The sequence below is a fragment of the Moschus berezovskii genome, chromosome 22, assembly GCF_049115385.1.
Source record: "Moschus berezovskii isolate FMDL1 chromosome 22, NW_MosBer_1.0, whole genome shotgun sequence".
NCBI classification, from domain to species: Eukaryota; Metazoa; Chordata; class Mammalia; order Artiodactyla; family Moschidae; genus Moschus; species Moschus berezovskii.
This window is the reverse complement of record NC_142481.1, coordinates 4,473,846-4,762,203: the sequence shown is the minus strand read 5'-3', so window position 1 is coordinate 4,762,203 and position 288,358 is coordinate 4,473,846. Positions and strand designations below refer to the sequence as shown.

At 42.7% G+C, this 288,358-nt stretch overlaps 4 protein-coding genes, 3 long non-coding RNA genes and 3 pseudogenes across 11 annotated transcripts; 8 read left to right on the top strand and 2 right to left on the bottom strand.

The window, feature by feature from the left end:
* Positions 1-25,694: 25,694 nt before the first annotated feature.
* LOC148774284 (uncharacterized) lies at positions 25,695-95,382 on the top strand. Of its 2 annotated transcripts, XM_088830478.1 has the most exons (9): positions 25,695-25,766; positions 26,351-26,434; positions 64,821-64,986; positions 65,940-66,002; positions 68,410-72,884; positions 86,093-86,169; positions 88,233-88,359; positions 88,864-88,959; positions 91,895-95,382. In XM_088830478.1, the coding sequence occupies exons 6-9, from the start codon at positions 86,155-86,157 to the stop codon at positions 95,233-95,235; spliced, it is 3,579 nt and encodes a 1,192-aa protein (XP_088686604.1). In that variant the 5' UTR covers positions 25,695-25,766; positions 26,351-26,434; positions 64,821-64,986; positions 65,940-66,002; positions 68,410-72,884; positions 86,093-86,154; the 3' UTR covers positions 95,236-95,382. The 2 variants fall into 2 exon arrangements, 1 of the variants encoding a protein (XP_088686604.1); XR_016035887.1 differs by lacking the exons at positions 64,821-64,986; positions 65,940-66,002; positions 68,410-72,884; ... (2 more) ...; positions 88,864-88,959; positions 91,895-95,382 and adding an exon at positions 27,924-29,818.
* On the bottom strand, positions 55,438-65,727 carry LOC148774285 (uncharacterized; annotated as a pseudogene).
* A 10,877-nt stretch (positions 95,383-106,259) lies between the features above and the next one.
* Positions 106,260-126,375, top strand: LOC148774283 (uncharacterized). Its single transcript, XM_088830483.1, has 5 exons — positions 106,260-106,327; positions 106,919-107,002; positions 116,983-117,109; positions 117,604-117,696; positions 122,062-126,375. The coding sequence occupies exons 2-5, from the start codon at positions 106,988-106,990 to the stop codon at positions 124,215-124,217; spliced, it is 2,391 nt and encodes a 796-aa protein (XP_088686609.1). The 5' UTR covers positions 106,260-106,327; positions 106,919-106,987; the 3' UTR covers positions 124,218-126,375.
* Positions 126,376-141,720: 15,345 nt separating this feature from the next.
* LOC148774281 (KRAB domain-containing protein 5-like) lies at positions 141,721-159,738 on the top strand. Its single transcript, XM_088830710.1, has 4 exons — positions 141,721-141,880; positions 142,372-142,464; positions 148,338-148,613; positions 159,674-159,738. Exons 1-4 carry the CDS (start codon positions 141,721-141,723, stop codon positions 159,736-159,738), a joined length of 594 nt encoding a protein of 197 aa, XP_088686836.1.
* LOC148774282 (uncharacterized) lies at positions 149,177-150,219 on the top strand (annotated as a pseudogene).
* A 4,256-nt stretch (positions 159,739-163,994) lies between the features above and the next one.
* On the top strand, positions 163,995-236,873 carry LOC129546407 (uncharacterized). The gene is given in 7 exon segments (XM_088830474.1): positions 163,995-164,279; positions 164,871-164,954; positions 223,229-223,355; positions 223,853-223,948; positions 226,867-231,421; positions 231,423-231,503; positions 231,505-236,873. Coding segments are annotated over 6 exon segments (5,169 nt in total). The 5' UTR covers positions 163,995-164,279; positions 164,871-164,939; the 3' UTR covers positions 231,800-236,873.
* Positions 164,891-209,759, top strand: LOC148774279 (uncharacterized; annotated as a pseudogene). The gene is made up of 5 exons (XR_016035935.1): positions 164,891-164,954; positions 174,663-176,566; positions 178,710-178,770; positions 207,207-207,285; positions 207,606-209,759. The product of XR_016035935.1 is annotated as an uncharacterized LOC148774279 (transcript).
* Positions 203,378-205,089, top strand: LOC148774280 (uncharacterized). Of its 2 annotated transcripts, none has more exons than XR_016035899.1 (3): positions 203,378-203,542; positions 203,705-204,369; positions 204,659-205,089. It is a non-coding gene; the product is annotated as an uncharacterized LOC148774280 (long non-coding RNA). The 2 variants fall into 2 exon arrangements; XR_016035898.1 differs by having other exon boundaries at positions 203,378-203,575.
* Positions 236,874-240,491: 3,618 nt separating the features above from the next.
* On the bottom strand, positions 240,492-244,628 carry LOC129546426 (uncharacterized). The gene is made up of 3 exons (XR_008683875.2): positions 244,339-244,628; positions 244,164-244,238; positions 240,492-241,709 (listed from the first exon to the last, which is right to left on the bottom strand). It is a non-coding gene; the product is annotated as an uncharacterized LOC129546426 (long non-coding RNA).
* Positions 244,629-244,693: 65 nt separating this feature from the next.
* On the top strand, positions 244,694-248,490 carry LOC148774278 (uncharacterized). 2 transcript variants are annotated; one of them, XR_016035896.1, is made up of 2 exons: positions 244,694-244,793; positions 245,333-248,490. It is a non-coding gene; the product is annotated as an uncharacterized LOC148774278 (long non-coding RNA). The 2 variants fall into 2 exon arrangements; XR_016035897.1 differs by having other exon boundaries at positions 244,728-244,793; positions 245,258-248,490.
* Positions 248,491-288,358: the final 39,868 nt, after the last annotated feature.

The following is a 288,358-nucleotide window of genomic DNA, read 5'->3' as shown; positions in this document are numbered from 1 at the left end:
TGACCTGCTCTCTGTACTGCAGAAAGAAAGGACAACTCTCAGGGGTGGTCTGCAAAGAGAATGCACCAAAGGGAAGCACCAAACACAGAATGTGATCCGCATGTCAGATTAGTCTTGATTGCCCCCTACAGATCATCAACAGAGGAAGCTAAGAAAGGCTCAGAAAGGGCAGGAGAAACAAGCACCTTTTTTCTTCATTTTCACTGCAGCAGTTGCAGGTGGAAGAGCTGTGTGGATGCCTTTGAAGGTGTTTTCTCAACCTGTGGATGTGAGTTTGCGACATAACATCCCCAGAGAAGACTCGCAGCAGCAGGAAGAAGAGGAGGAAATGGCAGCTTCTCAGGTAAATGTCCTCACCGAGTCTGGGGCTGTGTCTGCTTTTCCTCCTGAAATGCCTGGACTGAGAACCTGCACACCTTTAGTTCCCTGATTCCAAGTTTTCTCCCTGGGGGGTTAGTTGTTGCTGCTGCTGCTAAGTCTCTTCAGTCGTGTCCGACTCTGTGCGACCCCATAGAGGGCAGCCCACCAGGTTCCCTCATCCCTGGGATTCTCCAGGCAAGAACACTGGAGTGGGCTGCCATTTCCTTCTCCAACGCATGAAAGTGAAAAGTGAAAGTGAAGTCGCTCAGTCGTGTCCGACTCTTAGCGACCCCATGGACTGCAGCCTACCAGACTCCTCTGTCCATGGGATTTTCCAGGCAAGAGTGCTGGAGTGGGGTGCCATTGCCTTCTCCGGGGTTAGTGGTTAGCAACTTGTTTCTTTTAACAGTGAAGAGCGGCTCTTTGGCCTAACTTCTCCACTATATCCCAGAGCCTGTTATCCGTCGTCTGTATCCCGGCTTTCTCTAGAGCATGATGAATTCTCAACATGAATTAGTGACGTTCAGTTGTTCACTGTATGCCTTTTGCGCGAGATCAACACGGGGAGGCACTGGTACCAGAGATTCCCACTGGGATGCGGTCTGGTGTTAGGATCATAGTGAAGTAGGGGAAATGCCGTGATGAGTTTACATGTGGATGCAGCTTCAGCTCATTAGAACAGGAGTTACAGATTGTCCTTATAAATTGAGTGACCTCGGTGGTCCGCAGTTCTTCAGGAAAGTTTCAGAAATACAAACTTTGGAGAGACTCCTCAATATCGGTAAGTGATACTAACTACTTAAATGTAGTATTGGGCTACAGATCTGGGAAATCATATATGAAGTGAGATTTCCTTATGACTCTTTTTTAAAATATTTATTTATTTGGCTGCACTGGGTCTTCGTCGCGGCAGGTAGGATCTTCAGTCATCCTTGTAGTTTTCGGGTTCTTTGGTTGTGACATGTAAACTCTTAGCTACAGCATGTGGGATCTGGTTTCCTGATCAGGGAACGAACCAGACCTCCTTGCACTGGGAGCTCAGGGTCCTAGTCACTGGATCATCACGATGTCCCCGAACTAACAGTTTTTAATAATAGATTCAGATCACAGTTTCCATAATAGTGCCAAAATACCCATGCAGTGATAATGCATTCCTCCATGTACTTCTTACCCCATGACTCATGTTTACTGGCTTAGGTGTTCCTGTGAGATTCCCATGCTATGAGTTTGTTTTTTTCCACTTGACTCGAACAAGTGTTTTGGAAAGAAAAAGTGAGGGATGTACCTAAACTATCACAATTAAGAGAGTACCTTCATGTCTTCTTTTTTCAGCTCTGGAAAATAAACACTCATTCACGTGTATTCAGCAGAGACGCTGGGTTTTGGGAGTGGGGGTTTTCATCCCAAGCCCAGGTCTGATCTTTTCCAGTACACTCCACGCTCACATCACAGAGTCTCATCACAGTTTTGCATATTCCAAGAATCTAAGTAGTCCTAATCTATGCTCAGCTGTATTAAAATTTAAAATACAGCTCAGTGCAAATAAAGAATATCATCCTCAAACATTAGGTACATTTTTAATCCATTGAAAATTACTTGAGTTTAGTGACATAAAATTTTTCTCTCTTCCTCTTAATGAGTATATAGCCCCATTTGCGTGTATATCTGTACTCAGTGGAGATGAGTTTGAGCAGTCTCTGGGAATTGGTGATGGACAGGGAGGTCTGGTGTGCTGTGGTCCATGGGGTCGCAAAGGGTCGGACACGAATGTGCACTGAACTGGACTGTATGTATGAAAATATTAACATCACTTGATCAATTTTTTCTTCTTCTTCTTCTTTTTTATTTTTGGTTAGTTTTTTTGAAGACCTTCTGTGGAAGGGAATGACTACCCACCCCAGTATTCCTGCTGGGGAATTTCTTGGACAGAGGAACCCGGCAAGTTAGAGAACATGGGGTCACAAAGAATTGGACGTGACTGAGTGACTAAAACTTTTCTTGTCTTTAGTATTCTTTACAGTTACAGAAACTTCTGTCACCTTTTCTTGGCATTGTCTCTGTGAATCTGTGTTTTATTAGTTAAAATCTGAAGTACATAAACTGAAGTAAAGTTTAAGCTCTGCCATTTAATGACTGTTTGTTAATATTTGCCAAAAGGTATAAGAGCGACATTACTGATATTCAGTTATTTCTAACTAAGCTTATCTCTCAGGTGGGGAGGGAACCAAGCTTCCCCCACTCCTGAACATCCTAAAGAATTCTCTTCAGACTACTCCTGTTTCTCAGGGCTGGGAAGGACCAAGCTTCCCCGACTCCAGCAGATTCAATGAATGACTGCCACTTGGGAAGGCTTCCTATTAGACCTGTTAAAATCTGTAAAACAATTAAAGTTCCAAATTAAGTATGAATTCTTACCTTACTATTCTATTTCATTGCTGCTCAAAACCGTAACTCATCGAGCAGAATTTTCAACATTAAAACTCAAATAACCCAGCTAAAAATGTGGCAATTTGGCCCTACTTCACAACTCTTGGCTCCGAATATGCTCTTAAAAAAATTTTTTTTTCCCGCTTCTTTGATAAACAATTTATCCTATGTCAAACAAGTAGAATGCTGAAAAATAAATATGCTGATGCTGCCCTGATGATTTTATAATTTCTCTTTCAGATGAGAATCATTTCTCTAACGACTGTGGATCATAACTCATCCTCTTTTCTTCACATTAGAAATTGGGTAGAAAGGATTACTGTGATTTTGTAATACCAGCCAAGCCACTAAATCATGACCAGGTCTCTGAACTTGCCTTTTTCATCTTGGGTCACATTAGGAAGTTTTCCCATGGCCACAGGGCATCTGTACTTTGTATTTCAGGGACAGTTGATATTCCAGGATGTGACCATAGACTTCACTCAAGAGGAGTGGGAATGTCTGGATCTTGTTAAGCGGGAATTGTACAGGGACGTGATGTTAGAGAACTACGGGAACCTGGCCTCCTTGGGTGAGGATAACTGCCTTCCAGAATCCCTTATCTACCCACTGGGTTTTTATTCTGTCATTTCAAGAATGTCTTCTGAAATTTTCAGCTCCCACAGTAGTTTCAGATGTCTGTTTTCTAGGGGAAAATGTGTATTTGTGAATTTAGAGAGAAAAGCTTCATGATGATTCGTTATGCTGGTGATGTTTTTCTTCCTTGATGTACTCTGCCTCCTTCTTTCTAGGTTAGTGGTAATTGTGTAAGTGTCGTGGTAATAATAGATGTACCTCTCTTAATTTCACATTGACACTACTTACCTTTGCCTTAGTACTTCTTGACCAGAATCTCAGGATCTGATTGTTAGGTGTTTGTTAGTACTGTATGGCGGCTTTGAATAAAGTATTTCGGGAAATCGTTTTCTAGAACAAAATGCGTTCTCCTCTCACGTGAACACTTATTGGATTCGATGATGATGAATCCCTAACAACACAAACATTCCTTTCTTTGATCAACAGGGCTTGTCTCTAAGCTGGACCAGGTTCCCTCTCTGGAGCCATTGCAGGATCCCGGGAATATAGGGAGAATGGAGACAACAGCCATTTACCCAGGTAGGTGTGGATGGAGACGATGACTCAGATGAGAGGTCCAAGGAGCAGCGAGGAACTCCTCCTTGCTCACGTGGTTTTGGAAGACTTGCTTGAATGGAAATGGTTTTCAGAAACCTGGCTTTGTGTCTGCTGCTGTGATAGAAATGTATCACCTGCCCCATTCTGCCTCTTAAATCGTTCGTGAGTTTGTCTCCGTGGTTACTCTTCTCCGTCACAGTGTGAACTCAAAGTCTCCTCTTGGCTTGTATTCCTTCATTCATGCTTCCATCTCTTGGGGTCCTTAGGAAAATTCTGCCCATTTGTGAGTAACTGTGTGACGGTTCTTTTGAAGTTTCCTTCTACCTCTAGACAGAAATGTGTGAGTGGAGTGGTAGACAAACGGCCAAACTTCTAGGAATACTGGGCACGGGTTTTTGTTCTCTGATTTATAATTTCCTATCCACTGGGAGTGACACATAAGACCTTCTGAATAAACTTCAAATTCAAGTAATTTTTCACTGCAGAAAGCAAAACCTCATGAAAATGAAAGAATGCACAGCTCAGGTTGACTTCAAAGTTTCTCTTCTCCTTATATGATCTCGTAATAAATATCTTTAGTTTATTTGCCCCAATTCTAACATGATAAAATACTTTATTATATACTATTACCTCATAGAATTTTAAAATAAATTGACAACAATCTTAGCACATTTTTACTATATTATTAATGGTTGATTCAAATTATGACAATTTTTATATTATATAAGGAAATCTATTAAAAGTTCTAATTGGAATATAGCTGTTTTCCAATTTTGTACTCCTATACAGCCAAGAGAATCAATTAGACATATCAGTCAGGTCAGTTCAGTTGGTCAGTCAAGTCTGAGTCTGCGATCTTTGGTCTGCAGCAAGCCAGGCTTCCCTGTCCATCATCAACTCCCAGAGCCTGCTCAAACTCATAAGCATCGAGTCAGTGATGCCATCGAACCATCTCATCCTCTGTCGTTCCCTTCTCCTCTCATCTTCAATCTTTCCCAGCATCAGGGTCCTACTCAGTGAGTCAGTTCTTCGCATAAGGTGGCCAAGGTATGAGAGCTTCAGCATCAGTCCTTCCAATGAATATTCAGGACTGATTTCCGTTAGGATGGAGTGGTAAGATCTTCTTGCAGTCCAAGGTACTCTGAAGAGTCTTCTCCAACACCACGTTGAAAAGCATCAATTCTTCAGCACTCAGCTTTCTTCATGGTCCAACTCACAAATCCATAGATGACTACTGGAAAAACCAAGTTATGACTAGATGGACCTTTATCAGCAAAGTAATGTTTCTGCTTTTTAATATGCTGCCTAGGTTGGTCATAGCTTTTCTTCCAAGGAGCAATCATGGCTGTAGTCACCATCTGCAGTGATTTGAGAACCCAAAAAAATAAAGTCTCTCACTGTTTCCACTATTTCTCCTGCCGATCGCCACGAAACGATCTGACTGGTGCCATGATCTTCATTTTTTGAAGGTTGAGTTTGAAGCCAGCTTTTTCACCTTATCTTTCAGTTTCATCAAGAGACTCCTCAGTACCTCTTTGCTTTCTACTATAGGATGGTGTCATCTGTATATCTGAGATTATGGATATTTCTCCATGAAATCTTGATTCTAATTTGTGCTTCATCCAACCCGGTATGTCAATGACGTACTGTGCATATAAGTTAAATAAGCAGGGTGACAATATACAGCCTTGACCTACTCCTTTCCTAGGTTGAAATCAGTCCATTGTCACATGTCCAGTTCTCACTGTTGCTTCTTGACATGCATACAGATTTCTCAGGAGGCAGGTAAGGTAGTCTGGTGTTCCCATCTCTTTAACAATTTTCCGGTTTCTTGTGATCCACACAATCAAAGGCTGTGGTGTAGTCAATAAAGCAGATGTAGTTGTTTTCCCAGAACTCTCTTGCTTTTTATATGATCCAAGGGATGTTGACAATTTGATCTCTATTCCTCTGCCGTTTCTAAATCCAGCTTGAACATCTGGGAGCTCTTGGTTCAGGTATTGTTAAAGCCTCGCTAGGAAAAATTTGGAGCCTTTGCTACTGTTTGAAATGAGGGCAATTGTGTAGTAGTTTGAGCATTCTTTGGCATTGTCTTTCTTTGTGATTGGAATGAAAACTGACCTTTCCCAGTCCTGTGGCCACCGCTGAGTTTTCCAAATTAACTGGCTAATCATGTGCAGAACTTCAGCATGATCATTTTTTGGTCCTGAAATAGCTCAGCTGGAGTTCCATCACCTGCACTAACTTCGTTGGTCGCCAGGATGTCTGTTACTAGGTGAGTGATCACACCATCGTGGTTATCTCAGTCATTGAGATCTTTTTTGTATAGTTTTTTCATGTATTCTTGCCAACTTCTCTTAATATCTTCTGCTTCTTTTAGGCCCATTCCATTTCTGTCCTTCATTGTTCCCATCTTGGCATGAAATATTCCAGGTACCTCTAATTTTCTCAAAGATGTCTCTAGTCTTTACCATTCTATTGATTTCCTTCCCATTTAGGTCTCCAGAGAGCAATGAGTAGAGTTCCCTCTTTCAATCATAGTTTTAAAAATCTCTCTTCTTATTAAATTTCTTAAAACTAGTACTTTATTAAGTGTACAGTTCAGTTCAGTTCAGTTGCTCAGTCCTGTCCGACTCTCCACGACCCCATGAATCACAGCACGCCAGGCCTCCCTGTCCATCACCAACTCCCGGAGTTCACTCAAACTCATGTCCACAGAGTCGGTGATGCCATCCAGCCATCTCATTCTTGGTCGTCCCCTTCCGCCCCCAACCTTTCCCAGCATCAGAGTCTTTTCCAGTGAGTCAACTCGTCGCATGAGGTGGCCAAAGTATTGGAGTTTCAGCTTTAGCATCAGTCCCTCCAATGAACATCCAGGATCGATCTCCCTTAGAATGGACTGGTTGGATCTCCTTGCAGTCCAAGGGACTCTCAAGAGTCTTCTCCAACACCTCAGTTCAAAAGCATCAATTCTTCGGCGATCAGCTTTCTTCACAGTCCAACTCTCACATCCATACATGACCACTGGAAAAACCATAGCCTTGACTAGACGGACCTTGGTTGGCAAAGTAATGTCTCTGCTTTTTAATATATTATCAAGGTTGGTCATAACTTTCCTTCCAAGTAAGCGTCTTTTAATTTCATGGCTGCAATCAGCATCTGCAGTGATTTTGGAGCCCCCCAAAATAAAGTCTGACACTGTTTCCACTGTTTTTCCATCTATTTCCCATGAAGTGATGGGACCAGAGGCCATGATCTTTGTTTTCTGAATGTTGAGCTTCAAGCCAACCTTTTCACTCTCCTCTTTCACTTTCATCAAGAGGCTCTTGAGTTCCTCTTCACTTTCTGCCATAAGGGTAGTGTCATCTGCATATCTGAAGTTATTGATATTTCTCCCAGCAATCTTGATTGCAGCTTGTGCTTCTTCCAGCCCAGCGTTCCTCATGATGTAGTCTGCATATAAGTTAAATAAGCAGGGTGACAATATACAGCCTTGATGCACTCCTTTTTCTATTTGGAACCAGTCTGTTGTTCCATGTACAGTTCTGACTGTTGCTTCCTGACCTGCATACAGGTTTCTCGAGAGGCATGTCAGGTGGTCTTGGATTCCCATCTCTTTCAGAATGTTCCACAATTTATTGTGATCCACACAGTCAAAGGCTTTGGCATAGTCAATGATGCAGAAATAGATGCTCTTCTGGAACTCTCTTGCTTTCTCCATGATCCAGCGGATGTTGGCAATTTGATCTCTGGTGCCTCTGCCTTTTCTAAAACCTGCTTGAACATCTGGGAGTTCATGGTTCACATATTGCTGAAGCCTGGCTTGGAGAATTTTGAGCATGACTTTACTAGCGTGTGAATCTTATTTGTATTCTGCTTCCTCAGACACTGTCTTATGTGTCCTCAGTTTCTGATTAGTTCTCTGTCATTAGCATTTATGATTTTTAGATTGAAACATCTAATAGACCATTCTCAGAAATTTTATGGCAAGAAGTGGATTAAAGAATTACTAGGCACCTAGGAGTTGTGAAATGTTAGGTGTCTCCACTTAAGATGACTAAAAGCAGGAAGTAATCATTAGGGTGCCTAACTCCTCTTCATTTAGTGGACCTTGTAGGTTTTTATCGTGCTTCTTCCTCTATAACCTGTCTTTGCCATCCCATTTTGTCCAGCGTTCTGTTTGTGGTCTCTGTTTTGAAGGTTACAGGAACCCACTTAGCTGTCCTTCTGTTGTCTGCACCTTGGTGGGTGAGGTTCGTCCAGAGGGTTGTGCCTTTATCATCTTGATCTGTGCCTTGATTGCTGTTGTCTTGACCAGAGCCTGCCTGGATATTCAGGCTGTTTCTGCATTGTTCTGTGGTTGTTACTGCCCTGTCTGTGGTGGTACCTGCTCCCTGCGTGGTGGAGTAGAGACCCCGCATCTGATTCTTCGTTGTGATTCTGATCTGCGGTGCCAGGCTCGTGGGATTGGAGCACATCCAGTGGGAGAGAAGTCAGAGTGTTACTCCTCTGGGGACGTTCACCTCAGGGTGTGCCCTGGTTCCCCCTCTCATGCCTTCTGCAGGCTCTCATGTTATGCAATGCTGGCACTGATCTTGGCCCACGCCAACCATGGGCATGATGGCACATGGTACTGGGGTCTCTCAGATGTTTTCCCAAGGTCACCACATAGATTCAGAGAAGTCAGGCCCTGGGTTTCATTCACGTGGAGCTGGACCCGCTGTGTTGCTACGGGGCAGCTCAGGCTCTGTCCTGGCCCAGCCTGCTTGTGTAGGAGCCCACAGAGTGTACAGCTGCTAAAGCTACACCTGCCATGAATGAGAGAGGCCTGGTTGTTGATTCAGATGCTCTGTATGGGCTGAGGTTACAAATCCAGTAATGGGTATAAGACCATGGCTTGTGTTGCTGCAAGGAAAGGTTTCAGCTTTCCTTCTTTATCCCTGGTATTCAGCTGTGCTGTCAGCTCCATCTGTGGGTGTGGCCAACTCACGGGTGTCTGATCCTGAGACTGCCCCAGAGCACAGGAGTCTGCTGATTGTGCAGGAGGTAGATGGGTCGAGGCTGTGGCTGGGGGATCAAACAACCCACGTGGGTGAAGTTCTTCACAGTTCCTGGCAATCAGGGTCCAACACCAGGGACAGGGAATGTAATGGGCGTCCTCTTTGGCCATCACTCACCAGTGGTGCTCTGCTCTATGGTGGTTCAGGCTTCACCACAGGCATCCCCTTTGCAGAGCTCCTCCCTCACTCCCATCCCTTCAGGATGTTTCCTCATAGCCAACGGCTGTCTTCTGCCTCGGCCTGCTCTCCCGACCCCACATTCCAGCACCCAGCCCTTGTCTGCAGTGGTGGACACCCTCTCAGGCTGGCTGGGCAGGGCTGGGGTCAGTATCCTGTGTGCAGGTCTCACTCTGTCCTGCTGCCACAGGCTGGTTTCCATGTGCTCTTCCCACAGAGAATGAGCCTCTCCTTCTGTCCAAACTGAGCTCCCCCAGTGAGGGGCTGCCCCGGATATGGAGACATCGCCTCACTTTCATCTCTCCGCAGGGTTGCAGTCCCCAATCCACTTCCTTTTTCTTCTTCTTTCTTTTGCCCTTCCTGGCTCAGCAGGAATCTCTCTTGTTGTTGAGATTTCCCAGGGCCTCTGCTGGTGTTCAGCTGGGCTCTGTGAAAACTGTTCCATTTCTCATTCATTTGTGGGGAGATGATCCCCACCTCTGCATAGTCCTCTGGCATCATGATCCTTCTGTCTCTCTTTTATTTTTAAACTAGCTATGATCATCAATTTTCTCTAAATCTTTAAATGTATTCACTGAGAATAACACGGAATATTACTTGTTATTTCGTATCTTTCAGCTATGTCTCCACAAGACAGCCAGGATTTGATGCCGAAGAATCCAGCATTAGAAGATGTATTCCCAAAAGCAAGCCTAGGAATATATCAAACATTTCACCTCAGAAACTTAAATTTAATGAAAGACTGGGAATATATGAAGGTGTATGAAAGACAGAGAGGATGTTTATATGGACATAGAGAAATGGAGACAGTTACACATAATGCTAACATTACTGCAAAAAGAAATGAGCAACATGAGTCAAACCAGCTTCAGTTTTCAACATCTACTGAGAAGTGCAAGTGTTTAAGAAAAGATTTCCATCCTTTTATGAAACATCCATGTTCTCTAAAGGGAAACGTGGAAAATCTGGAAGGTAACCTAGTCTCTACTGCAAATACTCATTCAGACAATTCTGAATGTAGGCTTCTACTGAACATACATTCAAACATGTCTGAACACCTACAATTTTACAAAGAGTGGGAAAGCTGACAATCTAATCAATGTGAAGAATCCATGAAAAGGGGGTCATTTTTCTTCCCTCAAGAGATATTTTCTCTCCATTCCAACATGTATAATGTTGATGATAATGGAAGAGACAGAATCCAACCGTCATTGTTCAATACTTATTGTGATATGGTTAATACACAACAACATTCTGTGTATAATAAAATGAGTCAGACCTTAAGTAAGAGCTCCAGCTCCAATAATTACAAGAGTATTTATGGTGGACTGAGAAGGTATTCAGGCAATAAAACTGGGTATGTGGTTGAAGGAGACTCAAACCTTATGAAACATCAGGGACCCGAATCTTCAAACAAGGATTCTCCAAGTAATAAACGTAGAAATACTTTTGATCAAATGTCAGGTTTTTCTCTAGATGAGCGGACTTGTACTGAAGAGAGGACTTGTAGTGAATATGGTAAGGTTTCTAATCAGTCTTCAGAACTTATTCAACAGCAGACTGTTCAGAATCCACAGAAAGAAAACAAGTGTAAGATATGTGGCAGAGTGTTTAGTAAGTCATGCCATCTAAGTAGACATAACATAATTCATACAGGAAGGAAACCTTTCAAATGTACAGAATGTAGCAGAGAATTTAACCATAGCTCACTTCTTATCAAACATCAGAGAATTCACACTGGAGAGAAACCTTATAAATGTACAGAATGTGGCAAAGCCTTTACTTACACCTCAAGTCTTATTCAACATCGGCGAATCCATACTGGAGAGAAACCTTACAAATGTACAGAGTGTAACAAAGCCTTTATCTGTTCCTCGCAGCTAACCTATCATCAGCAAATCCACACTGGAGAGAAGCCTTATAGATGTAAAGAATGTAACAAAGCCTTTATCTGGTCCTCGCAGCTAACCTATCATCAGCGAATCCATACTGGAGAGAAGCCTTATAGATGTAAAGACTGTAACAAAGCCTTTATCCGTTCCTCACATCTTACTGCCCATCAGCGAATTCATTCTGGGGAGAGACCTTATAAATGTAAAGAATGTAACAAAACCTTTATTCAGCGTTCACATCTTTCTTGACATCAGCGAATACATACTGGAAAGAAGCCTTATACATGTCAAGAATGTAGCAAAGCCTTAATCGTTCCTCATATCTTACCAAACATCAGCAAATTCATACTGAAGGGAAGCCTTATAAATGTAAAGATTGTAACAAAGCCTTTATCTGGTCCTCATATCTTACTGCACATCAGCGAATTCATTTTGGGGACAGACCTTATAAATGTAAAGAGTGTAACAAAGCCTTTACTCACCGCTCATATCTTAATAAACATCAGCGAATTCATTCTGGAGAGAAGCCTCATAAATGTACAGAATGTGGCAAAGCCTTTAGTCAGAGTGGTAATCTCACTAAACATCTGAGAACACACACTGAATAGAAACCCTAGTAATGGAACAAGTGATGGAAGAGGTTTGCCCTAACATGCATCGGAAAACACAAGAATTTATATAAGAAATCGATGGAAATGATATAACAAATATGTATAAAGGTATTTAATCAAAAGTTAAATGGAAATAACGGATTGCATATAAGTTAAATAAGCAGGGTGACAATATACAACCTTAATGTATTCCTTTTCCTATTTGGAACCAGTCTGTTGTTCCATGTCCAGTTCTAACTGTTGCTTCTTGACCTGCATACAGGTTTCTCAAGAGGCAGGTCAGGTGGTCTGGTATTCCCATCTCTTTCAGAATGTTCCAGAGTTTATTGTGATCCACACAGTCAAAGGCTTTGGCATAGTCAATGAAGCAGAAATAGATGTTTTTCTGGAACTCTCTTGCTTTCTCCATGATCCAGCGGATGTTGGCAATTTGATCTCTGGTGCCTCTGCCTTTTCTAAAACCTGCTTGAACATCTGGAAGTTCACGGGTCACATATTGCTGAAGCCTGGCTTGGAGAATTTTGAGCATGTCTTTACTAGCGTGGGAGATGAGTGCAATTGTGCGGTAGTTTGAGCATTCTTTGGCATTGCCTTTCTTTGAGATTGGAATGAAGACTGACTTTTTCCAGTCCTGTGGCCACTGCTGAGTTTTCCAAATTTGCTGGCATATTGAGTGCAGCACTTTCACAGCATCATCTTTCAGGATTTGAAATAGCTCAACCGGAATTCCATCACCTCCACTAGCTTTGTTCGTCGTGATGCTATCTAAGACTCACTTGACTTCACATTCCAAGATGTCTAGCTCTAGGTGAGTGATCACACCATCGTGATTATCTTCATCGTGAAGATCTTTTTTGTACAGTTCTTCTATGTATTCTTGCCACCTCGTCTTAATATCTTCTGCTTCTGTTAGGTCCATACCATTTCTGTCCTTTATCGAGCCCATCTTTGCATGAAATGTTCCCTTGATATCTCTAATTTTCTTGAAAAGATCTCTTGTTTTTCCTATTCTGTTGTTTTCCTCTATTTCTTTGCATTGATCGCTGAGGAAGGCTTTCTTATCTCTCCTTGCTACTCTTTGGAACTCTGCATTCAGATGCTTATATCTTTCCTTTTCTCCTTTGCTTTTCGCTTCTCTTCTTTTCACAGCTATGTGTAAGTCCTCCTCAGACAGCTATTTAGCTTTTTGCATTTCTTTTCCATGGGGATGGTCTTGGTCCCTGTCTCCTGTACAATGTCACGAACCTCCGTCCAGAGTTCATCAGGCACTCTATCTATCAGATATAGTCCCTTAAATCTATTTCTCACTTCCACTGTATAATCATAAGGGATTTGATTTGGTCATATCTGAATGGTCTAGTGGTTTTCCTACTTTCTTCAACTTAAGTCTGAATTTGACAAGAAGGAATTCATGATCTGAGCCACAGTCAGATCCTGGTCTTGTGTGGCTGCAAAGAATATATTCAATCTGATTTCAGTGTTGACCATCTGGTGATGTCCATGTGTAGAGTCTTCTCTTGTGTTGTTGGAAGAGGGTGTTTGCTATGACCAGTGCGTTCTCTTGGCAAAACTCTATTAGCCTTTGCCCTGCTTCATTCCGTGCTCCAAGGCCAAATTTGCCTGTTACTCCAGGTGTTTCTTGACTTCCTACTTTTGCATTCCAGTCGCCTATAATGAAAAAGACATATTTTTTGGGTGTTAGTTCTAAAAGGTCTTGTAGGTGTTCATAGAATCGTTCAACTTCGGCTTCTTCAGCATTACTGGTTGGGGCATAGATTTGGATTACTGTAATATTGAACGGTTTGCCTTGGAAACACAAGCTGGAATCAAGATTGCTGGGAGAAATATGAATAACTTCAGATATGCAGATGACACCTTATGGCAGAAAGTGAAGAGGAACTCAAAAACCTCTTGAAAGTGAAAGAGGAGAGTGAAAAGTTTGGCTTGAAGGTCAACATTCAGAAAACGAAGATCATGGCATCTGGGCCCATCACTTCACGGGAAATAGATGGGGAAACAGTGGAAACAGTGTCAGAGTTTATTTTTGGGGGCTCCAAAATCACTGCAGATGCTGATTGCAGCCAAGAAATTAAAAGACGCTTACTCCTTGGAAGGAAAGTTATGACCAACCTAGATAGCATATTAAAAAACAGAGACATTACTTTGTCAACCAAGGTCTGTCTAGTCAAGGCTATGGTTTTTCCCGTGGTCATGCATGTATGTGAGATTTGGACTGTGAAGAAAGCTGATCGTCGAAGAATTGATGCTTTTGAACTGAGGTGTTGGAGAAGACTATTGAGAGTCCCTTGGACTGCAAGGAGATCCAACCAGTCCATTCCAAAGGAGATCAATCCTGGGTGTTCATTGGAAGGACTGATGCTAAAGCTGAAACTGCAATACTTTGTCCACCTCATGCGATGATTTGACTCGCTGGAAAAAAGTCCGATGCTAGGAAGGACTTGGGGTAGGAGGAGACGGGGACGACAGAGAATGAGATGGCTGGATGGCATCACCGACTTGATGGACATGAGTTTGAGTGAACTCCGGGAGTTGGTGATGGACAGGGAAGCTTGGCGTGCTGTGATTCATGGGGTCGCAAAGAGTCGGACTCGATTGAGTGACTGAACTGAACAGGGATTGCATAGTAGAAGGCATTTCATCAACTTTTTTTTCAGAAGTTTCTCTGAAGGAGAATGACTGCAGGGAGTAATCCATAGTGAAAACACTTAGAAAAATGGATATATTAGCATGAATCGTGAAATGAAGGTTGATGATTGGAAAGTTACAATTCTTAGCAGTGTATATATGCTTTTTAATAATGACATGATTTGAGATTCTTTGAAGTGAATGTAATTCAGCACTCAAATAATCCATACTATGCTTTCTTTCTAGTGTGTTTGCAGACGTAGGTGTTTGATGGTTTCTTAAAACCATAAACTTTTTATATTGTGTTGCAACCATTTCTATCTATTCTCTATTAGAAGATGAATGATACCATAATGTAAAATGGACAATGACCATCTAAATGGAGGTGTTTATCATTGATGTGAAATATCTGGAGGTTGCCATGATATAAGTGATCATTTAATCGTTTCATGTATTAAAGTAAGACAGAAATTGGTTGTAAGGCTTCAAGAGATAACATCCTTGATTTGTAGGAACACAATGAGAGTTCACTGAAATATTGATATATCTTTATAATATCAACACAAATCATGATTACTACTTGACAATGTTGAAGTAAAGACAGTAATGCATACTGTAACCACGAAATGCATTAGAAACCCTTCCTGGAAAAAGCGTGGAATTACTGTATACCATGCTTGCTAAGTGCTTCCTAGCCTTTGTTTGGTAAGCCATAAAAGTCACAAATCTCAATCATTAATCAAAAAATGAATATGGTTCTCTGTACATTTGATCTGTATTTAATCATGGATCATACCGCGGATTGTAAAAAGTTTTATTTCGATATGTGTGAAATTAATACATGGTTATTCATAAAAGTGAATGGCCTTTATTGTTTCGGTTGATTGTAATGAATGAAATGTTAAGCCACCACCAACAGCAACCTTGCCCATCTTATTTAAGGTTGCTGTGATTCATGGGGTCGCGGAGAGTCAGACACGATTGAGCGACTGAACTGACCTGAACTGAAAGAGACCACAATGAACTGTTCGGTAGCACACAGAGATGGCATACGTGGAAATTAGTTTACTCACTGGATTTAAACTTCTCATAACTTCAGATATATTCCATCATTTCTGTGTTGTATTTCCTCTCCCATTTAACTACTTTAACACTGGGATAATTCTAACAGAAGGATTATACAGAGTGTTGTTGACAGTTTCCGTGAATTGCTCCATGTTGTTGCTGCCTCAGCATCTGTCTGGGGAGCAGGCAGCTTGCAGGTCCTTGAGCTCACACCAGCCAGTCCTGTGAGCCCCTGCACTAGATGACCACAGATGACAGTCTTGCTCAACTCCAGGGTCTATTCACAGGCCACCGTTCAATCACACTGAGAGAGTCAATTTCTACACAGGTTGATCAGTCCAGGGGTTCCCAAAGAGAGAGGGATCTGGAATTTTCAGCGAGAAAGAACAAACGTTTTTTGCCCTGTACGCTCCTTAGGATTATGTAACCAATTATCCTGCATGAGGACAGTCTCTGGAAAAATACTTTCTATAATCCTGTTGTCTTAAAATGTATATTATGGGAGTGGGTCTAGTGAGGTCTTTACAACTTTCAGACATTCTTTTGATTCACTATAATAAATAATTAAAATATATAACTCTTTTGCTAACACTAGCGAGTGGACAGTCTTTCTTCTCCCTTCTGATGTCCTTGCCAGAAGCTTTCTCTATCTCTTTTCTACTTTTACAAAACTTCATTACACAAAAGCTCTGAGGGATCAAGCCTGATCTCTGGCCCTGGACTGAATTATTCTCCTCAGTAGGCCAAAAATCCAGAGGTCTTGTGCTTGAGCAGCAACCTTTCAGCACCCTCACAGTGCTCACCAGAATCCTTTTCTTGGTTTGAATGGATTAACCCACACTCAGTCTAGGGAGCCCGAGGCACTTCACTCAGGGTAAATTATACAAGCTGAACTGCAAATACTCCTGTTTTCTCTACCTGATTCTAGCTTTGACCTCTCTCAAATTCCTGCCCTAAATCCTCCCCTACAGAGAGGTCTTAGGTGTGAGTGTGAGGCTTTGAGCTCAGGACTCCTGAGCGTTGGTTTGGGGGAAGAAACATCAGAAAAAAATGGGATTTGCTGATAGCTCCTTTCACGGCCCCACTGTAGACCTGCAGATTCATGTCTTCTTGGAGTGGGGACCTGACCGCCAGGGATTTGTATTCATTGAAATGGTTCAGAAAGAATCTTTAGCCAAGTGGTTTCCATCTGGTTTCCCATCAGGATCACGTGACCAGTGTCAGGAAATTACCTCACTGATGCCCTCCCAACAGAGTTCTATGTTGGTCCTGCGGTAGCTTCAGTGTGGTGTGTAGGAAGTGCTCCAGCGGACTCTAAGGAGAGGCCCAGGTTAAGGACGTGGCTCCTGATCCATCTGTGAGAGCTGAGCCCTGGCGTCCGTCTGAGGAGAGGCCGCAGGGTTGGTCTAGCTGGATTTGGACCGGGGAAGTCAGTCAGCTCACATCCTCTGTGTCAGCAGTGTGTTAGGATCTCTCTGTGGGGAGAGAACAATCAAGAAATAGGTTCACAGGCTTGTCTCCAGGTAGGAATTGATTGTTCCTGAATCTCTCCTGAGACAGAGGACAGGAGAGGTCGGTCTTCGCAGCTTTTCAACGTTCTTCTGGCTGTAGGAGCGGTGGTTGCAGGTTAAAGAGCTGTGTTGATGCACTCCAAGGTATTTTCTCAACTCAGAAGTGCGTTTGCAGCATAACATCCCCAGAGAAGAGAGAGCAGGAGGAAGAAGAGGAGGAAATGGCAGCTTCTCAGGTAAAAATCCAATCCAGGGTCTGGGACTGTGTCTGCTTTTCCTCCTGAAATGCCCGAATGAGAATATGCAAGCCTTTAGCTCTCGGCTCCTAATTTTTCTTCCCGGTCATTTGTTTTCATCTTATATTTTCCCATTTGTTCTTATAATAGTGAAGACCTGCCCTTTAGAATACCCTCTTGTATCCCACAGCCTTTTCTCCCTTGTCTGCATGCTCGCTTTCTTTGCTGCTGTTGCTGCTGCTAAGTCACTACAGTCATGTCCGACTCTGTGCGACCCCATAGACGGCAGCCCACCAGGCCTCCCCATCCCTGGCAAGAACACTGGAGTGGGTTGCCATTTCCTTCTCCAATATGTGAAAGTGAAAAGTGAAAGTTAAGTCGCTCAGTCGTGTCTGACTAGTAGTGACCCCATGGACTATAGCCCACCAGGCTCCTCTGTCCATGGGATTTTCTAGGCAAGAGTACTGGAGTGGCTTGCCATTGCCTTCTCCCCACTTTCTTTGGAGCATGATGAATTCTCAACATGAATCAGCGACTTTCAGCTGTTGAAACTATTCTTTTTGTGAGAGATCAGCATGGGGAGTCACTCCTATCCTCACTCCCACTGGGATATGGTTCGGTGTTGGGATTTTAGGGACGTTGGGAAGTTCAGTGATGACTTAGAAGCTGGATGCAATTTAGATATTTAAAACCGAGTTTGAAACTGCCATTATACATAGAACCAACTCTCTTCTGTCCATGGGGTTTCCTGGGCAAGAATTCTGCAGTGGGTTGCCATTTGCTCCTCCAGGGGATTCTCTCCACCCTGAGACTGAAGCCGCATCTCCAGCATTGGCAGGCCAATTCTTTACCACTGAGCCAGCTGGGAAGCCCAGTGAATCAACTCAGTGGTCCAGAGTTTTTCCAGAAAATTTTCAACAGGCATTGTACAGGGACGTGATGTTAGCGAACTATAGGAACCTGCCCGCTTGGGTGAGGACAGCTTCCTTCCAGAAGTCCTTGTCTACCCACTGGGTTTTGGTTCCATCACTTCTAGAATGTTTCTGAAATTTTCTGATTCCCACAGTATTTTGAAATTTCTCCTTTCTAGGGGAAATGGGTATGTATGAGTTTAGAAAGAAAGGCTTCAGGATAATTCATTATGCTGGTAACCTTTTTCTTCCTTGATGTACTCTGCCTCCTTCTGTGAGAGTCAATTCCTAGGTAGGTTGATAACAACTCTGTTGTCCTGAAGAGGAAGCGGGGGGGTGGGGGGGAGGGGGGTGGTCTTGAAACTCACAAAGAGGAGATATGGGTCTGGAATTCTCAAGAAGGAAGAAGGACGAATACCTTTTTTTCCTTTACATTCCTTGGTCTTAGACACATAAAATGACTTTTTTTATGTGTCTTTATGTGTCTTAGACACGTTAGTTTTTCTTTAAGCCCAGAACTGATAATTAAACTACAAACAACTCAGTTTAAACTCTATATTAGGGAATATATAACAACAATGTATCCTGCTTGAGGACAGTTTCTCCTTCCTGAAAAACTTTTGACTATCCCTGATAACTTAGAATTTATATTATGAGAGTGGGTCAGGTTCAGTTCAGTTCAGTTGCTCAGTCCTGTCTGACTATTTGCGACCCCATGGACCACAGCACACCAGGACTGCCTGTCCATCACCAACTGCCGGAGTTTACTCAAACTCATGTCCCTTCAGTCATTGATGCCATCCAACCATCTCATCCTCTGTCATCCCCTTCTCCTCCCGCCTTTAATCTTTCCCAGCATCAGGGTCTTTTGAAATAAGTCAGCTCTTCACACCAGCTTGCCAAAGTATTGGCGTTTTAGTTTCAGCATCAGTCCTTCCAATGAATATTCAGAAATGATTTCCTTTAGGATGGACTGGTTGGATCTCCTACAGTCCCAGGGACTTCCAAAAGTCCACACCACAGTTCAAAAGCATCAATTCTTCGGTGTTTAGCTTTCTTTGTAGTCCAACTCTCACATCCATACATGACTACTGGAAAATCCATATGTCTGATTAGACCGACCTTTGTTGGCAATGTCTCTGCTTTTTAACACGCTGTCTAGGTTGGCCATAACTTTTCGTCCAAGGAGCAAGCGTCTTTTAATATCATGGCTGCAGTCCCCATCTGCAGTGATTTTGGAGCCCCCCCAAAATAAAGTCTATCACTGTTTAGATTGTTTCCCATCCATTTGCCAAGAAGTGATGGAACCAGATGCCATGATCTTAATTTCTGAATGTTGAGTTTTAAGCCAATGTTTTCACTCTCCTCTTTCAGTTTCTTTTTTTTTTTTTTCTGGAAAGAAGAGCTTTTATTTACATTGAGTTGAGCTCTTCTTCCAAGAAAAAAAAGAGCAGCTCTTATATTTATTTTGTTCTGCATTCTTTTCTTAATGAAGTATAGTTGATGTACAATATTACATTATTTTCAGGCATATACTATAGTGAATCAGTACTTTTACTGATTATACTCCATTAGAATTTATCACAAGATAGTGGCGCTGGAGAAGACTCTTGAGGGTCCCTTGGACTGCAAGGAGATCCAACCAGTCCATTCTAGAGGAGATCAATCCTGGGTGTTCATTGGAAGGACTGATGCTAAAACTGAAACTCCAATAATTTGGCCACCTCATGCGACGAGTTGACTCACTGGAAAAGACTGATGCTGGGAGGGATTGGGGGCGGGAGGAGATGGGGATGACAGAGAATGAGATGGATGGATGGCATCACCAACTTGATGGACATGAGTTTGAGTGAACTCCGGGAGTTGGTGATGGACAGGGCGGCCTGGCGTGCTGTGATTCATGGGGTCGCAAAGAGTCAGACACGACTGAGCGACTGAACTGAACTGAACTGAATGGATGTAATTCCCTATGGTATATAATATATCCTTGTTACTTATCTATTTTATACATAGTAGTTTTAAAAATTTATTTATTTTAATTGGAACCTAATTACTTTACAATATTGTAGTGGTTTCCTCTTTCAGTTTCATCAAGAGGCTCTTTAGTTCTTCTCTTTCTGCCATAAGGGTGGTGTCATCTGCATATCTGAGGTTATGGATATTTCTCCTGGTTATCTTGACTCCTGTTTGTGCTTCATCCAGCAGCATTTTTCGTGATGTGCTGTGCATGTAAGTTAAATTAGCACGGTGAAAATATACAGCCTTAAGTACTCCTTTCCCGATTTGGAACCAGTCTGTTGTCCCATGTCCAGTTCTAACTGTTGCTTCTTGACCTGCATACAGATTTCTCAAGAGGCAGGTCCGGTGGTCTGATGTTCCCATCTCCTGAATAATTTTCCAGTTTGTTGTGAACCACACGGTCGAAGGCTTGACATAGTCAATAAGCAGTCTGGGTCTGGTAGGATCTTTCTATTGTTTTGATCTAACCCTGCTATCCTCAAACGTAAATTGTGGGAGTGGGTCTGGTAAAATTTTTACAACCTTGAGACATTCTTTTGATTTATCGTAATTTCTGATTTAAAAAGTTTATAGCTCCCTTGCTTAGACTAGCAAGGGGGCACTCTCTGCCCCCTTCTGATGTCTATGTCAGAAGCTTCTCTGTCCCTTTTTCAGTTTAATAAAACTCTGCTACACAAACGCTCTTGAGTGATCAACCCTGGTCCCTGGTCCCTGGTCCCGAAGTTAAATCTTCTTGTTTGGAGATGGTGAATCTGACACCTTTCACTGTAACGTATCACTTCATTCTAGGTTAGTGGTACTTGTATAAGCTCAGTAGTATTAAATAGTCAAACCTTTTCTTAATTTCACAGTTGCACACTTACTTTGCCTTCGTCGTACTTGACCAGTATCTCAGGATCTGATGTTATGGATTTGTTAGTGTTATATAGGTGATGTGAATAAAGAATTTGTGAAAATCACTTTCCAGGCTGTATTAACATTCTCCCTTGCATTCTCGTCTTGACTGAATACATATTGGATTGGACACTGATGAATCTCAGACAACACAAATATTCCTTTCTCTGATGAACAGGTCTCATGGGTTCTAAGCTGGACCTGAGCACTTTTCTGGAGCGATTGAATGACCCAGGAGTATAAGGAGAATGGAGACAACAGACATATACCAGGTAGGTACGAATGGATAGATGATGACTCAGATGAGAGGTCCAAGGAACAGAGAGGAACTCACCCTTCGTTACATGGTTTTGGAAGATTTGCTTCAATGTAAATGGTTTTCGAAAACCTGACTTTGTGTCCACTGCTGTCATAGAAATTTGTCACCTGCCCTATTCTGTCTGTTACATCATTCATAAATTCATCTCCAGTGACTACTTTTCTTCATGACAGTGTGAAGTAAAAGGCTCCTCTTGGCTTGTGACAAACTGCATTCATTGGTTGCTCTTCCATCTGTGGTGGGTCCTAGGAAAACTGCCCATTTTGAGTAACTGTATGACAGTCCTTTTAAAGTTTCTTTCTACCTCTAGACAAAATATGTGAGTGAAGTGGTAGACAAACTGCTAAATTTCTAGGAACACTGGGGACAGGTTTTTATTTCCTGACTTCTAACTTCCTATCTACTGGGAGCTACAGATAGGACCTTCTAAATACATTTCTAACTCAAATACTTTTTTCACTTCAGAAAGCAAAACCTCCCAAAATGAAAGAACGCACATCTCAGGTTGACTTCAAAGTCTCTCTTTTCCTTCTATGATCTCGTATTAAATATCTTAAGTGTATTTGCCCCAATTCTAAAATGCTAAAATATTTAAAATATTCGATTACCTGATAGAATTTTAAAATAAACTTGCATAAAAGCTTAACACATTTTCTACCATATTATTAATAGTTGATTCAAGCTATAACAATGTCTAGATTACATAAAGAAATCAGTTTAAAAACTTCTAATTGGAATATAGCTGTTTTACAATTTTGTATGACTGTACCACAAAGAGAATCAATTATACCTTTCAGTCAGTTCAGTCGCTCAGTCGTATCCAACTCTTTGGATCCCCATGGACTACTGCATGCCAGGCTTCCCTGTCCATAGTCAACTCCCAGACCTCACTCAAACTCACGTCCATCAAGTCAGTGATGCCATCCAGCCATCTCATCCTGTGTCGTCCCCTTCTCCTCCTGCCCTCAGTCTTACCCAGCATCACGATGTTTTCCAAAGCATCAGCTCTTTGCATCAGATGGTCAAAGTATTGGAGCTTTGGCTTCAGCATCAGTCCTTCCAACGAATATTCAGGATTGATTTCCTTTAGAATTGAGTGGCGTGATTTCCTTGCAGTCTAAGAGACTCTCAAAAGTCTTCTCCAACACCAGAGTTCAAAAGCATGAATTCTTTGATGCTCAGGCTTCTTTATGGCTCAACTCTCACATCCATACATGACTACTGGAAAAACCATAGCTTTGACTAGAGAGACGTTTGTCTGCAAAGTAATGTCCCTATTTTTTATTATGCTGTCTAAATTGCTCATAGCTTTCCTTCCAAGTAGGAAGGAGGAAGTAGGAAGCCTGCAAGGAGATCCAACCTGTCCATTCTGGAGGAGATCAATCCTGGGTGTTCATTGGAAGGACTGATGCTAAAGCTGAAACTCCAATACTTTGGCCACCTCATGCGATGAGTTGACTCACTGGAAATGTGTCTGATGCTGGGAGGGATTGGGGGCAGGAGGGGATGGGGACGACAGAGAATGAGATGGCTGGATGGCATCACCGACTCGATGGACATGAGTTTGGGTGAACTCCGGGAGTTGGTGATGGACAGGGAGGCCTGGCGTGCTGTGATTCATGGGGTCGCAAAGAGTCGGTCACGACTGAGGGACTGAACTGAACTGATAGATTTATTAATCATGAAGGTGCTGTTGGCACACATATAGTAACCCTAAAAATCTGTGATTTCTGTACGGAACTCCCTAATTTCCCGTATGTCTCTGCAATTCCAGTCATTAGTTACATTAAACATCAGGTTTCATATCGCTTGGATTCTACAATAACAATCACTGTCACAAAAATTACACTGTGATTTCCTTGGTGGTCCAGTGACCAAGACACCTCTCTAGCAAGGCTAGCTGCAGTGAGGACGGGGGTCGGGTGTGGGGGGTCGGGATTGGGGGGAGGTGCCTAGGTTTGATCCCTGATCAGGGAACTAGATCCCATATGCCACAAGTAAGATCCGGTACAACCAAATAAATAAATATTTTTCAAAAAGAAGTACACTAAGTTACATTAGGAGGCTTTGGGAGCTGACACCTGATAGCACCTAATCTCTCTTTAATAGCTCCATTTAATGTTTTGAAGTATTCCTCCTTCCAGGGTTGCTTTGGCACTGGATTACTTTGAGTCATAACACTTCGTCTTTCCTGTATGGTCACCAACCCAGACTCCCGAAAGCAACTTTTTCTTGCAGATTCTTGCCCACAGGGTGAAACAGAAAATACTCACTTAATATCCTAACCTAGCCCGGATACTGGGTTCAGGGTGCTGGTCACGTCAAGCTGCTCTTGTGACAGGGAGGAAGGCAGCCAGACCCCTAGATATGGGTTTGTGGTCCTGTGACCTCATGTCCCCTCAGAACTGCAATTATCTTTTCACCTGTGTCTGCGATGTGAGACAGGCTTGGGGAACGGAAATTATTTGTGAAAAATTTTTATTGCTCGGTTGCTAATGATAAAACAAGAATGAAAAGTTTGTACCGATCATCTCCAAAGGGACTATTGAATTGCTTGGTGAAGGTTCTATTCCCTTCGGTCCCTGGAGACAGACAGGGACTCACAAGGAAGCAGTAGGAAATACTGAGGTCTAACAAAGGAAGGGAATTTCATGTGTTTGCTTATATAGTTTGTATCCATGAGAAGTTCTTCATTCAAAAACGAGTTATTTTCTATTCTTGAGACCACTGAACTGTGCCTCCATTTAGGGTATGAGTAGAGAAATGGAGCCAAAGCACCTGAGAGGGATTGTCAAGAATTTCTCCATCTGTCATTTTACAAAGGTGAAACTTTCATACCGCATTGTCTGAAATGTCATAGAACTTCTCAAAAAGTATCTTGAGGCAAATACCTCCTGTTTATAGTTAGGGTTCAATGTCTGATAGATAGAAATCCCCACATAATTTCCACTGTAGTCTGGGATAGCAGGTACACCTTAGTGACAAGTCCCTAGAGAAAGATTCTCCTAGTTCTTAGTGACCAAAGTCATATTCAGAACCAGAGTTTCCAGCAGGGAACCGTAAGAATTGACCTACTGATACTTTTATCATGAAAATCATTATCAATATCCTCTACTTAGAATATGTCCCCACTCACAGATACTTAAGAAACATATTTTCTTTTCACTTTGTTCAGACCCCAAAACATGTGGGATCTTAGTTCCCCGGCTAGGGAAGGAACCCCAATTCTGCCTCGGAAGGTGGGGTCTTAACCATTGGACTGCCGGGGAAGCTCCCAAACACACTCCCTTTAATAAGTAATTTAATATCTTGACACACATTTTCCTTTATATTGTAATTAATGCTTTCTGTGTAAGAAATGATTAAATCCTCAACTCTGAGATCTTAGCTCCCCGACCAGGGATTGAACCCACATAACCTGCAGTGGAAGCACAGCATCTTAACCACTGGACTACCATGGAAGTTGCTAATCTCACATTTAAAGAGAAAGGTGTACTCTCCTGGAATACAATTGTCTGTGGGCCTCAGTTTTTCCTGTCTTGTGTTAAATCTTCTCCAGATTATCCTTTCAAGGACTGGGTGAAGAGGAGGAGGTTAGGAAAGAAAGCCAACAGTGGGGAGGGTGTTTGGGAAGCAAAGTGAAGAGCAGTCGATGTGATCCACGCGCCCCATTTGCATGTCCACTTTTAGCACAGAAAGTCCTCTGCTTCTTAGAAACTTGTTCAGTCCTGGAAGAAGCAGGGCAATTGGTTGCTTCAGCAGGAGCAACAATTAACAGAGGCAATGTGTATAACAACATATTCTGACAGAAGTAATGCTATGGCATTTCTGTAGTTACGTTATAAACGACAATGTGGATGCCGGTCTCCCTCGTCCTTTCTGGAAACACTTCCGAAGGGAAAGGCCAGCTGCCCTGTTGTAAGTAGGTCTCTGGTTACAATTCCTGAGGCTTCCTCCCAACGGAGCATCTGAGTGATTACATTCTACTTTTCGTCACTGAGGAGACACCCACCTTCACAACTCACACAAAGGGCTTTTGAATTTTCCCCGATTTTCAACTTGCTGAAAACATCTCGGCTTCCCATAGTGGCAGCTCTCAAAATTCGTCTCTTTCCCCTTCAGCTGTGTGAAACAGTAAGTTAGAACAGGCAGGAAGTAGCTCTCTTCCAGAGGAAATCCAAGAGATTTAAAGGCATCAAAAGGCAGAGAAAGGGAGCACAGCTGGACAGAAGGGCCAACAGACACAAACCTGACAGGGGCCCGCGTGAGGGGGGCCAGGCTCCGCCCCCACTGGCCCCGCCCCTACCTCCCGGCGCTTCGGGCCTCGCCCCACCCTCTCCGCTTACGTCGCCTCTCGTTGGCCGCGGCGGAGCGCACTCACCTTCCCTGTGCTGGATCTTCCGCCCGCGCGTGCGCAGTATCCTGCAGACCCGGAATGGAGTGAAGTGATCGACCGAGAGTTCTGGTGAGTTTGTTTGTTTAGGACCCGGATCTCGTAGTCCCTCAGCCTGTGGTCCTTCACACGTGGGTTTCGGGGGTCTCTGTGGACGATCAAACTACCGTCCCCATTTTGGCGTCCCCAGTGTGTCCTCCATCGCCGTGAGTTCTGCAGTCCGTTCGCTTACCTGCCGGGTCCCTGGGGCCCACGTCCGCTTGCTGTTAGTATCGTTCTAGAGCCACGTCCTTCTCGGGCACTTCTGCCTTCTAACTTGTAGAGGCCGCTGCTTCAAGTCCTGCATTGCGCAACCCCTGGGTCCCTGATGCACGAAGAGGTGAAGGAGGCTCTATTCTGTATGGAGTTTGGTCAGGGTCTCGCCTAAGGTTTGAAGGGGAGGGTCAGCCTAGAACGTGTGGTTTTCACAGGCAGGGCCGCGAGTTCTGAAGAGAAGAGTAAAACTAAAAGCACCTCGTTTGATTCTGTGTTCCAGAACCCCTGCTGTATCAGTGGCCGTAGAGGATTGTGTTGAGATCCTCCCTCTGTGTGGGGCTATGTTACAGGGACCTCGGTGTATTTTTCTAAGTATTGAACAGCCTATTTTGAACACTCAGGGGTCACTTCCCATGACTGATCTTATCTGAGAAGGAAGGCCAGAGGAAGAGGAAAGCAAGGAGTCAGAAATGACTCATTCCGAGGTAAGAGGCATAGTCCTTTTGTTTCTTGGTTCTGTCTCTCTTTCCTGAAATGCTGTTTCTTTGGACTTGATAAGCTTCTTAACTTCTGAACGAGTTTGTTTGAATTTACCCTAGGGTCATGATCCCTAGGGACCCATTGCCCTCCTGTCACATCCGTGTGACAGAAAACAGAGTATTGCCAGCTAGAGAAGCTCACTCAAGCTTTTAAGTCCCGAGTTTTTATTGGGGTTTAGCTACATAGGCTTGATAACATCTCCAGCATTCTCCCCTGCTTAGAGGTTGGGCAAATAAGCCCACCTGGCTCAAAGCCCCAAATCTCTAGTCACTTCCTTTCTCTTCGTGAAATGGCCAGCCTCACAACCTGAGTCATCCCATTATTAAACTAGGGGCCCACCATAGGTCATGTTAGCATAAGTAATCAGGGCCCACGGAAAGTAATAAAGCCATTTCAGTCACTAAGGAAATTCCAAGGGAAAAAAAGACTTAAACTCCAAGAGTAGTTAACAAACTTGCACAACCTGGGGACCAAAGCCAGCCATATTCTTTTTTTTTTTTTTTTTAGTTTTAGTATTTATTTAGTTTTGGCTATACTGGGATTTTGCTGATATGCTGGGGCTTTCTCTGTTGTGATTAGGAGGCGCTACTATCTTGTTGTGGAGCTCTGGCTCTAAGGCACGGGTTCAGTGGTTGTATTAATAACTAGCAGGCTCTGGAGCAGTGGGCTCCAGTAGGTGTTGCACACTAGCTTAGTTGCTTCAAGGCATGTGGGATCTTCCCTGACCAGGGATGGAACCCGTGTCCTCTGCATTGACAGGCAGATTTCTCACCACTGGACCATCAGGCAAGTCCCTAAATTCTTTATTACACAAAGCTGAAACCTAAATCTTTCCTGTATGCCCTTTGAGTTTTTTCCCCCCCTCTGATTTTTGTTTTTACCTCGGAATACATCACCTGTTGCATTATTTAAAAATATTTTGTTTACCTTCTATTTTATTGTTCAAAATAATGTCCAAGTCTCTCTTTAGGTGAGCTTCTTTGGCTACCTTGTAACTATTTTGCATCATTTGTTTTGAAGTTTTACTAGTCTATACAATAATAACTTTATCTGTAATTTGGCAGAATTACACATTTACAGATTGTAATTACAGAAACCTGTAATTTCCCTCTATTTAGGTTTTCTCTTTTAAAAGTTCAAAATTTTGTTGGCTCTCCTAGATATAGCTGAGACTTATATTTGAAATATCCATGTTTGTTTTGAGTTTGAATTGTTCTGAATTTGCAGTCACTGAAGTCTTTATGTCACCATGTCTTTCAAGTAAAACTTGTGATTTTCAGACTTTATGTGCTTCAGTAAAGGTTTACTGTTTCTTCACATCGGTCTGGAAATGTGTTCTAAATAGGTGTCATGGTATATTTGCTAATAAGATGTAGACTGTTTCTCATGTTGTGTTTTTGATCATTCCTACTAAAGAGAAGAAATTGTTTTCAGTGAATCCAGGTGGCTCAATGGTAAAGAATCTGCCTACCAATGCAGGAGAACTGGGTTTGATGCCCAGGTTGGAAAGGTCCCCTGGAGAAGGAAATGACAACCCCCTCCAGTATTCTTGCCTGGGAAATCCCATGGACAGAAGAGTCTGGATGGTTACAGTCCCTGGGCTCGCAAAGTGTTAGACATGATTGATGTGACTTAGCATGCATTCATGCACAGTTTGTAAATTTTTGTTTTACCATAAATGCTAAAATACACTTGAGTTTTACAAGAAGAGGTGGATTAAAAATGTTTCTTCCTAAGGATCTGTTAGTTATGGAAGGTTGCTTTTAAGTGTGTTTGTGCATTTGTGTGTACAGACAGAAACCTAGAGTTTATATAAAAGCCATCACCATTTCATGAATATTTATATTTATTCCAACCTTTGAAAATTGTTCGTACATATTTTCCATGGCTTTAGGTTATTTCATTCTAGTGAAATGAATATGTAGTTCCATTTTAATATATGTATGCATGAAAATGTTCAATGATTTGATCACTTATTTTTCTTGTATTTTGTATTCTTCACAGTTAGAGAAACTTCTGTGAACGTTCTTTAGAGTTGTCCCTATACATTTTTCTGTGTATTATTAAAGTTTAGAGTACATAAAGTGAAGTAAATTTAACCTGTTTAAGGAATGTTTGCTACATATTTGCAAAAAGGTGGAACAACAACAAAACTGATTTTAAATTATTTCCGTTACACATCCAAGACTCTGTAAAAATTCTCAGAAAGATATATAGTATATCCTGAATAGTTCAAATGATTGTTGCTACTGAGGGTGCTATCATATTTGAACTGTAAAATTTGTAAAACACTTGAAGTTCAAAAGTAAGTATGAATGCTTACCTTACTATTGTATTTCATTACTGTTTAAAATGGTATTCATGCAGCAGAATTTTGAACATCACCAGTTAAAAGAAGCTTGTTAAGAATACTAAGAAAACAGTTATGCTTGTTAAAATAAATGGCACATTTCTCCCACTCCAGAGCTCTTGGGTCAGAGTATGCTTTTTAAAAATATTACCTGTTTCCTTGATAGACAATTCGTCCTGGGTCATACAAATACAACACTCAAAAATAAATATGCCCATGTTGTTCTGATTATTTTATCATTTCTTTTCCAGATCAGAATAGTTTCTGAAATGGCGTGTGGGTCATTTCTCATCTTTTTTGGGGTTAGGATTACTGTGGAAAATATTGCTTTTTAAAAATCATATTATAGTATAACACCCGTTCAGTCCTGCGCCCAGGACTGAGATAATGAGATTTATCGCAAGCATGGATTACCTTCAGTGAACTCTTTCCCTCAGGTAAATCTGCCTAGTCACCACCCTCCCTCTTGAGATATGGATTGTCTTCTGACCTTATGACCATTGTTAATTCCTTGGTAATGGTTACTATACATGTTTGGTTTTCTGATCTTTATCATTGTCAAAGAAATTCCTTAACAGCCTATATATGCTCACACAAAGATCATTAAAGCACCCTTGTTCCATCAGCACTTGGGTCCCTGTGTCTTTCTTTCTTTCTGTCTCTCTCTCTCTCTCCCTCAGACTAGCTTTCTGGACCATGGAAACCTGCCGAGCTCAATTTCTTGCCAGGGTTTTCAAGACCTCCTCGAGAGGACGTCCTGTGCCTTCATGAGCGGTACAAGCCCTGTGTCAAGGACTTTATTGGTTTTCTGTGTAAACCAGGGAATATCAGCCTCTTTCTCTCTTTTACTTTCTTATCATTAACTCCGGACCACCAGGTTCCAGTCTGTTAAAGGACCACAACATTCATTTCAGTTCAGTTCAGTTCAGTTCCGTTGCTCAGTCGTGTTTGACTCTTTGCGACCCCATGAATCATAGCACGCCAGGCCTCCCTGTCTATCACCAACTCCCGGAGTTCACTCAATCTCATGTCCATCGAGTCGATGATGCCATCCAGCCATCTCATTCTCTGTCGTCCCCTTCTCCCCCTTCCCCCAATCCTGGCCAGCATCAGAGTCTTTTCCAGGGAAGGCATATATGAAGTGAAATTCGTTTACAACCCATTTTAAAAATTTATTTGGCTGCACTGGGTCTTCTTGTGGCAGGTAGGATCTTCAGTTATCCTTGTATTTTTCAGGTTCTTTGGTTGTGACATGTAAAGTCTTAGCTACAGCTTGTGGGATCTGGTTTCCTGATCAGGGAAAGAACCAGAGCTCCATGCGTTGGGAGCTCAGGGTCTTAGTCACTGGATCATCACAAAGTCCCCGAACTAACATTTTTTAATGATAGATTCAGATGATAGTTTCCGTAATAGTGCCAAAATACCCATGCAGTGATAATGCATTCCTCCATGTACTTCTTACCCCATGACTCATGTTTACTGGTTTAGGTGTTTCTGTGAGATTCCCATGCTATGAATTTGTTTTTCCATGTGACTTGAACAAGTGTCTTGGAAAGAAAAAGTGAGGGATGCAGCTAAACTATCACTATTAACGGAGTGACTTCATGTCTTCTTACTTTCTTTCTGGTTTGGAAAATGAACATTCATGTGTGAGTGAGATGCTGGGTTTTGGGAGTGGGGGTTTTCATCCCAAGCCCAGGTCTAATCTTTTCCTGTACACTCCACGCTAATGTCACAGAGTCTCATCACAGTTTTGTATTTTCGAAAATGTTTACAAGAATCTTATTAGTCCTAATGTATGCTCAGCTGTATTAACATTTAAAATACAGCTCAGTGCAAATAAAGAATATCATCCTCAAAAATTATGTATGTTTTTAATCCATTGAAAATTACCTGAGTGTAGTGACATGAAAAATTTTCTCTCTTCCTCCTAATGAGCATATAGCCCCATTTGAGTGTATGTCTGTACTCAGTGTTGATGAGTTTGAGTAGGCTCTGGGAGTTGGCGATGGACAGGGAGGCCTGGTGAACTGTGGGCCAGGATCGCGAAGAGTTGAATATGACTGAGCAACTGAACTAAACCACGTGTATGAAAATCTTAACATGACTTAATCAATTTTTTCTTCTTTTCTTTTTGCTTTGTTTTTTTTGAAGAACTTCTGGGGAAGGGAATGACTCCCCATTCCAGTATTCCTGCTTGGGAATTTCTTGGACAGAGGAATCTGGAAGTTAGAGTCCATGGGGTCACAAAGAATGGGACATGACTGAGTGATTAAAACTTTTCTTGTCTTTAGTATTCTTTACAGTTACAGAAACTTCTATCAACTTTTCTGAAGAGTTGTCTCTGTGAATCTGTGTTTTATCAGTTAAAGTCTAAAGTACATAAACTGAAGTAAAGTTTAAGCTCTGCCGTTTAATGGCTGTTTGTTAAAATATGTGCCAAACGGTTCAAGATCAACATTACTGATTTTTAGTTATTTCTCTTGCACTTTCAAGGCTCTGAAAAAAACGATCAGAAAGATGTAGAGTATATACTAATAGTTAAAATGATTCTTTCTGCCAAGGTTGTGGTTACCCAAAGAGTGAAGAACAGATAAAACCAAGGAGGGTCTAAGACTGCAGAAACTGAAAAACCAGACCCGTATTGTCTCATGTCTGGAAATTCTTTTCCAGCCCGCACCCAGACCATGACATTTCTGGTGGCTTGTTCGGGGACTTGGAGTCTCTTCCACACCTCCTCGCTTCTCCTTTCTCATAGGGGCCCTCTGCCAACAGGCAACTGCTGTGGAGGCACTGAGGCACTCTGGGCAGGGTTACCCTCTGGTGTGTTCCAAAGGCCCCACTGTTCACTGCGCCCAAAGTAGCTGCCGATTGAATGGGAGAGGGTCTCTCCTTTGTCTTTTTCGCAACTAAGGACTGCTCTCACCAATATTGTGTGGGCACAGGTCAGACACATAAAAGCCACTGGGGCGCCTGCCACAGAAAGACTCCCATGTGAGGATAGGGGGCACACAGAATGGATCAGGGCACAAGGGTGTCCGCCCCCAGCAAGGCAACTTCCGTCCACCATGTCAGGCACACGGTGGTTGAAGCAAAACAGAGACCATTGTCCCCGGGCCACCGCCTCCCCGATATATTGTAAGGCGGATTCCGCAGCCTTCTTCCCTGTCACTTTCACGTCTTTCCCTTTTGGTCCGCATTGATTTACAGGACCTGGGTGTTGCCTCTTTAGTGTATTTGCCCCAATTCTACTATGGCAAAATGCGTTTTTATATTATATTACCTCATAGAAATTTAAAATAAATTGACAAAATCTTAGCACATTTTCCACTATATTATTAATGGTTGATTCAAACTATGACAATTTTTAGATTATATAAAGAAACCTTTATTAAAAGTTCTGATTGGAATATAGCTGTTTTTCAATGTTGTACTCCTATACAGTAAAGAGAATCAATTGTAAATATCAGTCAGTTCAGTTCAGTCACTCAGTTGAGTCTGTGATCCACGGTCTGGAGCAAGCTAGTCTTCCTTGTCCATCACCAATTCCCAGAACCTGCTGAAACTCATGTCCATCGAGTCAGTGATGCCACCAACCGTCTCATTCTCTGTCGTCCCCTTCTCCTCTCATCTTCAATCTCCCCCAGCATCAGGATCTTTCTCAGTGGGTTAGTTCTTCGCATCAGGTGGCCAAAATATCGAAACTTCAGCTTTAGCATGTCCTTCCAATGAATATTGAGGACTGCTTTCCTTTAAGATGGAGTGGTGTGATCTCCTTGCAGTCCAAGGGACTCTCAAGAGTCTTCTCCAACACCACAGTTCAGAAGCATCAATTCTTCGGCACTCAGCTTTCTTCATGGTCCAGCTCTCACATCCATACATGACCACTGGAAACACCAAAGCTTTGACTAGATGGACCTTTTTCAGCAAAGTAATGTTTCTGCTTTTTAATATGCTGCCTAGGTTGGTCATAGCTTTTCTTCCAAGGGTAAGCTTTACTTTCATGGCTGTAGTCACCATCTGCAGTGATTTTGGAACTCAAAAAAATAAAGTCTCTCACTGTTTCCACTTTTTCTCCTGCTGTTTGCCATGAAACGATCTGACCGGTGCCATGATCTTCATTTTTTGAAGGTTGAGTTTGAAGCCAGCTTTTTCACCTTTTCTTTCAGTTTCATCAAGAGACTCCTCAGTTCCTCTTCGCTTTCTGCTATAAGGGTGGTTTCATCTGTATATCTGAGATTATGGATATTTCTCCCTGAAATCTTGATTCCAATTTGTGCTTCTCCAACCCGGTATGTCACATGACGTACTGTGCATATAAATTAAATAAGCAGGGTGATAATATACAGCCTTGGTGTACTCCTTTCCCAATTTGGAATCAGTCCATTGTCACATGTCCAGTTCTCACTGTTGCTTCTTGACATTTGCACAGATTTCTCAGGAGGCAGGTAAGGTAGTCTGGTGTTCCCATCTCTTTAACAATTTTCCACAGTTCCTTGTGATCCACAAAATCAAAGGCTGTGGTGTAGTCAATGAAACAGATGTAGTTGTTTTTCCAGAACTCTCTTGCTTTTTATATGATCAAAGGGGTGTTGGCAATTTGATCTCTGGTTCCTCTGCCATTTCTAAATCCAGCTTGAACATCTGGATTCTCTCGGTTCACATACTGTTAAAGCCTCGCCTGGAGAATTTTGAGCCTTTGCTATTGTTTGAAATGAGGGAAATTGTGTAGTAGTTTGAGCCTTCTTTGGCATTGCCTTTCTTTGTGATTTGAATGAAAACTGACGTTTTCCCATCCCGAGACCACTGCTGAGTTTTCCAAATTTGCTGGCTTACCGAGTGCAGAACTTTAGCATTATCATCTTTTAGGACTTGAAATAGCTCAGCTGGAGTTCCATCACCTGCACTAGCTTTGTTGGTCGTCATGCCTTCTAAGGCCGACTTGATTTTGGATGCCAGGACGTCTGTTACTAGGTGAGTGATCACACCATCGTGGTTTTCTCAGTCATTAAGATCTTTTTTGTGTAGTTCTTCCAAGTATTTTTGCCAACTTCTCTTAATATCTTATGCTTCTTTTAGGTCCATCCCGTTTCTGTCCTTTATTGTTCCCATCTTTGCATGAAATATTCCCAGTACCTCTAATTTTCTCAAAGAGATCTCTAGTCTTTACTGTTGTATTCATTTCCTTCCCATTTAGGTCTCCACAGAGCAATGAGTAGAGTTCCGTCTTTCAATCACAGTTTTAAAATCTCTCTTCTTATTTAATTTCTTAAACTAGTACTTTATTAAGTGTATCTTATGTGTATTCAGCTTCCTCGGACACTGTCTTATGTGTCCTCAGTTTCTAATTAGTTCTCTGTCACTATCATTTATGATTTTTAGATGAAAGATCTAATAGACCATTCTCAGAAACATGTGTGGCAAGAAGTGGATTTAAGAATTACTAGGCACCTAGGATTTGTGAAAATGTTTGGTCTCTCCACTTAAGATGACTAAAAGCAAGAAGTAATCATTAGATTGCCTATCACCTTAATTCAGTGGTCCTTGGAGGTTTTTATTGTGCTTCTTCCCCTGTAACCTATTTATTTGCCGTCTCATTTTGTCCAGTGTTCTGTTTATGGTCTCTGTTTTGAAGGGTGCAGGAACCTAGCTAGCCTTCCTTCTGGTGTCTGCACCTTGGTGGGTGAGGTTGGTCCAGATGTGTGTGCCCTTTTCCGCTCTTGATGTGCTTTGATGGCATTTAACTGTGACCAGAGCCTGCCTGGGTATTCAGGGTGTTTCCGCATTGTTCTGTGGTTGTTACTGCCCTGTTTGTGATGGTGCCTGCTCCCTGCGTGGTGGAGTAGAGCCCCCGCATCTGATTCTTCGCTGTGATTCTGATCTGCGGTGCCAGGCTCGTGGGATTGGAGCACACCCAGTGGGAGAGAAGTCAGAGTGTTACTCCTCTGGGGACGTTCACCTCAGGGTGGGCCCTGGTGTCCCCTGTCATGTGTTCTACAAGCTCTCATGTTATATAGTGCTGGCACTGCTCTTGGCCCCTCCTTAACCATGGGCATGGTGGCACATGGCACTGGGGTCTCTCAGATGTTTTCACAAGGTCACCAGCGTAGATTCAGTGAAGTCAGGTCCTGGGATTACTTTTAGCATGGAGCTGGACCCGCTGTGGTGCTATGGGGCAGCTCAAGCTCTGTCCTGGCCCAGCCCCCTTCTGTAGGAGCCCACATATCTACAGCTCCTAAAGCTAACCTGCCATGACTTGTAGAGCCCTGGTTGTTGATTCAGATGCGCTGTAGGGGCTGAGGTTTCAAAGCCGGTCATGGGTGTAAGACCAAGGCTTGTGTTGCTGCAAGGAGAGGTTTCAGCTTTTCTTCTTTATCCCTGGGCTCAGCTGTGCGTTCAGCTCCATCTGTGCGTGTGACCAACTCACAGGTGTCTGCTCCAGAGGCTGCCCCAGAGCACAGGAGTCTGCTGACTGTGGAGGAGGTCGATGGGGGAGGCCATCGCTTGAGGCTCAAGCAACTGGAGTTCTTCATAGTTGCTGCCAAGCAGGGCCCGGCACATGGGACAGGGAATGCAATGGGCTTCTTCTTTGGCCATCACTCACCAGTGGTGCTCTGCTCTATGCTGGTTCAGGCTTCACCACAAGCATCCCCTTTGCAGAGCTCCTCCCTCACTCCCATCCCTTCAGGATGTTTCCTCATAGCCAACCGCAGTCCCCTGCCTCGGTCTGCTCTGCAGACCCCACATTCCAGCACCCAGCCCTTGTCTGCAGGGGTGGACACCCTCTCAGGCTGGCCGGGCAGGGCTGCGGTCAGTACCCTGCGTGCAGGTCTCACTCTGTCCTGCTGCCACAGGCTGGTTTCCATGTGCTCTTCCCACAGAGAATGAGCCTCTCCTTCTGTCCAAACTGAGATCCCCCAGTGAGGGGCTTCCCCGGATATGGAGACCTCTCCTCTCTTTCATCTCCCCGCAGGGTTCCAGACCCCAACCCACTTCCTCTCCTCTTCCTTTTCCTTCTTCTTTCTTTTGTCCTACTTGGCTCAGCAGGAATCTTTCTCGTCCTTTCAGATTTCCAAGGGCCTCGGTTAGTGTTCAGCTTTGCTCTGTGAGAATTGTTCCATTTCTCATTCATCTGTGGAGAGAGAGGTGATCTCCACATCGGCCTAATCCTGTGGCATGTTGATCCTTCCGTCTCTGTTTATTTTTAAACTAGCTATGGTCATCAACTTTCTCTAAATCTTTAAAGATATTCACTGAGAATAGCAGAGAAAATTACTTGCTATTTGGTATCTTTCAGCTATGTCTCCACAAGACACCCAGGATTTGATGCCGAAGAATCCAGCATTAGAAGATGTATTCCCAAAAGCAATCCTAGGAATATCTCTCAGAAACTTAAATTTAATGAAAGACATGGAATGTATGAGGGTGTATGAAAGACAGAGAGGATGTTTATATGGACATAGAGAAATGGAGACAGTTACACATAATGCTAACATTACTGCAAAAAGACATGAGCAACCTGAGTCAAACTGGGAGAAACACCAACTTCAGACTTCAACATCTGTGGAGAAGTGCAAGTGGTTAAGAAAAGATTTCCGTCCTTTTTTGAAACATACGTGTTCTCGAAAAGGAAAGGGGGAAAATCTGGAAGGTAATCTAGTCTCTACTGCAAATACTCCTTCAGACAATTCTGAATGTAGGCTTCGATTAAACATACATTCAAGCATGTCTGAACACCTACAATTTAACAGTGAGTGGGAAAACTCACAATCTAATCAATTTGAGGGATCCATAAGCAGGGGGTCATTTTTCTTCCCCCAACAGATATTTTCTCTCCATTCCAAGATGTATAATGTTGATGATAATAGAAGAGATGCCATCCAAGCATCATTGTTCAATACATATTGTGATATGGTTAATACACAACCACTTTCCACGTGTAATAAAATGAGTCAGACCTTAAGTAAGAGCTCCAGCTCCAATAATTACAAAAGCATTTATGCTGGACTGAGAAGGTATTCAATCAATGAAATTGGGTGTATGGTTGAAGGAGACTCAAACCTTATAAAACATCAGGGACCTGAATCTTCAAACAAGGATTATAAAAGTAATAAATTTAGAAATACCTTTGATCAAATATCAGGTTTTTTCACTAGATAAGAGTACTTGTACTGGAGAGAGGACTTGTATTGAATATGATAAGGTTTCTAATCAGTCTTCAGAACTTATTCAACAGGACATCGTTCAGAATCCACAGAAAGAAAAGAAGTGTAAGATATGTGGGAAAGTGTTTAGGAACTCATCCAATCTAAGTAGACATAAGAAAATTCATACAGGAAGGAAACCTTTCAAATGTACAGAATGTAAGAAAGCATTTAACCATAGCTCCCTTCTTACTCAACATCAGCAAATTCACGCTGGAGAGAAACCTTATGAATGTACAGAATGTGGCAAAGCCTTTACTTACAACTCAGATCTTATTGAACATCGGCGAATTCATACTGGAGAGAAACCTTATAAATGTACAGAATGTAGCGAAGCCTTTCTCTGTTACTCACGTCTAACCTACCATCAGCGAATCCACACTGGAGAGAGACCTTATAAATGTACTGAATGTGGCAAAGCCTTTAGTCAGAGTGCTCATCTCACTAAACATCTGAGAACACACACTGGAGGGAAACCCTCGTCATGGAACAAGTGATGGAAGAGGTGAAAACATGCATGAAAAACACAAGAGTTAATGTAAGAAACCAATGGGAATGATGTAACAAATATGTTCAGTTCAGTTCAGTCGCTCAGTCGTGTCCGACTCTGCGCGACCCCGTGAATCACAGCACGCCAGGCCTCCCTGTCCATCACCAACTCCCGGAGTTCACTCAAACTCATGTAGAAAAGTATTTAATCAAAAGTTAAATCGAAATAAATATCAGAGTTTGCATACTAGAACGCATTTCATCAATCTTGTTTTCAGAAGTTTCTCTGAAGTAGAATGATTGTAGAGAGGACTCCATAGTTAAAACACATAGAAAGTTGACATATTAGCATGAATCGTGAGATGAAGTTGATGGTTAGAAAGTTACAATTCTTAGCATTGTATGTGTGAAAGTGAAGTCACTCAGTCGTATCCAACTCTTTGCGACCACATAGACTGTAGCCTACCCGGCTCCTTTGTCCATGGCATTTTCCAGGGAATAGTACTGGAGTGGATTGCCATTTGTATGCTTGTTTATAATGACATGATGAGGTTCTTTGACGTGAATGTAATTCAACACTCAATCCATACTAAGCTTTCTTTCTACTGTATTTGGAAACATAGATCTTTGATGGTTTATTAAAGATTAGCTTTTTTATATTGTGTTGCAACCATTTCTGTCTATTCTCCATTAGAAGATGAAGGATACCATAATGTAAAATGGAAATGACCATCTAAATGGAGGTGTTTGGCATTGATGTGAAATATCTGAAGGTTGCCATGATGTAAGTGATCATTTAATCTTTCCACGTATTAAAGTAAGATAGAAGTTGGTTCTAAGGTTTCAATAGTAATATCCTTGATTTGTAAGAAAACAATGACAGTTCACCTCAATGTTGATGTATCTTTATAATATCAACACAAGTCATGATTATTACTTGACAGTGTTGAACTCAGCTTCTGTGATAACCTAGAAACGTATTAGAAACTCTTCCTGGAAAAGGCTTGGAATTAGTGTATACCATGCTTGCTAAGTGCTTCCTAGGCTTTGTTCCGTAAGCCATAAAGGTCACCAATCTCACATCCTTATATCAAACAATTAATATTGTTGACAGCTTTTCTAAGCTGTTCCATTATATTGTTGCTTCAGCATCTGTCTGGGGAGCAGGCAGCCTGTGATTCCTTGAACTCATACCAGCCAGTCCTGTGAGCACTTCCACTAGATGGCCCCCTTCCTTGAGATCAGCAGTCTTGCTGAACCCCAGGGTCTACTTCACAGGCCCCCCTTCAATGACACCCTCACAGTGCTCACCGGATTCCTTGTTTTGGTTTCAGTGGATTAATTCACACACACCCTGGGGAGCCCAGAGCACCTCGCCCAGCATAACTAATTAAGGATAAACCACAAGAACTGGTATTTTCTGTGCCTGATTCTAGCTTTGACCTCTCTCAGAAATTCCTGCCCTAAATCCTCCCCTACAGAGAGGTCTTATGTGCAGTGAGTGTGAGGCTTTGAGCTCAGAACTCCTGAACATTGGTTTGGGGGAAGAAATATCAGAAAAAACAGGATTTGCTGATGACTCCTTTCATGGCCCCACTGTAGACCTGAAGATTCATAACTTGTTGGAGTGGGGACCTGACCACCAGGGATTTGTATTCATTGAAATGATTCAGAAGAAATCTTTAGCCAAGTGGTTTCCATCTGGTTTCCCATCAGGATCAGGTGACCAGTGTTAGGACTGACCTCACAGATGCCCTGCCAACAGAGTTCTATGTTGGTCCTGTGGGAGCATCAGTGTGGTGTGTAGGAAGTGCTCCAGGGGATTCTAAGGAGAGGCTCAGGTTAAGGATGTGGCTCCTGGTCCATCTGTGAGAGCTGAGCCCCGGCTTCATCCATGAAGAGGCAGCAGGGTTGGTCTAACTGGATTTGGACCGGGGAAGTCAGTCAGCTCACATTAGTTCACAAGCTGGTCTCCAGGTAGGAATTGATTGTTTCTGAATCTCTCCTGAGACAGAGGACAGGACAGGTCAGTCTTCTCAGCTTTTCAAGGTCCTTCTTTCTGTAGGAGCAGTGGTTGCAGGTTAAAGAGCTGAGTTGATGCCCTCCAAGGTATTTTCTCAAAATTCAGAAGTGCGTTTGCAGTGTAACATCCCCAGAGAAGACAGAGCAGGAGGAAGAAGAGGAGGAAATGGCAGCTTCTCAGGTGAATATCCTGTCCAGGATCTGGGGCTGCATCTGCTTTTCCTCCTGAAATGCCCGAATGAGAATCTGCAAGCCTTTAGCTCTCTGCTCCTAATTTTTCTTCTCGGTCATTTGTTATCATCTTATTTTTTCCCATTTCTTCTTATAATATTGAAGACCTGCCCTTTAGAATACTTTCTTTGTCCCAGAGCCTTTTCTCCCTTGTCTGCATGCTCGTTTTCTATGGAGCATGCTGAATTTTCAACGTGAATCAGCGACTTTCAACTGTTGAAACTATTCTTTTTGTGAGAGATCAGCATGGGGAGACACTCCAATCCTCACTCCCACTGGGTTGTGGTTTGGTGTTGGATTTTAGGGACGTTGGGAAATGCAGTAATCACTTAGCACCTGGATGCAATTTAGATATTTAAAACAGAGTTTGAATGTGCCATTATACATAGAACCAACTCTCTTCTGTCCATGGGATTTTTCAGGCAAGAATTTTGCAGTGGGTTGCCATTTCCTTGTCCCGGGGATTCTCTCCACCTTGAGACTGAAGCCACATCTCCAGCATTGGCAGGCAGATTCTTTACCACCGAGACAGCTGGGAAGCCCGGTGACTCAACCTAGTGGTCCCGAGTTTTTCAGAAAATTTTCAGAAATAAAAAAACTAGGAGATACTGTCCTTTGCATTGCTAATACTTACTAGCTAAATGCATTATTAGGATACTAAACAGGGGAAGTGTGTGTGAAATTAAATTTGCATAAAATTGACATTTTTTAATGTTAGATTCAAGTTATACTTTCCTTGTTAATTCCAAAATGCCCATGCAGTGGTAGTGCATCTTTCATGTGATCCATCACACCATGACATCTGATGCCCACTGGTTCTGGAGACATCTCTCTGACATCATGAGACTATGAAATTCTACTTTTTTCCTCTCTCTTTAAACAAGGTTATGGAAAAAAGAAATAAGCAATGTGTGGAAACACTCATACTTAATGGAGAAACTCCCCATCTTCTTGGTTTCTCTTTGCTTCTGAGAATGAACACTCATTGTGTTGATTATAGATAGTGGTGTAGGCGTATTGATCACTCAAGCCCAGGTATGATGTTTCCAGAAGACTCCGCACTCAAATCACACACACCGTCTTTTTACCACATTTTTTTTTAATTTTTTCAAAATGTTTACAACAGTTATAATGGTGCTAATCTGTTTTCCACTCTGTTGAAAGATAAAGCTCTACACAAATGATACAGTGTTTCAAGAAAGAAAAGCTTCAGAACCAAGAGTCGTAATTTATCTTATACTGCTGTGTATGTTTCCACCCTAAATGTATGTAAAATAAACAAAGAGTATCATCCACAAGTAGATGTATATATATATTTACCCTTTAAAAATGATCTTGATTTTCTTGACATGAATAACTTTAATATTCTTAGTAAGTATAATCTCATTTTCACGTATTCCTGTGTGCAGAAAAATTTTGAAATTATTTGATTGATTTTTTTCTTGTTTTGGTATTCTCTCAAGTTATATAAAGTTCTTTTGAAAAATACACTGATTTAATGTTTGGCTCACTTGTGTCTTAGTAGCAGGCAGGGTCTTGGAGCCGTGTGGGAGAGTTCGTTGACACGGGAAAACTTTAGCTATGGGGTGTGGGATCTGTTTCTCTAAGAAGGTATTGAACCCATCCCCCTGACTTAGGAGCTGAGAGTCTTAGTCATGGACTGTCAGGGAATGTTTCATAGTAAGATTCCTGTGTGCTGTTTCCTATCTCTCTTGAGCCCTCTGTTCCTTATCACTCCCTGTCAGGAGGGAGAAGAGTGGCAAGCCACTCCCAGGACTGAGCCAATAGAGATGGGATGCTTGTGTAGGATTTCCTTCATTCAGTTCAGTCGCTCGGTCATGTCTGACTCTTTGCGACCCCATGAATCACAGCACACCAGGCCTCCCTGTCCATCACCAACTCCCGGACTTCACTCAAACTCATGTCCATCGAGTCGGTGATGCCATCCAGCCATCTCATCCTCTGTCGTCCCCTTCTGCTCCTTCCCCCAATCCCTTCCAGCATCAGAGTCATTTCCAGTGAGTCAACTCTTCCCATGAGGTGGCCAAAGTATTGGAGTTTTAGGTTTAGCATCAGTCCTTCCAATGAACACCCAGGACTGATCTCCTTTAGAGTGGACTAGTTAGATCTCCTTGCAGTTCAAGGGACTCTCAAGAGTCTTCTCCAACACCACAGTTCAAAAGCATCAATTCTTCGGCAATCAGCCCTCTTCACAGTCCAACTCTCACATCCATGCATGACCACTCTAAAAACCATAGCCTTGACTAGTAATGTCTCTGCCTTTTAATATGCTATCTAGGTTAGTCATAACTTTCCTTCCAAGGAGTAAAACAACTTTTAATTTCATGGCTGCAATCAGCATGTGCAGTGATTTTGTAGCCCCAAAAAATAAAGTCTGACACTGTTTCCACTGTTTCCCCATCTATTTCCCATGAAGTGATGGGACCAGATGCCATGATCTTTGTTTCCTGAATGTTGAGCTTCAAGCCAACTTTTTCACTCTCCTCTCACTTTCATCAAGAGGCTTTTTAGTTCCTCTTCACTTTCTGCCCAAAGGTGGTATCGTCTGCATATCTGAGGTTATTGATATTTCTCCCAGCAGTCTTGATTCCAGCTTGTGCTTCTTCCAGCCCAGACTTCCTCATGATGTACTCTGCATATAAGTTAATTAAGCAGGGTGACAATATACAACCTTTTCCTATTTGGACGTACTCCTTTTCCTATTTGGAACCAGTCTGTTGTTCCATGTCCAGTTCTAACTGTTGCTTCCTGACCTGCATACAGGTTTCTCAAGAGGCAGGTCAGGTGGTCTGGTATTCCCATCCCTTTCAGAATTGTCCACAGTTTGTTGTGATCCACACAGTCAAAGGCTTTGGCATAGTCAATGAAGCAGAAATAGATGTTTTTCTGGAACTCTCTTGCTTTCTCAGTGATCCAGCAGATGTTGGCAATTTGGTCTCTGCTTTTTCTAAAACCAGCTTGAACATCTGGAAGTTCACGGTTCACATATTGCTGAAGCCTGGCTTGGAGAATATTGAGCATGACTTTACTAGCGTGTGAGATGAGTGCAATTGTGCGGTAGTTTCAGCATTCTTTGGCATTGCCTTTCTTTGGGATTGGAATGAAGACTGACCTTTTCCAGTCCTGAGTTTTCCAAATTTGCTGGCATATTGAGTGCAGCACTTTCACAACATCATCTTTCAGGATTTGGAATAACTCAATTGGAATTCCATCACATGCACTATCTTTGTTGGTAGTGATGTTTTCTAAGGCCCCCTTGATTTCACATTCCAAGATGTCTGGTTCTAGGTGAATGATTATACCATCGTGATTATCTTGGTCATGAAGATCTTTTTTGTACAGTTCTTCTGTGTATTCTTGCCACCTCTTCTTAATATCTCCTGCTTCTGTTAGGTCCATACCATTTCTGTCCTTTATCAAGCCCATCTTTGCAAATGAAATGTTCCCTTGGTATCTCTAATTTTCTTGAAGAGATATCTTGTCTTTCCTTCATATTAGCTTTTCCAGTTGGTGAAAGGGATTATTTAGGATGCTCTTTTGATATGGATAGAAAGTGAAGCGGAATTTAAAAGCCTCTTGATGAAATTCAAACAGAAGAGTGAAAAAATTGGCTTCAATCTCAACATTCAGAAAACTAAGATCATGGCATCTGGTCCCATGAAATTAGAAGACGCTTATTCCTTGGAAGGAAAGTTATGACCCAACTTAGACAACATATTAAAAAGCAGAGATATAACTTTGCCAACAAAGGTTCGTCTAGTCAAGGCTATGGTTTTTCCAGTGGTCATGTATGGATGTGAGAGTTGCTGAGCGCCAAAGAATTGATGCTTTTGAACTGTGGTGTTGGAGAGGACTCTTGAGAGTCCCTTGGACTGCAAGGAGATCCAACCAGTCCATCCTAAGGGAGATCAGTCCTGGGTGTTCATTGGAAGGACTGATGCTAAAGCTGAAACTCCAATACTTTGGCTACCTCATGCGAAGAGTTGGCTCACTGGAAAAGACCCTGATGCTGGGAGGGATTGGGGGCAGGAGGAGTAGGGGACGACAGAGGATGAGATGGCTGGATGGCATCACCCATTCGCTGTACATGGGTTTGGGTGAACTCCGGGAGTTGGTGTTGGACATGGAGGCCTAGTGTGCTGTGATTCATGGGGTCACAAAGAGTCGGATACGACTGAGCGACTGACCTCAGCTGAACTGAACTTTGATATGTATTGCGTTTTGGCCTAATGGCCTCTATTGCTTCTTGCTTTCTTGGTACCTTGTAAAGTCTGGTCGTTTGATCTTTATCTGAAGAAGCTACCTTGTAATACAGTATATATACTCACACAGAATTCAATAAAGCACCCTTGTTCCACCAGAGAATTGAGTGCCCGTCTCCTTCTTTCTCTCTCAATCGCTCTCTTTCTGGCCGATTCCCTGGAGCGTGGAGGCCTGCTGCGTAACCAGGGAATATTAGCCTCTTTCCTTCTTTCACTTTCTTGTCGTCGACTCCGGACCACCATGTCCCTGTCCATTAAAGGACCCCAACAATGGACCACCGCAAAAGTCTCTCTAAAACTTCTATAAACTTCCATTAGCGTTGTCTCTGTGTATTTGTGTTTATTAGTTCAATTCTAGGTCACACAAACTGAAGCAATATTCAAGCTCTGCCATTTAATGAATGTTTGAAACAAATATTTCAAAAATCTGGAACTGCAATGGTGTTGATTTTATATTATTTGTGTGGTGCATTCAACAGTAAAAACTCTTAGAAAGACAGTTCAGTTCAGTTCAGTTCAGTTGCTAAGTTGTGACCGATTCTTCACGACCCCATGAATCATAGCACGCCAGGCCTCCCTGTCCATCACCAACTCCCAGAGTTCACTCAAACTCATATCCATCGAGTTGGTGATGCGATCCAGCCATCTCATTCTCTGTCGTCCCCTTCTCCTCCTGCCCCCAGTCCCTCCCAGCATCAGACTCTTTTCCATTGAGTCAACTCGTCACATGAGGTGGCCAAAGTATTGGAGTTTCAACTTGAGCATCTGTCCTTCCAATGAACACCCAGGATTGATCTCCTTTAGAATGGACTGGTTGGATCTCCTTGAAGTCCATGGAACTCTCACGAGTCTTCTCCAGCACCACAGTTCAAAGCGTCAATTCTTCGGCGATCAGCTTTCTTCACAGTCCAACTCTCACATCCATACATGACCACGGGACAAACCATAGCCTTGAATAGACGGACCTTTGTTGGCAAAGTAATGTCTCTGCTTTTCAATATACTATTTAGGTTGGTCATAACTTTGCTTCCAAGGAGTAAGCGTCTTTTAATTTCATGGCTGCAGTCAGCATCCATAGTGATTTTGGAGCCCAAAAATATAAAGTCTGACACTGTTTCCATTGTTTCCCCATCTATTTCCCATGAAGTGATGGGACCAGATGCCATGATCTAAGTTTTCTGAATGTTGAGCTTCAAGCCAACCTTTTCACTCTCCTATTTCACTTTCATCAAGAAGCTCTTTAGTTCCTCTTTACTTTTTGCCATAAGGGTGGTGTCATCTGCATATCTAAGGTTATTTATATTTCTCCCGGCAATCTTGATTCCAGCTTGTGCTTCCAGCCCAGTGTTCCTCATGATGTACTCTGCATATAAGTTAAATAAGCATATAATATATGCTAAATAAGTCAAAGAGTTGTAGCTGCCCTGGAGACTATTCTATCAGACCTCTCAAATTTGCAAAACAGTTCAATTTGAAATATGAATCTTTACTATTCTATCTCTTTGCAGCTCATGTAGCTCAAAATGGCTATTTATGGAGCAGATTTCTTCACATTACTAGTGAAAATAAGCTTGTTAAAAATGTGGAACACTGGCCCCACTCCAAAACTCTTGAATCAGAGTATGCTTTTTAAAAATGTCTCCTGTTTTCTTGATAGGCAATTTATCCTGTGTCACAGGCTTACAACACTCAAAAATGAATATGCCAATGTTGATCCGATTGTTTTATAATTTCTCTTCCAGATCAAAGTAGTTTGTGTAATGCTTTGTGGATCCTATCTCATCCTCTTTTCTTGGGGTAGAAATGTGGTGGAAAATATTACTGTGTAAACATGTTATTATTCTGTAATATCAGCACAGCACTAATCATAACCAGGTCTCTGAACTTGCTGTTTTCGTCTTGGGTCATATGAGGAAGTCTTCCCACAGCCACACAGCATCTGTCCTTTGTGTTTCAGAGACAGCTGACATTGTGGGATGTGGCCATAGGTTTTACTCAAGAGGAGTGGGAATGCCTGGTACCATTTTTCTAAATTCCGTATATATGCCTTAGTATATGATATTTCTATTTCTCTTTCTGATTTCCTTCACTCTGTATAGCAGGCTCTAGGTTCATCCACCTCATTAGAACTGACTCAAATACGTTCCCCTTTATGGCTGAGTAATATTCCATTGTGTATATGTACCACTACTTCTTTTTCTTTCATTCTTGTTGTTTGTTATTCAGTGGCTAAGTTTATGGAACTCTTGGATCCCATGGGATACAGCAAGGCAGGCTTCCCTATCCTTTGTCAACTCCCGGAGGTTGCTGAGATTCATCTCCACTGAGTCAAGAAAGCTATTCAACCATCTCACCCTCTGTCACTCCCTTCTCCTTTTGCTTTCAATCTTTCTCAGCATCAGGATCGTTCCAATGAGTTGGTTCTGCACACAGGAGACCAAAGTATCGCGGCTTCAGCCTCAGCATCAGTCCTTCCTATGAATATTCAGGATTGATTTCCTTATAGTTGACTTCTTTCAGCTTCTTGAGTCCATCAAGAGCCTTCTCCCGCACCACAATATGAGGTATCAGTTCGTCGGCGCTCAGCCTTCTTTATCGTGCAACTAGGAAAACCATAGCTTTGACCATATTGACGTTTCTATGTAAAGTTATATCCTGCTTTTGAATACGCTGTCTAGATTGGTCATAGCTTTCCTTCCAAGAAGCAACTGTCTTTGAATTTCACGGCTGAAATCACCATCCACAGTGATTTTGGAGCCCTCCTAAAGGCTGTCACTGTTTCCGTTTTCCTCATCTGTTTGCATTAAGTGATGAGACTAAATGCCATGACCTTAGTTTTCTGAATGTTGAGTTTGCTGCCAGCTTCTTGCACTCTCCGTTTCATCCCGTTAAGAGCCTCTTTAGTTCCTTTTCGCTTTCTGCCACTAGTGTGGTACCATGTGCATATCTGAGATCGTTGATATTTCTCCTGGCAATCCTGATTCCAGGTTCTACTTCACCCACCTTGGCATTTGCAGAGTGTACTCTGCATAGAAGTTAAATAAGCAGGGTGACAATATGCAGCTCTGAGGTCCTCCTTCCCTATTTGAAACCAGTCCACTGTTCCGTGTTTGGTTCTAACTGTTGCTTCATGACCTGCATATCCTTCATTGTGGAGTAGTGGTGATTCTGTAAATTCTCTGGCATAAAATAGTCCCAGCCTCCTCTTAAAATCAGGTTTCCTCTACCTGCTTTAACCTCAGTAGACCTTGAGTACAATTTCAGAATCTGACTTTTATGCATTTGTATTTTAAAGGTGCTTTCAATGAAGTCTTTGGGGAAATCCCTTTTTTTTTTTTTTTTTGGCTGTTTTAGCTTTCTACCTTGACTTCTCTTCTTACCTTAACCCTTAACACATACTGGATTGGAAACAGATGAATCACCACCAAAACACATATTCCTTTTTCTGATGAACATGTCTTGTGTTCTCTAAGCTGGACCTGGTCGCCTTTCAGGATCAAGTGAAGGATCCCTGGACCATAAATAAAATGGAGGAAACAGCAATACACCCAGGGACGTGTCAGTGGGTGGAGCAGATGACTCAGATGCAAGGGACGAGTATCGTGGAAGAAGCAATACTTCGTCATGTGGTTTGGGAAGACCTGCTTCTACGGAAATGATTTTGGATGAGCCTTGGTTTATTTCTGTCACTGTCATGGAGGGTCATCTCTTGCCCCAGTCTTGATTCTTTGTATCATTTTTGTATTTCTCTCCAGTGAATAATTTTCACATTCACAGTGAGGACAAGAATTCCTGTGTTGGCCTGGGACAAATGGCATGAACTGATGGCTCCTCCATTGAGCCATTGAGGAGGTTTCAGGAAAAACTGTGTGGATTTCTGAGTAACTATATTAAGCCCTTTTAAATCTTCTGATTCTGTCTCTAGTCAGAAGTCTGTGGGTGGAGTCGTGAACAAACTGCCAAACTTCTGGGAATACTGGGGACAGATATTATTTGTTTTCTACCCTATAATTTCCAGTTCTTGGAAACTACACGTATGATCTGATAAATTTCATCCTCAAATTCTTTCTTCACTGCTTAAGACACCTCCGTTCAGTGAGTAAATGCAAACCTGAATTTTACTTCAAAGTTTCTCTTAGATGAACTAACATTAAATATGTTAAGTGTATTTACCCTAGTTCCTCAGTGATAAAATACTCTCAAGAGTCTTCTCCAGCACCACAATGTGAAAGCATCAATTCTTCAGTGCCCTGTCTTCCCTATGGTCCAAATCTCAAATGACTATTGGAAAGATCATAGTTTAGACTAGATGGACTTTTGTTAGCAATTGATGTCTTTGCTTTTTAATGCACTAAGTTTGTCCTAACTTGCCTATCAAGAGGCAAGCATCTTTTGAATTCATGGCTGCTGTCACCGTTCACAGTGATTTTAAAGCCCAGAAAGAGAAAATCTCACTGTTTGCACTTTTCCCCCTCTATCATATGAAGTGATAGGACCAGATGTGATCATCATAGTTTTCTTAATGATGAGGTTTAAGCCAGCTTTTTCACTCACCTCATTCACCCTCATCAAGAGGCTCTTTAGTTCCTCTTCACTTTGAGCCAGTAGTGTGGAATCATCTGCATATTTAAGGTTGTTGCTCTTTATCCAGGCCATCTTGACTCTAACACTGCTGCTGCTGCTACTATGTCGCTTTAGTCGTGTTCGACTCTGTGCGACCCCAGAGACAGCAGCCCACCATGCTCCACTGTCCCTGGGATGCTCCAGGCAAGAATAGTGAAGTGGGTTGCCATTTCCTTCTTCCATGCATGAAAGTGAAAAGTGAAAGTGAAGTCGCTCAGTCGTAACTCTTCACGACCCCATGGACTGCAGCCTACCAGGCTCTTCCATCAATGGGATTTTCCAGACAAGAGTATTGGAGCGGGGTGCCATTGCCTTTTTCGGACTCTAACACTAAAGAAGCCTTTTCTAAAAGCAGATCTCTGAGCCTATGGAAAACAAAGGCAGCTATTCAGAAACCACCAGCTCTTTCCTACTTGGTAAGTGCAGAGAAGCTGGGGCAGGTGGGGTCGGGTTTGGTCCAGAGGCTGCCATCCGTAATTGTTCAGACCTTGGTTCTTGAATAGACTGATTCATAGAGGGTGTGGCTTAGTGATCAGTGCGCTCCCGGATCCATTCAGAAGTCGAGCTGTGATGGGCTTCCGTCTCTTATGTTTGTTGCTGTTCAGTCACTCACTGTTGTCATTCTAGGAATCAGCAAACTAGAATGGACTGGAATGGGGGAATTTAACTCAGATGACCATTATATCTGCTACTGTGGGCAGGAATCCCTTAGAAGAAATGGAGGAGCCATCATGGTCAACAAAAGAGTCCGAAATGCAGTACTTGGATGCAATCTCAAAAATGACAGAATGATCTCTGTTCATTTCCAAGGCAAACCATTCAATATTACAGTAATCCAAACCTATGCCCCAACCAGTAACACTGAGGAAGCCAAAGTTGAACAGTTCTATGAAGACCTACAAGACCTTTTAGAACTAACACCTCTTCACTTTCATCAAGAGGCCTTTTAGTTCCTCTTCACTTTCTCCCATAAGGGTGGTGTCATCTGTATATCTGAGGTTGTTGATATTTCTCCTGGCAATCGTTCTTCTAAAAAAAAAAGAAAAATTTGAAGTAAAATTCAGGTTGCATTCTCATTTTAGTGAGGCATCTTAGGCAGTGAAGAAAGAATCTGAGGATACAATTTTTATAAATTACGGTCATACGTGTAGCTTTTTGTGAATTGGAAATTATAGGGTAGGAAATAAATAATATCTGTCCTCAGTATTCCTAGAAGTTGGCAACTTGTCAGGACTCCACCCACACACTTCTCACTAGCACAGAATCAGAAGATTTGAAAGGGCTTAATATAGTTACTCAGAAATGTGCACAAATTTTCCTAAAACCTCCTCAATATGGAAGAGCCATCAGGTTATGCTGGTTGTCTCAGGGCAAGACAAGAATTCTTGTTTTCACTGTGAATGTGAAAATAAATCACTGGACAGAAATACATACATGATAGAAGAATCAAGAATGGGTCAGGAGATGACCTGCTGTGACAGTGACAGAAATAAACCCAAGCTTCTCCAAAATCATTTCTATCTAAGCAGATCTTCCAAAACCACACGACAAAGTATGGCTTCCTCCACGAAACTTATCCCTTTGACCTGAGTCATCTGCTTCATCTGTTGACATGTACCTGGGTGGATTGCTGTTGTCTCCATTTTACTTACATACCAGGGATCCTTCATTTGATCCAGAAAGGTGGCCTATTTTGGCTTAGAGACCACAAGACCTGTTTATCAGAAAGGTAACATGTGTTTTGCTGGTGATTCATCAATTTCCAATTCAGTATGTGTTCAGGTGAGAAGAGAAGTCAAGGTAGAAAGGTAAAATAGCCAAGAAAAGGATTTCCCCAAAGACTTTATGGAAAGTACCTGTATGCAGGTCTGGAAGCAACAGTCAGAACTGTACATGGAATAACAGACTGGTTCCAAATAGGAAAAGGAGTGCGTCAAGGCTGTATATTGTCACCTTGCTTATTTAACTTATATGCAGAGTACATCATGAGGAACGCTGAGCTGGAAGAAGCACAAGCTGGAATCAAGATTGCTGGGAGAAATATCAATGACCTCAGATATGCAAATGACACTACCCTTATGGCAGAAAGTGAAGAGGAACTCAAAAGCCTCTTGATGAAAGTGAAAGAGGAGAGTGAAAAGGTTGGTTTGAAGCTCAACATTCAGAAAACAAAGATCATGGCATCTGGTCCTATCACTTCATGGGAAATCGATGGAAAAACAGTAGAAACAGTGTCAGACTTCATTTTTGGGGGCTCCAAAATCACTGCAGATGCTGATTGCAGCCATGAAATTAAAAGACGCTTACTCCTTGGAAGGAAAGTTATGACCAACCTTGATAATATATTAAAAAGCAGAGATATTACTTTGCCAACAAAAGTCCATCTAGTCAAGGCTATGGTTTTTCCCGTGGTCATGTATGGATGTGAGAGTTGGACTGTGAAGAAAGCTGATCGCCGAAGAATTGATGGTTTTGAACTGTGGTGTTGGAGAAAACTCTTGAGAGTCCCTTGTACCGCAAGGAGATCCAACCAGTCCATTCGAAGGGAGATCGATCCTGGGTGTTCATTGGAAGGACTGATGCTAAAGCTGAAACTGCAATACTTTGGCCACCTCATGCGACGAGTTGACTCACTGGAAAAGACTCTGATGCTGGGAAAGGTTGGGGGCGGGAGGAGAAGGGGACGACGGAGAATGAGATGGCTGGATGGCATCACCGACTCTGTGGACATGAGTTTGAGTGAACTCCGGGAGTTGGTGATGAACAGGGAGGCCTGGCGTGCTGTGATTCATGGGGTCGCGGAGAGTCGGACACGACTGAGCTACTGAACTGAACTGAACTGAACCTTTAAAATACAAATGCATAAAAATCAGATTCTGATATTGTACTCAAACACTACTGAGGCAAAAGCAGGTAGTGGAAATCTGATTTTAAGAGGAGGTTGCCACTATTTTATACCACAGATTTTATAGAATTACCACTAATCCAGAGTGAAGGATATGCTGTCATGAAGCAACATTTAGAACCAGACATAGAACAACGAACTGGTTTCAAATAGGGAAAGGAGGACCTCAAGTCTATATATTGTCACCCTGCTCATTTAAATTCTATTCAGAGTACATTATGCAAATGATGTGCTGGGTGAATTACAACCTGGAGTCAGGATTGCCTGGAGAAATATCAACAACCTCAGACATGCACATGATACCACTAGTGGTAGAAAGTGAAGAGGAAGTAAAAAGGCTCTTAATGGGGGTGAAAGAGAAGAGTGAAAAGAGCTGGTTGAAAACTCAACATTCAGAAAACTAAGATCATGGCATTTAGTCCCATCACTTAATAGCAAATAGATGGGGAAAACAGAGACAGTGACAGATTTAATTTTGAAGGGGGTTCCAAATTCACTGTGGATGGTGATTGCAGCCATGAAATTCAGACACTTTCTCTTTGGAAGAAAAGCTATGACAAACCTAGACAGTGCATTAAAAACCAGAGACAACACTTTGTGAACTCTGGGCGTTGATGATGGACAGGGAGGCCTGGCGTGCTGTGATTCATGGGGTCACAAAGAGTCGGACAAAACTGAGTGACTGAACTGACTAATGGTTTTTCTAGTAGTCACATACGGATGTGATAGTTGGACCATCAAGAAGGCTGACCACTGAAGAACTGATGCCTCAAATTGTGGTGTGGGAGAAGAGTACTGAGAGTCCCTTGGACTCCAAGAAGCTCAAACAAGTCAACCCTAAAGGAAATCAATCCTGATTATTCATTGGAAGGATTGATGCTGAGGCTGAAGCTGCAATACTCTGATTACCTGGTGTGATGAGCCAACTCATTGGAAAGATCCTGATGCTGGGAAAGAGTGAAAGCCAAAGGACAGGGGAGTGACAGAGGGTGAAATGATTGAATAGCTTTGTTGACTCAATGCACATGAATTTGAGCAAACTCCAGGCGTTGATGAAGGATCAGGAAACCTGGCTTGCTGCATTCCATGGGATCCCAGAGTTCCATACAAGTTAGCCACTAAACAACAAACAACAAAATGAAGGCAAAAGAAATTGTGGTACATATACACAATGGAATATTACTCAGCCATAAAAAAAGGAATGCACTTTTGTCAGTTCAAATGAAGTGGATGAAACTAGAGCCTGTTATACAGAGTGCAGTAAGTCAGAAACAGAAAGATAAATATCGTATACTAACATATAACAGTGGAAGTGACACATAGATTCAAGGGATTAGATCTGGAAGAGTGCCTGAAACTACGGATGAATGTTCAAGACATTGTCCAGGAGGCTGTGATGAAGGCCATCCCCAAAAAAGAAATGAAAAAGGCTAATTGGTTGTCTGAGGAGGCCTTACAAATAAATGAGAAAAGAAGAGAAGCTAAAGGCAAAAGAGTAAAGCAAAGATGCAGAATTCCAAAGAATAGCAAGGAAAGATAAGAAAGTTTTCCTCAGTGATCAATGCAAAGAAAGAGAGGAAAACAACAGAATGGGAAAGAACAGTGATCTCTTCAGGAAAATTAGCGATATCAAGGGAAATTTTCATGCAAAGATGGGCAAAATAAAGGACAGGAATGGTATGGACCTAACAGAAGCTGGAGATATTAAGAAGAGGAGTCAAGAATACACAAAAGAACTGTACAGAAAAAGATGTTCACGACCAAGATAATCACGATGGCGTGATCACTCACCTAGAGCCAGACATCTTGGAATGTGAAGTCAAGTGGGCCTTAGAGAGCATCACTACGAACAAAGCTAGTGGAGGAGATGGAATTCCAGTTGAGCTATTTCAAATCCTGAAAGATGATGCTGTGAAAGTGCTGCACTCAATATGCCAGCAAATTTGGAAGACTCAGCAGTGGCCACAGGACTGGAAAAGGTCAGTCTTCATTCCAATCCCAAAGAAAGGCAATACCAAAGAATGCTCAAACTACCGCACAGTTGCACTCATCTCACACGCTAGTAAAGTCATGCTCAAAATTCTCCAAGCCAGGCTTCAGCAATATGTGAACCGTGAACTTCCAGATGGTCAAGCAGGTTTTAGAAAAGGCAGAGGCACCAGAGATCAAATTGCCAACATCCGCTGGATCATGGAGAAAGCAAGAGAGTTCCAGAAAAACATCTCTTTTGCTTCATTGACTGTGCCAAAGCCTTTGACTGTGTGGTTCACAATAAACTGTGGAACATTCTGAAAGAGATGGGAATACCAGACCACGTGACCTGCCTATTGAGAAACCTGTATGCAAGGTCAGGTCAGGAAGCAACAGTTAGAACTGTACATGGAACAACAGACTGGTTCCAAATAGGAAAAGGAGTACGTCAAGGCTGTATATTGTCACCCTGCTTATTTAACTTATATGCAGAGTACATCATGAGGAAGTCTGGGCTGGAAGAAGCACAAGCTGGAATCAAGACTGCCGGGAGAAATATCAATAACCTTAGATACGCAGATGACACCACCCTTATGGCAGAAAGTGAAGAGGAACTAAAAAGCCTCTTGATGAAAGTGAAAGAGGAGAGTGAAAAAGTTGGCTTAAAGTTCAACATTCAGAAAACAAAGATCATGGCATCTGGTCCCATCACTTCATGGGAAATAGATGGGGAAACAGTGGAAATAGCGTCAGACTTTATTTTTTGGGCCTCCAAAAATCACTGCAGATGCTGATTGCAGCCAAGAAATTAAAAGATGCTTACTCCTTGGAAGGAAAGTTATGACCAGCCTAGATAGCATATTGAAAAGCAGAGCCATTACTTTGCCAACCAAGGTCTGTCTAGTCAAGGCTATGGTTTTTCCCATGGTCATGTACGGATGTGAGAGTTGGACTGTGAAGGAAGCTGATCGCCGAAGAATTGATGCTTTTGAACTGTGGTGCTGGAGAAGACTTGAGAGTCCCTTGGACTGCAAGGAGATCCAACCAGTCCATTCTAAAGGAAATCAATCATGGGTGTTCATTGGAAGGACTGACGCTAAAGCTGAAACTCCAATACTTTGGCCACCTCATGCGATGAGTTGACTCACTGGAAAAGACTCTGATGTTGGGAGGGATTGGGGGCGGGAGGAGAACGGGAGGACAGAGAATGAAATGGCTGGATGGCATCACTGACTCGATGGACATGAGTTTGAGTGAACTCTGGGAGTTGGTGATGGACAGGGAGACCTGCCGTGCTGTGCTTCTTGGGGTCGCTAAGAGTCGGACATGACTGAGGGACTGAAATGAACTGAACTGAACTGTACATGTTGCACTATGGTATCCTTCATCTTCTAATGGAGAATAGATGGAAATGGTTGCAACACAATATAAAAAGTCTAGTCTTTGAAGCATAAACCATCCAAAACCTACGTTTGCATACACAATATAGAAGCGAAGCATAGTATGGATTATTTGAGAATCGAATTACATTCACTTCACATAATCTCAAATCACGTCATTATAAACAAGCACACATTGCCAATAATTCTAAGTTTCTAACCATCAACCTTCATCTCACGATTCATGCTAAAATATCCATTTTCTATGAGTTTTAACTATGGAGTACTCCCTACAGCAATTCTCCTTCAGAGAGACTTCAGAAAAGCGATTGATGAAATACTTTCTAATATGCAGTCTCTTATGTTTATTTACATTTGATTTTCGATTACTTTTCTACGTATTTGTTACATCATTTCCATAGGTTTCTTGTATAAACTCTCATGTTTTCTGACGCATGTTTAGGGCAAACCTTTCATCACTTGTTCCATTACTAGAGTTTTTCTCCAGTGTGTGCTCTCAGCTGTTTAGTGAGATGACCACTATGAGTAAAGCCTTTGCCACAATCTTCATGTTTATAAGGTTTCTCTCCAGTATGAACTCGTAGATGTGTAGTGAGATTTGATTTCTGATTAAAGGATTTGCCACATTCTGTACATTTGTATGGATTCTCTCCAGTATGAACTCGTAGATGTGTAGTGAGAATTGATTTATGATTCAAGGCTTTGCCACATTCTGTACATTTGCATGGTTTCTCCGCAGTGTGGATTCGATGATGTGCAATTAAATTTGAACTCTGAGTAAAGGCTCGGCCACACTCTGTACAATGATAAGGTCTCTCTCCACTATGAATTTGCTGATGTCGAGTAAGCTCTGAACAACTGATAAAGGCTTTGTCATGTTCCTTACATTTATAAGGTTTCTCCCCAGTTTGAATTTGTTGATGATAAGAACTGAGCTCCGATTAGGCTTTGCCACATTCTGTATATTTACAGGGTTTCTCTCCAGTATGAACTCGTGGATGATTAGTGAGAATTGATTTCTGATTAAAGGTTTTGTCACATTCTGTACGTTTATATGGTTTCTCTCCACTATGTACTCAGAGATGTATAGTAAGATTAAAGTTCTGATTAAAGGCTTTGCCACATTCTGTACATTTATAAGGTTTCTCTCCAGTATGAACTCGTAGATGATTAGTGAGAATTGATTTCTGATTAAAGGTTGTCACATTCTGTCCGTTTATATGGTTTCTCTCCACTATGTACTCGCAGATATATAGTAAGATTAAAGTTCTGATTAAAGGCTTGGCCACATTCTGTACATTTATAACATTTCTCTCTAGTGTGAATAAGCTGATGTTGAGTAAGAAGTAAGCAATGGACAAATGTTTTGCCATATTCTGTACATTTGAAAGATTTCCTTTCTGTATGAATTTTCCTGTGTCTACTTAAATCAGATGAGGTACTAAAGGCTTTCCCATGTATCTTACATTGGTTTTCTTTCTGTGGGTTTTGAATAGTCTGCTGTTGAACAAGTTCTGAAGACTGATTAGAAGCTTTACCATATTCACTACAATTATAAGTCTTCTCTCCAGTATGAATACTCTTTAGAGAAAGAACTGACATCTGAAAAAAGATATTTCTACATTGATTACTTTTAGAATCCCTGTGTGAAGATTCAGGTCCCTGATGTTTCATAAGGTTTGAGTCTCCTTCAACCTTATACCCAGTTTCATTGCTTGAATACCTTCTCACTCCACCGTAAACAGTCTTGTAATTACTAGAGCTGGAGCTCTTACTTAAGGAAAGTTGTTCCGTATTAGCAATATCATGATGTGTATTGAACAATGATGGTTGGACTACATCTCTTCCCTTATGATCAACATTATACATCATGGAATGGAGAGAAAATATCTTTTGCTGGAAGAATAATAATTTCCTGCTCAAAGATCCATCAAATTGAGCATGTTGTGAGTTTTGCCCCTCATTTTTAAATTTCAGATGTTCAGACATGCTTGAATGTATGTTTTAATGAAGGCTATGTTCAGAATTGTTTGAATGAGTTTTTGCAGTAGAGACTAAATCACCTTCCAGATATATCACGTTTCCTTTCAGAGAACATGTATGTTTCAAAAGATGATGTAAATCTTTCCTTAAAAACTTACACTTCTCAGCAGATGTTGAAGACTGAAATTGGTGTTTTTCCCAATTTGACTCATGTTGCTCATTTCTTTTTGCAGTAGTAATGTTTGCCTTATGTGTAACTGTCTCAATTTCTTTATGTTCATATAAACATCTTCTCTGTCTTTGCTTTTCAAAACAAATCTTCTATCCTTGATTTCCTTGGCATCAAATCCCGGGTGTCTTGTGGAGACACAGCTGAAAGATAGCAAATAATAAGTATTTGTACCTGATATTCTCAGGGAATATCCTTAAAGATTTAGAGAAAATTGATGAACCCTTTACTAGTTCAAAAATAAAATAGAGAAGGAAGGATCAAGATGCCAGAGGATTAGGAGGACGTGGACTTCTCTCTCCACAAATGCATCAAGAAAACATCAGCAATGGAACACTTCTCACAGAGCCAAGCTGGGCAATAGCAGAGGCCCTTGGAAATCTAAAAGGACAAGATATGTTCTGCTGAGCCAAGTAGGACAAGAGAAAGGAGAAGGAACAGGAGAGGAAGTGGGATGGGGCCTGCAACCCTGCGGGGAGATGAGAGTAAGGAGAGGTCTCCACATCTGGGGAAACCCCTTGCTGGGGAGCTCACTTTGGACGGAAGGAGAGCCTCATTCTCTGTGGGAAGAGAACATGGCAACCAGCCTGTGGCAGCAGGACAGAGTGAGACCTGCACACAGGGTACTGACTCCAGCCCTGCCCAGCCAGCCTGAGAGGGTGTCCACCCCTGCAGACAAGGGCTGGGTGCTGGAATGTGGGGTCTGGAGAGCAGACCGAGGCAGGGGACTGCGGTTGGCTATGAGGAAACATCCTGAAGGGACGGGAGTGAGGGAGGAGCTCTGCAAAGGGGATGCTTGTGGTGGAAGCCTGAACCACCATAGAGCACAGCACAAACCTCTGGACCAATCTCATGCACCAAGGTGCAGGTACCAGGATGACTAACTAGGTGCCTGTAGCCTTCCAAACGGAGACTACAAGCAGAAAACTGGACAAAATGAGATGGCAAAGAAATATGTGACATAGGGAGAAGTGTGCTAAAAACCTATAGGAACCACTAAATGAAGAGGAGATAGGCAATCTAATGATTACTTCTTGCTTTTAGTCATCTTAAGTGGAGACAAAAATATTTTCACAAATCCTAGGTGCCTAATAATTCTTTAGTCCCCTTCTTGTCAAACATGTTTCCAAGAATGTCTATGAGATGCTTCAATATAAAAATAATAAATGATAGTAACAGAGAACTAATCATAAAGTGAAGACACATAGGAAAATATCTGAGGAAGCTCATTACACATAAGATAAACCTAATAATTTCTTAAGAAATTAAAGGAAAGAGTGACTTTGAAAATATGCTTGAAACACTGGGAATTCTACTCATTGCTCTGTGGAGACCTAAATGAGAAGGAAATCAATAGAATGGGAAAAAGTAGAGATCGCTTCAAGAAAATTAAAGATACCAGGGGAACATTTCATGCAAAGATGGGCACAATAAATTACAGAAATGGTATGGACCTACAGAAGGAGAAGATCTTAACAAAATGTGTCAGGAATACGTGGAAGGGCTATACAAAAATATCTTAATGACCGTGATAACCAGGATGGTGTGATCACTCACCTAGAGACAGACATCCTGGAGTCTGAAATCAAGTGGGTCTAAGGAAGCATCACTACCAGCAGAGCTAGTGGAGGTGATGGAATTCCAGCTGAGCTATTTCAAATCTTGAAGATGATGCTGTGAAAGTGCTGCACTCAATATGCCAGCAAATTTGGAAACCTCAGTAGTGGCCACAGGACTGGGAAACATCAGTTTTCATTCTAATCTCAGAGAAAGGCAATGCGAAAAACTGTTAAAATTACCGCTCAATTGCACTCATTTCACACACTAGCAAAAGCAGGCTCAAAATTCTCCAAGTGAGACTTCAACAGAATGTGAACTGAGAAATTCCAGATGTTCAAGCTGCATTTAGAAAAGGCCAAGGAACCAGAGATCAAATTGCCAACATCCCTTGGGTCACTGAAAAGCAAGAAAGTTCCAGAAAAACATCTGCTTTGGCTTTATTGACTATGCCAATGCCTTTGACTGTGTGGATCACAACAAACTGGAAAATTCTTAAAGAGATGGCAATACCGGACCACCTCACCTGCCTCCTGACAAATGTGTATGCAGGTCAAGAAACAAAGTTAGAACCAGACATGGAACAACGACTGGTTCCAAATTGGGAAAGGAGTATGTCAAGACTGTATATTGTCACTCTGCTTATTTAACTTGTGTGCAGAGTACATGATGCATGAGCCCTGGGTCGATCCCTGGGTTGGGACGATTCCCTGCAGAAGGGAAAGGCTACCCACTCCAGTATTCTGGCCTAGAGAATTCCATGGATGGTATAGTCTGTGGGGTCGCAAAGAGTCGGACACGACTGAGCAGTATTCACTTTCACTTTTCATCATGCTAAATGGCGGGCTGGAAGAAGCACAAGCTGTAATCAAGATGCAGGAAAAATATCAACAACGTCAGATATACAGATGACACCATCCTCATGGCAGAAAGCAAAGAGAAACTGAGGCGTCTCCTGATGAAACTGAAAGAGGAGAGTGAAAAGCTGGCTTCAAACTCAACATTCAAAAATCCAAGATCATGGCATCCAGTCCCATCACTTCATGGAAAACAGTTGGGGAAACAATGGTAACAGTGACAGACTTTATTTTTGGGGGCTCAAAAAATACTGCAGATGTTGACTTCAGCCATGAAAGTAAAAGATACGTGCTCCTTGGAAGGAAAACTATGAACAACCTAGACAGCATATTAAAAAGCAGAGACGTTACTTTGCCAAAAAATGTCAAAGCTAAGGTTTTTCCAGTAGTCATGTATGGATGTGAGAGTTGGACCATAAAGATAGCTGAGTCCCGAAAACCCTATGGTTTTGAACTGAGGTGTTGCAGAAGACTCTGAGTCCCTTGAACTGCAAGGAGATCACACCACTACATTCCAAAGGAAATCAGTCCTGAACATTCATTGGAAAGACTGATGCTGTAGCTGAGGCTCCAATAATTTGGCCGCCTCATGCAAAGAACTGACTGACCAGAAAAGACCCTGATGCTGGGAAAAATTGAGGGCAGGAGGAGAAGGGGACAACAGAGGATGAGATTGTTGTATGGCATCACAGACTTGGTGGACATGAGTTTGACCAGGCTCCAGATGTTGGTTTTGGAGAGCGAAGCCTGGTGTGCTGCAGTCAATGGGGTTGCAAAGAACGGGACATGACTGAGGGACTGAATGAGCTGACTGATAGGTGTAATTGATTCTTTTTGGTGTACAGTAGAACAAAATTATAAAACAGTTGTATTCCAACTAGAACTTTTTAAAAAGATTTCTTTTTATAATCTAGAAATTCTTACAGTTTGAATCAACCATTAATAATATGGGTGGAAAATGTGCTAAGCTTTTATGCCAATTTATTTTAAAATTCTATGAGGTAATTGAATATATTAATGTAGTTTAGCATTTTAGAATAAGGACGAATACACTTGAGATATTTAATATGAAATCATATAAGGAAAAGAAAAACTTTGAAGTCAACCTGAGATGTGCAGTCTTTCATTTTCATGAGGTTTTGCTTTCTGCAGTGAAAAATTACTCGAATTTGTAATTTGTTTAGAAGGTCCTATCTCTAGCTCCCAGTGGATAAGAAGTTATAAATCAGAAAACAAAAACCTGTCCCCAGTATTCCTAGAAGTTTAGCAGTTTGTCTACCACTTCACGCAGACATTTTTGTCTAGAGGTAGAAAGAAACTTTAAAAGGACTGTCATACAGTTCCTCATAAATGGCACAGTTTTCCTAGGAGCCCCAAGAAATGGAAGAGCAACCAATGAATGCAGTTTGTCACAAGCCAAGAGGAACTTTTAGTTCACACTGTGATGGAGAAAAGTAATCACTGGAGATGAATTCATGCATGATTTAAGGGAGAGAATGGGGCAGCTGATACATTTCTATGACAGTAGCAGAAATAAACCCAGGTTTTCCAAAACCATTTCCACTGAGGGAGATCTTCCAGAACCACCTGACAAAGGATGACTTCCTCACTGCTCCTTGGACCTCTCATCTGAGTCCGTTCATACCTACTGGGTATATGTCTGTTGTCTCCATTGTCCTTATACTCCTGGGATCATTCAATTGCTCCAGAAAGGAGACCAGGTCCAGCTGAGAGACCACAAGACCTGTTCATCAGAGAAAGGAATATTAGTGTTCTTAGAGATTCATCTGTGTCCAATCCTGTATGTATTCAGGTGAGACAGGAATGCATGGGAGAATGTTACTAAAGCCTAGAGAATGATCTCCCCAAATCCTTTATTCAAAGCACCTATACAACACTAATAAATACATAACAATCAGATCCTGAGAATTTGGTCAAGTACTGCTAAGCCAAAAGTAAGTGTGTAAATGTGAGATTAAGAGAGGGTGCAACTATTTAACACCACAGAACTTAAACAATTACCACTAACCTAGAATGAAGGAGGCAGAGTACATCAAGGAAGAAAAAGCTTACCAGCATAACGAATCATCATGAAGCTTTTCTTTCTAAACTCACAGATACTCATTTCCCCCTAGAAAGCAGACATCTGAAACTACTGTGGGACGCAGAAAATTTCAGGAGACATTCTAGAAATGAAGGAACCAAAACCTAGTGGGTGGGTAAGCTATTCTGGAAGGAAGTTGTCCTCACCCAAGGAGGCCAGGTTCCCATAGTTCTCTAACATCACGTCCCTGTACAATTCCCGCTGACCGAGGGCCAGGCATTCCCACTCCTCTTGATTAAAATCTATGGCCACATCCCAGAATGTCAGTCGTCCCTGAAATGCAAAGTACAGATGCCATGTGGCCGTGGGAAGACTTCCTTATGTGAACCAAGATGGAAACAGCAAGTTCAGAAACCTGGTTTTCCTTTAGGAGAGTGCCTGCTATTACACAAGAATATAATTTTTACACAGAAATATTTTCACCGTATTTTTAACCCCAAGAAAAGAGGAGAGAGATGATCCCCAAAATAAAATATAAAATAAATGTTGGCATATTTATTTTTGAGTATTGTACTCATGTGATACAGGATAAACTGAGTATCCAAAAAAAAAAAAAAAAACTGGAAATATTCTTAAAAAACACATTCCAATCCAAACATTCTGGAGTGGGACCAATATGCCACATTTTTAACAAGCTTATTTGAACTAGTAATGTTGAAAATTCCGTTCCATGAATGACCATTTTGAAGAGCTATGAGGTAGAATAGTAAGGAAAGAATTCATACTTAACTTTGAACTTCAAGTGTTCTACAGATTTTACAGGTCTCATAGTAGTAACCTTGGTAGCAAGAATTATTTTATCTATTTAGCATCTACTATATAAAGGAGATCAATCCTGGGTGTTCATTGGAAGGACTGATGCTAAAGCTGAAACTGCAATACTTTGGCTAACTCATGCGATGAGTTGACTCACTGGAAAAGACTCTGATGCTGGGAAAGGTTGGGGGCGGGAGGAGAAGGGGACGACAGAGAATGAGATGGCTGGATGACATCACCGACTCTATGGACATGAGTTTGAGTGAACTCCGGGAGTTGGTGATGGACAGGGAGGCATGGTGTGCTGTGATTCATGGGATCGCGGAGAGTCAGACACGACTGAGCGACTGAACTAAACTGAACTGAACTGATACATGCAGGTCAGGAAGCAACAGTTAGAACTGGATATGGAACAACAGACTGGTTCCAAATAGGAAAAGGACTATGTCAAGGCTGTATATTGTCACCCTGCTTATTTAACTTATATGCGGAGTACATCATGAGGATCCCTGGGCTGGAGGAAGCACAAGCTGGAATCAAGGTTGCCGGGAGAAATATCAATAACCTCAGATATGCAAATGACACCACCCTTTTGGCAGAAAGTGAAGAGGAACAAACGAGCCTCTTAATGAAAGTGAAAGAGAAAAGTAAAAAAGTTGGCTTTAAGCTCAACATTTTGAAAACTAAGATCATGGCATCTGGTCCCATCACTTCATGGGAGATAGATGGGCAAACAGTGGAAAGAGTGTCAGACTTTATTTTTTGAAGTTCCAAAATCACTGCAGATGCTGATTGCAGCCATGAAAGTCAAAGACGCTTACTCCTTGGAGTAAGTTATGCCAACCTAGATAGCATATTAAAAAGCAGAGACATTACTTTGCCTACCAAGGTCTGTCTAGTCAAGGCTATGGTTTTTCCAGTGGTCATGTATGAATGTGAAAGTTGGACTGTGAAGAAAGCTGATCGCCAAAGAATTGATGCTTTTGAACTGTGGTGTTGGAGAAGACTCTCGAAGGATTCCCTTGGACTGCAAAGAGATCCAACCAGTCCATTCTGAAGGAGATCAATCCAGAGTGTACATTGGAAGGACTGATGCTGAAGCTGAAACTCCCATACTTTGGCCACCTCATGGGAAGAGTTGACTCATTGGAAAAGACCCGGATGCTGGGAGGAATTGGGGGCAGGAGGAGAAGCGGATGACAGAGGATGAGATGGCTGGATGGCATCACCAACTCGATGGACATGAGTTTGAGTAAACTCTGGGAGTTGGTGATGGACAGGGAGGCCTGGCGTGCTGCGATTCACGGGGTCACAAAGAGTCAGACACGACTGAGCAACTGAACCGAACTGATACACCTTTCTGACAGTTTTTCAGAGTCTTGAATGTGCAACAGAAATAATTTAAAATCAATAACGTTGCTCTTGCATCCTTTGGAAAATATTTTAACAAACATTCTTTAAATGGCAGAGCTGAAATTTTACATCAGTTTATGGACTCTCAGTTCAGTTCAGTTCAGTCGCTCAGTCGTGTCCGACTCTCCGCGACCCCATGAATCACAGCACGCCAGGCCTCCCTGTCCATCACCAACTCCCGGAGTTCACTCAAACTCATGTCCACAGAGTCGGTGATGCCATCCAGCCATCTCATTCTCCGTCGTCCCCTTCTCCTTCCGCCCCCAACCCTTCCCAGCATCAGAGACTTTTCCAGTGAGTCAACTCGTCGCATGAGGTGGCCAAAGTATTGGAGTTTCAGCTTTAGCATCAGTCCCTCCAATGAACATCCAGGATTGATCTCCTTTAGAATGGACTGGTTGGATCTCCTTGCAGTATAAGGGACTCTCAAGAGTCTTCTCCAACACCACAGTTCAAAAGCATCGATTCTTCGGCGATCAGCTTTCTTCACAGTCCAACTCTCACATCCATACATGACCACGGGAAAAACCATTGCCTTGACTAGACGGACCTTGGTTGGCAAAGTAATGTCTCTGCTTTTTAATATACTATCAAGGTTGGTCATAACTTTCCTTCCAAGGAGCAAGCGTCTTTTAATTTCATGGCTGCAATCAGCATCTGCAGTGATTTTGGAGCCCAAAAAAACAAAGTCTGACACTGTTTCCACTGTTTTTCCATCCATTTCCCATGAAGTGATGGGACCAGATGCCATGATCTTTGTTTTCTGAATGTTGAGCTTCAAGCCAACCTTTTCACTCTCCTCTTTCACTTTCATCTCTAGACTGTAATAAAACACAGACAAATATACAGAAACAACTCTACTGAAAGTTTACAGAAATTTCTGTATTCCTAAATAGTACTAAAAGCAAGAAAAATGTTTGCCACTCAGTCGTGTCCTATTCTTTGCAACCCCAGGGACTGTAGCCTGCCAGGCTCCTCATGGGATTCTCCAGGCAAGAATACTGGAATGGGTAGCCATCCCCTTCTCCAGGGACCCTTTCTAAAGATAGAAAAAAAAAAAAACTTCATACATGGGAATCTCACAGAAGCACCTGAACCAGTGAACATCCAACATCATGGGGTAAGAAGTACATGGAAAAATGTATTATCACTGCCAGGTATCTTGGCAACATTATGAAAACCATGATCTCTATCTATTATGAAAAATAATAATTTTATGCTAATTCCGCTGCATATATTCCTCCCATGATCTGTAACCTAATAGTATATGTAATAGTTTTTCTTCTTGAAGCAGGATAGTCTCTGGTATTTTTTGATTTCTGAAAATTTTCTAAGAAATTCTGGACTGCTGAGTTCATTCTATTTATCAGGGCAGTTTTAAAACTCCTGTTCTATAGACCTGAATTGCATCTACACGTGAACTCATCACAGCATTTCCTTATTTCCCTCGGATCCCAACACAAACCACATTCCAATGGGAATCTCAGATACCAGTGACCCCCATGTTCATTTCTCACAAAGGGAAGTCACTGATTCTTCTTGAGAATTCATCATGGTCTGTAGAAAGCCAGGATAGAATGAAGAAAAGGCTGTGGGACACAAGGGAGAAGCAGTCTAAAGAGCCAGTCTTCACTTTTATAAGAAAAAAAGAAAAAAGAAGAAGCTGATAACAACAAATCCCCAGGGGGAAAAACCGGAATCAGAGAAGTAAAGGTTTGCAGCTTCTCAGGCATCAGAAGGAAAAGCAGACACAGCCCCAGACCCGGGACAGGACGTTTACCTGAGAAGCTGCCATTTCCTCCTCTTCTTCCTCCTGCTCTGCGTCTTCTTTGGGGATGTTAAGTCCCAAAACAGCGTACATGCTGAGAAAATATCTCTAAAGGCATGCACACAGCTCTTTCTTTCACCTTCAACTGCTGCAGTGAAAAAGAGGAGAACCTCTTGTTTCTCTCTCCCTTTTCCGAGCTCTTTTCTGACTTCCTCTGTCCCTGAGCTGTAGTGGGTAATCAAGATTTCGCTGATATGCTAATCACATCCTGGGGCTGGTGCTCACTTTCCCCACTCTCTTTGCAGACCACCCCTAGAGTTCTCTCTTTTCGCGTTGGAGACAGGAGGCCCCAGAACAATTCACAAGAGGTAATGGACCCAACTTTTGAGCTACCTGACTCAGAGGGTTTTTGAAACTATGCAGGAGGCAGACCTGCTTCCAGAAGCCTTGAGCTGGAGGCCTCAGCTCTCCCTGCCCCGGAGCTCTGGAGGGTTGAGAGCAGAATCTTCTAGAAATAAAGAATGTCAGCCTGATTCCCTGGGGAGGGGCTCTTTTTAGGATGGGTGTTTCCCTGCTAGGCTAGTGCCTGTGCCTTTGGGGGAGGGAAGAGTAGGGGTGAGTATTTGGTGGGAATCACCTGGGGGCCCTGGGTTCCAGCAAGGCTTTGCTCTCAGATTTCTATGAAAGGTGGCCTGAGTCCTTAGTTTTGGTTTGGTTTTTTTTTGTTACTCCCCTCTGTATCCTGGGGACAAAGGTTTTCACAAAATGATTTGCACTGTGAATACCTCTCTGCAGGTGAGGGGCCTCCTACTTCAAGACCAGGGGCCTGGAGGTGTTTCCATCACAGCTTTCTTTAAAAATAAACCAGTGGCAGCAGTGGACATTGGGTTAACAGTGTATATGGGCAGGGACAGATGCCTTTGAAAATGATGCCCTAAAATCTATCTGGTGACCAACAAAGGAAATAATGTTCAGTGTTAGGTCATAAGTGAACTTACCCATAAATTAACGCATGAAACAGATTATCTGGTGGCTCAGATAGTAGAGTCTGCCTGCATGTGGGAGACCCGAGTTTGATCCCTGGGTCTGGAAGATCCCCTGGAGAAGAAAATGGCAACCCTCTCCAGTATTTTTGCCTGGAAAATCCCTTGGACCGAGGAGCCTGGCAGGCTACAGTCCATGGAATCGCAAAGAATCAGACACGATGGAGTACATAAGAACATTTACCTACACCAGAATGCCATGCTGTAAAAATCTTACTTTTTGTAGCATTTTCAGATGGGCTTCCTTCGCACAGTAAAATGCATGGAATGATCGTCCATGTATTTTATACCTTGAAAGCTTAATATAAAAAAGTTTAAAATCTACATCTGCACCACGAGTCCTGCTCATTAAATAGGTTCACCAATAACATTTTCTAGATTCCATATATATATATGTTAACAGAATATTTTCACAAATATAGAGAACAGACCTGTGGACACAGCCGGAGAATGAGAGGGGACCAGTTGAGAGAATAGCCTTGACATGTATTCACCACAGTGTGTGAAACAGGTAGCAAGAGGGAAGCTGCTGTGCAGCTCAGAGAGCTCAGCTCGGTGCTCCGTGATGGCTAGAGGGGTGAGATGGAGATCGTGGGCGGGAGGCTCAGGAGAGAGTGGGTATGCATATGCTTATGGCTGATTGATGAAGTTGTACAGCAGAATCTGACACAACATTGTAAAGCAATTATTTTCCAAAAAATATATATACATCTCAAAAGGAAAAACAAAACAGAACCGATTAATAACCCAGTGCTTAAGAATCCATCTGACAGGGCAAGGAACCTGGGCTTCATCGTGGGCCAGGAATACTCCACATGCTTTGGGGAGACTAAGCCTGTGCGCCACAACTGCTGAGCCTGGGTGGGGCAACTTGCTCTTTTTGATGCGCAAGAGGCAAATGAAAGATGCTCACCATCGCTAAATAATAAGAAATGCACAACCAAACTGCAGTGATGTATCACCTCATGCCAGTCAGAATAACAACTAGCAAAAAGCCCACTGATAATATCATAAACGCTGGAGAGGCCTGGAGATCAGGGAACCTCCTACATGGCTGGACGGAATGTAAACTGCTGCAGTCACATGGGAGGACAGTGTGGAAGTTCCTTAAAAAACATAGCCTCCTGACATTTAAGGAAATGAATTCCAAGAAGAGTAGACAGAATAGATTAACTGACAAATGTATAAGATTTGCAGTTTTCAGTAAATCATCTGCAATTCTGAAGTGCCCAGGTGTGGTCTAGCATTTTTAAATTCTTTGAGTAAATGTGTATTAATGCACACACTCACATGTTCCTTTGCAGTTTCTCACTGCATGTGTATCTTCAGACACATATTTATCGTATTCAATGTGTGTTATATAAATTATATATTCTTTCAGATATTTATACATTGCATTCAATGTATGTCAAAGTCATGAGAAACATGACTGGCCAAATATGGCATAGCTGATAGTTTCATTGAGTTGGACAAGGCTGTGCTCCATGTGACCAGTTTGGTTAGTTTCATTTGAAGGGCAGGGTCAGAATAGAACATGTGGTTTTCACAGGAAGGGCTGCGAGTTCTGAAGAAAAGAATAAAACTAAAAACACCTTGTTTGATTCTGTGTTCCTGAATCCCTGCTGTGTCAGTGGCTGTAGAGGATTGAGTTTTACCTGTTGAGATCCTCCCTCTGTGTGGGGCTGTGTTACAGGGACCTCGGTGTGTTTTTTTAAGTATTTTCAACACTCAGGGGTCACGTCCCAAGACTCATCTTGCCTGAGAAGGAAGCCCAGAGGAAGAGGAAAGCAAGGAGTCAGAAATGACTCGTTCTGAGAGAAGAGGTATAGTCCTTTTGTTTGTTTGTTCTGTCTCTCTTTCCTGAAATGCTGTTTCTTTGGACTTCATAAGCTTCTTAACTTCTGAATGGGTTTATTTGGACTTACCCATAGTCATCATTCCAAGGGACCCATTGCCCTCCTGGCACATCCGTGTGACAGGAAACAGAGTATTGCCAGCCAAAGAAACTCACTCAAGCTTTTAAGTCCTGAGTTTTTATTGGGGTTTAGCTACATAGGTGTGGTTGATATCATCTCCAGCATTCTCCCCTCCTTAGAGGTTGGGCTAATAAGCCCACCTGGCTCAAAGCCCCAAACCTCTAGTCACTTCATTGGTCTTTGGGAAATGGCCACCCTCACAACCTGAGTGTAAGAATGCACCGCGGCAAGACAGAAAGAGCGCCAGAGGGGTGATCAAGAGGCTTTATTGGGCAATCGCTCTCGGGCAGAACTCCCAGGTGCGAGCAGGGAAGAGCGGGAGTCTGCAACTTGTGGGAAGGGAGGCGGCACTTTTATACCCCGGTGACTGAGGATGTGACAGGCCTTTTCCATATACGGTAAGGATCGGACCCTGAGGTGCTGGATGGTCTATATGGCCTCGTGTAGGTTTTTAATTGGCCTGCGTCTTGGCGACTCTGTGTCCATCAGTCTGCCTGGCAACGGGCTGTTGATTGGTGGATGGCTGGCTCCGGGACCTTCTGGCGGGGGCCTCTTGCTGGCGCTCTCCGTGCTTTCTGCCCGCGGTCGGCGTGACCTTTCACTGAATCACCCCATTATTATACTGGGGGCCCACCATAAGTCATCTTGTTAGCATAAATTATCAGGGCCCACGGAGAGTAATAAAGCCACTGCAGTCACTAAGGAAATTTCAAGAGTGAAAAAACTTAAATTCCAAGAGTAGTTTAAAAACTTCCAGAACCTGGGGACCAAAGCCTGTGAAATTCTTTTTTTTTTTTTTTTTTTAGTTTTAGTATTTATTTAGTTTTGGTTATACTGGGATTTTGCTGATGGGCTTGGGCTTTCTCTATTGTGATTAGGAGGCGCTACTATGTTGTGTGGAGCTCTGGCTCTAAGGCACGGGTTCAGTGGTTGTATTAATAACTGGCAGGCTCTGGAGCAGGTGGGCTTCAGTAGTTGTGGCACACCAGCTTAGTTGCTCCGAGGCTTGTGGGATCTTCCCTGATCAGGGATGGAAGCTATGTCCCCTTCATTGACAGGTAGATTTCTACCCACTGGAGCATCAAGCAAGTCCCTAAATTATTTATTACACAATGTTGAAACCTTAATGTTTCCTTTATGCCCTTTGATTTTTTTTCCCCCTCTGATTTTTGATATTACCTTGGAATACCTCACCTGTTACATGCTTACAAAATATTTGTTGTGTTTAAACCTTCTATTTTATTGTTCAAAATAATGTCTAAGTCTCTCTTTAGATGGGCTTCTTTGGCTACCTTGTAAGCTATTTTGCTTCATTAATTTTGAAATTTCAGCTAGTCTATACAGTGGTAGCTCCATCTGTAATTTGGCAGGTTCCCTCTATTTAGGTGTTTTTTGTTTTTTGAATTCAAAATTATGCTGGCTCCCCTAGATACAGCTGAGTCTTATATTTGAAATATCCATGTTTGTTTTGAGTTTGAATTGTTCTGAATTTGCAGTCACTGAAGTCTTTATGTCACTACATCTTCCATGTAAAACTTGTGATTTTCAGACTTTATGTGCTTCAGTAAAGGTTTACAGTTTCTTTACATCGGTCTGGAAATGTGTTCTAAATAGGTGTCATGGTATATTTGCTAATAAAATGTAGAGTGTTTCTCATATTGTGTTTTTAAAGAGGAAAAATTGTTTTCAGTGAACCCAGGTGGCTCAGTGGTAAAGAATACGCCTACCGACGCAGGAGACCTGGGTTTGATGCTTGGGTTGGAAAGGAAATGGCAACCTGGAGAAGGAAATGGCAACCCCCTCCAGTATTCTTGCCTGGGAAATCCCATGGACAGAGATGTCTGGATGGCTGCAGTCCATGGGGTCGCAAAGAGTTGGACATGATTGATGTGACTTAGCATGCTTTCATGCACAATTTGTAAATGTTTGTCTTACCATAAATCCTAAAATACACTTGAGTTTAAAAAAAAAAAAGTGGATTGAAAATGTTTCTTCCTAAAGATCTGTTACTTATGGAAGGTTGTTTCCCCTTAAGTGTGTTTATGTGTGCATCTGTGCATGCAGGCAGAAACCTAGGGTTTATACAAAAGCCATCATCATTTCATGAATATGTTTATTTATTCTAACCTTTGAAAATTGTTCTTACATATTTTCCATGGCCATAGATTGTTTCCTTTTAGTGAAATGAAGATACAGTTCCATTTTAGTATATGTATACATGAAAATGTTCAAATGATTTGATTGATTATTTTTCTTGTTTTTTGTGTTCTTCACAATTATAAAAACTTCTGTGAACTTTCTTTAGAGTTGTCTCTGTGTATTTGTCCGTGTATTATTAGTTAACGTTTAGAGTACATAAAGGCAAATAAATTTAAACTGTGTATGGAATGTTTGCTATATATTTGCAGAAAGGTGGAACAACATTATTGATTTTAAATTGTTTCTGTTGCACATCCAAGACTCTGTAAAAACTATCAGAAAGATATATAGTATATAGTAAATAGTTAAAATGATTGTTGCTACTGAGGATGCTATCTTATTAGAACTGTAAAATTTGTAAAAACACTTGAAATTCAAAAGTAAGTATGAATGCTTACATTACTTATTATTACAAGTACTTATTATAAGTACTTATTGTGTGTCATTACTGTTCAAAACGGTCATTCATGGAGCAGAATTTTCAACATTACTAGTTAAAAGAAGCTTGTTGAAAATACTAAGAAAAAAAATAAGCTTGTTGAAATAACTGGCACATTTGCCCACTCACGAACTCTTGGATCAGAGTATGCTTTTTAAAAATATTACCTGGTTCCTTGATAGATAATTCATCCTGTGTCATACAAATACAACACTCAAAAAGAAATATGCCAGAAATTCCTTGGTGGCCTAGTGCTTAGGACTTGGGGCTTTCACTGCGGGGTCCCAGGTTCGTTCCCTGGTCAGGGAACTAAGATCCCACAAGCCAGGTGGTGTGGCCAAAAAAAAAAAAAAAAAAAGCCAATGTCGTTCTGATTATTTTATCATTTGTCTTCCAGATCAGAATAGTTTCTGAAATGGTTTGTGGGTCCCATCTCGTCATTTCTTGGGTTTGAAATGGTAGAAAATATTGTTGTGTAAAAAGTATACACCAAACACTCTCCTATATCGAAACCAGTTCTGTGAGCTTGCTTTTGTCATCTTGGGATACATTAGGAAGTCTTCTCACAGCCACATGTCATCTGTACTTTGTATTTCCGGGACAGCTGATGTTCCAGGATGTGACCATAGATTTCACTCGAGGAGTGGGTTGCCTGGACCTCAGTCGTGGGAAGTGTACAGGGACTTGATGTTAGAGAACTATAGGAACTTGGCCACTTTGGTTGAGGATAACTTCCTTCCAGAATCTCTTATCTACTCTCAAGGTTTTGGTTCCTGCATTTCTAGACTGTATCTTGGCGTCTTCTGCTTCTTTTAATAGCGTTTCAGATCCCTGCTTTCTATGGGAAAATGGAAAATTATGAATTTTTCCATGAAGACTTCATGATGATTTAAATTTTTTTCTTCCTTAATGTAGTCTGCCTACATCTAGGTTAGTGCTAATTCTATAAGTTCTGATATAAAATGGTGTCACTCTCCTCTTCAAATCAAATTTCCACTACTTCCTTTTGCCTTGTAGTATGTGACCAGAATGTCAGGATCTGATTTTCGTGTATTAGTGTTGTATGCTGCTGCTGCTGCTAAGTCGCTTCAGTCGTGTCCGAGTCTGTGCGACCCCATAGACAGCAGCCCACCAGGCTCCCCCGTCCCTGGGATTCTCCAGGCAAGAACACTGGAGTGGGTTGCCATTTCCTTCTCCAATGCATGAAGGTGAAAAGTGAAAGTGAAGTCGCTCAGTCGTCTCTGACTCTTAGCAACTCCATGGACTGTAGCCCACCAGGTTCCTCCATCCATGGGCTTTTTCCAGGCAAGGGTACTGAAATGGGTTGCCATTGCCTTCTCCCTAGTGTTGTATAGGTGCTTTCACTAAAGCATTTGGGGAAATCTTTTTCTAGGCTGTCTTAACATTCTACCATGCATTCTCTTCTCACCTGGATACGTATTAGATTGGAAAGTGAAGAATCTCTAGCAAAACAAATATTCCATTCTCTGATGAACAGGTCTTGTGGTCTCTAGGTGGACCTGGTCACGTTTCTGGAGCAAATGAAGGGTCCCAGGAGTATAAGGAGAATGCAGACAATGGCCATGTACCCAGGTAGGTGTGAATGGATTGAGCCGATGACTCAGGTGAGAGGGCCAAGCATCAGTGAGGAAGTCATTCTTCGTCATGTGTTTTCAGAAGATCTGCTCCATTGGAAATGATTTTGGAAAAGTCTGGATTTATTTCTGTTTCTGTCATAGACGGCTATCACCTGCTGCCTTCTTCCTGCTAAACTATGATGAAATTTTGTCTGGTGATTACCTTTCTCTTTCACAGTGAGAACTAAAATGCTCTTCTTGGCTTGTGACAACCTTCATGAACTGGTTGCTGTTTCATTTCTTGAGGGTCCTAATAAAACTGTGCACATTTCTGAGTAACTATGATGTTCCATTTATCAAATATCAAGTCTTTCTATAAAGATACTCATGTTGGAGAGAAGACGTATATTTGTAGTGAATATGGTAAAGTTTCTAATCAATCTTCAGGACTTACTCAACAGCAGACTATTCAGAATCCACAGAAAGAAAACAAGTGTAAGAAATGTATAAAAGTCTTTACTCACTCATCCAATCTGAGTAGATATTGGATAATTCATACAGATTGGAAACCTTTCAAATGTTGGTAAAGCCTTTAAGAGTTCACATCTTAGACACCATCAATGAATCCATACTGGCCAGAAATCTTATAAACTTATAAATCTAAGGAATGTGTTAAAGTGTTTATCTATTGCTCAAATCTTAATCAACATCAGCAAATTCATACTGGGGAGAAACCTTATAAATGTACAAAGTGTGGCAAAGTCTTTTATCAGAATTCAAATCCTACTTAACATCAGCGAATTCATACTGGAGATGTAACTTACAAATGTACAGAATGTGGCAAAACCTTCACCAATAGCTCAGGTCTTCCCCAACTTCAGAGAATTCATACTGGGGAGAAACCATGCAAATGCAAACAATGTGGCAAAGCCTTAGCCGGAGTTCAAATTTTTCTAAACATCAGCCAATTCATATGGAGAGAAACCTTACAAAAGTAAGCAACGTGGCAAAGCCTTTAGTCAGAGCAGTGATCTCACTCAACACCTGAGAGCACACACTGGAGAGAAGCCCTAGTTGTTGGGAGCCGGCATGAGAGACCCCGTCCATGACAAGGTCTTGGCTGGAGGAGCTGGCACGCAAGGCTGTCCAGACCTTCGGGGATTTCTCTGGGCCGCCCCATCATCTACTCCCGGGCCTCCATCTTTTCTTCTTCTGATGCTTGGTAGTCTTCTATGCTTTCTAAGAATTCTTCTGACTGCTGCTCAGATATCCCCCTTGAAACCTTTGCACGGCAGCGATACAGTCCCTGTGGGTGCATGGGTCCCTATAAGCAGGCCAGGGATGAGGGAAATATTTTTACACAGAACATCCTACCCCTTCTGGCCCCGTTGGGGCTGTAAATGTCAATTTAGAATTTGGAATGCTCACGACTGCACAAAGCACCCCCGGCATAAAACTAAGTCTGCTAACAACAGGCCTAGACACTCCACAAGCAAAAGTAAATACAGAGCCCTTCAGGAGTTTAGAAGGGCCCCTTCGGGTGAGATCTGGAGTGAGCTCATGAGACCCTTGGCCCTCAGGGTCACACACCAGTGCTTGCTGCTGTGTCTCCCTGCCCCCTGTCTATGGTGTGCCTGGGTTACACTAGAAAGTAAACATCGAGATAAGGTAGATATGAGAATAAGTAAACATATAGTATTAGTGTGGAAAATTGTCTCTGCAGATGTTTGGGGGTAGAGCCCAAAATCAGATCCCATGCTATAATCTTATCAAGACATTCCCTCCTCCGTAGAATTATTGTTTTTAGAGTATATAAGCACTGATGTAGAAAATAAACTAGTGCTGATTCTGCATGAAATGTTCCCTTGGAATCTCTAATTTTCTTGAAGAGATCTCGTTTTTCCTATTCTGCTATTTTCCTCTATTTCTTTGCATTGATCACTGAGGAAGGCTTTCTTGTCTCTCCTTGCTATTCTTTGGAACTCTGCATTCAGATGCTTATATCTTTCCTTTTCTCCTTTGCTTTTCACTTCTCTTCTTTTCACAGCTATTTGTAAGGCCTCCTCAGACAGCCATTTCGCTTTTTTGCATTTCTTTTCCATGGGGATGGTCTTGGTCCCTGTGTCCTGTACAATGTCACGAACCTCTGTCCAGAGTTCATCAGGCACTCTATCTATTAGATCTAGTCCCTTAAATCTATTTCTCACTTCCACTGTATAATCATAAGGGATTTGATTTAGGTCATATCTGAATGCTCTAGTGGTTTTCCCTGCTTTCTTCAATTTAAGTCTCAATTTGGCAATAAGGAGTTCATGATCTGAACCACAGTCAGCTCCTGGTCTTGTTTTTGCTAAGTGTATACAGCTACTCCATCTTTGGCTGCAAATAATATAATCAGTCTGATTTCGGTGTTGACCATCTGGTGATGTCCATGTGTAGAGTCTTCTCTTGTGTTGTTGGAAGAGGGTGTTTGCTATGAGCAGTGCGTTCTCTTGGCAAACCTCTATTAGCCTTTGCCCTGCTTCATTCCGTGCTCCAAGGCCAAATTTGCCTGTTACTCCAGGTGTTTCTTGACTTCCTACTTTTGCATTCCAGTCGCCTATAATGAAAAGGACATCTTTTTTGGGTGTTAGTTCTAAAAGGTCTTGTAGGTCTTCATAGAACCGTTCAACTTTGGCTTCCTCAGAGTTACTGGTTGGGGCATAGTGTAATAGTGAATGGTTTGCCTTGGAAATGAACAGAAATAATTCTGTCGTTTGTAAGATTGCATCCAAGTACTGCATTTCAGACTCTTTTGTTGACCATGATGGCTACTCCATCAGGCAAACATTTAATGCAAAGATGGGCTCGATAAAGGACAGAAATGGTGTGGACCTAACAGAAGCAGAAGATATTAAGAAGAGGTGGCAAGAATACACAGAAGAAGTGTACAAAAAAGATCTTCACGACCAAGATAGTCATGATAACGTGATCACTGACCTAGAGCCAGACATCTTGGAATGTAAAGTCAAGTGGGCCTTAGAAAGCATCACTACGAACAAAGCTAGTGGAGGTGATGGAATTCCAGTTGAGCTATTTCAAATCCTGAGAGATGATGCTGTGAAAGTGCTGCACTCAATATGCCAGCAAATTTGGAAAACTCAGCAGTGGCCACAGGACTGGAAAAGGTCAGTCTTCATCCCAATCCCAAAGAAAGGCAATGCCAAAGAATGCTCAAAGTACCGCACAATTGCACTCATCTCCCACGCTAGTAACGTCATGCTCAAAATTCTCCAAGCCAGGCTTCAGCAATATGTGAACCCTGAACTCCCAGATGTGCAAGCAGGTTTTAGAAAAGGCAGAGGCACCAGAGATCAAATTGCCAACATCCGCTGGATCATGGAGAAAGCAAGAGAGTTCCAGAAAACCATCTCTTTCTGCTTCATTGACTATGCCAAAATCTTTGACAGTGTGGATCACAATAAACCGTGAAACATTCTGAAAGAGATGGGAATACCATACCACCTGACCTGCTTCTTGAGAAACCTGTATGCAGGTCAGGTAGCAAGAGTCAGAACTGTACATGGAACAACAGACTGGTTCCAAAGGGGAAAAGGAGTACATCAAGGCTGTATATTGTCACCCTGCTTATTTAACTTATATGCAGAGTACATCATGAGGAACGCTGGGTTGGAAGAAGCATGAGCTGGAATCACGGTTGCTGGGAGAAATATCAATAACCTCAGATATGCAGATGACACCACCCTTATGGCAGAAAGTGAAGAGGAAAAAAGCCTCTTGATGAAAGTGAAAGAGGAGAGTGAAAAGGTTGGCTTGAAGCTCAACATTCAGAAAATGAAGATGATGGCATCTGGTCCCATAACTTTATGGGAAATAGATGGAAAAACAGTGGAAACAGTGTCAGACTTTATTTTGGGGGGCTCCAAAATCACTGCACATGGCGATATCAGCCATGAAATTAAAAGACGCTTACTCCTTCGAAAGAAAGTTATGACCAACCTAGATAGTCTATTAAAAACGAGAGACATTACTTTGCCAACCAAAGTCCGTCTAGTCAAGGCTATGGTTTTTCCAGTGGTCATGTACAGATGTGAGAGTTGGACTGTGAAGAAAGCTGAGTGCCGAAGAATTGATGCTTTTGAACTGTGGTGCTGGAGAAGACTCTTGAGAATCCCTTGGACTGCAAGGAGATCCAACCAGTCCATTCTAAAGGAGATCAATCCTGGGTGTTCATTGGAAGGACTGATGCTAAAGCTGAAACTCCAATACTTTGGCCACCTTATGCTACGAGTTGACTCACTGGAAAAGACTCTGATGCTGGGAAAGGTTGGGGGTGGGAGGAGAAGGGGACAACAGAGAATGAGATGGCTGGATGGCATCACCGAGTCTATGGACATGAGTTTGAGTGAACTCCGGGAGTTGGTGATGGACAGGGAGGCCTGGCGTGCTGTGATTCATGGGGTCGCGGAGAGTCGGACACGACTGAGCGACTGAACTGAACTGAACTATTCTGCACCCAACCAAGCCTCGACTCTCTTTCTTTTCTTCGCCGACGCCGTTCATCCTGAGGGTATCCCTGGACTCTGCCTAGGCGGGACCCCGGCACCTAGTAAAGAAACAAGTGATGAAACAAGGTTTGTCCTAAATACACATCAGAAAGCATGAGAGTTTATACAAGAAACATATGGAAATAATGTGACAAACATTTACAAAAGTATTTCATCAAAACACAAATCTAAATACATACCAGAGACTAAAAACTAGCAAGGATTTCGTCAGTCCTGTTTTCTGAACTTCCTCTGAAGGAGAATTATTATGGAGAGCAATGCATAGTTAAAACACATACAACGTGAATATGTTAGTCGGGGTCACAGGATGAAGGGTTGATAGTTAGAAAGTTACAATTATTAGCAATGCATCCTGTTTATAATGACATGATTTGAGATTATTTGAGAATGAATGTAATTCAACAATGAAATCCCTATGGTGCTTCATTTTTAGTGTGTATGCAAACGTAGATTTTTTTTTTATGGTTTGTACTTGAGAGATAAGAGAAACCCTTCTATATTGTGTTACAACCATTTCTATCTATTCTCCATTACACAATGGAACCGGAATGTAAAATGTACAATGAACATCCTAATGCAGGTGTTTGTCATTGATGTCATATATCCCAAGAGGTCACCGTGATGTAAGTGGTCATGGACTCTTTGCATGTATTAAAGTACAACAGAGGTTGGTTCTAAATTTTCAATAGTTATAAGACTTAATTTGTGAAGATAACACAATGACAGTTCGCTAAAATATTGTTGTATCATTATAACATCAACACAAGTCATGAATATTAGTTGACAATATTGAAATACATCTTCTGTGATAACATAGAAATGTATGGTAAACCCTTCCTAGAAATGGCATGTAATTAGTGTGTTTGCTAAGTGTTTGCTAACCTCTGTAGTGTAAACCATAGTAGGCACAATTTTCATATTATTATATCGGAAAAATAAGTCTTTCCCTATGATTGTAGTCTGTATTTTAATTAAGGGTCCACAGTTCAGTTCAGTCTCTCAGTCGTGTCCGATTCTCCGCGACCCCATGAATCACAGCACACCAGGCCTCTCTGTCCATCACCAACTCCCGAAGTTCACTCAATCTCATGCCCATCGAGTTGGTGATGCCATCCAGTCATCTCATTCTCTGTCGTCCCCTTCTCCTCCTACCCCCAATCCCTCCCAGCATCAGAGTCTTCTCCAGTGAGTCAACTCTTCCCGTGAGGTGGCCGAAGAACTGGAGTTTCAGCTTTAGCATCAGACCTTCCAGTGAACACCCAGGACTGATCTCCTTTAGAATGGACCGGTTGGATCTCCTTGCGGTCCAAGGGACTCTCAACAGTCTTCTCCAACACCACAGTTCAAAAGCATCAATTCTTTGGCGATCAGCTTTCTTCACAGTCCAACTATCACATCCATATATGACCACTGGAAAAACCATAGCCTTGACTTGACAGACCTTGGTTGGGAAAGGAATTTCTCTGCTTTTTAATATGCTATCAAGGTTGGTCATAACTTCCTTCCAAGGAGTAAGCGTCTTTTAATTTCATGGCTGCAATCGGCATGTGCAGTGATTTGGAGCCCAAAAAAATAAAGTCTGACACAGTTTGCACTGTTTCCCCATCTATTTGCCATGAAGTGATAAGACCAGATGCCATGGTCTTAGTTTTCGGAATATTGAGCTTTAAGCCAACTTTTTCACTCTGCTTTTTCACTTTCATCGAGAGGCTTTTTAGTTCCTCTTCACTTTATGTCATAAGGGTGGTATCATCTGCATAGCTGAGGTTATTGATATTTTCCCCAGCAATCTTGACTCCAGCTTGTGCTTCTTCCAGCCCTGCGTTCCTCATGATGTACTCTGCATATAAGTTAAATGAGCAGGGTGACAATATACAGCCTTGACGTACTCCTTTTCCTCTTTGAAACCAGTCTGTTGTTCCATGTCCAGTTCTAACTTGCTTCCTGACCTGCATACAGGTTTCTCAAGAGGCATGTTAAATGGTATGGTATTCCCATCTGTTTCAGAATTTGCCACAGTTTATTGTAAGCCACACATTCAAAGGTTTTGGCACAGTCAGTAAAGCACAAATCGATGTTTTCTGGAACTCTCTTGCTTTTTTGACAATCCGGCAGATGTTTGCAACATGATCTCTGTTTCCTCTGCCTTTTCTAAAACCAGCTTGAACATGTGGAAGTTCACAGTTCACGTATTGCTGAAACTTGACTTGGAGAATTTTGAGCATCACTTTACTAGCATATGCTGCTGCTGCTGCTGCTGCTAAGTCACTTCAGTCGTGTCCGACTCTGTGTGACCCCATAGACGGAAGCCCACCAGGCTCCCCCGTCCCTGGGATTCTCCAGGCAAGAACACTGAAGTGGGTTGCCATTTCCTTCTCCAATGTGTGAAAGTAAAAAGTGGAAGTGAAGTCGCTCAGTCGTGTCCGACCCTTAGCGACCCCATGGACTACAGCCTACCAGGCTGCTCCATCCATGGGATTTTCTAGGCAATAGTACTGGAGTGGTTTGCCATTGCCTTCTCCGACTAGCATATGAGATGAGTGCAATTGTGCAGTAGTTTGAGCATCCCTTGGCATTGCCTTTCTTTGGGATTGGAATGAAAACTGACCTTTTCCATTCCTGTGGCCACTGCTGAGTTTTCCAAATGTCCTGGCATATTGAGTGCAGCACTTTCACAGCATCATCTTTCAGGATTTGGAATAGCTCAACTGGAATTCCATCACCTCACTAGCTTTGTTTGTAGTGATTCTTTCTAAGGTCCACTTGACTTCACATTCCAGGATGTCTGGCTCTAGGTGAGTGATCACACCATCGTGATTATCTTGGTCGTGAAGATATTTTTTGTACAGTTTTGTGTATTCTTGCCACCTCTTCTTAATATCTTCTGCTTCTGTTAGGTCCATACCATTTCTGTCCTTTATCGAGCCCATCTTTGCATGAAATGTTCCTTGGTATCTCTGATTTTTTGAAGAGATCTCTAGTCTTTCCTATTCTGTTGTTTTCCTCTATTTCTTTGCATTGATCGCTGAGGAAGGCTTTCTTATCTCTCCTTGCTATTCTTTGTAACTGTGCATTCAGATGCTTACATCTTCCCTTTTCTCCTTTGCTTTTCTCGCTGTTTGTAACGCCTCCCCAGATAGCCATTTTGCTTTTTTGCATTTCTTTTCCATGGGGATGGTCTTGATCCCTGTCTCCTGTACAATGTCACGAACCTCCGTCCATAGTTCATCAGGCACTCTATCTTGTCTCAGTTCAGTTCAGTCGCTCAGTCGTGTCCGACTCTTTAAGACCCCATGAATCACAGCAAGCCAGGCCTCTCTGTCCATCACCAACTCCCCGAGTTCGCTCAAACTCATGTCCATCAAGACGGTGATGCCATCCAGCCATCTCATTCTCTGTCATCCCCGTCTCCTCCCACCCCCAATGCCTCCCAGCATCAGACTCTTTTCCAGTGAGTCAACTCCTCGCATGAGGTGGCCAAAGTACTGGAGTTTCAGCTTTAGCATCAGTCCTTCCAATGAACACCCAGGATTGATCTCCTTTAGAATGGACTGGTTGGATCTCCTTGCAGTCCAAGGGACTCTCAAGAGTCTTCTCCAACACCACAGTTCAAAAGCATAAATTCTTCGGCGATCAGCTTTCTTCACAGTCCAACTCCTACATCCATACATGACCACTGGAAAAACCATAGCCTTGAATGGACAGAGCTTGGATGGGAAACGAATGTCTCTGCTTTTTAATATGCTATCTAGGTTGGTCATAACTTTCCTTCCAAGGAGTAAGCGTCTTTTAATTTCATGGCTGCAATCAGCATGTGCAGTGATTTTGGAGCCCCAAAAAATAAAGTCTGACACTGTTTCCACTGTTTCCCCATCTATTTCCCATGAAGTGATGGGACCAGATGTCATGATTGTCTAGAGAAGCATTAAATCCTTTCATGGTTACATCAGATCCTCATGATTAGCAACAAACCTTTTGTAAAATGAGTGCTTAATGGCATTGAACTCCCCGTTCACCAAAACCTTATACATTGACCTTCCCCTACTGCCACTTTGGAGCAGTCCCTCAGAGTTATATGAAATTCTGCCTCCCAGGCTGAAGTCCTCATTTTGCCCCAATTCAGTCCAGTCGCTTAGTCGTGTCCCACTCTTTGCAACCCATGGACCGCAGCACCCCAGGCTTTCCTGTCCATCACCAACTCGTAGAGCGTCCTCACGCTCATATCCATTGAGTTGGTGATGCCATTCAACCATCTCATCGTGCCTTCAATGTTGCCCAGTATCAGGGTCTTTTCCAGTGAATCCTTTCTTTGCATCAGGTGGCCGAAACATTGGAGTTTCAGCTTCAGCAAGAAGAAAGTGAAAAAGAACTAAAGAGCCTCCTGATGAAAGTGAAAGAGAAAACTGAAAAAGTTGGCTTAAAGCTCAACATTGAGAAACCTAAAATCATGGCATCTAGTCCCATCACTTCATGGCAAATAGATGGGGAAACAATGGAAACATTTTGCCCCAAATAAAAGTTAACTTGCAGATCTCAAGTTGGTCCTCTTTCTACTCAACACTAGAATCAGAGTGTTTTCCAGTGAGTTGGCTCATTGTTAGATGGCCAAGGTGTTGGACCTTCAGCCTCAGGATGAGTCCTTCCAATGAATATTCAGGGATGATTTCCTTTAAGATTGACTGGTTTGCTCTCCTTGAAGCCCAAGGGACTCTCAGAAGTCTCCTCCAGCACCACAATTAGAAAACATCCATTCTTTGGTGCTCAGCCTTACTTATGGTCTCACTGTTTCATCCATACATGACCAGGAGAAAACCCATAGCTTTTGGCAAAGTGATGTCTCTGCTTTTTAATATGCTGTCTAGGATTTTCATAGCTTTTCTTCCAAGGAGCAAGTGTCTTTTAATGTCATGGCTTCAGTAACCATCCACAGTGATGTCGGAGCCCCACGAAAGTAATACTGTCACTGTTTCACTTTCCCCCATCTATTTGCCATGATATGATGGGACTGGATGCCACGATCTTAGTTTTTCTGAATGTTGAGTTTTAAGCCAGCTTTTTCACTTTCTTCTTGCACCCCTATCAAGAGCTTCTTTAGTTCCTCTTTGCTTTCTTCCATTAGAGTGGTATCATCTGCATATCTGAGATTGTTGACGTTTGTCAAGGAAATCTTGACTCTACCACTAAAGAAAGTGACAGTTGGTTGCACAATCCTGTCCCACTCTTTGCAACCCCATGGACTGTAGCCCGCTAGGCTCCTCTGTCCATGGGATTCTCCTGTTGTAGCCACGCATTCCGGGAAGCAAACTCACTCAGATGGACAATGCGGATAGTGAAGTGCAGTTTATGACACCGGCAGGCCCAAGGCAGAGTCTCCTCTTAGCCAAGGACCCCGACCAGCATTTGTGAAAATCTTTTATACCCCCTGTGTACGTGTCTGAACCCACCACTCCAAATTCCTTGAGACTTACATAAACCAAGGAAGATACAATCCCAGTAACTGCATTATTCACGTGCTGTGTGCTCATTGCTCATGTGCTCAAACAGGCAAACAGTTAGCCAATAATCAATAAGCCCGAGGTTACACTCTGATAGATACAGAACAATTTATGGCCTGTCTGGAGGAAGGGGTGATTAGTGTATGTTTTCTCTTAAGCGATGAGTAATCTAGTTACGAGCTCCGAGGTTCCCCTGTCTGGACAGGGTCTTATCCGTCTGTTGTCGTTTTCATAGGCACTAAACACCGAGTTCAGAGTCCATTGGAAAGGTGACCGCGCATGATCAGCATGAACAGGCCTAAGGTGGACTCCAGGCCCTATGAATTCCTTCTTCACTCCAGGCAAGAATACTGGAATGGGTTGTCATTCCCTTCTCCAAGGGATCTTCCTGACCCAGGAATTGAACCCCGGTTCCCTGCAATGGCAACCCACTCCAGTATTCTTGCCTGGAGAATCCCATGGATGGAGGAGCCTGGTGGGCTACAGTCCACGGGGTCGCAAAGAGCGGACACGACTGAGCGACTTCACTTTCCCTTTACCTGCAGTGCAGGCAGATTCTTTACCAAGTGAGCCACTAGGAAAGCCCTACTACTAAAAAGCCTTTTGTAAATGCAAGTCTCTGAGCCCAGGTGAAACAAAGCCAGCTATTCAGAAGGTATTGGCTATTTCCTACTCCTTAACTTCCAGGGGGAGGGATGGGGGGCTGTGTGAGAGGAGTCCAGCTGCCTCATCTACCATCCCTTATAGAAAACAAGGAATTAGGATGTAAACAATCGAGGAAGCAGGATTACTTCTGGATATCTAGATGCCTGTGAAAGAAATTATTTCAATAAGCGTGGACACTTGCATCTTACCATACAGAGAAGATCACTAAATCTCTTCATGTGAGGGATCTTTTTCTTAATTATTGTAACCTTTAATAATCAGAGTGAAGAGGAACTCAAAGGCCTGTTGATGAAAGTAAAAGAGGAGAGTGAAAAGGTTGGCTTGAAGCTCAACATTCAGAAAACAAAGATCATGGCATCTGGTCCCATCAGTACTTGGGGAATAGATGGGGAAACAGTGGAAACCGTGTCAGACTTTATTTTTTTTGGGCTCCAAAATCACTGCGGATGGTGATTGCAGCCATGAAATTAAAAGACGCTTACTCCTTGGAAGGAAAGTTATGACCAACCTAGATAGCATATTAAAAAGCAGAGACATTACTTTGCCAACCAAGGTCCGTCTAGTCAAGACTATGGTTTTTCCTGTGGTCATGTATGGATGTGAGAGTTATACTGTGAAGAAAGGTGATCGCCGAAGAATTGATGCTTTTGAAATGTGGTGCTGGGGAAGACTGTTGAGAGTCCCTTGGACTGCAAGGAGATCCAACCGGTCCATTCTAGAGATCAGTCCTGGGTGTTCATTGGAAGGACTTATGCTAAAGCTGAAACTCCAATACTTTGGCCACCTCATACAACGAGTAGACTCTCTGGAAGACTCTGATGCTGGGAGCGATTCTGGGTGGGAGGAGACGGGGACGACAGAATGAGATGGCAGGATGGCATCACCGACTCGATGGACATGAGTTTGAGTGAACTCCGGGAGTTGGTGATGGACAGGGAGGCCTTTTGTGTTTTGGTTCATGGGGTCACTAAGAGTCGGACACGACTGAGCGACTGAACTGAACTGAACTTAATGATCAGATTACCTGCCCCTTGCTGCAAGCTTGTACATAGTTTGTCTCCTCCCCTGACTCCTCAGAGTCAGCTGTCTCAAGATCAACTGACATACTGTCTTCCGGGCTCAAGACCTAACATTCCCACCAAATAAAACCTAATTCTCAACTTTGAGCTCACATTTGTTTTGCAGCTGAGCGTTATATCACTTAATACTTAACACAGATCATTATTTCCTTTGTTGTTCATCAGATATGCATTTAGGGCATCATTTTCACAGGCGTTTGTCCATTCCCATACACACTTTTGTGCTTCCCAGGTGGCAATAGTACTAAAGAATCCGCTGGCCAATGCAGGAGGCCCAAAAGACATGGGTTGGGAAGATCCCCTGGAGGAGGAAATGGCACCCCACTTAAGTATTCTTGCCTGGGAATTCGCTTGGACAGAGAGGCCTGGTGGAATACAGTACAAAGGGTCACAGAGAGTCAGAGATGACTAAGCGTCTAGGCACACACATTTTTAATCCAGTGTTCTCTGCTGCCCCTGGTTTATTTTCAAAGAAAGCTGTGATGGAAATACCTTCAGGCTCCTGCAGGCAGGTGGTCACAATGCAAATCATTTTGTGAAAAGCTGTGTCCCCAGGCTACAGAGAGGAGTGAAAATTAAGTACTCAAGGCATCATGGGACTCCCCTGGTGGTGATGGTGGTAAAGATGCAGGTTCCATCCCTGGGTTGGGAATATCCCCTAGAGGAGGGCATGGCAACCCACTCCAGTATTCTTGCCTGGAGATTTCCCATGGGCAGAGATGCTAATGGGGCTACACTCCATGGATTCGCAGGGCTGGACAGGACTGAACGACTTAGCTTGCAGCAGGCAAGGTATCTTTGGGAAGAATTTGGAGAGCAAAGCCTTCCAGCAACCCAAGGCCCCAGGTGATTCCCACCAAGCAGTCACTCCCCATCTCCCCTCCCTAAAGGTCACAGGTACCAGGCCTTGGAGCGCCACACCCTTCCTAGAAGGAGCCCCTCCCCAATCAATCAGGCTGACATTCTTTGTTTCTAGAAGTTCCCGCCCTAAATCCTCCCTTCCTGAGGTCTCAGGAATGCTGAGTGTGAGGCTGCAGCTCTTGGTTCATGGATCTGGGTCTTCCTCTTAAATTGTTTCAAAAACCCTCACAGACTGGGTCAGGTAACCTGGTAGTTCTGTCCGTTATCTCTTGCGAATTGTTCTGTGGCCTGCACTCCGTAATGCAAAAGGAAAGGAGAAGAACTAGCAGGGGTGGTCTGCAAAGAGAACGCAGGAAAGTAAGCACCAAACACAGCATGTGATTAGCATATCAGGTTAGTCTTGATTATCCGCTGCAGATCAGGAACCAAGGAAGTAAAAACGGAGCTCTGAAAAAGGCAAAGAGAAACAAGAAAACTATTTTTTCTCAATCATTGGAGCACTTGCAGATTCAAGAGTTGTGTGGATGCCTTTAAAGTTATTTTCTTAACACCCAGATGTGAGTTTGTGACAAAATACCCCCAGAGGAGACGCAGAGCTGGAGGAAGAAGAGGAGGAAATGGCAGCTTCTCAGGTAAATGTCCTGTCCCAAGTCTGGGGCTGTGTCTGCTTTTCCGCCTGAAATGCCTGGACTGAAAATCTGCAAACCTTCAATTCTCTGCTTCTAATTTTTCTCCCTAGGGAGTTTGTTGCCAACTGCTTATTTTCGCCAGTTTTTCTTCTATAAGAAGACTGGCTCTTTAGACGGTTTCTTCCTGATGTCCCAGAGCCCATTATCCAATGTCTGTATCCTGGCTTTCTATAGAGCGTGATGAATTCTCACCTTGAATTAGTCAGTTTCGATGTTGAACATATTTGCTTTGTGAAAGAGCAAGACGGGGAGGCACTGGTGTGAGGGATTCGCAGTGGACGTTGTTCTGTGTTGCGATCCTCGGGCGGTAGGGGAGACGCCACGGTGAGTTTATATCTGGATGCAACTTCAGGTCTTTAGAACAGGAGCAAAAGGCAATGCCTTTGGAAATAGACTGAACTCGGTGGTCCAGAATTTTTCAGAATATGTTCAGAAATAAAAAAATGTAGTTGGGACTATCCTCTTCCTCTGTGTCGATAAGAAAGACTTACTAATTAAATGTGGTATTAGGCCACATGTCAGAGGAGGTATATATGAAGTGAAATTTGCTTAAAACTAACATTTTTAAATGATAGATTCAGATCCTGGTTTCTGTAATATTGCCAAAATACCCGTGCAGTGTTAATGCATTCTTCCATGTACTTCTAACCCCATGACTCTGATGTTCACTGGTTTAGGTACTTCTGTGAGATTCCCATGTCACGGAGCTCATGTATTTTCCTTTTGTCTTTAACAAGTGTCTTGGAAAGAAAAAGTGAGGGATGTGCCTAAACTATCACAGTTAATGGGGGAACCCCATATGCTCTTGGTTTCTCTTTGCTTTGGAAGATGACTGTGTTTAGTAGAGATGCTGGGTTTGGGAAGTGGGAGTTTTGGTCACTCGAGCACAGGTCTGATCGTTCCCAGGTACACTCCATGCTCACATCACAGAGTCTCATCACATTTTTGTATTTTTCAAAATGTTTCTAAGAATCTTCTTAGTGTTAATCTATGTTCAACTGTTTTAAAATTTGAACTATAGCTCTTTGCAAATGATACAGATTTTCAGGAAATTAAAAAATTCAGAACCAGAGCTCTATTTTACATCATTGTGTATGTCTGTATCCTAGTTTATTTAAAGAAATAAAAATAACATCATCCTCATATTTATGTACATTTTAATAAGTTAAACCATCTGTTATGTTATTGACATGACAACTTTTCTCTGTTAACTATTAATAAGTATATAGTCCCATTTTAGTGTATGTCTGTGTCTATAAACCTGTTAACATGATTTGGTTGCTTTTTTCTTTTTTTTTTCAAGATTTCCTGGAGAAGGGAATAGCTACCCACTCTAGTATTCTTGCCTGGAGAATCCTAAGGACAGAGGAGCTGTTATTTCTGTTGCACATTCCAGATTCTGTAAAAACTGTCAGAAAGATATACAGTATATACTAAATAGTTAAAATGATTCTTGGTGCCAAGTTTACTATCCTATAAGACTTGTAAAAGACTTAAAGTACAGACTTAAGTATGAATTCTTACCTACTATTCTACTTCGTTGCTGTTCAGAATGGTCATACGTGAAGCGGAATTTGCAACGTTACTAGTTCAAATAAGCTTGGTAAAAATGGGGCACATTTTCTTCACTCCAGAACTCTTGGATCAGAATCTGCTTTTTAAAAATGCTTCCTGTTTTTTGGTAGACAATATATTCTGGGTCACACGAGTACAACGCTCAAAAATAAATATGCCAGTGTTGATCTGATTACATTATAATTTCTCTTCCACATCAGAATAGGCTCTTGTGAATCATATCCTCTTTTCTTGGGGTTAAAAATACGGTAGAAAATGTTACTGTGTGATATCGGGGACTACACTCAAAATCAGTTCACGGAAATTGCTGTTTTCATTTAGGGTCACGTTAGGAAGTCTTCGCTTGGCCATGTGACAGTCAGTCAGTCAGTCATCAGTCGTGTCTGACTCTGTGACCCCAAAGTACACGGCATCTGTACTTTGTATTTCAGGGACGGTTGATGTTCCAGGACGTGACCATAGACTTCACCCAAGAGGAGTGGGAGTGCCTGGACCTCGGTCAGCGGGAATTGTACAGGGACGTGGTGTTAGAGAACTACTGGAACCTGGCCTCCTTAGGTGAGGACAACTGCCTTCCAGAATCCCTTATCCACCACTGGGTTTGGTTCCTGCACTTCTAGAATGTCTCCTGGAGTTTTCTGCTTGCCACAATAGCTTCAGATCCCTGCTTTCTAGCAGGAAATGGGTATCTGTGCGTTTAGAGAGAAAGCCTTCGTGGTGATTCTGTGTGATTCTAACCTTTTCCTTCCTTGATGTCATCTGCCTCCTTCACTCTAGCGTGACTGTGATTCTATCAGTTCCATGGTATTAAATGGTGACACCTTCCTCTGAAAATCACATTTACACTACTTACTTTTGCCTTGCAGTACTTGACCAGAATCTCGGGACCGGATTTTTATGTGTTTGTTAGTGTTGTAAGGGTGCTTTCAATCAAGTGTTTGGGGAAATCATTCTCTAGGCTGTATTAACATTCACCGTGTGTTCTCTTCTCACCCAAATACATATTGGATTGGAAAGTGATGAATCTCTGGCAAAACAAATATTCCTTTCTCTGATGAACAGGTCTTGTGGTCTCTAAGCCAGACCTGGTCGCCTTTTTGGAGCAAATGAAGAATCCCTGGGATGTAAGGAGAATGGACACAACAGCCACATACCCAGGTAGGTGTGAATGGATGGAGCCGATGACTCAGTGAGAGGGCCAAGGAGCAGTGAGGAAGTCATCCTTTGTCATGTGGCTTGGGAAGATGTGCTTCAGTGGAAATGATTTTGGAGAACTCTGGGTTAATTTCTTTTGCTGTTATAGACGGACATTGCCTGGCTTATTCTGCCTCTCAATCATTCATGAATTCAGCTCCATGACTACTTTTCTCATTCACAGTGAGAATTCAAATTCTCTTCTTGGCTGTGATAACTTGCATGAGTTGGCTGCTGTTTCATTTCTTGGGGGCCCTAGGAAAACTGTGCCCATTGATGAGTAAATATAGGACCTTCTTTTTCAAGTTTGTTTCTACCTCTAGACGGAAGTGTGTGAGTGGAGTTGCAGACAAACTGCCAAAACTCTAGGAATAATGGGGACAGAATTTATTTTTCTGATTTATAATTTCTAAAACACTGGAAGCTACAAATATGACCTCATAAATTTTAAACTCAAGTCATTTCTGTATATAAAGCAAAACCTCCATAAAATGAGAAAATGCAAATCTCAGGGTTACTTCAGTGTCTCACTTTTCTTTATGTGAACTCATTTTAAATATCTGAAGTGTATTTGCTGCAATTCCTCAATGGTAAAATACTTCTAATGTATTCAATTAACTCAAAGATTTTTAAAATAAATTGGCATAATAGCTTAGAACATTTCCACCATATTTCTAATGGTTGTTTCAAACTATTAACATTTTAGATCATATAAAGAAGTCCTTTTAAGTCCTTTAAATCCTTGTTGGACTGTAGCTGTTTTACAATGTTGTACTCTCGTACAGAAAAGAGAATACAGTGTATGTATAAATAGCCACTCTTTTTCAGATTTCCTTCCATTTAGGTCTCCACAGGGCACTGAGTAGAGTTCTGTGTGTTCCCAACATCTTTTTAAAAATCTCACTTCTTATTTAATGCTTAAGACTTTATTAATTTATCTTGTTTATTATCAGCTTCCCCAGACTTTATTAATTTATCTCATTTGTTATCAGTTTCCGATGGCCCTCAGTTTCTAATTAGTTGCATGTCAATATCATTTATGATTTTTAGATACAAACATCTAACAGAATGTGTTCCAATAAAAACGCACGGGGTAAGAAGTGGATTAAAGAATTTGAAGGCACCTAGTATTTCTGAAAATGTTTGGTGTCTCCATTTAAGATGACTTAGGGCAAAAGGTAATCATTAGACTGCGTGTCTCAGCTTCCGTTAGTGGTGCTTGTAGCTCATTATTTTGCCCCTTCCGTGCACCATACTCTTTGTCCTCTCGTTTTATTACATTCTCTGTGTTTGTGGTCTCTGCCCTGAAGGCTTCAGGATCCAAGTTCCTCTTGTTTCTTGTGCCTGCCCCTTAGGGGGTCAGTTTGGTCCTGAGCTTTGTGCCCTTATCCCCTTGCTGGGCACCTGATTGCTGCGACCCGAGCCTGCCCTGATATTGACAGGAGCTTCCCCTTGGCTCTGTGACTGGCACCGTCTTGTCTATGGTGGGATCTGCTCCCTGGTTGGTGGAGTAGAAGCCCCTAGATCTGTTTCTTCGCTGTGATTCTGATCTGTGGTCGAGGCAGGTGTGATTGGAGCACACCCACTGGGAGAGGAGCCACTGAGGATTGCTCCTCTGGGGATGTTCACCTCGGGGTGTGCTCTGTGTGTCCCCTTCATGCCTTGTGCGAGCTCTCGTGTCACCCCGTGCTGGCACTGCCCTTGACCCCCCCTCAATCATGGGTATGACAGCACATGGCGCTGGGGTCTCTCAGATGTTTTCACCAGGTCACCAGCGTAGATTCTCTGAATTCGGCCAGGTGCTGTGGTGCTGTGGGGGCAGCTCAGACTCCGGCCTGGACACACCCCCTTGTGTACGAGCCCACAAAGTCTACAGCTGTTAAAGCTACACCTGCTGTGACTGGGGGAGCCCTCCTTGTCCTTCAGATGCTCTGTAGGGGCTGAGTTGACAAAGCTGGTTGTGGGTGTAAAAGCATGGTTAGAGCAGCTGCGAGGAGAGACTTCAGCTTTTCTTCCTTAACGCTGGAGCTAGCTGTGCTTTTAGCTCCATCTGTGCATGTGGCCCACCCACAGGAGTCTGCTGATGGTGGAGGAGGTGCATGGGGGGAGGCCGTGCCTGGGGCTCAATAGAGCCCACCCTATTCCCTAGTGCCAGGGAGGAGGGGCCAGCACAGGGGGAGAGAGGCTGCAATGGGCTTCTTCTTTGGGCATCACTCACCAATGGCGCTCTGCGCTATGGAGGTTCAGGCTTCCTCCACATGCATTCCCATGTGTAGAGCTCCTCCCTCACTCCCGTCCCCTCAGGATGTCTCCTCAGAGCCCACAGCAGTCCTCTGCCTGGGTCTGCTCTCCAGACCCCACATTCCAGCACCCAGCCCTTGTCTGCAGGGGTGGACACCCTCTCAGGCTGGGCGGGCAGGGCTGGGGTCAGTACCCTGTGTGCAGGTCTCACTCTGTGCTGCTGCCACAGGCTGGCTGCCATGTTCTCTTCCCACAGAGAATGAGGCTCCACTTCTACCCCACCTGAGCTCCCATCCCGCCCCAGTGACGGGCTTCCCTGGAGGCGGAGGCCTCTTCCGTCTTCAGATGTCCCCAGGGTTGCAGGTCCCATCCCACTTCCTCTCCTCTTCCTTCTTCTTCCTTCTTCGGTCTGCCTGGCTCAGCAAGAGTCTTTTTTTTGTGCTTTTAGGTGTTGTAGGTCCTCTGCTAGTGTTCACAGGGGGCTCCGTGAGAACTATTCCATTTGCAGATGTATTCTTGATGCATTTGTGCAGAGTGTTGAACTCCAAGTCTGCCTAATCCTCGTGCATCTTGATCTTTGTGTCTCTATTTTCTTTACAGTTTTAAGGATATTCACTGAGAACAGTAGATGAGAAAACTTTTATTTGGTATCTTTCAGCTGTGTCTTCTCACAATAGCCATGGTTTGATGTCAAAGAATCCAAGGTTAGAAAATTTAATCCAAGAAGCAAACCTAGGACTATATGAAAGAGCTCACCTCGGAAAGGAACATTTAACCAAAGGCTGGAGATATACAAGGGTATGTGAAAGACTGAGAGGATGTTTCTATGGACATAAAGGAATTGAGACCGTTTCACATAATGTGGACATGACTGCCAAAAGACATGAGCGATGTGAGTCAAATTGGGGAAAACAGCCATTTCAGTCATCAACATCTGCGGAGAAGTGTATCTTTGTAAGCGATGACTTACATCATGTTTTGAAACATACACGTTCTCTGAGGGGAGATGTGGAAAATCTGGAAGGTCATCCAGTCTCTACTCCAAATGCTCATTCAAACCACTCTGAACATAGACGTCAATTACACATACATTCAACCACGTCTGAAAAGGAGAAGTTTAAAAATGATGGGGAAAACTCACAATATAATCAATATGAGGGATCTGTGAGCAAGGGGTCATTATTCTTCCACCAAAAGACAGTTTCTCTCCATTCCAAAACGTGTAATGTTGATAATAATGGAAGAGACTTAATTCAGCCATCATTGTTTGATGCATTTCGTGAGAAGGATAATATGAAACAACTTTTCAGGTGTAATAACACGAGTCAGGCCTTAAGTAGGAGCTCCAACCCCAATAGTTACCAGAGTATTTATGATGGAGCAAGAAACTCTTCATGCAATGAAACTGGATGTAACATTGAACAAGACTCTGATCTTATGAAACATCAGGCACCTCAATCTTCAGATAAGAATTCTAAAAGTAATAAATGTAGGAATATCTTTTATCGAACATCAGGTCGTCCACTAAATAAGAGTACACATGCTGGAGAGAAGACTTACAATTGTAGAGAATATGTTTCTAATCAGTCTTCAGAACTTATTCAACAGCAGAGTATTCAGAATCCACAGAAAAACTACAAGTATAAGAAATGTGAGAAAGTCTTTCCTAATGCACTCAATCTACATAGACATAGGAAAATTCATACAGGATGGAAAACTTTCAAATGTGCAGAATGTGGCAAAATGTTTAATCAGAGTTCAAAACTTAGTCAACATCGGCGAATCCATATTGGTAAGAAGCCTTATAAATGTAATGAATGTGGCAAAGACTTTATCCAGCGCTGTGGCTTTACTGAACATCAGTTAATTCATGCTGGAGAGAAACCTTATAAATGTAAAGAATGTGGAAAAGCTTTCAGGCAATATATAACTCTTACTAAACACCAGCGAATTCATACTGGTGAGAAGCCTTTTAAATGTAAGGATTGTGGAAAAGCCTTTAGCCAGAGCATAGATCTTACTTACCATCTGAGAATTCATACTGGACAGCTTTATAAATGTAAAGATTGTGGGAAAGACTTTAGCGGGCTCTCAAGTCTTATATCCCATCAGACAGTTCACTCTGGAGAGAAACCTTATAAATGTAAAGACTGTGGAAAAACTTTCAGTCACAATGCAACTCTTACTAAACACAAGCAAATTCATACTGGAGAGAAGCCTTATAAATGTAAAGAATGCGGAAAAGCCTTTAATCAGAAGTCATATCTTAGTCAACACCAGCGAACTCATACCGGAGAGAAGTCTTATAAATGTAAAGATTGTGGCAAAGACTTTAGCCGGCTCTCAAATCTTACTTGCCATCAGAGAATTCACACTGGAGAGAAGCCTTATAAATGTAAAGAATGTGGAAAAGCTTTCCGACACAATGGAACTCTTACTAAACACAAGCAAATTCATACTGGAGAGAAGCCTTATAAATGTAAAGAATGCGGAAAAGCCTTTAATCAGAAGTCATATCTTACTCAACACCAGCGAATTCATACCGGAGAGAAGCCTTATAAATGTAAAGATTGTGGCAAAGGCTTTAGCCAGCTCTCAAGTCTTATATACCATCAGAGAGTTCATACTGGAGAGAAGCCTTATAAATGTAAAGATTGTGGCAAAGACTTTAGCCGGCTCTCAGACCTTGTATACCATCGGAGAGTTCATACTGGAGAGAAGGCTTTTAAATGTAAAGATTGTGGCAAAGACTTTATCCAGCGCTCAGGTCTTACTTGCCATCAGAGAATTCACACTGGAGAGAAACCTTATAAATGTAAAGAATGTGGAAAAGCTTTTAGTGTCTATGCAACTCTTAGTAAACACAAGCAAATTCATACTGGAGAGAAGCCTTATAAATGTAAAGAATGCAGAAAAGCGTTTAGTCAGAAGTCACATCTTACTCAACACCAGCGAATTCATACTGGAGAGAAGCCTTATAAATGTAAAGATTGTGGCAAAGACTTTATCCAGCGCGCAGCTCTTACTTGCCATCAGAGAATTCACACTGGAGAGAGACCTTATAAATGTAAAGAATGTGGAAAAGCTTTCAGTCACTATTCAACTGTTACTCAACACCAGCGAATTCATACTGGAGAGAAGCCTTATAAATGTAAGGATTGTGGTAAAGCTTTTAGCCAGAGCATCGGTCTTACTTACCATCTGAGAATTCATACTGGAGAGGTTTATAAATGTAAAGATTGTGGCAAAGTCTTTAGCCAGCGCTCAGGTCTTACTGACCATCAGAGAGTCCATACAGGAGAGAAGCCTTTTAAATGTAAGGATTGTGGCAAAGCCTTTAGCCAGCGCTCAGGTCTTACTAACCATCAGAGAGTCCATACAGGGGAGAAGCCTTTTAAATGTAAAGATTGTGACAAAGACTTTAGCCGGCTCTCCGGTCTTACATACCACCAAAGAATTCACACTGGAGAGAAACCTTGTAAATGTAAAGAATGTGGAAAAGCTTTCAGTCGATATACAACTCTTAATAAACACCAGCGAATTCATACTGGAGAGAAGCCTTATAAATGTAAGGATTGTGGCAAAGCCTTTAACCAGAACATAGGTCTTACTTACCATCTGAGAATTCATACTGGAGAGAAGCCTTATAAATGTAAAGATTGTGGCAAAGACTTTAGCCGTCTCTCAGATCTTGTATACCATCAGAGAGTTCATACTGGAGAGAAGCCTTTTCAATGTAAAGATTGTGGCAAAGACTTTATCCAGCGGACAGATCTTACTTGCCATCAGAGAATTCACACTGGAGAGAAACCTTATAAATGTAAAGAATGTGGAAAAGCTTTCAGTCAGTATGCAACTCTTACTAAACACAAGCAAATTCATACTGGAGAGAAACCTTATAAATGTAAAGAATGCGGAAAAGCCTTTAATCAGAAGTCACATCTTACTCCACACCAGCGAATTCATACTGGAGAGAAGCCTTATAAATGTAAAGACTGAGGCAAAGACTTTAGCCATCCCTCAGGTCTTATATACCATCAGAGAGTTCATACTGGAGAGAAGCCTTTTCAATGTTAAGATTGTGGCGAAGACTTTAGCCAGCTCACAGGTCTTACTTGCCATCAGAGAATTCACACTGGAGAGAAACCTTAGCAATGTAAAGAATGTGGAAAGCTTTCAGTCACTCAGGAACTTTTACTAAACACAAGCAAATTCATACTGTAGAGAAGCCTTGTAGATGTAAGGATTGTGACAAAGACTTTACTCAGCACATTGGTCTTACTTACCATCTGTTGGGGTCCTTTGTGGACTGGGGACCTGCTGGTCCAGAGACGACGATAAGAGTGAAAGAGAAAGAGCCTGATACTCCCTAGTTTATGCAGGAAACCAGTTAAGTCCTTGGCACAGGACTTGCGTCTCCCACGAAGGCATCAGGCGCCCTCTTGAGGGGGAGTGAAGGCACAGGGCGCCTTCTTGAGAGAGTCTTAGAAGCCCTGGCAGGAGAGTGGCAAGACGGGTCTCTAAGCTCTAAGGAATCAGCCAAGGAGCGAGAAAGAGAGCGAGAAAGAAAGAAGGACACGGGGACCCAAGCTCCGATGGAGCGAAGGTACTTTAATGATTTCTCTGTGAGTATATAAAGGCTGTGGTACAAGAAATTTCTTTCAACAATGATAAAGATCAGAAAACCACACGTACGGTAACCGTTACCAAGGGAACCAGGGGTTAATAATGGTCGCAAGGTCAGGAGACAATCCATATTTCAACGAAAAGGGGGAAGAGACTAAGCAGGTTTGTCGTAAAGAGAATGTTTACTAGAGGAGATCCGAGCCCGTCTCACACAATGACCCCAGTTCCTGGGAGAAGCTTGCTTACACCACTTGAAAAGAAACAAAGGACTTGTGAGAAACAGCACATAGGAATCCTCCTGTTAAACACTCCCTGACAATTCCCCCTTATTTATTTATAATATTTGTAAAAAGAGTTCTGACCATAAATAAGGGTTTGTTTAGTTTTAACAATCTTTGTAAAAAGGCAATCGTAGATGACAAATATAATTGTCAAGACAATCACTAAAATTACAGTTCCAGATCTGATGCTGTCAGTAATGCTTTGAAATCATCCGCATGGGTTCAGCCCCGATTATTGATCAGCTAGTTGTTCAGCTAAACTTTCCAAATCAGTGGAAGAGGGCAGACTATTAGAAAAGGTTTCAAATATTTCTTTTTGTAATTATTGTACAATGAGAGAAGCATTATCATGTATGTTCTGCAAATGAAATTTACTTGTTCCCAGTTGTAGGCATTATCGAAGTGAACAGGAGTAACACAAAATTGAGTGCATTTCCAATCACATTTAAGCATCATTTGTTTTTGTATATCTGTTAATTGATCTCCAACCCATTTGATGGCTGTTTAGTTCTCATATTTCCTCTTGAATATCTTCATCTATCTGTGCCTGAGTGGCCCACATAGTATGGGCATCTTTAGTCTAACTTTGAATAAAATTATGTGTTTGAATTGAGGTTTGTAAAGCAACACCAGTGACAGCAGCAGTGGTGCAAATAGCTATTAATCTCAAAACGCCAAATACCAGCCATCTAATGAATCGTTTAGATTGCCAGAGCAATTTAGTGAGTAATCGAGAAGCAAGTCCAGGCATGGGACCTTCTTCCCTGGGCCATTGAAGATTTATTGGTAACCATAGATTATGTCGAGATTGAAGAAACAAAAGGGAGTCATTTCTCAAGGAAATAGAGGAGTTAAGACAAGTATATAATTTACAATTTATGCAAGTTACAGAACGTAAGGTCATTGAATTGTAAGCTTTCTATCGCTATAACAAAAGGAAGTGGAACATAGCTTTGTATAAAATATGATTGATTATAGAGAAAGAAATAATTGCTATGCTATGATTAGTCTCTGTGAAATATCCAGTGCAAGTCCTAAGTTCCTTGGTCTTGCAGCAAGTTTCCAGATGTCCCATTGCTCAGGCCCAATCTGTTTATCAGGAATGATTCGAGGACAAGGTGGGGGCATTCTACTGTCAAGCCATCCAAGAAGTCCTCTGTCATGGTAATGTTCCATTGTAGTATTAGTAGTTTTCTATGTGACTTCAATAATATAATCACACGTAGTCCCATTAATATCATCTGAGCAGTTAGATAACCATATACCATGGGGTCCCCAATCGACAATTGTATGCTTAGCCACAAATATTAATTTTCCTGATTTGGCTTGACACTTGTCCTAGTGAACAGGAATATATTTAAAGTTTTTCTTAGTAAATCCTTTGCATAGTGTTCTTTGTTCTTTCTCTAATTCTTTCCCTAAAGTTTTAGTAGTATAAACATGATTCTCGGACAAGGAAACGGCAGTAAATAATGCAAGCAGTGTCCGAAAATCTTCCTTTGGAGGCAGGGCAAAACCCCAAGTTTGTCAACTAACTTTTATGCATAATTTTGCTGGGCCCATACATAAAGGAAGGACTTCATAACCTAGAGAGATATTAGTTTCCCTGCTTCTTCAGGGTGTGAGGGCCCTTTAAGGCTCCAGGGAGAAGGCGTACGTATGGAGTCATTGGTTCATACGATTGGTTTTCTCTCCATCCATACTACAACCTGAAATAAAGCGGGGGTTAGGTATGTAAGCCCAGTAAGTGTGATTAATTGGTTTAGCTCGAGCGGGGGAGGCAAAAGCAAGCAAAACAAGCATAGCGAAGAAAAATATTTTCAGGATTCCGAGGCATTCCCTGTTGAAAAATCAGATTTTCAGTTTGATTAGTAAGGGTATTTATCTGTCTCCAACTAGGGAGATCATAAGGTCGATGACATTGAGCGCAGTGTTTTTTGGAAATTTTTAAAGTTGCCGTGTCTTGTTTTGGAATTCCTTCCTCCTGAGGTTTTTGTTGTATCGTCTCTAGTCTGGATGCTGGGGGCCCCCTTAGGTTGAATCTTCTGAAGAGGAAGTCATATGAGTTCGTTGGATCCATCTGGGGAAATACAAGCATATCCCTTCCCTGTAAGATTAATTCCCTAGGTTTCTATTGTTTATTCAATCCATCTTGGTACCAAATGGGCAGAGGAGAAGAAGAGTCTTTGAATTCCTTGAAATGTTTATCTGCTCTTGTCAAGATATCTCCTTGTAATAAGTTTAAAAAATTTAAAACAAATAAAGCTATATTAACAATAGAAAGAAAGGAAAGTGATAATGATGAAAACATTCTTAAGAAATATTTCCGTCCAAAAGAGAGAAAAAATTACCTAGAAATCTGCTTGGGACTGGTATTTGGCTGTGGTTTGGAATTAATGGGTTGATTTTCTCTTCATACAGTATATACATTTTTCTTGATATAAAAAGAAATGGGATCTGACTGTGTTTTAAGTGGTTTGTGTTATTTGAGGCAAAGGATTAGGACCCCATAGACGGAAGCCCACCAGGCTCCCCCATCCCTGGGATTCTCCAGGCAAGAACACTGGCTTGGGTTGCCATTTCCTTCTCCAACTTAGTTCAGTTCAGTTCAGTTCAGTTGTGACCAACTCTTTGCAACACCATGGATTGCAGCATAGCATGCTTCCTTGTCCATCACCAACCCCCAGAGTTTGCTCAAACTCGAGTCCTTTGAGTCAGTGATGCCATCCAACCATCTCATCCTCTGTCGTCCCCTTCTCCCTCCAATCTTTCCCAGCATCAGGGTCTTTTCCAATAAGTCAGTTTTTCACATCAGGTGGCCAAAAGGTTTGGACCTTCAGTATCAGTCTTTCCAATGAATATTCAGGACTGATTTCCTTTAGGATTCACTGTTATGATCTCCTTGCTGTCCAAGGGACTCTTGAGAGTCTTCTCCAACACCACAGTTGAAAAGCATCAGTTCTTCAGCGCTCAGTTTTCTTCATGGTCTAACTCTCACATCCATACATGACTACTGGAAAAACCATACCTCTGACTATACAGACCTTTCTTAATGAAGTAATGACTCCGATTTTTAATATCCTCTCTAGATTGCGTATTGCTTTTCTTCCAAGGAACAAGCACCTTTTAATTTCATGACTGCCATCAATATCTATAGTGATTTTGGAGCCCAAGAAAATAAAGTCTGTCACTGTTTCCATTGTTTCTCCAGCTATTTCCCATGAAGTGATGGGACTGGGTTTCATGATCTTCATTTATTGAATGTTGAGTTTGAAGCCAGCTTTTTCACTCTCCTCTTTCACTTTCATCAAGAGACTCTTTAGTTCCTCTTCACTTTCTGCCCTAAGGGTGGTGTCTTCTGCATATCTGAGTTTATTGATATTTCTCCCAGCAATCTCGATTCCAGTTTGTGCTTCATCCAGCCACGAATTTCGCATGAGATACTCGGCATTTAAAGAAGCCATGTGAGAACATACAGCCTTGATGTACTCCATTCGAAATGTGGAACCAGTCTATTGTTCCAGCTCTAACTGTTGTTTCTTGACCTGCATACTGATTTTTCAGGAGACAGCTAAGGTGGTCTGGCTTTCCCCTCTCTTTAAGAATTTTCCAGTTTTTTATGATCCACACAAACACTGTAACAGAGTCAATGAAGCAGAAATAGATGTTTTTCTGGAACTGTCTTTCTTTTTCTATGATCCAAGGGATGTTGGCAGTGTGATCTCTGGTTCCTTTGCCTTTTCTAAATCCAGCTTGAACATCTGGAAGTTCTTGGTTCACATACTGTTGAAACCTGGCTTGGAGAATTTTGAGCACTACTTTGCTAGCATGTGAGATGAGTTCAACAACTGTGCTTCAGTTTGAGCATTCCTTGGCATTGTCTTTCTTTGAGATGTGAATCAAAACTGACCTTTTCCAGTCCTGTGGCCAGGGCTGAGTTTTCCTAATTTGCTGGCACATTGAGTGCAGCATTTTAACAGCATCATCTTTTAGGATTTGAAATAGCTCAGCTAGAATTCCAAAACCCCCACTAGCTTTGTTTGTAAGTAATGCTTCCGAAGGCTCACTTGACGTTGCACTCCTGGATGTCTGGCTCTAGGTGAGTGATCACACCATCATGATTATCTTATTCGTGAAGATCTTTTTTGTACAGTTCTTCTGTGTATTCTTGCCATCTCGTCTTAATATCTTCTGCTTGTGTTAGGTCCATACCATTCTGTCCTTTATTTTGAACTTGATTTATAAAATAATTGTATTTAATCACAATGATGTTAATGTATTTTACAAAAGTATTTATGTCTTAAAATAAAAGATATATGTATACATGTATGTTTCCATGCCTTGTCATTTAATTTTAAGTTTGATGGCATTTCTAAACATATTATTTGAGTAACAAGTTTCTGTTTATCTTAAATAGTTACTATTAAGTCAACAGGGAGGACGGATAAATTTTATGCATCTAATAAAATGTAGATATACTGAGAGAAGTAGAAAGTATTAGCCATCTAGTCATGTTCAGTCATGTCCAGTCATGTCCAGTCATGTCCAGCTCTTTGGGACCCCATGGACTGTAGCCTGCCATGTTCCTCTGTCCATGGAATTGTCCAGAGAAGAATACTGGAGTGGCATGCCATTTCTACTCCAGCGGATCTTCCTGACCCAGGGATTGAATGTGGGTCTCCTGCATCTCAGGTAGATTCTTTATTGTCTGAGCCACCAGGGACGCCCCGATTCTAGTCTAGTTTAGAGGTCTGCTCTATGGCAGGGCTTCCGTGGTTGCTTAGTTGATACAGAATCCGCCTGCAATGCAGGAGACCCCAGTTCGATTCCTGGCTTGGGAAGATCCCTTGGAGAAGGGAAAGGCTGCCCACTCCAGTATTCTGGCCTGGAGAAGTCCATGGACTGTATCATCCATGGGGTTGCAAAGTGTCAGACATGACTGAGCCACTTTCATATTTCTATGAAAAATTTTATTTTTCTTAAAAGCTATATAATTATATAAACACAAATTATATATGTATAAATATATAATTTTTATATACATTAAAAACTATATAACTTACACAGAGTGAAGTATGTCAGAAAGAGACATAAATACCATATACTAACACATATATACGGAATCTAGAAAGATCGTACGAAAGAATTTATTTGCAGGGTAGTAATGGAGAAACAGATATAGAGAATAGACTTATGGACATGGGGAGAGGGGAGTGGAGGGTGAGATGTGTGGAGAGAGTAACATGGAAACTTACATTACCACGTGTAAAATAGGTAGCCAGTGGGAATTTGATGAATGTCTCAGGAAACTCAAATAGGGGCTATTTATCAACTTACAGGGGTGCAATGGGGGAGGGAGATGGGAGGAATGTTCAAGAGGGAGGACATATACGTATGCCTATGGCTTATGGATTCATGTTGAGGTTTGACAGAGAATAAAATTCTGTAAATCAATAATCCTTCAATTAAAAAATAAAAATTTAAAATATTTTTTAAAATTTTTGACAAATTTTGTTTTTCAAATGCACTCTAACCTCTTTACTTGCTTGGTGACAGAAATATTAATTCGTCTTTGACAGGAATTGAATAAACATCTACCAGTCATGGAAGACTATAACCTAAACAATGATACTTAGAAATATCAATGTGTGATAAACTGATGTGACATACAAAATAAACACGACTAATCGCAAATCATAAACTGATCTGTTAATTAATATGACATTAAAGGTATTAAGTGGAAGTCAAGATTTCTGAAACATTAATATATCACGTTTAAAGAAAAGGGCATATTTAAAAAGTGACTTTTATTTTGTAAAATGAAATTCCACAATTTGTCTATAAATTTTGAGAATATTTTCAAATCAGAGAATAGGACACATTCTGGTGTTATGCCTGATAGCTACCATCTGAAACCCATTTCTGAAGTTGCTTTTGGAAAATGGTCTGACCCAAATCAGCCAACTATGGATGTTGTCAGTAGGAAACAATGTCTTTGTTAAGCACTTTATAAACTCCAGAGTTAGGGAAGGTATTTCTAAGGCTTCCTGGTAGCTCAGATGGTAGAGAACCTGCCTATAATGCAGGAGACCAGGGTTCGATCCCTTGGTCGGAAAGATCCCCTGGTGAAGGAAATGGCTACCCACTCCACTATTCTTGCCTGGAGACTTCCATGATAGATGAGCCTGGCTGGCTACAGTCCATGACGTTGCAAAGAGTCAGACACGACTGATGGACTAAGCACACAATTGTCAACTGCATATACTGTTTCTAGAAAAGGTCATTCCTATAGATTAATTTTTATTAATCATGGAGGTGCTGTTGGCACCCATATCAGTTCATTTCAGTTCAATCGCTCAGTCGTGTCCGACTCTTTGCAACCCCATGAATCACACATATAGTAACCCTAAAAATGTATGCTTTCTGTAAGGTACTCCCTAATTTCCCATATATCTCTGCAATTCCAGTCATTAGTTACATTAAACATCAGGTTTCATATCGCTTGGATTCTACAATAACACTCACTGGCACAAAACTTACACTGTGATTTCCTTGGTGGTCCAGTGACTAAGACACGTTGCTCTCAAGGCTAGCTGCAGTGAGGGCAGGGGTGCGGGGTGTGGGGGTCGGGATTAGGGGGAGGTGCCTAGGTTTGATCCCTGGTAAGGGAACTAGGTCCCATAGGCCACAAGTAAGATCCGGTACAGCCAAATACATATTTTTCAAAAAGAAGTACACTAAGATACATTAGGAGGCATTGGGAGCTGACATCTGGTAGCACCTAATCTCTCTTTAATAGCTTCATTTAATTTTTGAATTATTCCTCCTTCCAGTGTTGCTTTGGCACTGGATTACTTTGACCCTTTTTCCTGTATGGTCACCAACCCAGACTCCCCGAAGCACCTGTTTCTTGCAGATTCTTGCCCTCAGGCTGAAACAGAAAATACTCACTTGATATCCTCACATAGCCCGGATACTGGGTTCAGGTGTTGGTCACGGCAAGCTGCTCCTGTGATAGGGAGGGAGGCAGCCAGACCTCCAGACATGGGTTTGTGTTTCTGTACGTCACGTCCCCTCAGAACTGCAATTATCTTCACACCTGTATCTGCGATGTGAGACAGGCTTGGGGAACTGAGATTAATTGTGAAAAGCTTTAATGCTCAGCTGCTAATGATAAAGCACCAATGAAAACTTTGTACCGATCATCTCCAAAGGGACTCTTGAAATCCTTCTGGAAGGTTCTATTCCCTTTGGTCCCTGGAGACAGACAGGGACTCACAAGGAAGCAGTAGGAAATACTGAGGCCTAACAAAGAAAGGGAATTTCATGTGTCTGCTTATATAGTTTGTATCCCTGAGAAGTTTTTCTACAAAAGACGAGTTATTTTCTATTCTTGAGACTACTGAACTGTACCTCCATTTAGAGTATGAGTAGAGAAATGGAGCCAAAGCACCTGAGAGGGACTGTCAAGAATTTCTCCATCTGTCATTTTACAAAGGTGAAACTTTCATACCTCATTGTCTGAAATGTCATAGAACTTCTCAAAAAGTATCTTGAGGCAAGTACCTCCTGTTTACAGTTAGGGTTCAATGTCTGATAGAAATCCCCGCATAATTTTCGCTGTAGTCTGCAATAGCAGGTACACATTTGCCGGGAGCCAGCACGCGAGATCCCACCCATGACAAGGTCATGAGGACAAGACCTGACAAGCAAGGCAGATCAGGACTTCAGGGATTTCAAAAAGCTGCCCGGCGCTCACCTTAAAGATGATATCTGTCTTTCTGATGCTTATCTTTCTGACTGCTCCTTAATTTCTGTGACTCAGGCAGAAGGCCTTCCCCGACCTCTTTCCAAACAAAATCAACTTGTTTATGCCCTTGGCACTAATGCACATGACTGCTCACAACACCTTCATCATAAATAGCATAAAGAACCTGATCACACAGAAGCCCTACTAGATAGAGCCCTTCAGGGGGTGAAGAAGCCCTATTAGAGAATATAAAAAATATTATTCCAGAAGTTGTTACTGAATCCACGTTTGCTAGCTGTGTTTTTGCTCTTGATGTAGAAATTATTGTTACTATAGTTAGAATAATAAGAGTTTAGCCCTAGTGTAGAAACCATAAGACAACCGAGGCTTTTAATCAGGAATGCGAGGCAGAGTCTGCCTCACCGGAGCCGCAGAGTCTGTGTGCAGTAACTAAAAAGAACTGACCATTGTGTTAAATTTCTAATATGCTGCAACCTGTTGAACTTTTACCTTGTGAGATTATAACTTTTCTGTTTTCTGTTTAGCACAAGGCAAGTGGAAAAATAAGAATAGCTTACAAAAAACAGCTTTGCATTCACCTAGCTTGTAAGAAAAGGTCATGAGATGTTAATAGGCCTCAAGGCCAGAAGATAATGTATTAATGTCTACTATAAAAAAGACTCTAGTAAACAGAGAAGTATGCAGAAAGCATTCTGGTTTTGTAAAGGGCAAACTGACACAATGTTAAGCTGACTTTGCTCACTCTCCCCTTTAGCACTGTACTAGTTTAGGGTATATAAACACTGATGTACAAAAATGAAATAGTCTTGATTCAACACTCAACCAAGACTCGACTCACTTTGTTTTCTTCCTTTTCTCGCTGACGCCACTCATCCTGAGGGTATCCCTGGACTCAACCAAAGCGGGGACTTCGGTACACCTTAGTTCCAACTCCCTAGAGAAAGATTCTCCTAGTTCTTAGTGACCAGAGTCATATTCAGAACCAGAGTTTCCAGCAGGGAACCGTAAGATTTGACCTACTGATACTTTTATCATGAAAATCATTATCAATATCCTCTACTTAGAATATGTCCCCACTCACAGATACTTAAGAAACATATTTTCTTTTCATTTTGTTCACACCCCAAAATATGTGGGATCTTAGTTCCCCGGCTAGGGAAGGAACCCCAATTCTGCATCGGAAGGTGGGGTCTTAACCATTGGACTGCCGGGGAAGCTCCCAAACACATTCCCTTTAATAAGTAATTTAATATTTTGACACACATTTTCCTTTATATTGTAATTAATGCTTTCTGTGTAAGAAATGATTAAATCCTCAACTCTGAGATCTTAGCTCCCCGACCAGGGATTGAACCCACATAACCTGCAGTGGAAGCACAGCATCTTAACCACTGGACTACCATGAAAGTTACTAATCTCACCTTTAAAGAGAAAGGTGTACTCTCCTGGGATACAATTGTCTGTGGGCCTCTGTTTTTCCTGTCTTGTGTTAAATCTTCTCCAGATTATGCTTTCAAGGACTGGGTGAAGAGGAGGAGGTTAGGAAAGAAAGCCAACAGTGGGGAGGGTGTTTGGGAAGCTAAGTGAAGAGCAGTCGATGTGATCCACTCGCCCCATTTGCGTGTCCAGTTTTAGCACAGGAAGTCCTCTGCTTCTTAGAAACTTGTTCAGTCCTGGAAGAAGCAGGGCAATTGGTTGCTTCAGCAGCAGCAACGATAAACAGAGGCAATCTGTGTATAGCAAAATATTCTGACAGGAGTAATGCTATGGCATTTCTGTAGTTACGTTACAAACGACAATGTGGATGCCGGTCTCCCTCTTTCTTTCTGGAATCACTTCCGAAGGGAAAGGCCAGCTGCCCTGTTGTTAAGTAGGTCTCTGGTTACAATTACTGAGGCTTCCTCCCAACGGATCATCTGAGTGATTACATTCTACTTTTCGTCACTGAGGAGACACCCACCTTCACAACTCACACAAAGGGCTTTTGAATTTTCCCCGATTTTCAACTTGCTGAAAACATCTCGGCTTCCCATAGTGGCAGCTCTCAAAATTCGTCTCTTTCGCCTTCAGCTGTGTGAAACAGTAAGTTAGAACAGGCAGGAAGTAGCTCTCTTCCAGAGGAAATCCAAGAGATTTACAGGCATCAAAAGGCAGAGAAAGGGAGCACAGCTGGACAGAAGGGCCAACAGACACAAACCTGACAGGGGCCCGCGTGAGGGGGGCCAGGCTCCGCCCCCACTGGCCCCGCCCCTACCTCCCGGCTCTTCCGGCCTCGCCCCACCCTCTCCGCTTACGTCGCCTCTCGTTGGCCGCGGCGGAGCGCACTCACCTTCCCTGTGCCGGATCTTCCGCCGGCGCGTGCGCAGTATCCTGCAGACCCGGAATGGAGTGAAGTGATCGACCGAGAGTTCTGGTGAGTTTGTTTGTTTAGGACCCGGATCTCGTAGTCCCTCAGCCTGTGGTCCTTCACACGTGGGTTTCGGGGGTCTCTGTGGACGATCAAACTACCGGGACCATTTTGGCGTCCCCAGTGTGTCCTCGCATCGCCGTGAGTTCTTCAGTCCGTTCGCTTACCTGCCGGGTCCCTGGGGCCCACGTCCGCTTGCTGTTAGTATCGTTCTAGAGCCACGTCCTTCTCGGGCACTAATACCTTCTAACTAGTGGCCGCTGCTTCAAGTCCTGCATTGCACAACCCCAAGGTCCCTGATGCAGGAAGAGGTGAAGGAGGCTCTATTCTGTATGGAGTTTGGTCAGGGTCTCGCCTAAGGTTTGAAGGGGAGGGTCAGCCTAGAACGTGTGGTTTTCACAGGCAGGGCCGCGAGTTCTGAAGAAGAGTAAAACTAAAAGCACCTCGTTTGATTCTGTGTTCCAAAATCCCTGCTGTATCAGTGGCCGTAGAGGATTGTGTTTTGTACCTGTTGAGATCCTCCCTCTGTGTGGGGCTATGTTACAGGGACCTCGGTGTATTTTTCTAAGTATTGAACAGCCTATTTTGAACACTCAGGGGTCACTTCCCATGACTGATCTTACCTGAGAAGGAAGGCCAGAGGAAGCGGAAAGCAGGGAGTCAGAAATGACTCATTCCGAGGTAAGAGGCATAGTCCTTTTGTTTCTTTCTGTCTCTCTTTCCTGAAATGCTGTTTCTTTGGACCTGATAAGCTTCTTAACTTCTGAACGAGTTTGTTTGAATTTACCCTAGGGTCATGATCCCTAGGGACCCATTGCCCTCCTGTCACATCCGTGTGACAGAAAACAGAGTATTGCCAGCCAGAGAAGCTCACTCAAGATTTTAAGTCCCGAGTTTTTATTGGGGTTTAGCTACATAGGCTTGATACCATCTCCAGCATTCTCCCCTGCTTAGAGGTTGGGCAAATAAGCCCACCTGGCTCAAAGTCACAAATCTCTAGTCACTTCGTTGGTCTTCGTGAAATGGCCAGCCTCACAACCTGAGTCATCCCATTATTAAACTAGGGGCCCACCACACGTCATGTTGTTAGCATAAGTAATCAGGGCCCACGGAAAGTAATAAAGCCATTTCAGTCACTAAGGAAATTCCAAGGGAAAAAACACTTAAATTCCAAGAGTAGTTAACAAACTTGCACAACCTGGGGACCAAAGCCTGCCATATTCTTTTTTTTTTTTTTTAGATTTAGTATTTATGTAGTTTTGGTTATACTGGGGTTTTGCTGATGCGCTTGGGCTTTCTCTGTTGTGATTAGGAGGCGCTACTATCTTGTTGTGGAGCTCTGGCTCTAAGTCACGGGTTCAGTGGTTGTATTAATAACTGGCAGGCTCTGGAGCAGGTGGGCCTCAATAGTTGTGGCACACTAGCTTAGTTGCTTCCAGGCATGTAGGATCTTCCATGACCAGGGATGGAACCCGTGTCCTCTGCATTGACAGGCAGATTTCTCACCAGTGGACCATCAGGCAAGTCCCTAAATTCTTTATTACACAACGCTGAAACCTAAATCTTCCCTTTATGCCCTTTGAATTTTTTCCCCCCTCTGATTTTTGTTTTTACCTCGGAATACGTCACCTGTTGCATTATTTAAAAATATTTCGTTTACCTTCTATTTTATTGTTCAAAATAATGTCCAAGTCTCTCTTTAGGTGAGCTTTTTCGCTACCTTGTAACTATTTTGCATCATTTGTTTTGAAGTTTTACTAGTCTATACAATAATAACTTCATCTGTAATTTGCAGAATTACACATTTACAAATTGTAATTACAGAAACCTATAATTTCCCTCTATTTAATTTTTTTCTTTTTAAAGTTCAACATTTTGTTGACTCTCCTAGATAAAGCTGAGACTTATATTTGAAATATCCATGTTTGTTTTGAGTTTGAATTGTTCTGAATTTGCAGTCACTGAAGTCTTTATGTCACCATGTCTTCCAAGTAAAACTTGTGATTTTCAGACTTTATGTGCTTCAGTAAAGGTTTACACTTTCTTCACATCCATCTGGAAATGTGTTCTAAATAGGTGTCATGGTATATTTGCTAATAAGTTGTAGACTATTTCTCATATTGTGTTTTTGATCATTCCTACTAAAGAGAAGAAACTGTTTTCAGTGAATCCAGGTGGCTCAATGGTAAAGAATCTGCCTGCCAATGCAGGAGAACTGGGTTTGATCCCCGGGTTGGAAAGGTCCCCTGGAGAAGGAAATGGCAACCCCCTCCAGTATTCTTACCTGGGAAATCCCATGGACAGAAGAGTCTGGATGGTTACAGTCCCTGGGCTTGCAAAGTGTTAGACATAATTGATGTGACTTAGCACGCATTCATGTACAATTTGTAAATGTTTGTTTTATCATAAATGCTAAAATACCCTTGAGTTTTACAAGAAGAGGTGGATTAAAAATGTTTATTCCTAAGGATCTGTTACTTATGGAAGGTTGCTTTTAAGTGTGTTTGTGCATCTGTGTGTACAGACAGAAACCTAGAGTTTATATAAAACCATCATCATTTCATGAATATTTATATTTATTCTAACCTTTGAAAATTGTTCTTACATATTTTCCATGGCTTTAGGTTATTTCATTCTAGTGAAATAAATATGTGGTTCCATTTTAATATATGTATGCATGAAAATGTTCAATGATTTGATCACTTATTTTTCTTGTATTTTGTATTCTGCACAGCTAGAGAAACTTCTGTGAAGTTTCTTTAGAGTTGTCCCTATACATTTGTCTGTGTATTATTAGTTAAAGTTTAGAGTACATAAAGTGAAGTAAGTTTAACCTGTTTAAGGAATGTTTGCTACATATTTGCAAAAAGGTGGAACAACAACAAAACTGATTTTAAATTATTTCCGTTACACATCCAAGACTCTGTAAAAACTCTCAGAAAGATATATAGTATAACCTGAATAGTTCCAATGATTGTTGCTACTGAGGATGCTATCATATTTGAACTGTAAAATTTGTAAAACACTTGAAGTTCAAAAGTAAGTATGAATGCTTACCTTACTATTGTATTTCATTACTGTTTAAAATGGTATTCATGCAGCAGAATTTTGAACATCACCAGTTAAAAGAAGCTTGTTAAGAATACTAAGAAAACAGTTAAGCTTGTTAAAATAAATGGCACATTTCTCCCACTCCAGAGCTCTTGGGTCAGAGTATGCTTTTTAAAAATATTACCTGTTTCCTTGATAGACAGTTCATCCTGGGTCATACAAATACAGCACTCAAAAATAAATATGCCCATGTTGTTCTGATTATTTTATCATTTCTTTTCCAGATCAGAATAGTTTCTGAAATGGCGTGTGGGTCATTTCTCATCTTTTTTTTGGGTTAGGATTACTGTAGAAAATATTGCTGTTTAAAAATCATATTATAGTATAACACCAGTTCAGTCCTGTGCCCAGGACTGAGATAATGAGATGAATCGCAAGCGTGGATTACCTTCAGTGAACTCTTCCCCTTAGGTAAATCTGCCCAGTCACCACCCTCCCTCTTGAGATATGCGTTGTCTTCTGACCTTATGACCATTGTTAATTCCTTGGTAATGGTAACTATACATGTTTGGTTTTCTGATCTTTATCATTGTCAAAGAAATTCCTTTACAGCCTATATATGCTCAGAAAAAGATCATTAAAGCACCCTTGTTCCATCAGCTCTTGGGTCCCTGTATCTTTCTTTCTCTCTCTCTCTCTCTCCCCCTCAGCCTAAGTCTCTGGACCATGGAAACCTGCCGAGCTCAATTTCTTGCCAGGGCTTTCAAGACTTCCTCGAGAGGATGTCCTGTGCCTTCATGAGTGGTACAAGCCCTTTGTTAAGGACTTAATTGGTTTTCTGCATAAACCAGGGAATATCAGCCTCTTTCTCTCTTTTACTTTCTTATCGTTGACTCCGCACCAGCAGGTTCTGGTCCATTAAAGGACTGCAACATTAGGCTACAGATCAGGGAAGGCATATATGAAGTGAAATTTGTTTACAACCCATTTTTAAAATATTTATTTGGCTGCACTGGGTCTTCGTCGTGGAAGGTAGGATCTTCAGTCATCCTTGTAATTTTCAGGTTCTTTGGTTGTGACATGTAAACTCTTAGCTACAGCATGTAGGATCTGGTTTCCTGATCAGGGAAAGAACCAGAGCTCCGTGCACTGGGAGCTCAGGGTCTTAGTCACTGGATCATCACAAAGTCCCCGAACTAACATTTTTTAATCATAGATTCAGATGATAGTTTCCGTAATAGTGCCAAAATACCCATGCAGTGATAATGCATTCCTCCATGTACTTCTTAGCCCATGAGTCATGTTTACTGGTTTAGGTGTTTCTGTGAGATTCCCATGCTATGAATTTGTTTTTTTCCACTTGACTTGAACAAGTGTCTTGGAAAGAAAAAGTGAGGGATGTACCTAAACTATCAGAATTAACGGAGTAAGTTCATCTCTTCTTACTTGCTTTCTGCTTTGGAAAATGAACACTCACGTGTGTTCAGCAGAGATGCTGAGTTTTGGGAGTGGAGGTTTTCATCCCACGCCCAGGTCTAATCTTTTCCAAACACTCCATGCTAACATCACAGAGTCTCATCACAGTTTTGTATTTTCGAAAATGTTTACAAGAATCTTATTAGTCCTAATGTATGCTCAGCTGTATTAACATTTAAAATACAGCTCAGTGCAAATAAAGAATATCATCCTCAAACATTATGTACGTTTTAATCAATTGAAAATTACCTGAGTGTAGTGACATGAAAAATTTTCTCTCTTCCTCCTAATGAGCATATAGCCCCATTTGAGTGTATGTCTGTACTCAGTGTTGATGAGTTTGAGTAGGCTCCGGGAGTTGGTGATGGACAGGGAGGCCTGGTGCGCTGTGGACTAGGATAGCAAAGAGTTGGGTATGACTGAGCAGCTGAACTGAACCACGTGTATGAAAATCTTAACATGACTTAATCAATTTCTTCTTCTTTTCTTTTTGCTTTGTTTTTTTTGAAGAACTTCTGAGGAAGGGAATGACTCCCCATTCCAGTATTCCTGCTTGGGAATTTCTTGGACAGAGGAATCTGGAAGTTAGAGTCCATGGGGTCACAAAGAATGGGACATGACTGAGTGACTAAAACTTTTCTTGTCTTTAGTATTCTTTACAGTTACAGAAAGTTCTATCAACTTTTCTTAAGAGTTGTCTCTGTGAATCTGTGTGTTATTAGTTAAAGTCTAAAGTACATAAAGTGAAGTAAAGTTTAAGCTCTGCCGTTTAATGGCTGTTTGTTAAAATATGTGCCAAACGGTTCAAGATCAACATTACTGATTTTTAGTTATTTCTCTTGCACTTTCAAGGCTCTGAAAAAAACGATCAGAAAGATGTAGAGTATATACTAAAAAGTTAAAATGATTCTTTCTGCCAAGGTTGTGGTTACCCAAAGAGTGAAGAACAGATAAAACCAAGGAGGGTCTAAGACTGCAGAAACTGAAAAACCAGACCCGTATTGTCTCATGTCTGGAAATTCTTTTCCAGCCCGCACCCAGACCATGACATTTCTGGTGGCTTGTTCGGGGACTTGGAGTCTCTTCCACACCTCCTCGCTTCTCCTTTCTCATAGGGACCCTCTGCCAACAGGCAACTGCTGTGGAGGCACTGAGGCACTCTGGGCAGGGTTACCCTCTGGTGTGTTCCAAAGGCCCCACTGCTCACTGCGCCCAAAGTAGCTGCCGATTGAATGGGAGAGGGTCTCTCCTTTGTCTTTTTCGCAACTAAGGACTGCTCTCACCAATATTGTGTGGGTACAGGTCAGACACATAAAAGCCATTAGGGTGCCTGCCACAGAAAGACTCCCATGTGAGGATAGGGGGCACACAGAACGGATCAGGGCACAAGGCAACTTCCGTCCACCATGTCAGGCACACGGTGGTTGAAGCAAAACAGAGACCATTGTCCCCGGGCCACCGCCTCCCCGATATATTGTAAGGCGGATTCCGCAGCCTTCTTCCCTGTCACTTTCACGTCTTTCCCTTTTGGTCCGCATTGACTTACAGGACCTGGGTGTTGCCTCTGAGCCATCTCAAGAGTGCCTTCCACGTTTCAGGCAATCACCAAGTGGTGAGTCACCTGGTTGCTCCCGCGAATCTCTGTCTTTCTCTGCCCCTGTCACCTGGTGGCTTAGCTGCACGGTTCTCAGCGGCCTCCTGTCACTGTCGGAAGCGACTGCTGGGCCGCTCGGCCATTTTGTGCCATCAGTAGCTCGGAGAGACCACTGGGGAAAAGGGGACGCCTTTCTGTCAGCCAGTGACTCTCGATACTCCTATTCTATGGTAGGTAGGCTAAGAGTGGGTTCTCTTATATCCCAGGAGGCTCGCTCATACTCAACCCTTGGCTACCTTCTCAGAAATGGAAAATTTTGACCCTCCAAAAGGTCTGACTCCAATACAAATGGGGGACACCCAAAAATGGCCTCTGAGTGTCACACTAGGTTTTTTTAAAAGAAGGGAAAGGACTCAATTTCCTTGCGTTCTGTTGTCTCCTGTCCCCCGCTGTCTCTCTCCATCAGATTTCCTAGATGACCCCTACTCGACCTTTCATATCCACATGATCTCTAGGAAAGGATTCTGAGGTTCCCTTTAGTCCAGGTCTTTCTTCTATATTCAAAAGCCTGAAGGATCAAAAACTGTCCTAACATTCTAAAGAATCCCCTTCTAAGGAAACTTCTCTCTCAAGTAGAGAGAGAATCAAGCTTCCCCCACTCCTGAACATCCTAAAGAATTCCCTTCTGACTACTCCTGTTTCTCAGGGCTGGGAAGGACCAAGCTTCCCCCACGCCTGCAAATTCCCTTAAGCCTTCAGATTCTTCTTATGGGACAAAGACCTTATTTCCCACCAGAGGGACAGTCCAAAATTTTTATCAGCTGAAATGCCCCTGATATCGGAATCAATTTGAGCATTGTTTGGTCTATATTTTAGCTATAAAACTAAGACTACAGAATGGAAAGATGACTTTTTGACAGAGGATGGCTCTGATATTCTTTAGACTCTGGAGAAAACTAGTTAAAATGAAATTTTTCTTTCCCTTGGAAACTGCAAAACCCTTTCTTTTTGCATATGCATTTAAAAACAACTCGCTTGTTAACAGATATTGCTGATGTTGTAAATGAGTTCTAATTTAATTGGCCTAAAGGAAAGTAAGAGCTTACAAATCAGACAATTCTAACTACAAGAGAAATTAACCCAAATGAATTTCAGATTCACGTGAACTGGGAAATATTCAATATTAAATATGTAGTATTACTGTTTATTTGCTAATCTAATGTATTTATGTCTAAGAGTCATTAAGCACAGTATTTTCATTGTGCCTAGGTTTATTATAAGTTAAATATCGTTATATTTTTTATCTGTGACAAGTTTGTCAACCACGAAAGTACCTGTAGGAAAGGAAAAAAAAAAAAAACTTCAAAGAAAATGTAAAAGAGATATGAGCTTTCAGAGGAACTCTTTTAAGATTAATCATACTTTAGAAATGTCTCTGTAGAACATTGTCTAGATTTCGGTAACCTGAATTTCTAGGGCTGTGGTAAACTAACTGACGGAAGTTTATTGACTAGCTAGGTCATTTCCAAATAAAATAAGATTCTGAAACATTCATTACTGAGGACTAACTTCCTGTTACAGAGGAAATAGAGATTTTGGACTATTCATGCATAATGCTTGATGCCATCCTGAGATGTTCTCTAGAATTTTTTTTACAAATTATCGCTGGTATTTGTGTTCACCAATCCACAGAATGCTTAAGTTCTTGGTTGCTTAAGGAAAGTAAGATGTGTAGTTTCAGTAAAGAAGGGATGAGGAATGAAATTATATTTTATGAAGGGAAAAGGAAGTAGGTCCGACTTACAGGTGGCTGCTTCAAGATGGGAGAACAAAGTAATGGATACAGAAAGTGATAAGAAGGTTTTATGGAAAGTGGACCCCAAGGGAAGAGTTTTGTGCATAAATAGAAGTTTTCCTGAGATGTTGAGCTGCCTTTGATAATGGATTTTAAGTTTCTTTACCTCTGAAGTGATCTGTTCTATGTTTCCCTTTGAAATCTTCTTTGTTACTTTGGCTAAGTGAATATATTGTTTCCCAGTGATCTATATGATTTTATCTGACTGAGTGTTATAACCCCTTTTGATATTTGTCAGCAAAACTTCCTAAATAACTTGACTTCTAGCTGACTTTGGAATGCTTCAGAGGGCCCCTGAGACATCCCAGTTCAGTTCAGTTCAGTTCAGTCACTCAGTCGTGTCCGACTCTCTGCGACCCCATGAATCACAGCACGCCAGGCCTCCCTGTCCATCACCAACTCCTGCAGTTCCCTCCAACTCATGTCCATCGAGTCGGTGATGCCATTCACCCATCTCATTCTCTGTCGTCCCCTTCTCCTCCCACCCCCAATTCCTCCCAGCACCAGAGTCTTTTCCAGTGAGTCAACTCTTCGCATGAGGTGGCCAAAGTATGCAGTTTCAGCTTTAGCATCAGTCCTTCCAGTGAACACCCAGGACTGATCTCCTTTATGATGGACTGGTTGGATCTCTTTGCAGTCCAAGGGACTCTCAAGAGTCTTCTCCAGCACCACAGTTCAAAAGCATCAATTCTTCGGCGATCAGCTTTCTTCACGGTCCGACTCTCACATCCATACATGAGCACTGGAAAAACCATAGCCTTGACTAGACAGACCTTTGTTCTCCCAGGGAGCTATTAAACTACCTGGGTTCATTGGACATATTTGACCATGCTGTGGGGACATTTCTTGTCCATTGTGTCCCGCGGTACTAGGAAGGCTCATTCCCAGGTCTAGGGAAGGTTCCATTGATAGGCCACTCAATGTGCTGTTTCTCGAGTGGCCTTGTGAAGAGCAAAAGTCTCTGGACCATACCTGTCTTTCCAGCTTCTTGGTCCTGGAAAATATTCCCTCTTGTTGCTTCTTCACATATCTAGAGTTACATTATTACAATCATTGATCGCATAAGGGACCCTGCTGAGTGGACTCTGCCAGCTGTCTCTACAAAGATGACATCATGACCACTGCAAGCTCCTGACTTTCAACACCCCCCGACAGCAGTTCAGAGTAGATATCATAAATAAGGCATTCTGTGCTCTGGGGAAAACCCAGAACTGGCCTTCCGAAGGTCAGATGTTTTCAGGTAAAGATTTTATGAGCCCAAATTCTTGCTTCCTCTCGTACCTAGAGAAACGCTAACATCACGCACCAATGTCCAGTCGTGGTTTTCCTGGCTAGCCCCTGAGCAGCTTTTCTCCTTCTCTTAATCTTGTGGACATGTACCTTTAACTTTCTTATGAAGTTTGCTTCTTCTAAAATACCACATATTTCCAAGTGGTCTTGTAGGGATATTCCCTGACCAACACCTGGACAATGCTGAAACACGTCACCTTATCATTCCGTGGACTCTCGTCTCCCTCTGTAAATGCTCCCTGACAGAGTAGGCTAAGAGAACCTGGAGTCCCATGGCGCCCCTGCACAGCTGGAAGAAGCCAGAGGGTCATCATCCCATTTTCCTTGAAACTGGATTCCCAAATTTGTGAGAAGGGAAATGGGTAGATAGTTAGACATGAGCGGGTTATCAACAAAGGCCAAAGAATTGGCCCTAAAAATAAAGAGAGGGAGGTATGTGGTGACCCAGGGACAAAAGAGTAGATCAAACCAAGGAGGGTCTTGGAATGCAGGAACGGAAAACCAAGACCCCTTAAGCATCTTTCCCTCCCCCATGTTGTCAATATTGATTGTTTTCAGGTCCTCTGAGCAGTATACGCGGTCTCCCCTCCTACCCCATAAGGAGAAAGCATTTTTCTTACTCTTCCCCCACTTAGTATATGTGCCCCATCCATTCAGCAAGTGATCGCAAGACCCCTATCCCATTCCTTGTACCCTGGCTATGAAAGTGGACTAAGGACCCCTGTTCAACATCCATTCTCCCTTGAGCTGGCCTGCTGTTCCAACAGCGGCCCCCAACTCATAAACTTTATTTCCGTATCAGTTTGTCTCATGTCATGTCTGGAAATTCTTTTCCAACACGAGCTCAGACCACAAGAAAGGTTACTATCCTATTAGACCTGTTAAAATCTGTAAAACAATTAAAGTTCCAATTTAAGTATGAAGTCTTACCTAACTATTATATTTCATTGTGGTTCAAAATCGTCATTCATCGAGCAGAATTTTCAACATTACTAATTCAAATAACCGTGCTAAAAATGTGGCACTATGGACCCACTTCAGAACTCTTGGCTCAGAATACACTTAAAAAAAAAACAACTTCCTGTTTCTTTGATAAACAACTTATCCTGTGTCACATGAGTATAACACTGAAGAATAAATATGCTAATGTTGCCCTCATTATTTTATAATTGCTCTTTCAGATGAGAATAATTTTTCTAATGGCTTGTGGATCATAACTTATCCTCTTTTCTTCACATTAAAATTGGGTAGAAAGGATTACTGTGTACATAATATATTTTGTAATACCAGCCAAGCCACTAAATCACAACCAGGTCTCTGAAGTTGCCGTTTTCATCTTGGGTCACATTAGGAAGTCTTCCCTCGGCCACAGGGCATCTGTACTTTGTATTTCAGGGACGGCTGACGTTCCAGGATGTAGTCATAGACTTCACTCAAGAGGAGTGGGAATGCCTGGACCTCGGTCAGCGGGAATTGTACAGAGATGTGATGTTAGAGAACTACGGGAACCTGGCCTCCTTGGGTAAGGATAACTGCCTTCCAGAATCCCTTATCTACCCACTGGATTTTTGTTGCGTCATTTCAAGAATGTCTTATGAAATTTTCTGCTTCCCACAGTAGTTTCAGATGTCTGCTTTCTAGGGTAAAATGTGTATTTGTGAGTTTAGAAAGAAAGACTTCATGATGATTCGTTATGCTGGTGACGTTTTCCTTCCTTGATGTACTCTGCCTCCTTCATTCTAGGCTAGTGGTAATTGTGTAAGTTCTTTGGTATTCAATAGTTGCACCCTCTCTTAAGTTCACATTGACACTACTTACTTTTGCCTTAGTACTACTTGACCAGAATCTCAGGATCTGATTGTTAGGTGTTTGTTAGTATTGTATGGCGGCTTTGAATAAAGTATTTCGGGAAATCGTTTTCTAGAACAAAATGCATTCTCGTCTCACCTGAATACATATTGGACTTCATGCTGATGAATCCCTAACAACACAAATATTCCTTTCTCTGATCAACAGGGCTTGTCTCAGAGCTCGACCTGGTTGCCTTTCTGGAGCAATTGAAGGATCCCGGGAATATAAGCAGAAGGGAGAAAACAGCCATTAACCCAGGTAGGTATGAATGCGTGGAGATGATGATTCAGATGAGAGGTCCCAGGAGCAGCGAGGAACTCATCCTCTGTCACCTGTTTTGGGAAGATTTGCTTCAACAAATGGTTTTCAGAAACCTGGCTTTGTGTCTGCTACTGTGATAGAAATGTATCACCTGCCCCGTTCTGCCTCTTAAATCAGTCATGAGTTTATCACAGTGATTACTTTTCTCCATCACAGTGTGAACTAAAAGTCTCCGCTTACCTTGTTACAAACTGCATTCATTCGTTGCTCTTCCATTTCTTGGGGGCCCTGGGAAAACTCTACCCATTTCTGAGTAACTGTATGACAGTCCTTTTAAAGTTTCCTTCTACCTCTAGATAGAAATGTGTGAGTGGAGAGGTAGACAGATTGCCAACCTTCTAGGAATACTCGGGATGGGTTTTTTTTTGTCCGGTTTGTAATTTCCTATCCACTGGGAGCGACACATAGGACCTTCTAAAGAAATTTCAAATTCAAGTAATTTTTCACTGCAGAAAGCAAAACCTCATGAAAATGAAAGAATGCACATCTCAGGTTGACTTCAAAGTCTCTTTTCCTGATATGATCTCATAATAAATATCTTTAGTGTATTTGCCCCAATTCTAACATGCTAAAGTACTTACTATATTCTATTACCTCATAGAATTTTAAAATAAATTGACAACAATCTTAGCACATTTTTACTGTATTATTAATGGTTAATTCGAACTATGACAACTTTTAGATTATATACAGAAATCTATTAAAAGTTCCAATTGGAATATAGCTGTTTTCCAATTTTCTACTTCTGTACAGCAAAGAGAATCAGTTATACATATCAATCACTTCAGTTCAGTCGTTCAGTCAAGTCTGAGTCTGCGATCCATGGTCTGCAGCCAGCCAGACTTCCCTGTCCATCATCAACTCCCAGAGCCTGCTCAAACTCTTAAGCATCGAGTCAGTGATGCTATCCAACCATCTCATCTTCTGTCGTCCCCTTGTCCTCTCATCTTCAATCTTTCCCAGCATCAGTGTCTCAGTAGGTCAGTTCTTCGCTTCAGGTGGCCAAAGTATCGGAGCTTCAGCTTCACCATGTCTTTCCAATAAATATTGAGGACTGATTTCCTTTAGGATGCATTGGTGTGATCTTCTTGCAGTCCAAGGGACTCTTAAGAGTCTTCTCCAACACCACAGTTGAAAAGCATCAATTCTTTCATCAGATTTCTCAGGAGGCAGATAAGGTAGTCTGGTGTTCCCATCTCTTTAAGAGTTTTCCACAGTTTCTTATGATCCACACAATCAAAGACTATGGTATAGTCAATAAAGTAGATGTGGTTGTTTTCCCAGAACTCTCTTGCTTTTTATATGATCCAAGGGATGTTGGCAATTTGATCGCTGGTTCCTCTGCCGTTTCTAAATCCAGCTTGAACATCTAGAAGCTCTCGGTTTACGTACTGTTAAAGACTTGTGTGGAGAATTTTGAGCCTTTTCTATTGTTTGAAATGAGGGAAGTTGTGTAGTAGTTTGAGCGTTCTTTGGCATTGCCTTTCTTTGTGATTAGAATGAAAACTGACCTTTTCCCGTCCTGAGGCCACGGCTAAGTTTTCTAAATATCCTGGCTTATGAGTGCAGAACTTTAGCATCATCATGTTTTAGGACTTGAAATAGCTCAGCTGGAGTTCCATCACCTGCACTAACTTTGTTGCTCGTCATGCCTTGACTTTGGACGCCAGGATGTCTGTTACTAGGTGAGTGATCACACCATCGTGGTTATCTCAGTCATTGAGATCTTTTTTGTATAGTTTTTCCATGTATTCTTGCCAACTTCTCTTAATATCTTCTGCTTCTTTTAGGTCCATCCCGTTTCTGTCCTTCATTGTTCCATCTTTGCATGAAATATTCCCGGTACCTCTTTTTTTCTTAAAGAGGTCTCTAGTCTTTACCATTCTATTGATTTCATTCCCATTTAGGTCTCCACAGAGCAAGGAGTAGAATTCCTTCTTCCAACATAGTTTTAAAAATCTCTCTTCTTATTTAATTTCTTAAAACTAGTATTTATTAGGTTTATCTTCTTTGTATTCAGCTTCCTCGGACACTGTCTTATGTGTCCCCTGTTTCTGATTAGTTCTCTGTCACTATCATTTATGATTTTTAGATGAAAGATCTAATAGACCATTCTCAGAAACATATGTGGCAAGAAGTGGATTTAAGAATTGCTAGGCATCTAGGACGGAGAAGGCAATGGCAAGCCACTCCAGTACTCCTGCCTAGAAAATCCCATGGACGGAGGAGCCTGGTAGGCTGCAGTCCGTGGGGTCGCTATGGGTCAGACACGACTGAGCGACTTCACTTTCACTTTTCACTTTCACACATTGGAGAAGGAAGTGGCAAACCACTCCAGTGTTCTTGCCTGGAGAATCCCAGGGACGGGGGAGCCTGGTGGGCTTCCGCCTATGGGGTCACACAGAGTCGGACACGACTGAAGTGACTTAACAGCAGCAACAGGCACCTAGGATTTGTGAAAAGGTTTGGTGTCTCCACTTAAGATGACTAAAAGCAAGAAGTAATCATTAGATTGCCTGTCTCCTCTTAATTCAGTGGTCCTTGGAGGTTTTTAATCGTGCTTCTTCCCCTATAACCTATTTCTTTGCCATCTCATTTTGTCCAGCGTTCTGTTTGTGGTCTCTGTTTTGAAGGTTACAGGAAGCCACTTAGCCGTCCTTCTGGTGTCTGCACCTTGGTGGGTGAGGTTGGTCCAGAGGGTTGTGCTTTTATCGTCTTGATCTGTGCCTTGATTGCTGTTGTCTTGACCAGAGCCTGCCTGGATATTCAGGCTGTTTCCGCATTGTTCTGTGGTTGTTACTGCCCTGTCTGTGGTGGTGCCTGCTCCCTGTGTGGGGGAGTAGAGCCCCCGCATCTGATTCTTCGCTGTGATTCTGATCTGTGGTGCCAGACTCTGGGATTGGAGCACACCCAGTGGGAGAGAAGTCAGAGTGTTACTCCTCTGGGGACGTTCACCTCAGGGTGTGCCCTGGTGCCCGCTCTCATGCCTTCTGCAGGCTCTCATGTTATGCACTGCTGGCACTGATCTTGGCCCACCTCAACCATGGGCATGTTGGCACATGGCCCTGGTGTCTCTCAGATATTTTCCCAAGGTCACCACATAGATTCAGAGAAGTCAGGACCTGGGTTTCATTCGCGTGGAGCTGGTCCCGCTGTGGTGCTTCTCGGCAGCTCAGGCTCTGTCCTGGCCCAGCCCCCTTGTGTAGGAGCCCACAGAGTCTGCAGCTACTAAAGCTACACCTTCCATGACTGAGAGAGCCCTGGTTGTTGATTCAAATTCTCTGTAGGGGCTGAGGTTACAAAGCCGGTCGTGGGTGTAACACCATGGCTTGTGTTGCTGAAAGGAGAGGTTTCAGCTTTTCTTCTTTATCCCTGGGGTTCAGCTGTGCTTTCAGCTCCATCTGTGGATGTGGCCACCTCACAGGTGTCTGCTCCTAGGACTGCCCCAGAGCACAGGAGTCTGCTGACTGTGGAGGAGGTCGATGGAGGCCGTGGCTGGGGGCTCAAAAGACCTACGCGATTGGAGTTCTTCATAGTCCTTGGCTGGCAGGGGCCGGCAAAAGGGACAAGGGATGCAGTAGGCTTCTTGTTTGGGCATCACTCATCAATGGCACTCTGCTCTATGGTGGTTCAGGCTTCCACCACAAGCATCCCGTTTGCAGAGCTCCTCCCTCACGCGCATCCCTTCAGGATGTTTCCTTATAGCCAGCTGCAGTCCCCTGCCTCGGTCTGCTCTCCAGACCCCACATTCCAGCACCCAGCCCTTGTCTGCAGGGGTGGACACCCTCTCAGGTTGGCTGGGCGGACAAGGCTGGGGTCAGTACCCTGTGTGCAGGTCTCACTCTGTCCTGCTGCCACAGGCTGGTTGCCGTGTTCTCTTCCCACAGAGAATGAGGTTCTCCTTCTGTCCAAACTGAGCTCCCGTAGTGAGTGTCTTCCCCACATATGGAGACCTCTTCTCTCTTGCATCTCCCCACAGTGTTGCAGGCCCCAACCCACTTCCTCTCCTCTTCCTTTTCCTTCTTCTTTCTTTTGTCCGACATGGCTCAGTAGGAATTTTTCTTGTCCTTTCAGATTTCCAAGGGCCTCTGCTAGTGTTCAGCTGGGCTCCGTGAGAATTGTTCCATTTCTCATTCATTTGTGGAGAGAGACGTGATCTCCACATCTGCCTAAGCCTCTGGCATCGGATCCTTCTGTCTCTATTTATTTTTAAACTAGCTATGGTCATCAATTTTCTCTAAATCTTTAAATGTATTCACTGAGAATAGCACGGAATATTACTTCTTATTTCTTATCTTTCAGCTATGTCTCCACAAGACACCCAGGATTTGATGCTGAAGAATCCAGCATTAGAAGATGTATTCCCAAAAGCAAGCCTAGAAATATATCAAACATTTCACCTCAGAAACTTAAATTTAACGAAAGACTGGGAATATATGAGGGTGTATGAAAGACAGAGAGGATGTTTATATGGACATAGAGAAATGGAGACAGTTACACATAATGCTAACATTACTGCAAAAAGAAATGAGCAACCTGAGTCAAATTGGGAGAAACACCAACTTCAGTTTTCAACATCTGTCGAGAAGTGCAAGTGTTTAAGAAAAGATTTCCATCCTTTTATGAAATGTACATGTTCTCTAAAGGGAAACGTGGAAAATCTGGAAGATAATCTAGTCTCTACTGCAAATACTCATTCAGGCAATTCTGAATGTAGGCTTCGACTAAACATACATTCAAACATGTCTGAACACCTGCAATTTAACAATGAGTGGGAAAACTCACAATCTAATCAACGTGAGAGATCCATGAACAGGGGGTCATTTTCCTTCCCCCAACAGATATTTTCTCTCCATTCCAACATGTATAATGTTGATGATAATGGAAGAGACACACTCCAACCATCATTGTTCAGTACATATTGTGATATGGTTAATAGACAACAACTTTCCATGTCTAATAAAATGAGTCAGACCTTAAGTAAGAGCTCCAGCTCCAATAATTACAAGAGTATTTATGGTGGACTGAGAAGGTATTCAGGCAATAAAACTGGGTATGTGGTTGAAGGAGACTCAAACCTTATGAAACATCAGGGACCTGAATCTTCAAACAAGGATTCTCCAAGTAATAAACGTAGAAATACTTTTGCTCAAATGTCAGGTTTTTCTCTAGATAAGCGGACTTGTACTGAAGAGAGGACTTGTAGTGAATATGGTAAGGTTTCTAATCAGTCTTCAGAACTTATTCAACAGGACATTGTTCAGAATCCACAGAAAGAAAACAGGTGTAAGACATGTGGGAAAGTGTTTAGTAAGTCATGCAAACTAAGTAGACATAACATAATTGATACAGGACGGAGAACTTTCAAATGTACAGAATGTAGCAGAGCATTTAACCATAGCTCACTTCTCACTCAACATCAGCAGATTCATGCTGGAGAGAGACCTTATAAATGTGCAGAATGTAGCAAAGCGTTTAACCATAGCTCACTTCTTATTAAACATCAGAGAATTCACACTGGAGAGAAACCTTATAAATGTACAGAATGTGGCAGAGCCTTTACTTACACCTCAAGTCTTATTCAACATCGGCGAATCCATACTGGAGAGAAACCTTACAAATGTACAGAGTGTAGCAAAGCCTTTATCTGTTCCTCACATCTAATCTATCATCAGCAAATCCACACTGGAGAGAAGCCTTATAGATGTAAAGAATGTAACAAAGCCTTTATCTGGTCCTCGCAGCTAACCTATCATCAGCGAATCCATACTGGAGAGAAGCCTTATAGATGTAAAGACTGTAACAAAGCCTTTATCCGTTCCTCACATCTTACTGCCCATCAGCGAATTCATTCTGGGGAGAGACCTTATAAATGTAAAGAATGTAACAAAACCTTTATTCAGCGCTCAAATCTTACTCGACATCAGCGAATTCATACTGGAGAGAAGCCTTATAAATGTAAAGAATGTAGTAAAGCCTTTGTCCGTTGCTCATATCTTTCCGAACATCAGCAAATTCATACTGGAGACAGACCTTATAAGTGTAAAGAATGTGGCAAAGCCTTTATTACGAGTTCGGCCCTTACTCAACATCACCGAATTCATACCTGGGATAGGTGTTATAAATGTACAGAAAATGGCAAAGCCTTCATTAAGGGTTCTAGTCTTACTGCACATCAGCGAATTCATTCTGGAGAGAGACCTTATAAATGTAAAGACTGTGACAAAGCCTTTATCAGTTGCTCACATCTTACTCGACATCAGCGAATTCATTCTGGGGAGAGACCTTATAAATGTAAAGAGTGTAACAAAGCCTTTATTCAGTGCTCATATCTTACTCAACATCAGCGAATTCATACTGGAGAGAAGCCTCATAAATGTACAGAATGTGGCAAAGCCTTTAATCATAGTGGTAATCTCACTAAACATCTGAGAACACACACTGGAGAGAAACCCTAGTAATGGAACAAGTGATGGAAGAGGTTTGCCCTAACATGCATCAGAAAACACAAGAGTTTATACAAGAAACCAATGGAAATGATGTAGCAAATATGTAGAAAGGTGTTTAATCAGAAGTTAAATCGAAATAAATATCAGGGATTGCATAGTAGAAGGCACTTCATCAATTTTGTGTTCACAAGTTTCTCTGAAGGAGAATGACTGCAGGGAGTACTCCATAGTTAAAACACATAGAAAAATGGATATATTAGCATGAATCGTGAAATGAAGGTTGATGATAATAGAAAGTTACAATTCTTAGCATTGTATGTATGCTTGTTAATAATGACGTGATTTGAGATTCTTTGAAGTGAATGTAATTCAGCACTCAAATAATCCATACTATGCTTTCTTTCTAGTGTGTTTGCAGACGTAGGTGTTTGATGGTTTCTTAAAGATTACCCTTTTTATATTGTGTTGCAACGATTTCTATCTATTCTCCATTAGAAGATGAATGATACCATAATGTGAAATGGATAATGACCATTTAAATGGAGGTGTTTATCATTGATGTGAAATATCTGGAGGTTGCCATGATATAAGTGATCATTTAATTTTTCCATGTATTAAAGTAAGACAGGAGTTGGTTGTAAGGTTTCAATAGAAATATCCTTGATTTGTAAGACCACAATGAGAGTTCTCTGCAATATTGATGTATCTTTATAATATCAACACAAGTCATGATTATTACTTGACAGTGTTGAAGTAAAGACAGTGATAACCTCGAAACATATTAGAAACCCTTCCTGGAAAAAGCATGGAATTAGTATATACCGTGCTTGCTAAGTGCTTCCTAGCCTTTGTTTGGTAAGCCGTAAAAGTCACAAATCTCACATCATTAATCAGAAAATGAATATGGTTCTCTGTACTTTTGATCTGTATTTAATCATGGATCATACCGTTGATTGTAAAGGGTTTTATTTCAACTATGTGTGAAATTAATACATGGTTATTCATAAAAGTGAATGGCTTTTATTGTTTCGGTTGATTGTAATCAATGAAATGTTAACCCACCACCAACAGCAACCTCGGGGACCTTATTTAAGGTTGTAGTGAAGAGACCACAATGAACGGTTCGGTAGCACACAGAGATGGCATAGGTGGAAATTAGTTTACTCACTGGATTTAAACTTCTCATAACTTCAGACATATTCCATCATTTCTATGTTGTATCTCCTCTCCCATTTTGTAACTACTTGGACACTGGGATGATTCTAACAGAAGGATTACGCAGAGTGTTGTTGACAGTTTCCGTGAACTGCTCCATGCTGTTGCTGCCTCAGCATCTGTCTGGGAAGCAGGCGGCTTGCAGGTCCTTGAGCTCACACCAGCCAGTCCTGTGAACCCCTGGACTCGATGACCACAGAAGACCACCCTGCTTGAGATCAGCAGTCTTGCTGAACCCCAGGGTCTATTCACAGGCCCCCGTTCAGTCACACTGAGATTGTCAATTTCTATGCAGGTTGATCAGTCCAGGGGTTCCCAAGGAGAGAGGGATCTGGAATTCTCAGGAAGAAAGAACAAATGTTTTTTTGCCCACTACACTCCTTAGGATTATGTAGCCAATTATCCTCCTTGAGGACAGTCTCTGGAAAAACCTTTCTGGCTAATCCTGTTGTCTTAAAATGTAAATTATGGGAGTGTGTCTAGTGAGATCTTTACAACCTCCAGACATTCTTTTGATTCACTGTAATAACTAATTGAAAATAACTGCTTTGCTAACACTAGCGAGGGGGCACTCTTTCTGCCCCCTTCTGATGTCTATCTCAAAAGCTTTCTCTATCTCTTTTATACTTTAATAAATCTTTATTACACAAAAGCTCTGACCAATCACGCCTTGTCTCTGGCCCTGGATCGAATTCTCCACCAGAGTCTAACATTCCCGGGATCTTTCATGGTTCAGCAACAAACCTTCAACACCCTCACAACGCTCACCAGAATCCTTTTCTTGGTTTGAATGTGTTAATCCACACTGAGGGAGCCCAGAGCACCTCACCCAGGGTAGCTTATAAAAGCCGTTTGAACTGCAAGTACTCCTGTTTTCTTTGCCTGATTCTTGCTTTGACCTTTCTCAGAAATTCCCTCCCTAAATCCTCCCCTACAGAGAGTCTCAGGTATGATGAGTGTGAGGCCATGAGCTCAGGACTCCTGAACGTTGGTTTGGGGGAAGAAACCAGAAAAATGGAATTTGCTGATGACTCCATTCATGGCCCCACTGTAGACCTGAAGATTCATAAGTTCTTAGAGTGGGGAACTAACCACCAGGATTTGTATTTGTTGAAATTGTTCAGAAAGAATATTTAGGCAAGAGGTTTCCATCTGGTTTCCCATCAGGATCACGTGACCAGTGTCAGGAAATGACCTCACTGATGCCCTCCCAACAGAGTTCCGTGTTAGTCCTGTGGGAGCATCAGTGTGGTGGGTAGAAAGTGCTCCAGGGGATTCTAAGGGGAGGCCTGGTTTAAGGACGTGGTTCCTGGTCCATTTGTGAGAGCTGAGGCCCAGCTTCAGTCCAAGGAGAGGCTGCAGGGTTGGTCACGCAAGGAGGCGTGACACCTGATGGTATTCTGGGTACTCTTTCGGACCGGTGTTCCAACTCTCCGGATAGCCGAGCCCTGACTGGACTCATTGAAGGGACAGAACAACTCACCAGGAATGGCCACAGAATCGGGTAATGCCCCGGGACCAGTCCCAAGTCAGGATGTCTTACTCCAATGGGCAGAAGAGGAGACCGATCACCTCCTTGGAGCTCCCAGGAAGGGAGCATGAGATAGGGAAACCTGGGAACTCAGGAAAGGGAGGTACTGCGATAACCTCTGAGTGATTGTGTATGCATGATTGCTGATTGAAGGTAGTGAAAGTGAGTTTCACAGTCCACGGCCTTCGGAGATGGACAGGGTTCAAAACCTGGGGTTCCGTGATGACCTCATAAGCCTGGAAGGCTGTTTCAGCCTCTTGGGGATTTGATCCCTCCCTGTGAGGCTGGTCCGATTTGGGAGTTTGTCCCGACCTGCCAATATTAACAGGAATCTTAAATCTCCCTCAGGAGAGCGGCCAGCTGGAGGAAAAATGAATGTGAACGAGACTCTTGAGCTGCGCTCCACATTAGGCCTGCCCGATGACACACAGGACTTTATCCTCTATGTCCATGAAAAATTCACACTGCACTGGGGGTCCTCACAAAAACAGTTGGGCCATGTCAGTGCCCAGTCGCATACCTGTCCATACCACTGGATCCAGTGGTCATGGGACGGCCACCATGCCTCCGGGCATTAGCTGCCACTGTGATTCTGGCCAGAGAAGCCGATAAGCTTACACTAGGATAAAATGTAACTGTAAAGGTTCCGCATGCTGTTACTGCCCTGATGAACAGGGCACACAAGTGGCTGACCAACTCCACGATGACTCACTGTCAAGAACTGCTTTGCAGAAACTCACAGGTCCAACTCGAGACTGTGCGGACACTGAGCCCCACCAGGTTTTGCCTACAGAAGCAGGAACCCTGATCATAACTGTGAGGAGCTCAGAGATGAGATTTCCTCGAGCAGGCTACACCTGACAGACACTCCCCTCCAGAACCCAGAACTGGAACAGTGCACCGACGGAAGCAGTTTCATTCAAGACGGGCAGCACAAAGTAGGCTCTGCCAGAGCAACAACTGGCGAGACAGTGAAGGCCCAGGCCTTGCCACAGGGTGGTCAGCACTGCGGGCTGAGCTGTGGGCACGCACCCCGGCACTAAGGCACGCCGAAGGGAAAGGAGTCACCTGATTCAAGGTATGCCTCTGCCACTTTACATGCACATGGAGCCATTTATAAAGAAAGGGGACTATTGACAGCGGGAGGAAAGGAGATTAAAAACAAAAAAGAAATCCTCAGCTGTTAGAAGCAGTCTGGAAGCCTTCCCAAGTGGCAGTCGTCCATTGTAAAGACCATCAGCGAGGAACTGATCCAGTCAGCAACGGGAATCAGTTGGCAACCAGGCAGACAAGGAGGCGGCGACCCAACCGTGCCCCACAGTGGGCCCTGAGTCAATCTTTAAGGTCCCCTTGGCACCAGAATTGCCTCCATCCCCAAGGTATACCAAGGAAGACGATCAATGGGTGCTAAATGAGGGAAGAATAAAAGGAGGGCTGCTGGAGCTCCCAGGTCAAAGACTCTTTGTCTCCAGCAATATAGAAATCCAGCTGGTAAAACAACCTCATGAGAAAACTCGTTTAGGAAAAACTGCGCTGGAGAGCTTACTGGGCAGCTACTATTTCGTTTCTGAGCTCCCAGCCTTGTGTGTGCAGAGCAGTGTTGGCTGTGTGACTTGTGTGCAGAACAACTCCAGCCAAGGACCAGGACCCAACACAGGGGTGCTGCCCTTTGAAGATCTAGAAGTGGACTTCACTGAAGTCAAGCCCTACAGGGGCTCTAAGTATTTCCCTGTGGTAGTCTACACCTCCTCAGGATGGGCTAAAGCCATGCCAAGTGCACTGAACGGGCAGGAAAAGTGGCCAATGCCTTGTGAAGAGACATGATCCCGAGATATGCGCTGCCTCTCTCCATAGGGTCTGACAACAGGCCAGCTTTTGTGTCTCAGATAATCCAAACTCTATCCTGGACACTGGGCCTCAGACGGAAGGTTCGCACCGCTTACAGGCCACAGAGCTCAGGGAAAGTTGAACGCATGAATTGTACCCTCAGGACTAAATTAGCTAAACTCTGTCAGGAGACCAGTTATCTTGGGTCGACATGTTACCCCCTAGCCTTACTCCAAGCCCGATGCACCCTGAGTCCTCAGGCTATTCTCCTTTTGAGATCTTATATGGGAGCAAACCCCCAGTGATAGGAAAACTCAAGGGAAACCCCCAATAATAGCTGACCTGGAGATGTCCCGGCACCTCCAGATCCTGGGAAAGTTCTTGCACCATATCACCCGAGAAACCTTAGCAAGGACACCCATTCCTTTGGGCAATTGGGTTCATCCCAATCAGCGAGGAGATGAGGTACGGGTTGAAGATTGGAAAAAAGAACCAGGTCAGCCAGTTGGGACCGGCCTTCACACGGTTGTCCTGGCAACCCCTGCTGCTGTTAAAGTTACAGGCGTCATCCCTTGGATCCACCACACCAGAGTCAAGAAGGCAGCGGCTTCCTGGGATGAGGGCACCTGGAAACGAGTTCGGGACCCTGGAAATCCTGTCAAGGTCTGGTTCCAAAAGCAACAGCCCTCACCCACCAAAGACGCTGAGCCCTGCTCTAGTGGCTCCAGAAGCTGACAGTCACGTGCCGTCCACGCACGGCAGAAGCTTGAGGATTCTTCAGACGTGCTCCAGCCACACTCTGGCAGCTGGCTGGTCAATGCACGGCGGAAGCTTGAGGATCTGGCTATTCAGATATCAACGGATGTTTACTCTATCCCTGATTGGTATTATTGCTGTGCTGTTCACTACAAGACTACCTTCAGTCACAGTCCAGGACTTTGATTTGGGTCAGAAGCCGTGGTTAGCTGTCTGTTAACTCACCGTAGTGGGAAGCTTCATTCTAATTCGATGTTTCTTATGATCGATTCTCCCTACTATCTAAATCGCTCACAGTATAGCTGACCCCGCCCTTCACGAAAGGCTCAGTTGCTATAGCCGTGACAACCCAAAGATTCGGAGAAAACCTTTTGCTAGTGCTCAGTTACCTGTTATGTGCAGGCTGCTTTGGAGCCTTTTGGTGTCCCTTGCTGTAACAGATGGAGCCGTTCCTTATCCATCATGCACCTGTCAACATTACAGTCAGCCCTTGGAAAATCGTTTACTCAACCATCAGCTAGAACAATGTATAGATAGCCTATCCCATAGGCCGATCACTGACTGCCTTTCTGATCACGTGATGTATATCCAGGACCCAGGGTGCCAAAAATGTTTCCCAGTTTTGTCCCCCAGTGCCGCTCTCTTTCCCTCACCAGAAGAGCCAAACCCTGGGCGGCATCCAAACACCATGGCATTGCCCCTGCACCCCGTCTACCCCCAAATGCCACGTGGAGGTTACAACCCAGAACAGCTGTCTGTCTGCCAAATAAATGGAAAAACCTACTGGACAGGGACAGTAATGCAGACAAATGAAATCACGGACCAACTTTGCCCTAAAAATCAGGCTTTGCCTGTTGTCAGTATGAACCAGGTTACAGAGTCAACTCCCCCTTAGGCCTTCATCTGTACCAGGTTCTCAACGCAACTCATCCCCTTCTAAATGACACCAACCCCCAGCTGGCCAGGGATTGCTGGCTTTGCTCATCCTTAGGAGCTCCACGGTATTTAGCTATATCAGTACCATTAAATATTGCAATAGCCATGGGAATTCTTACAGATCCACCCTTGTAAGGGCCAGCCTAAAGGGCAATTGAGTTAACACAAAAGGCTCCAGAACGCTTTACAAATGATGGAGGAACTGGACCTGTAGGCAATTTAGCCAGGGACGAATGTAATCAAACTGTAAAAGTTGAGTGGCCCACTCATCTTCCCACAGACCCAATATGGTGCTGCCCCCATCAAGGCCTTTTCTTTGTTTGTGGGACAGATGCTTACTTATGTCTACCAATCAATGGATGGCTATCTGCACCTTAGCTTTCCTCACTCCCCAGTTGAATACTTGCCCTAACAAACAGACTCTCACTATACCATGACAGCACTTACGTGGTCAAAAAGAGCCATCCAGTTTATACTCCTACTAGTTGCTTTGGAAATCTTGGCTGGGGTAAGTATTGGAATAGGACGTATTGCTTCATTAATCACCTTCTACCATACATTATCCAAGGACTTCACATGAAGGAGGAAACAGAACAGGCTCTGTCTTGAAAGCAGGACTCCATCTTGGGCTGGACTGTGGACTATGAGCTATATGCCCAGTATCTATGGAAACGACATATCAACTGGAAAACCAGGCCCCTGGAAGGAAGATCCCTAGGGCTCTCCTTTGCCTAAAAGAATACCCTAATTTTCTCTGTAAATGAATAAAATCATACATTCTATTATGCTTATTGGGGTATGACCACAAGCCTATTGATAATTGTCCACTATTAACTACCTAGGCTTAAGGCATATGATTTCAGGTTAACTTTGATTGTATCTTTCTTTTTCCTTTGTTCAGACTAGTTTCAGGGAACCTTATACAGTTAGAGTATATAAGGTTTTCACAAAAACTGGTCGGGGTCCTTGGCTAAGAGGAGTCTCTGCCTTGGCCCTGCCGGTGTAATAAACTGCACCCACTATCTGCATCGTCCTTCTGAGTGAGTTTGTTTCCCAAAATGCGTGGCTACAGCACACAGACGACTTTGAGAAAGTAAGCACAACTTTAGAGACCTTACAGGACAAGCTCGATTCCTTGGCTGAATTGGTTTTACAGAATAGGAGAGGGCTAGACCTATATGCAGAATACATCATGAGGAATGCTGGGCTGGAAGAAGCAAAGGCTGGAATCAAGATTTCCGGGAGAAATGTCAATAACCTCAGATATGCAGATGACACAATCCTTATGGCAGAGAGTGAAGAGGAACTAAAAAGCCTCTTGATGAAAGTGAAACAGGAGAGTGAAAAAGTTGGCTTGAAGCTCAACATTCAGAAAACAAAGATCATGGCATCTGGTCCCCTCACTTCATGGGAAATAGATGGGGAGACAGTGGAAACAGTGTCAGATTTTATTTTTTTGAGCTCCAAAATCACTGCAGATGCTGATTGCAGCCATGAAATTAAAAGACGCTTACTCCTTGGAAGGAAAGTTATGACCAACCTAGATAGCATATTAAAAAGCAGAGACATTACTTTGCCAACAAAGGTCCGTCTAGTCAAGGCTATGGTTTTTCCCGTGGTCATGTATGGATGAGAGAGTTGGACTGTGAAGAAAGCTGATCGCCGAAGAATTGATGGTTTCAAACCGTGGTGTTGGAGAAGACTCTTGAATGTCCCTTGGACTGCAAGGGGATCCAACCAGTCCATTCTAAAGGAGATCAGTCTTGGGTGTTCATTGGAAGGACTGATGCTAAAGCTGAAACTCCCATACTTTGGCCACCTCATGCGAAGAGTTGACTCACTGGAAAAGACTCTGATGCTGGGAGGGATTGGGGGCAGGAGAAGGGGACGACAGAAAATGAGATGGCTGGAAGGCATCACCGACTCGATGGACATGAGTTTGAGTGAATTCCGGCAGTTCGTGATGGACAGGGAGACCTGGCGTGCTGTGATTCATGGGGTCGCAAAGAGTCGGACACGACTGAGCGACTGAACTGAACTGAGACCTACTGGAAGATGAAAAGGCGAGATTCTGCCTCTTGTTGAACAGAGAATGCTGCTTTTATGTAAACCAGTTAGGAATAGTCAGAGACGGCCCAATAGCTAAGGAAAAGCAGCGTGAAGTGACGTGAAGTTGTTCAGTCGTGTCCGACTCTTTGCGACCCCATGGACTGTAGTCTACCAGGCTCCTAAGTTCATGGGATTTTCCAGGCAAGAATACTGGAGTCGTTGCCCTTTCCTTCTCCAGGGGATCTTTCCGACCCAGGAATATGAACCCAGGTCTCCCACATTGTAGTCAGACGCTTTACCGTTTGAACTACCAGAGGGAACTGTCAGTGGAATGTATGTTCCTCAGTTCTTGTCTGGTCACAACAATAATTTGGCGTGACGGACATTAAAGCCCCCTCAGCCTGTCACAGCTCTCAGGTCTTGGACAGACCGTGTTATAGCTCTCAGGTCTCGAATGGACCATGTTATAGCTCTTAGACAAATCAGTGTTACAGTTCGGTGTTACATCTCTATTTTATTTAGAAGATAGCAGGAAAATCCATCTTCAAGGTGTGAGGGCACGTCGACCCAAAGACACAAAGAGAAGAGCGCCCCAGCGCACAGGGGAGAGAGAGAAAGAGCTAGGCTTGGCTCCTCTTTTTATATGCTTTTTGCCCCCTGGGCCTGCCCTATGCAAATTGGGGCAGCCAGGAGTGTTGTTTGCTTTACCTGAGGTCCTCACTCCCGTCCTGTGACATCCTTTGTTCTATTTTCGTGGGCTTTTCCCTTCCTTGTCTTTTGGCCACCGCCATTTTGGACTCCTTTTCCCTATTCTACCTACCTAACATAAAGAATCTTGAAAGCAGAGAGGAACTTGCAAATTCTGGGGTAATTGGAACAAAATCTGGAGCTAGGCATCATGGCTTCTCCCTTTAACCGGTCCTCATTTCATGTTCTTTGCGGTGCCTTTGTTTGGCCCTTGTATTCTCAAAGATACCCAGTTCATAACCTCTCGAATGGAACCCATAACGTTACAAATGTTAATGGCTCAGTATAGTCCCCTGAACGACAGAGAGCTCTGAATGTCCTATCAAACATGAGATGATACTTTCTACAGTGAGTGATAGAAGCATCAAGAGGGGGCGATGAAGAGGAAAACTTGTCAAATTTTTACATAACCTCCTGCTCCTTCTGCCTCTGTAACTCAGCTTGCTCTTTGCAAAGTCTTGATCATGTAGGTCTCAAAAAGTGGGGACTCACAATACTAGGAAATGGAACTTATCTCACTCACCCTTGTCCTGCTCTTTGCAATTGCCCTAGCCCCTGCAAACCTGCAAACTCTCTTAATCATGCCTGTCCATGTATAAAAACTCTGTAACCCCTTTGTTTGGGGCTCAGAGCTTGGAGTGTGAAGTTCTCTGGGCCTGCTGGCATAATAAACCTGAGTTCTCCAACTCTCCAAGTGTGGTGATTGTTTTCTGCAACAATGGAAACACTTCTGTAAGGTTGAAACGGCCCAATGATGTTAAACAAAAGAAACCAAACGCCAAATAGATAATGGAACAGGCTTTAATGGCTGCGCACCCCCGGGCGGAACCCCAAGACCTAACAGAGCGAGGTCAGGAAGTCCACGCTGAACAAAGGCAGAGAGTAACTTATATAACTTTAGGCAAGATTTGGAGTGGTGGTCTCTCACAGGTCAGTTAGCCCGGGGGCAAGACTGGGTTGGTTGCCTGGTCTGCTCAAGGTTGTGCTGACACAGCGGAATAGTTCTTGCTGTCTGGGCAGAATGCTGTTTCTGGACTGGAGGTTAGGAGGGGAGGTTCAGTTCAGTTCAGTTCACTCGCTCAGTCGTGTCCGACTCTCCGCGACCCCATGAATCACAGCACGCCAGGCCTCCCTGTCCATCACCAACTCCCGGAGTTCACTCAAACTCATGTCCACAGAGTCGGTGATGCCATCCAGCCATCTCATTCTCTGTCGTCCCCTTCTTTTCCCGCCCCCAACCTTTCCCAGCATCAGAGTCTTTTCCAGTGAGTCAACTCGTCGCATGAGGTGGCCAACCTATTGCAGTTTCAGCTTTAGCATCAGTCCTTCCAATGAACACCCAGGATTGACCTCCTTTAGAATGGACTGGTTGGATCTCCTTGAAGTACAAGGGACTCTCAAGAGTCTTCTCCAACACCACAGTTCAAAGCATCAATTCTTTGGCGATCAGCTTTTTTCACAGTCCAACTCTCACATCTGTACATGACCACGGGAAAAACCATAGCCTTGACTAGACGGACCTTGGTTGGCAAAGTAATGTCTCTGCTTTTTAATATACTATCAAGGTTGGTCGTAACTTTCCTTCCAAGGAGTAAGCGTCTTTTAATTTCATGGCTGCAATCAGCATCTGCAGTGATTTTGGAGCCCAAAAAAATAAAGTCTGACACTGTTTCCACTGTTTTTCCATCTATTTCCCATGAAGTGAGGGGACCAGATGCCATGATCTTTGTTTTCTGAATGTTGAGCTTCAAGCCAACCTTTTCACTCTCCTCTTTCACTTTCATCAAGAGGCTTTTGAGTTCCTCTTCACTTTCTGCCATAAGGGTAGTGTCATCTGCATATCTGAGGTTATTGATATTTCTCCCGGAAATCTTGATTCCAGCTTGTGCTTCTTCCAGCCCAGCGTTCCTCATGATGTACTCTGCATATAAGTTAAATAAGCAAGGTGATAATATACAGCCTTGACGGACTCCTTTTCCTAAATGGAACCAGTCTGTTGTTCCATGTACAGTTCTGACTGTTGCTTCCTGACCTGCATACAGGTTTCCCAAGAGACAGTTCAGGTGGTCTGGTATTCCCATCTCTTTCAGAATATTCCACAGTTTATTGTTTATTGTGATCCACACAGTCAAAGGCTTTGGCATAGTCAATGAAGCAGAAATAGATGTTTTTCTGGAACTCTCTTGCTTTCTCCATGATCCAGCGGATGTTGGCAATTTGATCTCTGGTGCCTCTGCCTTTTCTAAAACCTGCTTGAACATCTGGGAGTTCACGGCTCACATATTGCTGGAGCCTGGCTTCGAGAATTTTGAGCATGAGTTTACTAGCGTGTGAGATGAATGCAATTGTGCGGTAGTTTGAGCATTCTTTGGGATTCCCTTTCTTTGGGATTGGAATGAAGACTTACCTTTTCCAGTCCTGTAGCCACTGCTGAGTTTTCCAAATTTGCTGGCATATTGAGTGCAGCACTTTCACAGCATCATCTTTCAAGATTTGAAATAGCTCAACTGGAATTCCGTCACCTCCACTAGCTTTGTTCGTAGTGATGCTTTCTAAGGCCCACTTGACTTCACATTCCAAGATGTCTGGTTCTAGGTCAGTGATCACGTTATCGTGACTATCTTGGTCCTGAAGATCTTTTTTGTACAGTTCTTCTGTGTATTCTTGCCACCTCTTCTGCTTCTGTTAGGTCCATAGCATTTCTGTCCTTTATCGAGCCCATCTTTGCATGAAATGTTCCTTTGGAATCTCTAATTTTCTTGAAGAGATCTCTTGTTTTTCCTATTCTGTTGTTTTCCTCTATTTCTTTGCATTGATCACTGAGGAAGGCTTTCTTATCTCTCCTTACTATTCTTTGGAACTCTGCATTAAGATGCTTATATCTTTCCTTTTCTCCTTTGGTTTTCGCTTCTCTTCTTTTCACAGCTATTTGTAAGGCCTCCTCAGACAGCCATTTCACTTTTTTGCATTTCTTTTCCATGGGGATGGTCTTGGTCCCTGTCTCCTGTACAATGTCACGAACCTCTGTCCAGAGTTCATCAGGCATTCTATCTATCAGATCTAGTCCATTAAATCTACTTCTCACTTCCACTGTATAATCATAAGGGATTTGATTTAGGTCCTATCTGAATGGTCTAGTGGTTTTCCCTACTTTCTTCAATTTAAGTCTGAATTTGGCAATAAGGAGTTCATGATCTGAGCCACAGTCAGCTCCTGGTCTTGTTTTTGCTAACTGTATAGAGCTTCTCCATCTTTGGCTGCAAAGAATATAATCAATCTGATTTCGGTGTTGACCATCTGGTGATGTCCATGTGTAGAGTCTTCTCTTGTGTTGTTGGAGGAGGGGAGGTTAGGAGAGGGTTAATCTCTACCAGGAACCAACACCTCAAGGACATTCCAGCAGTGGGGGAGGGAATGAGGGAACAATAGTCAGCCTTTTTTCCGCCAGTGGGAAGAAGTGAAGGGGGGAAGGGAAGAGGCCAAAATGGCCACTGAGGTCTGACCTTACACCTTCAGCCTCCTGTCTCTGAAGTTGGATGTCCCTGACTGTTATGCCCTGAGTCCGGTCCCCCCATACTGGTAGAATAAGACACTCGCAGCAATGCAAAAGCAAGAATGGGGTTTGTTTCTAGCTCGAGCTAGGGCTCATGCCTCCTCCAGCGCAGTGGAGTGGGACAAGAGCCCCGAGCCCAGGTCACAGCGGTTTTTATAATCTCAGGTTACATAAGCACCTATTTCTGTTCAAAAGATCAAGCTGGCAGAAGCTCATTGGCCAGTTCATGCATGCACGGAAGCTCATTGGCCAGTTTATACGCGCGCGGGGTTTTTCTGGGGGATTTCCCTTTTTACTCTGATTGGCTCGACTTTTGGCGCCGTGGGGACTTTTCTAGGGAGGAGTTTCTTAATTTTGGCGCCGGCGGGATCTTCTTAGGGAGGAGTTTCTGTGGACTTAGCCTCCACCCTCTCTCCAGGAAATCAAAACTTAGGCCTAAGCAAGGTCTCAGGCCTATCCTGGCTACTCAGATGTTAGGGTTCCTAACATGACTTGCAGACAGGTGGTCAGAGTGCAAATCATTTTGTGAAAATCTGTGTCCCCCGGCTGCAGAGGGTACTGAAAAACACCTAAGAACTCAGGGTATTCCTGTGGCTTCCAAAGTGGCACTAGTGGTAAAGAACCGCTTGGCAATGAGAGGACACCAAGAGATGTGAGTTCAATTCCTGGGTCAGGAAGACCCCCTGGAGGAGGGCATGACAACCCATTCTAGTATTCTGCCCTGGAGAGTCCCCACTGGTGGAGGAGCCAGGCGGGCTACATTCCAAGGGGAGGCAAAGAGTTGGACTTAGCTCGCTAAAGGCAATGGATCTTTCGGAAGAATTCTGAGCGCAAAGTTTTGCAGGAACCCAAGCCCCCCAGGTGATTCCCAGCAAGCACGCATTCCCCACCACCCCTCCGCCAAGGGAACAGGCAGAGGCAGTGGCGGGCCACACCCACCCTAGAAAGAGCCCCGCCCCAGGCAATCAGCCCAACATCCTTTGTTTCTAAGTTCCCGCCCTCATCCTCAGCTCCGGAGAGGTCTCAGGCGTGCGGAGTGTGAGGCTGCAGCTCAGGGCTCCTAAATGCGGGTCTTCACCCTCCACGTTTCAAAAACCCTCCTACCCATGGAGCTGGAAAAACTAAATCAGAGTTGTTGATGATTTCTTTTTCTCCCTCCAATTAACCTGTTCATTCTTAACTTTTTTTCGGGGTAGAGGGTCGATCGCTGGAAAGATTTAATTCAGGCAAAGACCTGCCATAGATGTGAGATTTGTTTTCCCCTCTTGAAATTGGATGTGTGTTAATTGGCAAAAAAAAAAAAAAAAAGTTTTTACATGGAAACAGCAATGGAATAATTCACGTTTTCCAGTAGTGGAGATCTTTGTGTTCGCTCAGTCAGGTCTGACTCTTTGCAACCTCACGGACTGTAGCCCACCAGGCTCCTCTGTCCGTGGGATTCTCCAGCCAAGGATACTGGAGTGGGTTGCCATGGCCTCCTCCAGGGGATCTTCCCAGCCCAGGTATTGCCTCTCTTGCCTCTCCTGCAGTGGCAGGTGGATTCTTTACCACTAGCCACCTGGGAAACCCAGTGAAGATCTTTATCCCTAGACTATTAAAAAATTTAAAAAAAAAAAGAGAAAAACAAAAACAAAAAAACCCTCCTAATATGTGTCAGCTAGCCCAGGGGTCGGGTCCATTGTCTCCCGTGAATTGTACTGTGACCTGCTCTCTGTACTGCAGAAAGAAAGGAGAACTCTCAGGGGTGGTCTGCAAAGAGAATGCACCAAAGGGAAGCACCAAACACAGAATGTGATCCGCATGTCAGATTAGTCTTGATTGCCCCCTACAGATCAGCAACAGAGGAAGCTAAGAAAGGCTCAGAAAGGGCAGGAGAAACAAGCACCTTTTTTCTGCATTTTCACTGCAGCAGTTGCAGGTGGAAGAGCTGTGTGGATGCCTTTGAAGGTGTTTTCTCAACCTGTGGATGTGAGTTTGCGACATAACATCCCCAGAGAAGACTCGCAGCAGCAGGAAGAAGAGGAGGAAATGGCAGCTTCTCAGGTAAATGTCCTCACCGAGTCTGGGGCTGTGTCTGCTTTTCCTCCTGAAATGCCTGGACTGAGAACCTGCAAACCTTTAGTTCCCTGATTCCAAGTTTTCTCCCTGGGGGGTTAGTTGTTGCTGCTGCTGCTAAGTCTCTTCAGTCGTGTCCGACTCTGTGCGACCCCATAGAGGGCAGCCCACCAGGTTCCCTCATCCCTGGGATTCTCCAGGCAAGAACACTGGAGTGGGCTGCCATTTCCTTCTCCAACGCATGAAAGTGAAAAGTGAAAGTGAAGTCGCTCAGTCGTGTCCGACTCTTAGCGACCCCATGGACTGCAGCCTACCAGACTCCTCTGTCCATGGGATTTTCCAGGCAAGAGTGCTGGAGTGGGGTGCCATTGCCTTCTCCGGGGTTAGTGGTTAGCAACTTGTTTCTTTTAACAGTGAAGAGCGGCTCTTTGGCCTAACTTCTCCACTATATCCCAGAGCCTGTTATCCGTCGTCTGTATCCCGGCTTTCTCTAGAGCATGATGAATTCTCAACATGAATTAGTGACGTTCAGTTGTTCACTGTATGCCTTTTGCGCGAGATCAACACGGGGAGGCACTGGTACCAGAGATTCCCACTGGGATGTGGTCTGGTGTTAGGATCATAGTGAAGTAGGGGAAATGCCGTGATGAGTTTACATGTGGATGCAGCTTCAGCTCATTAGAACAGGAGTTACAGATTGTCCTTATAAATTGAGTGACCTCGGTGGTCCGCAGTTCTTCAGGAAAGTTTCAGAAATACAAACTTTGGAGAGACTCCTCAATATCGGTAAGTGATACTAACTACTTAAATGTAGTATTGGGCTACAGATCTGGGAAATCATATATGAAGTGAGATTTCCTTATGACTCTTTTTTAAAATATTTATTTATTTGGCTGCACTGGGTCTTCGTCGCGGCAGGTAGGATCTTCAGTCATCCTTGTAGTTTTCGGGTTCTTTGGTTGTGACATGTAAACTCTTAGCTACAGCATGTGGGATCTGGTTTCCTGATCAGGGAACGAACCAGACCTCCTTGCACTGGGAGCTCAGGGTCCTAGTCACTGGATCATCACGACGTCCCCGAACTAACAGTTTTTAATAATAGATTCAGATCACAGTTTCCATAATAGTGCCAAAATACCCATGCAGTGATAATGCATTCCTCCATGTACTTCTTACCCCATGACTCATGTTTACTGGCTTAGGTGTTCCTGTGAGATTCCCATGCTATGAGTTTGTTTTTTTCCACTTGACTCGAACAAGTGTTTTGGAAAGAAAAAGTGAGGGATGTACCTAAACTATCACAATTAAGAGAGTACCTTCATGTCTTCTTTTTTCAGCTCTGGAAAATAAACACTCATTCACGTGTATTCAGCAGAGACGCTGGGTTTTGGGAGTGGGGGTTTTCATCCCAAGCCCAGGTCTGATCTTTTCCAGTACACTCCACGCTCACATCACAGAGTCTCATCACAGTTTTGCATATTCCAAGAATCTAAGTAGTCCTAATCTATGCTCAGCTGTATTAAAATTTAAAATACAGCTCAGTGCAAATAAAGAATATCATCCTCAAACATTAGGTACATTTTTAATCCATTGAAAATTACTTGAGTTTAGTGACATAAAATTTTTCTCTCTTCCTCTTAATGAGTATATAGCCCCATTTGCGTGTATATCTGTACTCAGTGGAGATGAGTTTGAGCAGTCTCTGGGAATTGGTGATGGACAGGGAGGTCTGGTGTGCTGTGGTCCATGGGGTCGCAAAGGGTCGGACACGAATGAGCACTGAACTGGACTGTATGTATGAAAATATTAACATCACTTGATCAATTTTTTCTTCTTCTTCTTCTTTTTTATTTTTGGTTAGTTTTTTTGAAGACCTTCTGTGGAAGGGAATGACTACCCACCCCAGTATTCCTGCTGGGGAATTTCTTGGACAGAGGAACCCGGCAAGTTAGAGAACATGGGGTCACAAAGAATTGGACGTGACTGAGTGACTAAAACTTTTCTTGTCTTTAGTATTCTTTACAGTTACAGAAACTTCTGTCACCTTTTCTTGGCATTGTCTCTGTGAATCTGTGTTTTATTAGTTAAAATCTGAAGTACATAAACTGAAGTAAAGTTTAAGCTCTGCCATTTAATGACTGTTTGTTAATATTTGCCAAAAGGTATAAGAGCGACATTACTGATATTCAGTTATTTCTAACTAAGCTTATCTCTCAGGTGGGGAGGGAACCAAGCTTCCCCCACTCCTGAACATCCTAAAGAATTCTCTTCAGACTACTCCTGTTTCTCAGGGCTGGGAAGGACCAAGCTTCCCCGACTCCTGCAGATTCAATGAATGACTGCCACTTGGGAAGGCTTCCTATTAGACCTGTTAAAATCTGTAAAACAATTAAAGTTCCAAATTAAGTATGAATTCTTACCTTACTATTCTATTTCATTGCTGCTCAAAACCGTAACTCATCGAGCAGAATTTTCAACATTAAAACTCAAATAACCCAGCTAAAAATGTGGCAATTTGGCCCTACTTCACAACTCTTGGCTCCGAATATGCTCTTAAAAAAAATTTTTTTTCCCGCTTCTTTGATAAACAATTTATCCTATGTCAAACAAGTAGAATGCTGAAAAATAAATATGCTGATGCTGCCCTGATGATTTTATAATTTCTCTTTCAGATGAGAATCATTTCTCTAACGACTGTGGATCATAACTCATCCTCTTTTCTTCACATTAGAAATTGGGTAGAAAGGATTACTGTGATTTTGTAATACCAGCCAAGCCACTAAATCATGACCAGGTCTCTGAACTTGCCTTTTTCATCTTGGGTCACATTAGGAAGTTTTCCCATGGCCACAGGGCATCTGTACTTTGTATTTCAGGGACAGCTGATATTCCAGGATGTGACCATAGACTTCACTCAAGAGGAGTGGGAATGTCTGGATCTTGTTAAGCGGGAATTGTACAGGGACGTGATGTTAGAGAACTACGGGAACCTGGCCTCCTTGGGTGAGGATAACTGCCTTCCAGAATCCCTTATCTACCCACTGGGTTTTTATTCTGTCATTTCAAGAATGTCTTCTGAAATTTTCAGCTCCCACAGTAGTTTCAGATGTCTGTTTTCTAGGGGAAAATGTGTATTTGTGAATTTAGAGAGAAAAGCTTCATGATGATTCGTTATGCTGGTGATGTTTTTCTTCCTTGATGTACTCTGCCTCCTTCTTTCTAGGTTAGTGGTAATTGTGTAAGTGTCGTGGTAATAATAGATGTACCTCTCTTAATTTCACATTGACACTACTTACCTTTGCCTTAGTACTTCTTGACCAGAATCTCAGGATCTGATTGTTAGGTGTTTGTTAGTACTGTATGGCGGCTTTGAATAAAGTATTTCGGGAAATCGTTTTCTAGAACAAAATGCGTTCTCCTCTCACGTGAACACTTATTGGATTCGATGATGATGAATCCCTAACAACACAAACATTCCTTTCTTTGATCAACAGGGCTTGTCTCTAAGCTGGACCAGGTTCCCTCTCTGGAGCAATTGCAGGATCCCGGGAATATAAGGAGAATGGAGACAACAGCCATTTACCCAGGTAGGTGTGGATGGAGACGATGACTCAGATGAGAGGTCCAAGGAGCAGCGAGGAACTCCTCCTTGCTCACGTGGTTTTGGAAGACTTGCTTGAATGGAAATGGTTTTCAGAAACCTGGCTTTGTGTCTGCTGCTGTGATAGAAATGTATCACCTGCCCCATTCTGCCTCTTAAATCGTTCGTGAGTTTGTCTCCGTGGTTACTCTTCTCCGTCACAGTGTGAACTCAAAGTCTCCTCTTGGCTTGTATTCCTTCATTCATGCTTCCATCTCTTGGGGTCCTTAGGAAAATTCTGCCCATTTGTGAGTAACTGTGTGACGGTTCTTTTGAAGTTTCCTTCTACCTCTAGACAGAAATGTGTGAGTGGAGTGGTAGACAAACGGCCAAACTTCTAGGAATACTGGGCACGGGTTTTTGTTCTCTGATTTATAATTTCCTATCCACTGGGAGTGACACATAAGACCTTCTGAATAAACTTCAAATTCAAGTAATTTTTCACTGCAGAAAGCAAAACCTCATGAAAATGAAAGAATGCACAGCTCAGGTTGACTTCAAAGTTTCTTTTCTCCTTATATGATCTCGTAATAAATATCTTTAGTTTATTTGCCCCAATTCTAACATGATAAAATACTTTATTATATACTATTACCTCATAGGATTTTAAAATAAATTGACAACAATCTTAGCACATTTTTACTATATTATTAATGGTTGATTCAAATTATGACAATTTTTATATTATATAAGGAAATCTATTAAAAGTTCTAATTGGAATATCGCTGTTTTCCAATTTTGTATTCCTATACAGTCAAGAGAATCAATTAGACATATCAGTCAGGTCAGTTCAGTTGGTCAGTCAAGTCTGAGTCTGCGATCTTTGGTCTGCAGCAAGCCAGGCTTCCCTGTCCATCGTCAACTCCCAGAGCTTGCTCAAACTCATAAGCATCGAGTCAGTGATGCCATCGAACCATCTCATCCTCTGTCGTTCCCTTCTCCTCTCATCTTCAATCTTTCCCAGCATCAGGGTCCTACTCAGTGAGTCAGTTCTTCGCATAAGGTGGCCAAGGTATGAGAGCTTCAGCATCAGTCCTTCCAATGAATATTCAGGACTGATTTCCGTTAGGATGGAGTGGTAAGATCTTCTTGCAGTCCAAGGTACTCTGAAGAGTCTTCTCCAACACCACGTTGAAAAGCATCAATTCTTCAGCACTCAGCTTTCTTCATGGTCCAACTCACAAATCCATAGATGACTACTGGAAAAACCAAGTTATGACTAGATGGACCTTTATCAGCAAAGTAATGTTTCTGCTTTTTAATATGCTGCCTAGGTTGGTCATAGCTTTTCTTCCAAGGAGCAATCATGGCTGTAGTCACCACCTGCAGTGATTTGAGAACCCAAAAAAATAAAGTCTCTCACTGTTTCCACTATTTCTCCTGCCGATCGCCACGAAATGATCTGACTGGTGCCATGATCTTCATTTTTTGAAGGTTGAGTTTGAAGCCAGCTTTTTCACCTTATCTTTCAGTTTCATCAAGAGACTCCTCAGTACCTCTTTGCTTTCTACTATAGGATGGTGTCATCTGTATATCTGAGATTATGGATATTTCTCCATGAAATCTTGATTCTAATTTGTGCTTCATCCAACCCGGTATGTCAATGACGTATTGTGCATATAAGTTAAATAAGCAGGGTGACAATATACAGCCTTGACCTACTCCTTTCCTAGGTTGAAATCAGTCCATTGTCACATGTCCAGTTCTCACTGTTGCTTCTTGACATGCATACAGATTTCTCAGGAGGCAGGTAAGGTAGTCTGGTGTTCCCATCTCTTTAACAATTTTCCGGTTTCTTGTGATCCACACAATCAAAGGCTGTGGTGTAGTCAATAAAGCAGATGTAGTTGTTTTCCCAGAACTCTCTTGCTTTTTATATGATCCAAGGGATGTTGACAATTTGATCTCTATTCCTCTGCCGTTTCTAAATCCAGCTTGAACATCTGGGAGCTCTTGGTTCAGGTATTGTTAAAGCCTCGCTAGGAAAAATTTGGAGCCTTTGCTACTGTTTGAAATGAGGGCAATTGTGTAGTAGTTTGAGCATTCTTTGGCATTGTCTTTCTTTGTGATTGGAATGAAAACTGACCTTTCCCAGTCCTGTGGCCACCGCTGAGTTTTCCAAATTAACTGGCTAATCATGTGCAGAACTTCAGCATGATCATTTTTTGGTCCTGAAATAGCTCAGCTGGAGTTCCATCACCTGCACTAACTTCGTTGGTCGCCAGGATGTCTGTTACTAGGTGAGTGATCACACCATCGTGGTTATCTCAGTCATTGAGATCTTTTTTGTATAGTTTTTTCATGTATTCTTGCCAACTTCTCTTAATATCTTCTGCTTCTTTTAGGCCCATTCCATTTCTGTCCTTCATTGTTCCCATCTTGGCATGAAATATTCCAGGTACCTCTAATTTTCTCAAAGATGTCTTTAGTCTTTACCATTCTATTGATTTCCTTCCCATTTAGGTCTCCAGAGAGCAATGAGTAGAGTTCCCTCTCTCAATCATAGTTTTAAAAATCTCTCTTCTTATTAAATTTCTTAAAACTAGTACTTTATTAAGTGTACAGTTCAGTTCAGTTCAGTTGCTCAGTCCTGTCCGACTCTCCACGACCCCATGAATCACAGCACGCCAGGCCTCCCTGTCCATCACCAACTCCCGGAGTTCACTCAAACTCATGTCCACAGAGTCGGTGATGCCATCCAGCCATCTCATTCTTGGTCGTCCCCTTCCGCCCCCAACCTTTCCCAGCATCAGAGTCTTTTCCAGTGAGTCAACTCGTCGCATGAGGTGGCCAAAGTATTGCAGTTTCAGCTTTAGCATCAGTCCCTCCAATGAACACCCAGGATCGATCTCCCTTAGAATGGACTGGTTGGATCTCCTTGCAGTCCAAGGGACTCTCAAGAGTCTTCTCCAACACCTCAGTTCAAAAGCATCAATTCTTCGGCGATCAGCTTTCTTCACAGTCCAACTCTCACATCCATACATGACCACTGGAAAAACCATAGCCTTGACTAGACGGACCTTGGTTGGCAAAGTAATGTCTCTGCTTTTTAATATATTATCAAGGTTGGTCATAACTTTCCTTCCAAGTAAGCGTCTTTTAATTTCATGGCTGCAATCAGCATCTGCAGTGATTTTGGAGCCCCCCAAAATAAAGTCTGACACTGTTTCCACTGTTTTTCCATCTATTTCCCATGAAGTGATGGGACCAGAGGCCATGATCTTTGTTTTCTGAATGTTGAGCTTCAAGCCAACCTTTTCACTCTCCTCTTTCACTTTCATCAAGAGGCTCTTGAGTTCCTCTTCACTTTCTGCCATAAGGGTAGTGTCATCTGCATATCTGAAGTTATTGATATTTCTCCCAGCAATCTTGATTGCAGCTTGTGCTTCTTCCAGCCCAGCGTTCCTCATGATGTAGTCTGCATATAAGTTAAATAAGCAGGGTGACAATATACAGCCTTGATGCACTCCTTTTTCTATTTGGAACCAGTCTGTTGTTCCATGTACAGTTCTGACTGTTGCTTCCTGACCTGCATACAGGTTTCTCGAGAGGCATGTCAGGTGGTCTTGGATTCCCATCTCTTTCAGAATGTTCCACAATTTATTGTGATCCACACAGTCAAAGGCTTTGGCATAGTCAATGATGCAGAAATAGATGCTCTTCTGGAACTCTCTTGCTTTCTCCATGATCCAGCGGATGTTGGCAATTTGATCTCTGGTGCCTCTGCCTTTTCTAAAACCTGCTTGAACATCTGGGAGTTCATGGTTCACATATTGCTGAAGCCTGGCTTGGAGAATTTTGAGCATGACTTTACTAGCGTGTGAATCTTATTTGTATTCTGCTTCCTCAGACACTGTCTTATGTGTCCTCAGTTTCTGATTAGTTCTCTGTCATTAGCATTTATGATTTTTAGATTGAAACATCTAATAGACCATTCTCAGAAATTTTATGGCAAGAAGTGGATTAAAGAATTACTAGGCACCTAGGAGTTGTGAAATGTTAGGTGTCTCCACTTAAGATGACTAAAAGCAGGAAGTAATCATTAGGGTGCCTAACTCCTCTTCATTTAGTGGACCTTGTAGGTTTTTATCGTGCTTCTTCCTCTATAACCTGTCTTTGCCATCCCATTTTGTCCAGCGTTCTGTTTGTGGTCTCTGTTTTGAAGGTTACAGGAACCCACTTAGCCGTCCTTCTGTTGTCTGCACCTTGGTGGGTGAGGTTCGTCCAGAGGGTTGTGCCTTTATCATCTTGATCTGTGCCTTGATTGCTGTTGTCTTGACCAGAGCCTGCCTGGATATTCAGGCTGTTTCTGCATTGTTCTGTGGTTGTTACTGCCCTGTCTGTGGTGGTACCTGCTCCCTGCGTGGTGGAGTAGAGACCCCGCATCTGATTCTTCGTTGTGATTCTGATCTGCGGTGCCAGGCTCGTGGGATTGGAGCACATCCAGTGGGAGAGAAGTCAGAGTGTTACTCCTCTGGGGACGTTCACCTCAGGGTGTGCCCTGGTTCCCCCTCTCATGCCTTCTGCAGGCTCTCATGTTATGCAATGCTGGCACTGATCTTGGCCCACGCCAACCATGGGCATGATGGCACATGGTACTGGGGTCTCTCAGATGTTTTCCCAAGGTCACCACATAGATTCAGAGAAGTCAGGCCCTGGGTTTCATTCACGTGGAGCTGGACCCGCTGTGTTGCTACGGGGCAGCTCAGGCTCTGTCCTGGCCCAGCCTGCTTGTGTAGGAGCCCACAGAGTGTACAGCTGCTAAAGCTACACCTGCCATGAATGAGAGAGGCCTGGTTGTTGATTCAGATGCTCTGTATGGGCTGAGGTTACAAATCCAGTAATGGGTATAAGACCATGGCTTGTGTTGCTGCAAGAAATGATTTCAGCTTTCCTTCTTTATCCCTGGTATTCAGCTGTGCTGTCAGCTCCATCTGTGGGTGTGGCCAACTCACGGGTGTCTGATCCTGAGACTGCCCCAGAGCACAGGAGTCTGCTGATTGTGCAGGAGGTAGATGGGTCGAGGCTGTGGCTGGGGGATCAAACAACCCACGTGGGTGAAGTTCTTCACAGTTCCTGGCAATCAGGGTCCAACACCAGGGACAGGGAATGTAATGGGCGTCCTCTTTGGCCATCACTCACCAGTGGTGCTCTGCTCTATGCTGGTTCAGGCTTCACCACAGGCATCCCCTTTGCAGAGCTCCTCCCTCACTCCCATCCCTTCAGGATGTTTCCTCATAGCCAACGGCTGTCTTCTGCCTCGGCCTGCTCTCCAGACCCCACATTCCAGCACCCAGCCCTTGTCTGCAGTGGTGGACACCCTCTCAGGCTGGCTGGGCAGGGCTGGGGTCAGTATCCTGTGTGCAGGTCTCACTCTGTCCTGCTGCCACAGGCTGGTTTCCATGTGCTCTTCCCACAGAGAATGAGCCTCTCCTTCTGTCCAAACTGAGATCCCCCAGTGAGGGGCTGCCCCGGATATGGAGACATCGCCTCACTTTCATCTCTCCGCAGGGTTGCAGTCCCCAATCCACTTCCTTTTTCTTCTTCTTTCTTTTGCCCTTCCTGGCTCAGCAGGAATCTCTCTTGTTGTTGAGATTTCCCAGGGCCTCTGCTGGTGTTCAGCTGGGCTCTGTGAAAACTGTTCCATTTCTCATTCATTTGTGGGGAGATGATCCCCACCTCTGCGTAGTCCTCTGGCATCGTGATCCTTCTGTCTCTCTTTTATTTTTAAACTAGCTATGATCATCAATTTTCTCTAAATCTTTAAATGTATTCACTGAGAATAACACGGAATATTACTTGTTATTTCGTATCTTTCAGCTATGTCTCCACAAGACAGCCAGGATTTGATGCCGAAGAATCCAGCATTAGAAGATGTATTCCCAAAAGCAAGCCTAGGAATATATCAAACATTTCACCTCAGAAACTTAAATTTAATGAAAGACTGGGAATATATGAAGGTGTATGAAAGACAGAGAGGATGTTTATATGGACATAGAGAAATGGAGACAGTTACACATAATGCTAACATTACTGCAAAAAGAAATGAGCAACATGAGTCAAACCAGCTTCAGTTTTCAACATCTACTGAGAAGTGCAAGTGTTTAAGAAAAGATTTCCATCCTTTTATGAAACATCCATGTTCTCTAAAGGGAAACGTGGAAAATCTGGAAGGTAACCTAGTCTCTACTGCAAATACTCATTCAGACAATTCTGAATGTAGGCTTCTACTGAACATACATTCAAACATGTCTGAACACCTACAATTTTACAAAGAGTGGGAAAGCTGACAATCTAATCAATGTGAAGAATCCATGAAAAGGGGGTCATTTTTCTTCCCTCAAGAGATATTTTCTCTCCATTCCAACATGTATAATGTTGATGATAATGGAAGAGACAGAATCCAACCGTCATTGTTCAATACTTATTGTGATATGGTTAATACACAACAACATTCTGTGTATAATAAAATGAGTCAGACCTTAAGTAAGAGCTCCAGCTCCAATAATTACAAGAGTATTTATGGTGGACTGAGAAGGTATTCAGGCAATAAAACTGGGTATGTGGTTGAAGGAGACTCAAACCTTATGAAACATCAGGGACCCGAATCTTCAAACAAGGATTCTCCAAGTAATAAACGTAGAAATACTTTTGATCAAATGTCAGGTTTTTCTCTAGATAAGCGGACTTGTACTGAAGAGAGGACTTGTAGTGAATATGGTAAGGTTTCTAATCAGTCTTCAGAACTTATTCAACAGCAGACTGTTCAGAATCCACAGAAAGAAAACAAGTGTAAGATATGTGGCAGAGTGTTTAGTAAGTCATGCCATCTAAGTAGACATAACATAATTCATACAGGAAGGAAACCTTTCAAATGTACAGAATGTAGCAGAGAATTTAACCATAGCTCACTTCTTATCAAACATCAGAGAATTCACACTGGAGAGAAACCTTATAAATGTACAGAATGTGGCAAAGCCTTTACTTACACCTCAAGTCTTATTCAACATCGGCGAATCCATACTGGAGAGAAACCTTACAAATGTACAGAGTGTAACAAAGCCTTTATCTGTTCCTCGCAGCTAACCTATCATCAGCAAATCCACACTGGAGAGAAGCCTTATAGATGTAAAGAATGTAACAAAGCCTTTATCTGGTCCTCGCAGCTAACCTATCATCAGCGAATCCATACTGGAGAGAAGCCTTATAGATGTAAAGACTGTAACAAAGCCTTTATCCGTTCCTCACATCTTACTGCCCATCAGCGAATTCATTCTGGGGAGAGACCTTATAAATGTAAAGAATGTAACAAAACCTTTATTCAGCGTTCACATCTTTCTTGACATCAGCGAATACATACTGGAAAGAAGCCTTATACATGTCAAGAATGTAGCAAAGCCTTAATCGTTCCTCATATCTTACCAAACATCAGCAAATTCATACTGAAGGGAAGCCTTATAAATGTAAAGATTGTAACAAAGCCTTTATCTGGTCCTCATATCTTACTGCACATCAGCGAATTCATTTTGGGGACAGACCTTATAAATGTAAAGAGTGTAACAAAGCCTTTACTCACCGCTCATATCTTAATAAACATCAGCGAATTCATTCTGGAGAGAAGCCTCATAAATGTACAGAATGTGGCAAAGCCTTTAGTCAGAGTGGTAATCTCACTAAACATCTGAGAACACACACTGAATAGAAACCCTAGTAATGGAACAAGTGATGGAAGAGGTTTGCCCTAACATGCATCGGAAAACACAAGAATTTATATAAGAAATCGATGGAAATGATATAACAAATATGTATAAAGGTATTTAATCAAAAGTTAAATGGAAATAACGGATTGCATATAAGTTAAATAAGCAGGGTGACAATATACAACCTTAATGTATTCCTTTTCCTATTTGGAACCAGTCTGTTGTTCCATGTACAGTTCTAACTGTTGCTTCTTGACCTGCATACAGGTTTCTCAAGAGGCAGGTCAGGTGGTCTGGTATTCCCATCTCTTTCAGAATGTTCCAGAGTTTATTGTGATCCACACAGTCAAAGGCTTTGGCATAGTCAATGAAGCAGAAATAGATGTTTTTCTGGAACTCTCTTGCTTTCTCCATGATCCAGCGGATGTTGGCAATTTGATCTCTGGTTTCTCTGCCTTTTCTAAAACCTGCTTGAACATCTGGAAGTTCACGGGTCACATATTGCTGAAGCCTGGCTTGGAGAATTTTGAGCATGTCTTTACTAGCGTGGGAGATGAGTGCAATTGTGCGGTAGTTTGAGCATTCTTTGGCATTGCCTTTCTTTGAGATTGGAATGAAGACTGACTTTTTCCAGTCCTGTGGCCACTGCTGAGTTTTCCAAATTTGCTGGCATATTGAGTGCAGCACTTTCACAGCATCATCTTTCAGGATTTGAAATAGCTCAACCGGAATTCCATCACCTCCACTAGCTTTGTTCGTCGTGATGCTATCTAAGACTCACTTGACTTCACATTCCAAGATGTCTAGCTCTAGGTGAGTGATCACACCATCGTGATTATCTTCATCGTGAAGATCTTTTTTGTACAGTTCTTCTATGTATTCTTGCCACCTCGTCTTAATATCTTCTGCTTCTGTTAGGTCCATACCATTTCTGTCCTTTATCGAGCCCATCTTTGCATGAAATGTTCCCTTGATATCTCTAATTTTCTTGAAAAGATCTCTTGTTTTTCCTATTCTGTTGTTTTCCTCTATTTCTTTGCATTGATCGCTGAGGAAGGCTTTCTTATCTTTCCTTGCTACTCTTTGGAACTCTGCATTCAGATGCTTATATCTTTCCTTTTCTCCTTTGCTTTTTGCTTCTCTTCTTTTCACAGCTATGTGCAAGTCCTCCTCAGACAGCTATTTAGCTTTTTGCATTTCTTTTCCATGGGGATGGTCTTGGTCCCTGTCTCCTGTACAATGTCACGAACCTCCATCCAGAGTTCATCAGGCACTCTATCTATCAGATATAGTCCCTTAAATCTATTTCTCACTTCCACTGTATAATCATAAGGGATTTGATTTAGGTCATATCTGAATGGTCTAGTGGTTTTCCTACTTTCTTCAACTTAAGTCTGAATTTGACAAGAAGGAATTCATGATCTGAGCCACAGTCAGATCCTGGTCTTGTGTGGCTGCAAAGAATATATTCAATCTGATTTCAGTGTTGACCATCTGGTGATGTCCATGTGTAGAGTCTTCTCTTGTGTTGTTGGAAGAGGGTGTTTGCTATGACCAGTGCGTTCTCTTGGCAAAACTCTATTAGCCTTTGCCCTGCTTCATTCCGTGCTCCAAGGCCAAATTTGCCTGTTACTCCAGGTGTTTCTTGACTTCCTACTTTTGCATTCCAGTCGCCTATAATGAAAAAGACATATTTTTTGGGTGTTAGTTCTAAAAGGTCTTGTAGGTGTTCATAGAATCGTTCAACTTCGGCTTCTTCAGCATTACTGGTTGGGGCATAGATTTGGATTACTGTAATATTGAACGGTTTGCCTTGGAAACACAAGCTGGAATCAAGATTGCTGGGAGAAATATGAATAACTTCAGATATGCAGATGACACCTTATGGCAGAAAGTGAAGAGGAACTCAAAAACCTCTTGAAAGTGAAAGAGGAGAGTGAAAAGTTTGGCTTGAAGGTCAACATTCAGAAAACGAAGATCATGGCATCTGGGCCCATCACTTCACGGGAAATAGACGGGGAAACAGTGGAAACAGTGTCAGAGTTTATTTTTGGGGGCTCCAAAATCACTACAGATGCTGATTGCAGCCAAGAAATTAAAAGACGCTTACTCCTTGGAAGGAAAGTTATGACCAACCTAGATAGCATATTAAAAAACAGAGACATTACTTTGTCAACCAAGGTCTGTCTAGTCAAGGCTATGGTTTTTCCCATGGTCATGCATGTATGTGAGATTTGGACTGTGAAGAAAGCTGATCGTCGAAGAATTGATGCTTTTGAACTGAGGTGTTGGAGAAGACTATTGAGAGTCCCTTGGACTGCAAGGAGATCCAACCAGTCCATTCCAAAGGAGATCAATCCTGGGTGTTCATTGGAAGGACTGATGCTAAAGCTGAAACTGCAATACTTTGTCCACCTCATGCGATGATTTGACTCGCTGGAAAAAAGTCTGATGCTAGGAAGGACTTGGGGTAGGAGGAGACGGGGACGACAGAGAATGAGATGGCTGGATGGCATCACCGACTTGATGGACATGAGTTTGAGTGAACTCCGGGAGTTGGTGATGGACAGGGAAGCTTGGCGTGCTGTGATTCATGGGGTCGCAAAGAGTCGGACTCGATTGAGTGACTGAACTGAACAGGGATTGCATAGTAGAAGGCATTTCATCAACTTTTTTTTCAGAAGTTTCTCTGAAGGAGAATGACTGCAGGGAGTAATCCATAGTGAAAACACTTAGAAAAATGGATATATTAGCATGAATCGTGAAATGAAGGTTGATGATTGGAAAGTTACAATTTTTAGCAGTGTATATATGCTTTTTAATAATGACATGATTTGAGATTCTTTGAAGTGAATGTAATTCAGCACTCAAATAATCCATACTATGCTTTCTTTCTAGTGTGTTTGCAGACGTAGGTGTTTGATGGTTTCTTAAAACCATAAACTTTTTATATTGTGTTGCAACCATTTCTATCTATTCTCTATTAGAAGATGAATGATACCATAATGTAAAATGGACAATGACCATCTAAATGGAGGTGTTTATCATTGATGTGAAATATCTGGAGGTTGCCATGATATAAGTGATCATTTAATCGTTTCATGTATTAAAGTAAGACAGAAATTGGTTGTAAGGCTTCAAGAGATAACATCCTTGATTTGTAGGAACACAATGAGAGTTCACTGAAATATTGATATATCTTTATAATATCAACACAAATCATGATTACTACTTGACAATGTTGAAGTAAAGACAGTAATGCATACTGTAACCACGAAATGCATTAGAAACCCTTCCTGGAAAAAGCGTGGAATTACTGTATACCATGCTTGCTAAGTGCTTCCTAGCCTTTGTTTGGTAAGCCATAAAAGTCACAAATCTCAATCATTAATCAAAAAATGAATATGGTTCTCTGTACATTTGATCTGTATTTAATCATGGATCATACCGCGGATTGTAAAAAGTTTTATTTCGATATGTGTGAAATTAATACATGGTTATTCATAAAAGTGAATGGCCTTTATTGTTTCGGTTGATTGTAATGAATGAAATGTTAAGCCACCACCAACAGCAACCTTGCCCATCTTATTTAAGGTTGCTGTGATTCATGGGGTCGCGGAGAGTCAGACACGATTGAGCGACTGAACTGAACTGAACTGAAAGAGACCACAATGAACTGTTCGGTAGCACACAGAGATGGCATACGTGGAAATTAGTTTACTCACTGGATTTAAACTTCTCATAACTTCAGATATATTCCATCATTTCTGTGTTGTATTTCCTCTCCCATTTAACTACTTTAACACTGGGATAATTCTAACAGAAGGATTATACAGAGTGTTGTTGACAGTTTCCGTGAATTGCTCCATGTTGTTGCTGCCTCAGCATCTGTCTGGGGAGCAGGCAGCTTGCAGGTCCTTGAGCTCACACCAGCCAGTCCTGTGAGCCCCTGCACTAGATGACCACAGATGACAGTCTTGATCAACTCCAGGGTCTATTCACAGGCCACCGTTCAATCACACTGAGAGAGTCAATTTCTACACAGGTTGATCAGTCCAGGGGTTCCCAAAGAGAGAGGGATCTGGAATTTTCAGCGAGAAAGAACAAACGTTTTTTGCCCTGTACGCTCCTTAGGATTATGTAACCAATTATCCTGCATGAGGATAGTCTCTGGAAAAATACTTTCTATAATCCTGTTGTCTTAAAATGTATATTATGGGAGTGGGTCTAGTGAGGTCTTTACAACTTTCAGACATTCTTTTGATTCACTATAATAAATAATTAAAATATATAACTCTTTTGCTAACACTAGCGAGTGGACAGTCTTTCTTCTCCCTTCTGATGTCCTTGCCAGAAGCTTTCTCTATCTCTTTTCTACTTTTACAAAACTTCATTACACAAAAGCTCTGAGGGATCAAGCCTGATCTCTGGCCCCGGATTGAATTATTCTCCTCAGTAGGCCAAAAATCCAGAGGTCTTGTGCTTGAGCAGCAACCTTTCAGCACCCTCACAGTGCTCACCAGAATCCTTTTCTTGGTTTGAATGGATTAACCCACACTCAGTCTAGGGAGCCCGAGGCACTTCACTCAGGGTAAATTATACAAGCTGAACTGCAAATACTCCTGTTTTCTCTACCTGATTCTAGCTTTGACCTCTCTCAAATTCCTGCCCTAAATCCTCCCCTACAGAGAGGTCTTAGGTGTGAGTGTGAGGCTTTGAGCTCAGGACTCCTGAGCGTTGGTTTGGGGGAAGAAACATCAGAAAAAAATGGGATTTGCTGATAGCTCCTTTCACGGCCCCACTGTAGACCTGCAGATTCATGTCTTCTTGGAGTGGGGACCTGACCGCCAGGGATTTGTATTCATTGAAATGGTTCAGAAAGAATCTTTAGCCAAGTGGTTTCCATCTGGTTTCCCATCAGGATCACGTGACCAGTGTCAGGAAATTACCTCACTGATGCCCTCCCAACAGAGTTCTATGTTGGTCCTGCGGTAGCTTCAGTGTGGTGTGTAGGAAGTGCTCCAGCGGACTCTAAGGAGAGGCCCAGGTTAAGGACGTGGCTCCTGATCCATCTGTGAGAGCTGAGCCCTGGCGTCCGTCTGAGGAGAGGCCGCAGGGTTGGTCTAGCTGGATTTGGACCAGGGAAGTCAGTCAGCTCACATCCTCTGTGTCAGCAGTGTGTTAGGATCTCTCTGTGGGGAGAGAACAATCAAGAAATAGGTTCACAGGCTTGTCTCCAGGTAGGAATTGATTGTTCCTGAATCTCTCCTGAGACAGAGGACAGGAGAGGTCGGTCTTCGCAGCTTTTCAACGTTCTTCTGGCTGTAGGAGCGGTGGTTGCAGGTTAAAGAGCTGTGTTGATGCACTCCAAGGTATTTTCTCAACTCAGAAGTGCGTTTGCAGCATAACATCCCCAGAGAAGTGAGAGCAGGAGGAAGAAGAGGAGGAAATGGCAGCTTCTCAGGTAAAAATCCAATCCAGGGTCTGGGACTGTGTCTGCTTTTCCTCCTGAAATGCCCGAATGAGAATATGCAAGCCTTTAGCTCTCGGCTCCTAATTTTTCTTCCCGGTCATTTGTTTTCATCTTATATTTTCCCATTTGTTCTTATAATAGTGAAGACCTGCCCTTTAGAATACCCTCTTGTATCCCACAGCCTTTTCTCCCTTGTCTGCATGCTCGCTTTCTTTGCTGCTGTTGCTGCTGCTAAGTCACTACAGTCATGTCCGACTCTGTGCGACCCCATAGACGGCAGCCCACCAGGCCTCCCCATCCCTGGCAAGAACACTGGAGTGGGTTGCCATTTCCTTCTCCAATATGTGAAAGTGAAAAGTGAAAGTTAAGTCGCTCAGTCGTGTCTGACTAGTAGTGACCCCATGGACTATAGCCCACCAGGCTCCTCTGTCCATGGGATTTTCTAGGCAAGAGTACTGGAGTGGCTTGCCATTGCCTTCTCCCCACTTTCTTTGGAGCATGATGAATTCTCAACATGAATCAGCGACTTTCAGCTGTTGAAACTATTCTTTTTGTGAGAGATCAGCATGGGGAGTCACTCCTATCCTCACTCCCACTGGGATATGGTTCGGTGTTGGGATTTTAGGGACGTTGGGAAGTTCAGTGATGACTTAGAAGCTGGATGCAATTTAGATATTTAAAACCGAGTTTGAAACTGCCATTATACATAGAACCAACTCTCTTCTGTCCATGGGGTTTCCCGGGCAAGAATTCTGCAGTGGGTTGCCATTTGCTCCTCCAGGGGATTCTCTCCACTCTGAGACTGAAGCCGCATCTCCAGCATTGGCAGGCCAATTCTTTACCACTGAGCCAGCTGGGAAGCCCAGTGAATCAACTCAGTGGTCCAGAGTTTTTCCAGAAAATTTTCAACAGGCATTGTACAGGGACGTGATGTTAGCGAACTATAGGAACCTGCCCGCTTGGGTGAGGACAGCTTCCTTCCAGAAGTCCTTGTCTACCCACTGGGTTTTGGTTCCATCACTTCTAGAATGTTTCTGAAATTTTCTGATTCCCACAGTATTTTGAAATTTCTCCTTTCTAGGGGAAATGGGTATGTATGAGTTTAGAAAGAAAGGCTTCAGGATAATTCATTATGCTGGTAACCTTTTTCTTCCTTGATGTACTCTGCCTCCTTCTGTGAGAGTCAATTCCTAGGTAGGTTGATAACAACTCTGTTGTCCTGAAGAGGAAGCGGGGGGGGGGGGTGGTCTTGAAACTCACAAAGAGGAGATATGGGTCTGGAATTCTCAAGAAGGAAGAAGGACGAATACCTTTTTTTCCTTTACATTCCTTGGTCTTAGACACATAAAATGACTTTTTTTATGTGTCTTTATGTGTCTTAGACACGTTAGTTTTTCTTTAAGCCCAGAACTGATAATTAAACTACAAACAACTCAGTTTAAACTCTATATTAGGGAATATATAACAACAATGTATCCTGCTTGAGGACAGTTTCTCCTTCCTGAAAAACTTTTGACTATCCCTGATAACTTAGAATTTATATTATGAGAGTGGGTCAGGTTCAGTTCAGTTCAGTTGCTCAGTCCTGTCTGACTATTTGCGACCCCATGGACCACAGCACACCAGGACTGCCTGTCCATCACCAACTGCCGGAGTTTACTCAAACTCATGTCCCTTCAGTCATTGATGCCATCCAACCATCTCATCCTCTGTCATCCCCTTCTCCTCCCGCCTTTAATCTTTCCCAGCATCAGGGTCTTTTGAAATAAGTCAGCTCTTCACACCAGCTTGCCAAAGTATTGGCGTTTTAGTTTCAGCATCAGTCCTTCCAATGAATATTCAGAAATGATTTCCTTTAGGATGGACTGGTTGGATCTCCTACAGTCCCAGGGACTTCCAAAAGTCCACACCACAGTTCAAAAGCATCAATTCTTCGGTGTTTAGCTTTCTTTGTAGTCCAACTCTCACATCCATACATGACTACTGGAAAATCCATATGTCTGATTAGACCGACCTTTGTTGGCAATGTCTCTGCTTTTTAACACGCTGTCTAGGTTGGCCATAACTTTTCGTCCAAGGAGCAAGCGTCTTTTAATATCATGGCTGCAGTCCCCATCTGCAGTGATTTTGGAGCCCCCCCAAAATAAAGTCTATCACTGTTTAGATTGTTTCCCATCCATTTGCCAAGAAGTGATGGAACCAGATGCCATGATCTTAATTTCTGAATGTTGAGTTTTAAGCCAATGTTTTCACTCTCCTCTTTCAGTTTCTTTTTTTTTTTTTTCTGGAAAGAAGAACTTTTATTTACATTGAGTTGAGCTCTTCTTCCAAGAAAAAAAAGAGCAGCTCTTATATTTATTTTGTTCTGCATTCTTTTCTTAATGAAGTATAGTTGATGTACAATATTACATTATTTTCAGGCATATACTATAGTGAATCAGTACTTTTACTGATTATACTCCATTAGAATTTATCACAAGATAGTGGCGCTGGAGAAGACTCTTGAGGGTCCCTTGGACTGCAAGGAGATCCAACCAGTCCATTCTAGAGGAGATCAATCCTGGGTGTTCATTGGAAGGACTGATGCTAAAACTGAAACTCCAATACTTTGGCCACCTCATGCGACGAGTTGACTCACTGGAAAAGACTGATGCTGGGAGGGATTGGGGGCGGGAGGAGATGGGGATGACAGAGAATGAGATGGATGTATGGCATCACCAACTTGATGGACATGAGTTTGAGTGAACTCCGGGAGTTGGTGATGGACAGGGCGGCCTGGTGTGCTGTGATTCATGGGGTCGCAAAGAGTCAGACACGACTGAGCGACTGAACTGAACTGAACTGAATGGATGTAATTCCCTATGGTATATAATATATCCTTGTTACTTATCTATTTTATACGTAGTAGTTTTAAAAATTTATTTATTTTAATTGGAACCTAATTACTTTACAATATTGTAGTGGTTTCCTCTTTCAGTTTCATCAAGAGGCTCTTTAGTTCTTCTCTTTCTGCCATAAGGGTGGTGTCATCTGCATATCTGAGGTTATGGATATTTCTCCTGGTTATCTTGACTCCTGTTTGTGCTTCATCCAGCAGCATTTTTCGTGATGTGCTGTGCATATAAGTTAAATAAGCACGGTGAAAATATACAGCCTTAAGTACTCCTTTCCCGATTTGGAACCAGTCTGTTGTCCCATGTCCAGTTCTAACTGTTGCTTCTTGACCTGCATACAGATTTCTCAAGAGGCAGGTCCGGTGGTCTGATGTTCCCATCTCCTGAATAATTTTCCAGTTTGTTGTGAACCACACGGTCGAAGGCTTGACATTGTCAATAAGCAGTCTGGGTCTGGTAGGATCTTTCTATTGTTTTGATCTAACCCTGCTATCCTCAAACGTAAATTTTGGGAGTGGGTCTGGTAAAATTTTTACAACCTTGAGACATTCTTTTGATTTATCGTAATTTCTGATTTAAAAAGTTTATAGCTCCCTTGCTTAGACTAGCAAGGGGGCACTCTCTGCCCCCTTCTGATGTCTATGTCAGAAGCTTCTCTGTCCCTTTTTCAGTTTAATAAAACTCTGCTACACAAACGCTCTTGAGTGATCAACCCTGGTCCCTGGTCCCTGGTCCCGAAGTTAAATCTTCTTGTTTGGAGATGGTGAATCTGACACCTTTCACTGTAACGTATCACTTCATTCTAGGTTAGTGGTACTTGTATAAGCTCAGTAGTATTAAATAGTCAAACCTTTTCTTAATTTCACAGTTGCACACTTACTTTGCCTTCGTCGTACTTGACCAGTATCTCAGGATCTGATGTTATGGATTTGTTAGTGTTATATAGGTGATGTGAATAAAGAATTTGTGAAAATCACTTTCCAGGCTGTATTAACATTCTCCCTTGCATTCTCGTCTTGACTGAATACATATTGGATTGGACACTGATGAATCTCAGACAACACAAATATTCCTTTCTCTGATGAACAGGTCTCATGGGTTCTAAGCTGGACCTGAGCACTTTTCTGGAGCGATTGAATGACCCAGGAGTATAAGGAGAATGGAGACAACAGACATATACCAGGTAGGTACGAATGGATAGATGATGACTCAGATGAGAGGTCCAAGGAACAGAGAGGAACTCACCCTTCGTCACATGGTTTTGGAAGATTTGCTTCAATGTAAATGGTTTTCAAAAACCTGACTTTGTGTCCACTGCTGTCATAGAAATTTGTCACCTGCCCTATTCTGTCTGTTACATCATTCATAAATTCATCTCCAGTGACTACTTTTCTTCATGACAGTGTGAAGTAAAAGGCTCCTCTTGGCTTGTGACAAACTGCATTCATTGGTTGCTCTTCCATCTGTGGTGGGTCCTAGGAAAACTGCCCATTTTGAGTAACTGTATGACAGTCCTTTTAAAGTTTCTTTCTACCTCTAGACAAAATATGTGAGTGAAGTGGTAGACAAACTGCTAAATTTCTAGGAACACTGGGGACAGGTTTTTATTTCCTGACTTCTAACTTCCTATCTACTGGGAGCTACAGATAGGACCTTCTAAATACATTTCTAACTCAAATACTTTTTTCACTTCAGAAAGCAAAACCTCCCAAAATGAAAGAACGCACATCTCAGGTTGACTTCAAAGTCTCTCTTTTCCTTCTATGATCTCGTATTAAATATCTTAAGTGTATTTGCCCCAATTCTAAAATGCTAAAATATTTAAAATATTCGATTACCTGATAGAATTTTAAAATAAACTTGCATAAAAGCTTAACACATTTTCTACCATATTATTAATAGTTGATTCAAGCTATAACAATGTCTAGATTACATAAAGAAATCAGTTTAAAAACTTCTAATTGGAATATAGCTGTTTTACAATTTTGTATGACTGTACCACAAAGAGAATCAATTATACCTTTCAGTCAGTTCAGAGGCTCAGTCGTATCCAACTCTTTGGATCCCCATGGACTACAGCATGCCAGGCTTCCCTGTCCATAGTCAACTCCCAGACCTCACTCAAACTCACGTCCATCAAGTCAGTGATGCCATCCAGCCATCTCATCCTGTGTCGTCCCCTTCTCCTCCTGCCCTCAGTCTTACCCAGCATCACGATGTTTTCCAAAGCATCAGCTCTTTGCATCAGATGGTCAAAGTATTGGAGCTTTGGCTTCAGCATCAGTCCTTCCAACGAATATTCAGGATTGATTTCCTTTAGAATTGAGTGGCGTGATTTCCTTGCAGTCTAAGAGACTCTCAAAAGTCTTCTCCAACACCAGAGTTCAAAAGCATGAATTCTTTGATGCTCAGGCTTCTTTATGGCTCAACTCTCACATCCATACATGACTACTGGAAAAACCATAGCTTTGACTAGAGAGACGTTTGTCTGCAAAGTAATGTCTCTATTTTTTATTATGCTGTCTAAATTGCTCATAGCTTTCCTTCCAAGTAGGAAGGAGGAAGTAGGAAGCCTGCAAGGAGATCCAACCTGTCCATTCTGGAGGAGATCAATCCTGGGTGTTCATTGGAAGGACTGATGCTAAAGCTGAAACTCCAATACTTTGGCCACCTCATGCGATGAGTTGACTCACTGGAAATGTGTCTGATGCTGGGAGGGATTGGGGGCAGGAGGGGATGGGGACGACAGAGAATGAGATGGCTGGATGGCATCACCGACTCGATGGACATGAGTTTGGGTGAACTCCGGGAGTTGGTGATGGACAGGGAGGCCTGGCGTGCTGTGATTCATGGGGTCGCAAAGAGTCGGTCACGACTGAGGGACTGAACTGAAATGATAGATTTATTAATCATGAAGGTGCTGTTGGCACACATATAGTAACCCTAAAAATCTGTGATTTCTGTACGGAACTCCCTAATTTCCCGTATGTCTCTGCAATTCCAGTCATTAGTTACATTAAACATCAGGTTTCATATCGCTTGGATTCTACAATAACAATCACTGTCACAAAAATTACACTGTGATTTCCTTGGTGGTCCAGTGACCAAGACACCTCTCTAGCAAGGCTAGCTGCAGTGAGGACGGGGGTCGGGTGTGGGGGGTCGGGATTGGGGGGAGGTGCCTAGGTTTGATCCCTGATCAGGGAACTAGATCCCATATGCCACAAGTAAGATCCGGTACAACCAAATAAATAAATATTTTTCAAAAAGAAGTACACTAAGTTACATTAGGAGGCTTTGGGAGCTGACACCTGATAGCACCTAATCTCTCTTTAATAGCTCCATTTAATGTTTTGAAGTATTCCTCCTTCCAGGGTTGCTTTGGCACTGGATTACTTTGAGTCATAACACTTCGTTTTTCCTGTATGGTCACCAACCCAGACTCCCGAAAGCACCTTTTTCTTGCAGATTCTTGCCCACAGGGTGAAACAGAAAATACTCACTTAATATCCTAACCTAGCCCGGATACTGGGTTCAGGGTGCTGGTCACGTCAAGCTGCTCTTGTGACAGGGAGGAAGGCAGCCAGACCCCTAGATATGGGTTTGTGGTCCTGTGACCTCATGTCCCCTCAGAACTGCAATTATCTTTTCACCTGTGTCTGCGATGTGAGACAGGCTTGGGGAACGGAAATTATTTGTGAAAAATTTTTATTGCTCGGTTGCTAATGATAAAACAAGAATGAAAAGTTTGTACCGATCATCTCCAAAGGGACTATTGAATTGCTTGGTGAAGGTTCTATTCCCTTCGGTCCCTGGAGACAGACAGGGACTCACAAGGAAGCAGTAGGAAATACTGAGGTCTAACAAAGGAAGGGAATTTCATGTGTCTGCTTATATAGTTTGTATCCATGAGAAGTTCTTCATTCAAAAACGAGTTATTTTCTATTCTTGAGACCACTGAACTGTGCCTCCATTTAGGGTATGAGTAGAGAAATGGAGCCAAAGCACCTGAGAGGGATTGTCAAGAATTTCTCCATCTGTCATTTTACAAAGGTGAAACTTTCATACCGCATTGTCTGAAATGTCATAGAACTTCTCAAAAAGTATCTTGAGGCAAATACCTCCTGTTTATAGTTAGGGTTCAATGTCTGATAGATAGAAATCCCCACATAATTTCCACTGTAGTCTGGGATAGCAGGTACACCTTAGTGACAAGTCCCTAGAGAAAGATTCTCCTAGTTCTTAGTGACCAAAGTCATATTCAGAACCAGAGTTTCCAGCAGGGAACCGTAAGATTTGACCTACTGATACTTTTATCATGAAAATCATTATCAATATCCTCTACTTAAAATATGTCCCCACTCACAGATACTTAAGAAACATATTTTCTTTTCACTTTGTTCAGACCCCAAAACATGTGGGATCTTAGTTCCCCGGCTAGGGAAGGAACCCCAATTCTGCCTCGGAAGGTGGGGTCTTAACCATTGGACTGCCGGGGAAGCTCCCAAACACACTCCCTTTAATAAGTAATTTAATATCTTGACACACATTTTCCTTTATATTGTAATTAATGCTTTCTGTGTAAGAAATGATTAAATCCTCAACTCTGAGATCTTAGCTCCCCGACCAGGGATTGAACCCACATAACCTGCAGTGGAAGCACAGCATCTTAACCACTGGACTACCATGGAAGTTGCTAATCTCACATTTAAAGAGAAAGGTGTACTCTCCTGGGATACAATTGTCTGTGGGCCTCAGTTTTTCCTGTCTTGTGTTAAATCTTCTCCAGATTATCCTTTCAAGGACTGGGTGAAGAGGAGGAGGTTAGGAAAGAAAGCCAACAGTGGGGAGGGTGTTTGGGAAGCAAAGTGAAGAGCAGTCGATGTGATCCACGCGCCCCATTTGCATGTCCACTTTTAGCACAGAAAGTCCTCTGCTTCTTAGAAACTTGTTCAGTCCTGGAAGAAGCAGGGCAATTGGTTGCTTCAGCAGGAGCAACAATTAACAGAGGCAATGTGTATAGCAACATATTCTGACAGAAGTAATGCTATGGCATTTCTGTAGTTACGTTATAAACGACAATGTGGATGCCGGTCTCCCTCGTCCTTTCTGGAAACACTTCCGAAGGGAAAGGCCAGCTGCCCTGTTGTAAGTAGGTCTCTGGTTACAATTCCTGAGGCTTCCTCCCAACGGAGCATCTGAGTGATTACATTCTACTTTTCGTCAATGAGGAGACACCCACCTTCACAACTCACACAAAGGGCTTTTGAATTTTCCCCGATTTTCAACTTGCTGAAAACATCTCGGCTTCCCATAGCGGCAGCTCTCAAAATTCGTCTCTTTCGCCTTCAGCTGTGTGAAACAGTAAGTTAGAACAGGTAGGAAGTAGCTCTCTTCCAGAGGAAATCCAAGAGATTTAAAGGCATCAAAAGGCAGAGAAAGGGAGCACAGCTGGACAGAAGGGCCAACAGACACAACCCTGACAGGGGCCCGGGTGAGGGGGGCCAGGCTCCGCCCCCACTGGCCCCGCCCCTACCTCCCGGCGCTTCCGGCCTCGCCCCACCCTCTCCGCTTACGTCGCCTCTCGTTGGCCGCGGCGGAGCGCACTCACCTTCCCTGTGCCGGATCTTCCGCCGGCGCGTGCGCAGTATCCTGCAGACCCGGAATGGAGTGAAGTGATCGACCGAGAGTTCTGGTGAGTTTGTTTGTTTAGGACCCGGATCTCGTAGTCCCTCAGCCTGTGGTCCTTCACACGTGGGTTTCGGGGGTCTCTGTGGACGATCAAACTACCGGGACCATTTTGGCGTCCCCAGTGTGTCCTCGCATCGCCGTGAGTTCTTCAGTCCGTTCGCTTACCTGCCGGGTCCCTGGGGCCCACGTCCGCTTGCTGTTAGTATCGTTCTAGAGCCACGTCCTTCTCGGGCACTAATACCTTCTAACTAGTGGCCGCTGCTTCAAGTCCTGCATTGCACAACCCCAAGGTCCCTGATGCAGGAAGAGGTGAAGGAGGCTCTATTCTGTATGGAGTTTGGTCAGGGTCTCGCCTAAGGTTTGAAGGGGAGGGTCAGCCTAGAACGTGTGGTTTTCACAGGCAGGGCCGCGAGTTCTGAAGAAGAGTAAAACTAAAAGCACCTCGTTTGATTCTGTGTTCCAAAATCCCTGCTGTATCAGTGGCCGTAGAGGATTGTGTTTTGTACCTGTTGAGATCCTCCCTCTGTGTGGGGCTATGTTACAGGGACCTCGGTGTATTTTTCTAAGTATTGAACAGCCTATTTTGAACACTCAGGGGTCACTTCCCATGACTGATCTTATCTGAGAAGGAAGGCCAGAGGAAGAGGAAAGCAAGGAGTCAGAAATGACTCATTCCGAGGTAAGAGGCATAGTCCTTTTGTTTCTTGGTTCTGTCTCTCTTTCCTGAAATGCTGTTTCTTTGGACTTGATAAGCTTCTTAACTTCTGAACGAGTTTGTTTGAATTTACCCTAGGGTCATGATCCCTAGGGACCCATTGCCCTCCTGGCACATCCGTGTGACAGAAAACAGAGTATTGCCAGCTAGAGAAGCTCACTCAAGCTTTTAAGTCCCTAGTTTTTATTGGGGTTTAGCTACATAGGCTTGATAACATCTCCAGCATTGTCCCCTGCTTAGAGGTTGGGCAAATAAGCCCACCTGGCTCAAAGCCCCAAATCTCTAGTCACTTCCTTTCTCTTCGTGAAATGGCCAGCCTCACAACCTGAGTCATCCCATTATTAAACTAGGGGCCCACCATAGGTCATGTTAGCATAAGTAATCAGGGCCCACGGAAAGTAATAAAGCCATTTCAGTCACTAAGGAAATTCCAAGGGAAAAAAAGACTTAAACTCCAAGAGTAGTTAACAAACTTGCACAACCTGGGGACCAAAGCCAGCCATATTCTTTTTTTTTTTTTTTTTAGTTTTAGTATTTATTTAGTTTTGGCTATACTGGGATTTTGCTGATATGCTGGGGCTTTCTCTGTTGTGATTAGGAGGCGCTACTATCTTGTTGTGGAGCTCTGGCTCTAAGGCACGGGTTCAGTGGTTGTATTAATAACTAGCAGGCTCTGGAGCAGTGGGCTCCAGTAGGTGTGGCACACTAGCTTAGTTGCTTCAAGGCATGTGGGATCTTCCCTGACCAGGGATGGAACCCGTGTCCTCTGCATTGACAGGCAGATTTCTCACCACTGGACCATCAGGCAAGTCCCTAAATTCTTTATTACACAAAGCTGAAACCTAAATCTTTCCTGTATGCCCTTTGAGTTTTTTCCCCCCCTCTGATTTTTGTTTTTACCTCGGAATACATCACCTGTTGCATTATTTAAAAATATTTTGTTTACCTTCTATTTTATTGTTCAAAATAATGTCCAAGTCTCTCTTTAGGTGAGCTTCTTTGGCTACCTTGTAACTATTTTGCATCATTTGTTTTGAAGTTTTACTAGTCTATACAATAATAACTTTATCTGTAATTTGGCAGAATTACACATTTACAGATTGTAATTACAGAAACCTGTAATTTCCCTCTATTTAGGTTTTCTCTTTTAAAAGTTCAAAATTTTGTTGGCTCTCCTAGATATAGCTGAGACTTATATTTGAAATATCCATGTTTGTTTTGAGTTTGAATTGTTCTGAATTTGCAGTCACTGAAGTCTTTATGTCACCATGTCTTTCAAGTAAAACTTGTGATTTTCAGACTTTATGTGCTTCAGTAAAGGTTTACAGTTTCTTCACATCGGTCTGGAAATGTGTTCTAAATAGGTGTCATGGTATATTTGCTAATAAGATGTAGACTGTTTCTCATGTTGTGTTTTTGATCATTCCTACTAAAGAGAAGAAATTGTTTTCAGTGAATCCAGGTGGCTCAATGGTAAAGAATCTGCCTACCAATGCAGGAGAACTGGGTTTGATGCCCAGGTTGGAAAGGTCCCCTGGAGAAGGAAATGACAACCCCCTCCAGTATTCTTGCCTGGGAAATCCCATGGACAGAAGAGTCTGGATGGTTACAGTCCCTGGGCTCGCAAAGTGTTAGACATGATTGATGTGACTTAGCATGCATTCATGCACAGTTTGTAAATTTTTGTTTTACCATAAATGCTAAAATACACTTGAGTTTTACAAGAAGAGGTGGATTAAAAATGTTTCTTCCTAAGGATCTGTTAGTTATGGAAGGTTGCTTTTAAGTGTGTTTGTGCATTTGTGTGTACAGACAGAAACCTAGAGTTTATATAAAAGCCATCACCATTTCATGAATATTTATATTTATTCCAACCTTTGAAAATTGTTCTTACATATTTTCCATGGCTTTAGGTTATTTCATTCTAGTGAAATGAATATGTAGTTCCATTTTAATATATGTATGCATGAAAATGTTCAATGATTTGATCACTTATTTTTCTTGTATTTTGTATTCTTCACAGTTAGAGAAACTTCTGTGAACGTTCTTTAGAGTTGTCCCTATACATTTTTCTGTGTATTATTAAAGTTTAGAGTACATAAAGTGAAGTAAATTTAACCTGTTTAAGGAATGTTTGCTACATATTTGCAAAAAGGTGGAACAACAACAAAACTGATTTTAAATTATTTCCGTTACACATCCAAGACTCTGTAAAAATTCTCAGAAAGATATATAGTATATCCTGAATAGTTCAAATGATTGTTGCTACTGAGGGTGCTATCATATTTGAACTGTAAAATTTGTAAAACACTTGAAGTTCAAAAGTAAGTATGAATGCTTACCTTACTATTGTATTTCATTACTGTTTAAAATGGTATTCATGCAGCAGAATTTTGAACATCACCAGTTAAAAGAAGCTTGTTAAGAATACTAAGAAAACAGTTATGCTTGTTAAAATAAATGGCACATTTCTCCCACTCCAGAGCTCTTGGGTCAGAGTATGCTTTTTAAAAATATTACCTGTTTCCTTGATAGACAATTCGTCCTGGGTCATACAAATACAACACTCAAAAATAAATATGCCCATGTTGTTCTGATTATTTTATCATTTCTTTTCCAGATCAGAATAGTTTCTGAAATGGCGTGTGGGTCATTTCTCATCTTTTTTGGGGTTAGGATTACTGTGGAAAATATTGCTTTTTAAAAATCATATTATAGTATAACACCCGTTCAGTCCTGCGCCCAGGACTGAGATAATGAGATTTATCGCAAGCATGGATTACCTTCAGTGAACTCTTTCCCTCAGGTAAATCTGCCTAGTCACCACCCTCCCTCTTGAGATATGGATTGTCTTCTGACCTTATGACCATTGTTAATTCCTTGGTAATGGTTACTATACATGTTTGGTTTTCTGATCTTTATCATTGTCAAAGAAATTCCTTAACAGCCTATATATGCTCACACAAAGATCATTAAAGCACCCTTGTTCCATCAGCACTTGGGTCCCTGTGTCTTTCTTTCTTTCTGTCTCTCTCTCTCTCTCCCTCAGACTAGCTTTCTGGACCATGGAAACCTGCCGAGCTCAATTTCTTGCCAGGGTTTTCAAGACCTCCTCGAGAGGACGTCCTGTGCCTTCATGAGCGGTACAAGCCCTGTGTCAAGGACTTTATTGGTTTTCTGTGTAAACCAGGGAATATCAGCCTCTTTCTCTCTTTTACTTTCTTATCATTAACTCCGGACCACCAGGTTCCAGTCTGTTAAAGGACCACAACATTCATTTCAGTTCAGTTCAGTTTAGTTCCGTTGCTCAGTCGTGTTTGACTCTTTGCGACCCCATGAATCACAGCACGCCAGGCCTCCCTGTCTATCACCAACTCCCGGAGTTCACTCAATCTCATGTCCATCGAGTCGGTGATGCCATCCAGCCATCTCATTCTCTGTCGTCCCCTTCTCCCCCTTCCCCCAATCCTGGCCAGCATCAGAGTCTTTTCCAGGGAAGGCATATATGAAGTGAAATTCGTTTACAACCCATTTTAAAAATTTATTTGGCTGCACTGGGTCTTCTTGTGGCAGGTAGGATCTTCAGTTATCCTTGTATTTTTCAGGTTCTTTGGTTGTGACATGTAAAGTCTTAGCTACAGCTTGTGGGATCTGGTTTCCTGATCAGGGAAAGAACCAGAGCTCCATGCGTTGGGAGCTCAGGGTCTTAGTCACTGGATCATCACAAAGTCCCCGAACTAACATTTTTTAATGATAGATTCAGATGATAGTTTCCGTAATAGTGCCAAAATACCCATGCAGTGATAATGCATTCCTCCATGTAGTTCTTACCCCATGATTCATGTTTACTGGCTTAGGTGTTCCTGTGAGATTACCATGCTATGAATTTGTTTATTTCCATGTGACTTGAACAAGTGTCTTGGAAAGAAAAAGTGAGGGATGCAGCTAAACTATCACAATTAACGGAGTGACTTCATGTCTTCTTACTTTCTTTCTGGTTTGGAAAATGAACATTCATGTGTGAGTGAGATGCTGGGTTTTGGGAGTGGGGGTTTTCATCCCAAGCCCAGGTCTAATCTTTTCCTGTACACTCCACGCTAATATCACAGAGTCTCATCACAGTTTTGTATTTTCGAAAATGTTTACAAGAATCTTATTAGTCCTAATGTATGCTCAGCTGTATTAACATTTAAAATACAGCTCAGTGCAAATAAAGAACATCATCCTCAAACATTATGTACGTTTTTAATCCATTGAAAATTACCTGAGTGTAGTGACATGAAAAATTTTCTCTCTTCCTCCTAATGAGCATATAGCCCCATTTGAGTGTATGTCTGTACTCAGTGTTGATGAGTTTGAGTAGGCTCTGGGAGTTGGCGATGGACAGGGAGGCCTGGTGAACTGTGGGCCAGGATCGCGAAGAGTTGAATATGACTGAGCAACTGAACTAAACCACGTGTATGAAAATCTTAACATGACTTAATCAATTTTTTCTTCTTTTCTTTTTGCTTTGTTTTTTTTGAAGAACTTCTGGGGAAGGGAATGACTCCCCATTCCAGTATTCCTGCTTGGGAATTTCTTGGACAGAGGAATCTGGAAGTTAGAGTCCATGGGGTCACAAAGAATGGGACATGACTGAGTGATTAAAACTTTTCTTGTCTTTAGTATTCTTTACAGTTACAGAAACTTCTATCAACTTTTCTGAAGAGTTGTCTCTGTGAATCTGTGTTTTATTAGTTAAAGTCTAAAGTACATAAACTGAAGTAAAGTTTAAGCTCTGCCGTTTAATGGCTGTTTGTTAAAATATGTGCCAAACGGTTCAAGATCAACATTACTGATTTTTAGTTATTTCTCTTGCACTTTCAAGGCTCTGAAAAAAACGATCAGAAAGATGTAGAGTATATACTAATAGTTAAAATGATTCTTTCTGCCGAGGTTGTGGTTACCCAAAGAGTGAAGAACAGATAAAACCAAGGAGGGTCTAAGACTGCAGAAACTGAAAAACCAGACCCGTATTGTCTCATGTCTGGAAATTCTTTTCCAGCCCGCACCCAGACCATGACATTTCTGGTGGCTTGTTCGGGGACTTGGAGTCTCTTCCACACCTCCTCGCTTCTCCTTTCTCATAGGGGCCCTCTGCCAACAGGCAACTGCTGTGGAGGCACTGAGGCACTCTGGGCAGGGTTACCCTCTGGTGTGTTCCAAAGGCCCCACTGCTCACTGCGCCCAAAGTAGCTGCCGATTGAATGGGAGAGGGTCTCTCCTTTGTCTTTTTCGCAACTAAGGACTGCTCTCACCAATATTGTGTGGGCACAGGTCAGACACATAAAAGCCACTGGGGCGCCTGCCACAGAAAGACTCCCATGTGAGGATAGGGGGCACACAGAACGGATCAGGGCACAAGGGTGTCCGCCCCCAGCAAGGCAACTTCCGTCCACCATGTCAGGCACACGGTGGTTGAAGCAAAACAGAGACCATTGTCCCCGGGCCACCGCCTCCCCGATATATTGTAAGGCGGATTCCGCAGCCTTCTTCCCTGTCACTTGCACGTCTTTCCCTTTTGGTCCGCATTGATTTACAGGACCTGGGTGTTGCCTCTTTAGTGTATTTGCCCCAATTCTACTATGGTAAAATACGTTTTTATATTATATTACCTCATAGAAATTTAAAATAAATTGACAAAATCTTAGCACATTTTCCACTATATTATTAATGGTTGATTCAAACTATGACAATTTTTAGATTATATAAAGAAATCTTTATTAAAAGTTCTGATTGGAATATAGCTGTTTTTCAATGTTGTACTCCTATACAGTAAAGAGAATCAATTGTAAATATCAGTCAGTTCAGTTCAGTCACTCAGTTGAGTCGTGTTCCATGGTCTGGAGCAAGCTAGTCTTCCTTGTTCATCACCAATTCCCAGAACCTGCTGAAACTCATGTCCATCGAGTCAGTGATGCCACCAACCGTCTCATTCTCTGTCGTCCCCTTCTCCTCTCATCTTCAATCTCCCCCAGCATCAGGATCTTTCTCAGTGGGTTAGTTCTTCGCATCAGGTGGCCAAAATATCGAAACTTCAGCTTTAGCATGTCCTTCCAATGAATATTGAGGACTGCTTTCCTTTAAGATGGAGTGGTGTGATCTCCTTGCAGTCCAAGGGACTCTCAAGAGTCTTCTCCAACACCACAGTTCAAAAGCATCAATTCTTCGGCACTCAGCTTTCTTCATGGTCCAACTCTCACATCCATACATGACCACTGGAAACACCAAAGCTTTGACTAGATGGACCTTTATCAGCAAAGTAATGTTTCTACTTTTTAATATGCTGCCTAGGTTGGTCATAGCTTTTCTTCCAAGGGTAAGCTTTACTTTCATGGCTGTAGTCACCATCTGCAGTGATTTTGGAACTCAAAAAAATAAAGTCTCTCACTGTTTCCACTTTTTCTCCTGCTGCTTGCCATGAAACGATCTGACCGGTGCCATGATCTTCATTTTTTGAAGGTTGAGTTTGAAGCCAGCTTTTTCACCTTTTCTTTCAGTTTCATCAAGAGACTCCTCAGTTCCTCTTCGCTTTCTGCTATAAGGGTGGTTTCATCTGTTTATCTGAGATTATGGATATTTCTCCCTGAAATCTTGATTCCAATTTGTGCTTCTCCAACCCGGTATGTCACATGACGTACTGTGCATATAAATTAAATAAGCAGGGTGATAATATACAGCCTTGGTGTATATTATCCTTTCCCAATTTGGAATCAGTCCATTGTCACATGTCCAGTTCTCACTGTTGCTTCTTGACATTCGTACAGATTTCTCAGGAGGCAGGTAAGGTAGTCTGGTGTTCCCATCTCTTTAACAATTTTCCACAGTTCCTTGTGATCCACAAAATCAAAGGCTGTGGTGTAGTCAATAAAACAGATGTAGTTGTTTTTCCAGAACTCTCTTGCTTTTTATATGATCAAAGGGGTGTTGGCAATTTGATCTCTGGTTCCTCTGCCATTTCTAAATCCAGCTTGAACATCTGGATTCTCTCGGTTCACATACTGTTAAAGCCTCGCCTGGAGAATTTTGAGCCTTTGCTATTGTTTGAAATGAGGGAAATTGTGTAGTAGTTTGAGCCTTCTTTGGCATTGCCTTTCTTTGTGATTTGAATGAAAACTGACGTTTTCCCATCCCGAGACCACTGCTGAGTTTTCCAAATTTGCTGGCTTACCGAGTGCAGAACTTTAGCATTATCATCTTTTAGGACTTGAAATAGCTCAGCTGGAGTTCCATCACCTGCACTAGCTTTGTTGGTCGTCATGCCTTCTAAGGCCGACTTGATTTTGGATGTCACGATGTCTGTTACTTGGTGAGTGATCACACCATCGTGGTTTTCTCATTCATTAACATCTTTTTTGTGTAGTTCTTCCAAGTATTTTGCCAACTTCTCTTAATATCTTATGCTTCTTTTAGGTCCATCCCGTTTCTGTCCTTTATTGTTCCCATCTTTGCATGAAATATTCCCAGTACCTCTAATTTTCTCAAAGAGATCTCTAGTCTTTACTGTTCTATTCATTTCCTTCCCATTTAGTTCTCCACAGAGCAATGAGTAGAGTTCCGTCTTTCAATCACAGTTTTAAAATCTCTCTTCTTATTTAATTTCTTAAAACTAGTACTTTATTAAGTGTATCTTATTTGTATTCAGCTTCCTCGGACACTGTCTTATGTGTCCTCAGTTTCTGATTAGTTCTCTGTCACTATCATTTCTGATTTTTAGATGAAATATCTAATAGACCATTCTCAGAAACATGTGTGGCAAGAAGTGGATTTAAGAATTACTAGGCACCTAGGATTTGTGAAAATGTTTGGTGTCTCCACTTTAGATGACTAAAAGCAGGAAGTAATCATTAGATTGCCTATCACCTTAATTCAGTGGTCCTTGGAGGTTTTTATCGTGCTTCTTCCCCTGTAAGCTATTTATTTGCCGTCTCATTTTGTCCAGTGTTCTGTTTATGGTCTGTGTTTTGAAGGGTGCAGGAACCTAGTTAGCCTTCCTTCTGGTGTCTGCACCTTGGTGGGTGAGGTTGGTCCAGATGTGTGTGCCCTTATCCGCTCTTGATGTGCTTTGATGGCATTTAACTGTGACCAGAGCCTGCCTGGGTATTCAGGCTGTTTCCGCATTGTTCTGTGGTTGTTACTGCCCTGTCTGTGATGGTGCCTGCTCCCTGCGTGGTGGAGTAGAGCCCCCGCATCTGATTCTTCGCTGTGATTCTGATCTGCGGTGCAAGGCTGGGGGAATGAAGCACAGCCACTGGGAGAGAAGTCACTGAGTGTTCCTCCTCTGGGGACGTTCACCTGAGGGTGGGCCCTGGTGCCCCCTGTCATGTGTTCTACAAGCTCTCATGTTATATAGTGCTGGCACTGCTCTTGGCCCCTCCTTAACCATGGGCATGGTGGCACATGGCACTGGGGTCTCTCAGATGTTTTCACAAGGTCACCAGCGTAGATTCAGTGAAGTCAGGTCCTGGGATTACTTTTAGCATGGAGCTGGACCCGCTGTGGTGCTATGGGGCAGCTCAAGCTCTGTCCTGGCCCAGCCCCCTTCTGTAGGAGCCCACATATCTACAGCTCCTAAAGCTAACCTGCCATGACTTGTAGAGCCCTGGTTGTTGATTCAGATGCGCTGTAGGGGCTGAGGTTTCAAAGCCGGTCATGGGTGTAAGACCAAGGCTTGTGTTGCTGCAAGGAGAGGTTTCAGCTTTTCTTCTTTATCCCTGGGCTCAGCTGTGCGTTCAGCTCCATCTGTGCGTGTGACCAACTCACAGGTGTCTGCTCCAGAGGCTGCCCCAGAGCACAGGAGTCTGCTGACTGTGGAGGAGGTCGATGGGGGAGGCCATCGCTTGAGGCTCAAGCAACTGGAGTTCTTCATAGTTGCTGCCAAGCAGGGCCCGGCACATGGGACAGGGAATACAATGGGCTTCTTCTTTGGCCATCACTCACCAGTGGTGCTCTGCTCTATGCTGGTTCAGGCTTCACCACAAGCATCCCCTTTGCAGAGCTCCTCCCTCACTCCCATCCCTTCAGGATGTTTCCTCTTGGCCAACCGCAGTCCTCTGCCTCGGTCTGCTCTCCAGACCCCACATTCCAGCACCCAGCCCTTGTCTGCAGGGGTGGACACCCTCTCAGGCTGGGCGGGCAGGGCTGGGGTCAGTACCCTGCGTGCAGGTCTCACTCTGTCCTGCTGCCACAGGCTGGTTTCCATGTGCTCTTCCCACAGAGAATGAGCCTCTCCTTCTGTCCAAACTGAGATCCCCCAGTGAGGGGCTTCCCCTGATATGGAGACCTCTCCTCTCTTTCATCTCCCCGCAGGGTTCCAGACCCCAACCCACTTCCTCTCCTCTTCCTTTTCCTTCTTCTTTCTTTTGTCCTACTTGGCTCAGCAGGAATCTTTCTCGTCCTTTCAGATTTCCAAGGGCCTCGGTTAGTGTTCAGCTGGGCTCTGTGAGAATTGTTCCATTTCTCATTCATTTGTGGAGAGAGAGGTGATCTCCACATCTGCCTAATCCTGTGGCATGTTGATCCTTCCGTCTCTATTTATTTTTAACCTAGCTATGGTCATCAACTTTCTCTAAATCTTTAAAGATATTCACTGAGAATAGCAGGGAAAATTACTTGCTATTTGGTATCTTTCAGCTATGTCTCCACAAGACACGCAGGATTTGATGCCGAAGAATCCAGCATTAGAAGATGTATTCCCAAAAGCAAGCCTAGGAATATATCTCAGAAACTTAAATTTAATGAAAGACATGGAATGTATGAGGGTGTATGAAAGACAGAGAGGATGTTTATATGGACATAGAGAAATGGAGACAGTTACACATAATGCTAATATTACTGCAGAAAGAAATGAGCAACCTGAGTCAAACTGGGAGAATCACCAACTTCAGACTTCAACATCTGCGGAGAAGTGCAAGTGTTTAAGAAAAGATTTCCATCCTTTTTTGAAACATACGTGTTCTCGAAAAGGAAAGGGGGAAAATCTGGAAGGTAATCTAGTCTCTACTGCAAATACTCCTTCAGACAATTCTGAATGTAGGCTTCGATTAAACATACATTCAAGCATGTCTGAACACCTACAATTTAACAGTGAGTGGGAAAACTCACAATCTAATCAATTTGAGGGATCCATAAGCAGGGGGTCATTTTTCTTCCCCCAACAGATATTTTCTCTCCATTCCAAGATGTATAATGTTGATGATAATAGAAGGGATGCCATCCAAGCATCATTGTTCAATACATATTGTGATATGGTTAATACACAACCACTTTCCACGTGTAATAAAATGAGTCAGACCTTAAGTAAGAGCTCCAGCTCCAATAATTACAAAACCATTTATGCTGGACTGAGAAGGTATTCAATCAATGAAACTGGGTGTATGGTTGAAGGAGAATCAAACCTTATAAAACATCAGGGACCTGAATCTTCAAACAAGGATTATAAAAGTAATAAATTTAGAAATACCTTTGATCAAATATCAGGTTTTTTCACTAGATAAGAGTACTTGTACTGGAGAGAGGACTTGTATTGAATATGATAAGGTTTCTAATCAGTCTTCAGAACTTATTCAACAGGACATCGTTCAGAATCCACAGAAAGAAAAGAAGTGTAAGATATGTGGGAAAGTGTTTAGGAACTCATCCAATCTAAGTAGACATAAGAAAATTCATACAGGAAGGAAACCTTTCAAATGTACAGAATGTAAGAAAGCATTTAACCATAGCTCCCTTCTTACTCAACATCAGCAAATTCACGCTGGAGAGAAACCTTATGAATGTACAGAATGTGGCAAAGCCTTTACTTACAACTCAGATCTTATTGAACATCGGCGAATTCATGCTGGAGAGAAACCTTATAAATGTAAAGAGTGTAACAAAGCCTTTCGTCATTGCTCATTTCTTACTCGACATCAGCGAATTCACACTGGAGAGAAACCTTATGAATGTACAGAATGTGGCAAAGCCTTTACTTACAATTCACATCTCATTCAACATCAGCGAATTCACACTGGAGAGAAACCTTATAAATGTACAGAATGTAGCGAAGCCTTTATCTGTTACTCACGTCTAACCTACCATCAGCGAGTCCACACTGGAGAGAGACCTTATAAATGTAAAGAATGTAACAAAGCCTTTGATCGTTGCTCAGTTTTTACTGCACATCATCGAATCCATACCGGGGAGAAACCATACAAATGTAAAGAATGTGGCAAAGCCTTCATTAGGAGTTCAGCCCTTACTGAACACCACCGAATTCATACTGAGGATAGACGTTATAAATGTACAGAATGTGGCAAGGCCTTTATTACACGTTCTAATCTTACTGAACATCGGCGAATGCATACTGGCGAGAGACCATATAGATGTACTGAATGTGGCAAAGCCTTTTGTTGCAACACAACGCTTACTCGACATCGGCGAATCCATACTGGAGAGAGACCTTATAAATGTACTGAATGTGGCAAAGCCTTTAGTCAGAGTGCTCATCTCACTAAACATCTGAGAACACACACTGGAGGGAAACCCTCGTCATGGAACAAGTGATGGAAGAGGTTTGCCGTAAACATGCATGAAAAACACAAGAGTTAATGTAAGAAACCAATCGGAGTGATGTAACAAATATGTTCAGTTCAGTTCAGTCGCTCAGTCGTGTCCAACTCTCTGCGACCCCATGAATCACAGCACGCCAGGCCTCCCTGTCCATCACCAACTCCCGGAGTTCACTCAAACTCATGTAGAAAAGTATTTAATCAAAAGTTAAATCGAAATAAATATCAGAGTTTGCATACTAGAAGGCATTTCATCAATCTTGTTTTCAGAAGTTTCTCTGAAGTAGAATGATTGTAGAGAGGACTCCATAGTTAAAACACATAGAAAGTTGACATATTAGCATGAATCGTGAGATGAAGGTTGATGGTTAGAAAGTTACAATTCTTAGCATTGTGTGTGTGAAAGTAAGTCACTCAGTCGTGTCCAACTCTTTGCGACCACATAGACTGTAGCCTACCCGGCTCCTTTGTCCATGGCATTTTCCAGGGAATAGTACTGGAGTGGATTGCCATTTGTATGCTTGTTTATAATGACATGATGAGGTTCTTTGACGTGAATGTAATTCAACACTCAATCCATACTAAGCTTTCTTTCTACTGTATTTGGAAACATAGATCTTTGATGGTTTATTAAAGATTAGCTTTTTTATATTGTGTTGCAACCATTTCTGTCTATTCTCCATTAGAAGATGAAGGATACCATAATGTAAAATGGAAATGACCATCTAAATGGAGGTGTTTGGCATTGATGTGAAATATCTGAAGGTTGCCATGATGTAAGTGATCATTTAATCTTTCCACGTATTAAAGTAAGATAGAAGTTTGTTCTAAGGTTTCAACAGTAATATCCTTGATTTGTAAGATCACAATGACAGTTCACCTCAATATTGATGTATCCTTATAATATCAACACAAGTCATGATTATTACTTGACAATGTTGAAATGAACTCAGCTTCTGTGATAACCTAGAAACGTATTAGAAACTCTTCCTGGAAAAGGCTTGGAATTAGTGTATACCATGCTTGCTAAGTGCTTCCTAGGCTTTGTTTGGTAAGCCGTAAAAGTCACCAATCTCACATCCTTATATCAAACAATGAATATTGTTGACAGCTTTTCTAAGCTGTTCCATTATGTTGCTGCCTCAGCATCTGTCTGGGGAGCAGGCAGCCTGTGATTCCTTGAACTCATACCAGCCAGTCCTGTGAGCACTTCCACTAGATGGCCCCCTTCCTTGAGATCAGCAGTCTTGCTGAACCCCAGGGTCTACTTCACAGGCCCCCCTTCAATGACACCCTCACAGTGCTCACCGGATTCCTTCGTTTGAATGGATTAATTCACACTCAGCCTAGGGAGCCCAGAGCACCTCACCCAGCATAACTAATTAAGGATAAACCACAAGAACTGGTATTTTCTGTGCCTGATTCTAGCTTTGACCTCTCTCAGAAATTCCTGCCCTAAATCCTCCCCTACAGAGAGGTCTTATGTGCAGTGAGTGTGAGGCTTTGAGCTCAGAACTCCTGAACATTGGTTTGGGGGAAGAAATATCAGAAAAAACAGGATTTGCTGATGACTCCTTTTATGGCCCCACTGTAGACCTGAAGATTCATAACTTGTTGGAGTGGGGACCTGACCACCAGGGATTTGTATTCATTGAAATGATTCAGAAGAAATCTTTAGCCAAGTGGTTTCCATCTGGTTTCCCATCAGGATCAGGTGACCAGTGTTAGGATTGACCTCACAGATGCCCTGCTAACAGAGTTCTATGTTGGTCCTGTGGGAGCATCAGTGTGGTGTGTAGGAAGTGCTCCAGGGGATTCTAAGGAGAGGCCCAGGTTAAGGACGTGGCTCCTGGTCCATCTGTGAGAGCTGAGCCCCGGCTTCATCCATGAAGAGGCAGCAGGGTTGGTCTAACTGGATTTGGACCGGGGAAGTCAGTCAACTCACATTAGTTCACAAGCTGGTCTCCAGGTAGGAATTGATTGTTTCTGAATCTCTCCTGAGACAGAGGACAGGACAGGTCAGTCTTCTCAGCTTTTCAAGGTCCTTCTTTCTGTAGGAGCAGTGGTTGCAGGTTAAAGAGCTGAGTTGATGCCCTCCAAGGTATTTTCTCAAAATTCAGAAGTGCGTTTGCAGTGTAACATCCCCAGAGAAGACAGAGAAGGAGGAAGAAGAGGAGGAAATGGCAGCTTCTCAGGTGAATATCCTGTCCAGGATCTGGGGCTGCATCTGCTTTTCCTCCTGAAATGCCCGAATGAGAATCTGCAAGCCTTTAGCTCTCTGCTCCTAATTTTTCTTCTCGGTCATTTGTTATCATCTTATTTTTTCCCATTTCTTCTTATAATATTGAAGACCTGCCCTTTAGAATACTTTCTTTGTCCCAGAGCCTTTTCTCCCTTGTCTGCATGCTCGTTTTCTATGGAGCATGCTGAATTTTCAACGTGAATCAGCGACTTTCAACTGTTGAAACTATTCTTTTTGTGAGAGATCAGCATGGGGAGACACTCCAATCCTCACTCCCACTGGGTTGTAGTTTGGTGTTGGATTTTAGGGAGGTTGGGAAATGCAGTAATCACTTAGCACCTGGATGCAATTTAGATATTTAAAACAGAGTTTGAATGTGCCATTATACATAGAACCAACTCTCTTCTGTCCATGGGATTTTTCAGGCAAGAATTTTGCAGTGGGTTGCCATTTCCTTGTCCCGGGGATTCTCTCCACCTTGAGACTGAAGCCACATCTCCAGCATTGGCAGGCAGATTCTTTACCACCGAGACAGCTGGGAAGCCCGGTGACTGAACCTAGTGGTCCCGAGTTTTTCAGAAAATTTTCAGAAATAAAAAAACTAGGAGATACTGTCCTTTGCATTGCTAATACTTACTAGCTAAATGCATTATTAGGATACTAAACAGGGGAAGTGTGTGTGAAATTAAATTTGCATAAAATTGACATTTTTTAATGTTAGATTCAAGTTATACTTTCCTTGTTAATTCCAAAATGCCCATGCAGTGGTAGTGCATCTTTCATGTGATCCATCACACCATGACATCTGATGCCCACTGGTTCTGGAGACGTCTCTCTGACATCATGAGACTATGAAATTCTACTTTTTTCCTCTCTCTTTAAACAAGGTTATGGAAAAAAGAAATAAGCAATGTGTGGAAACACTCATACTTAATGGAGAAACTCCCCATCTTCTTGGTTTCTCTTTGCTTCTGAGAATGAACACTCATTGTGTTGATTATAGATAGTGGGTTTTTGGTGTAGGCGTATTGATCACTCAAGCCCAGGTATGATGTTTCCAGAAGACTCCACACTCAAATCACACACACCGTCTTTTTACCACATTTTTTTTAAATTTTTTCAAAATGTTTACAACAGTCATAATGGTGCTAATCTGTTTTCCACTCTGTTGAAAGATAAAGCTCTACACAAATGATACAGTGTTTCAAGAAAGAAAAGCTTCAGAACCAAGAGTCGTAATTTATCTTATACTGCTGTGTATGTTTCCACCCTAAATGTATGTAAAATAAACAAAGAGTATCATCCACAAGTAGATGTATATATATATTTACCCTTTAAAAATGATCTTGATTTTCTTGACATGAATAACTTTAATATTCTTAGTAAGTATAATCTCATTTTCATGTATTCCTGTGTGCAGAAAAATGTTGAAATTATTTGATTGATTTTTTTCTTGTTTTGGTATTCTCTCAAGTTATATAAAGTTCTTTTGAAAAATACACTGATTTAATGTTTGGCTCACTTGTGTCTTAGTAGCAGGCAGGGTCTTGGAGCCGTGTGGGAGAGTTCGTTGACACAGGAAAACTTTAGCTGTGGGGTGTGGGATCTGTTTCTCTAAGAAGGTATTGAACCCATCCCCCTGACTTAGGAGCTGAGAGTCTTAGTCATGGACTGTCAGGGAATGTTTCATAGTAAGATTCCTGTGTGCTGTTTCCTATCTCTCTTGAGCCCTCTGTTCCTTATCACTCCCTGTCAGGAGCAAGAAGAGTGGCAAGCCACTCCCAGGACTGAGCCAATAGAGATGGGATGCTTGTGTAGGATTTCCTTCATTCAGTTCAGTCGCTCGGTCATGTCTGACTCTTTGCGACCCCACGAATCACAGCACACCAGGCCTCCCTGTCCATCACCAACTCCCGGACTTCACTCAAACTCATGTCCATTGAGTCGGTGATGCCATCCAGCCATCTCATCCTCTGTCGTCCCCTTCTGCTCCTTCCCCCAATCTCTCCCAGCATCAGAGTCGTTTCCAGTGAGTCAACTCTTCCCATGAGGTGGCCAAAGTATTGGAGTTTTAGGTTTAGCATCAGTCCTTCCAATGAACACCCAGGACTGATCTCCTTTAGAGTGGACTAGTTAGATCTCCTTGCAGTTCAAGGGACTCTCAAGAGTCTTCTCCAACACCACAGTTCAAAAGCATCGATTCTTCGGCAATCAGCCCTCTTCACAGTCCAACTCTCACATCCATGCATGACCACTCTAAAAGCCATAGCCTTGACTAGTAATGTCTCTGCCTTTTAATATGCTATCTAGGTTAGTCATAACTTTCCTTCCAAGGAGTAAAACAACTTTTAATTTCATGGCTGCAATCAGCATCCGCAGTGATGTTGGAGCCCAAAAAAATAAAGTCTGACACTGTTTCCACTGTTTCCCCATCTATTTCCCATGAAGTGATGGGACCAGATCCCATGATCTTTGTTTCCTGAATGTTGAGCTTCAAGCCAACTTTTTCACTCTCCTCTCACTTTCATCAAGAGGCTTTTTAGTTCCTCTTCACTTTGCCAAAAGGTGGTATCGTCTGCATATCTGAGGTTATTGATATTTCTCCCAGCAGTCTTGATTCCAGCTTGTGCTTCTTCCAGCCCAGACTTCCTCATGATGTACTCTGCATATAAGTTAAATAAGCAGGGTGACAATATACAACCTTTTCCTATTTGGACGTACTCCTTTTCCTATTTGGAACCAGTCTGTTGTTCCATGTCCAGTTCTAACTGTTGCTTCCTGACCTGCATACAGGTTTCTCAAGAGGCAGGTCAGGTGGTCTGGTATTCCCATCCCTTTCAGAATTGTCCACAGTTTGTTGTGATCCACACAGTCAAAGGCTTTGGCATAGTCAATGAAGCAGAAATAGATGTTTTTCTGGAACTCTCTTGCTTTCTCAGTGATCCAGCAGATGTTGGCAATTTGGTCTCTGCTTTTTCTAAAACCAGCTTGAACATCTGGAAGTTCACGGTTCACATATTGCTGAAGCCTGGCTTGGAGAATATTGAGCATGACTTTACTAGCGTGTGAGATGAGTGCAATTGTGCGGTAGTTTCAGCATTCTTTGGCATTGCCTTTCTTTGGGATTGGAATGAAGACTGACCTTTTCCAGTCCTGAGTTTTCCAAATTTGCTGGCATATTGAGTGCAGCACTTTCACAACATCATCTTTCAGGATTTGGAATAACTCAATTGGAATTCCATCACATGCACTATCTTTGTTCCTAGTGATGTTTTCTAAGGCCCACTTGATTTCACATTCCAAGATGTCTGGTTCTAGGTGAATGATTATACCATCGTGATTATCTTGGTCATGAAGATCTTTTTTGTACAGTTCTTCTGTGTATTCTTGCCACCTCTTCTTAATATCTCCTGCTTCTGTTAGGTCCATACCATTTCTGTCCTTTATCAAGCCCATCTTTGCAAATGAAATGTTCCCTTGGTATCTCTAATTTTCTTGAAGAGATCTCTTGTCTTTCCTTCATATTAGCTTTTCCAGTTGGTGAAAGGGATTATTTAGGATGCTCTTTTGATATGGATAGAAAGTGAAGCGGAATTTAAAAGCCTCTTGATGAAATTCAAACAGAAGAGTGAAAAAGTTGGCTTCAATCTCAACATTCAGAAAACTAAGATCATGGCATCTGGTCCCATGAAACTAGAAGACGCTTATTCCTTGGAAGGAAAGTTATGACCCAACTTAGACAACATATTAAAAAGCAGAGATATAACTTTGCCAACAAAGGTTCGTCTAGTCAAGGCTATGGTTTTTCCACTGGTCATGTATGGATGTGAGAGTTGCTGAGCGCCAAGAATTGATGCTTTTGAACTGTGGTGTTGGAGAAGTCTCTTGAGAGTCCCTTGGACTGCAAGGAGATCCAACCAGTCCATCCTAAGGGAGATCAGTCCTGGGTGTTCATTGGAAGGACTGATGCTAAAGCTGAAACTCCAATACTTTGGCCACCTCATACAACGAGTAGACTCTCTGGAAAAGACTCTGATGGTGGGAGTGATTCTGGGTGGGAGGAGACGGGGACGACAGAGAATGAGATGGCTGGATGGCATCACCGACTCTGTGGACATGAGTTTGAGTGAACTCCGGGAGTTGGTGATGGACAGGGAGGCCTGGCGTGCTGTGATTCATGGGGTCGCGGAGAGTCGGACACGACTGAGCTACTGAACTGAACTGAACTGAACCTTTAAAATACAAATGCGTAAAAATCAGATTCTGATATTGTACTCAAACACTACTGAGGCAAAAGCAGGTAGTGGAAATCTGATTTTAAGAGGAGGTTGCCACTATTTTATACCACAGAATTTATAGAATTACCACTAACCCAGAGTGAAGGATATGCAGGTCCTGAAGCAACAGTTAGAACCAGACATAGAACAACGAACTGGTTTCAAATAGGGAAAGGAGGACCTCAAGTGTATATATTGTCACCCTGCTTATTTAAATTCTATTCAGAGTACATTATGCAAATGATGTGCTGGGTGAAGTACAACCTGGAGTCAGGATTGCCCGGAGAAATATCAACAACCTCAGACATGCACATGATACCACTACTGGTAGAAAGTGAAGAGAAAGTAAAAAGGCTCTTAATGGGGGTGAAAGAGAAGAGTGAAAAGAGCTGGTTGAAAACTCAACATTCAGAAAACTAAGATCATGGCATTTAGTCCCATCACTTAATAGCAAATAGATGGGGAAAACAGAGACAGTGACAGATTTAATTTTGAAGGGGGTTCCAAATTCATTGTGGATGGTGATTGCAGCCATGAAATTCAGACACTTTCTCTTTGGAAGAAAAGCTATGACAAACCTAGACAGTGCATTAAAAACCAGAGACAACACTTTGTGAACTCTGGGCGTTGATGATGGACAGGGAGGCCTGGCGTGCTGTGATTCATGGGGTCACCAAGAGTCGGACACAACTGAGTGACTGAACTGACTAATGGTTTTTCTAGTAGTCACATACGGATGTGATAGTTGGACCATCAAGAAGGCTGACCACTGAAGAACTGATGCCTCAAATTGTGGTGTGGGAGAAGAGTACTGAGAGTCCCTTGGACTCCAAGAAGCTCAAACAAGTCAACCCTAAAGGAAATCAATCCTGATTATTCATTGGAAGGATTGATGCTGAGGCTGAAGCTGCAATACTCTGATTACCTGGTGTGATGAGCCAACTCATTGGAAAGATCCTGATGCTGGGAAAGAGTGAAAGCCAAAGGACAGGGGAGTGACAGAGGGTGAAATGGTTGAATAGCTTTGTTGACTCAATGCACATGAATTTGAGCAAACTCCAGGCATTGATGAAGGATAAGGAAACCTGGCTTGCTGCATTCCATGGGATCCCAGAGTTCCATACAAGTTAGCCACTAAACAACAAACAACAAAATGAAGGCAAAAGAAATTGTGGTACATATACACAATGGAATATTACTCAGCCATAAAAAAAGAATGCACTTTTGTCAGTTCAAATGAAGTGGATGAAACTAGAGCCTGTTATACAGAGTGCAGTAAGTCAGAAACAGAAAGATAAATATCGTATACTAACATATAACAGTGGAAGTGACACATAGATTTAAGGGATTAGATCTGGAAGAGTGCCTGAAACTACAGATGAATGTTCAAGACATTGTCCAGGAGGCTGTGATCAAGGCCATCCCCAAAAAAGAAATGAAAAAGGCTAATTGGTTGTCTGAGGAGGCCTTACAAATAGATGAGAAAAGAAGAGAAGCTAAAGGCAAAAGAGTAAAGCAAAGATGCAGAATTCCAAAGAATAGCAAGGAAAGATAAGAAAGTTTTCCTCAGTGATCAATGCAAAGAAAGAGAGGAAAACAACAGAATGGGAAAGAACAGTGATCTCTTCAGGAAAATTAGCGATATCAAGGGAAATTTTCATGCAAAGATGGGCAAAATAAAGGACAGGAATGGTATGGACCTAACAGAAGCTGGAGATATTAAGAAGAGGAGTCAAGAATACACAAAAGAACTGTACAGAAAAAGATGTTCACGACCAAGATAATCACGATGGCGTGATCACTCACCTAGAGCCAGACATCTTGGAATGTGAAGTCAAGTGGGCCTTAGAGAGCATCACTACAAACAAAGCTAGTGGAGGAGATGGAATTCCAGTTGAGCTATTTCAAATCCTGAAAGATGATGCTGTGAAAGTGCTGCACTCAATATGCCAGCAAATTTGGAAAACTCAGCAGTGGCCACAGGACTGGAAAAGGTCAGTCTTCATTCCAATCCCAAAGAAAGGCAATACCAAAGAATGCTCAAACTACCGCACAGTTGCACTCATCTCACACGCTAGTAAAGTCATGCTCAAAATTCTCCAAGCCAGGCTTCAGCAATATGTGAACCGTGAACTTCCAGATGTTCAAGCAGGTTTTAGAAAAGGCAGAGGCACCAGAGATCAAATTGCCAACATCCGCTGGATCATGGAGAAAGCAAGAGAGTTCCAGAAAAACATCTCTTTCTGCTTCATTGACTGTGCCAAAGCCTTTGACTGTGTGGTTCACAATAAACTGTGGAACATTCTGAAAGAGATGGGAATACCAGACCACGTGACCTGCCTATTGAGAAACCTGTATGCAAGGTCAGGTCAGGAAGCAACAGTTAGAACTGTACATGGAACAACAGACTGGTTCCAAATAGGAAAAGGAGTACGTCAAGGCTGTATATTGTCACCCTGCTTATTTAACTTATATGCAGAGTACATCATGAGGAAGTCTGGGCTGGAAGAAGCACAAGCTGGAATCAAGACTGCCGGGAGAAATATCAATAACCTTAGATATGCAGATGACACCACCCTTATGGCAGAAAGTGAAGAGGAACTAAAAAGCTTCTTGATGAAAGTGAAAGGAGAGTGAAAAAGTTGGCTTAAAGTTCAACATTCAGAAAACAAAGATCATGGCATCTGGGCCCATCACTTCATGGGAAATAGATGGGGAAACAGTGGAAATAGCGTCAGACTTTATTTTTGGGGCCTCCAAAATCACTGCAGATGCTGATTGCAGCCAGGAAATTAAAAGATGCTTACTCCTTGGAAGGAAAGTTATGACCAGCCTAGATAGCATATTGAAAAGCAGAGCCATTACTTTGCCAACCAAGGTCTGTCTAGTCAAGGCTATGGTTTTTCCCATGGTCATGTACAGATGTGAGAGTTGGACTGTGAAGAAAGCTGATCGCCGAAGAATTGATGCTTTTGAACTGTGGTGCTGGAGAAGACTTGAGAGTCCCTTGGACTGCAAGGAGATCCAACCAGTCCATTCTAAAGGAAATCAATCATGGGTGTTCATTGGAAGGACTGACGCTAAAACTGAAACTCCAATACTTTGGCCACCTCATGCGATGAGTTGACTTACTGGAAAAGACTCTGATGTTGGGAGGGATTGGGGGCGGGAGGAGAACGGGAGGACAGAGAATGAGATGGCTGGATGGCATCACTGACTCGATGGACATGAGTTTGAGTGAACTCTGGGAGTTGGTGATGGACAGGGAGACCTGCCGTGCTGTGCTTCTTGGGGTCACTAAGAGTCGGACATGACTGAGGGAGTGAAATGAACTGAACTGAACTGTACATGTTGCACTATGGTATCCTTCATCTTCTAATGGAGAATAGATGGAAATGGTTGCAACACAATATAAAAAGTCTAGTCTTTGAAGCATAAACCATCCAAAACCTACGTTTGCATACACAATATAGAAGCGAAGCATAGTATGGATTATTTGAGAATCGAATTACATTCACTTCACATAATCTCAAATCACGTCATTATAAACAAGCACACATTGCCAATAATTCTAAGTTTCTAACCATCAACCTTCATCTCACGATTCATGCTAAAATATCCATTTTCTATGAGTTTTAACTATGGAGTACTCCCTACAGCAATTCTCCTTCAGAGAGACTTCAGAAAAGCGATTGATGAAATACTTTCTAATATGCAGTCTCTTATGTTTATTTACATTTGATTTTCGATTACTTTTCTACGTATTTGTTACATCATTTCCATAGGTTTCTTGTATAAACTCTCATGTTTTCTGACGCATGTTTAGGGCAAACCTTTCATCACTTGTTCCATTACTAGAGTTTTTCTCCAGTGTGTGCTCTCAGCTGTTTAGTGAGATGACCACTATGAGTAAAGCCTTTGCCACAATCTTCATGTTTATAAGGTTTCTCTCCAGTATGAACTCGTAGATGTGTAGTGAGATTTGATTTCTGATTAAAGGATTTGCCACATTCTGTACATTTGTATGGATTCTCTCCAGTATGAACTCGTAGATGTGTAGTGAGAATTGATTTATGATTCAAGGCTTTGCCACATTCTGTACATTTGCATGGTTTCTCCGCAGTGTGGATTCGATGATGTGCAATTAAATTTGAACTCTGAGTAAAGGCTCGGCCACACTCTGTACAATGATAAGGTCTCTCTCCACTATGAATTTGCTGATGTCGAGTAAGCTCTGAACAACTGATAAAGGCTTTGTCATGTTCCTTACATTTATAAGGTTTCTCCCCAGTTTGAATTTGTTGATGATAAGAACTGAGCTCCGATTAGGCTTTGCCACATTCTGTATATTTACAGGGTTTCTCTCCAGTATGAACTCGTGGATGATTAGTGAGAATTGATTTCTGATTAAAGGTTTTGTCACATTCTGTACGTTTATATGGTTTCTCTCCACTATGTACTCAGAGATGTATAGTAAGATTAAAGTTCTGATTAAAGGCTTTGCCACATTCTGTACATTTATAAGGTTTCTCTCCAGTATGAACTCGTAGATGATTAGTGAGAATTGATTTCTGATTAAAGGTTGTCACATTCTGTCCGTTTATATGGTTTCTCTCCACTATGTACTCGCAGATATATAGTAAGATTAAAGTTCTGATTAAAGGCTTGGCCACATTCTGTACATTTATAACATTTCTCTCTAGTGTGAATAAGCTGATGTTGAGTAAGAAGTAAGCAATGGACAAATGTTTTGCCATATTCTGTACATTTGAAAGATTTCCTTTCTGTATGAATTTTCCTGTGTCTACTTAAATCAGATGAGGTACTAAAGGCTTTCCCATGTATCTTACATTGGTTTTCTTTCTGTGGGTTTTGAATAGTCTGCTGTTGAACAAGTTCTGAAGACTGATTAGAAGCTTTACCATATTCACTACAATTATAAGTCTTCTCTCCAGTATGAATACTCTTTAGAGAAAGAACTGACATCTGAAAAAAGATATTTCTACATTGATTACTTTTAGAATCCCTGTGTGAAGATTCAGGTCCCTGATGTTTCATAAGGTTTGAGTCTCCTTCAACCTTATACCCAGTTTCATTGCTTGAATACCTTCTCACTCCACCATAAACAGTCTTGTAATTACTAGAGCTGGAGCTCTTACTTAAGGAAAGTTGTTCCGTATTAGCAATATCATGATGTGTATTGAACAATGATGGTTGGACTACATCTCTTCCCTTATGATCAACATTATACATCATGGAATGGAGAGAAAATATCTTTTGCTGGAAGAATAATAATTTCCTGCTCAAAGATCCATCAAATTGAGCATGTTGTGAGTTTTGCCCCTCATTTTTAAATTTCAGATGTTCAGACATGCTTGAATGTATGTTTAAATGAAGGCTATGTTCAGAATTGTTTGAATGAGTTTTTGCAGTAGAGACTAAATCACCTTCCAAATATATCACGTTTCCTTTCAGAGAACATGTATGTTTCAAAAGATGATGTAAATCTTTCCTTAAAAACTTACACTTCTCAGCAGATGTTGAAGACTGAAATTGGTGTTTTTCCCAATTTGACTCATGTTGCTCATTTCTTTTTGCAGTAGTAATGTTTGCCTTATGTGTAACTCTCTCAATTTCTTTATGTTCATATAAACATCTTCTCTGTCTTTGCTTTTCAAAACAAATCTTCTATCCTTGGTTTCCTTGGCATCAAATCCGGGGTGTCTTGTGGAGACACAGCTGAAAGATAGCAAATAATAAGTATTTGTACCTGATATTCTCAGGGAATATCCTTAAAGATTTAGAGAAAATTGATGAACCCTTTACTAGTTCAAAAATAAAATAGAGAAGGAAGGATCAAGATGCCAGAGGATTAGGAGGACGTGGACTTCTCTCTCCACAAATGCATCAAGAAAACATCAGCAATGGAACACTTCTCACAGAGCCAAGCTGGGCAATAGCAGAGGCCCGTGGAAATCTAAAAGGACAAGATATGTTCTGCTGAGCCAAGTAGGACAAGAGAAAGAAGAAGGAAGAGGAGAGGAAGTGGGATGGGGCCTGCAACCCTGCGGGGAGATGAGAGTAAGGAGAGGTCTCCACATCTGGGGAAACCCCTTGCTGGGGAGCTCACTTTGGACGGAAGGAGAGCCTCATTCTCTGTGGGAAGAGAACATGGAAACCAGCCTGTGGCAGCAGGACAGAGTGAGACCTGCACACAGGGTACTGACCCCAGCCCTGCCCAGCCAGCCTGAGAGGGTGTCCACCCCTGCAGACAAGGGCTGGGTGCTGGAATGTGGGGGTTGGAGAGCAGACCAAGGCAGGGGACTGCGGTTGGCTATGAGGAAACATCCTGAAGGGACGGGAGTGAGGGAGGAGCTCTGCAAAGGGGATGCTTGTGGTGTAAGCCTGAACCACCATAGAGCACAGCACAAACCTCTGGACCAATCTCATGCACCAAGGTGCAGGTACCAGGATGACTAACTAGGTGCCTGTAGCTTTCCAAATGGAGACTACAAGCAGAAAACTGGACAAAATGAGATGGCAAAGAAATATGTGACATAGGGAGAAGTGTGCTAAAAACCTACAGGAACCACTAAATGAAGAGGAGATAGGCAATCTAATGATTACTTCTTGCTTTTAGTCATCTTAAGTGGAGACAAAAATATTTTCACAAATCCTAGGTGCCTAATAATTCTTTAGTCCCCTTCTTGTCAAACATGTTTCCAAGAATGTCTATGAGATGCTTCAATATAAAAATAATAAATGATAGTGACAGAGAACTAATCATAAAGTGAAGACACATAGGAAAATATCTGAGGAAGCTCATTACACATAAGATAAACCTAATAATTTCTTAAGAAATTAAATGAAAGAGTGACTTTGAAAATATGCTTGAAACACTGGGACTTCTACTCATTGCTCTGTGGAGACCTAAATGAGAAGGAAATCAATAGAATGGGAAAAAGTAGAGATCGCTTCAAGAAAATTAAAGATACCAGGGGAACATTTCATGCAAAGATGGGCACAATAAAGTACAGAAATGGTATGGACCTAACAGAAGCAGAAGATCTTAACAAAATGTGTCAGGAATACGTGGAAGGGCTATATAAAAATATCTTAATGACCGTGATAACCAGGATGGTGTGATCACTCACCTAGAGACAGACATCCTGGAGTCTGAAATCAAGTGGGTCTAAGGAAGCATCACTACCAGCAGAGCTAGTGGAGGTGATGGAATTCCAGCTGAGCTATTTCAAATCTTAAAGATGATGCTGTGAAAGTGCTGCACTCAATATGCCAGCAAATTTGGAAACCTCAGTAGTGGCCACAGGACTGGGAAACATCAGTTTTCATTCTAATCTCGAAGAAAGGCAATGCGAAAAACTGTTAAAATTACCGCTCAATTGCACTCATTTCACACACTAGCAAAAGCAGGCTCAAAATTCTCCAAGTGAGACTTCAACAGAATGTGAACGGAGAAATTCCAGATGTTCAAGCTGGATTTAGAAAAGGCCAAGGAACCAGAGATCAAATTGCCAACATCCCTTGGGTCACTGAAAAGCAAGAAAGTTCCAGAAAAACATCTGCTTTGGCTTTATTGACTATGCCAATGCCTTTGACTGTGTGGATCACAACAAACTGGAAAATTCTTAAAGAGATGGCAATACCGGACCACCTCACCTGCCTCCTGACAAATGTGTATGCAGGTCAAGAAACAAGAGTTAGAACCAGACATGGAACAACGACTGGTTCCAAATTGGGAAAGGAGTATGTCAAGACTGTATATTGTCACTCTGCTTATTTAACTTGTGTGCAGAGTACATGATGCATGAGCCCTGGGTCGATCCCTGGGTTGGGACGATTCCCTGCAGAAGGGAAAGGCTACCCACTCCAGTATTCTGGCCTAGAGAATTCCATGGATGGTATAGTCTGTGGGGTCGCAAAGAGTCGGACACGACTGAGCAGTATTCACTTTCACTTTTCATCATGCTAAATGGCGGGCTGGAAGAAGCACAAGCTGTAATCAAGATGCAGGAAAAATATCAACAACGTCAGATATACAGATGACACCATCCTCATGGCAGAAAGCAAAGAGAAACTGAGTCGTCTCCTGATGAAACTGAAAGAGGAGAGTGAAAAGCTGGCTTCAAACTCAACATTCAAAAATCCAAGATCATGGCATCCAGTCCCATCACTTCATGGAAAACAGTTGGGGAAACAATGGTAACAGTGACAGACTTTATTTTTGGGGGCTCAAAAAATACTGCAGATGTTGACTTCAGCCATGATAGTAAAAGATACGTGCTCCTTGGAAGGAAAACTATGAGCAACCTAGACAGCATATTAAAAAGCAGAGACGTTACTTTGCCAAAAAATGTCTGTCTAGTCAATGCTAAGGTTTTTCCAGTAGTCATGTATGGATGTGAGAGTTGGACCATAAAGATAGCTGAGTCCCGAAAACCCGATGGTTTTGAACTGCGGTGTTGCAGAAGACTCTGAGTCCCTTGAACTGCAAGGAGATCACACCACTACATTCCAAAGGAAATCAGTCCTGAACATTCACTGGAAAGACTGATGCTGTAGCTGAGGCTCCAGTAATTTGGCCGCCTCATGCAAAGAACTGACTGACCAGAAAAGACCCTGATGCTGGGAAAAATTGAGGGCAGGAGGAGAAGGGGACAACAGAGGATGAGAGTGTTGTATGGCATCACAGACTTGGTGGACATGAGTTTGACCAGGCTCCAGATGTTGGTTTTGGAGAGCGAAGCCTGGTGTGCTGCAGTCAATGGGGTTGCAAAGAACGGGACATGACTGAGGGACTGAATGAGCTGACTGATAGGTGTAATTGATTCTTTTTGGTGTACAGTAGAACAAAATTATAAAACAGTTGTATTCCAACTAGAACTTTTTAAAAAGATTTCTTTTTATAATCTAGAAATTCTTACAGTTTGAATCAACCATTAATAATATGGGTGGAAAATGTGCTAAGCTTTTATGCCAATTTATTTTAAAATTCTATGAGGTAATTGAATATATTAATGTAGTTTAGCATTTTAGAATAAGGACGAATACACTTGAGATATTTAATATGAAATCATATAAGGAAAAGAAAAACTTTGAAGTCAACCTGAGATGTGCATTCTTTCATTTTCATGAGGTTTTGCTTTCTGCAGTGAAAAATTACTCGAATTTGTAATTTGTTTAGAAGGTCCTATCTCTAGCTCCCAGTGGATAAGAAGTTATAAATCAGAAAACAAAAACCTGTCCCCAGTATTCCTAGAAGTTTAGCAGTTTGTCTACCACTTCACGCAGACATTTTTGTCTAGAGGTAGAAAGAAACTTTAAAAGGACTGTCATACAGTTCCTCATAAATGGCACAGTTTTCCTAGGAGCCCCAAGAAATGGAAGAGCAACCAATGAATGCAGTTTGTCACAAGCCAAGAGGAACTTTTAGTTCACACTGTGATGGAGAAAAGTAATCACTGGAGATGAATTCATGCATGATTTAAGGGAGAGAATGGGGCAGCTGATACATTTCTATGACAGTAGCAGAAATAAACCCAGGTTTTCCAAAACCATTTCCACTGAGGGAGATCTTCCAGAACCACCTGACAAAGGATGACTTCCTCACTGCTCCTTGGACCTCTCATCTGAGTCCGTTCATACCTACTGGGTATATGTCTGTTGTCTCCATTGTCCTTATACTCCTGGGATCATTCAATTGCTCCAGAAAGGAGACCAGGTCCAGCTGAGAGACCACAAGACCTGTTCATCAGAGAAAGGAATATTAGTGTTCTTAGAGATTCATCTGTGTCCAATCCTGTATGTATTCAGGTGAGACAGGAATGCATGGGAGAATATTACTAAAGCCTAGAGAATGATCTCCCCAAATCCTTTATTCAAAGCACCTATACAACACTAATAAATACATAACAATCAGATCCTGAGAATTTGGTCAAGTACTGCTAAGCCAAAAGTAAGTGTGTAAATGTGAGATTAAGAGAGGGTGCAACTATTTAATACCACAGAACTTAAACAATTACCACTAACCTAGAATGAAGGAGGCAGAGTACATCAAGGAAGAAAAAGCTTACCAGCATAACGAATCATCATGAAGCTTTTCTTTCTAAACTCACAGATACTCATTTCCCCCTAGAAAGCAGACATCTGAAACTACTGTGGGACGCAGAAAATTTCAGGAGACATTCTAGAAATGAAGGAACCAAAACCTAGTGGGTGGGTAAGCTATTCTGGAAGGAAGTTGTCCTCACCCAAGGAGGCCAGGTTCCCATAGTTCTCTAACATCACGTCCCTGTACAATTCCCGCTGACCGAGGTCCAGGCATTCCCACTCCTCTTGATTAAAATCTATGGCCACATCCCAGAATGTCAGTCGTCCCTGAAATGCAAAGTACAGATGCCATGTGGCCGTGGGAAGACTTCCTTATGTGACCCAAGATGGAAACAGCAAGTTCAGAAACCTGGTTTTCCTTTAGGAGAGTGCCTGCTATTACACAAGACTATAATTTTTACACAGAAATATTTTCACCGTATTTTTAACCCCAAGAAAAGAGGAGAGATATGATCCACAAAATACTACAGAAAGTATTATGACTAGGAAGAAGAAGTATAAAATGATCAGGATATTGTAATAATATATAAAATACAAAATATAATATAAAAACATAAAATATAATATAATATAATATAAATATGTTGGCATATTTATTTTTGAGTATTGTACTCATGTGACACAGGATAAACTGACTATTCAAAAAAAAAAAACAAAAAACTGGAAATATTCTTAAAAAACACATTCCAATCCAAACATTCTGGAGTGGGACCAATATGCCACATTTTTAACAAGCTTATTTGAACTAGTAATGTTGAAAATTCTGTTCCATGAATGACCATTTTGAAGAGCTATGAGGTAGAATAGTAAGGAAAGAATTCATACTTAACTTTGAACTTCAAGTGTTCTACAGATTTTACAGGTCTCATAGTAGTAACCTTGGTAGCAAGAATTATTTTATCTATTTAGCATCTACTATATTCATTGACTATGCCAAAGCCTTTGACTCTGTGGATCACAATAAACTGTGGAACATTCTGAAAGAGATGGGAATCCCAGACCACCTCACCTGCCTCTTGAGAAACCTGTATGCAGGTCAGGAAGCAACAGTTAGAACTGGACATGGAACAACAGACTGGTTCCAAATAGGAAAAGGTGTACGTCAAGGCTGTATATTGTCACCTTGCTTATTTAACTTATATGCAGAGTACATCATGAGGAACGCTAGGCTGGAAGAAGCACAAGCTGGAATCAAGATTGCTGGGAGAAATATCAATAACCTCAGATATGCAGATGACACTACCCTTATGGCAGAAAGTGAAGAGGAACTCAAAAGCCTCTTGATGAAAGTGAAAGAGGAGAGTGAAAAGGTTGGCTTGAAGCTCAACATTCAGAAAACAAAGATCATGGCATCTGATCCCATCACTTCATGGGAAATAGATGGGCAAACAGTGGAAAGAGTGTCAGACTTTATTTTTGGGGGCTCCAAAATCACTGCAGATGCTAATTGCAGCCATGAAATTAAAAGACGCTTGCTCCTTGGAAGGAAAGTTATGACCAACCTTGATAGTATATTAAAAAGCAGAGACATTACTTTGCCAACAAAGGTCCGTCTAGTCAAGGCAATGGTTTTTCCCGTGGTCATGTATGAATGTGAGAGTTGGACTGTGAAGAAAGCTGATCGCCGAAGAATCGATCCTTTTGAACTGTGGTGTTGGAGAAGACTCTTGAGAGTCCCTTATATTGCAAGGAGATCCAAGCAGTCCATTCTAAAGGAGATCAATCCTGGATGTTCATTGGAGGGACTGATGCTAAAGCTGAAACTGCAATACTTTGGCCACCTCATGCCACGAGTTGACTTACTGGAAAAGACTCTGATGCTGGAAAAGGTTGGGGGCGGGAGGAGAAGGGGACGACGGAGATTGAGATGGCTGGATGGCATCGCCGACTCTGTGGACATGAGTTTGGGTGAACTCCGGGAGTTGGTGATGGACAGGGAGGCCTGGCGTGCTGTGATTCATGGGGTCGCAGAGATTCGGACACGACTGAGAGACTGAACTGAACTGAACTGATATAAAGGAGATCAATCCTGGGTGTTCATTGGAAGGACTGATGCTAAAGCTGAAACTGCAATACTTTGGCCAACTCATGTGATGAATTGACTCACTGGAAAAGACTCTGATGCTGGGAAAGGTTGGGGGAGGGAGGAGAAGGGGACGACAGAGAATGAGATGGCTGAATGGCATCACCGACTCTGTGGACATGAGTTTGAGTGAACTCCGGGAGTTGGTGATGGACAGGGAGGCATGGCGTGCTGCGATTCATGGGATCGTGGAGAGTCAGACACCACTGAGCGACTGAACTGAACTGATATATGCAGGTCAGGAAGCAACAGTTAGAACGGGATATGGAACAACGGACTGGTTCCAAATAGGAAAAGGACTATGTCAAGGCTGTATATTGTCACCCTGCTTATTTAACTTATATGCGGAGTACATCATGAGGAACCCTGGGCTGGAGGAAGCACAAGCTGGAATCAAGATTGCCAGGAGAAATATCAGTAACCTCAGATATGCAAATGACACCACCCTTTTGGCAGAAAGTGAAGAGGAACAAAGAAGCCTCTTAATGAAAGTGAAAGGGGAAAGTAAAAAAGTTGGCTTGAAGCTCAACATTTTGAAAACTAAGATCATGGCATCTGGTCCCATCACTTCATGGGAGATAGATGGGCAAACAATGGAAAGAGTGTCAGACTTTATTTTTTGAAGTTCCAAAATCACTGCAGATGCTGATTGCAGCCATGAAAGTAAAAGACGTTTACTCCTTGGAGTAAGTTATGCCAACCTAGATAGCATATTAAAAAGCAGAGACATTACTTTGCCAACCAAGGTCTGTCTAGTAAAGGCTGTGGTTTTTCCAGTGGTCATGTATGAATGTGAGAGTTGGACTGTGAAGAAAGCTGATCGCCAAAGAATTGATGCTTTTGAACTGTGGTGTTGGAGAAGACTCTCGAAGGAGTCCCTTGGACTGCAAAGAGATCCAACCAGTCCATTCTGAAGGAGATCAATCCTGAGTGTTCATTGGAAGGACTGATGCTGAAGCTGAAACTCCCATACTTTGGCCACCTCATGGGAAGAGTTGACTCATTGGAAAAGACCCGGATGCTGGGAGGAATTGGGGGCAGGAGGAGAAGCGGATGACAGAGGATGAGATGGCTGGATGGCATCACCAACTCGATGGACATGAGTTTGAGTAAACTCTGGGCGTTGGTGATGGACAGGGAGGCCTGGCGTGCTGCGATTCACGGGGTCACAAAGAGTCAGACACGACTGAGCAACTGAACCGAACTGATACACCTTTCTGACAGTTTTTCAGAGTCTTGAATGTGCAACAGAAATAATTTAAAATCAATAATGTTGCTCTTGCATCCTTTGGAAAATATTTTAACAAACACTCTTTAAATGGCAGAGTTGAAATTTTACATCAGTTTATGGACTCCCAGTTCAGTTCAGTTCAGTCGCTCAGTCATGTCCGACTCTCCGCGACCCCATGAATCACAACACGCCAGGGCTTCCTGTCCAACACGAACTCCCGGAGTTCACTCAAATTCATGTCCACAGAGTCAGTGATGCCATCCAGCCATCTCATTCTCGGTCGTCCCCTTCTCCTCCCGCCCCCAACCTTTCCCACCATCAGAGTCTTTTCCAGTGAGTCAACTCTTCGCATGAGGTGGCCAAAGTATTGCAGTTTCAGCTTTAGCATCAGTCCTTCCAATGAACACCCAGGATTGATCTCCCTTAGAATGGACTGGTTGGATCTCCTTGCAGTATAAGGGACTCTCAAGAGTCTTCTCCAACACCACAGTTCAAAAGCATCAATTCTTCGGCACTCAGCTTTCTTCACAGTCCAACTCTCACATCCATACATAACCACGGGAAATACCATAGCCTTGACTAGACGGACCTTTGGCAAAGTAATGTCCCTGATTTTCAATATACTATCAAGGTTGGTCATAACTTTCTTTCCAAGCAGTAAGCGTCTTTTAATTTCATGGCTGCAATCAGCATCTGTAGTGATTTTGGAGCCCCAAAAAATAAAGTCTGACACTGTTTCCACTGTTTGCCCATCTATTTCCCATGAAATGATGGGACCAGATGCCATGATCTTTGTTTTCTGAATGTTGAGCTTCAAGCCAACCTTTTCACTCTCCTCTTTCCCTTTCATCAAGAGGCTTGTTTGTTCCTCTTCACTTTCTGCCAAAAGGGTGGTGTCATCTGCATATCTGAGGTTATTGATATTTCTCCCAGCAATCTTGATTCCAGCTCTTGCTTCTTCCAGCCCAGCGTTCCTCAGGATGTACTCTGCATATAAGTTAAATAAGCAAGGTGACAATATACAGCCTTCACGTACTCCTTTTCCTATTTGGAACCAGTCTGTTGTTCCATGTACAGTTCTGACTGTTGCTTCCTGACCTGCATACAGGTTTCTCAAGAGGCAGGTCAGGTGGTCTGGTATTCCCATTTCTTTCAGAATTTTCCACAGTTTATTGTGATCCACACAGTCAAAGGCTTTGGCATAGTCAATGAAGCAGGAATAGATGCTCTTCTGGAACTCTCTTGCTTTCTCCATGATCCAGCGGATGTTGGCAATTTGATCTCTGGTGCCTTTGCCTTTTCTAAAACCTGCTTGAACATCTGGGAGTTCACGGTTCACATATTGCTGAAGCCTGGCTTGGAGAATTTTGAGTATCACTTTACTAGCATGTGAGATGAGTGCAATTGTGCGGTAGTTTGAGCATTCTTTGGCATTGCCTTTCTTTGGGATTGGAATGAAGACTGACCTTTTCCAGTCTAGACTGTAATAAAACACAGACAAATATACAGAAACAACTCTACTGAAAGTTTACAGAAATTTCTGTATTCCTAAATAGAACTAAAAGCAAGAAAAATGTTTGCCACTCAGTCGTGTCCTATTCTTTGCAACTCCAGGGACTGTAGCCTGCCCGGCTCCTCATGGGATTCTCCTGGCAAGAATACTGGAATGGGTAGCCATCCCCTTCTCCAGGGACCCTTTTTGAAGACAGAAAAAACAAAAAACTTCATACATGGGAATCTCACAGAAACACCTGAACCAGTGAACATCCAAGGTCATGGGTTAAGAAGTACATGGAAAAATGTATTATCACTGCCAGGTATCTTGGCAACATTATCAAAACCATGATCTCTATCTATTATGAAAAATAATAATTTTATGCTAATTCCGCTGCATATATTCCTCCCATGACCTGTAACTATTAGTATGTGTAATAGTTTTTCTTCTTGAAGCAGGATAGTCTCTGGTACTTTTTTGATTTCTGAAAATTTTCTGAGAAATTCTGGACTGCTGAGTTCATTCTATTTATAAGGGCATTTTAAAAACTCCTGTTCTACAGAACTGAATTGCATCTACAGGTAAACTCATCACAGCATTTCCTTATTTCCCTAGGATCCCAACACAAACCACATTCCAATGGAAATCTCAGATACCAGTGACCCCCATGTTCATTTCTCACAAAGGGAGGTCACTGATTCTTCTTGAGAATTCATCATGGTCTGTAGAAAGCCAGGATAGAATGAAGAAAAGGCTGTGGGACACAAGGGAGAAGCAGTCTAAAGAGCCAGTCTTCACTTTTATAAGAAAAAAGAAGAAGTTGATAACAACAAGAGCCATGAAATTAAAAGACGCTTGCTCCTTGGAAGGAAAGTTATGACCAACCTTGATAGTATATTAAAAAGCAGAGACATTACTTTGCCAACCAAGGTCCGTCTAGTCAAGGCAATGGTTTTTCCCGTGGTCATGTATGGATGTGAGAGTTGGACTGTGAAGAAAGCTGATCGCCGAAGAATCGATGCTTTTGAACTGTGGTGTTGGAGAAGACTCTTGAGAGTCCCTTATACTGCAAGGAGATCCAACCAGTCCATTCTAAAGGAGATCAATCCTGGGTGTTCATTGGAGGGACTGATGCTAAAGCTGAAACTGCAATACTTTGGCCACCTCATGCGACGAGTTGACTCACTGGAAAAGACTCTGATGCTGGGAAAGGTTGGGGGCGGGAGGAGAAGGGGACGACGGAGATTGAGATGGCTGGATGCCATCACCGACTCTGTGGACATGAGTTTGAGTGTACTCCGGGAGTTGGTGATGGACAGCGAAGCCTGGCGTGCTGTGATTCATGGGGTCGCGGAGAGTCGGACACGACTGAGCGACTGAACTGAACTGAACTGAACTCTAAAAGTTAACTAATAATACACGGAGAAATACACAGGGACAACTCTAAAGAAAGTTCACAGAAGTTTTTCTAATTGTGAGGAATACAAAAAACAAGAAAAATAATCAATCAAATCATTTGAACATTTTCATGTATACATATACTAAAATGGAACTATATCTTCATTTCACTAAAAGGAAATAATCTAAGGCCATGGAAAATATGTAAGAACAATTTTCAAAGGTTAGAATAAATAAACATATTCATGAAATGATGATGGCTTTTGTATAAACCCTAGGTTTCTGGCTGCATGCACAGATGCAGACATAAACACACTTAAAGGGAAACAACCTTCCATAAGTAACAGATCTTTAGGAAGAAACATTTTCAATCCAACTTTAAAAAAAACTCAAGTGTATTTTAGGATTTATGGTAAGACAAACATTTACAAATTGGGCATGAAAGCGTGCTAAGTCACATCAATCATGTCCAACTCTTTGCGACCCCATAGACTGTAGCCATCCAGACTTCTCTGTCCATGGGATTTCCCAGGCAAGAATACTGGAGGGGGTTGCCATTTCCTTCTCCAGGTTGCCATTTCCTTTCCAACCCAAGGATCAAACCCAGGTCTCCTGCGTCAGTAGGCAGATTCTTTACCACTGAGCCACCTGGGTTCACTGAAAACAATTTTTCCTCTTTTAAAACACAATATGAGAAACACTCTACATTTTATTAGCAAATATACCATGACACCTATTTAGAACACATTTCCAGACCGATGTGAAGAAACTGTAAAACTTTACTGAAGCACATAAAGTCTGAAAATCACAAGTTTTACATAGAAGATGTAGTGACATAAAGACTTCAGTGACTGCAAATTCAGAACAATTCAAACTCAAAACAAACATGGATATTTCAAATATAAGTCTCAGCTGTATCTAGGGGAGCCAGCATAATTTTGAATTTAAAAAACAAAAAACACCTAAATAGAGGGAACCTGCCAAATTACAGATGGAGCTATCACTGTATAGACTAGCTGAAATTTCAAAATAAATGAAGCAAAATAGCTTACAAGGTAGCCAAAGAAGCCCATCTAAAGAGAGACTTAGACATTATTTTGCACAATAAAATAGAAGGTTTAAACACAACAAATATTTTGTAAGCATGCAACAGGTGAGGTATTCCAAGGTAATATCAAAAATCAGAGGGGGAAAAAAAATCAAAGGGCATAAAGGAAACATTAAGGTTTCAACATTGTGTAATAAATAATTTAGGGACTTGCTTGATGCTACAGTGGGTAGAAATCTACCTGTCAATGCAGGGGACATAGCTTCCATCCCTGATCAGGGAAGATCCCACAAGCCTTGGAGCAACTAATCTGGTGTGCCACAACTACTGAAGCCCACCTGCTCCAGAGCCTGCCAGTTATTAATACAACCACTGAACCCATGCCTTAGAGCCAGAGCTCCACACAACACAGTAGCGCCTCCTAATCACAATAGAGAAAGCCCAAGCCCATCAGCAAAATCCCAGTATAACCAAAACTAAATAAACACTAAAACTAAAAAAAAAAAAAAAAAAAAGAATTTCGCAGGCTTTGGTCCCCAGGTTCTGGAAGTTTTTAAACTACTCTTGGAATTTAAGTTTTTTCACTCTTGAAATTTCCTTAGTGACTGCAGTGGCTTTATTACTCTCCGTGGGCCCTGATAATTTATGCTAACAAGATGACTTATGGTGGACCCCTAGTATAATAATGGGATGACTCAGTGAAAGGTCACGCCAACTGCGGGCAGAAAGCACGGAGAGCGCCAGCAAGAGGCCCCCGCCGGAAGGTCCCGGAGCCAGCCATCCACCAATCAACAGCCCGTTGCCAGGCAGACTGATGGACACAGAGTCGCCAAGACGCCGGCCAATTAAAAACCTACACGAGGCCATGTAGACCAACCAGCACCTCAGGGTCCGTTCCTTACCCTATATGGAAAAGGTCTGCCACATCCTCAGTCACCGGGGTATAAAAGTGCCGCCTCCCTTCCCACAAGTTGCAGACTCCCGCTCTTCCCTGCTCGCACCTGGGAGTTCTGCCCGAGAGCGATTGCCCAATAAAGCCTCTTGATCACCCCTCTGGCGCTCTTTCTGTCTTGCCGCGGTGCATTCTTACACTCAGGTTGTGAGGGTGGCCATTTCCCAAAGACCAATGAAGTGACTAGAGGTTTGGGGCTTTGAGCCAGGTGGGCTTATTAGCCCAACCTCTAAGGAGGGGAGAATGCTGGAGATGGTATCAACCACACCTATGTAGCTAAACCCCAATAAAAACTCAGGACTTAAAAGCTTGAGTGAGTTTCTTTGGCTGGCAATACTCTGTTTCCTGTCACACGGATGTGCCAGGAGGGCAATGGGTCCGTTGGAATGATGACTATGGGTAAGTCCAAATAAACCCATTCAGAAGTTAAGAAGCTTATGAAGTCCAAAGAAACAGCATTTCAGGAAAGAGAGACAGAACAAACCAAAGGACTATACCTCTTCTCTCGGAACAAGTCATTTCTGACTTCTTGCTTTCCTCTTCCTCTGGGCTTCCTTCTCAGGCAAGATGAGTCTTGGGACGTGACCCCTGAGTGTTGAAAATACTTAAAAAAACACACCGAGGTCCCTGTAACACAGCCCCACACAGAGGGAGGATCTCAACAGGTAAAACTCAATCCTCTACAGCCACTGACACAGCAGGCATTCTGGAACACAGAATCAAACAAGGTGTTTTTAGTTTTATTCTTTTCTTCAGAACTCGCAGCCCTTCCTGTGAAAACCACATGTTCTATTCTGACCCTCCCCTTCAAATGAAACTAACCAAACTGGTCACATGGAGCACAGCCTTGTCCAACTCAATGAAACTATCAGCTATGCCATATTTGGCCAGTCATGTTTCTCATGACTTTGACATACATTGAATGCAATGTATAAATATCTAAAAGAATATATGTTGTATAATTTATATAACACACATTGAATACGATAAATATGTGTCTGAAGATACACATGCAGTGAGAAACTGCAAAGGAACATGTGAGTGTGTGCATTAATACACATTTACTCAAAGAATTTAAAAATGCTAGACCACACCTGGGCATTTCAGAATTGCAGATGATTTACTGAAAACTGCAAATCTTATACATTTGTCAGTTAATCTATTCTGTCTACTCTTCTTGGAATTCATTTCCTTAAATGTCAGGAGGCTATGTTTTTTAAGGAACTTCCACACTGTCCTCCCATGTGACTGCAGCAGCTTACATTCCGTCCAGCCATGTAGGAGGTTCCCTGATCTCCAGGCCTCTCCAGCGTTTATGATATTATCAGTGGGCTTTTTGCTAGTTGTTATTCTGACTGGCATGAGGTGATACATCACTGCAGTTTGGTTGTGCATTTCTTATTATTTAGCGATGGTGAGCATCTTTCATTTGCCTCTTGCGCATCAAAAAGAGCAAGTTGCCCCACCCAGGCTCAGCAGTTGTGGCGCACAGGCTTAGTCTCCCCAAAGCATGTGGAGTATTCCTGGCCCACGATGAAGCCCAGGTTCCTTGCCCTGTCAGATGGATTCTTAAGCACTGGGTTATTAATCGGTTCTGTTTTGTTTTTCCTTTTGAGATGTATATATATTTTTTGGAAAATAATTGCTTTACAATGTTGTGTCCGATTCTGCTGTACAACTTCATCAATCAGCCATAAGCATATGCATACCCACTCTCTCCTGAGCCTCCCGCCCACGATCTCCATCTCACCCCTCTAGCCATCACGGAGCACCGAGCTGAGCTCTCTGAGCTGCACAGCAGCTTCCCTCTTGCTACCTGTTTCACACACTGTGGTGAATACATGTCAAGGCTATTCTCTCAACTGGTCCCCTCTCATTCTCCGGCTGTGTCCACAGGTCTGTTCTCTATATTTGTGAAAATATTCTGTTAACATATATATATATGGACTCTAGAAAATGTTATTGGTGAACCTATTTAATGAGCAGGACTCGTGGTGCAGATGTAGATTTTAAACTTTTTTATATTAAGCTTTCAAGGTATAAAATACATGGACGATCATTCCATGCATTTTACTATGTGAAGGAAGCCCATCTGAAAATGCTACAAAAAGTAAGATTTTTACAGCATGGCATTCTGCTGTAGGTAAATGTTCTTATGTACTCCATCGTGTCTGATTCTTTGCGATTCCATGGACTGTAGCCTGCCAGGCTCCTCGGTCCAAGGGATTTTCCAGGCAAAAATACTGGAGAGGGTTGCCATTTTTTTCTCCAGGGAATCTTCCAGACCCAGGGATCAAACTCGGGTCTCCCACATGCAGGCAGACTCTGCTATCTGAGCCACCAGATAATCTGTTTCATGCGTTAATTTATGGGTAAGTTCACTTATGACCTAACACTGAACATTATTTCCTTCGTTGGTCACCAGATAGATTTTAGGGCATCATTTTCAAAGGCATCTGTCCCTGCCCATATACACTGTTAGCCCAATGTCCACTGCTGCCACTGGTTTATTTTTAAAGAAAGCTGTGATGGAAACACCTCCAGGCCCCTGGTCTTGAAGTAGGAGGCCCCTCACCTGCAGAGAGCTATTCACAGTGCAAATCATCTTGTGAAAACCTTTGTCCCCAGGATACAGAGATGAGTAACAAAAAAAACCAAACCAAAACTAAGGACTCAGGCCACCTTTCATAGAAATCTGAGAGCAAAGCCTTGCTGGAACCCAGGGCCCCCAGGTGATTCCCACAAAACACTCACCCCTACTCTCCCCTCCCCCAAGGGCACAGGCACTAGCCTAGCAGGGAAACACCCATCCTAAAAAGAGCCCCTCCCCAGGGAATCAGGCTGACATTCTTTATTTCTAGAAGATTCCGCTCTCAACCCTCCAGAGCTCCGGGGCAGGCAGAGCTGAGGCCTCCAGCTCAAGGCTCCTGGAAGCAGGTCTGCCTCCTGCATAGTTTCAAAAACCCTCTGAGTCAGGTAGCTCAAAAGTTGGGTCCATTATCTATTGTGAGTTATTCTGGGGCCTCCTGTCTCTAACGCGAAAAGAAAGAGAACTCTCGGGGTGGTCTGCAAAGAGAGTGGGGAAAGTGAGCACCAGCCCCAGGATGTGATTAGCATATCAGCGAAATCTTGATTACCCACTACAGCTCAGGGACAGAGGAAGTCAGAAAAGAGCTCGGAAAAGGGAGAGAGAAACAAGAAGAGGCTCTCTTGTTTTTCACTGCAGCAGTTGAAGGTGAAAGAGCTGTGTGGATGCCTTTAGAGGTATTTTCTCAGCATGTACGCTGTTTTGGGACGTAACATCCCCAAAGAAGACGCAGAGCAGGAGGAAGAAGAGGAGGAAACGGCAGCTTCTCAGGTAAACGTCCTGTCCCGGGTCTGGGGCTGTGTCTGCTTTTCCTCCTGATGCCTGAGAAGCTGCAAACCTTTACTTCTCTGATTCCGGTTTTCCTCCCTGGGGGTTTGTTGTTATCAGTTCAGTTCAGTTCAGTTGCTCAGTCGTGTCCGACTCTCCGCGACCCCATGAATCACAGCACGCCAGGCCTCCCTGTCCAGTACCAACTCCCGGAGTTCACTCAAACTCATGTCCACAGAGTCGGTGATGGCATCCAGCCATCTCATTCTCCGTCGTCCCCTTCTCCTCCCGCCCCCAACCTTTCCCAGCATCAGAGTCTTTTCCAGTGAGTCAACTCGTCGCATGAGGTGGCCAAAGTATTGCAGTTTCAGCTTTAGCATCAGTCCCTCCAATGAACACCCAGGATTGATCTCCTTTAGAATGGACTGGTTGGATCTCCTTGCAGTATAAGGGACTCTCAAGAGTCTTCTCCAACACCACAGTTCAAAAGCATCGATTCTTCGGCGATCAGCTTTCTTCACAGTCCAACTCTCACATCCATACATGACCACGGGAAAAACCATTGCCTTGACTAGACGGACCTTGGTTCGCAAAGTAATGTCTCTGCTTTAGAGTACATAAAGGCAAATAAATTTAAACTGTGTATGGAATGTTTGCTATATATTTGCAGAAAGGTGGAACAACATTATTGATTTTAAATTGTTTCTGTTGCACATCCAAGACTCTGTAAAAACTATCAGAAAGATATATAGTATATAGTAAATAGTTAAAATGATTGTTGCTACTGAGGATGCTATCTTATTAGAACTGTAAAATTTGAAAAACACTTGAAATTCAAAAGTAAGTATGAATGCTTACATTACTTATTATTACAAGTACTTATTATAAGTACTTATTGTATGTCATTACTGTTCAAAATGTTCATTCATGGAGCAGAATTTTCAACATTACTAGTTAAAAGGAGCTTGTTGAAAATACTAAGAAAAAATAAGCTTGTTAAAATAAATGGCACATTTGCCCCACTCACGAACTCTTGGATCAGAGTATGCTTTTTAAAAATATTACCTGGTTCCTTGATAGATAATTCATCCTGTGTCATACAAATACAACACTCAAAAAGAAATATGCCAGGAATTCCTTGGTGGCCTAGTGCTTATGACTTGGGGCTTTCTCTGTGGGGTCCCAGGTTCGTTCCCTGGTCAGGGAACTAGGATCCCACAAGCCAGGTGGTGTGGCCAAAAAAAAAAAAAAAAAAAAGCCAATGTCGTTCTGATTATTTTATCATTTGTCTTCCAGATCAGAATAGTTTCTGAAATGGTTTGTGGGTCCCATCTCGTCATTTCTTGGGTTAGGAATTCGGTAGAAAATATTGCTATGTAAAAAGTATACACCAAACACTCTCCTATATCGAAACCAGTTCTGTGAGCTTGCTTTTGTCATCTTGGGATACATTAGGAAGTCTTCTCACAGCCGCATGTCATCTGTACTTTGTATTTCCGGGACAGCTGATGTTCCAGGATGTGACCATAGATTTCACTCGAGGAGTGGGTTGCCTGGACCTCAGTCAGTGGGAAGTGTACAGGGACATGATGTTAGAGAACTATAGGAACTTGGCCACTTTGGTTGAGGATAACTTCCTTCCAGAATCTCTTATCTACTCTCAGGGTTTTGGTTCCTGCATTTCTAGACTGTCTCTTGGCGTCTTCTGCTTCTTTTAATAGCGTTTCAGATCCCTGCTTTCTATGGGAAAATGGAAAATTATGAATTTAGAAAGAAGACTTCATGATGATTTAAATTTTTTTCTTCCTTAATGTAGTCTGCCTATGTCTAGGTTAGTGCTAATTCTATAAGTTCTGATATAAAATGGTGTCACCCTCCTCTTCAAATCAAATTTCCACTACTTCCTTTTGCCTTGCAGTATGTGACCAGAATGTCAGGATCTGATTTTTGTGTATTAGTTAGTGTTGTATGCTGCTGCTGCTGCTAAGTCGCTTCAGTCGTGTCCGAGTCTGTGCGACCCCATAGACAGCAGCCCACCAGGCTCCCCCGTCCCTGGGATTCTCCAGGCAAGAACACTGGAGTGGGTTGCCATTTCCTTCTCCAATGCATGAAAGTGAAAAGTGAAAGTGAAGTCGCTCAGTCGTCTCCGACTCTTAGCAACTCCATGGACTGTAGCCCACCAGGTTCCTCCATCCATGGGCTTTTTCCAGGCAAGGGTACTGAAATGGGTTGCCATTGCCTTCTCCCTAGTGTTGTATAGGTGCTTTCACTAAAGCATTTGGGGAAATCTTTTTCTAGGCTGTCTTAACATTCTACCATGCATTCTCTTCTCACCTGGATACGTATTAGATTGGAAAGTGAAGAATCTCTAGCAAAACAAATATTCCATTCTCTGATGAACAGGTCTTGTGGTCTCTAGGTGGACCTGGTCACTTTTCTGGAGCAAATGAAGGGTCCCAGGAGTATAAGGAGAATGGAGACAATGGCCATGTACCCAGGTAGGTGTGAATGGATTGAGCCGATGACTCAGGTGAGAGGGCCAAGCATCAGTGAGGAAGTCATTCTTCGTCGTGTGTTTTCGGAAGATCTGCTTCACTGGAAATGATTTTGGAAAAGTCTGGATTTATTTCTGTTTCTGTCATAGACGGCTATCACCTGCTACCTTCTTCCTGCTAAACTATGATGAAATTTTGTCTGGTGATTACCTTTCTCTTTCACAGTGAGAACTAAAATGCTCTTCTTGGCTTGTGACAACCTGCATGAACTGGTTGCTGTTTCATTTCTTGAGAGTCCTAATAAAACTGTGCACATTTCTGAGTAACTATGATGTTCCATTTATCAAATATCAAGTCTTTCTATAAAGATACTCATGTTGGAGAGAAGACGTATATTTGTAGTGAATATGGTAAAGTTTCTAATCAATCTTCAGAACTTACTCAACAGCAGACTATTCAGAATCCACAGAAAGAAAACAAGTGTAAGAAATGTATAAAAGTATTTACTCACTCATCCAATCTAAGTAGATATTGGATAATTCATACAGATTGGAAACCTTTCAAATGTTGGCAAAGCCTTTAGTAAGAGTTCACATCTTAGACACCATCAATGAATCCATACTGGCCAGAAAGCTTATAAACTGATAAATGTAAGGAATGTGTTAAAGTGTTTTATCTATTGCTCAAATCTTAATCAACATCAGCAAATTCATACTGGGGAGAAACCTTATAAATGTACAAAGTGTGGCAAAGTCTTTTATCAGAATTCAAATCTTACTTAACATCAGCGAATTCATACTGGAGATGTAACTTACAAATGTACAGAATGTGGCAAAACCTTCACCAATAGCTCAGGTCTTCCCAACATCAGAGAATTCATACTGGGGAGAAACCATGCAAATGCAAACAATGTGGCAATGCCTTAGCCAGAGTTCAAATTTTTCTAAACATCAGCCGATTCATACGGAGAGAAACCTTACAAATGTAAGCAACGTGGCAAAGCCTTTAGTGAGAGCAGTGATCTCACTCAACACCTGAGAGCACACACTGGAGAGAAGCCCTAGTTGTCGGGAGCCGGCATGAGAGACCCCGCCCGTGGCAAGGCCTTGGCTGGAGGAGCTGGCACGCAAGGCTGTCCAGACCTCCGGGGATTTCTCCGGGCCGCCCCATCATCTACTCCCGGGCCTCCATCTTTTCTTCTGATGCTTGGTAGTCTTCTATGCTTTCTAAGAATTCTTCTGACTCCTGCTCAGATATCCCCCTTGAAACCTTTGCACGGCAGCGATACAGTCCCTGTGGGAGCATGGGTCCCTATAAGCATGCCAGGGATGAGGAAAATATTTTTACACAGAACATCCTACCCCTTCTGGCCCTGTTGGGGTTGTAAATGTCAATTTAGAATTTGGAATGCTCACGACTGCACAAAGCGCCCCTGGCATAAAACTAAGTCTGCTAACAACAGGCCTAAACACTCCACAAGCAAAAGTAAATACAGAGCCCTTCAGGAGTTTAGAAGGCCCCTTCGGGTGAGATCTGGAGCGAGCTCATGAGACCCTTGGCCCTCAGGGTGACATACCAGTGCTTGCTGCTGTGTCTCCCTGCCCCCTGTCTATGGTGTGCCTGGGTTACACTAGAAAGTAAACATAGAGATAAGGTAGATAAGAGAATAAGTAAACATATAGTATTAGTGTGGAAAATTGTCTCTGCAGATGTTTGGGGGTAGAGCCGAAAATCAGATCCCATGCTATAATCTTATCAAGGCACTCCCTCCTCCGTAGAATTATTGTTTTTAGGGTATACAAGCACTGATGTAGAAAATAAAGTAGTGCTGATTCTGCACCCAACCAACACTCAACTCGCTTGCTTTTCTTCGCTGACGCTGTTCATCCTGAGGGTATCCCTGGACTCTGCTGAGGCGGGACCCTGGCACCTAGTAATGAAACAAGTGATGAAACAAGGTTTGTCCTAAACACACATCAGAAAGCATGAGAGTTTATACAAGAAACATAAGGAAATATGTGACAAACATGTACAAAAGTATTTCATCAAAACACAAATCTAAATACACATCAGAGACTGAAAACTTGCAAGGATTTCGTCAGTCCTGTTTTCTGAACTTCCTCTGAAGGAGAATTATTATGGAGAGCAATGCATAGTTAAAACACATAGAACGTGAATATGTTAGTCGGGGTCACAGGATGAAGGGTTGATGGTTAGAAAGTTACAATTATTAGCAATGCATCCTGTTTATAATGACATGATTTGAGATTATTTGAGAATGAATGTAATTCAACAGTGAAATCCCTATGGTGCTTCATTTTTAGTGTGTATGCAAACGTAGATTTTTTTTATGGTTTGTACTTGAGAGATAAGAGAAACCCTTCTATATTGTGTTGCAACCATTTCTATCTATTCTCCATTACACAATGGAACCGGAATGTAAAATGTACAATGAACATCTAAATGCAGATGTTTGTCTTTGATGTCATATATCCCAAGAGGTCACCGTGATGTAAATGGTCATGGACTCTTTGCATGTATTAAAGTACAACAGAGGTTGGTTCTAAATTTTCAATAGTTATAAGACTTAATTTGTGAAGATAACACAATGACAGTTCACTAAAATATTGGTGTATCATTATAACATCAACACAAGTCATGAATATTAGTTGACAATGTGGAAATACATCTTCTGTGATAAACTAGAAAGGTATGGGAAACGCTTCTTAGAAAAGTCATATAATTAGTGTGTTGCCATGTTTGCTAAGTGTTTGCTAACCTCTGTAGTGTAAACCATAGTAGTCACAATTTTCATATTATTATATCAGAAAAATAAGTCTTTCCCTATGCTTGCAGTCTGTATTTTAATTAAGAGTCCACAGTTCAGTTCAGTTCACTTCAGTCGCTCAGTTGTGTCCGACTCTTTGTGACCCGAGGAATCACAGCACACCAGGCCTCCCTGTCCATCAACAACTCCCGGAGTTCACAAACTCATGTCCATCGAGTCGGTGATGCCATCCAGTCATCTCATTCTCTGACATGCCCTTATCCTCCTGCCCCCAATCCCTCCCAGCATCAGAGTCTTTTCCAGTGAGTCAACTCTTCTCATGAGGTGGCCAAAGAATTGGAGTTTCAGCTTCAGCATCAGTCCTTCCAATGAACACCCAGGATTGATCTCCTTTAGAATGGACTGGTTGGATCTCCTTGCAGTCCAAGGGACTCTCAAGAGTCTTCTCCAACACCACAGTTCAAAAGCATCAATTCTTCGGCGATCAGCTTTCTTCATAGTCCAACTCACATCCTTACATGACCACTGGAAAAACCATAGCCTTGACTACACTGACCTTGGTTGGCAAAGTAATGTCTCTCTTTTTAATAGACTATCTAGGTTGGTCATAACTTTCCTTCCAAGGAGTAAGCGTCTTTTAATTTCATGGCTGCAATCGGCATCTGCAGTGATTTTGTAGCCCCCCAAAATAAAGTCTGACACTGTCTCCACTGTTTCTCCATCTATTTGCCATGAAGTGATAAGACCAGATGCCATGATCTTAGTTTTCTGAATGTTGAACTTCAAGCCAACTTTTTCACTCTCCTTTTTCACTTTCATCAAAAGGCTTTTTAGTTCCTCTTCAGTTTCTGCCATAAGGGTGGTGTCATCTGCATAGCTGAGGTTATTGATATTTTTCCCGGCAATCTTGAGTCCAGCTTATTCTTCTTCTAGCCCAGCGTTCCTCATGATGTACTCTGCATATAAGTTAAATAAGCAGGGTGACAATATACAACCTTGATGTACTCCTTTTCCTATTTGGAACCAGTCTGTTGTTCCATGTCCAGTTCTAACTGTTGCTTCCTGACCTGCCTACAGGTTTCTCAAGAGGCAGGTCAGGTGGTCTGGTATTCCCATCTCTTTCAGAATGTTCCAGAGTTTATTGTGATCCACACAGAGGCTTTGGCATAGTCAATGAAGCAGAAATAGATGTTTTCCTGGAACTCTCCTGCTTTCTCCATGATCCAGCGGATGTTGGCAATTTGATCTCTGGTGCCTCTGCCTTTTCTAAAACCTGCTTGAACATCTGGGAGTTCACGGTTCACATATTGCTGAAGCCTGGCTTGGAGAATTTTGAGCATGACGTTACTAGCGTGGGAGATGAGTGCAACTGTGAGGTAGTTTGAGCATTCTTTGGCATTGCCTTTCTTTGGGATTGGAATGAAGACTGACCTTTCCCAGTCCTGTGGCCATTGCTGAACTTTCCAAATTTGCCAGCATATTGAGGGCAGCACTTTCACAGCATCATCTTTCAGGATTTGAAATAGCTCAATTGGAATTCCATCACCTCCACTAGCTTTGTTCGTAGTGATGCTTTCTAAGGCCCACTTGACTTCACATTCCAAGATGTCTGGCTCCAGGTGAGTGATCACGCCATCGTGATTATCTTGGTTGTGACCATCTTTTTTGTACAGTTCTGTGTATTCTTGCCATCTCTTCTCATTATCTTCTGCTTCTGTTAGGTCCGTAACACTTCTGTCCTTTATCGAGCCCATCTTTGCATGAAATGTTCCCTTGATATCTCTAATTTACTTGAAAAGATCTCTTGTTTCAGCCAGAGCTCAAATTTTTCTAAACATCAGCCGATTCATACGGAGAGAAACCTTACAAATGTAAGCAATGTGGCAAAGCCTATAGTCAGAGCAGTGATCTCACTCAACACCTGAGAGCACACACTGGAGAGAAGCCCTAGTTGTCGGGGAGCCGGCATGAGGGACCCCGCCCGTGGCAAGGCCTTGGCTGGAGGAGCTGGCACGCAAGGCTGTCCAGACCTCCGGGGATTTCTCCGGGCCGCCCCATCATCTACTTCCGGGCCTCCATCTTTTCTTCTTCTGATGCTTGGTGGTCCTTTATGCTTTCTAAAAGTTCTTTTGACTCCTGCTCAAATATCCCCCTTGAAACCTTTGCACGGCAGCGATACAGTCCCTGGGGGTGCATGTGTCCCTATGAACAGGCCAGGGATGAGGAAAATATTTTTACACAGAACATCCTACCCCTTCTGGCCCCGTTGGGGTTGTAAATGTCAATTTAGAATTTGGAATGCTCACGACTGCACAAAGCACCCCTGGCATAAAACTAAGTCTGCTAACAACAGGCCTAAACACTCCACAAGCAAAAGTAAATACAGAGCCCTTCAGGAGTTTAGAAGGGCCCCTTCGGGTGAGATCTGGAGCGAGCTCATGAGACCCTTGGCCCTCAGGGTCACACACCTGTGCTTGCTGCTCTGTCTCCCTGCCCCCTGTCTATGGTGTGCCTGGGTTACACTAGAAAGTAAGCATAGAGATAAGGTAGATAAGAGAATAAGTAAACATATAGTATTAGTGTGGAAAATTGTCTCTGCAGATGTTTGGGGCTAGAGCCGAAAATCAGATCCCATGCTATAATCTTATCAAGACATTCCCTCCTTCGTAGAATTATTGTTTTTAGAGTATATAAGCACCGATGTAGAAAATAAAGTAGTACTGATTCTGCATGAAATGTTCCCTTGGAATCTCTAATTTTCTTGAAGAGATCTCTTGTTTTTCCTATTCTGCTGTTTTCCTCTATTTCTTTGCATTGATCACTGAGGAAGGCTTTCTTATCTCTCCTTGCTATTCTTTGGAACTCTGCATTCAGATGCTTATATCTTTCCTTTTCTCCTTTGCTTTTCACTTCTCTTCTTTTCACAGCTATTTGTAAGCCTCCTCAGACAGCCATTTTGCTTTTTTGCATTTCTTTTCCATGGGGATGGTCTTGGTCCCTGTCTCCTGTACAATGTCACGAACCTCTGTCCAGACTTCATCAGGCACTCTATCTATTAGATCTAGTCCCTTAAATCTATTTCTCACTTCCACTGTATAATCATAAGGGATTTGATTTACATCATATCTGAATGGTCTAGTGGTTTTTTCTGCTTTCTTCAATTTAAGTCTCAATTTGGCAAGAAGGAGTTCATGATCTGAGCCACAGTCAGCTCCTGGTCTTGTTTTTGCTAAGTGTATAAAGCTTCTCCATCTTTGGCTGCAAATAATATAATCAATCTGATTTCGGTGTTGACCATCTGGTGATGTCCATGTGTAGAGTCTTCTCTTGTGTTGTTGGAAGAGGGTGTTTGCTATGAGCAGTGCGTTCTCTTGGCAAACCTCTATTAGCCTTTGCCCTGCTTCATTCCGTGCTCCAAGGCCAAATTTGCCTGTTACTCCAGGTGTCTCTTGATTTCCTACTTTTGCATTCCAGTCCCCTATAATGAAAAGGACATCTTTTTTGGGTGTTAGTTCTAAAAGGTCTTGTAGGTCTTCATAGAACCGTTCGACTTCGGCTTCTTCAGCATTACTGGTTGGGGTATAGGCCTGGATTACTGTAATAGTGAATGGTTTGCCTTGGAAATGAACAGAAATAATTCTGTCGTTTGTAAGATTGCATCCAAGTACTGCATTTCAGACTCTTTTGTTGACCATGATGGCTACTCCATCAGGCAAACATTTAATGCAAAGATGGGCTCGATAAAGGACAGAAATGGTGTGGACCTAACAGAAGCAGAAGATATTAAGAAGAGGTGGCAAGAATACACAGAAGAAGTGTACAAAAAAGATCTTCACGACCAAGATAGTCATGATAACGTGATCACTGACCTAGAGCCAGACATCTTGGAATGTAAAGTCAAGTGGGCCTTAGAAAGCATCACTACGAACAAAGCTAGTGGAGGTGATGGAATTCCAGTTGAGCTATTTCAAATCCTGAGAGATGATGCTGTGAAAGTGCTGCACTCAATATGCCGGCAAATTTGGAAAACTCAGCAGTGGCCACAGGACTGGAAAAGGTCAGTCTTCATTCCAATCCCAAAGAAAGGCAATGCCAAAGAATGCTCAAACTACCTGACAATTGCACTCATCTCCCACGCTAGTAACATCATACTCAAAATTCTCCAAGCCAGGCTTCAGCAATATGTGAACTGTGAACTTCCAGATGTTTAAGCAGGTTTTAGAAAAGGCAGAGGCACCAGAGATCAAATTGCCAACATCCGCTGGATCATGGAGAAAGCAAGAGAGTTCCAGAAGAGCATCTATTTCTGCTTCATTGAAACAGGAACTCATTGCTTTTGATTTCCTCTTCACTTTCTGCCATAAGGGTAGTGTCATCTAAATATCTGAGGTTATTGATATTTCTCCTGGCAATCTTGATTCCATCTTGTGCTTCTTCCAGTCCAGAGTTCCTCATGATGTACTCTGCATATAAGTTAAATAAGCAAGGTGACAATATACAACCTTGACGTACACCTTTTCCTATTTGGAACCAGTCTGTTGTTCCATGTACAGTTCTGACTGTTGCTTCCTGACCAGCATACAGGTTTCTCAAGAGGCATGTTAAGTGGTATGGTACTCCCATCTGTTTCAGAATTTGCCATAGTTTATTGTGATCCACACATTCAAAGGTTTTGGCATAGTCAATAAAGCACAAATCGATGTTTTCTGGAACTCTCTTGCTTTTTCCACGATCCAGCAGATGTTGGCAATATGATCTATGTTTCCTCTGCCTTTTCTAAAACCAGCTTGAACATATGGAAGTTCACAGTTCACGTATTACTGAAACTTGACTTGGAGAATTTTGAGCATGACTTTACTAGTGTGTGAGATGAGTGCAACTGTGTGGTAGTTTGAGCATTCTTTGGCATTGCCTTTCTTTGGGATTGGAATGAAAACTGACCTTTTCCAGTCCTGTGGCCACTGCTGAGTTTTCCAAATGTCCTGGCATATTGACTGCAGCACTTTCACAGCATCATCTTTCAGGATTTGGAATAGCTCAACTGGAATTCCATCACCTCACTAGCTTTGTTTGTAGTGATTCTTTCTAAGGTCCACTTGACTTCACATTCCAGGATGTCTGACTCTAGGTGAGTGATCATGCCATCGTGATTATCTTGGTCATGAAGATATTTTTTGTACAGTTCTGTGTATTCTTGCCACCTCTTCTTAATATCTTCTGCTTCTGTTAGGTCCATACCATTTCTGTCCTTTATCGAGCCCATCTTTGAATGAAATGTTCCTTGGTATCTCTGATTTTTTGGAGATCTCTAGTCTTTCCTTTTCTGTTGTTTTCCTCTATTTCTTTGCATTGATCGCTGAGGAAGGCTTTCTTATCTCTCCTTGCTATTCTTTGTAACTGTGCATTCAGATGCTTACATCTTCCCTTTTCTCCTTTGCTTTTCTCGCTGTTTGTAACGCCTCCCCAGATAGCCATTTTGCTTTTTTGCATTTCTTTTCCATGGGGATGGTCTTGATCCCTGTCTCCTGTACAATGTCATGAACCTCCGTCCATAGTTCATCAGGCACTCTATCTTGTCTCAGTTCAGTTCAGTCGCTGAGTCGTGTCCAACTCTTTGCGACCCCATGAATCACAGCACGCCAGGCCTCTCTGTCCATCACCAACTCCCGGAGTTCACTCAAACTCATGTCCATCAAGACGGTGATGCCATCCAGCCATCTCATTCTCTGTCGTCCCCGTCTCCTCCCACCCCCAATGCCTCTCAGCATCAGACTCTTTTCCAGTGAGTCAACTCCTCACATGAGGTGGCCAAAGTACTGGAATTTCAGCTTTAGCATCAGTCCCTCCAATGAACACCCAGGATTGATCTCCTTTAGAATGGACTGGTTGGATCTCCTTGCAGTCCAAGGGACTCTCAACAGTCTTCTCCAGCACCACAGTTCAAAAGCATCAATTCTTCGGCGATCAGCTTTCTTCACAGTCCAACTCTCAAATCGATACGTGACCATGGGAAAAACCATTGCCTTGACTAGACGGACCTTGGCAAAGTAATGTCTCTGCTTTTAATATGCTATCTAGGTTGGTCATAACTTTCCTTCCAAGGAGTAAGCGTCTTTTAATTTCATGGCTGCAATCAGCATCTGCAGTGATTTTGGAGCCCCAAAAAATAAAGTCTGACACTGTTTCCATTGTTTCCCCATCTATTTCCCATGAAGTGATGGGACCAGATGCCATGATTGTCTAGAGAAGCATTAAATCCTTTCATGGTTACATCAGATCCTCATGATTAGCAACAAACCTTTTGTAAAATGAGTGCTTAATGGCATTGAACTCCCCGTTCACCAAAACCTTATACATTGACCTTCCCCCACTGCCACTTTGGAGCAGTCCCTCAGAGTTTTCTGAAATTCTGCCTCCCAGGCTGCAGTCCTCATTTTGCCCCAGTTCAGTCCAGTCGCTTAGTCGTGTCCCACTCTTTGCAACCCATGGACTGCAGCACCCCAGGCTTTCCTGTCCATCACCAACTCCTAGAGCGTCCTCACGCTCATATCCATTGAGTTGGTGATGCCATTCAACCATCTCATCGTGCCTTCAATGTTGCCCAGTATCAGGGTCTTTTCCAGTGAATCCTTTCTTTGCATCAGGTGGCTGAAACATTGGAGTTTCTGCTTCAGCAAGAAGAAAGTGAAAAAGAACTAAAGAGCCTCTTCATGAAAGTGAGAGAGAAAACTGAAAAAGTTGGCTTAAAGCTCAACATTGAGAAACCTAAAATCATGGCATCTAGTCCCATCACTTCATGGCAAATAGATGGGGAAACAATGGAAACATTTTGCCCCAAATAAAAGTTAGCTTGCAGATCTCAAGTTGGTCCTCTTTCTACTCAACACTAGAATCAGAGTGTTTTCCAGTGAGTTGGCTCATTGTTAGATGGCCAAGGTGTTGGACCTTCAGCCTCAGGATGAGTCCTTCCAATGAATATTCAGGGATGCTTTCCTTTAAGATTGACTGGTTTGCTCTCCTTGAAGCCCAAGGGACTCTCAGAAGTCTTCTCCAGCACCACAATTAGAAAACATCAATTCTTTGGTGCTCAGCCTTACTTATGGTCTCACTGTTTCATCCATACACGACCAGGAGAAAACCCATAGCTTTTGGCAAAGTGATGTCTCTGCTTTTTAATATGCTGTCTAGGATTTTCATAGCTTTTCTTCCAAGGAGCAAGTGTCTTTTAATGTCATGGCTTCAGTGACCATCCACAGTGATTTTGGAGCCCCACGAAAGTAATACTGTCACTGTTTCCACTTTCCCCCATCTATTTGCCATGATATGATGGGACTGGATGCCACGATCTTAGTTTTTCTGAATGTTGAGTTTTAAGCCAGCTTTTTCACTTTCTTCTTGCACCCCTATCAAGAGCTTCTTTAGTTCCTCTTTGCTTTCTTCCCTTAGAGTGGTATCATCTGCATATCTGAGATTGTTGACGTTTGTCAAGGAAATCTTGACTCTACCACTAAAGAAAGTGACAGTTGGTTGCACAATCCTGTCCCACTCTTTGCAACCCCATGGACTGTAGCCCGCTAGGCTCCTCTGTCCATGGGATTCTCCTGTTGTAGCCACGCATTCCGGGAAGCAAACTCACTCAGATGGACAATGCGGATAGTGAAGTGCAGTTTATGACACCGGCAGGCCCAAGGCAGAGTCTCCTCTTAGCCAAGGACCCCGACCAGCATTTGTGAAAATCTTTTATACTCCCTGTGTACGTGTCTGAACCCACCACTCCGAATTCTTTGAGACTTACATACACCAAGCAAGATACAATCCCAGTAACCGCATTATTCACGTGCTGTGTGCTCATTGCTCATGTGCTCAAACAGGCAAACAGTTAGCCAATAATCAATAAGCCCGAGGTTACACTCTGATAGATACAGAACAATTTATGGCCTGTCTGGAGGAAGGGGTGATTAGTGTATGTTTTCTCTTAAGCGATGAGTAACCTAGTTACGAGCTCCAAGGTTCCCCTGTCTGTAGGGTGTCTTATCCTTCTGTTGTCGTTTTCATAGGCACTAAACACAGACAGAGTTCAGAGTCCATTGGAAAGGTGACCGCGCATGATCAGCATGAACAGGCCTAAGGTGGACTCCAGGCCCTGTGAATTCCTTCTTCACTCCAGGCAAGAGTACTGGAGTGGGTTGTCATTCCCTTTTCCAAGGGATCTTCCTGACCTAGGAATTGAACCCTGATTCCCTGCAATGGCAACCCACTCCAGTATTCTTGCCTGGAGAATCCCATGGATGGACGAGCCTGGTGGGCTACAGTCCGTGGAGTCGCAAAGAGTCGGACACGACTGAGAGACTTCACTTTCCCTTTCCCTGCAGTGCAGGCAGATTCTTTACCAAGTGAGCCACTAGGAAAGCCCTACTACTAAAAAGCCTTTTGTAAATGCAAGTCTCTGAGCCCAGGTGAAACAAAGCCAGCTATTCAGAAGGTATTGGCTATTTCCTACTCCTTAACTGCCTGGGGGAGGGACGGGGGGGGGGCGTGGTGTGAGAAGAGTCCAGCTGCCTCATCTACCATCCCTTATAGAAATTAGGATGTGAACAATCCAGGAAGCAGGATTACTTCTGGATATCTAGATGCCTGTGAAAGAAATTATTTCAATAAGCGTGGACACTTGCATCTTACCATACAGAGAAGATCACTAAATCTCTTCATGTGAGGGATCTTTTTCTTAATTATTGTAACCTTTAATAATCAGAGTGAAGAGGAACTCAAAGGCCTCTTGATGAAAGTAAAAGAGGAGAGTGAAAAGGTTGGCTTGAAGCTCAACATTCAGAAAACAAAGATCATGGCATCTGGTCCCATCACTACTTGGGAAATAGATGGGGAAACAGTGGAAACCGTGTCAGACTTTATTTTTTCGGGCTCCAAAATCACTGCGGATGGTGATTGCAGCCATGAAATTAAAAGACGCTTACTTCTTGGTAGGAAAGTTATGACCAACCTAGATAGCATATTAAAAAGCAGAGACATTACTTTGCCAACCAAGGTCCGTCTAGTCAAGACTATGGTTTTTCCCGTGGTCATGTATGGATGTGAGAGTTGGACTGTGAAGAAAGCTGATCGCCGAAGAATTGATGCTTTTGAACTGTGGTGCTGGGGAAGACTGTTGAGAGTCCCTTGGACTGCAAGGAGATCCAACCGGTCCATTCTAGAGGAGATCAATCCTCGGTGTTCATTGAAAGGACTTATGCTAAAGCTGAAACTCCAATACTTTGGCCACCCTCATACGACGATTCGACTCACTGGAAAAGACTCTGATGCTGGGAGCGATTGGGGGTGGGAGGAGACGGGGACGACAGAGAATGAGATGGCAGGATGGCATCACCGACTCGATGGACATGAGTTTGAGTGAATCCGGGAGTTGGTGATGGACAGGGAGGACTTTCGTGTTGTGTTTCATGGGGTAGCTAATAGTCGGACACGACTGAGCGACTGAACTGAATTGAACTTAATGATCAGATTACCTGCCCCTTGCTGCAAACTTGTATATAGTTTGTCTCCTCCCCTGCCTCCTCAGAGTCAGCTGTCTCAAGATCAACTGACATACTGTCTTCCCGGCTCAAGACCTAACATTCCCACCAAATAAAGCCTAATTCTCAACTTTGAGCTCGCATGTTTTTTTTTTTCCAGCTGAGCGTTATATCACTTAATACTTAACACAGATCATTATTTCCTTTGTTGGTCATCAGATATGCATTTAGGGCATCATTTTCACAGGCATTTGTCCATTCCCATACACACTTTTGGGCTTCCCAGGTGGCAATAGTACTAAAGAATCCGCTGGCCAATGCAGGAGGCCCAAAAGACATGGGCTTGATCCTTGGGTCGGGAAGATCCCCTGGAGGAGGAAATGGCACTCCACTTCAGTATTCTTGCCTGGGAATTCGCATGGACAGAGAGGCCTGGTGGACTACAGTAGAAAGGGTCACAAAGAGTCAGAGATGACTAAGCGTCTAGGCACACACATTTTTAAGCCAGTGTTCACTGCTGCCCCTGGTTTATTTTCAAAGCTGTGATGGAAATACCTTCAGGCTCCTGCAGACAGGTGGTCACAATGCAAATCATTTTGTGAAAAGCTGTGTCCCCAGGCTACAGAGAGGAGTGAAAATTAAGTACTCAAGGCATCATGGGACTCTCCTGGTGGCGCTGGTGGTAAAGATGCAGGTTCCATCCCTGGGTTGGGAATATCCCCTAGAGGAGGGCATGGCAACCCACTCCAGTATTCTTGCCTGGAGATTTCCCATGGGCAGAGATGCCAATGGGGCTACAATCCATGGATTCCCAGGGCTGGACAGGACTGAACGACTTAGCTTGCAGCAGGCAAGGTATCTTTGGGAAGAATTTGGAGAGCAAAACCTTCCAGCAACCCAAGGCCCCAGGTGATTCCCACCAAGCAGTCACTCCCCATCTCCCCTCCCTAAAGGTCACAGATACCAGGCCTTGGAGCGCTACACCCTTCCTAGAAGGAGCCCCTCCCCAGTCAATCAGGCTGACATTCTTTGTTTCTAGAAGTTCCCGCCCTAAATCCTCCCTTCCTGAGGTCTCAGGAGTGCTGAGTGAGGCTGTAGCTCTTGGCTCATGGACCTGGGTCTTCCTCTTAAATTGTTTCAAAAACCCTCACGGACTGGGTCAGGTAACCTGGTAGTTCTGTCCATTATCTCTTGCAAATTGTTCTGTGGCCTGCACTCTGTAATGCAAAAGGAAAGGAGAAGAACTAGCAGGGGTGGTCTGCAAAGAGAACTCAGGAAAGGTAAGCACCAACACAGGATGTGATTAGCATATCAGGTTAGTCTTGATTACCGGCTGCAGATCAGGAACCAAGGAAGTAAAAACGGAGCTCTGAAAAAGGCAAAGAGAAACAAGAAAACTATTTTTTCTCAATCATTGGAGCACTTGCAGATTCAAGAGTTGTGTGGATGCCTTTAAAGTTATTTTCTTAACACCCAGATGTGAGTTTGTGACAAAATACCCCCAGAGGAGACGCAGAGCTGGAGGAAGAAGAGGAGGAAATGGCAGCTTCTCAGGTAAATGTCCTGTCCCAAGTCTGGGGCCGTGTCCGCTTTTCCTCCTGAAATGCCTGGACTGAAGATCTGCAAACCTTCAATTCTCTGCTTCTAATTTTTCTCCCTAGGGAGTTTGTTGCCAACTGCTTATTTTCGCCAGTTTTTCTTCTATAAGAAGACTGGCTCTTTAGACGGTTTCTTCCTGATGTCCCAGAGCCCATTATCCAATGTCTGTATCCTGGCTTTCTAGAGAGCGTGATGAATTCTCACCTTGAATTAGTCAGTTTCGATGTTGAACATATTCGCTTTGTGAAAGAGCAAGACGGGGAGGCACTGGTGTGAGGGATTCGCAGTGGACGTTGTTCTGTGTTGCGGTCCTCGGGCGGTAGGGGAGATGCCACGGTGAGTTTATATCTGGATGCAACTTCAGGTCTTTAGAACAGGAGCAAAAGGCAATGCCTTTGGAAATGGAATGAACTCGGTGCTCCAGAATTTTTCAGAATATGTTCAGAAATAAAAAAATGTAGTTGGGACTATCCTCTTCCTCTGTCGATAAGAAAGACTTACTAATTAAATGTGGTATTAGGCCACATGTCAGAGGAGGTATATATGAAGTGAAATTTGCTAAAAACTAACATTTTTAAATGATAGATTCAGATCCTGGTTTCTGTAATATTGCCAAAATACCCGTGCAATGATAATGCATTCTTCCATGTACTTCTAACCCCATGACTCTGATGTTCACTGGTTTAGGTACTTCTGTGAGATTCCCATGTTAGGGATCTCATGTATTTTCCTTTTGTCTTTAACAAGTGTCTTGGAAAGAAAAAGTGAGGGATGTGCCTAAACTATCACAGTTAATGGGGGAACCCCATATGCTCTTGGTTTCTCTTTGCTTTGGAAGATGACTGTGTTTAGTAGAGATGCTGGGTTTGGGGAGTGGGAGTTTTGGTCACTCGAGCACAGGTCTGATCATTCCCAGGTACACTCCATGCTCACATCAGAGAGTCTCATCACATTTTTGTATTTTTAAAAATGTTTCTAAGAATCTTCTTAGTGTTAATCTATGTTCAACTGTTTTAAAATTTGAACTATAGCTCTTTGCAAATGATACAGATTTTCAGGAAATTAAAAAATTCAGAACCAGAGCTCTATTTTACATCATTGTGTATGTCTGTATCCTAGTTTATTTATAGAAATAAAAATAACATCATCCTCATATTTATGTACATTTTAATAAGTTAAACCATCTGTTATGTTATTGACATGACAACTTTTCTCTGTTAACTATTAATAATAAGTATATAGTCCCATTTTAGTGTATGTCTGTGTCTATAAACCTGTTAACATGATTTGGTTGCTTTTTTCTTTTTTTTTTCAAGATTTCCTGGAGAAGGGAATAGCTACCCACTCTAGTATTCTTGCCTGGAGAATCCTAAGGACAGAGAAGCTGTTATTTCTGTTGCACATTTCAGATTCTGTAAAAAGTGTCAGAAAGATATACAGTATATACTAAATAGTTAAAATGATTCTTGGTGCAAGTTTACTATCCTATAAGACCTGTAAAATCTGTAAAAGACTTAAAGCACAGACTTAAGTATGAATTCTTCCCTACTATTCTACTTCGTTGCTGTTCAGAATGGTCATACGTGAAGCGGAATTTGCAACGTTACTAGTTCAAATAAGCTTGGTAAAAATGGGGCACATTTTCTTCACTCCAGAACTCTTGGATCAGAATCGGCTTTTTAAAAATGTTTCCTATTTTTTGGTAGACAATATATTCTGGGTCACACGAGTACAACGCTCAAAAATAAATATGCCAGTGTTGATCTGATTACATTATAATTTCTCTTCCACATCAGAATAGGCTTCTTGTGAATCATATCCTCTTTTCTTGGGGTTAAAAATATGGTAGAAAATGTTACTGTGTGATACCGGGGACTACACTCAATCAAAATCAGTTCTTGGAAATTGGTGTTTTCATTTAGGGTCACGTTAGGAAGTCTTCGCTTGGCCATGTGACAGTCAGTCAGTCAGTCATCAGTCGTGTCTGACTCTGTGACCCCAAAGTACACGGCATCTGTACTTTGTATTTCAGGGACGGTTGATGTTCCAGGACGTGACCATAGACTTCACCCAAGAGGAGTGGGAGTGCCTGGACCTCGGTCAGCGGGAATTGTACAGGGACGTGGTGTTAGAGAACTACTGGAACCTGGTCTCCTTGGGTGAGGACAACTGCCTTCCAGAATCCCTTATCCACCACTGGGTTTGGTTCTCTAGAATGTCTCCTGGAGTTTTCTGCTTGCCACAATAGCTTCAGATCCCTGCTTTCTAGCAGGAAATGGGTATCTGTGAGTTTAGAAAGAAAGCCTTCGTGGTGATCCTGTGTGATTCTAACCTTTTCCTTCCTTGATGTTATCTGCCTCCTTCACTCTAGCGTGGCTGTGATTCTATCAGTTCCATGGTATTAAATGGTGATACCTTCCTCTGAAAATCACATTTACACTACTTACTTTTGCCTTGCAGTACTTGACCAGAATCTCGGGACCGGATTCTTATGTGTTTGTTAGTGTTGTAAGGGTGCTTTCAATCCAGTGTTTGGGGAAATCATTCTCTAGGCTGTATTAACATTCACCGTGTGTTCTCTTCTCACCCAAATACATATTGGATTGGAAAGTGATGAATCTCTGGCAAAACAAATATTCCTTTCTCTGATGAACAGGTCTTGTGGTCTCTAAGCCGGACCTGGTCGCCTTTTTGGAGCAAATGAAGAATCCCTGGGATGTAAGGAGGACGGACACAACAGCCACATACCCAGGTAGGTGTGAATGGATGGAGCCGATGACTCAGTGAGAGGGCCAAGGAGCAGTGAGGAAGTCATCCTTTGTCATGTGGTTTGGGAAGATGTGCTTCAGTGGAAATGATTTTGGAGAACTCTGGGTTAATTTCTTTTGCTGTCATAGATGGACATTGCCTGGCTTATTCTGCCTCTCAATCATTCATGAATTCAGCTCCATGACTACTTTTCTCATTCACAGTGAGAATTCAAATTCTCTTCTTGGCTGTGATAACTTGCATGAGTTGGCTGCTGTTTCATTTCTCGGGGGCCCTAGGAAAACTGTGCCCATTGATGAGTAAATATAGGACCTTCTTTTTAAAGTTTGTTTCTACCTCTAGACAGAAGTGTGTGAGTGGAGTTGCAGACAAACTGCCAAACCTCTAGGAATAATGGGGACAGAATTTATTTTTCTGATTCATAATTTGTAAAACACTGGAAGCTACAAATATGACCTCATAAATTTTAAACTCAAGTCATTTCTGTGTATAAAGCAAAACCTCCATAAAATGAGAAGATGCAAATCTCAGGGTTACTTCAGTGTCTCACTTTTCTTTATGTGAACTCATTTTAAATATCTGAAGTGTATTTGCTGCAATTCCTCAATGGTAAAATACTTTTAATGTATTCAATTAACTCAAAGATTTTTAAAATAAATTGACATAATAGCTTAGAACATTTCCACCATATTTCTAATGGTTGTTTCAAACTATTAACATTTTAGATCATATAAAGAAGTCCTTTTAAGTCCTTTAAATCCTTGTTGGACTGTAGCTGTTTTACAATGTTGTACTCTTGTACAGAAAAGAGAATACAGTGTATGTATAAATAGCCACTCTTTTTCAGATTTCCTTCCATTTAGGTCTCCACAGGGCACTGAGTAGAGTTCTGTGTGTTCCCAACATGTTTTTAAAAATCTCACTTCTTATTTAATGCTTAAGACTTTATTAATTTATCTTGTTATCAGCTTCCCCAGACTTTATTAATTTATCTCATTTGTTATCAGTTTCCGATGGCCCTCAGTTTCTAATTAGTTGCATGTCAATATCATTTATGACTTTTAGATACAAACATCTAACAGAATGTGTTCCAATAAAAACGCACGGGGTAAGAAGTGGATTAAAGAATTTGAAGGCACATAGTATTTCTGAAAATGTTTGGTGTCTCCATTTAAGATGACTTAGGGCAAAAGGTAATCATTAGACTGCGTGTCTCAGCTTCCGTTAGTGGTGCTTGTAGCTCAGTATTTTGCCCCTTCCATGCACCATACTCTTTGTCCTCTCGTTTTATTACATTTTCTGTGTTTGTGGTCTCTGCCCTGAAGGCTGCAGGATCCAAGTTCCTCTTATTTCTTGTGCCTGCCCCTTAGGGGGTCAGTTTGGTCCTGAGGTTTGTGCCCTTATCCCCTTGATGAGCACTTGATTGCTGCGACCCGAGCCTGCCCTGATATTGAGGGGAGCTTCCCCTTGGCTCTGTGGCTGTCACCGTCCTGTCTGTGGTGGGGTCTGCTCCCTGGTTGGTGGAGTAGAAGCCCCCAGATCTGTTTCTCCACTGTGATTCTGATCTGTGGTCGAGGCAGGTGTGATTGGAGCACACCCACTGGGAGAGGAGCCACTGAGGATTGCTCCTCTGGGGATGTTCACCTCGGGGTGTGCTCTGTGTGTCCCCTTCATGCCTTGTGCGAGCTCTCGTGTCACCCTGCGCTGGCACTGCCCTTGACCCCCCCTCAATCATGGGTATGCCAGCATATGGCGCTGGGGTCTCTCATATGTTTTCACCAGGTCACCAGCATAGATTCTCTGAATTCGGCCCAGGTGCTGTGGTGCTGTGGGGGCAGCTCAGACTCCGGCCTGGACACACCCCCTTGTGTACGAGCCCACAAAGTCTACAGCTGCTAAAGCTACACCTGCTGTGACTAGGCGAGCCCTCCTTGTCCTTCAGATGCTCTGTAGGGGCTGAGTTGACAAAGCTGGTTGTGGGTGTAAAAGCATGGTTAGAGCAGCTGCGAGGAGAGACTTCAGCTTTTCTTCCTTAACGCTGGAGCTGGCTGTGCTTTCAGCTCAATCTGTTCATGTGGCCCACCCACAGGAGTCTGCTGATGGTGGAGGAGGTGCATGGGGAGAGGCCGTGCCTGAGGCACAATAGAGCCCACCCTATTCCCTAGTGCCAGGGAGGAGGGGCCAGCACAGGGGGAGAGAGGCTGCAATGGGCTTCTTTGGGCATCACTCACCAACGGCGCTCTGCGCTATGGAGGTTCAGGCTTCCTCCACATGCATTCCCATGTGTAGAGCTCCTCCCTCACTCCTGTCCCCTCAGGATGTCTCCTCACAGCCCACAGCAGTCCTCTGCCTGGGCCTGCTCTCCAGACCCCACATTCCAGCACCCAGCCCTTGTCTGCAGGGGTGGACACCCTCTCAAGCTGGGCGGGCAGGGCTGGGGTCAGTACCCTGTGTGCAGGTCTCACTCTGTCCTGCTGCCACAGGCTGGCTGCCGTGTTCTCTTCCCACAGAGAATGAGGCTCCACCTGAGCTCCCATCCCGCCCCAGTGACGGGCTTCCCTGGAGGCGGAGACCTCTTCCGTCTTCAGATGTCCCCAGGGTTGCAGGTCCCATCCCACTTCCTCTCCTCTTCCTTCTTCTTCCTTCTTCGGTCTGCCTGGCTCAGCAAGAGTCTTTTTTTTGTGCTTTTAGGTGTTGTAGGTCCTCTGCTAGTGTTCACAGGGGGCTCCGTGAGAACTATTCCATTTGCAGATGTATTCTTGATGCATTTGTGCAGAGTGTTGAACTCCAAGTCTGCCTAATCCTCGTGCATCTTGATTCTTGTGTCTCTATTTTCTGTACAGTTTTAAGGATATTCACTGAGAACAGTAGATAAGAAAACTTTTATTTGGTATCTTTCAGCTGTGTCTTCTCACAATAGCCATGGTTTGATGTCAAAGAATCCAAGGTTAGAAAATTTAATCCAAGAAGCAAACCTAGGACTATATGAAAGAGCTCACCTCGGAAATGAACATTTAACCAAAGGCTGGAGATATACAAGGGTATGTGAAAGACTGAGAGGATGTTTCTATGGACATAAAGAAATTGAGGCCGTTTCACATAATGTGGACATGACTGCCAAAAGACATGAGCGATGTGAGTCAAATTGGGGAAAACAGCCATTTCAGTCATCAACATCTGCGGAGAAGTGTATCTTTGTAAGCGATGACTTACATCATGTTTTGAAACATACACGTTCTCTGAGGGGAAATGTAGAAAATCTGGAAGGTCATCCAGTCTCTACTCCAAATGCTCATTCAAACCACTCTGAACATAGACGTCAATTACACATACATTCAACCACGTCTGAAAAGGAGAAGTTTAAAAATGATGGGGAAAACTCACAATATAATCAATTTGAGGGATCTGTGAGCAAGGGGTCATTATTCTTCCAGCAAAAGACAGTTTCTCTCCATTCCAAAACGTGTAATGTTGATAATAATGGAAGAGACTTAATTCAGCCATCATTGTTTGATGCATTTCGTGAGAAGGTTAATATGAAACAACTTTTTGGGTGTAATAACACGAGTCAGGCCTTAAGTAGGAGCTCCAACCCCAATAGTTACCAGAATATTTATGATGGAGCAAGAAACTCTTCATGCAATGAAACTGGATATAACATTCAACAAGACTCTGATCTTATGAAACATCAGGCACCTCAATCTTCAGATAAGAATTCTAAAAGTAATAAATGTAGGAATATCTTTTATCTAACATCAGGTCGTCCTCTAAATAAGAGTACACATGCTGGAGAGAAGACTTACAATTGTAGTGAATATGTTTCTAATCAGTCTTCAGTACTTATTCAACAGCAGAGTATTCAGAATCCACAGAAAAACTACAAGTATAAGAAATGTGAGAAAGTCTTTCCTAATGCACTCAATCTACGTAGACATAGGAAAATTCATACAGGATGGAAAACTTTCAAATGTACAGAATGTGGCAAAGTGTTTAATCAGAGTTCAAAACTTTGTCAACATCGGCGAATCCATATTGGCAAGAAGCCTTATAAATGTAAGGAATGTGGCAAAGACTTTATCCAGCGCTATGGCTTTACTGAACATCAGTCAATTCATGCTGGAGAGAAACCTTATAAATGTAAAGAATGTGGAAAAGCTTTCAGGCAATATATAACTCTTACTAAACACCAGCGAATTCATACTGGAGAGAAGCCTTATAAATGTAAGGATTGTGGCAAAGCCTTTAGCCAGAGCATAGGTCTTACTTACCATCTGAGAATTCATACTGGACATCTTTATAAATGTAAAGATTGTGGGAAAGACTTTAGCGGGCTCTCAAGTCTTATATACCATCAGACAGTTCACTCTGGAGAGAAACCTTATACATGTAAAGAATGTGGAAAAACTTTCAGTCACAATGTAACTCTTACTAAACACAAGCAAATTCATACTGGAGAGAAGCCTTATAAATGTAAAGAATGCGGAAAAGCCTTTAATCAGAAGTCATATCTTAATCTACACCAGCGAACTCATACCGGAGAGAAGTCTTATAAATGTAAAGATTGTGGCAAAGACTTTAGCCGGCTCTCAAATCTTACTTGCCATCAGAGAATTCACACTGGAGAGAAACCTTATAAATGTAAAGAATGTGGAAAAGCTTTCAGTCACAATGGAACTCTTAGTAAACACAAGCAAATTCATACTGGAGAGAAGCCTTATAAATGTAAAGAATGCGGAAAAGCCTTTAATCAGAAGTCATATCTTACCCAACACCAGCGAATTCATACCGGAGAGAAGCCTTATAAATGTAAAGATTGTGGCAAAGACTTTAGCCAGCTCTCAAGTCTTATATACCATCAGAGAGTTCATACTGGAGAGAAGCCTTTTAAATGTAAAGATTGTGGCAAAGACTTTAGCCGGCTCTCAGACCTTGTATACCATCAGAGAGTTCATACTGGAGAGAAGGCTTTTAAATGTAAAGATTGTGGCAAAGACTTTATCCAGCGCTCAGGTCTTACTCGCCATCAGAGAATTCACACTGGAGAGAAACCTTATAAATGTAAAGAATGTGGAAAAGCTTTCAGTCACAATGGAACTCTTACTAAACACAAGCAAATTCATACTGGAGAGAAGCCTTATAAATGTAAAGAATGCGGAAAAGCCTTTAATCAGAAGTCATATCTTACTCAACACCAGCGAATTCATACTGGAGAGAAGCCTTATAAATGTAAAGATTGTGGCAAAGACTTTAGCCAGCTCTCAAGTCTTATATACCATCAGAGAGTTCATACTGGAGAGAAGCCTTTTAAATGTAAAGATTGTGGCAAAGACTTTAGCCGGCGCTCAAACCTTGTATACCATCAGAGAGTTCATACTGGAGAGATGGCTTTTAAATGTAAAGATTGTGGCAAAGACTTTATCCAGCGCTCAGGTCTTACTTGCCATCAGAGAATTCACACTGGAGAGAAACCCTATAAATGTAAAGAATGTGGAAAAGCTTTTAGTGTCTATGCAACTCTTAGTAAACACAAGCAAATTCATACTGGAGAGAAGCCTTATAAATATAAAGAATGCAGAAAAGCCTTTAGTCAGAAGTCACATCTTACTCAACACCAGCGAATTCATACTGGAGAGAAGCCTTATAAATGTAAAGATTGTGGCAAAGCCTTTAGCCGGCGCTCAGGTCTTACTGACCATCAGAGAGTCCATACAGGGGAGAAACCTTTTAAATGTAAGGATTGTGGCAAAGCCTTTAGCCGGCGCTCAGGTCTTACTGAGCATCAGAGAGTCCATACAGGGGAGAAGCCTTTTAAATGTAAAGATTGTGGCAAAGACTTTAGCCGGCTCTCAGGTCTTACATACCACCAAAGAATTCACACTGGAGAGAAACCTTGTAAATGTAAAGAATGTGGAAAAGCTTTCAGTCGCTATACAACTCTTAATAAACACCAGCGAATTCATACTGGAGAGAAGCCTTATAAATGTAAGGATTGTGGCAAAGCCTTTAGCCAGAAAATAGGTCTTACTTACCATCTGAGAATTCATACTAGAGAGAAGCCTTATAAATGTAAAGATTGTGGCAAAGACTTTAGCCGTCACTCACATCTTATATACCATCAGAGAGTTCATACTGGAGAGAAGCCTTTTAAATGTAAAGATTGTGGCAAAGACTTTATCCATCGCTCAAGTCTTACATACCACCAAAGAATTCACACTGGAGAGAAACCTTATAAATGTAAAGAATGTGGAAAAGCTTTCAGTCACTATGCAACTGTTACTCAACACCAGCGAATTCATACTGGAGAGAAGCCTTATAAATGTAAGGATTGTGGTAAAGCTTTTAGCCAGAGCATCGGTCTTACTTACCATCTGAGAATTCATACTGGAGAGGTTTATAAATGTAAAGATTGTGGCAAAGCCTTTAGCCGGCGCTCAGGTCTTACTGACCATCAGAGAGTCCATACAGGGGAGAAACCTTTTAAATGTAAGGATTGTGGCAAAGCCTTTAGCCGGCGCTCAGGTCTTACTGAGCATCAGAGAGTCCATACAGGGGAGAAGCCTTTTAAATGTAAAGATTGTGGCAAAGACTTTAGCCGGCTCTCAGGTCTTACATACCACCAAAGAATTCACACTGGAGAGAAACCTTGTAAATGTAAAGAATGTGGAAAAGCTTTCAGTCGCTATACAACTCTTAATAAACACCAGCGAATTCATACTGGAGAGAAGCCTTATAAATGTAAGGATTGTGGCAAAGCCTTTAGCCAGAAAATAGGTCTTACTTACCATCTGAGAATTCATACTAGAGAGAAGCCTTATAAATGTAAAGATTGTGGCAAAGACTTTAGCCGTCACTCACATCTTATATACCATCAGAGAGTTCATACTGGAGAGAAGCCTTTTAAATGTAAAGATTGTGGCAAAGACTTTATCCATCGCTCAAGTCTTACATACCACCAAAGAATTCACACTGGAGAGAAACCTTATAAATGTAAAGAATGTGGAAAAGCTTTCAGTCACTATGCATCTCTTCGTAAACACAAGCAAATTCATACTGGAGGGAAGCCTTATAAATGTAAAGAATGTGGAAAAGCTTTCAGTCACTATGCATCTCTTCGTAAACACAAGCAAATTCATACTGGAGGGAAGCCTTATAAATGTAAAGACTGTGGCAAAGCCTTTAACCAGAGCATGGGTCTTACTTACCATCTGAGAATTCATACTGGAGAGAAGCCTTATAAATGTAAAGATTGTGGCAAAGACTTTAGCCGGCTCTCAGGTCTTACATACCATCAGAGAATTCACACTGGAGAGAAGCCTTATAAATGTCTAGAATGCGGAAAAGCCTTTAATCAGAAATCACATCTTACTAAACACCAGCGAATTCATACTGGAGAGAAGCCTTATAAATGTAAAGATTGTGGCAAAGACTTTAGCCAGCTCTCAAGTCTTATATACCATCAGAGTTCATACTGGAGAGAAGCCATATAAATGTAAAGATTGTGGCAAAGACTTTAGCCAGCTCTCAAGTCTTATATACCATCAGAGTTCATACTGGAGAGAAGCCTTTTCAATGTAAAGATTGTGGCAAAGACTTTATCCAGCGGACAGATCTTACTTGCCATCAGAGAATTCACACTGGAGAGAAACCTTACAAATGTAAAGAATGTGGAAAAGCTTTCAGTCACTATGCAACTCTTACTAAACACAAGCAAATTCATACTGGAGAGAAACCTTATAAATGTAAAGAATGCGGAAAAGCCTTTAATCAGAAGTCACATCTTACTCAACACCAGCGAATTCATACTGGAGAGAAGCCTTATAAATGTAAAGACTGAGGCAAAGACTTTAGCCGTCCCTCAGGTCTTATATACCATCAGAGAGTTCATACTGGAGAGAAGCCTTTTCAATATTAAGATTGTGGCGAAGACTTTAGCCAGCTCACAGGTCTTACTTGCCATCAGAGAATTCACACTGGAGAGAAACCTTAGCAATGTAAAGAATGTGAAAAGCTTTCAGTCACTCAGGAACTTTTACTAAACACAAGCAAATTCATACTGTAGAGAAGCCTTGTAGATGTAAGGATTGTGACAAAGACTTTACTCAGCACATTGGTCTTACTTACCATCTGTTGGGGTCCTTTGTGGACTGGGGACCTGCTGGTCCAGAGACGACGATAAGAATGAAAGAGAAAGAGCCTGATACTCCCTAGTTTACGCAGGAAACCAGTTAAGTCCTTGGCACAGGACTTGCATCTCCCACGAAGGCACCAGGCGCCCTCTTGAGGGGGAGTGAAGGCACAGGGCGCCTTCTTGAGAGTTTCTTAGAAACCGGGGCAGGAGAGTGGCAAGACGGGTCTCTAAGCTCTAAGGAATCAGCCAAGGAGTGAGAAAGAGAGAGAGAGAGAAAGAAAGACGGACACGGGGACCCAAGCTCCGATGGAGCGAATGTACTTTAATGATTTCTCTGTGAGTATATAAAGGCTGTGGTACAAGAAATTTCTTTCAACAATGATAAAGATCAGAAAATCAAACGTACAGTAACCGTTACCAAGGGAATCAGGGGTTAATAATGGTCGCAAGGTCAGGAGACAATCCATATTTCAACGAAAAGGGGGAAGAGACTAAGCAGGTTTGTCGTAAAGAGAATGTTTACTAGAGGAGATCCGAGCCCATCTCACACAATGACCCCAGTTCCTGGGAGAAGCTTGCTTACTCCACTTGAAAAGAAACTAAGGACTTGTGAGAAACAGCACATAGGAATCCTCCTGTTAAACACTCCCTGACAATTCCCCCTTATTTATTTATAATATTTGTAAAAGGAGTTCTGACCATAAGAGTTTGTTTAGTTTTAACAATCTTTGTAAGAAGGCAATCGTAGATGACAAATATAATTGTCAAGACAATCACTAAAATTACAGTTCCAGATCTGATGCTGTCAGTAATGCTTTGAAATCATCTGCATGGGTTCAGCCCCGATAATTGATCAGCTAGTTGTTCAGCTAAAGTTTCCAAATCAGTGGAAGAGGGCAGACTATTAGAAAAGGTTTCAAATATTTCTTTTTGTAATTATTGTACAATGAGAGAAGCATTATCATGTATGTTCTGCAAATGAAATTTACTTGTTCCCAGTTGTAGGCATTATCGAAGTGAACAGGAGTAACACAAAATTGAGTGGAATTCCAATCACATTTTAGCATCATTTGTTTTTGTATATCTGTTAATTGATCTCCAACCCATTTGATGGCTGTTCAGTTCTCATATTTCCTCTTGAATATCTTCATCTATCTGTGCCTGAGTGGCCCACATAGTATGGGCATCTTTAGTCTAACTTTGAATAAAATTATGTGTTTGAATTGAGGTTTGTAAAGCAACACCAGTGACAGCAGCAGTGGTGCAAATAGCTATTAATCTCAAAACGCCAAATACCAGCCATCTAATGAATCGTTTAGATTGCCAGAGCAATTTAGTGAGTAATCGAGAAGCAAGTCCAGGCATGGGACCTTCTTCCCTGGGCCATTGAAGATTTATTGGTAACCATAGATTATGTCGAGATTGACGAATCAAAAGGGAGTCATTTCTCAAGGAAATAGAGAAGTTAATACAAGTATATAATTTACAATTTATGCAAGTTACAGAACGTAAAGTCATTGAATTATAAGCTTTCTATAGCTATAACAAAAGGAAGTGGAACATAGCCTTGTATAAAATATGACTGATTATATCAAAACAAATAATTGCTATGCTATGATTAGTCTCTGTGAAATATCCAGTCCAAGTCCTAAGTTCCTTGGTCTTGCCGCAAGTTTCCGGATGTCCCATTGCTCAGGCCCAATCTGTTTATCAGGAATGATTCGAGGACAAGCTGGGGGCATTCTACCGTCAAGCCATCCAAAAAGTCCTCTGTCATGGTAATGTTCCATTGTAGTATTAGTAGTTTTCTATGTGACTTCAATAATATAATCACACATAGTCCCATTAATATCATCTGAGCAGTTAGATAACCATATACCATGGGGTCCCCAATCGACAATTGTATGCTTAGCCACAAATATTAATTTTCCTGATTTGGCTTGACACTTGTCCTAGTGAACAGGAATATATTTAAAGTTTTTCTTAGTAAATCCTTTGCATAGTGTTCTTTGTTCTTTCTCTAATTCTTTCCCTAAAGTTTTAGTAGTATAAACATGATTCTCGGACAAGGAAAGGGCAGTAAATAATGCAAGCAGTGTCCGAAAGTCTTCTTTTGGAGGCAGAGCAAAAACCCAAGTTTGTCAACTAACCTTTTTTTTTTTTTTTTTTTACAAGAGAAATGGGGCCCCTCAGGCCCGGGATGTTTAATAATCCTCAATGCAAGAGGGTTGAAAACTATCTGACACAGTCCTTAAATCAGTAAATTAGAAATTCAGATAAATAAGGATCCAAAGGAGGGATTGTCATCTACCCCAAGGCCACAGTCAGATAACTAAAATTCTGGGTCCCAGGGTGAGTCTGAGAGGTGAAACCCTGAGAGGTGAAATCCCTGGTGGCTCAGAGGTTAAAGCTTCTGCCTCCAATGTGGGAGACCCGGGTTCGAATCCTGGGTCGGGAAGATCCCCTGGAGAAGGAAACAGTAACCCACTCCAGTATTCTTGCCTGGAGAATCCCATGGATGGAGAAGCCTGGTAGGCTACAGTCCACGGGGTCGCATAGAGTCAGACATCACTGAGCGACGGAACAGAAACATAATTCACGGACAAGGAAAGGGCAGTAAATAATGCAAGCAGTGTCAGAAAATCTTCTTTTGGAGGCAGGGCAAAACCCCAAGTTTGTCAACTAACTTTTATGCATAATTTTGCTGGGCCCATACATAAAGGAAGGACTTCATAACCTAGAGAGATATTAATTAGTTTCCCTTCTTCTTCAGGGTGTGAGGGCCCTTTAAGGCTCCAGGGAGAAGGCGTACGTATGGAGTCATTGGTTCATACCATTGGTTTTCGCTCCATCCATACTACAACCTGAAATAAAGCGGGGGTTAGGTATGTAAGCCCAGTAAGTGTGACTAATTGGTTTAGCTCGAGCGGGGGAGGCAAAAGCAAGCATAGCGAAGAAAAATATTTTCAGGATTCCGAGGCATTCCCTGTTGAAAAATCAGATTTTCAGTTTGATTAGTAAGGGTATTTATCTGTCTCCAAGTAGGGAGATCATAAGGTCGATGACATTGAGCGCAGTGTTTTTTGGAAATTTCTGAAGTTGCCGTATCTTGTTTTGGAATTCCTTCCTCCTGAGGTTTTTGTTGTATCGTCTCTAGTCTGGATGCTGGGGGCCCCCTTAGGTTGAATCTTCTGAAGAGGAAGTCATATGAGTTCGTTGGAGCCATCTGGGGAAATACAAGCATATCCCTTCCCTGTAAGATTAATTCCCTAGGTTTCTATTGTTTATTCAATCCATCTTGGTACCAAATGGGCAGAGGAAAAGAAGAGTCTTTGAATTCCTTGAAATGTTTTTCTGCTCTTGTCAAGATATCTCCTTGTAATAAGTTTAAAAAATTTAAAACAAATAAAGCTATATTAACAATAGAAAGAAAGGAAAGTGATAATGATGAAAACATTCTTAAGAAATATTTCCGTCCAAAAGAGAGAAAAAATTACCTAGAAATCTGCTTGGGACTGGTATTTGGCTGTGGTTTTGAATTAATGGGTTGATTTTCTCTTCATACAGTATATACATTTTTCTTGATATAAAAAGAAATGGGATCTGACTGTGTTTTAAGTGGTTTGTGTTATTTGAGGCAAAGGATTAGGACCCCATAGACGGAAGCCCACCAGGCTCCCCCATCCCTGGGATTCTCCAGGCAAGAACACTGGCTTGGGTTGCCATTTCCTTCTCCAACTTAGTTCAGTTCAGTTCAGTTACTCAGTTGTGACCAACTCTTTGCAACACCATGGATTGCAGCATACCGTGCTTCCTTGTCCATCACCAACCCCCAGAGTTTGCTCAAACTCGAGTCCTTTGAGTCAGTGATGCCATCCAACCATCTCATCCTCTATCGTCCCCTTCTCCCTCCAATCTTTCCCAGCATCAGGGTCTTTTCCAATAAGTCAGTTTTTCGCATCAGGTGACCAAAAGGTTTGGACCTTCAGTATCAGTCTTTCCAATGAATATTCAGGACTGATTTCCTTTAGGATTCACTGTTATGATCTCCTTGCTGTCCAAGGGACTCTTGAGAGTCTTCTCCAACACCACAGTTAAAAAGCATCAATTCTTCAGCGCTCAGTTTTCTTCATGGTCTAACTCTCACATCCATACATGACTCCTGGAAAAACTATACCTCTGACTATACAGACCTTTGTTAGTGAAGTAATGACTCCGATTTTTAATATCCTCTCTAGATTGCGTATTGCTTTTCTTCCAAGGAACAAGCACCTTTTAATTTCATGACTGCCATCAATATCTATAGTGATTTTGGAGCCCAAGAAAATAAAGTCTGTCACTGTTTCCATTGTTTCTCCAGCTATTTCCCATGAAGTGATGGGACTGGGTTTCATGATCTTCATTTATTGAAGGTTGAGTTTGAAGCCAGCTTTTTCACTCTCCTCTTTCACTTTCATCAAGAGACTCTTTAGTTCCTCTTCACTTTCTGCCCTAAGGGTGGTGTCTTCTGCATATCTGAGTTTATTGATATTTCTCCCAGCAATCTTGATTCCAGTTTGTGCTTCATCCAGCCACGAATTTCGCATGATGTACTCTGCGTTTAAGTTAAATAAGCCATGTGAGAACATACAGCCTTGATGTACTCCGTTTGAAATGTGGAACCAGTCTATTGTTCCAGCTCTAACTGTTGTTTCTTTTTTTTATTATTATTATTATTTTTCTAACTGTTGTTTCTTGACCTGCATACTGATTTTTCAGGAGACAGCTAAGGTGGTCTGGCTTTCCCATCTCTTTAAGAATTTTCCAGTTTCTTGTGATCCACACAAACACTGTAAGAGAGTCAATGAAGCAGAAATAGATGTTTTTCTGGAACTGTCTTTCTTTTTCTATGATCCAAGGGATGTTGGCAATGTGATCTCTGGTTCCTTTGCCTTTTCTAAATCCAGCTTGAACATCTGGAAGTTCTTGGTTCACATACTGTTGAAGCCTGGCTTGGAGAATTTTGAGAACTACTTTGCTAGCATGTGAGATAACTGTGCTTCAGTTTGAGCATTCTTTGGCATTGCCTTTCTTTGAGATGTGAATCAAAACTGACCTTTTCCAGTCCTGTGGCCAGGGCTGAGTTTTCCTAATTTGCTGGCACATTGAGTGCAGCATTTTAACAGCATCATCTTTTAGGATTTGAAATAGCTCAGCTAGAATTCCAAAACCCCCACTAGCTTTGTTTGTAAGTAATGCTTCCGAAGGCTCACTTGACGTTGCACTCCTGGATGTCTGACTCTAGGTGAGTGATCACACCATCATGATTATCTTAGTCGTGAAGATCTTTTTTGTACAGTTCTTCTGTGTATTCTTGCCATCTCGTCTTAATGTCTTCTGCTTGTGTTAGGTCCATACCATTCTGTCCTTTATTTGTCCTTGATTTATAAAATAATTGTATTTAATCACAATGATGTTAATGTATTTTACAAAAGTAGTTATGTCTTAAAATAAAAGATATATGTATACATATATGTTTCCATGCCTTGTCATTTAATTTTAAGTTTGATAGCATTTCTAAACATATTATTTGAGTAACAAGTTTCTGTTTATCTTAAATCAGTTCAGTTCAGTTCAGTCGCTCAGTCGTGTCCGACTCTCCGCGACCCCATGAATTACAGCACGCCAGGCCTCCCTGTCCATCACCAACTCCCGGAGTTCACTCAAACTCATGTCCACAGAGTCGGTGATGCCATCCAGCCATCTCATTCTCCGTCGTCCTCTTCTCCTCCCGGCCCCTACCCTTCCCAGCATCAGAGTCTTTTCCAGTGAGTCAACTCGTCGCATGAGGTGGCCAAAGTATTGCAGTTTCAGCCTCAGCATCAGTCCCTCCAATGAACATCCAGGATTGATCTCCTTTAGAATGGACTGGTTGGATCTCCTTGCAGTATAAGGGACTCTCAAGAGTCTTCTCCAACACCACAGTTCAAAAGCATCGATTCTTCGGTGCTCAGCTTTCTTCACAGTCCAACTCTCACATCCATACATGACCACGGGAAAAACCATTGCCTTGACTAGACAGACCTTGGTTGGCAAAGTAATGTCTCTGCTTTTTAATATACTATCAAGGTTGGTCATAACTTTCCTTCCAAGGTGTAAGCGTCTTTTAATTTCATGGCTGCAATCACCATCTGCAGTGATTTTGGAGCCCCCAAAAATAAAGTCTGACACTGTTTCCACTGTTTTTCCATCTATTTCCCATGAAGTGATGGGACCAGATGCCATGATCTTAGTTTTCTGAATGTTGAGCTTCAAGCCAACGTTTTCACTCTCCTCTTTCACTTTCATCAAGAGGCTTTTGAGTTCCTCTTCAATTTCTGCCATAAGGGTAGTGTCATCTGCATATCTGAGGTTATTGATATTTCTCCCAGCAATCTTGATTCCAGCCTGTGATTCTTCCAGCGCAGCGTTCCTCATGATGTACTCTGCATATAAGTTAAATAAGCAAGGTGACAATATACAACCTTGACGTACACCTTTTCCTATTTGGAACCAGTCTGTTGTTCCATGTTCAGTTCTAACTGTTGCTTCCTGACCTAAATAGTTACTATTAATTCAACAGGGAGTACGGATAAATTTTATGCATCTAATAAAATGTAGATATACTGAGAGAAGTAGAAAGTATTAGCCATCCAGTCATGTTCAGTCATGTCCACTCATGTCCAACTCTTTGTGACCCCATGGACTGTAGCCTGCCATGTTCCTCTGTCCATGGAATTCTCCAGAGAAGAATACTGTAGTGGCTTGCCATTTCTACTCCAGCGGATCTTCCTGACCCAGGGATTGAATGTGGGTCTCCTGCATCTCAGGTAGATTCTTTATTGTCTGAGCCACCAGGGACGCCCCGATTCTAGTCTAGTTTAGAGGTCTGCTCTATGGCAGGGCTTCCGTGGTTGCTTAGTTGATAAAGAATCCTCCTGCAATGCAGGAGACCCCAGTTCGATTCCTGGCTTGGAAAGATCCCTTGGAGAAGGGAAAGGCTGCCCACTCCAGTATTCTGGCCTGGAGAAGTCCATGGACTGTATCATCCATGGGGTTGCAAAGTGTCAGACATGACTGAGCCACTTTCATATTTCTATGAAAAATTTTATTTTTCTTAAAAGCTATATAATTATATAAACATAAATTATATATGTATAAGTATATACAATTTTTATATACATTAAAAACTATATAACTTATACAGAGTGAAGTATGTCAGAAAGAGACATATAAATACCATATGCTGCTGCTGCTGCTGCTAAGTCACTTCAGTAGTGTCCGACTCTGTGTGACCCCATAGACGGAAGCCCATCAGGCTCCCCCGTCCCTGGGATTCTCCAGGCAAGAACACTGGAGTGGGTTGCCATTTCCTTCTCCAGTGTGTGAAAGTGGAAAGTGAAAAGTGAAAGTGAAGTCGCTCAGTCGTGTCCGACCCTTAGCGACCCCACGGACTGCAGCCTACCAGGCTCCTCCATCCATGGGATTTTCTAGGCAATAGTACTGGAGTGGCTTGCCATTGCCTTCTCCGAATACCATGTACTAACACATATATACGGAATCTAGGAAGATCGTACGAAAGAATTTATTTTAAGGGTAGTAATGGAGAAACAGATATACAGAATAGACTTACGGACATGGGGAGAGGGGAGTGGAGGGTGAGATATATGGAGAGAGTAACATGGAAACTTACATTACCACATGTAAAATAGGTTCAGTTCAGTTCAGTCGCTCAGTCGTGTCTGACTCTCCACGACCCCATGAATCACAGACCAGTGGGAATTTGCTGAATGTCTCAGGAAACTCAAATAGGGGCTCTTTATCAACTTACAGGGGTGCAATGGGGGAGGGAGATGGGAGGAATGTTCAAGAAGGAGGGGATATATGTATACCTATGGCTGATTCATGTTGAGGTTTGACAGAATAAAAATCTGTAAATCAATTATCCTTCAATTAAAAAATAAAAATTTAAAATATTTTTTAAAATTTTTGACAAATTTTGTTTTTCAAATGCACTCTAAGCTCTTTACTTGCTTGGTGACAGAAATATTAATTGGTTTTTGACAGGAATTGAATAAACATCTACCAGTCATGGAAGACTATAACCTAAAAAATGATACTTAGAAATATCAATGTGTGACAAACTGATGTGACATACAAAATAAACACTACTAATTCCAAATCATAAACTGATCTATTAATTAATGTGACATTAAAAGTATTAAGTGGAAGTCAAGATTTCTGAAACATTAATATATCACGTTTAAAGAAAAGGACATATTTAAAACGTGACTTTTATTTTGTCAAATGAAATTCCACAATTTGTCTATAAATTTTGAGAATATTTTCAAATCAGAGAATAGGACACGTTCTGGTTTTATGCCTGATAGCTACCATCTGAAACCCATTTCTGAAGTTGCTTTTGGAAAATGGTCTGACCCAAATCAGCCAACTATGGATGTTGTCAGTAGGAAACAATGTCTTTGTTAAGCACTTTATAAACTCCAGAGTTAGGGAAGGTATTTCTAAGGCTTCCTGGTAGCTCAGATGGTAGAGAACCTGCCTATAATGCAGGAGACCAGGGTTCGATCCCTTGGTCGGAAAGATCCCCTGGTGAAGGAAATGGCTACCCACTCCACTATTCTTGCCTGGAGACTTCCATGGACAGATGAGCCTGGCTGGCTACAGTCCATGGTGTTGCAAAGAGTCAGACACGACTGATGGACTAAGCAGACAATTATCAACTGTATACACTGTTTCTAGAAAAGATCATTCCTATAGATTTATTTTTATTAATCATGGAGGTGCTGTTGGCACCCATATCAGTTCAGTTCAGTTCAATCGCTCAGTCGTGTCCAAAACTTTGCAACCCAATGAATCACACATATAGTAACCCTAAAAATGTATGCTTTCTGTAAGGTACTCCCTGATTTCCCATATATCTCTGCAATTCCAGTCATTAGTTACATTAAACATCAGGTTTCATATCACTTGGATTCTACAATACCAATAACTGTCACAAAAATTACACTGTGATTTCCTTGGTGGTCCAGTGACTAAGACACGTTGCTCTCAAGGCTAGCTGCAGTGAGGGCGGGGGTTGGGGGTGGGGGGGTCGGGATTGGGGGGAGATGCCTAGGTTTGATCCCTGGTAAGGGAAGTAGATCCCATAGGCCACAAGTAAGATCCGGTACAGCCAAATAAATAAATTTTTTTCAAAAAGAAGTACACTAAGATACATTAGGAGGCATTGGGAGCTGACATCTGGTAGCACCTAATCTCTCTTTAATAGCTTCATTTAATTTTTGAATTATTCCTCCTTCCAGTGTTGCTTTGGCACTGGATTACTTTGACCCTTTTTCCTGTATGGTCACCAACCCAGACTGCCCGAAGCACCTGTTTCTTGCAGATTCTTGCCCTCAGGCTGAAACAGAAAATACTCACTTGATATCCTCACATAGCCCGGATACTGGGTTCAGGTGTTGGTCACGGCAAGCTGCTCCTGTGATAGGGAGGGAGGCAGCCAGACCTCCAGACATGGGTTTGTGTTTCTGTACATCACGTCCCCTCAGAACTGCAATTATCTTCACACCTGTATCTGCGATGTGAGACAGGCTTGGGGAACTGAGATTAATTGTGAAAAGCTTTAATGCTCAGCTGCTAATGATAAAGCACCAATGAAAACTTTGTACCGATCATCTCCAAAGGGACTCTTGAAATCCTTCTGGAAGGTTCTATTCCCTTTGGTCCCTGGAGACAGACAGGGACTCACAAGGAAGCAGTAGGAAATACTGAGGCCTAACAAAGAAAGGGAATTTCATGTGTCTGCTTATATAGTTTGTATCCCTGAGAAGTTTTTCTACAAAAGACGAGTTATTTTCTATTCTTGAGACTACTGAACTGTACCTCCATTTAGAGTATGAGTAGAGAAATGGAGCCAAAGCACCTGAGAGGGACTGTCAAGAATTTCTCCATCTGTCATTTTACAAAGGTGAAACTTTCATACCTCATTGTCTGAAATGTCATAGAACTTCTCAAAAAGTATCTTGAGGCAAGTACCTCCTGTTTACAGTTAGGGTTCAATGTCTGATAGAAATCCCCGCATAATTTTCGCTGTAGTCTGCAATAGCAGGTACACATTTGCCGGGAGCCAGCACGCGAGATCCCACCCATGACAAGGTCATGAGGACAAGACCTGACAAGCAAGGCAGATCAGGACTTCAGGGATTTCAAAAAGCTGCCCGGCGCTCACCTTAAAGATGATATCTGTCTTTCTGATGCTTATCTTTCTGACTGCTCCTTAATTTCTGTGACTCAGGCAGAAGGCCTTCCCCGACCTCTTTCCAAACAAAATCAACTTGTTTATGCCCTTGGCACTAATGCACATGACTGCTCACAACACCTTCATCATAAATAGCATAAAGAACCTGATCACACAGAAGCCCTACTAGATAGAGCCCTTCAGGGGGTGAAGAAGCCCTATTAGAGAATATAAAAAATATTATTCCAGAAGTTGTTACTGAATCCACGTTTGCTAGCTGTGTTTTTGCTCTTGATGTAGAAATTATTGTTACTATAGTTAGAATAATAAGAGTTTAGCCCTAGTGTAGAAACCATAAGACAACCGAGGCTTTTAATCAGGAATGCGAGGCAGAGTCTGCCTCACCGGAGCCGCAGAGTCTGTGTGCAGTAACTAAAAAGAACTGACCATTGTGTTAAATTTCTAATGTGCTGTAACCTGTTTAACTTTTACCTTATGAAATTATAACTTTTCTGTTTTCTGTTTAGCACAAGACAAGTGGAAAAATAAGAATAGCTTACAAAAAACAGCTTTGCATTCACCTAGCTTGTAAGAAAAGGTCATGAGATGTTAATAGGCCTCAAGGCCAGAAGATAATGTATTAATGTCTACTATAAAAAAGACTCTAGTAAACAGAGAAGTATGCAGAAAGCATTCTGGTTTTGTAAAGGGCAAACTGACACAATGTTAAGCTGACTTTGCTCACTCTCCCCTTTAGCACTGTACTAGTTTAGGGTATATAAACACTGATGTACAAAAATGAAATAGTCTTGATTCAACACTCAACCAAGACTCGACTCACTTTGTTTTCTTCCTTTTCTCGCTGACACCGCTCATCCTGAGGGTATCCCTGGACTCAACCAAAGAGGGGACTTCGGTATACCTTAGTTCCAACTCCCTAGAGAAAGATTCTCCTAGTTCTTAGTGACCAATGTCATATTCAGAACCAGAGTTTCCAGCAGGGAACCATAAGAATTGACCTACTGATAATTTTATCATGAAAATCATCATCAATATCCTCTACTTAGAATATGTTCCCACTCACAGATACTTAAGAAACATATTTTCTTTTCATTTTGTTCACACCCCAAAACATGTGGGATCTTAGTTCCCCGGCTAGGGAAGGAACCCCAATTCTGCATCGGAAGGTGGGGTCTTAACCATTGGACTGCCGGGGAAGCTCCCAAACATATTCTCTTTAATAAGGGATTTAATATCTTGACATACATTTTCCTTTATATTGTAATTAATGCTTTTTGTGTAAGAAATGATTAAATCCTCAACTCTGAGATCTTAGCTCCCCGACCAGGGATTGAACCGACATAACCTGCAGTGGAAGCACAGCATCTTAACCACTGGATTACCAGGGAAGTTGCTAATCTCACATTTAAAGAGAAAGGTGTACTCTCCTGGGATACAATTGTCTGTGGGCCTCTGTTTTTCCTGTCTTGTGTTAAATCTTCTCCAGATTATCCTTTCAAGGACTGGGTGAAGAGGAGGAGGTTAGGAAAGAAAGCCAACAGTGGGGAGGGTGTTTGGGAAGCTAAGTGAAGAGCAGTCGATGTGATCCACGCCACCATTTGCCTAGCTTCGTGTCCAGTTTTAGCACAGAAAGTCCTGCTTCTTGGAAACTTGTTCAGTCCTGCAAGAAGCAGGGCAATTGGTTGCTTCAGCAGCAGCAACGATTAACAGAGGCAATCTGTGTATCAACATATTCTGACAGGAGTAACGGTATGTCACTTCTGGGGTTACCTTATAAACGGCAATGTGGATTCCGGTCTCCCTCTTCCTTTCTGGAATCACTTCCGAAGGGAAAGGCCAGCTGCCCTGTTGTTAAGTAGGTCTCTGGTTACAATTACTGAGGCTTCCTCCCAACGGAGCATCTGAGTGATTACATTCTACTTTTCGTCACTGAGGAGACACCCACCTTCACAACTCACACAAAGGGCTTTTGAATTTTCCCCGATTTTCAACTTGCTGAAAACATCTCGGCTTCCCATAGCGGCAGCTCTCAAAATTCGTCTCTTTTGCCTTCATCTGTGTGAAACAGGTTGCTGAGAACAGTTAGAACAGGGGAAGTAGCTCTCTTCCAGAGGAAATTAAAGAGATTCAAAGGCATCAAAAGGCAGAGAAAGGGAGCACAGCCGGACAGAACTGCCAACAGACACAACCCTGACAGGGGCCCGGGTGAGAGGAGCAAGGCTCCGCCCCCACTGGCCCCGCCCCTACCTCCCGGCGCTTCCGGCCTCGCCCCACCCTCTCCGCTTACGTCGCCTCTCGTTGGCCGCGGCGGAGCGCACTCACCTTCCTCTGTGCCGGATCTTCCGCCCGCGCGTGCGCAGACGCGGAATTGAGTTGAAATGCGTGACAAAAAGCGTTCTGGTGAGTTTGTCTGTTTAAAACCCGGATTTCTTAGTCCCTCAGCCTGTTGTCCTTCACACGTGGGTTTCGGGGGTCTCTGTGGACGATCAAACTACCGTCCCCATTTTGGCGTCCCCAGTGTGTCCTCGCATCGCCGTGAGTTCTGCAGTCCGTTCGCTTAGCTGCCGTGTCCCTGTGGCCCACGTCCGCTTGCTGTTAGTATCGTTCTAGAGCCACGTCCTTCTCGGGCACTTCTACCTTCTAACTTGTAGAGGCCGCTGCTTCAAGTCCTGCATTGCACAACCCCAAGGTCCCTGATCCACGAAGAGGTGAAGGAGGCTCTATTCTGTATGGAGTTTGGTCAGGGTCTCGCCTAAGGTTTGAAGGGGAGGGTCAGCCTAGAACGTGTGGTTTTCACAGGCAGGGCCGCGAGTTCTGAAGAGAAGAGTAAAACTAAAAGCACCTCGTTTGATTCTGTGTTCCAGAATCCCTGCTGTATCAGTGGCCGTAGAGGATTGTGTTTTGTACCTGTTGAGATCCTCCCTGTGTGTGTGTTACAGGGGCCTCGGTGTGTTTTTCTAAGTCTTGAAGAGCCCAATTTCAACACTCGGGTCACTTCCCAAGACTGATCTTACCTGAGAAGGAAGGCCAGAGGAAGAGGAAAGCAAGGAGTCAGAAATGACTCTTTCCGAGGTAAGAGGCATAGTCCTTTTGTTTCTTGGTTCTCTCTTTCCTAAAATGCTGTTTCTTTGGACTTGATAAACTTCTTAACTTCTGAACGAGTTGTTTGAATTTACCCTAGGGTCATGATCCCTAGGGACCCATTGCCCTCCTGGCACATCCGTGTGACAGAAAACAGAGTATTGCCAGCCAAAGAAGCTCACTCAAGCTTTTAAGCCCCGCGTTTTTATTGGGGTTTAGCTACATAGGCTTGATACCATCTCCAGCATTCTCCCCTGCTTAGAGGTTGGGCAAATAAGCCCACCTGGCTCAAAGCCCCAAATCTCTAGTCACTTCGTTGGTCTGCGTGAAATGGCCAGCCTTACAACTTAAGTCATCCCATTATTAAACTAGGGGCCCACCACAGGTCATGTTGTTAGCATAAGTAATTAGGGCCCACGGAAAGTAGTAAAGCCATTTCAGTCACTAAGGAAATTCCAAGGGAAAAAACACTTAAATTCCAAGAGTAGTTAACAAACTTCCACAACCTGGGGACCAAAGCCTGCCATATTCTTTTTTTTTTTTTTAGATTTAGTATTTATGTAGTTTTGGTTATACTGGGGTTTTGCTGATGCGCTTGGGCTTTCTCTGTTGTGATTAGGAGGCGCTACTATCTTGTTGTGGAGCTCTGGCTCTAAGTCACGGGTTCAGTGGTTGTATTAATAACTGGCAGGCTCTGGAGCAGGTGGGCTCCAGTAGCTGTGGCACACTAGCTTAGTTGCTTCAAGGCATGTAGGATATTCCCTGACCAGGGATGGAACCCGTGTCTTCTGCATTGACAGGCAGATTTCTCACCACTGGACCATCAGGCAAGTCCCTAAATTCTTTATTACACAACGCTGAAACCTAAATCTTCCCTTTATGCCCTTTGAATTTTCCCCCCCTCTCATTTTTGTTTTTACCTCGGAATACGTCACCTGTTGCATTATTTAAAAATATTTTGTTTACCTTCTATTTTATTGTTCAAAATAATGTCCAAGTCTCTCTTTAGGTGAGCTTTTTGGCTACCTTGTAACTATTTTGCATCATTTGTTTTGAAGTTTTACTAGTCTATACAGTAATAACTTCATCTATAATTTGCAGAATTACACATTTACAGATTGTAATTACAGAAACGTGTAATTTCACTCTATTTAGGTTTTCTCTTTTTAAAGTTCAACATTTTGTTGACTCTCCTAGATACAGCTGAGACTTATATTTGAAATATCCATGTTTGTTTTGAGTTTGAATTGTTCTGAATTTGCAGTCACTGAAGTCTTAATGTTACCATGTCTTCCAGGTAAAACTTGTGATTTTCAGACTTTATGTGCTTCAGTAAAGGTTTACAGTTTCTTCACATCCATCTGGAAATGTGTTCTAAATAGGTGTCATGGTATATTTGCTAATAAGATGTAGACTATTTCTCATATTGTGTTTTTAATCATTCTTACTAAAGAGAAGAACTTGTTTTCAGTGAACCCAGGTGGCTCAATGGTAAAGAATCCTTCTGCCAATGCAGGAGAACTGGGTTTGATCCCCGGGTTGGAAAGGTCCCCTGGAGAAGGAAATGGCAACCCCCTCCAGTATTCTTACCTGGGAAATCCCATGGACAGAAGAGTCTGGATGGCTACAGTCCCTGGGCTCGCAAAGTGTTAGACATGATTGATGTGACTTAGCACGCATTCATGCACAATTTGTAAATGTTTGTTTTACCATAAATGCTAAAATACACTTGGGTTTTACAAGGAGAGGTGGATTAAAAATGTTTCTTCCTAAGGATCTGTTACTTATGGAAGGTTGCTTTTAAGTGTGTTTGTGCCTCTGTGTGTACAGACAGAAACCTAGAGTTTATATAAAAGCCATCATCATTTCATGAATATTTATATTTATTCTAACCTTTGAAAATTGTTCTTATATATTTTCCATGGCTTTAGGTTATTTCATTCAAGTGAAATAAATATGTGGTTCCATTTTAATATATGTATGCATAAAAATTTTCAATGATTTGATCACTTATTTTTCTTGTATTTTGCATTCTTCACAGTTAGAGAACCTTTTGTGAACATTCTTTAGAGTTGTCCCTATACATTTGTCTGTGTATTATTAGTTAAAGTTTAGAGTACATAAAGTGAAGTAAGTTTAACCTGTTTAAGGAACGTTTGCTACATATTTGCAAAAAGGTGAACAACAACAAAACTGATTTTAAGTTATTTCTGTTACACATCCAAGACTCTGTAAAGACTCTCAGAAAGACATATAGTATAACCTGAATAGTTCCAATGATTGTTGCTACTGAGGATGCTATCATATTTGAACTGTAAAATTTGTAAAACACTTGAAGTTCAAAAGTAAGTATGAATGCTGACCTTACTATTGTATTTCATTACTGTTTAAAATGGTATTAAAGCAGCAGAATTTTGAATATCACCAGTTAAAAGAAGCTTGTTAACAATACTAAGAAAACAGTTAAGCTTGTTAAAATAAATGGCACATTTCTCCCACTCAAGAGCTCTTGGGTCAGAGTATGCTTTTTAAAAATATTACCTGTTTCCTTGATAGACAATTCATCCTGGGTCATACAAATACAACACTCAAAAATAAATATGCCCATGTTGTTCTGATTATTTTATCATTTCTTTTCCAGATCAGAATAGTTTCTGAAATGGCGTGTGGGTCATTTCTCATCTTTTTTTTGGGTTAGGATTACTGTAGAAAATATTGCTGTTTAAAAATCATATTATAGTATAACACCAGTTCAGTCCTGCGCCCAGGACTGAGATAATGAGATGAATCGCAAGCATGGATTACCTTCAGTGAACTCTTCCCCTTAGGTAAATCTGCCTAGTCACCACCCTCCCTCTTGAGATATGGATTGTCTTCTGACCTTATGACCATTGTTAATTCCTTGGTAATGGTTACTATACATGTTTGGTTTTCTGATCTTTATCATTGTCAAAGAAATTCCTTAACAGCCTATATATGCTCACACAAAGATCATTAAAGCACCCTTGTTCCATCAGCTCTTGGGTCCCCGTGTCTTTCTTTCTGTCTCTCTCTCTCTCTCCCTCAGACTAACTTTCTGGACCATGGAAACCAGCCGAGCCCAATTTCTTGCCAGGGTTTTCAAGACCTCCTCGAGAGGACATCCTGTGCCTTCCTGAGCAGTACAAGCCCTGTGTCAAGGACTTTCTCAGTTTTCTGCGTAAACCAGGGAATATCAGCCTCTTTCTCTCTTTTACTTTCTTATCGTTGACTCCAAATCACCAGGTTCCAGTCTGTTAAAGGACCACAACATTCAGTTCAGTTCAGTTAAGTTCAGTCGCTCAGTCGTGTCCGACTCTTTGCGACCCCATGAATCACAGCACGCCAGGCCTCCCTGTCCATCACCAACTCCCAGACTTCACTCAATCTCATGTCCATCGAGTCGGTGATGCCATCCAGCCATCTCATTCTCTGTAGTCCCCTTCTCCCCCTTCTCCCAATCCTGGCCAGCATCAGAGTCTTTTCCAGGGAAGGCATATATGAAGTGAAATTCGTTTACAACCCATTTTTAAATTTATTTGGCTGCACGGGGTCTTCTTGTGGCAGGTAGGATCTTCAGTCATCCTTGTAATTTTCAGGTTCTTTTGTTGTGACATGTAAACTCTTAGCTACAGCATGTGGGATCTGGTTTCCTGATCAGGGAAAGAACCAGAGGTCCGTGTGTTGGGAGCTCAGGGTCTTAGTCACTGGATCATCACAAAGTCCCCGAACTAATATTTTTTAATAATAGATTCAGATGATAGTTTCCGTAATAGTGCCAAAATACAGTGATAATACATGCAGTGATAATGCATTCCTCCATGTAGTTCTTACCCCATGATTCATGTTTACTGGCTTAGGTGTTCCTGTGAGATTCCCATGCTATGAATTTGTTTATTTCCATGTGACTTGAACAAGTGTCTTGGAAAGAAAAAGTGAGGGATGCAGCTAAACTATCACAATTAACGGAGTGACTTCATGTCTTCTTACTTTCTTTCTGGTTTGGAAAATGAACATTCATGTGTGAGTGAGATGCTGGGTTTTGGGAGTGGGGGTTTTCATCCCAAGCCCAGGTCTAATCTTTTCCTGTACACTCCACGCTAATATCACAGAGTCTCATCACAGTTTTGTATTTTCGAAAATGTTTACAAGAATCTTATTAGTCCTAATGTATGCTCAGCTGTATTAACATTTAAAATACAGCTCAGTGCAAATAAAGAACATCATCCTCAAACATTATGTACGTTTTTAATCCATTGAAAATTACCTGAGTGTAGTGACATGAAAAATTTTCTCTCTTCCTCCTAATGAGCATATAGCCCCATTTGAGTGGATGTCTGTACTCGGTGTTGATGAGTTCGAATAGGCTACGGGAGTTGGTGATGGACAGGGAGGTCTGGTGCGCTGTGGGCTAGGATGGCGAAGAGTTGGATATGACTGAGCAACTGAACTGAACCACGTGTATGAAAATCTTAACATGACTTAATCAATTTTTTCTTCTTTTCTTTTTGCTTTGTTTTTTTTGAAGAACTTCTGAGGAAGGGAATGACTCCCCATTCCAGTATTCCTGCTTGGGAATTTCTTGGACAGAGGAATCTGGAAGTTAGAGTCCATGGGGTCACAAAGAATGGGACATGACTGAGTGACTAAAACTTTTCGTGTCTTTAGTATTCTTTCCAGTGTGCCTGCCACAGAAAGACTCCCATGTGAGGATAGGGGGCACACAGAATGGATCAGGGCACAAGGGCGTCCGCCCCCAGCAAGGCAACTTCCGTCCACCATGTCAGGCACACAGTGGTTGAAGCAAAACACAGACCATTGTCCCCGGGCCAACGCCTCCCCGATATATTGTAAGGCGGATTCCGCACCCTTCTTCCCTGTCACTTTCACGTCTTTCCCTTTTGGTCCGCATTGATTTACAGGACCTGGGTGTTGCCTCTTTAGTGTATTTGCCCCAATTCTACTATGGTAAAATACGTTTTTATATTATATTACCTCATAGAAATTTAAAATAAATTGACATAAAATCTTAGCACATTTTCCACTATATTATTAATGGTTGATTCAAACTATGACAATTTTTAGATTATATAAAGAAATCTTTATTAAAAGTTCTGATTGGAATATAGCTGTTTTTCAATGTTGTACTCCTATACAGTAAAGAGAATCAATTGTAAATATCAGTCAGTTCAGTTCAGTCACTCAGTTGAGTCGTGTTCCATGGTCTGGAGCAAGCTAGTCTTCCTTGTCCATCACCAATTCCCAGAACCTGCTGAAACTCATGTCCATCGAGTCAGTGATGCCACCAACCGTCTCATTCTCTGTCGTCCCCTTCTCGTCTCATCTTCAATCTCCCCCAGCATCAGGATCTTTCTCAGTGGGTTAGTTCTTCGCATCAGGTGGCCAAAATATCGAAACTTCAGCTTTAGCATGTCCTTCCAATGAATATTGAGGACTGCTTTCCTTTAAGATGGAGTGGTGTGATCTCCTTGCAGTCCAAGGGACTCTCAAGAGTCTTCTCCAACACCACAGTTCAAAAGCATCAATTCTTCGGCACTCAGCTTTCTTCATGGTCCAACTCTCACATCCATACATGACCACTGGAAACACCAAAGCTTTGACTAGATGGACCTTTATCAGCAAAGTAATGTTTCTGCTTTTTAATATGCTGCCTAGGTTGGTCATAGCTTTTCTTCCAAGGGTAAGCTTTACTTTCATGGCTGTAGTCACCATCTGCAGTGATTTTGGAACTCAAAAAAATAAAGTCTCTCACTGTTTCCACTTTTTCTCCTGCTGCTTGCCATGAAACGATCTGACCGGTGCCATGATCTTCATTTTTTGAAGGTTGAGTTTGAAGCCAGCTTTTTCACCTTTTCTTTCAGTTTCATCAAGAGACTCCTCAGTTCCTCTTCGCTTTCTGCTATAAGGGTGGTTTCATCTGTTTATCTGAGATTATGGATATTTCTCCCTGAAATCTTGATTCCAATTTGTGCTTCTCCAACCTGGTATGTCACATGACGTACTGTGCATATAAATTAAATAAGCAGGGTGATAATATACAGCCTTGGTGTATATTATCCTTTCCCAATTTGGAATCAGTCCATTGTCACATGTCCAGTTCTCACTGTTGCTTCTTGACATTCGTACAGATTTCTCAGGAGGCAGGTAAGGTAGTCTGGTGTTCCCATCTCTTTAACAATTTTCCACAGTTCCTTGTGATCCACAAAATCAAAGGCTGTGGTGTAGTCAATAAAACAGATGTAGTTGTTTTTCCAGAACTCTCTTGCTTTTTATATGATCAAAGGGGTGTTGGCAATTTGATCTCTGGTTCCTCTGCCATTTCTAAATCCAGCTTGAACATCTGGATTCTCTCGGTTCACATACTGTTAAAGCCTCGCCTGGAGAATTTTGAGCCTTTGCTATTGTTGGAAATGAGGGAAATTGTGTAGTAGTTTGAGCCTTCTTTGGCATTGCCTTTCTTTGTGATTTGAATGAAAACTGACGTTTTCCCATCCCGAGACCACTGCTGAGTTTTCCAAATTTGCTGGCTTACCGAGTGCAGAACTTTAGCATTATCATCTTTTAGGACTTGAAATAGCTCAGCTGGAGTTCCATCACCTGCACTAGCTTTGTTGGTCGTCATGCCTTCTAAGGCCGACTTGATTTTGGATGTCACGATATCTGTTACTAGGTGAGTGATCACACCATCGTGGTTTTCTCATTCATTAACATCTTTTTTGTGTAGTTCTTCCAAGTATTTTTGCCAACTTCTCTTAATATCTTATGCTTCTTTTAGGTCCATCCCGTTTCTGTCCTTTATTGGTCCCATCTTTGCATGAAATATTCCCAGTACCTCTAATTTTCTCAAAGAGATCTCTAGTCTTTACTGTTCTATTCATTTCCTTCCCATTTAGGTCTCCACAGAGCAATGAGTAGAGTTCCGTCTTTCAATCACAGTTTTAAAATCTCTTCTTATTTAATTTCTTAAAACTAGTACTTTATTAAGTGTATCTTATTTGTATTCAGCTTCCTCGGACACTGTCTTATGTGTCCTCAGTTTCTGATTAGTTCTCTGTCACTATCATTTATGATTTTTAGATTGAAACATCTAATAGACCATTCTCAGAAACATGTGTGGCAAGAAGTGGATTTAAGAATTACTAGGCACCTGCTGCTGCTGCTGCTACGTCACTTCAGTCGTGTCCGACTCTGTGTGACCCCGTAGACGGCAGCCCACCAGGGTCCCCCGTCCCTGGGATTCTCCAGGCAAGAACACTGCAGTGGGTTGCCATTTCCTTCTCCAATGTGTGAAAATGAAAAGTGAAAGTGAAGTCACTCGGTCATGTCTGACTCGTAGCGACCCCATGGACTGCAGCCTGCCAGGCTCCTCCGTCCATGGGATTTTCTAGGCAAGAGTACTGGAGTCGCTTGCCATTGCCTTCTCCGACTAGGCACCTAGGATTTGTGAAAATGTTTGGTGTCTCCACTTAAGATGACTAAAAGCAGGAAGTAATCATTAGATTGCCTATCACCTTAATTCAGTGGTCCTTGGAGGTTTTTATTGTGCTTCTTCCCCTGTAACCTATTTATTTGCTGTCTCATTTTGTCCAGTGTTCTGTATATGGTCTGGGTTTTGAAGGGTGCAGGAACCTAGTTAGCCTTCCTTCTGGTGTCTGCACCTTGGTGGGTGAGGTTGGTCCAGATGTGTGTGCCCTTATCCGCTCTTAATGTGCTTTGATGGCATTTAACTGTGACCAGATCCTGCCTGGGTATTCAGGCTGTTTCCCCATTGTTCTGTGGTTGTTACTGCCCTGTCTGTGGTGGTGCCTACTCCCTGCGTGGTGGAGTAGAGCCCCCGCATCTGATTCTTCGCTGTGATTCTGATCTGCGGTGCAAGGCTGGGGGAATGAAGCACAGCCACTGGGGGAGAAGTCACTGAGTGTTCCTCCTCTGGGGACGTTCACCTGAGGGTGGGCCCTGGTGCCCCCTGTCATGTGTTCTACAAGCTCTCATGTTATATAGTGCTGGCACTGCTCTTGGCCCCTCCTTAACCATGGGCATGGTGGCACATGGCACTGGGGTCTCTCAGATGTTTTCACAAGGTCACCAGCGTAGATTCAGTGAAGTCAGGTCCTGGGATTACTTTTAGCATGGAGCTGGACCCGCTGTGGTGCTATGGGGCAGCTCAAGCTCTGTCCTGGCCCAGCCCCCTTCTGTAGGAGCCCACATATCTACAGCTCCTAAAGCTAACCTGCCATGACTTGTAGAGCCCTGGTTGTTGATTCAGATGCGCTGTAGGGGCTGAGGTTTCAAAGCCGGTCATGGGTGTAAGACCAAGGCTTGTGTTGCTGCAAGGAGAGGTTTCAGGTTTTCTTCTTTATCCCTGGGCCCAGCTGTGTGTTCAGCTCCATCTGTGCGTGTGACCAACTCACAGGTGTCTGCTCCAGAGGCTGCCCCAGAGCACAGGAGTCTGCTGACTGTGGAGGAGGTCGATGGGGGAGGCCATCGCTTGAGGCTCAAGCAACTGGAGTTCTTCATAGTTGCTGCCAAGCAGGGCCCGGCACATGGGACAGGGAATGCAATGGGCTTCTTCTTTGGCCATCACTCACCAGTGGTGCTCTGCTCTATGGTGGTTCAGGCTTCACCACAAGCATCCCCTTTGCAGAGCTCCTCCCTCACTCCCATCCCTTCAGGATGTTTCCTCATAGCCAACTGCAGTCCTCTGCCTCGGTCTGCTCTCCAGACCCCACATTCCAGCACCCAGCCCTTGTCTGCAGGGGTGGACACCCTCTCAGGCTGGGCGGGCAGGGCTGGGGTCAGTACCCTGTGTGCAGGTCTCAGTCTGTCCTGCTGCCACAGGCTGGTTTCCATGTGCTCTTCCCACAGAGAATGAGCCTCTCCTTCTGTCCAAACTGAGCTCCCCCAGTGAGGGGCTTCCCCGGATATGGAGACCTCTCCTCTCTTTCATCTCCCCGCAGGGTTCCAGACCCCAACCCACTTCCTCTCCTCTTCCTTTTCCTTCTTCTTTCTTTTGTCCTACTTTGCTCAGCAGGAATCTTTCTTGTCCTTTCAGATTTCCAAGGGCCTCGGTTAGTGTTCAGCTGGGCTCTGTGAGAATTGTTCCATTTCTCATTCATTTGTGGAGAGAGAGGTGATCTCCACATCTGCCTAATCCTGTGGCATGTTGATCCTTCCTTCTCTATTTATTTTTAACCTAGCTATGGTCATCAACTTTCTCTAAATCTTTAAAGATATTCACTGAGAATAGCAGAGAAAATTACTTGCTATTTGGTATCTTTCAGCTATGTCTCCACAAGACACCCAGGATTTGATGCCGAAGAATCCAGCATTAGAAGATGTATTCCCAAAAACAATCCTAGGAATATATCTCAGAAACTTAAATTTAATGAAAGACATGGAATGTATGAGGGTGTATGAAAGACAGAGAGGATGTTTATATGAACATAAAGAAATGGAGACAGTTACACATAATGCTAACATTACTGCAGAAAGACATGAGCAACCTGAGTGAAACTGGGAGAAAGACCAACTTCAGACTTCAACATCTGCGGAGAAGTGCAAGTGTTTAAGAAAAGATTTTCATCCTTTTTTGAAACATACGTGTTCTCGAAAAGGAAAGGGGGAAAATCTGGAAGGTAATCTAGTCTCTACTGCAAATACTCCTTCAGACAATTCTGAATGTAGGCTTCGATTAAACATACATTCAAGCATGTCTGAACACCTACAATTTAACAGTGAGTGGGAAAAAGTCACAATCTAATCAATTTTAGGGATCCATAAGCAGGGGGTCATTTTTCTTCCCCCAACAGATATTTTCTCTCCATTCCAAGATGTATAATGTTGATGATAATAGAAGGGATGCCATCCAAGCATCATTGTTCAATACATATTGTGATATGGTTAATACACAACCACTTTCCACAGGGAATGTTTCATAGTAGGATTCCTGTATGCTGTTTCCTATCTCTCTTGAGCCCTCTGTTCCTTATCAGTCTCTGTCAGGAGGGAGAAGAGTGGCAAGCCACTCCCAGGACTGAGACAATAGAGATGGGATGCTTGTGTAGGATTTCCTTCATTCAGTTCAGTCTCTCGGTCGTGTCTGCCCTCTTTGCGACCCCATGAATCACGGAACGCCAGGCCTCCCTGTCCATCACCAACTCCCGGACTTCACTCAAACTCATGTCCATCGAGTCGTTGATGCCATCCAGCCATCTCATCCTCTGTCGTCCCCTTCTCCTCCTTCCCCCAATCCCTCCCAGCATCAGAGTCGTTTCCAGTGAGTCAACTCTTCCCATGAGGTGGCCAAAGTATTGGAGTTTCAGCTTTAGCCTCAGTCCTTCCAATGAACACCCAGGATTGATCTCCTTTAGAATGGACTGGTTGGATCTCCTTGCAGTCCAAGGAACTCTCACGAGTCTTCTCCAGCACCACAGTTCAAAGCATCAATTCTTCAGTGATCAACTTTCTTCACAGTCCAACTCTCACATCTATACACGACCACTGGAAAAACCATAGCCTTGACTAGACGGACCTTTGTTTGCAAAGTAATGTCTCTGCTTTCAATATACTATTTAGGTTGGTCATAACTTTCCTTCCAAGGAGTAAGCGTCTTTTAATTTCATGGCTGCAGTCAGCATCCGTAGTGATTTTGGAGCCCAAAAATATATAGTCTGACACTGTTTCCACTGTTTCCCCATCTATTTCCCATGAAGTGATGGGACCAGATGCCATGATCGTAATTTTCTGAATGTTGAGCTTCAAGCCAATCTTTTCACTCTCCTCTTTCACTTTCATCAAGAAGCTCTTTAGTTCCTCTTCACTTTTTGCCATAAGGGTGGTGTCATCTGCATATCTAAGGTTATTTATATTTCTCCCGGCAATCTTGATTCCAGCTTGTGCTTCCAGCCCATTCCTCATGATGTACTCTGCATGTAAGTTAAATAAGCATATAATATATGCTAAATAAGTCAAAGAATTGTAGCTGCCCTGGATACTATTCTATCACACCTCTCAAATTTGCAAAACAGTTCAATGTTTAAATATGAATCTTTACTATTCTATCTCTTTGCAGCTCATGTAGCTCAAAATGGCTATTTATGGAGCAGATTTCTTCACATTACTAGTGAAAATAAGCTTGTTAAAAATGCGGAACACTGGGCCCACTCCAAAACTCCTGAATCAGAGTATGCTTTTTAAAAATGTCTCCTGTTTTCTTGATAGGCAATTTATCCTGTGTCACAGGCTTACAACACTCAAAAATGAATATGCCAATGTTGATCCGATCCTTTTATAATTTCTCTTCCAGATCAAAGTAGTTTGTGTAATGCTTTGTGGATCCTATCTCATCCTCTTTTCTTGGGGTAGAAATGTGGTGGAAAATATTACTGTGTAAACATGTTACTATTCTGTAATATCAGCCACAGCACTAATCATAACCAGGTCTCTGAACTTGCTGTTTTCGTCTTGGGTCATATGAGGAAGTCTTCCCACAGCCACACAGCATCTGTCCTTTGTGTTTCAGAGACAGCTGACATTGTGGGATGTGGCCATAGGTTTTACTCAAGAGGAGTGGGAATGCCTGGTACCATTTTTCTAAATTCCGTACATATGCCTTAGTATATGATATTTCTATTTCTCTTTCTGACTTCCTTCACTCTGTATAGCAGGCTCTAGGTTCATCCACCTCATTAGAACTGACTCAAATACGTTCCTCTTTATGACTAATATTCCATTGTGTATATGTACCACTACTTCTTTTTCTTTCATTCTTGTTGTTTGTTATTCAGTGGCTAAGTTTATGGAACTCTTGGATCCCATGGGATACAGCAAGGCAGGCTTCCCTATCCTTTGTCAACTCCCGGAGGTTGCTGAGATTCATCTCCACTGAGTCAAGAAAGCTATTCCACCATCTCACCCTCTGTCACTCCCTTCTCCTTTTGCTTTCAATCTTTCTCAGCATCAGGATCGTTCCAATGAGTTGGTTCAGCACACAGGAGACCAAAGTATCGCGGCTTCAGCTTCAGCATCAGTCCTTCCTATGAATATTCAGGATTGATTTCCTTATGGTTGACTTGTTTCAGCTTCTTGAGTCCATCAAGAGCCTTCTCCCGCACCACAATATGAGGTATCAGTTCGTCGGCGCTCAGCCTTCTTTATCGTGCAACTAGGAAAACCATAGCTTTGACCATATTGACGTTTCTATGTAAAGTTATATCCTGCTTTTGAATACGCTGTCTAGATTGGTCATCGCTTTTCTTCCAAGAAGCAACTGTCTTTGAATTTCATGGCTGAAATCACCATCCACAGTGATTTTGGAGCCCTCCTAAAGGCTGTCACTGTTTCCGTTTTCCTCATCTGTTTGCATTAAGTGATGAGACTAAATGCCATGACCTTAGTTTTCTGAATGTTGAGTTTGCTGCCAGCTTCTTGCACTCTCCGTTTCATCCCGTTAAGAGCCTCTTTAGTTCCTTTTCGCTTTCTGCCACTAGTGTGGTACCATGTGCATATCTGAGATCGTTGATATTTCTCCTGGCAATCCTGATTCCAGGTTCTACTTCACCCACCTTGGCATTTGCAGAGTGTACTCTGCATAGAAGTTAAATAAGCAGGGTGACAATATGCAGCTCTGAGGTCCTCCTTCCCTATTTGAAACCAGTCCACTGTTCCGTGTTTGGTTCTAACTGTTGCTTCATGACCTGCATATCCTTCATTGTGGAGTAGTGGTGATTCTGTAAATTCTCTGGCATAAAATAGTCCCAGCCTCCTCTTAAAATCAGGTTTCCTCTACCTGCTTTAACCTCAGTAGACCTTGAGTACAATTTCAGAATCTGACTTTTATGCATTTGTATTTTAAAGGTGCTTTCAATGAAGTCTTTGGGGAAATCCCTTTTTTTTTTTTTTTTTGGCTGTTTTAGCTTTCTACCTTGACTTCTCTTCTTACCTTAACCCTTAACACATACTGGATTGGAAACAGATGAATCACCACCAAAACACATATTCCTTTTTCTGATGAACATGTCTTGTGTTCTCTAAGCTGGACCTGGTCGCCTTTCAGGATCAAGTGAAGGATCCCTGGACCATAAATAAAATGGAGGAAACAGCAATACACCCAGGGACGTGTCAGTGGGTGGAGCAGATGACTCAGATGCAAGGGACGAGTATCGTGGAAGAAGCAATACTTCGTCATGTGGTTTGGGAAGACCTGCTTCTACGGAAATGATTTTGGATGAGCCTTGGTTTATTTCTGTCACTGTCATGGAGGGTCATCTCTTGCCCCAGTCTTGATTCTTTGTATCATTTTTGTATTTCTCTCCAGTGAATAATTTTCACATTCACAGTGAGGACAAGAATTCCTGTGTTGGCCTGGGACAAATGGCATGAACTGATGGCTCCTCCATTGAGCCATTGAGGAGGTTTCAGGAAAAACTGTGTGGATTTCTGAGTAACTATATTAAGCCCTTTTAAATCTTCTGATTCTGTCTCTAGTCAGAAGTGTGTGGGTGGAGTTGTGAACAAACTGCCAAACTTCTGGGAATACTGGGGACAGATATTATTTGTTTTCTACCCTATGCTTTCCAGTTCTTGGAAACTACACGTATGATCTGATAAATTTCATCCTCAAATTCTTTCTTCACTGCTTAAGACACCTCCGTTCAGTGAGTAAATGCAAACCTGAATTTTACTTCAGAGTTTCTCTTAGATGAACTAACATTAAATATGTTAAGTGTATTTACCCTAGTTCCTCAGTGATAAAATACTCTCAAGAGTCTTCTCCAGCACCACAATGTGAAAGCATCAATTCTTCAGTGCCCTGTCTTCCCTATGGTCCAAATCTCAAATGACTATTGGAAAGATGATAGTTTAGACTAGATGGACTTTTGTTAGCAATTGATGTCTTTGCTTTTTAATGCACTAAGTTTGTCCTAACTTTCCTATCAAGAGGCAAGCATCTTTTGATTTCATGGCTGCTGTCACCGTTCACAGTGATTTTAAAGCCCAGAAAGAGAAAATCTCACTGTTTGCACTTTTCCCCCTCTATCATATGAAGTGATAGGACCAGATGTGATCATCATAGTTTTCTTAATGATGAGGTTTAAGCCAGCTTTTTCACTCACCTCATTCACCCTCATCAAGAGGCTCTTTAGTTCCTCTTCACTTTGAGCCAGTAGTGTGGAATCATCTGCATATTTAAGGTTGTTGCTCTTTATCCAGGCCATCTTGACTCTAACACTGCTGCTGCTGCTACTATGTCGCTTTAGTCGTGTTCGACTCTGTGCGACCCCAGAGACAGCAGCCCACCATGCTCCACTGTCCCTGGGATGCTCCAGGCAAGAATAGTGAAGTGGGTTGCCATTTCCTTCTTCAATGCATGAAAGTGAAAAGTGAAAGTGAAGTCGCTCAGTCGTAACTCTTCACGACCCCATGGACTGCAGCCTACCAGGCTCTTCCATCAATGGGATTTTCCAGACAAGAGTATTGGAGCGGGGTGCCATTGCCTTTTCCGGACTCTAACACTAAAGAAGCCTTTTCTAAAAGCAGATCTCTGAGCCTATGGAAAACAAAGGCAGCTATTCAGAAGCCACCAGCTCTTTCCTACTTGGTAAGTGCAGAGAAGCTGGGGCAGGTGGGGTCGGGTTTCGTCGACAGGCTGCCATCCGTAATTGTTCAGACCTTGGTTCTTGAATAGACTGATTCATAGAGGGTGTGGCTTAGTGATCAGTGTGCTCCCGGATCCATTCAGAAGTCGAGCTGTGATGGGCTTCCGTCTCTTATGTTTGTTGCTGTTCAGTCACTCACTGTTGTCATTCTAGGAATCAGCAAACTAGAATGGACTGGAATGGGGGAATTTAACTCAGAAGACCATTATATCTGCTACTGTGGGCAGGAATCCCTTAGAAGAAATGGAGGAGCCATCATGGTCAACAAAAGAGTCCGAAATGCAGTACTTGGATGCAATCTCAAAAATGACAGAATGATCTCTGTTCATTTCCAAGGCAAACCATTCAATATGACAGTAATCCAAACCTATGCCCCAACCAGTAACACTGAGGAAGCCAAAGTTGAACAGTTCTATGAAGACCTACAAGACCTTTTAGAACTAACACCTCTTCACTTTCATCAAGAGGCTTTTTAGTTCCTCTTCACTTTCTCCCATAAGGGTGGTGTCATCTGCATATCTGAGGTTGTTGATATTTCTCCCGGCAATCGTTCTTCTAAAAAAAAAAAGAAAAATTTGAAGTAAAATTCAGGTTTGCATTCTCATTTTAGTGAGGCATCTTAGTCAGTGAAGAAAGAATCTGAGGATACAATTTTTATAAATTACGGTCATACGTGTAGCTTTTTGTGAATTGGAAATTATAGGGTAGGAAATAAATAATATCTGTCCTCAGTATTCCTAGAAGTTGGCAACTTGTCAGGACTACACTCACACACTTCTCACTAGCACAGAATCAGAAGATTTGAAAGGGCTTAATATAGTTACTCAGAAATGTGCATAAATTTTCCTAAAACCTCCTCAATATAGAAGAGCCATCAGGTTATACTGGTTGTCTCAGGTCAAGACAAGAATTCTTGTTTTCACTGTGAATGTGAAAATAAATCACTGGAGAGAAATACATACATGATAAAAAAATTAAGAATGGGTCAGGAGATGACCTGCTGTGACAGTGACAGAAATAAACCCAAGCTTCTCCAAAACCATTTCTATCTAAGCAGATCTTCCAAAACCACACGACAAAGTATGGCTTCCTCCACGAAACTTATCCCTTTGACCTGAGTCATCTGCTTCATCTGTTGACATGTACCTGGGTGGATTGCTGTTGTCTCCATTTTACTTACATACCAGGGATCCTTCATTTGATCCAGAAAGGTGACCTATTTTGGCTTAGAGACCACAAGACCTGTTTATCAGAAAGGTAACATGTGTTTTGCTGCTGATTCATCAATTTCCAATTCAGTATGTGTTCAGGTGAGAAGAGAAGTCAAGGTAGAAAGGTAAAATAGCCAAAAAAAGGATTTCCCCAAAGACTTTAAGGAAAGTACCTTTAAAATACAAATGCATAAAATTCAGATTCTGATATTGTACTCAAACACTACTGAGGCAAAAGCAGGTAGTGGAAATCTGATTTTAAGAGGAGGTTGCCACTATTTTATACCACAGAATTTATAGAATTACCACTAACCCAGAATGAAGTTTATGCAGGTCCTGAAGCAACAGTTAGAACCAGACATAGAACAACGAACTGGTTTCAAATAGGGAAAGGAGGACCTCAAGTCTATATATTGTCACCCTGCTTATTTAAATTCTATTCAGAGTACATTATGCAAATGATGTGCTGGGTGAAGTACAACCTGGAGTCAGGATTGCCTGGAGAAATATCAACAATCTCAGACATGCACATGATACCACTAGTGGTAGAAAGTGAAGAGGAAGTAAAAAGGCTCTTAATGGGGGTGAAAGAGAAGAGTGAAAAGAGCTGGTTGAAAACTCAACATTCAGAAAACTAAGATCATGGCATTTAGTCCCATCACTTAATAGCAAATAGATGGGGAAAACAGAGACAGTGACAGATTTAATTTTGAAGGGGGTTCCAAATTCATTGTGGATGGTGATTGCAGCCATGAAATTCAGACACTTTCTCTTTGGAAGAAAAGCTATGACAAACCTAGATAGTGCACTAAAAACCAGAGACAACACTTTGTGAACTCTGGGCGTTGATGATGGACAGGGAGGCCTGGCGTGCTGTGATTCATGGGGTCACAAAGAGTCGGACAAAACTGAGTGACTGAACTGACTAATGGTTTTTCTAGTAGTTACATACGGATGTGATAGTTGGACCATCAAGAAGGTTGACCACTGAAGAACTGATGCCTCAAATTGTGGTGTGGGAGAAGAGTACTGAGAGTCCCTTGGACTCCAAGAAGCTCAAACAAGTCAACCCTAAAGGAAATCAATCCTGATTATTCGTTGGAAGGATTGATGCTGAGGCTGAAGCTGCAATACTGTGATCACCTGGTGTGATGAGCCAACTCATTGGAAAGATCCTGATGCTGGGAAAGAGTGAAAGCCAAAGTACAGGGGAGTGACAGAGGGTGGGATGGTTGAGTAGCTTTGTTGACTCAATGCACATGAATTTGAGCAAACTCCAGGCATTGATGAAGGATAAGGAAACCTGGCTTGCTGCATTCCATGGGATCCCAGAGTTCCATACAAGTTAGCCACTAAACAACAAACAACAAAATGAAGGCAACAGAAATTGTGGTACATATACACAATGAAATATTACTCAGCCATAAAAAGGAATGCACTTTTGTCAGTTCGAATGAGGTGGATGAAACTAGAGCCTGTTATACAGAGTGAAGTAAGTCAGAAACAGAAAGATAAATATCGTATACTAACATATAACAGTGGAAGTGACACATAGATTCAAGGGATTAGATCTGGAAGAGTGCCTGAAACTACGGATGAATGTTCAAGACATTGTCCAGGAGGCAGTGATCAAGGCCATCCCCAAAAAAGAAATGAAAAAGGCTAATTGGTTGTCTGAGGAGGCCTTCCAAATAGCTGAGAAAAGAAGAGAAGCTAAAGGCAAAAGAGTAAAGCAAAGAGGCAGAATTCCAAAGAATAGCAAGGAAAGATAAGAAAGTTTTCCTCAGTGATCAATGCAAAGAAAGAGAGGAAAACAACAGAATGGGAAAGAACAGTGATCTCTTCAGGGAAATTAGAGATATCAAGGGAAGTTTTCATGCAAAGATGGGCAAAATAAAGGACAGGAATGGTATGGACCTAATAGAAGCAGAAGATATTAAGAAGAAGTGGCAAGAATACACAGAAGAACTGTACAAAAAAGATGTTCACGACCAAGATAATCACGATGGCGTGATCACTCACCTAGAGCCAAACATCTTGGAATGTGAAGTCAAGTGGGCCTTAGAGAACATCACTACGAACAAAGCTAGTGGAGGTGATGGAATTCCAATTGAGCTATTTCAAATCCCGAAAGATAATGCTGTGAAAGTGCTGCACTCAATATGCCAGCAAATTTGGAAAACTCAGCAGTGGCCACAGGACTGGAAAAGGTCAGTCTTCATTCCAATCCCAAAGAAAGGCAATGCCAAAGAATGCTCAAAGTACCGCACAATTGCACTCATCTCCCATGCTAGTAAAGTCATGCTCAAAATTCTCCAAGCCAGGCTTCAGCATTATGTGACCCGTGAACTCCCAGATGTTCAAGCAGGTTTTAGAAAAGGCAGTGGCACCAGAGATCAAATTGCCAACATCCGCTGGATCATGGAGAAAGCAAGAGAGTTCCAGAAAAACATCTATTTCTGCTTCATTGACTATGCCAAAGCCTTTGACTGTGTGGATCACAATAAACTGTGGAACATTCTGAAAGAGATGGGAATACCACACCACCTGACCTGCCTCTTGAGAAACCTGTATGCTGGTCAGGAAGCAACAGTCAGAACTGGTCATGGAACAACTGACTGGTTCCAAATAGGAAAAGGAGTACGTCAAGTCTGTATATTGTCATGCTGCTTATTTAACTTATATGCAGAGTACATCATGAGGAACGCTGGGCTGGAAGAAGCACAAGCTGGAATCAAGACTGCCGGGAGAAATATCAATAAGTTCTGATATGCAGATGACACCACCCTTATGGCAGAAAGTGAAGAAGAACTCAAAAGCCTCTTGATGAAAGTGAAAGAGGAGAGTGAAAAGGTTGACTTGAAGCTCAACATTCAGAAAATTAAGATCATGGCATCTGGTCCCATCACTTCATGGGAAATAGATGGGGAAACAGTGGAAACAGTGTCAGACTTTATTTTTTGGGGCTCCAAAATCACTGCGGATGCTGATTGCAGCCATGAAATTAAAAGACGCTTACTCCTTGGAAGGAAAGTTATGACCAACCTTGATAGCATATTAAAAAGCAGAGACATTACTTTGCCAACAAAGGTCCGTTTAATCAAAGATATGGTTTTTCCAGTAGTCATGTATAGATGTGAGAGTCGGACTACAGAGAAAGCTGAACACCAAAGAATTGATGCTTTTGAACTGTGGTGTTGGAGAAGATTTTTGAAAGTCCCTGGGACTGTAAGGAGATCGAACCAGTCCACCTTAAAGGAAATAAGTTCTGAATATTCATTGGAAGGACTGATGATGAAACTAAAACTCCAGTTCTTTAGTCAGCTGATGCAGAGAGCTGAATCATTTGAAAAGACCCTGATGCTGGGAAAGATTGAAGGCAGGAAGACAAGGGGATGACAGAGGATGAGATGGTTGGATGGCATCACCGACTAAATGGACATGAGTTTAAGTAGACTCTGAGAGTTGGTGATGGACAGGGAGGCCTCGTGTGCTTCGGTCCATGGGGTTGCAAATAGTCAGATAGGACTGAGCGACTGAACTGAACCATACCCACTCCCATAATATAAACTCTAAAATATCAGGATTAAACAGAAGGTTTTCAGGAAGGAGAAACTGTCATCAAACAGGATACATTGTTGTCATATAATCCCTAGTACATTATGGGATTAATGAAATTTCCAAAAATGCAATTTAGATAGTTGAAACTGCCATTATACATAGAACCAACTATGTATGGTTGGTTGGTTGTTGTTTAATCATCTGTTCTGGGCTTAAAGAAAAAGTCATGTGTCTAAGACACATAAAGACATATAAAAAGGACACGTAACAAGGTCATTTTAAGTGTCTAAGACCAAGGAATGTAGAGGAAAAAAAGGTATTTGTCCTTTCCTCCTCCTTGAGAATTCCAGACCCCTATCTCCTCTTCGAGAGTCCCAGAACCCCCCCTGCTCCTTGGGAATCATGGACTTCTTATCAGTCTGCCTAGGAATTGACTCTCACAGAGGGAGGCAGAGTACATCAAGGAAGAAAAAGGTTACCAGCATAATGAACTATCCTGAAGCCTTTCTTTCTTAACTCATACATACCCATTTCCCCTAAAAGGAGAGATTTCAAACTATTGTGGGAATCAGAAAATTTCAGAAACATTCTAGATATGATGGAACCAAAACTCAGTGGGTAGACAAGGACTTCTGGAAGGAAGCTGTCCTCACGCAAGCAGGCCAGGTTCCTATAGTTCGCTAACATCACGTCCCTGTACAATGCCCGTTGAAAATTTTCTGAAAAACTCTGGACCACTGAGTTTATCCACTGGGCTTCCCAGCTGGCTCAGTGGTATAGAATCTGCCTGCCAATGCTGGAAATGCAGCTTCAGTCTCGGGGTGGAGAGAATCCCCTGGAGGAGCAAATGGCAACCCACTGCAGAATTCTTGCCTGGAAAATCCCATGGACAGAAGAGAGTTGGTCCTATGTATAATGGCAGTTTCAAACTCGGTTTTAAATATCTAAACTGCATCCAGGGGCTAAGTCATCACTGCATTTCCCAACGTCCCTAAAATCCAACATCAAACCACACCCCAGTGAAAGTGAGTATAGGAGTGACTGGCCTCACTGATCTCTCACAAAAAGAATAGTTTCAACAGTTGAAAGTTGCTGATTCATATTGAGAATTCATCATGCTCCATAGAAAGTGAGCATACAGACAAGGGAGAAAAGGCTCTGGGACAAAGGAAGTATTGAAAAGGGCAGATCTTCACTATTATAAGAAAAAATGGGAAAAAATAAGATGATAACAAATGACTGGGAAGAAAAATTAGGAGCAGAGAGCTAAAGGCTTGCAGATTCTCTTTCGGGCATTTCAGGAGGAAAATCAGACACAGCCCCAGGCCCTGGACAGGATATTCACCTGAGAAGCTGCAATTTCCTCCTCTTCTTCCTCCTGCCCTGTCTTCTCTGGGGATGTTATGTTGCAAACGCACTTCTGAGTTTTGAGAAAATACCTTGGAGTGCATCAACACAGCTCTTTAACCTGCAACCACCGCTCCTACAGCCAGAAGGACCTTGAAAAGCTGAGAAGACCGACCTCTCCTGTCCTCTGTCTCAGGAAAGATTCAGGAACAATCAATTCCTACCTGGAGACCAGCCTGTGAACTTATTTCTTGATTGTCCTCTTTCCATAGAGAGCTCCTAACACACTGCTCACACAGACAATGTGAGCTCACTGACTTCCCCGGTCCAAATCCAGCTAGACCAACCCTGCGGCCTCTCCTCAGATGAACACCGGGGCTCAGCTCTCACTGATGGACCAGGAGCCACGTCCTTAACCTGGGCCTCTAATTAGAATCCCCTGGAGCACTTCCTACACACCACACTGATGCTCCTACAGGAACAACACAGAACTCTGTTGGGAGGGCATCAGTGAGGTAATTTCCTGACACTGGTCACGTAATCCTAATGGGAAACCAGATGGAAACCACTTGGCTAAAGATTCTTTCTGAACCATTTCAATGAATACAAATCCCTGGTGGTCAGGTCCCCACTCCAAGAAGATATGAATCTGCAGGTCTACAGTGGGGCCGTGAAAGGAGTCATCAGCAAATCCCACTTTTTCTGATGTTTCTTCCCCCAAACCAATGCTCAGGAGTCCTGAGCTCAAAGCCTCACACTCACCACACCTACGACCTCTCTGTAGAGGAGGAGGTAGAGCAGGAATTTCTGAGAGGTCAAAACTGGAATCAGGCAGAGAAAACAGGAGTACTTGCAGTTCCGCCTTTATACATTACCCTGAGTGAAGTGCCTTGGGCTCCCTAGGCTGAGTGTGCATTAATCCATTCAAACCAAGATAAGGATTCTGGTAAGTACTGTGAGGGTGTTGAAAAGTTGCTGCTCAACCACAAAAGATGCCTGGATTCTTGGCATCCTGAGAAAAATTCAATCTGGGGACAGAGATGAGGCTTGATCACTCAGTACTTTCATGTAATAAAGTTTTATTAAAGTATAAAAGAGATGGAGAAAGCTTCTGACATGGACATCAGAAGGGGCCAGAAAGAGTGCCCCCTCACTAGTGTTAGCAAAGGAGTTATATACTTTTAATTAGTTATTACAATGAATCAAAAGAATTTCTGGAAGTTGTAAAGACCTCACTAGACCCACTCCCATAATTTACATCTTAAAACTACAGGATCAGCCACAAGATTTTTTTTCCGAGACTGTCCTCATGCAGGATAATTTGTTACATAATCCTAATGAATATAGAGGAAAAAAAGGTTTGTTCTTTCTCCTTGAGAATTCCAGACCCTTCTCTCCTTGGGGACCCCCGGACTTATCACCCTGCCTAGAAATTGACTCTCAGTGTGATTGAACGGGGGCCTCTGCAGCAGACCCTGGGGTTCAGCAAGACTGCTGGTCTCAAGGAAGGTGGTCATCTAGTGCAGGGGCTCACAGGACTGGCTGGTGTGAGCTCAAGGACCTGCAAGCTGCCTGCCCCCCAGATGCTGAGGCAGCAACAGCAAGGAGCAGTTCAGGGACACTGTCAACAACACTCTGTATAATTCTTCTCATTAGAACCATCCCAGTGTCCAGTTACAAAATGGGAGAGGAGATACAACACAGAAATGATGGAATATATCTAAGTTATGAGAAATTTAAAGCTAGTGAGTAAAGTAATTTCCACACATGCCATCTTAGTTACATTCTGTACATTTATGAGGCTTCTCTCCAGTATGAATTCGCTGATGTTGAGTAAGATTTGAGCGCTAAATAAAGGTTTTGTTACACTCTTTACATTTATAAGGTCTCTCCCCAGAATGAATTCGCTGATGGGCAGTAAGATATGAGGAACGGATAAAGGCTATGTTACAGTCTTTACATTTATAAGGCTTCTCTCCAGTATGGATTCGCTGATGTTTAATAACAAGTGAGCTATGGTTAAACCCTTTAGAAACCTTGCCGTATTCACAAGTCCTCTCTTAAGTACAAATCCTCTTATCTAGAGAAAAACCTGCTATTTCATCAAAGGTATTTCTACATTTATTACTTTGAGAATCCTTGTTTTAAGATTCGGGTCCCTGATGTTTCATAAGGTTTGAGTCTCCTTCAACCATATACCCAGTTTTATTGCCTGAATACCTTCTCAGTCCACCATTAATGCTCTTGTAATTATTGGAGCTGGAGCTGTTACTTAAGGTCTGATTCATTTTATTACACATGGAAAGTTGTGTATTAACCATATCACAATATGTATTGAACAATGATGGTTGGATGGCGTCTCTTCCATTATCATCAACATTATACATCTTGAATGGAGAGAAAATATCTCTTTAGGGAAGGAAAATGACCCCCTGTTCATGGATCCCTCACATTTATTAGATTGTGAGTTTTCCCACTCATTGTTAAATTGTAGGTGTTCAGACATGTTTGAATGTATGTTTAGTCGAAGCCTATGTTCAGAATTGTCTGAATGAATATTTGCAGTAGAGACTAGATTATCTTCCAGATTTTCCACGTTTCCCTTTAGAGAACATGTACATTTCATAAAAGGATGGAAATCTTTTCTTAAACACTTGCACTTCTTGGCAGATGTTGAAAACTGAAGTTGGTGTTTCTCCCAATTTGACTCAGGTTGCTCATTTCTTTTTGCACTAATGTTAGCATTATGTGTAACTGTCTCCATTTCTCTATGTTCATATAAACATCCTCTCTGTCTTTCATATGCTCTTGTATATTCCCAGTCTTTCATTAAGTTTAAGTTTCTGAGGTGAAATGTTTGATATATTTCTAGGCTTGCTTTTGGGAATACATCTTCTAATGCTGGATTCTTCGGCATCAAATTCTGGTTATCTTGTGGAGACATAGCTGAAAGATACCAAATAGCAAGTAACCATCCCTGCTATTCTCAGTGAATATCTTTAAAGATTTAGAGAAAACTGATGATCATTAACTAGTTTAAAAATAAAAGACAGACAGAAGGATCAAGATGCCAGGGGACTAGGCAGAGGTGGGGATCATCTCTCCATAAATGAATGAGATATGGAACAGTTCTCACGGTGTCCATCTGAACACCAGCAGAGGGCCTGGGAAATCTCAACAACAAGAGAGATTCCTGCTGAGCCAGGCAGGGCAAAAGAAAGAAGAAGGAAAATGAAGAGGACAGGAAGTAGATTGGGGCCTGCAACCCTGCGGGGAGATGAAAGTAAGGCGACATCTCCATATCCGGGGCAGCCCCTCACTGGGGGAGCTCAGTTTGGACAGAAGGAGAGGCTCATTCTCTGTGGGAAGAGCACATGGAAACCAGCCTGTGGCAGCAGGACAGAGTGAGACCGGCACACAGGGTACTGACCCCAGCCCTGCCCGCCCCAGCCTGAGAGGGTGTCCACCCCTGCAGACAAGGGCTGGGTGCTGGAATGTGGGGTCTGGAGAGCAGACCAAGGCAGGGGACTGTGGTTGGCTATGAGGAAACATCCTGAAGAGATGGGAGTTGGGTAGACCTCTCCAAAAAGGAATGCATGAGGTGGAAGCCTGAACCACCATAGAGCAGAGTGCCATTGGTGAGTGATGGCCAAAGAGGACGCCCATTACATTCCCTGTCCCTGGTGTTGGACCCTGATTGCCAGGAACTGTGAAGAACTTCACCCACGTGGGTCTTTTGATCCCCCAGCCATGGCCTCACCCATCTACCTCCTGCACAATCAGCAGACTCCTGTGCTCTGGGGCAGTCTCAGGAGCAGATATCTGTGAGTTGGCCACACCCACAGACGGAGCTCAAAGAACAGCTGAACCTCAGCAATAAAGAAGGAAAGCTGAAACCTTTCCTTGCAGCAACACAAGCCATGGTCCTATACCCATTACCAGATTTGTAACCTCAGCCCCTACAGAGCATCTGAATCAACAACCAGGGCTCTCTCAGTCATGGCAGGTTAGCTTTAGTAGCTGTACACTTTGTGGGATTCTACACAAGGGGGCTGGGCCAGGACAGAGCCTGAGCTGCCCTGTAGCAACACAGCGGGTCCAGCTCCACGCGAATGAAACCCAGGTCCTGACTTCTCTGAATCTATGTGGTGACCTTGTGAAAACATCTGAGAGACACCAGGGCTATGTGCCATCATGCCCATGATTAAGGTGGGCCAAGATCAGTGCCAGTATTACATAACATGAGAGCCTGCAGAAGACATGAGAGGGGGAACCAGGGCACACCCTGAGGTGAACGTCCCCAGAGGAGTAACACTCTGACTTCTTTCCCACTGGGTGTGCTCCAATCCCACGAGCCTGGCACCGCAGATCGGAATCACAGCGAAGAATCAGATGCGGGGGCTCTACTCCACCACGCAGGGAGCAGGCACCACCACAGACAGGACAGTAACAACCACAGAACAATGTGGAAACAGCCTGAATATCCAGGCAGGCTCTGGTCAAGACAACAGCAATCAAGGCACAGATCAAGATGATAAAGGCACAACCCTCTGGACCAACCTCACCCACCAAGGTGCAGACACCAGAAGGACGGCTAAGTGGGTTCCTGTAGCCTTCAAAACAGAGACCCCAGAGGCAAAACTGGACAAACTGGGATGGCAAAGACAGGTTATAGAGGAAGAAGCAAGATAAAAACCTACAAGGTCCACTAAATGAAGAGGAGTTAGGCAACATAATGATTACTTCCTGCTTTTAGTCATCATAAGTGGAGACACCTAACATTTCACAACTCCTAGGTGCCTAGTAATTCTTTAATCCACTTCTTGCCATACAAGTTTCTGAGAATGGTCTATTAGATGTTTCAATCTAAAAATCATAAATGATAGTGACAGAGAACCAATCAGAAACTGAGGACACATAAGACAGTGTCCGAGGAAGCAGAATACAAATAAGATACAATTAATAAAGTACTAGTTTAAGAAATTAAACAAGAAGAGAAATTTTAAAACTATAATTGAAAGAGGGAACTCTACTCATTGCTCTCTGGAGACCTAAATGGGAAGGAAATCAATAGAATGGTAAAGACTAGAGACATCTTTGAGAAAATTAGAGGTACCGGGAATATTTCATGCCAAGATGGGAACAATGAAGGACAGAAATGGAATGGACCTAAAAGAAGCAGAAGATATTAAGAGAAGTTGGCAAGAATACATGGAAAAACTATACAGAAAAGATCTCAATGACTGAGATAACCACGATGGTGTGATCACTCACCTAGTAACAGACATCCTGGCGTCCAAAGTCAAGTCCCCCTGAGAAGGCATGACGACCAACAAAGCTAGTGCAGGTGATGGAACTCCAGCTGAGCTATTTCAGGACCAAAAAATGATCATGCTAAAGTTCTGCACATGATTAACCAGCTAATTTGGAAAACTCAGCAGTGGCCACAGGACTGGGAAAGGTCAGTTTTCATTCCAATCACAAAGAAAGACAATGCCAAAGAATGCTCAAACTACTGCACAATTGCCCTCATTTCAAACAGAAGCAAAGGCTCAAAATTTTTCCTAGCGAGGCTTTAACAATACGTGAACTAAGAGCTCCCAGATGTTCAAGCTGGATTTAGAAACGGCAGAGGAATAGAGATCAAATTGCCAACATCCCTTGGATCATATAAAAAGCAAGAGAGTTCTGGGAAAACAACTACATCTGCTTTATTGACTACACCAAGCCTTTGATTGTGTGGATCACAAGAAACTGTGAAAAATTGTTAAAGAGATGGGAACACCAGACCACCTTACCTGCCTCCTGAGAAATCTGTATGCATGTCAAGAAGCAACAGTGAGAACTGGACATGTGACAACGGACTGATTACAAACTGGGAAAGGAGTAGGTCAAGGCTGTATATTGTCACCCTGTTTATTTAACTTATATGCACAGTACATCATGAGACATACCAGGGTGGATAAAGCACAAATTAGAATCAAGATTTCAGGGAGAAATATCCATAATCTCAGATATACAGATGACACCACCCTATAGCAGAAAGCAAAGAGGAACTCAGGAGTCCCTTGATGAAACTGAAAGAAAAGGTGAAAAAGCTGGCTTCAATCAACTGTAAGAAGAACGAAGACCATGGCACCAGTCAGACTGTTTCATGGCTATCGGCGGGAGAAACTGTGGAAACAGTGACAGATTATTTTTTTGGGTTCCTAAGTCACTGCAGATGGTGACTACAGCCATGAAAGTAAAAGATGATTGCTCCTTGGAAGAAAAGCTATGACCAACCTAGGCAGCATATTAAAAAGCAGAAACATTACTTTGCTGATAAAGGTCCATCTAGTCATAACTTGGTTTTTCCAGTAGTCATCTATGGATGTGTGAGTTGGACCATGAAGAAAGCTGAGTGCTGAAGAAATGATGCTTTTCAACGTGGTGTTGGAGAAGACTCTTCAGAGTCCCTTGGACTGCAAGAAGATCGTAGCACTCCATCCTAACGGAAATCAGTCCTGAATATTCATTGGAAGGACTGATGCTGAAGCTCTGATACCTTGGCCACCCGATGCGAAGAATTGACTCACTGAAAAGGACCCTGATGCTGGTAAAGATTGAAGATGAGAGGAGAAGGGGACGACAGAGGATGAGATGGTTCGATGGCATCACTGACTCGATGCTTATGAGTTTGAGCAGGCTCTGGGAGTTGATGATGGACAGGGAAGCCTGGCTTGCTGCAGACCAAAGATCACAGACTCAGACTTGACTGACCAACTGAACTGACCTGACTGATATGTCTAATTGATTCTCTTGGCTGTATAGGAGTACAAAATTGGAAAACAGCTATATTCCGATTAGAAATTTTAATAGATTTCCTTATATAATCTAAAAATTGTCATAGTTTGAATCAACCATTAATAATACAGTAAAAATGTGCTAAGATTGTTGTCAATTTATTTTAAAATTCTATGAGGTAATAGAATATAATAAAGTATTTTAGCATGTTAGAATTGGGGCAAATAAATTAAAGACATTTATTACAAGATCATATAAGGAGAAAAGAAACTTTGAAGTCAACCTGAACTGTGCATTCTTTCATTTTCATGAGGTTTTGCTTTCTGCAGTGAAAAATTACTTGAATTTGAAGTTTATTCAGAAGGTCTTATGTATCACTCCCAGTGGATAGGAAATTATAAATCAGAGAACAAAAACCCGTGCCCAGTATTCCTAGAAGTTTGGCCGTTTGTCTACCACTCCACTCACACATTTCTGTCTAGAGGTAGAAGGAAACTTCAAAAGAACTGTCACACAGTTACTCACAAATGGGCAGAATTTTCCTAAGGACCCCAAGAGATGGAAGAATGAATGAAGGAATACAAGCCAAGAGGAGACTTTGAGTTCACACTGTGATGGAGAAGAGTAACCACGGAGACAAACTCATGAACGATTTAAGAGGCAGAATGGGGCAGGTGATACATTTCTATCACAGCAGCAGACACAAAGCCAGGTTTCTGAAAACCATTTCCATTCAAGCAAGTCTTCCAAAACCACGTGAGCAAGGAGGAGTTCCTCGCTGCTCCTTGGACCTCTCATCTGAGTCATCGTCTCCATCCACACCTACCTGGGTAAATGGCTGTTGTCTCCATTCTCCTTATATTCCCGGGATCCTGCAATGGCTCCAGAGAGGGAACCTGGTCCAGCGTAGAGACAAGCCCTGTTGATCAAAGAAAGGAATATTTGTGTTGTTAGGGATTCATCATCATCGAATTCAATACGTGTTCAGGTGAGAGGAGAACGCATTTTGTTCTAGAAAACGATTTCCCGAAATACTTTATTCAAAGCCGCCATACAATACTAACAAACACCTAACAATCAGATTCTGAGATTCTGGTCAAGAAGTACTAAGGCAAAAATAAGTAGTGTCAATGTGAAATTAAGAGAGGGGCACCTATTATTACCACGACACTTACACAATTACCACTAACCTAGAAAGAAGGAGGCAGAGTACATCAAGGAAGAAAAACGTCACCAGCATAATGAATCATCATAAAGCTTTTCTCTCTAAACTCACAAATACACATTTTCCCCTAGAAAACAGACATCTGAAACTACTGTGGGAGCTGAAAATTTCAGAAGACATTCTTGACAAGAAGGAACAAAAAATCCAGTGGGTAGATAAGGGATTCTGGAAGGCAGTTATCCTCACCCAAGGAGGCCAGGTTCCCGTAGTTCTCTAACATCACGTCCCTGTATAATTCCTGCTGACCGAGGTCCAGGCATTCCCAGTCCTCTTGAATGAAGTTTATGACCACATAAACTTCAGCCGTCCCTGAAATACAAAGTACAGATGCCCTGTGGCTGAGGGAAGACTTCCTAATGTGACCCAAGATGAAAAAGGCAAGTTCAGAGACCTGGTTGCGATTTAGTGGCTTGGCTGGTATTACAAAATATATTTTTGACACAGTAGTCCTTTCTACCCAATTTCTAATGTGAAGAAAAGAGGATGAGTTATGATCCACAGTCGTTAGAGAAATGATTCTCATCTGAAAGAGAAATTATAAAATCATCAGGGCAGCATCAGCATACTTATTTTTCAGCGTTCTATTCGTTTGACATAGGATAAATTGTTTATCAAAGAAGCAGGAAAAAAAATTTTTTTTAAGATCATATTCGGAGCCAAGAGTTGTGAAGTGGGGCCAAATTGCCACATTTTTAGCTGGGTTATTTGAGTTTTAATGTTGAAAATTCTGCTCGATGAGTTACGGTTTTGAGCAGCAATGAAATAGAATAGTAAGGTAAGAATTCATACTTAATTTGGAACTTTAATTGTTTTACAGATTTTAACAGGTCTAATAGGAAGCCTTCCCAAGTGGCAGTCATTCATTGAATCTGCAGGAGTCGGGGAAGCTTGGTCCTTCCCAGCCCTGAGAAACAGGAGTAGTCTGAAGAGAATTCTTTAGGATGTTCAGGAGTGGGGGAAGCTTGGTTCCCTCCCCACCTGAGAGATAAGCTTAGTTAGAAATAACTGAATATCAGTAATGTCGCTCTTATACCTTTTGGCAAATATTAACAAACAGTCATTAAATGGCAGAGCTTAAACTTTACTTCAGTTTATGTACTTCAGATTTTAACTAATAAAACACAGATTCACAGAGACAATGCCAAGAAAAGGTGACAGAAGTTTCTGTAACTGTAAAGAATACTAAAGACAAGAAAAGTTTTAGTCACTCAGTCACGTCCAATTCTTTGTGACCCCATGGACTCTAACTTGCCGGGTTCCTCTGTCCAAGAAATTCCCCAGCAGGAATACTGGGGTGAGTAGTCATTCCCTTCCACAGAAGGTCTTCAAAAAAACTAACCAAAAATAAAAAAGAAGAAGAAGAAGAAGAAAAAATTGATCAAGTGATGTTAATAGTTTCATACATACGGTCCAGTTCAGTGCTCATTCGTGTCCGACTCTTTCCGACCCCATGGACCACAGCACACCAGACCTCCCTGTCCATCACCAATTCCCAGAGAGTGCTCAAACTCATCTCCACTGAGTACAGATATACACGCAAATGGGGCTATATACTCATTAAGAGGAAGAGAGAAAAATTTTATGTCACTAAACTCAAGTAATTTTCAATGGATTAAAAATGTACCTAATGTTTGAGGATGATATTCTTTATTTGCACTGAGCTGTATTTTAAATTTTAATACAGCTGAGCATAGATTAGGACTACTTAGATTCTTGGAATATGCAAAACTGTGATGAGACTCTGTGATGTGAGTGTGGAGTTTACTGGAAAAGATCAGACCTGGGCTTGGGATGAAAACCCCCACTCCCAAAACCCAGCGTCTCTGCTGAATACACGTGAATGAGTGTTTATTTTCCAGAGCCGAAAAAAGAAGACATGAAGGTACTCTCTTAATTGTGATAGTTTAGGTACATCCCTCACTCTTTCTTTCCAAAACACTTGTTCAAGTCAAGTGGAAAAAAACAAACTCATAGCATGGGAATCTCACAGGAACACCTAAGTGAGTAAACATGAGTCATGGGGTAAGAAGTACATGGAGGAATGCATTATCACTGCACGGGTATTTTGGCACTATTATGGAAACTGTGATCTGAATCTATCATTAAAAAATGTTAGTTCGGGGACTTCGTGATGATCCAGTGACTAGGAGCCTGAGCTCCCAGTGCATGGAGCTCTGGTTCGTTCCCTGATCAGGAAACCAGATCCCACATGCTGTAACTAAGAGTTTACATGTCACAACCAAAGAACCTGAAAACTACAAGGATGACTGAAGATCCTACCTGCCACGACGAAGACCCAGTGCAGCCAAATAAATAAGTATTTTAAAAAAGAGTCATAAGGAAATCTCACTTTATATACGATTTCCCAGATCTGTAGCCCAATACTACATTTAAGTAGTTAGTATCAGTTACTGATATTGAGGCGTATCTGCAAAGTTTGTATTTCTGAAACTTTTCTGAAGAACTGCGGACCACCGAGGTCACTCAATTTATAAGGACAATCTGTAACTCCTGTTCTAATGAGCTGAAGCTGCATCCACATGTGAACTCATCACGGCATTTCCCCTACTTCACTATGATCCTAACACCAGACCGCATCCCAGTGGGAATCTCTGGTACCAGTGCCTCCCCGTGTTGATCTCGCGCAAAAGGCATATAGTGAACAACCGAACGTCACTAATTCACGTTGAGAATTCATCATGCTCTAGAGAAAGTCGGGATACAGACGACGGATAACAGGCTCTGGGATATAGTGGAGAAGTTAGGCCAAAGAGCCGCTCTTCACTGTTAAAAGAAACAAGCTGCTAACCACTAACCCCGGAGAAGGCAATGGCACCCCACTCTAGTACTCTTGCCTGGAAAATCCCATGGACGGAGGAGCCTGGTAGGCTGCAGTCCATGGGGTCGCTAAGAGTCGGACACGACTGAGCGATTTCACTTTCACTTTTCACTGTCATGCGTTGGAGAAGGAAATGGCAGCCCACTCCAGTGTTCTTGCCTGGAGAATCCCATGGATGGGGGAGCATGGTGGGCTGCCCTCTATGGGGTCGCACAGAGTCGGACACGACTGAAGAGACTTAGCAGCACCAGCAACAACTAACCCCCCAGGGAGAAAACTTAGAATCAGGGAACTAAAGGTGTGCAGGTTCTCAGTCCAGGCATTTCAGGAGGAAAAGCAGACACAGCCCCAGACCCGGTGAGGACATTTACCTGAGAAGCTGCCATTTCCTCCTCTTCTTCCTGCTGCTGTGAGTCTTCTCTGGGGGATGTTATGTCGCAAACTCACATCCACAGGTTGAGAAAACACCTTCAAAGGCATCCACACAGCTCTTCCACCTGCAACTGCTGCAGTGAAAATGAAGAAAAAAGGTGCTTGTTTCTCCTGCCCTTTCCTGAGCCTTTCTTAGCTTCCTCTGTTGATGATCTGTAGGGGGCAATCAAGACTAATCTGACATGCGAATCACATTCTGTGTTTGGTGCTTCCCTTTGGTGCATTCTCTTTGCAGACCACCCCTGAGAGTTCTCCTTTCTTTCTGCAGTACAGAGAGCAGGTCACAGTACAATTCACGGGAGACAATGGACCCGACCCCTGGGCTAGCTGACACATATTAGGAGGGGTTTTTTGTTTTTGTTTTTCTCCTTTTTTTTTTTTTTTTTAAGTTTTTAATAGTCTAGGGATAAAGATCTTCACTGGGCTTCCCAGGTGGCTAGTGGTAAAGAATCCACTGCCACTGTAGGAGAGGCAAGAGAGGCAATACCTGGGCTGGGAAGATCCCCTGGAGGAGGCCATGGCAACCCACTCCAGTATCCTTGGCTGGGGAATCCCACGGACAGAGGAGCCTGGTGGGCTACAGTCCGTGGGGTTGCGAAGAGTCAGACATGACTGAGCGAACACAAAGATCTCCACTACTAGAAAACGTGAATTATTCCATTGCTGTTTCCATGTAAAAACTTTTTTTTTTTTTTGTGCCAATTAGCACACATCCAATTTCAAGAGGGGAGAACAAATCTCACATCTATGGCAGGTCTTTACCTGAATTAAATCTTTCCAGCGATCGACCCTCTACCCCGAAAAAAAGTTAAGAATGAACAGGTTAATTGGAGGGAGAAAAAAAAATCATCAACAACTCTGATTTAGTTTTTCCAGCTCCATGGGTAGGAGGGTTTTTGAAACGTGGAGGGTGAAGACCCGCATTTAGGAGCCCTGAGCTGCAGCCTCACACTCCGCACGCCTGAGACCTCTCCGGAGCTGAGGATGAGGGCGGGAACTTAGAAACAAAGGATGTTGGGCTGATTGCCTGGGGAGGGGCTCTTTCTAGGGTGGGTGTGGCCCGCCACTGCCTCTGCCTGTTCCCTAGGCGGAGGGGTGGTGGGGAATGGGTGCTTGCTGGGAATCACCTGGGGGGCTTGGGTTCCTGCAAAACTTTGCGCTCAGAATTCTTCCGAAAGATCCATTGCCTTTAGCGAGCTAAGTCCAACTCTTTGCCTCCCCTTGGAATGTAACCCGCCTGGCTCCTCCGCCAGTGGGGACTCTCCAGGGCAGAATACTGGAATGGGTTGTCATGCCCTCCTCCAGGGGGTCTTCCTGACCCAGGAATTGAACTCACATCTCTTGGTGTCCTCTCATTGCCAAGCGGTTCTTTACCACTAGTGCCACTTTGGAAGCCACAGGAATACCCTGAGTTCTTAGGTGTTTTTCAGTACCCTCTGCAGCCTGGGGACACAGGTTTTCACAAAATGATTTGCATTCTGACCACCTGTCATCAAGTCAGGGACCTCCAACTTCAGAGACAGGAGGCTGAAGGTGTAAGGTCAGACCTCAGTGGCCATTTTGGCCTCTTCCCTTCCCCTCTTCACTTCTTCCCACTGGCGGAAAAAAGGCTGACTATTGTTCCCTCATTCCCTCCCCCACTGCTGGAATGTCCTTGAGGTGTTGGTTCCTGGTAGAGATTAACCCTCTCCTAACCTCCTCTCCTCCAACAACACAAGAGAAGACTTTACACATGGACATCACAAGATGGTCAACACCGAAATCAGATTGATTATATTTTTTGCAGCCAAAGATGGAGAAGCTCTATACAGTTAGCAAAAACAAGACCGGAGCTGACTGTGGCTCAGATCATGAACTCCTTATTGCCAAATTCAGACTTAAATTGAAGAAAGTAGAGAAAACCACTAGACCATTCAGATAGGACCTAAATCAAATCCCTTATGATTATACAGTGGAAGTGAGAAATAGATTTAACGGACTAGATCTGATAGAATGCCTGATGAACTCTGGATGGAGGTTCGTGACATTGTACAGGAGACAGGGACCAAGACCATCCCCATGGAAAAGAAATGCAAAAAAGCGAAATGGCTGTCTGAGGAGGCCTTAAAATAGCTGTGAAAAGAAGAGAAGCGAAAACCAAAGGAGAAAAGGAAAGATATAAGCATCTTAATGCAGAGTTCCAAAGAATAGCAAGGAGAGATAAGAAAGCCTTCCTCAGTGATCAATGCAAAGAAATAGAGGAAAACAACAGAATAGGAAAAACAAGAGATCTCTTCAAGAAAATTAGAGATTCCAAGGGAACATTTCATGCAAAGATGGGCTCGATAAAGGACAGAAATGCTATGGACCTAACAGAAGCAGAAGATATTAAGAAGAGGTGGCAAGAATACACAGAAGAACTGTACAAAAAAGATCTTGACGACCAAGATAGTCACGATAACGTGATCACTGACCTAGAGCCAGACATCTTGGAATGTGAAGTCAAGTGGGCCTTAGAAAGCATCACTACTAACAAAGCTAGTGGAGGTGATGGAATTCCAGTTGAGCTATTTCAAATCCTGAACGATGATGCTGTGAAAGTTCTGCAATCAATATGCCAGCATATTTGGAAAACTCAGCAGTGGCCACAGGATTGGAAAAGGTCAGTCTTCATTCCAATCCCAAAGAAAGGGAATCCCAAACAATGCTCAAACTACCGCACAATTGCACTCATCTCACACGCTAGTAAAGTCATGCTCAAAATTCTCCAAGCGAGGCTTCAGCAATATGTGAACTGTGAACTCCCAGATGTTCAAGCAGGTTTTAGAAAAGGCAGAGGCACCAGAGATCAAATTGCCAACATCCGCTGGATCATGGAGAAAGCAAGAGAGTTCCAGAAAACCATCTATTTCTGCTTCATTGACTATGCCAAAGCCTTTGACTGTGTGGATCACAATAAACTGTGGAACATTCTGAAAGAGATGGAAATACCTGTATGCAGGTCAGGAAGCAACAGTCAGAACTGTACATGTAACAACAGACTGGTTCCATTTAGGAAAAGGAGTACGTCAAGGCTGTATATTGTCACCTTGCTTATTTAACTTATATGCAGAGTACATCATGAGGAACGCTGGGCTGGAAGAAGCACAAGCTGGAATCAAGATTGCCAGGAGAAATATCAATAACCTCAGATATGCAGATGACACTACCCTTATGGCAGAAACTGAAGAGGAACTCAAAAGCCTCCTGATGAAAGTGAAACAGGAGAGTGAAAAGGTTGGCTTGAAGATCACCATTCAGAAAACAAAGATCATGGCATCTGGTCCCCTCACTTGATGGGAAATAGATGGGAAAACAGTGGAAACAGTGTCAGACTTTATCTTTTTGGGCTCCAAAATCACTGCAGATGCTGATTGAAGCCATGAAATTAAAAGACGCTTACTCCTTGGAAGGAAAACTATGACCAACCTTGATAGTATATTAAAAAGCAGAGACATTACTTTGCCAACAAAAGTCCGTCTAGTCAAGGCTATGGTTTTTCCCGTGGTCATGTATGTATGTGAGAGTTGGACTGTGAGAAAAGCTGATTGCCAAAGAATTGATGCCTTTGAACTGTGGTGTTGGAGAAGACTCTTGAGAGTCCCTTGTACTTCAAGGAGATCCAACCAGTCCGTTCTAAAGGAGATCAATCCTGGGTATTCATTGGAAGAACTGATGCTAAAGCTGAAACTGCAATAGGTTGGCCACCTCATGCGACGAGTTGACTCACTGGAAAAGACTCTGATGCTGGGAAAGGTTGGGGGCGGGAAAAGAAGGGGACGACAGAGAATGAGATGGCTGGATGGCATCACCGACTCTGTGGACATGAGTTTGAGTGAACTCCGGGAGTTGGTGATGGACAGGGAGGCCTGGCGTGCTGTGATTCATGGGGTCGTGGAGAGTCGGACACGACTGAGCGAGTGAACTGAACTGAACTGAACCTCCCCTCCTAACCTCCAGTCCAGAAACAGCATTCTGCCCAGAGAGCGAGAACTATTCCGCTGTGTCAGCACAACCTTGAGCAGACCAGGCAACCAACCCAGTCTTGCCCCCGGGCTAACTGACCTGTGAGAGACCACCACTCCAAATCTTCCCTAAAGTTATATAAGTTACTCTCTGCCTTTGTTCAGCGTGGACTTCCTGACCTCGCTCTGTTAGGTCTTGGGGTTCCACCCGGGGGTGCGCAGCCATTAAAGCCTGTTCCATTATGTATTTGGCGTTTGGGTTCTTTTGTTTAACATCATTGGGCCGTTTCAACCTTACAGAAGTGTTTCCATTGTTGCAGAAAACAATCACCACACTTGGAGAGTTGGAGAACTCAGGTTTATTATGCCAGCAGGCCCAGAGAACTTCACACTCCAAGCTCTGAGCCCCAAACAAAGGGGTTACAGAGTTTTTATACATGGACAGGCATGATTAAGAGAGTTTGCAGGTTTGCAGGGGCTAGGGCAATTGCAAAGAGCAGGACAAGGGTGAGTGAGATAAGTTCCATTTCCTAGTATTGTGAGTCCCCACTTTTTGAGACCTACATGATCAAGACTTTGCAAAGAGCAAGCTGAGTTACAGAGGCAGAAGGAGCAGGAGGTTATGTAAAAATTTGACAAGTTTTCCTCTTCATCGCCCCCTCTTGATGCTTCTATCACTCACTGTAGAAAGTATCATCTCATGTTTGATAGGACATTCAGAGCTCCCCATCGTTAAGGGGACTATACTGAGCCATTAACATTTGTAACCTTATGGGTTCCATTCGAGAGGTTATGAACTGGGTATCTTTGAGAATACAAGGGCCAAACAAAGGCACCGCAAAGAACATGAAATGAGGACCCGTTAAAGGGAGAAGCCACCATGCCTAGCTCCAGATATTGTTCCAATTACCCCAGAATTTGCAAGTTCCTCTCTGCTTTCAAGATTCTTTATGTTAGGTAGGTAGAATAGGGAAAAGGAGTCCAAAATGGCGGTGGCCAAAAGACAAGGAAGGGAAAAGCCCACGAAAATAGAACAAAGGATGTCACAGGACCGGAGTGAGGACCTCAGGTAAAGCAAACAACACTCCTGGCTGCCCCAATTTGCATAGGGCAGGCCCAGGGGGCAAAAAGCATATAAAAAGAGGAGCCAAACCTAGCTCTCTCTCTCTCTCCCCTGCGCGCTGGGGCGCTCTTCTCTTTGCGTCTTTGGGTCGACGTGCCCTCACGCCTTGAAGATGGATTTTCCTGCTATCTTCTAAATAAAATAGAGCTGTAACACCGAGCTGTAACACTGATTTTTCTAAGAGCTATAACATGGTCCATTCGAGACCTGAGAGCTATAACACGGTCTGTCCAAGACCTGAGAGCTGTGACAGGCTGAGGGGCTTTAATGTCCGTCAGTCCAAATTATTGTTGTGACGAGACAAGAACCGACGAACATACACTCCACTGAGAATTCCCTCTGGTAGCTCAAACGGTAAAGCGTCTGACTACAATGTTGGAGACCTGGGTTCATATTCCTGGGTCGGAAAGATCCCCTGGAGAAGGAAAGGGCAACGACTCCAGTATTCTTGCCTGGAAAATCCCATGCACTTAGGAGCCTGGTAGGCTACAGTCCATGGGGTCGCAAAGAGTCTGACACGACTGAACAACTTCACGTCACTTCACTCTGCTTTTCATGATTCATTCCCTTAGCTATTGGGCCATGTCTCTGACTATTCCTAACTGGTTTACATAAAAGCAGCATTCTCTGTTCAACAAGAGGCAGAATCTCGCCTTTTCATCTTCCAGTAGGTCTCAGTTCAGTTCAGTCGCTCAGTCGTGTCCGACTCTTTGCGACCCCATGAATCACAGCACGCCAGGCCTCCCTGTCCATCACCAACTGCCAGAATTCATTCAAACTCATGTCCACAGAGTCGGTGATGCCATCCAGCCATCTCATTCTCTGTCGTCCCCTTCTCCTCCCGCCCCCAACCTTTCCCAGCATCAGAGTCTTTTCCAGTGAATCAACTCGTCTCATGAGGTGGCCAAAGTATTGCAGTTTCAGCTTTAGCATCAGTCCCTCCAATGAACACCCAGGACTGATCTCCTTTAGAATGGACTGGTTGGATCTCCTTGCGGTACAAGGGACTCTCAAGAGTCTTCTCCAACACCACAGTTCAAAAGCATCGATTCTTCGGCGATCAGCTTTCTTCACAGTCCAACTCTCACATCCATACATGACCACGGGAAAAACCATTGCCTTGACTAGACGGACCTTGGTTGGCAAAGTAATGTCTCTGCTTTTTAATATACTATCACGGTTGGTCATAACTTTCCTTCCAAGGAGCAAGCGTCTTTTAATTTCATGGCTGCAATCAGCATCTGCAGTGATTTTGGAGACAAAAAAATAAAGTCTGACACTGTTTCCACTGTTTTCCCATCTATTTCCCATCAAGTGAGGGGACCAGATGCCATGATCTTTGTTTTCTGAATGGTGAGCTTCAAGCCAACCTTTTCACTCTCCTCTTTTTCATCGAGGCTTTTGAGTTCCTCTTCAGTTTCTGCCATAAGGGTAGTGTCATCTGCATATCTGAGGTTATTGATATTTCTCCCAGCAATCTTGATTCCAGCTTGTGCTTCTTCCAGCCCAGCGTTCCTCATGATGTACTCTGCATATAAGTTAAATAAGCAAGGTGAAAATATACAACCTTGACGTACACCTTTTCCTATTTGGAACCAGTCTGTTGTTCCATGTTCCGTTCTAACTGTTGCTTCCTGACCTGCATACAGGTTTCTCAAGAGGCAGGTCAGGTGGTCTGGGATTCCCATCTCTTTCAGAATGTTCCACACTTTATTGTGATCCACACAGTCAAAGGCTTTGGCATAGTCAATGAAGCAGAAATAGATGTTTTTCTGAAACTCTCTTGCTTTCTCCAGAAGGTGATTAATGAAGCAATACGCCCTATTCCAATACTTACCCCAGCCAAGATTTCCAAAGCAATTGTTCTGTTCTGTTCAGTCGCTCAGTCGTGTCTGACTCTTTGCGACCCCGTGGACTGTAGCCTACCAGGCTTCTCCGTCCATGGGATTCTCCAGGCAAGAATACTGGAGTGGGTTACCATTTCCTTCTCCAGAGCAACTAGTAGGAGTATAAACTGGATGGCTCTTTTTGACCGCGTAACTGCTGTCAGAGGTATAGTGAGAGTCTGTTTGTTAGGGCCAATATTCAACTGGGGAGTGAGGAAAGCTAAGGTGCAGATAGCCATCCATTGATTGGTAGACATAAGAAACTGTCCCACAACGAAAAGGCCTTGATGGGGGCAGCACCATATTGTGTTTGTGGGAAGATGAATGGGCCACTCACCTTTTACAGTTTGATTACATTCGTCCCTGGCTACTTTGCCTACAGGTCCAGTTCCTCCATCATTTGTAAAGCGTTCTGGAGCCTTTTGTGTTAACTCAATTGCCCTTTAGGCTGGCCCTTGTAAGGGTGGATCTGTAAGAGTTCCCATGGCTGTTGCAATATTTAATGGTACTGGTATAGCTAAATACCGTGGAGCTCCTAAGGATGAGCAAAGCCAGCAATCCCTGGCCAGCTGGGGGTTGGTGTCATTTAGAAGGGGATGAGTTGCGTTGAGAACCTGGTACAGATGAAGGCCTAAGGGGGAGTTGACTCTGTAACCTGGTTCATACTGACAACAGGCAAAGCCTGATTTTTAGGGCAAAGTTGGTCCGTGATTTCATTTGTCTGCATTACTGTCCCTGTCCAGTAGGTTTTTCCATTTATTTGGCAGACAGACAGCTGTTCTGGGTTGTAACCTCCACGTGGCATTTGGGGGTAGACGGGGTGCAGGGGCAATGCCATGGTGTTTGGATGCCGCCCAGGGTTTGGCTCTTCTGGTGAGGGAAAGAGAGCGGCACTGGGGGACAAAACTGGGAAACATTTTTGGCACCCTGGGTCCTGGATATACATCACGTGATCAGAAAGGCAGTCAGTGATCGGCCTATGGGATAGGCTATCTATACATTGTTCTAGCTGATGGTTGAGTAAACGATTTTCCAAGGGCTGACTGTAATGTTGACAGGTGCATGATGGATAAGGAACGGCTCCATCTGTTACAGCAAGGGACACCAAAAGGCTCCAAAGCAGCCTGCACATAACAGGTAACTGAGCACTAGCAAAAGGTTTTCTCCGAATCTTTGGGTTGTCACGGCTATAGCAACTGAGCCTTTCGTGAAGGGCGGGGTCAGCTATACTGTGAGCGATTTAGATAGTAGGGAGAATCGATCATAAGAAACATCGAATTAGAATGAAGCTTCCCACTACGGTGAGTTAACAGACAGCTAACCACGGCTTCTGACCCAAATCAAAGTCCTGGACTGTGACTGAAGGTAGTCTTGTAGTGAACAGCACAGCAATAATACCAATCAGGGATAGAGTAAACATCCGTTGATATCTGAATAGCCAGATCCTCAAGCTTCCGCCGTGCATTGACCAGCCAGCTGCCAGAGTGTGGCTGGAGCACGTCTGAAGAATCCTCAAGCTTCTGCCGTGCGTGGACGGCACGTGACTGTCAGCTTCTGGAGCCACTAGAGCAGGGCTCAGCGTCTTTGGTGGGTGAGGGCTGTTGCTTTTGGAACCAGACCTTGACAGGATTTCCAGGGTCCCGAACTCGTTTCCAGGTGCCCTCATCCCAGGAAGCCGCTGCCTTCTTGACTCTGGTGTGGTGGATCCAAGGGATGACGCCTGTAACTTTAACAGCAGCAGGGGTTGCCAGGACAACCGTGTGAAGGCCGGTCCCAACTGGCTGACCTGGTTCTTTTTTCCAATCTTCAACCCGTACCTCATCTCCTCGCTGATTGGGATGAACCCAATTGCCCAAAGGAATGGGTGTCCTTGCTAAGGTTTCTCGGGTGATATGGTGCAAGAACTTTCCCAGGATCTGGAGGTGCCGGGACATCTCCAGGTCAGCTATTATTGGGGGTTTCCCTTGAGTTTTCCTATCACTGGGGGTTTGCTCCCATATAAGATCTCAAAAGGAGAATAGCCTGAGGACTCAGGGTGCATCGGGCTTGGAGTAAGGCTAGGGGGTAACATGTCGACCCAAGATAACTGGTCTCCTGACAGAGTTTAGCTAATTTAGTCCTGAGGGTACAATTCATGCGTTCAACTTTCCCTGAGCTCTGTGGCCTGTAAGCGGTGCGAACCTTCCGTCTGAGGCCCAGTGTCCAGGATAGAGTTTGGATTATCTGAGACACAAAAGCTGGCCTGTTGTCAGACCCTATGGAGAGAGGCAGCGCATATCTCGGGATCATGTCTCTTCACAAGGCATTGGCCACTTTTCCTGCCCGTTCAGTGCACTTGGCATGGCTTTAGCCCATCCTGAGGAGGTGTAGACTACCACAGGGAAATACTTAGAGCCCCTGTAGGGCTTGACTTCAGTGAAGTCCACTTCTAGATCTTCAAAGGGCAGCACCCCTGTGTTGGGTCCTGGTCCTTGGCTGGAGTTGTTCTGCACACAAGTCACACAGCCAACACTGCTCTGCACACACAAGGCTGGGAGCTCAGAAACGAAATAGTAGCTGCCCAGTAAGCTCTCCAGCGCAGTTTTTCCTAAACGAGTTTTCTCATGAGGTTGTTTTACCAGCTGGATTTCTATATTGCTGGAGACAAAGAGTCTTTGACCTGGGAGCTCCAGCAGCCCTCCTTTTATTCTTCCCTCATTTAGCACCCATTGATCGTCTTCCTTGGTATACCTTGGGGATGGAGGCAATTCTGGTGCCAAGGGGACCTTAAAGATTGACTCAGGGCCCACTGTGGGGCACGGTTGGGTCGCCGCCTCCTTGTCTGCCTGGTTGCCAACTGATTCCCGTTGCTGACTGGATCAGTTCCTCGCTGATGGTCTTTACAATGGACGACTGCCACTTGGGAAGGCTTCCAGACTGCTTCTAACAGCTGAGGATTTCTTTTTTGTTTTTAATCTCCTTTCCTCCCGCTGTCAATAGTCCCCTTTCTTTATAAATGGCTCCATGTGCATGTAAAGTGGCAGAGGCATACCTTGAATCAGGTGACTCCTTTCCCTTCGGCGTGCCTTAGTGCCGGGGTGCGTGCCCACAGCTCAGCCCGCAGTGCTGACCACCCTGTGGCAAGGCCTGGGCCTTCACTGTCTCGCCAGTTGTTGCTCTGGCAGAGCCTGCTTTGTGCTGCCCGTCTTGAATGAAACTGCTTCCGTCGGTGCACTGTTCCAGTTCTGGGTTCTGGAGGGGAGTGTCTGTCAGGTGTAGCCTGCTCGAGGAAATCTCATCTCTGAGCTCCTCACAGTTATGATCAGGGTTCCTGCTTCTGTAGGCAAAACCTGGTGGGGCTCAGTGTCCGCACAGTCTCGAGTTGGACCTGTGAGTTTCTGCAAAGCAGTTCTTGACAGTGAGTCATCGTGGAGTTGGTCAGCCACTTGTGTGCCCTGTTCATCAGGGCAGTAACAGCATGCGGAACCTTTACAGTTACATTTTATCCTAGTGTAAGCTTATCGGCTTCTCTGGCCAGAATCACAGTGGCAGCTAATGCCCGGAGGCATGGTGGCCGTCCCATGACCACTGGATCCAGTGGTATGGACAGGTATGCGACTGGGCACTGACATGGCCCAACTGTTTTTGTGAGGACCCCCAGTGCAGTGTGAATTTTTCATGGACATAGAGGATAAAGTCCTGTGTGTCATCGGGCAGGCCTAATGTGGAGCGCAGCTCAAGAGTCTCGTTCACATTCATTTTTCCTCCAGCTGGCCGCTCTCCTGAGGGAGATTTAAGATTCCTGTTAATATTGGC

What these genes read in the sequence shown, in the direction of transcription:
- LOC148774284 (XM_088830478.1), top strand. An exon ending in CTGGAACCTGGCCTCCTTAG is followed by an intron (nt 88,360 to 88,863) that starts GTGAGGACAACT and finishes TCTGATGAACAG; the next exon opens with GTCTTGTGGTCTCTAAGCCA. An exon ending in CACAACAGCCACATACCCAG is followed by an intron (nt 88,960 to 91,894) that starts GTAGGTGTGAAT and finishes GGTATCTTTCAG; the next exon opens with CTGTGTCTTCTCACAATAGC.
- LOC148774281 (XM_088830710.1), top strand. Translation starts at nt 141,721, where the DNA reads ATGGCCACAGGGCATCTGTACTTTGTATTTCAGGGACAGCTGATATTC. An exon ending in CGGGAACCTGGCCTCCTTGG is followed by an intron (nt 141,881 to 142,371) that starts GTGAGGATAACT and finishes TTTGATCAACAG; the next exon opens with GGCTTGTCTCTAAGCTGGAC. An exon ending in TTCAACATCTACTGAGAAGT is followed by an intron (nt 148,614 to 159,673) that starts GCAAGTGTTTAA and finishes TCTGATGAACAG; the next exon opens with GTCTCATGGGTTCTAAGCTG.
- LOC148774283 (XM_088830483.1), top strand. An exon ending in CGGGAACCTGGCCTCCTTGG is followed by an intron (nt 117,110 to 117,603) that starts GTAAGGATAACT and finishes TCTGATCAACAG; the next exon opens with GGCTTGTCTCAGAGCTCGAC. An exon ending in GAAAACAGCCATTAACCCAG is followed by an intron (nt 117,697 to 122,061) that starts GTAGGTATGAAT and finishes CTTATCTTTCAG; the next exon opens with CTATGTCTCCACAAGACACC.